The sequence below is a fragment of the Manihot esculenta genome, chromosome 9 (assembly GCF_001659605.2).
Source record: "Manihot esculenta cultivar AM560-2 chromosome 9, M.esculenta_v8, whole genome shotgun sequence".
Lineage (NCBI taxonomy): Eukaryota > Viridiplantae > Streptophyta > Magnoliopsida > Malpighiales > Euphorbiaceae > Manihot > Manihot esculenta.
In genome coordinates, this window is record NC_035169.2 from 32,739,092 (window position 1) to 32,980,925 (window position 241,834).

A 241,834-nucleotide genomic window follows, 5' to 3' on the forward strand; every position below is an offset into this window, starting at 1 on the left:
AAATTTAAATGTTCCAATTTTTTAATTTGTAAATGAAAGTATTAGTGACTATTTTTAAAAAATTTATGGATTTATGTAATTATTATATATATATATTAATTTAAGAGATTAAGTAGATCGTTTTATTTGACTGAGACTTAAATAACTTTTGATAAAATTTTCAAAGAATAAAAAGGCAATTTACTAATAATAATTTTTTATTTTTTAATATTTAAAGTTAAAAGTATTATTGATGTAGTTTATATATTAAAATTAAATATTTTATGTATAAATTATATTTATATTTTAATATTTTTTTAAATTAAATCATAAATATTTATATGTGTAACTTGTTAAAAAGATATTTCTCTAGGCATTACGGAATACTAAATAATCGACTCTTTTCAGGGGCGGAGGGAGGGTACGACAAAGGGGCACGTGCCATACCAACGACCGGAAAATGTTTTGAAAGGGATGAAAGTGTCGCAGCGGCGCATTCGGTGGTGCCGCAGCAGTGCAATTGCAGTGCCCTACCAAAGGGAAGGGCCTGGCTCTACTCTTTCCCTTAGAGCAATAGAGTTGGTTGTCTTTAAGATCTCCATGAAATAGGCTTTCTTACAGTTGAAATTAGTTTACCTACAGCCTTATTTGATTTAAATAAGGTTTAAATGAGTTACATTTTGATTTTCAATTTTAATTTAGTTCAAGTCAATGTGGGCCAACTAACTAATTGGATCTTCATGATAAGTCTAATTTTTGATAACTTAAAGTTATTGAATTAACTTATCTCAATCACAAGAAGACCTTAATAAATTATCTATTAAAATATTAATGGATAAAGTTAAAGGTTGTCGGACACGTATCATCTTATAATTGATTTTATAACACATTTTTTATTTTTAGACTAATTAGATTTTAAATAAAAGTTCAAACATAATCGCTTTTTGAAAATAATTTAGGGATTTAAGAGCTAAAGAAATTAATTTCAATACAATTTACATTTTATAATAAAGTTAGAAAGCAATTAATAAAACTAAAATAGTCTCAAAAACTATACATTAAAATATAATCGTAATGGTTATAATTGAAATTGCGATTAATTTAAATTTAAAAAATAATATTTGTGATAGATTCGAATCGAGTTTAAATTTTATTATTTATAGAGTATTGATATTTGAAATCGTTTATATAAATAATTAATTTAATATAAAGATATATATTTTATAATATTATTTATATATTTTTATTTAAAAATTAAAATTAATTTTTTAAAAAATATTAAATTTTTAAATAAAAATTATTAATAAAAAATATTTTTATATAAATTATTAATTAAAATATATGAGATTAAATGATTTTCAATTTTATTTGAATAATAATAATAATTGAATTTGAAATTGGTTCAAATAGTTTATATTAATTTTTAATTAATTTTGAGATGGATTTGAATATTCATATCAAATTATAATTTGATTTTTATGAATATTCTATCCGTTTATATTCTTATATATTTATAAAATGGTTGGAGCTGTTTCTAATCCAATTATTATGATATGTCATCATTTGATAGTTTTATTTTTTATTACAAGTTTTTTTTTTAATCTTAGAGATAATTTTTATTTCTATTAATTTTATTCGTAGATCCGTTAATGGTGTAACTCATGAGTTTACTCGAGCTAGCCACATATTTCGAGATTGATTGAGAATTTTTTCTTACTTTTTTATTGTATTTTTGAGTTCATTATTTTTAAAGTTTAAATTTTATTAAAAAAAATATTGATAAGAATTGATCTCGGCTGCCTCGATGCTTTTAAGCCCATAGAAAAAGAGTCGTGGCAAGTTTTATGACAACTCAACATACTAGTTATGCTATGCGGTTCAAACCTCAAACTAATAGGTGTGACGTAATATGATTAAGACTCAAAAAATCAAAATCTAACTTATTTGATGGAACAGTAAAAAAAAATTTATGTGCATTTAGGATCAAATTCATAAAGGAAACTAAATTGACAGATGGACTAAATCTATATGCTGGAAAAAATTAAATAGTTCGTGACAATGAAAAAACAAGTGAACGAAGTCATAAGGACACGTCACTGCAGAAATTGGAGGAAATACGGGGAAAAAAGAGAAAAGACTACAGGAGAGCTCACGAAGAGGACATATCATCGTATATAATTTAGTGAATTAAAAAACATTTAGTGGATTAAAAAAAATTTAGTGAGCACACTGTTACTTTATTCAAAATTAAGTTAAAATAATTGGGTAAATATCCTCCAAAATTTGGAGAAATTTTTGGCTATTTTGTCGAATACAAGCACCAATGAAAATTGGTCCACCTTCCACGTCAGAGTTTCTAGTTGACGTGGCAAACGTAACAGGTTACTCGTAATGTCAAAGTGACTACACATGATAAATCTCGGTCTAAATCATTCACACTATATTGCCTTTGTAAAACTATAAAAGCCAGACACCACTCCGGTTTCTTCTGCAGGATTTTCTCTCGGTTTCTCTTAGACTTCGACTTTCCTGGGAAATCATTTTCTTTTCCTGAGACTGTTAACACCGGTAAACTACTCTCTCCTTTTCTTATGGATTCTTGCACAGAAATTCTAAGAAAGCGAAGAGCGACTTTTTGCACTAATGCACAAATAAGACCGTATACTATGAGAGTTTCCTGCGTCTCCCTTATCTTTCTTTCTTCTTTTTATCTTGGATCTTACTTAATTAGTTTTATTGCTAACCAAACAGACTGTTTGTGTTAGTACATAAATGTGCATTGTTATATTGAAATATTGGGTTATGCTGTTTTTACTTATTAACTAATTTGAGTATCTATGGATTTTTTTTTTTCATTAATGGCACTTCTGATTTTTTAAGTTTCACGAAATTCCCAAGTTAAATATAAATTTTCTATAAATTCAAAAGGTTAATGTATGATGAACTTTTGAATTTACCGGAAGTAACCGGATTTAGGACGTATTTACCAGAAAAATTGTACTTAATGTGATTTAGAAAACCAATCTGTTTGTATAGTGACACCCATCAATTACCAGGAGTGCTTACTTTGTTAAATAACTCCCTAAAGCTTTCTGTTTACAAATACTGCTTCTCTTGGCTTATTTGCAATTGATGATGGAGTAGAAGTATGAGAATGGAATAATGTTCAAGTTCAATATCAGTAGCGGCTTTATGAATCTCATGCCTGCCAAACCGTTAAAAAGGAACAATTTTACTTTGTTATTAGGGTATATTTATTAGGCGGAACCAAGCAGGGGTAGTAGAGATTGATTCCGTAATTTCAGGCCGGGGTCTGTTTATTCCTTCATGATTCATTGCTAGTCTTGCTGAAATTTGAGTTAGATGAATTATATCTATTCTTTCTGTTTCAGTAAAGAAGGGAAAAGAATGTTACGTGAAATTGTTTGTAAGACACAGACGTGGCTTTCTCTCTTGTGCTTTGTTAACGCGTGCTGAAAATTTTTAACAGGAATCACGGACTCACAACTACCATGTATAACAAGGTAAAATTATTGCAGGAGCTCTAAGATTGGTAATATGACAAATATCTAACCTAATTAGAATTGTGCATAATTTTTCTTAAATATTATGTGTGTAACATTTTTATTTATTTGGCAATCAATATATTCCGCCAATTGTTATCTGCTCTCTGACGCGAATTTGGTAATTACAAGGCATATTTGATTAAAGCATTAGTGAGTTACTTAACCTGCTCCACTAACATAGAGGAACCAATCTTATTTTCCCTAATTTAGATGCCCCATATTTATATTTCAAGTGCTCTATAACTTTTTTAATTATTTTTAAAGAGAATACTAATGGTAGTTTTCAGCTGATTTGCTTCACAGGTGAACAGAAGAGAATATTATACTTTGGGACTGAATAGGCCTAAGAATTTGAAGGTTTTTTGATAACGATATCTTACGGTATTTCTGAAGTTGGAAGTGTTAACACTATGAAAACCACCAGTAAGGAAACTGCTTTGAAAGCTTTTTCATCATGTGGAAGGAGTACTAGGACCAAGAAAAGTTCATTCTCTCAATCCAATAGACCTTCAGTTGAAAAGGATATCTCCTCAAAGCGCACTGCAGGCAAATGTGGCTTGATTGATTTAGAATGGACAGATAAAATTTCGGAATGTCCTATCTACCACCCATCTTATGAGGAGTTTGAGGATCCTTTCAATTATATACAGAAAATTGCTGCAGAGGCATCTAACTATGGCATGTGAAATTGACATTCATGTTCCACTATTATGTTTTGAGATGTCAGGCTTATGGACATCCTATGAAAATATAATCTGTCAATATAAGTACACTTAAATTTATTATGACTCCCTGAATACATTTGTGCAGGCATGTCATTCCTTTTTATACTTGATCTTATTAATGCTGATTATGATGTTAGACTGAATTTTATCCTTCATTCTCCATTATTTGAGAATATGGGGGCACAGATTCCATACGCTAAAAATTACTTGTTTCGTGTCAAATTAATTATAGTTTTCACAAGGGATGTGCAAAATTTCCAGCGTTATAAAAAACAAGATAGATCTTTTAATTTGCTGACCTTTTATGATTCCATGTCATGGCAAATCTTTCAGCGGTGTTGTTTAACAAATTATAACTTCAAATTTAGGAATTTGCAAGATTGTGTCTCCTAGGGCTGTAAATGAGCCAAACTATTCGTGAGCTACTCGAGACTCGGCTCGATAAAAGCTCGACCGAATTCAGCTCGTTTTTTAAACGAGCCAAGCTTGAGCTCAATTTTGAGACTCGTCACTTAAACGAGCTGAGCTTGAGCTCCATAGTATTCGACTCGTTAAGGCTCGCGAGCTAGCTCGTTTTTAGGCTCGCGAGCTGGCTCGTTGAGAAGGCTCGCGAGCTGGCTCGTTGAGAAGGCTCGCGAGCAAGCTCGTTGAGAAGGCTCACGAGGCTCGTTAAATAGGCTCGTGAGTAATATTGTTTAAATAAATTGGTGAACCAATTCGTTAAATAAATTTATGAACAAGTTCATATATTATTAAAAAAATAAAAATAACTATAAAGTTATAAAATTTAAACTATTATAAATACTTGAAAATTATAGTATTGAAAATTACAAATAATTAAGATTAATTATTATAATTAATATTCTTTAAAATTAAATTATAAAAATCTTTTGTATATAATTATTATAATAAGATTCCATAAAATTAATGTATAATCACAAATAATCAATATTAATTATTATAATAAGTATTCTTTAAAATTATAGTACTACATGATAAATTGAGTTGTAAAAATTATATACATTTTAAAATTAAAATATAATTATAAAAATTTTTTGTATATAATTAAGCATACAGTATAAAAGATGATAATAATTATCAAAGTATATTAATAATAATTAATTAAGGTTATATGGATGTTGAAGTTGAAATTCAAGTTAACTAATTGAACAAACATGAAGATGATTATGAAGATAATTAAATTATATTAGCTTGTTTCAACTGTTGGAAGTTGGAATCAACTTTATTCGTTTGATATTAAACTTTGTGTGTAATCTAATTTTATTATGTCATTGAATTTATATTTATTTGTGTTATTTTAATTATAAATTGTGTTACGTAATTTTTTTTATGTACACTCTCTTTTTTTTATATTAGTTAAATTAATGGTGATTAAAAACTGATTAAAGTGTAATTATTAATTCGAGCTCGAGTCTGAACTTGAGCTCAAACCAAACTTTTTAATTTTGAGCTCGGTCTCGAGCTTTTTTAACGAGTTTTTTAATCGAGCTTTCCGAATTCGAGCTCGAGTTTTATTAACGAGCTTCTTAATCGAGCTTTTCGAGCTCGAGCTCGAATTAGGTTCGTTATTAAATCAAACGAGCCTTTCACGAGTCGAGCTCGAATCGAGCTCGATTATAATATTTAATTCTCGAGCCGAACTCGAATCAAATATTAGAGCTCGAGTCGAGCTCGAGCTCGAGCTCGAGCTTCCAAACTTTTTTAATAAACGAGCTTGAGCTTTACAAAGCTCGGCTCGGCTCGACTCGATTACACCCCTAGTGTCTCCTATAAAGCCTTCTGTCCCAGCTTCTGAGGTACTAAGGGACTTCAAATTTCCAACTTATGTGCAACCACTTCGGCTCACTGAATGCAATATGGATGACAAGTTTACTTTCTCAATAGGCAAGAGGTATGTTTCTTGGTATTGTAGATATTAAGTTATAATCTCTACAGCATTTTGGACTCTTATTTGCTGCTTTTATTTTCATTTGGATGTTAAATAAAATGCAAGTTTTATAATGTCTGAGCTTGTGTTCTCTGCAGAGAATACACCTTCAAAACTTTTGAGTATGGCAGATGAAAATTTTTTTTGTAGATTCTCTAGTTCCAAATATCTTTCTCCTGAACATTTGGAGAAGAATTTTTGGCTCGAAATGTCCTGTGGGAAGGAAGAAACTGCAGAGTATGCAATCAATGTTGATGGTAGTGCCTTTTCTAGTGATCCTGATGATCAACTAGGAGCAAGCAAATGGAACTTGAAGGTATCTTTCCCATTTATTTCTGATAGTATTTTTTCTTTTATCTTAAATTCTTTAACTTCTGTTTTTCATCTCCATAATTTTTCTTCATTGCATCCTCAAAGTAGATTTTTTTTTCTTCATCTCAGACTCTGCCAAAGCTGCCAAATTCCGTATTGCTTTTGGTTGAAAATGAAATACCAGTATGGCTATAATTTCATGCCTTGATAAATATTTTCATTGTGTTTTTGAGCTTTTCCTTGACATATTTTTATTTATATTCAGGGAGTGACAAATCCCATGCTTTATATTGGAATGGTATATAGCATGTTTGCATGGCATGTGGAAGATCACTATTTATTCAGGTAAATATGCTCTCTGGTGCTTCCGTGTCTCTGTCTACTTCTCAAGTCCTTAACTTTTGTCCATGTACCTTGAATTTCCCATTTTCAGCATTAATTATGATCATACTGGTGCTCCAAAGACTTGGTATGGCGTACCCAGTTATGCAGGTCTACAGTTTGAAAAAGTAGTCCTGGAGAATGTGTATGCTCATGACATTTTATCTATTGATAATGAGGATGGAGTTTTCAAAGAAATTGCAGAGAAAACAACAATGTTTCCACCAAGTATCTTGCTAAAACAAAGTGTGCCAGTTTACAAGGCTGTGCAGATGCCAGGGGAGTTTGTTGTCACCTTTCCTAGAGCATACCATGCTGGATTTAGTAATGGTAAGAATTATCTCAATGTATTACACTTACCTACTTTTCATTCCTTAGAAAATGTGAGGTCCTTTTCGTTGAAGTCTATGCCTATTTTCTGCTTTTGTGAACATTGCAGGCTTCAATTGTGGGGAGGCTGTGAACTTTGCTATTGGCGATTGGTTTCCATTTGGGGAACTGGCCTCTAAGCGATATGCTCGTATTGGCATGATGGCAATCCTTCCACGTGAGGAAATTCTATGTAAGGAATCAGCTCAGCTTTTGAAACATGAAGATTTGAATCGCTCATCAGCAGGATTGGCCTCTCATAATTCTCTAGAGATATCCTTTGTAAGACACATGCGGTTTTTCAATAATGCTCTTTGGAAGCTAAAGAATAATGTGGAAAACTTAAATCGTCAATATTATTATCGAATACTCATGGAACTATCATCTGTGGCACCTGTAAACGGGACAGTTACTTGGCTTTCCTAGAGTGCAATAAGTGCTTTCATCTTCTCTGCCATTTTCACAGTAAAAGAATGGCTGTTTAAAGATTCATTCCAACATCTCAACTACTCAAAGTCTCTATATTTCTTTTTCGCACCATATTGATTTTTTTTTTTTCATTTGGTGGATAATTTCAGATATTAAGTCTCTTGACTGTCCTTGTGGAGGCAAACGTAATCTCTTTATAAGGGAGAACATACGGGATATGGAAGAATTGGCCCAGAAATTGGAGGAAGAAGGGATAATGCGGAAGATTCAAAAAGAGACAAAATATGGCAATAATGTTGGCCTGCAGCCAAATGCAATAAACTTTTGCAAGAAAAGTGAACGCATTCCAGATAGCAAGGTAAGGCCTGAACTAAATCCTGAAACTATCATAACACTCTAGCTTGGGATTAATTGGGCGAAGCTAATTTGCCGGGGCTTTTAACAGAATGCCAGCCTTCTTACTTTTAAAATCTCTAGTGCTACCTTATCTAATACCTCTCCTTTTTCTTCTTGTTTTGTGTGCTTGTGTGGAGGCTCATTGAACCTTTAGTTACACAATAAAGAGATAATATTCCCCCTATGAACTCTGGTATACGCAGTTCAAGCCATGCTAAAAGACCCTCCATATCCAAAAGGGAGTAGCCATCCTGAAATATAATCTCACGATTTACTTACATTGCTCCTCTGTTTAATCGTGATTCATTTTAAAATTTAATTAACATCTTGCAAAATGATGCATGATTTTATTATTATTATTTTTTTAAAATTGAAAATTTTAAATTAGAAAAGAAATGAAATATTCCATTCCAAACAAGAAAATTATAGAAAAGAATCGAATTGAATTGAATTCTTAGTGAAATTTTTTTATTCCAAACAAGGGGTGAAAGACTTTGGCTCAAGTATCAATTCGCTAAGATGACCATTTTAAACTCAATTTTCTTACGACAGAATGATGACCTGCAAAGGCAAGAAAGTGGTGCTACAAGAACTGGTGAATCCATCAAGGAAATGACAGCCACTAATGCCAGAGGGAAAGATGATAATGGTGATTCTGATGTGGTGAAGTCTAATAAGAGAGGTTGCCTTGGCTTGACAGGATTATTGCCCTTCTTGAGTGATTGCAAGAGGGCCAGAACAAGCTGCAAATTACAGAAGACTCCAAGAAAATTCAGTAAGTCCGCCTCTGAAGTGCCTTCAAGTGCTTAGTAGTAAAGATTTTGTTTAGGTTATTCAAACATCAAAGAAAGCTATAATTAACACCATTTATTGCCATCAACTTACAGGACAGGAGTATATTGTAAGATTCATATTAAACGAAACTTTTGCAATATTGGTCAAATTTTCACAATTGTAAAATTATACTTGATATACACATTTCAATTGGCATTTTGTACTCTCTCTCTCTTGTGGAGCCTTATTTATTTTGCTGTGAATGATGATTGTTCTTTTCTGAATTGCAAAGGCCACAAGGGAAATAGAGATACTGGAGTGGATATAGCTAGTATTGTTGTAGAATTTAATCAACATACACGGCATAGCAGCCTATGCTTTTGAAGTTCAACTATTCTGGTTAATATTTAAGGGCTCTGAAGCACTTGACGAGAAGCATTTAATGGTTCTAAATGATCTCCCCTAATTTACAATTTTATGGGGTTTTGTTAAAAAGCACTTAGATGGAGCACTTAGCAATGTATCTTCATAGATCAAGAATTATGAAATCGCCCTTTTCATTCTGAGCGATGGAGGGTGCAAATACACACTAATTAAGGTTCATTTAATATACTAACTTTTCATCTTAATACTTATAAATACTAAGTTTATAAAAAGGTTTGACTAAATAATTTAGTATATTACTCTCATTTAATTTTAAAAATTTCATCATATATTTTTTTAATATCATTTTTAATAATTTTAATAATATACTTATAAACTACTTATTACCAACATAACAATTATTTTTCAATCACATATAAACATTTTAATCAAATACATAATTATTTAAAATTAAAATGTTTATAAATTTTAAATAACTTAAAAATATTTAATATTTATAAATAGGTATGCCAAACACTGCTATATTGACAATAGCTGTTTATTTTAGGAAAATTTGGCCATAAACTTGGAATCAATTGGTCAACCATTATTTTTTAATTGACTTATTTTATGTGTTTTAGTAAAAATTAATTCCATCAAATTCAACCGTCCCTCATGCCATTATTGCTAGATGATATTCATTTGATTTCGTTCATCCAGTCATCGTCTGCCATCCACTATCATCGCGCTGTCGTCCATCACTTGATAAGGAGGACAGTGACTAGCCGGTAACAACTATGAGAGGTGAGAGAAATCGGCTTGAAAGAAGGTGGGAAAAGGATAGGGAAAGAGAAAGGACAATATGAGGATAAGGGTAATTTTTAGAATTATATTTTATTTTCTTTCTTTTAATTACGTTTATATTATTAATTTAACGGAATTTTTGAATGGAAAAGTTTTGAATTTGAATGAAATTAAAGTTAAAAAAGTAAAGTGTTGGATTTTAAAAATAAAAAATAAACCCATTAATTATATTATATCTTAAAAATGAAAAAATAATTTTGCTTTAATTTTGTTGACTAGAAATATTGGAAAGCCATGCCACAAGGAAGTCTCAAAGTACCAAATAATTTCACTCGTTATTTTACGTAGTAATGGATAACAGCATTTGATTTTGGAAATGAGGGATTTAGGGAGGCCATCCATGCTATCGGAAAATTTTCAAATTTTATAGAGATATTTAGATAATTTTATATATAATAAAAAAAGTTACTATTAAGTCTGTTATTTAAAAACAATTATTAATTAATTTTTATTATTAAATCACTCAATTAAAATATTTTATAATTTATAAAATTAATTTTTTAAATCTTTTTATCAAATAAATCATCATCCCATTCAATACTATTTAATTCATCTAATTTTAATTATTTATTTTATTTTATCCCTCTCATTCTCTATTTTTTTCAATCTAAAAAATTTATTTTTTATCTTTAAAATTTCAACTTCAATATATAATTTTTTAAAAAAATTATTCATTCATTGTATAATTTAATTTTATACGCTATTTTTATTATTAAGAAGTAATTATTTCACATAATTAGTTTTTAATTTATTTATATAATTAAAAAGAGAAATCAATTTAAATTTTTATAAATAAAAGTGTTTTATAAATAATATTTTATTAATTAATAAATTTTATAGACTATTTAAATTTAAAAATTAATTTAACTTTAAAAATATAAATTTAATGGGTTATAATTTAAATAATTTAAATTTAAAAATATTTAAATATAAATTAAATATTATTTTTAAAGATAATAAATTAGATTATTTAAATTTAAGAAAATAAAATGAAAATATTATTTTCATAGGGTTAGATAATTTAAAAAAATAAATTTTATAATAAATATTATATTAAATAGTTATGTTACAGTATTAATTTTTGTATGAATTTGCATGAAATAATTTATTTTATAATAAATATTATTAAAAATTGATTTTATAATATAATAAATGATAAATTATTTATCGATTTATTTTTTACTTAGGAAGATATATTTATAAATATTAAAAATAAAAGTATTATTAATATATTTTAATTAATAAAAAATAGATAAATTGTAATTTAATTATAATATTTTATTAATTTTTTTATAAATTTTTTAACAAAATATATATGTATATTTTTGACATAATTATTTATTAAAATTGAATCTCTGAATAAAATTTCTGAATTCATTATTAATTTTGAGCCATTTTCTTTTTTTAACATATAGGATCCATCCAAAATTTAAGAAAACGGAAAAAACCTGGAGCTGTGTATTAATAACTTCCGGGCATGAAAAAGTTTCAGCACGTAATAATTACTTATTTATTTATTTATAGCAGCAGATCATTATAAAATCCAAATGAGTACGTAGACGCCATTGACGAGCTTATTTATTAGTAAGGACAAGCTTATTTCTTATTTTTGAGTGATGATCATCAGAATTAAGAAGAAGCACGAGGAACACTAATCAGAAAAATGAAGCGGTCCAAGACTTTCACTGCATTTGCAGCAACCATATCCGTTTCATTTTCTCCGCCACTAACTCCACGCACCACAAGAAATCGCAGATTATTTGTATAAGCTCCCTGCAATTAAATAATTAATTAACCAAACCCAATTAATTCGTAAATGGCGATTTTTAAAATTTGCACTAACCAATAACCCAGCAAAGCTACTTGTATCCGCCGTTGAGGCCCCAAAAGTTTTGTAAAGGAACTTTTTGTATGCTTCATTGTTCAACTGCATATCTGCGCTGGCGAGCTTCAATCCATGAACAACTTCAACTGACTCTACCTGCAACATATATATAATTAATATGGATTTTCATATATATTTGTTTGCTGGGAAATTTCAGTGAAAATTTCAAAACTACAAGATGCACCGAAGTCTTATATGCAGCACGGAGCCATTCTAGAGAAATTATTGCAGGAGTCCAAAAAGTTTCTTTTACTTTCCCATTAACGTAAATCTGTGATTTTTCATACTCTACACTTCCAAGCAAATTGGCTCCCCCCTCTGGATAATTGAATTCCGTGAACTTGAGCTGACCTTCATCTTCCTCTTCTGCATAGAATGGCTACACAAGCAACATACGTATATAAATGAAGAAACTCAGCGTGCTAAGTGAGAAAACTTGGTTATAACTTTATATATATATATATATATACCTGCCATATCCAAACTCCAGTGGCGGCAATCCATTTGGGTATAACAACACTGCCGACGCTCAATGAATCGTTAAGGGCTTGGCCATACCCAAGAAGGATAACTCCTCCAAGATTAAAGTTATCAGCCATGATTTGCAATGTTATGCCCACGTTTGCCTAATTCATTGCATATTAAAATTTCAGTACATGCTAGCATGTACGTAATTGATAAAATATAAATACAAAATTTTATTGAAATATATATGTATATACCGCTGGTCTGCTAGCACTTCTTACGTAGACTATATGAGCTCCTTGAATCGTTCCAAGCACGAATGTTCTTCCTGAGAATGGACAAAAAAATCACGTCCACGTCACAGAGTAGTAATTTTTTGGAGGAAATTATAACTAAGGAAGGTTTTGTAAGAAGAGTTTGAAGCAGAGGTTAATTAATTACCCAACAATTCAACAGATGAATTAACATGGAAGATGCCAGACTCATTAAGTGCCTTCTCACAGCAAATTTCAGTTACAATTAAACCTATAGATCGTGGTTCTTCACTGGACTTTTGAACAGTTCCTCGCAGAGGTTTTTTCACACTAAGTTGCATAGTGGGTGACGCCATAGCTAGCAGCCCAACCACCACCAACGCTGCCATTTCAACCGTCCACCTCTCTCGTCGTGTTACTGCCACTGCCATTGGTTTTCTCCCCGGAGAGGTAGGTGTAAGCAACAAGTGAAGAACAATGGGTTGCTTGGAGAGTCGTTATCTCATGCGGCTTTATATGCGGAAATATAAATATCACGGCCTCGATCTTACACGAGGTTGTTTTTAAAATAATATTTATATTAATTACTGAAAGACTAAGTGACTACATTGTTAATATTTATAAAATTGACAACAATTAAAATAGAAGCAACAAAATTCTTATTGTAAACAACACCAATTAGATTGCGAAACTTATTTAAAAATGAAAAGATGAAAATGGTTTTAATTGGCAAGCACCTGAGTTTGGTTTCAGTGAGGTTAGTTTGTTTTTTTTTTTTTTTTTTTTTTTTTTTTTTTTTTTTAATTTGAGATTTAATTAAATAGGAATTATAAAAAAAAAAATAAGAGTAATTCAATTATTTCGTACTTCAATAATTTTTAAATTAAATGAAGGGACTGTTTAATTAATTACTTATAATGTAATATAGAGGATGGCTTAATATATTTCTCTCCGTTTAGTTAATTACTTCTAATGTAATATAGATGGCGATTTAATATATTTTTTAAAAACGTTAAAATTAACTAATAAATTTTACTAAAATTGAAAAATTAAATAATTATTTTTTAATTTGTAATGTTATCGAGGTATAATTTGAGTGCTTTGCTCAAGAAATTTTGTTGGTTTTCTTGACATTACATATTTTTTTTAAAATAAAAATTATTTATTTATTTTTTATAAAAATAATCTTATGACATTACATATTTTTATGTAAAAATGTTATGTTTTTGTTATTTCATGTAAATTAATTATTTTAAAGGTGCTATTTGTTAAAAAAAAATGCTAATCTTAATTTAATGTTAATTTGTCATTTTCGTTATTTTATGTAAAACTATTTATTTTATGATTTTAGGAGTATTATTATTTTTTGCAGGTTTTTTTAAAATGATATCTGATAATAATTAGTAGGAGTGTCTTTTTTGTACTTAAATGTAACTAATTTTACTTAGGAATAATTATAAAAATAAAATAAAATTTTATATTTTAATTTATAATAAAAAGATTACTTTTACTTTGTTAGTAAAGGAAACTTTTTTCCTTACATCCATCAAATATTACAGATAAATTACTATATTTTAGTATTTATATTTTTTAAATTTATTCTTTTAAATTTTATTTAATTAATAAAATTAATCTCTTATTTTGAAGATTATATTTTTAATTAAAATTAATCTCTATATTTTTTAAATTAATTACTAAATATTATAATTATTAACAAATTTTTATATTTACATCTTAATCTTTCTGTTTATTAAATTTTAATATCTTATATATAAAATATAAGTAAAAATTAAATAAAAAATAAATCAAAAAGAAATGTAATTTATATTTTATATATTTTATTAAATCTTCAGAATTAAAATGTTATATATTTAAATTAACAATTATTTTTAATTAATTTTTAAATATCTTCATAATAGGTGTTAAAAAAGATTATACTTTGTTAATGGAGTACTAAAAGCATATGATTTTTTTTTTTATATAACAAATTGAATTATAAAATTTTATTTGAAAAAAAAGAGTCAAAAATCAAATTGTAGTTTTTTATAATTATTTTTTTATGTACCTTAATTCTTTTGTTATAAAATTACAATTTTTTTTTCAGAGAGTACGAAAAAGCAGCAAATATATTGTTGCAATTATAGTGTATATGCAAATATTTAAAAAATATATTTTGTTTTGATAATCAAGTTTATTATTTTGCATAAAGTTATAACTTATTTTTGTTATTTTATGTAAATTTGTTATTGTTGTTTTTTTATGCGGAATTGTCAATGTTATGATATTACATGATTTTAAAAAAAAATTTGTGTTTGTGTAAATTAGTGATTTTTGTTATTTTCTATAAATTGTTTTTTCAAATTATTTTATGTAAATTAATTGGAATATAAATTATTTTATAAACATTTGTTATTTATGTAAAATAATTTTATGATATTCCATAATTTTATAAAGTTTTTTGCTTTATGTAAATTAATCACTTTTAAGTATTTTATGTAAAGTTGGTATCTTTGTTATTGTTTTATACAATTTTTATTATCTTATTTTATGTTAAATAATCATTTTTGTTATTTTTTTTTTGTAAACTTGTAATTTGTTAGATATCACACACTTCATTATCATTTGCAAGGAAGCCAAACTTCAAATCCAAGCAGAGAAAAAGAGATAAAGCTGTTATGAACCATCCAGCTTATAAGCTTCACTACAAATCTCTATGCTTACAAAGCATAATACAAGCCTAGAAGGAGGGCTCAAACACCATTCATATATCGTACGATAAATTAATAAAAAAAATATATGTTTTATAAGTAAATGATTGTATTTTAAAAAAATTATAATTAACAAATATTTTCTTTTAAATAAATATTTTGACATAAATATCTTAGGGCTTGGATGTGAAAGGACAGTAGTTTACTCATCAGCGTCATAGATGGCTGCACCTCTAACACTTGGCTTGCTTATTTTTCTTAAGGGTTCATCTCCTGTGACCCAGATGGAGAGGAGGTGGGTGAGTAAAGATGAAATCCTCTCTCTTAAGGGACCTCTCTATATGTACTTAATCTGAACTGCATGCGTGTATTTGGCTTCTACCTTCCTTCTCTGTTTAATATAAAATTTGTTGGTGGGTTAAGTTGTTTTCTTTCCTCTATGCCTCAGTAAGCTTTGATCGTATGGCCTTCAAGGCCATTATTATGAGAGTTTCTCGTACTAGCATGTGAACTGGCTTTTCCTCCAGCAACAACAATCGGTAGTTTTTCCAAAAATAGGCGGTCTCTTGTTTTTATTTTTCAGCTGGATTGAGTTGAATTTTAAAGAATTTAGGGTGCTAATTAGTTTCTTGGACTTTTCTTATGGACGTTGGTAGTCCCTTTTACTTAGTTCTCCTTGCATGTTCTATGTTCTCTTAGAATCGACTTGTTTAATGTATTTAATTATATATTTTCTTTAAAGTTCAGAGGCTTAAGAGAAAAAAAAATTTATTTATAATTTATTTACAGATGCTCTCCATCCATTGGATGATTGAAGCCGGTGAACTGGAGTTGACCTTCTCTTATATTGATTTGAATCTCTACTAACATTAAAATAATAATTAAAAAAAAAATTATGTTAAGATTATCCAAACAAAAAATAAAACTACAATTGACAGCATTGTTTGCGATTAACATTTATTTTAAAAAAATATTAATATTGGCCTTGAGTCCATTTACTTCACCGATAAATTATTTTTTAAAAAAATTAATAATTGAAAATTTGAATAGAAAATATTAATATTATTATTTATTTATAATAGCAGACCATTACAAAATCCAAATGAGTACGTAGACGACATTAGCTAGCTTATTTAGTACTCAAAGGACAAGCTTATTTAATATTTTTGAGTGATCATCACAAGAATTAAGAAGAAGCAGGAGGAACACTAATCAGATAAATGAAGCGGTCCACCACTTTCATTGCATTTGCAGCAACCATATCTGTGTCATTGCCCGAAACTCCACGCACCACAAGAAGTCGCAGATTGTTTGAATAAGCTCCCTGCATTAATTAATTAATTAATTTTCATTGTTTCCACTACTTAATTTAATCTGAGATAGATTTTTATAGTGATCGTTTAAATTTTCACTAACCAATGCCCCAGTAATGCTAGTTGTATCCGAAATTGAGGCACCAAAAATCAAGTTAAGAAAGCGTCTGTAAAATTTTTCATTGTCCAAGTGCACATCTGCGCTGGCGAGCTTCAATCCATGAAAAACTTCAACTGAGTCTACCTGCAGCATATATATAAAATGGATTTTATATATATTTGTTTGCTGGGAAATTTCAATGAAAATTTCAAAACTACAAGATGCATGAACAAACCTGAATCCTAGATGCAACTTGGAGCCATTCTGCAGTAACAGGAATCCAAAAACTTTCTTTTACTTCCTCATGAATGTAAATCTGTGATTTTTTATACTTTACGCTTCCAAGCAAATTGTCCCCAGGATATGGAAAATTGAAGTCTCCGAACTTGAGCGGACCTTCCTTTGTTGCTTGGAATGGCTACACAATAAATACATATACAAATGAAGAAACTCAGCATGCTAAGTGAGAAGCCTTGATTTGACGTTTATATATATGTAAATACCTGCCATGTCCAAACTCCAGTGGAACCAATCAGGCTGGGTATAACAACACTGCCGACGCTCAATGAGTCAGTAAGGGCAAGACCAAGCCCAAGAAGGATAACTCCTCCAAGCTTAAAGTTATCAGCCATGATTTGCAATGTTATGCCCAAGTTTGCCTAATTCATTGCTTATTAAAATTTCAATACATGCTTGCATGTACGTAATTGATAAAATATAAATACAAAATTTTAATGAAATATATATGTATATACCGCTGGTCTACTGGCACTTCTTACGTAGACAATATCGGCTCCATGAATCTTTCCAAGCACGAATGTTCTTCCTGAGAAATGGACAAAAAAATCACGGCACAGAGTTGTAAATTTTTGGAGGAAACTAGGAAGGTTTTGTAAGAAGAGTTTGAAGCAGAGGTTAATTAATTACCCAACAATTCAACAGATGAAGTAACATGAAAGATGCCAGACTCATTAAGTGCCTTCTCACAGCAAATTTTAGTTACAATTAAGCCTATAGATCGTGGTTCTTCACTACTGGACTTCTGGACAGTCCCTCGCAGAGGTTCTTTCACATTAAGTTGCATGGTGGGCGACGCCATAGCTAGCAGCCCAACCACCACCACCACCACTGCCATTTCAACCGCCCACCTCTCTCGTTGTGGTACTGCCACACCCATTGGTTTTCTCCCCGCTGGAAAGATAGGTGCAAGTAACAAGTGAACAAGGACAGGCAATTAAATTAGTAAAGAACAATGGGTTGCTTGGAGTGTCGCTATCTCAGGCAGCTTTATATATGGAAATATAGACATCCATCGCTTGATCTTACGCGAGGTTGTTTTTGAAATATCACTTAGAATTGATAAATTGTATTATTTGTAGTTGGAGATTAATGATATTCCCTTAGTGTCCTTTGGTTATTTAACTAAGAGAAAGATATCCTAACAAGAAATAAAAATGAGGTATTTGGTGTCTAATATCATCGATTTCAACACTTAAATTAGTAATATGAATTGGATAAGTCTTTACAATGTAATGAGAGTTGTAATGATAATTTCTAATTGTTTTTATAAATTTAAAAAGATTACGGGATTATTAGTCAATGAATCTCATGTTTGTAGGAATTATATTAATTTTGTATTGACCGTTGGCAATAATTAATTAATGAAGTTTTTATCAATTTAGATTAGGCTCTACTTCTCATTACATTTGAGTCTAAGACAAACATTCTTAACCTAATCAAAGGTGGTGCGAAGTTACAGAAATGTCACCATCTTGACTGAACCGATGATGATCAAATAGTCCTTTTTTTGTGGGTGAGGTATGAGTTGTATCATGTAGAATTTAAATTAAATCGTGTGGGAAGAGAGGAGTATGTGCAGCGGCCGAATCTTTTGAAATAAAAGAAATAATAAAATATTTTATTTTAAGTGTTTCTTTAATATTTTTGACGAATTAGCGAAGGATCACTAATAAAAATTATCATTAATTTTTTAAAAATTTATCATTAATTTATCTTTATTATAATAATATGCTGATGTCACCGTAATATTTTTTTCAATATAGACAATGTTCGTCGCTAAATCCATAATAGATATTTTGTTTTTTCACAGCGCAACAGCAAAAAGCAACCTTTTTTCTTTAGAACTTATGTTATCTTTGGTTTTGCTATTGTTCTCCCATTTTTTAACACTCTCAACAAGCAACTTTCACAATGATTCTTTTTTTTTTTTTTATAATAGTTAATTTAAATTTTGTAAATAAAATTTATGCTAAGTATTTATTATTTACTTATTTTATATGTAAAGTTGTTATTTTTGTTGGTCCATGTAAAATAAACTTATGATTTTAGGAGTACTATTACTTTTTTTTTTAATTTATGTAAAATTGCAAGATATTTAATTTTAATTGTCGATTGAATATTAATGAAACTTTTTTTTTAGATTTTTTTAATATGATATCTTATATTTTTTATCTTATAATTTTTGTTTATCTTTTTTTTATTATATCAAAATTATTGTGATTTTTCTTTTTTAAATATAGTATCATATAAATTTACTATTATAACTCTATTTAATTTTATTTTATTTTTAAGAAATTTTTTAAAATATCTTTTATTATTTAATAAAATTTAATGTATTCAAGACGAGTATAATTAAAAATTTAATAAAAAAATATATTTTTTATTATATATATAAAAAAATAAATAAAAATTATGGATGAAAAAGAATAATAATTAGAGTATATTGCTAATTAATTTTATTTAAAGTATCTTAATTTTTCGTTATAAAATTATAAGTTTTTTAGATATATTATGAAAAAGTAGCAAATAACTTGTTGCAATTATAGCGTGTATGCAAACATTTAAAAAGTATAATATGTTTTGATGACAAAGTTTATTATTTTGCACAAAGTTATAACTTATTTATTTTATTTTATTTAAATTTGTTGTTTTTGTTATTTTCTATAAATTAATTTTTTTAATTATTAATTAGAATAACATTGGATGTTGATCGTTAAATTTATTATTTTATGATAATAAAATATTTTAGTTATTTTATTTACAAATGTTGCTTCTTATCTATGTAAAATAATTTTATGATATTCCATAATTTTATAAAATTTTTTGTTTTATGTAAAATTAATTACTTTAATTATTTTATGTAAAGTTGATATTTTTGTTATTGTTTTATACATTTTTTTATTATCTTATTTTATGTTCATTAATCATTTTTGTTATTTTATGTAAAATTATACGAAATTTGGTGGATATATGTATCACGCTTCATTATATTATCTATCTATTTATTTCTCTCACCATATATATATAATAACAAAGAGAAAATTTAAGCCTTTCTCTATGTTCAACATTTTATTTAAATTTTTTTTTTGTATTTTAATTAACTAATTTCAATTTAATATTTAGTATATAATATAATAATTGACAATATTTTATAATGTAATCTAATCTAAGTATGATAAAATTTAAATTTGAAATTTTTACATTTATTTATATTTTTGATTGGCGAACTATATATATTAAAATTAATTTTAAACAACAAAAATTATAATTATAATGAAATTAAAGTATTAAGAACTTTTATCTATTGATAATGACGATGGAGATTCAAAGAAATTGCAGAGAAAACAACAATGTTTCCACCAAGTATCTTGCTAAAACACGGTGTGCCAGTTTACAAGGCTCTGCAGATGCAAGGGGAGTTTGTTGTCACCTTTCCTAGAGCATATCATGCTGGATTTAGTAATGGTAAGAATTATCTCAATGTATTACATTTACCTACTTTTCATTCCTTAGAAAATGTCAGGTCCTTTTCGTTGCAGTCTATGCCTATTTTCTGCTTTTATGAACATTGCAGGCTTCAATTGTGGGGAGGCTGTGAACTTTGCTATTGGCGATTGGTTTCCATTTGGGGAACTGGCCACTAAGCGATATGCTCATGTTGGCATGATGTCAATCATTCCACGTGAGGAAATTCTATGCAAGGAATCAGCTCAACTTTTGAAACATGAAGATTTGAATCGCTCATATGCAAGATTGGCCTCTCGTAATTCTCTAGAGATATCCTTTGTAAGACATGCGGTTTTTCAATAATACTCTTTAAAGGCTAAAGAATAACCAATATCATTTGACTAAGACGATATAAGAGAAAAGATAGGTTAGAAGACGAAAAGTCTTATTAAAAATTTTTAAAAATTAAAAAGTGAGTTTCTAATAATAAAGGTAATAGTTCAGGGAGGTTATTTATAATAGAAACAAAATCCTAATATGTAAAAATATGAAAATACTCAAAATATTCAAAATAAATAATTAAAATGTAAAATTGATTCCCTAAACGATAGAATTTTCATATCGAACTTTGTGACAGGCCTGCGGCCCTCATTACATTTTTGAAAATCATGTGTCTCGAAATTTCCTTTCTGAAAATCTATCATGGGTCTCTATCGGACATCGGCAGCAAAAATTAAGTCCGGTCCAAATCTGCCGTAAAGTTGAAGACTAGTTGCTCTATGTCATTCCCTTTCACTTGTAAAAAACTCAATCTCGAGTTGTCATCAACAGGGTAATATTGAAATAGATTTGCCACGTTAAATGTCTTGGAAATTTTCATCTCATGTGGGAGGTCAAGAACATAGGTATTGTCATTAATCTTTTGAATGATCCAGAATGGACCAATCTTCTTGGTATCAAGCTTTTTCTGTCCTCCACCATGCTCCTTGCATAAGTACACTGTAACTTGGTCATCGACATTGAAGGGCTTGAAACGCCTATGTTTATTAGCTGTAGCTTTATATTTGTCATTGGCTTCTATAATGCATTGTTGTACCTGTTTGAAAACATCCATGTGCTGTTTTGCTAAGTTGCTTGCTGCAATACTGTTGTGAAAACTTGTGAATAGGGCAATAAAATCAACTGTATGCGTTGGGACTTTTATGTACACAATAGCAAACGATGACATCTTTGTGGAGCTGTGGACAATATTGTTGTAAGCAAATTCTGCTTAAGCAAAAGCAAGATCCCAAGCAATTTTCTTGTTATTGCAGATGCAGCGCAGAAGATTGCCAAGCATGCGGTTCACCACTTCAGTTTGTCCATCAGTTTGGGGATGGGCAGCACTACTGTATCGAAGTTCAGTTTCAAAATGTTTCCATAAAGTCACCCATAAATAAGCTACAAACTTCACATCTCTGTCAGAAGTAATGGTCTTAGGAACGCCATGTAAGCGAACAATCTCTTGGAAAAACAGTTTTGCCACATTAGAAGCATCATTAATTTTCTTGTAAGGAATAAAATGCACCATTTTAGAGAACCTATCAACAATAACAAAAATGAAATCAGATCCACGTTGAGTACATGGAAGACTAAGAATAAAATTCATAGACAAGTCCTCCTAAGGATGTGCAGGAATAGGTAGTGGAGTGTATAAGCTTGTATTCTGCCAATGTCCCTTCGGAGTTTGACAAACTAGGTACTTCTGGACCATCCAACCTGTATCCCTTTTTAATTATGACCAATAAAAATGCTCTTCCAACCCAGCAATAATCTTGTCACGCCCCAAATGACCACTCAAACCTCCTCCATGGATCTCCCGAATCATCTTTTCCTACAAAGAAGATCGAGGAATGCATAACCTGTTCTCCTTAAAAAGAAAGTCATCATGTATCAAGAACCCATCAGCAGGATGGTGAGTTTGGACTCTAGCCCATATATTAGCAAAGTCATCATCTGTAGCATATAAATCCTTTAGGAATTCAAAACCTACAACCTCCTGATTAACTGTAATCAACAGAGTAGCCCTCCTACTCAAAGCATCTGCCACCTTATTACTATGGCCAGCCTTATATTTGATGACATAATGAAAGGCTCCAAAGTAAGCTGCCCATCAAGCATGCACCTTATTCACATGTTTTTGAGTTTTAAAATGGATCAAAGATTGATGATCTGTATGAATAATATACTCTCACTGCATCAGATATTGCTCCCAAGCTTTAAAAGCCCGGAATACTGCATATAACTCCTGCTCATAAGTGGACCACTTCTTCCTAACTTCATTCAATTTTTCACTAAAGAAAGCATTTTAGACTGTGACAATACTCCACCAATCCTAACTCCACAAACATCACATTCAACCTCAAACAATTTATCAAAATCAGGTAGAGCAAGAATAGGGGCAGAAGTAAGCTTATCTTTAATATCTTCAAAGCTATTGTTGGTAGCGTCAGTCCAAGCAAATTTCTGCACTCTCTCTTTCTTCAAGTAATCTGTGATAGGGGCAACAATGTTGCTGAAATTTTTGATAAACCGTCGATAGAAAGTAGCAAGGCCATGAAAGCTGCGAACTTCAGAAATAGTTTTGGGGATGGGCCAATTCTGTATTGCTTCTACCTTCTTCTCATCAACGTGTATCCCTTTTGTACTAACAATGAATTTCAGGAACAGAACGCGCTTCGTCATATAAATGCACTTCTTAAGATTAATAACCAGCTCACTTTCTTGCAAGGCTGTCATAACTTGACGGAGATATTGTAAATGTTCTTCTTCGCTATGATTAAAAATCAAGATATCATAAAAATAAACAACCACAAATTTGCGTAAGAAAGGACGTAAAACCTAGGTCATGAGTCGCATAAAAGTGCTAGGTGCATTCGTCAAACCAAAGAGCATAACTAGCCACTCATACAAGCCTTCCTTAGTCTTGAAGGCGATCTTCCATTCATCTCCCTCCTTGAACCAAACTTGGTGATAGCAGCTTTTAAAGTAAATTTTGGAGAAAACTTTGGACCTGGATAGCTAATCCAGCATGTCATCCAGTCGTGGAATAGGAAATCGATACTGAACTGTAATTTTGTTGATGGAACTGCTATCCACGCATATTCTCCAAGTCCCATCTTTCTTTGGAACTAATAGGGCAGGTACTCCACAGGGGCTGATACTCTCCCGAATATGCCCCTTCTTCAGTAATTCTTCAATATGTTCTTGGAAGATTTCACTCTCCTTTGGAGTCATCTTGTAATGAGGCAGATTCGATAATTTTGATCTAGGAATGAGATCAATCTGATGTTGGATATCCCACAGAGGTGAAAGCTTGGATGATTCCTCCACTATCTTAGGAAACTCCTTCAACAGCTCTTTGACGGGTGGTGGTAAAGATGATGCGTCCTCCATTGCACCTTTTGCTCTCACCAATAAAGCCAATGTGCCTCCAGATTTCTCAACTGTGCCTGATAGCCTCTACACTCCCGTGAAAACAATAACAACATTCTTCCCTTCCACTTCAGAATGTTTACCGAAAGACAAGATAGTAATCTTCTTTTGATTCCACGTGAACATGTATAAATTATTCTTACTCTTATGCAAAGCATCAACATCGAACTGCTAATGCGACCTAGCAAAATTCCACAGCAATCCATATCCAAAATATCACAATTAACCAGTTCAGTATAAGATTTACTGATCGAGATAGGCACGTTGTAGATTCTGTTGACCTAATTGTCAGATCTTCCTTAATCCATCCGACTTTATATGGCGAAGGGTGCGTCTATGTAGACAACTGCAATTTCTCCACCAATTGCTTAGCTATAAGATTATCACAACTGCAACTATCTACAATTAGCCTGCAAATTGCCTCTTCTACTCGACACTTTGCTTAAAAAATCTTCCTCCTTTGCGTCTCATTCTCCTATTTTGTTGAGCATAAGATTTTCTTCACCACATAGGTAACCTCTCCAACTTCGGAACCAACAATAGATCTGTCACGTCATCCACTTTCTCATCAGTTTCAGCCACCTGCTCAACTACATTAACCTGTCGGCGATCAGTATTAATTCCTCTACGTTTTGGACAATTATTTGATCAGTGACTAGGTTGCCTGCTGTAGTAACATATGTCTCCTATTGGCTTCTAATAAGGATTGGTTCTGCCTCCTTTTTCTGCTGTAGTGGTGACTGCCTTTCCTTTACTGTCTCTCCTTTCTTCCATAGTACTCTGAGGATTGCTAGAATTTACAACCTTAGAAGGCTGCCCACTATAATTGCCTCTATACTGCTGCATCCCTATCGAACCAGAATTTCTGTAATTGAAATTCCAATTGTACTGCTGTAGTGGTTGCCAATCAACACACTCTTTTGCCCTTTTTGCCATTTCAATGGCATCTGCCAAGGTGAAAATCGCAGCTACTCCCTATAACACCCGGTTAAGCTCCGGCATCGGGATTCCAATTTTTCGGCGGAATCTTCGTTGGAATCCGGAATCCTAAGGCCGGAATCCCTTAGAAGGGTGAAAATAAAGGTTTTCTAAAATATTTTTTCATGTTCTTATGGTTTTAATGAAGAAAGAAAATGAGTTTTGAAAGAAAAGACCAAGGAGAAAAAAGCCAGGTTCGGCCGCTGAACATTGGCCTCTTGCAAAGGCACCTTTGGCCCCTGAAGGTGGTCTGGCCAGCCACCTATAAAAGGCCCCTTGCCCGAAAATAGACGATTTTTCTCTCTCTACTTTCGGGCATAGGTGGGATTCCGTCCTCTTTTGGTTGATTTTATGTTTTCCTACAATCATCCATGTTTTTAATGAGTTTTATTGTTGTTTTTGGAAGTTTTTAAGCTAAAGACCAAAGTTTGGAAGCTTGGAGACCTCCGGAGACTTTTCTCCCAATCTCCAAGTTTGGATCGCCTCTCCTCTCATTCTTCAAGAGGTAAGTGTAGATCCATACCCTCTTTTATGTTTTAAGTATGTTTTATAAGGGTTTTGGGTTATTTTTGCATGCATATTTTATGATGTTTTAGGGGGTTTTCGAGGCTATGTTTAGGGTCTCTATAGAGTATGTTTGGTCCCTCATTTGAGTCCGCCTGTGTAGGTTCGGACCCGAGAGACCGAAGAGACCAGCAGTGAGCTAGCTGCTACAGAGTTAGTTAAGCTTCAGCTAGAGGCGAGTAGAACATAACTCTTTTTATATTAAAGAAATCAAATGTTTTAAGCATGTTCATGCATCATGATATGTAATAGGTTGACTGCATTAGAATTCACGAATATGATGCATTGCATTATTTGATGTTGATGTGAATGGACAACAGGACGACCCATTAGCCCTCTAAATATCATGATATGTAACAGAAGTCCTGAGGAGCCCCACCGAGGGCCCGACACAGAGCTTATGTATGTAATAGAAGTCCTGTGGAGCTCCATCGAGGGCCGGGCACAGAGTAGAGGGATTTTTGGGTCAGTCCATCCTTGATGTGTATTGATTGTGTTGTGATACATTCCATGAAAGCATATTTTTATAGTGATATTTTATTGTTCTGCTCACTGGGCTTTTTAGCTCATCCCTTTCACCTAACCCCCAGGTTTGCACAAGCAGAGGTAGAAAGGGAAGTCAACAAGTGTAACAGTTATGTTTATGTAATAGAATAGTAGTGGACATGATATGGATTAAAATGAAATGTAAAGTAATGTAATGATGTTTTATGGATAGAATTGTGCTTTGCCCTAGTAATGAATGGTTAACCCTTTTGTACATGATCTATATGTAATGTTTTAATGATGAAATGTATATGGACCGAGCTTGACGTATGATATGTTGACCCTACTAGAGCATTTGTTGAGGGCTCTAGTATAGGGGTTTTATGCTTATGTCTATGGTGCATGCAGGTCAAGCTTGGTATATGAAAAGTTTTAAAATGTTATGGAAATGTATGATCATGTATGGGTTTCATCAGGTACACAAGATGCATAGTAGGCTTGCTACGAGTTCCGGCGACCTTAAGTCGACCTGAACCCTAGCACCGGTAGCGGTCCGGTTTTCAGGTCGTTACAGAGTGGTATTAGAGCCCTAGGTTCATATGGTTGGACCTAGAGTGTGTTGGGCTCATAGAGGTCATAGAAGGGCAAGCACAATAGGAGAAATCATGTCCACTAGAATAGAATGTAGAGTCTTGTCTTGATAATGATGTGAAATGCCATGATTATATGCATGTGTATTAATGATATGCTATGTATGTGATGAGGGTTCATGTGTTTCCACATGAACCATATGATGCTAATGCTATGTGATGAATGTTGTTTTTCAGAAAGCAGGATGAGAGGCTCACGTCGATTCTCTAGATTGACAGGAGCTCCACCTGAGAATAAAGGAATGGATGCCCGTCCCCCTGCTTTGCCAAGGGCAATGTCAAGTAGAACAAGCAGAGAAGGGACATCAAGGGACCCTAGAAGGTCTTTTGATGAGAGTAGGAGGAGAACAGTTCAGGGTAGAATGCCAGCACCCTAGAAGGTCTTTTGATGAGAGTAGGAGGAGAACAGTTCAGGGTAGAATGCCAGCAGATGTGAGGGAAACAGAAGAAGGTGGTCAGAGGAGGGATGGCAGTTTAGGTGTGGGCATGTCAGCAGAGGGTACAGGGGAGTCATAGAGAGGCGCTTAGGCCTCGGGGTTTGCCCATCCACCCCAGTTTTCACCCTACCCATAGGGCCTAGGGTATCCGATGGGGGGTACATTGGATTACTCCGGCTTTAGCCCATACCCTTCCTTCATGCCCTATCCTCCTTTTTATCCACCATATCCACCATACCCCATGTATCCACCCTCACCCTTCTATCCTTATGCAGCGAACCCTACTCCAGGGGGTGCTGTACCCACTCCTCCACCTGCAGAACCTATAATCCCTGATGTTCAAATACCCAAACCTAGCTCATCTGATGGGAGTAAGGTAAAGATGACAGATTACCTAAAGCTGGATGCTTCCAAGTACAAAACAAGAGATGATCCATTTGAGTATCTCAAAGTGGTGAAAATGATAACAGATGAGTTGGAAGCAAGTGATAGTAGAGCCATTTAGATGGCGGGTGTAATGACCCGAAAATCGGACCGCTACCGGCGCTAGGATCCGGGTCGACTTAAGGCTGCCGGGACCCGTAGCAAGCCTGACATAAAACCTGTAAACCTGTATAATCCCCTACATGATCCACATTATGCATAAAAATTTAAAACTTTTCTTTCCTTTGAACATCAACCAAACTCAACCTGTGCATAATATTAACATAACTTCGATCCCTCTGCGGGATCTCATCTGTGCCCTCAATGGGTAACATACATCTGTTGAGTTGGTTTACATAAACATCAGCAAAATCTCTAAGATCATGTATAAAAGGGATACAACAATCTATGGTCAAGCACATACTAACATCCATAAAACTCATTACATAACTATACTGTACTTTTACATTACAATTTGATCATGTCCATTGCTAGCTATTACATAAGCATGACTTCTTTACTCTATCCGGACTCCCGCACTATATCCTGTACCTGTAAGCCTGGGGGAAAAGGGAGAGGGGTGAGCTAAAAGCCCAGTGAGTAGAGCTATTAAAAACACATTAACACTATGCTCAAATGGAATGCATCATAACACAAACAATTCACATAAGGGTTGGGTGAACTTGTCACCAAATAGTCCAAGTTAACTCTGTGCCAGGCCGTAGCATGGGGTCCTGGTCTTCCTGTCATACATACATTACTTACCATTTTCCAGGGCCTCCTCTGGGCTCCTGGTCTTCGAGTCCCATAACCGTGCCTTACTCTGTGCCAGGCCTGTAGACTGGGGCCTGGTCTTTCTTACTCTGTGCCAGGCCGTAGCATGGGGTCCTGGTCTTCCTGTCTTGGACTAATTGGGTCATCCAACATTCACCCACATCAACAACAATTTATGCGATGCGGCATATTCGTGAAAACTAATGCAATCATCCTATTGCATAATCATGATGCATGATACATGATAAAACATTTAACTTAAAAGATTAAGTTTAGTTCCACTCACCTCTGGCTGACTCTGACAGCACCGAAGCAGCTGAACTCACTGCTGGGGTCCTCGGTTCCTCGGGTCCGAACCTACACAGGTGGACTCAAATGAGGGACCAAACATACGTAAATACAACTCTAATATACTCCCCAAAAACCCCCTAAAACATCCTGAAAATATCACATAGAGACATGCATGAAATGGCTGAACAGGGCACTTTCGGCGGCACCTTCGGCGGCCGAAAGTCCTGGACAGATCCGAAAGTCAGGCACTTTCGGCGGCACCTTCGGCGGCCGAAAGTCCCAGACAGAGACGAAAGTCTCTTTTCGGGGGCAACTTCGGCAGCCGAATGCTGCCTCCACAAAGGGGGTTCGGCGGCCGAAACTCCCTTCGGCGGCCGAACCTGGTTTCTGCCAGAAGGGCAGAAACTTGGTTCAAACGAACCTCTTGCCTCCCAAAACCTCCAATCATGCATAATCTCGTTCTACAACATGCATACCACACATACAATACACCTAGGGGTCTCAAACTATCATATACCCCAACTACAACACTTCAAACACATAAAAATTAACATACATTGCTCAAAAAGTCATAAAAAACCCATAGGTTCAACATATACCCTAACATGCATTTCACCCCTTAAAACTTCATAAAACTTGTTTAAAACATACATTGAGCTTAAGATCGGCTCTTACCTCTTGAAGATCGAGGGTTGAGGAGATCTAAACTTGGAGATGGGAGAAGTTCCAACTTTTGGTCTCCAAGCTCCAAAACTCGTTCTAAGCTCAAAGATCTTCAAAACCAAAGTTATAAACTTGTAAAGTTCATGGAAAAAGGAAGGAAAAACTCAAGTTTGGGGAAGGATGGCGGAATGCTCACCTTAGCCGAAATGGGGAGAAAAAGCTCGCCCATTTTCGGCTAAGGGACCCTTTTATAGGTGGCTGGCCAGGCCACGTTCGGGGGCCGAATGTGCCTCCGCATCCATGCAATGTTCGGCGGCCGAACTTGACTTTCGGCGGCCAAACCTGGACTTTCCTCACTCATGCTTTCGGGGGCCTAACGTGCCTCCAAAACGCATGCATGTTCGGCGGCCGAACTTGACTTTCGGCGGCCGAACCTGGGTTTTCCTCCAATGCTATTTTCATGCAAAAACTCATTTAATTTAATACTTAAAATCATTAAAACATGAAAACATTTAAAAAAAAAAAACATGATTTTTACCCTTCTAGAGGTCTCCGACATCCGAGATCCCACCGAACGGTAGGGATTCCGATACCGGAGTCTAGCCGGGTATTACATTCTCCCCCCCTTAAGAACATTCGTCCCCGAATGTTCCTCACTAGCACATGCAAGGCATACAACATATCATACACCTAAAACACAAGGAGACTAACCTTAAAAGAGATGAGGATATTGCCGGAGCATAGACTCCCGTGTCTCCCAAGTGCATTCTTCCATATTGTGGTGGTTCCACAGGACTTTCACCATCGGGATTTCCTTGTTTCTCAGCTTTCTGATCTGGGTGTCCAGGATCCGTACTGGCTGCTCAACATAGGTGAGATCCTCTTGGATCTCCACATCAGGCTCACTAAGAACCTTGCCCGGATCTGACACGAATTTCCTCAACATAGAAACATGGAAAACCGGATGGATTCTCTCCATTGAAGCAGGTAAATCCAGCTTGTACGATACATTCCCAATCTTTTGCAAGACTTCAAAGGGTCCGATGTACCGCGGAGCCAGCTTACCCTTTTTCCCGAACCGAACCACTCCTTTCATTGGAGACACCTTGAGCAATACCAGATCCCCCTCCTGAAACTCTACTAGTCTTCTGCGGATGTCTGCATAACTCTTCTGTCTGCTTGCAGCTGTCTTGATTCTTTCTCTGGTCATGGGCACCACCCTGCTGGTGATCTCTACTAGCTCGGGTCCTGCTAAGGACCTCTCTCCTACCTCTTCCCAGCAAACAGGTGATCTGCACTTCCTTCCATATAAAGCTTCATATGGAGCCATCCCGATGCTAGCATGATGGCTGTTATTGTAGGCAAACTCCACCAAAGGTAGATGCTGCCTCCAAGAACCGCCAAAGTCCAGCACACACATCCTGAGCATGTCTTCTATTGTCTGGATGGTCCTCTCTGACTGTCCATCAGTCTGGGGGTGGAAGGCAGTACTGAAGTCCAACCTGGTACCCATAGCACTCTGCAGACTCCGCCAAAACCTGGAGGTGAACTGGGGCCCTCTATCTGACACTATTGAAACAGGAACCCCATGCAGTCTGACTATCTCATCAACGTACACCTGCGCCAACTTGTCCACAGAATAGCCACTCCTGACAGGGATAAAGTGAGCAGATTTGGTGAGTCTGTCCACAATCACCCATATGGAGTCCAATCTGTTGGACGTCGCCGGTAACCCCACTACGAAGTCCATAGCTATATTCTCCCATTTCCATTCTGGAATAGGTAGCGGGTTAAGCATTCCAGCCGGCTTCTGATGTTCCAGCTTCACCCTCTGACATACTTCGCAGGCTGACACAAACTGTGCCACTTCCCTCTTCATCGCTGGCCACCAATAAACCTTCTTCAGATCTTGATACATCTTGGTGGCTCCGGGGTGAACGCTGTATCTTGCATTATGAGCCTCTCTCATAATGTCTCCTTTTAGCTCTATGTCATCTGGTACACACAATCGACTCCCGTAGCGGAGGATCCCCTTATTGTCGAATCTGAACTCACTGCCCTTGCCTGACTGAACAGTCCTGGCAATCTTCACTAACTCTGGGTCCTCGTGCTGTTTCTGAGCCACCTGCTCCAGAAACACGGGTGTCACTTTCATCTGAGCGACCAAGGCACCTGTACCAGATAACTCCATCTGTAGACCTTCCTCAATGAGCTTGTAAAACTCCTTCACCACCGGTCTCCTCTCTGCCGTGATGTGGGATAGACTGCCTAGTGACTTCCGGCTTAGGGCGTCTGCCACGACATTCGCCTTACCCGGATGGTACTGAATCTTGCAATCATAGTCACTCAGCAACTCTACCCATCTCCTCTGTCTCAAATTCAGATCCCTCTGACTCAAGATGTACTGCAGGCTCTTATGATCTGTAAAGATCTCACATTTTACCCCATAGAGGTAGTGCCTCCACATCTTGAGCGCAAAGATTACTGCTGCCATCTCAAGGTCATATGTGGGGTAATTCAACTCATGCTTCTTTAGCTGCCTAGAAGCATAAGCAATCACCCTCTCATTCTGCATAAGCACACAACCCAGTCCCACACGGGACGCATCACAAAAGACTGTAAAGTCCTCTCCACTAGATGGCAGAGCTAACACTGGTGCTGAAGTCAACCTCTTCTTAAGCTCTCCAAAACTCTCTTCGCATTGGTCGGTCCACAGAAACTTCTGATTCTTCCTGGTTAGTCTGGTCAGAGGAGCTGCTATCTTCGAGAAGTCCTGAACGAACCTCCTGTAGTAACCTGCCAAACCCAAGAAACTTCTAATCTCTGTCACTGAAGTGGGTCTAGGCCAGTTAGCCACAGCCTCTGTCTTCTTGGGGTCTACCTCAATCCCATTCTCTGACACTACATGCCCCAAGAACGAAATGCTCCTCAGCCAGAACTCACATTTAGAGAACTTGGCATACAAGCCATGTTCCCTCAAAGTCTGCAAGACCAACCTCAGATGATGGGCATGCTCCTCTGCATTCCTGGAATACACCAAGATATCATCTATGAAGACAATAACGAAGTGATCCAGGTACTGGCTAAACACTCTGTTCATGAGATCCATGAATGCTGCAGGGGCGTTAGTTAACCCGAACGGCATCACAAGGAACTCAAAATGCCCATATCTGGTCCTGAAAGCCGTCTTTGGCACGTCTTCTTCCCTGATCCTCAACTGATGGTACCCCGATCTCAGATCTATTTTGGAGAAACAACCCGCTCCTGCTAGCTGGTCAAATAGATCGTCGATCCTTGGCAATGGGTACTTGTTCTTGGTAGTGACTTTGTTCAACTGCCTGTAGTCGATACAAAGTCTAAGGGATCCATCCTTCTTTCTCACAAACAAAACTGGAGCGCCCCAAGGTGAGGTACTCGGTCGGATGAAGCCCTTGTCTACCAGCTCCTGCAACTGCTCCTTCAACTCTTTCAATTCTGCTGGCGCCATCCTGTAGGGAGGGATAGAGATCGGTCGGGTTCCAGGCATCAGTTCTATCTCGAACTCTATCTCCCTAGCAGGTGGTAAACCTGGCAGTTCGTCCGGGAACACATCTAAAAACTCTCTAACCACTGGCACCGAGGCGGGCTCTCTAACCTGACTATTAAGCTCTCTCACATGAGCCAAATACCCCTGACATCCCCTCCTAAGCAACCTACGAGCCTGAAGAGCTGAGATCATACCTCTAGGTGTACCCCTCCTGTCTCCTCTGAAGACAACCTCTGATCCATCCTGACCTCTGAACCTGACTACCTTGTCCCTGCAGTCCAAGGTAGCACCATGGGTAGATAACCAGTCCATCCCTAGAATGACGTCAAAGTCTGTCAAATCTAGAACCACAAGGTCGGCGGACATGCATCTCCCCTCAACAAAAACTGGACTACACTGACAGACTGACTCTGCCACTGATGGATCACACTTGGGTCCACTGACCCAGAGAGGACACTCTAACCCAGAGATCATCAATCCCAACCTCTCTACGGCCCTCGGAGCAATAAAAGAATGAGATGCACTAGGGTCCATCAATGCATAAACATCCGAACAACCTATGACGAGATTACCTGCCACCACGGTATTGGATGCGTCTGCCTCCTGCTGTGTCATTGTGAAGATCCGTGCTGGGGCTGATGGACCTTCACCTCTGAAACCCGCTGAAGAAGAGGCTGCTCCTCTCCCTCTGCCTCTGCCACTGGCCTGAGTCATGGCTGGAGCTGCTGGCTGCGCTACACTGCCTGAAGCTGTCTGCTGGGACTGAGCCATCGGGGCCGCTCTTGGACAATCACGAGCTATATGCCCCTCCTGACCACATCTGAAGCAGGTGTTCGTCCCAAACCGACATACTCCCTTGTGTGGTCTACCACACCTTGCACAAACTGCATTATCCGCACCAGAGCTTGAGCCACTCCCAAATCCCAGACTAGACTTGACCTTGTTCCAGAACTTATTCTTCTTACCCTTGGGTTTACTCCATCTCTTACTGCCTGAAGCTGTTGCACTCAAGGTAGAGGGGTCTAACCTTCCCCCACCCGGAGTTTTAGAACCAGAAGCTTGTGTCACTGTCTGCTTAACTGTCCCCTGAATGATGGCACTAGCCTCCATTCTCCTAGCCATGTCTACTATGGCGTGGAAACTCTCTTTATCTGCTGACTGTACCAAGGAGGAATACCTGGGATGGAGCTTCATGATATACCTCCTTGACTTCTTCTGGTCTGTGCTAAGGTCCTGCCCAGCAAATGGCAGCAACTCCATAAACCTGTCAGTATATTCGTCTACACTCATGTCATCAGTCTGCCTCAACTGCTCGAATTCTATCATCTTCAATTCCCTTGAACTATCAGGGAAAGCCCATCCTGCAAACTCGTTTGCAAACTCTTCCCAAGTCATGCTGTCCACTCTCGGGTTCACATAATTCTTGAACCACTCCCGTGCCTTCTTGCACTTAAGCGTGAACCCAGCCATCTGAATGGCTCTACTGTCATCCGCCCCTATCTCGTCTGTAATTGCCTTGACCCGCTCCAAGTACACGAACGGATCATCACCGGTTTCAAACTGGGGAGCACCCAGCTTCATATAGTCTGTCATCTTAACCTTGCTCCCACTGGCTGAGCTAGGTCTAGGTGGTTGAGCAACTGGGGCTGCTGGTTCTGCAGGTGGTGGAGGTGGTGCAACATTTTCTGAGGTAGGGTTTGCTGGATTTGGATAGTAGGGTGGAGGTGGATACATTGGGTACTGAGAGTATGGTGGGTAGTATGGTGGGTATGGCATCTGTGTGGGGTAAGGGCTAAAACTAGGGTAATCCGATGTACCTCCCATCGAATACCCAGGATGTTGTGAGAAATGTGGGTAGTGAGGTGGCTGTACAAATCCCGAGGCCTGAGTGCCTCCTTGGGACTCTCCCACTCCTTCTTCTGACATACTGACTCCCAAACTGCCATCCCTCCTCTGTTCTACGTCCATATCATCCCCCATATCCTCTGACGCTCCTCCCTGAACAGTTCCTCTGACTGATCTGCTTCTACCCAGATCCAAAGACCTTCTAGGGTCTCTTGCTGCTCTTTCTCTGTTGGACCTACTAGACATTGCCCTAGGCAATGCTGGAGGACGGGCGCTCATGCCCTCATCCTCAGGTGGTACTCCAGTCAATCTTGCTGATCGACGAGTTCCTCTCATCCTGTTTTCTGAAAAACAGTACACATCAAGCAAGCATTAGCATCATATGGTTCATGTGGGCACACATGAACCCTCATCACATACATCACATATCATAGCATATCACTAATGCACATGCATATTAACATGGCATTTCACATCATTATTCAAGACAGGACTCCACATCCTATCCTAGTGGACATGATCTTTTCCTATTGTGCTTGACCTTCTATAACATCTATGAGCCCGACACTCTAGGTCCGACCATATGAACCTAGGGCTCTGATACCATTCTGTAACGACCCGAAAATCGGACCGCTACCAGCGCTAGGATCCGGGTCGACTTAAGGCCGCCGGGACCCGTAGCAAGCCTGACATAAAACCTGTAAACCTGTATAATCCCCTACATGATCCACATTATGCATAAAAATTTAAAACTTTTCTTTCCTTTGAACATCAACCAAACTCAACCTGTGCATAACATTAACATAACTTCGATCCCTCTGCGGGATCTCATCTGTGCCCTCAATGGGTAACATACATCTGTTGAGTTGGTTTACATAAACATCAGCAAAATCTCTAAGATCATGTATAAAAGGGATACAACAATCTATGGTCAAGCACATACTAACATCCATAAAACTCATTACATAACTATACTGTACTTTTACATTACAATTTGATCATGTCCATTGCTAGCTATTACATAAGCATGACTTCTTTACTCTATCCGGACTCCCGCACTATATCCTGTACCTGTAAGCCTGGGGGAAAAGGGAGAGGGGTGAGCTAAAAGCCCAGTGAGTAGAGCTATTAAAAACACATTAACACTATGCTCAAATGGAATGCATCATAACACAAACAATTCACATAAGGGTTGGGTGAACTTGTCACCAAATAGTCCAAGTTAACTCTGTGCCAGGCCGTAGCATGGGGTCCTGGTCTTCCTGTCATACATACATTACTTACCATTTTCCAGGGCCTCCTCTGGGCTCCTGGTCTTCGAGTCCCATAACCGTGCCTTACTCTGTGCCAGGCCTGTAGACTGGGGCCTGGTCTTTCTTACTCTGTGCCAGGCCGTAGCATGGGGTCCTGGTCTTCCTGTCTTGGACTAATTGGGTCATCCAACATTCACCCACATCAACAACAATTTATGCGATGCGGCATATTCGTGAAAACTAATGCAATCATCCTATTGCATAATCATGATGCATGATACATGATAAAACATTTAACTTAAAAGATTAAGTTTAGTTCCACTCACCTCTGGCTGACTCTGACAGCACCGAAGCAGCTGAACTCACTGCTGGGGTCCTCGGTTCCTCGGGTCCGAACCTACACAGGTGGACTCAAATGAGGGACCAAACATACGTAAATACAACTCTAATATACTCCCCAAAAACCCCCTAAAACATCCTGAAAATATCACATAGAGACATGCATGAAATGGCTGAACAGGGCACTTTCGGCGGCACCTTCGGCGGCCGAAAGTCCTGGACAGATCCGAAAGTCAGGCACTTTCAGCGGCACCTTCGGCGGCCGAAAGTCCCAGACAGAGACGAAAGTCTCTTTTCGGGGGCAACTTCGGCAGCCGAATGCTGCCTCCACAAAGGGGGTTCGGCGGCCGAAACTCCCTTCGGCGGCCGAACCTGGTTTCTGCCAGAAGGGCAGAAACTTGGTTCAAACGAACCTCTTGCCTCCCAAAACCTCCAATCATGCATAATCTCGTTCTACAACATGCATACCACACATACAATACACCTAGGGGTCTCAAACTATCATATACCCCAACTACAACACTTCAAACACATAAAAATTAACATACATTGCTCAAAAAGTCATAAAAAACCCATAGGTTCAACATATACCCTAACATGCATTTCACCCCTTAAAACTTCATAAAACTTGTTTAAAACATACATTGAGCTTAAGATCGGCTCTTACCTCTTGAAGATCGAGGGTTGAGGAGATCTAAACTTGGAGATGGGAGAAGTTCCAACTTTTGGTCTCCAAGCTCCAAAACTCGTTCTAAGCTCAAAGATCTTCAAAACCAAAGTTATAAACTTGTAAAGTTCATGGAAAAAGGAAGGAAAAACTCAAGTTTGGGGAAGGATGGCGGAATGCTCACCTTAGCCGAAATGGGGAGAAAAAGCTCGCCCATTTTCGGCTAAGGGACCCTTTTATAGGTGGCTGGCCAGGCCACGTTCGGGGGCCGAATGTGCCTCCGCATCCATGCAATGTTCGGCGGCCGAACTTGACTTTCGGCGGCCAAACCTGGACTTCCCTCACTCATGCTTTCGGGGGCCTAACGTGCCTCCAAAACGCATGCATGTTCGGCGGCCGAACTTGACTTTCGGCGGCCGAACCTGGGTTTTCCTCCAATGCTATTTTCATGCAAAAACTCATTTAATTTAATACTTAAAATCATTAAAACATGAAAACATTTAAAAAAAAAAACATGATTTTTACCCTTCTAGAGGTCTCCGACATCCGAGATCCCACCGAACGGTAGGGATTCCGATACCGGAGTCTAGCCGGGTATTACAGCGGGGTTCACACTAAAATGTAAGAGAGCCAAGGAATGGTTTAAGAATTATGTGGACCCGAGGTTGGATAATTTATCCTGAGAGGAGTTTGCAAATGAGTTTGCAGGATGGGCTTTTCCAGATAGTTCAAGAGAGCTGAAAGTTATTGAGTTTAAATAGCTAAGGCAGATGAAAGAGATGAGTGTCGATGAATACACTGATAAGTTCTTAGAGCTGTTGCCATTCATGGGGCAAGCCTATGACACAGAGTTGAAGAAGGCTAGGAGGTATACCATGAGGCTTCATTCCAGGTATTCTTCCTTGATCCAGGCAGCAGAGAGGGACAGCTTCCATGCTATAGTGGATTTAGCGCGGAAGATGGAGGCTAGTGCCATCATTGAGAGGAAAGTTAAGCAGACAGTGGCACAGCCCCCGGGTTCTAAAACCCCTAGTACAGCAGTATCGGACAGTAAAAAATGGAGCAAGTCCAAACCCAAGAAGAATAAGTTCTGTAATAAGTTGAAATCTGGTCTGGGATTAGGTGGTGGCTTGAGCTCAGGATCAGATGGTTCAGAATGTATGAGATGTGGGAAGTCGCACAAGGGAGTTTGAAGGTTTGGGACTATGGCATGTTACAGATGTGGGCAGGAGGGGCACATAGCTCGAGAGTGTCCTAATGCTGCCAGGATAGCACAGTCTCAGCAGGCAGCTCCAGGCAGTGTGGCTCAGCCAGTAGCTCTAGCCATGGCTCAGGGCAGTTTTGAAGGTCATCTTGATCTTGTAACCTTCTTGATAATTCTGTTGGGGATTTGCAGGCACATGATTGGCGGTGACTGTGCGGTTGTCGAGGCTGGTAAAAAATAACCTTTTTGATTATCCACAATTTTACAACTGTAGATAGTGGCAAACGGATCGAATTCACAGCGAATTGATACTCACCTATTTTTCTCATCAAAGACCAAGTAAATAAAATGAAAATAAAATAAAAAGGGGGTTTTGAGATTGTGGAGCTAAACTAGAATTAAAAGATATAATGTAAAGCAAATCATAAAGTAAAGAGAATTCAATAATGAGAAAAGTCTAGTTGAAGAGTTGGATCTACTTCAGTTGTTGGGATTGATCATTGACACTTATATTCTTTTATTTGACTCAATAAATTAGTTATGGGAATGGAAGACGCTTCTCACCACCATATCCCTCCTTAAGCATAGATTAACTAGGAAACGTTCTCTAATTAATCACTAATCAACAAGTTGCCAAGGAACGTCTTTAGAGTTTTAGATTCATTCAACTGTCAATTGCATTAAGAAATAGAGAGACCTAATTTTAGCTATCCAAACGTATGGTGATCTTGCTAGATTATGCAATCTCCTTGGTTTTTACACCAAGAGTTACTTGTCTTTAGATAATTCAAACAATTGCGGACTTAAAACTATCCAAACTAACAAATTATTATTTTGCAATCAAGAATTAATGGGCCCTATTGATTTAAAGAACAAAGCAATAATAGAATTAAGTATGAAATTGCATAAATATTGAGAAATAAAAGAAGAATATAATAAGTTTAGATCTCACAATCCATAAACAAATTGAAGTTTCACCTAATCTTCAACTAGAAAAAGGGGTTTCATCCACTCATGACTAAAACTAACATAAAAAATAAAGAAAGAAAGTAAGAAGAGGAAGAAGAAGTGCCGGCTGGGCGGCGGAAGTAGGCGTGCGGCTGCTATCTTCAATTCCAAAGATGAGATGTTCTCCTGTTTGCTGGTTTGGCCCTCTTTTTATAGCTGAATAGGCTGCCCTACGTTCCCTTGATTTGTTGGAGTTCTTTTCCTATTTGGAGTTGGATTCTTTGAAGACAATTGAATTTTCTTGAGATTTGGCTTCCTTGATAGGCGGAATAGGGTGTTGAGTTGTCTTCACGTGTTTGGGGAAGGATGGACTTCTTGAAGGTTTGACTTTTGAGTTTTCCGCGTTTCTGCTGTCTGCTGTCACGAGGTCTGTTTGCCCAGTTTGCTTAGGCAAATAATATAGTCAAACAATCTGTTTTGGTGTTGTCTGTCACTCTACTTTTGTTCTGCGGGGTCTGTTTGCCTAGTTTGCTTGGGCAAACAATCTGGTCAAAAAATAAATCTGCGCTTTTCTCATCCTTCTCCCATTTTAGCTGCAGTTTGATTTGGCAAACCGACTTGAGCAAACCAGGATTTTTAAATTTTTAAAAAAATTATTAATTCATTCATATTTTAAAATTATTAAAACGTATTTGTATTTTGTAAAATCAAATCGTTAGTTAATTTATTTAACTCAAGTTAAATGGACTAAATAGTATAAATATTTAAATTATAAGGATTAAGTAATTTATATAGTTAAAATTATAGAGACTAAACATGATAAATAATTTAGAGTATTTGAAGGTTCTTCAAAATAAAAACTAAAGAGTTGAATTTTATAATATATATAGACATTTTAATTGAATGACTTTAAAATAGTTACAAACTAATTGTAACTGTAATACCCGGCTAGACTCCGGCATTGGAATCCGTGCCTTTTGGGCGGGTTCTCTGTGGAATTTGGAATTTCACAGGATGACGGATTATGCTAGAAGGGTAAATTGCATGTTTTCTCAAAAGATTGTCATGGTTTTAATGTTTTGAGTAAGGGAAACTGAGTTTTTGGAAAGAAAAAGGCCAAGGGGATTTTACCAGGTTCGACCGCCGAAGGTCATTTTCGGCTGCCGAACGTTGCATGGTTTCGCATGCACGTTCGGCTGCCGAAGGTGAGGCGGCTGGCCCCCCTATTTAAGCCACTTTGGCCGGAAACAGGGGTGTTGCACCCCCTGTTTCAAGCCAAAGGTAGGCTCTCACCTCCCCTGGCATGTTTTATGAGTTTTCTTCAAATCTTGCATGTTTTTACATGTTTTAAACTTGGTTTTAGAGATTTGGAGCAAAGTAAGCTAAGTTGAGCAACTTGGAGTTTGATTTGGTTCTTCCACCCCATCTCCAAGTTTGGACCATAAATCCTCTCGTTCTTCAAGAGGTAAGCATGGATCCTCCTCTCCCCTTTATGTTTAAGCATGTTTTTAAGAGATTTTTGGGAGTTTTGTGAGTAGTTAAGCATGGATCTAGGTTTTGAGTAAATGATGAGTTTATGCCATGTTTGATGATTTCATGTGTTTGATGGAGTTTAAGTTGAGTTTTTGAGCTCCTTTATGCATGTTCATGAGAGTTGCATGTTTTGGAAAGTTGGCTTGCATGCTGATAGGTTGTGTGAGGTTTTGAAGGCTGTGGAGTGTAAGTTGCCCGAGTTTCTGCCTTCTGGGGAAACTCAGGTTCGGCCGCCGAAAGAGGACTTTCGGCCGCCGAACCCCTTATGGAAGCAGTTTCGGCTGCCCAAGCTTGCCCCCGAAAATGGACTTTCGTCTCTGGAGGCAAGTTTCGGCCGCCGAACCTGCCGCCGAAGGAGGGTGACTTTCGTCTCTGGAGTGGATTTCGGCCCCCGAACCTTGCCCCCGAAAGTGGACTTTCGGATCTGGAGAGGACTTTCGGCCACCGAAGGTGCCGCCGAAAGTGCCTGACTTTTGGATCTGGAGGGGGGTTTCGGCCGCCGAACTTGCCGCCGAAAGGCCTCTGTCCAGCTTTTCTTTGCCAATTTTTCCATGCATGTTTATGATGTTTTAGGGGGTTATTGGGGGGGATATCTATAGTTATGTTAGAGTATGTTCGGTACCTCATTTGAGTCCGCCTGTGTAGGAACGGACCCGAGGAACCAAGGAGGCCCCCAGAGTTAGATTTTCAGAGACAGTTCAGCTGTTGATAGAGGTGAGTAGAACGAAACTATGTTTTAAGTAAATAAATGTTTTAGCATGTTACATGCATCACAAATGCCATGTCTTAGTAGGTTGTATTGCATTAGTGACCACGAAGCTGTTGCATTGCATAATGCGATGATATGATATGACGATGATGTGGATGGACCCAGGCGACCCAATAGCCCTATGAAAAGACCTGGCTGGGCCAGGCATTACGAAGTCCTGTGGTGCCCTTCATGGTGGCCGGGCAAATAGCTTAGGGAGTTTTGAGGTCAAGTCCATCCGTTATGTGTAGTACTTGTGATGTGATGCATTTCATTAGGCATATGTATTTAATGTTTTATGTGATTCTACTCACTGGGCTCTAGTAGCTCACCCTTCTCCTAACCCCATGTTTCAGGGCCTCAGAGGAAGTCAAGGTTTCAGCAGGTGTACAGTTGGGTATATGTATAGAAAGTGGACATGTATAGTACTTTGAAAAAGAATGTAATGATTATGTTTATGTTGTAAAATTATGTAATGAGAACAGAGTTAGAGGATTGTGCTTAGCCCTAAACTATGTTGTAATCCTTTGTACATGATCAAGGTTTTATGATTCATGATGTTTATCTTTATGATAACCCTTGAGCTTGACATTTTATGACCCTCTAGAGTATTTGTTGAGGACTCTAGCAGGGTGTTTATGTTTACAGATATAGTTTATGTGCAGGTCAAGCTAAGTTAATGAAAAGTTCAAAATTTTGATGGAATTGTATGATCATGTATGGGATTTATTAGGGACACAGAGTTCATGTTAGGCTGGCTACGGATTTCGGCGGCCTTAAGTCGACCTAAATCCTAGCGCAGGTAATGGTTCGGATTTCCGGGCTGTTACAGATTGGTATCGGAGTCCTAGGTTCACATGATCGGACTTATAGAGTTTTTGGGCTCATAGAGGTCATAGAAGGGCAAGCACAATAGGCAAAATCATGTCCACTAGGATAGGATTTGGAGTCCTGTCTTGATGATGTTGTGTAATGCCATGATTTTATCCATGTGCATTTATGCATGTTATGAGGATTCATGTGTTTTCACATGGATCAAGTGATGCTAATGTTTTATGTGAATGTTATGTTTTCAGAAGACCTTATGAGAGGAACTCGTCGATCAGCTAGATTGACTGGAGCTCCACCATAAAATGAGGGCATGGACGCCCGTCCCCCTGCTTTGCCAAGGGCAATGTCGCAGAGGTCAGGAAGGGAAAGATCATCAAGGGACCCTAGAAGGTCTTTTGATGAAAGCAGAAGAGAAGCTGAGCAAGGCAGAAGGTCTAGTGATGAGAGGGAGCCTATGAATGTGGATCAAAGAAGAGATGGAGGGTTAGGTGTTGGCATGTCAGAAGAGGATGTGGGATCATCTCATGGAGGCGTTCAGGCCTCGGGGTATGGTTATCCACCCCATTTCCAGCCTTTCCCACAAGGCCTTGGATATCCCGGTTTTAACCCATATCCCACTTATATGCCTTATCCACCTTTCTACCCACCATACCCCCAGTACCAAATGTATCCACCTTCACCCTTCGACCCCAGTCCAGCATACTCTACACCAGGAAGCTCTACACCTCCCCCACCCCCAGCAGAACTAGTAGCCCTTGTTATCCCAGTATCTCAACCTGCCCCACCTGAGAAGAGTAAGGTTAAGATGACTGATTACTTGAAATTGGATGCTCCTAAGTACCAGACGGGGGATGATCCATTTGAGTACATCAAAGAAGTGAAAATGATAGCAGATGAATTGGGAGCAGACAATACCAGAGCCATTCAGATGGCAGGGTTCACTTTAAAGAGTAAGAGAGCTAAGGAGTGGTTTAATACCTATGTGGACCCAAGAGTAGATAACATGACATGGGAGGAGTTTGCAAACGAGTTTGCTGGATGGGCTTTTCCAGATAGCTCCAGAGAATTAAAGATGATAGAATTTGAGCAGCTAAGGCAGACTGAAGACATGAGTGTGGATGAGTACACTGAGAGGTTCATGGATTTGCTGCAGTATGTGGGTCAGGCCTATGATTCAGATCGTAAGAAGGCCAGGAGGTATGCTATGAGGCTCCATTTCAGATACTCCTCCTTGATCCAGGCAGCAGAGAGAGAAAGTTTCCACACAGTTGTGGATATTGCTCGAAAAATGGAGGCCAGTGCCATCAGTCAGGGAGCAATCAAACAGCAGGTGGCACAACCTTCAGGTTCAAAAACTCCAGGAAGGGGTAAGGCAGACCCCTCTTCTCAGAATGTAGCAACTTCTGGGGGTAAGAAGTGGACAGGTTCCAGTAAGAATCCAAAGAAGAACAAGTTCTGGAATAAACTGAAGTCAGGTCTGGGACTAGGTAGTGGTTCGAGTTCAGGAGCAGAAGCTTCAGTATGTGAAAGATGCGGTAGGCCGCATAGGGGAGTGTGTCGGGCTGGGACAACAACATGTTTCAGGTGCGGCCAAGAGGGACATATGGCTCGGGATTATCCTAGAGCAGCTTTCTCAGCACCGTCCCATCAGGCAGCTCCAGGCAGTATGGCTCAGCCGTCAGCTCCATCCACTACTCAGGGCAGAGGTAGAGGGAGAGGAGCAGCCTCTTCTTCAGGTTCCCGAGGTGCAGGTCCGTCAGCTCCAGCACGGATTTTCACCATGACTCAGCAGGAGGCTGACACATCTAACACCGTGGTGTCAGGTAAATAAATAAATGTTTTAAATAAATAAATGTTTTAGCATGTTACATGCATCACAAATGCCATGTCTTAGTAGGTTGTATTGCATTAGTGACCACGAAGCTGTTGCATTGCATAATGCGATGATATGATATGACGATGATGTGGATGGATCCAGGCGACCCAATAGCCCTATGGAAAGACCTGGCTAGGCCAAGCATTACGAAGTCCTGTGGTGCCCTTCATGGTGGCCGGGCAAATAGCTTAGGGAGTTTTGAGGTCAAGTCCATCCGTTATGTGTAGTACTTGTGATGTGATGCATTTCATTAGGCATATGTATTTAATGTTTTATGTGATTCTACTCACTGGGCTCTAGTAGCTCACCCTTCTCCTAACCCCATGTTTCAGGGCCTCAGAGGAAGTCAAGGTTTCAGCAGGTGTACAGTTGGGTATATGTATAGAAAGTGGACATGTATAGTACTTTGAAAAAGAATGTAATGATTATGTTTATGTTGTAAAATTATGTAATGAGAACAGAGTTAGAGGATTGTGCTTAGCCCTAAACTATGTTGTAATCCTTTGTACATGATCAAGGTTTTATGATTCATGATGTTTATCTTTATGATAACCCTTGAGCTTGACATTTTATGACCCTCTAGAGTATTTGTTGAGGACTCTAGCAGGGTGTTTATGTTTACAGATATAGTTTATGTGCAGGTCAAGCTAAGTTAATGAAAAGTTCAAAATTTTGATGGAATTGTATGATCATGTATGGGATTTATTAGGGACACAGAGTTCATGTTAGGCTGGCTACGGATTTCGGCGGCCTTAAGTCGACCTAAATCCTAGCGCAGGTAATGGTTCGGATTTCCGGGCTGTTACAGATTGGTATCGGAGTCCTAGGTTCACATGATCGGACTTATAGAGTTTTTGGGCTCATAGAGGTCATAGAAGGGCAAGCACAATAGGCAAAATCATGTCCACTAGGATAGGATTTGGAGTCCTGTCTTGATGATGTTGTGTAATGCCATGATTTTATCCATGTGCATTTATGCATGTTATGAGGATTCATGTGTTTTCACATGGATCAAGTGATGCTAATGTTTTATGTGAATGTTATGTTTTCAGAAGACCTTATGAGAGGAACTCGTCGATCAGCTAGATTGACTGGAGCTCCACCATAAAATGAGGGCATGGACGCCCGTCCCCCTGCTTTGCCAAGGGCAATGTCGCAGAGGTCAGGAAGGGAAAGATCATCAAGGGACCCTAGAAGGTCTTTTGATGAAAGCAGAAGAGAAGCTGAGCAAGGCAGAAGGTCTAGTGATGAGAGGGAGCCTATGAATGTGGATCAAAGAAGAGATGGAGGGTTAGGTGTTGGCATGTCAGAAGAGGATGTGGGATCATCTCATGGAGGCGTTCAGGCCTCGGGGTATGGTTATCCACCCCATTTCCAGCCTTTCCCACAAGGCCTTGGATATCCCGGTTTTAACCCATATCCCACTTATATGCCTTATCCACCTTTCTACCCACCATACCCCCAGTACCAAATGTATCCACCTTCACCCTTCGACCCCAGTCCAGCATACTCTACACCAGGAAGCTCTACACCTCCCCCACCCCCAGCAGAACTAGTAGCCCTTGTTATCCCAGTATCTCAACCTGCCCCACCTGAGAAGAGTAAGGTTAAGATGACTGATTACTTGAAATTGGATGCTCCTAAGTACCAGACGGGGGATGATCCATTTGAGTACATCAAAGAAGTGAAAATGATAGCAGATGAATTGGGAGCAGACAATACCAGAGCCATTCAGATGGCAGGGTTCACTTTAAAGAGTAAGAGAGCTAAGGAGTGGTTTAATACCTATGTGGACCCAAGAGTAGATAACATGACATGGGAGGAGTTTGCAAACGAGTTTGCTGGATGGGCTTTTCCAGATAGCTCCAGAGAATTAAAGATGATAGAATTTGAGCAGCTAAGGCAGACTGAAGACATGAGTGTGGATGAGTACACTGAGAGGTTCATGGATTTGCTGCAGTATGTGGGTCAGGCCTATGATTCAGATCGTAAGAAGGCCAGGAGGTATGCTATGAGGCTCCATTTCAGATACTCCTCCTTGATCCAGGCAGCAGAGAGAGAAAGTTTCCACACAGTTGTGGATATTGCTCGAAAAATGGAGGCCAGTGCCATCAGTCAGGGAGCAATCAAACAGCAGGTGGCACAACCTTCAGGTTCAAAAACTCCAGGAAGGGGTAAGGCAGACCCCTCTTCTCAGAATGTAGCAACTTCTGGGGGTAAGAAGTGGACAGGTTCCAGTAAGAATCCAAAGAAGAACAAGTTCTGGAATAAACTGAAGTCAGGTCTGGGACTAGGTAGTGGTTCGAGTTCAGGAGCAGAAGCTTCAGTATGTGAAAGATGCGGTAGGCCGCATAGGGGAGTGTGTCGGGCTGGGACAACAACATGTTTCAGGTGCGGCCAAGAGGGACATATGGCTCGGGATTATCCTAGAGCAGCTTTCTCAGCACCGTCCCATCAGGCAGCTCCAGGCAGTATGGCTCAGCCGTCAGCTCCATCCACTACTCAGGGCAGAGGTAGAGGGAGAGGAGCAGCCTCTTCTTCAGGTTCCCGAGGTGCAGGTCCGTCAGCTCCAGCACGGATTTTCACCATGACTCAGCAGGAGGCTGACACATCTAACACCGTGGTGTCAGGTAAATAAATAAATGTTTTAAATAAATAAATGTTTTAGCATGTTACATGCATCACAAATGCCATGTCTTAGTAGGTTGTATTGCATTAGTGACCACGAAGCTGTTGCATTGCATAATGCGATGATATGATATGACGATGATGTGGATGGATCCAGGCGACCCAATAGCCCTATGGAAAGACCTGGCTAGGCCAAGCATTACGAAGTCCTGTGGTGCCCTTCATGGTGGCCGGGCAAATAGCTTAGGGAGTTTTGAGGTCAAGTCCATCCGTTATGTGTAGTACTTGTGATGTGATGCATTTCATTAGGCATATGTATTTAATGTTTTATGTGATTCTACTCACTGGGCTCTAGTAGCTCACCCTTCTCCTAACCCCATGTTTCAGGGCCTCAGAGGAAGTCAAGGTTTCAGCAGGTGTACAGTTGGGTATATGTATAGAAAGTGGACATGTATAGTACTTTGAAAAAGAATGTAATGATTATGTTTATGTTGTAAAATTATGTAATGAGAACAGAGTTAGAGGATTGTACTTAGCCCTAAACTATGTTGTAATCCTTTGTACATGATCAAGGTTTTATGATTCATGATGTTTATCTTTATGATAACCCTTGAGCTTGACATTTTATGACCCTCTAGAGTATTTGTTGAGGACTCTAGCAGGGTGTTTATATTTACAGATATAGTTTATGTGCAGGTCAAGCTAAGTTAATGAAAAGTTCAAAATTTTGATGGAATTGTATGATCATGTATGGGATTTATTAGGGACACAGAGTTCATGTTAGACTGGCTACGGGTTCCGGCGGCCTTAAGTCGACCTGAATCCTAGCGCCGGTAATGGTTCGGATTTCCGGGCTGTTACAGTAACGACCCTGAAATCGGACCGCTACCGGTGCTAGAATCCAGATCGACTTAAGATCGCTGGGACCTGTAGCAAGCCTAACATATATCCTGTACATCTGGTATAATCCCATACATGATCAAACATATAAATAAAACCATAAACTTTTTCTTTCGTTTACCAAGCTTAACCTGTGCATGCTCATATCCATAGACATAAACCCCATACTGGAGCCCTCATCAAATGCTCCAATGGGGTAATATAACATACATTAAGCTTGGTTTATACAAACATTAATAAAACATACATAAGGATCACGTACAAAAAGGGATTAACCAAACACTAGGGCCAAGTACAACTCTATCCAATACATTACATTATTTACATCATATCATTTTACTTTTCGTTACATATCTTTACATTACATCATGTCCATAACTATACTATTACATAAACATAAACATAACCTGCTGACCTCCTGAACTATCTCTGACCCTGCAAACCTGTGGGTTAAGGGAAAGGGGTGAGCTATAAAGCCCAGTGAGCATAACAGTAAAACAATATATTAAAACATATGCTTTCATGGAATGCATCATAACACAAACAATACACATCAAGAATGGACTTGTCACCTATAGCCCTCTACAAATCTCATCTCATAACCTGTCCAACTATGTCAGGGGCGATACGGCCACACCTGGTCTTCTCTTACATAGCTCATATCATAACATGTCCAACTATGCCAGGGGCGATACGGCCACGCCTGGTCTCCTCTTACATATAACATATTGCCAGGGGCGATACGGCCACACCTGGTCTTTTCCTTTCATATCATATCATAACATATCATATCGTACTGAGGGCTAGAGGATCATCCAATATCCATCCACATCATCATCATCAAATTATGCAATGCAGCATATTCGTGAATTCTAATGCAAACAACCTACTACATATCATGACATTCATGATGCATGGATCATGCTCTAAAGTTCATTTGCTTTAAAATAAAAGAGTTGTGTTCTACTCACCTCTGGCTGACGCTTATTAACTCTGGAGCAGCTAACTCACTGCTGAACACTTCGGTTCCTCAGGTTCGATCCTACACAGGTGGACTCAGATGAGGGACCAAACATACTATAATAGGATTCTAAACATCTCCCCAAAAACCCCCTAAAACACCTTAAAACAATCATGCAAAACAGGCAAAGGAAGGCTGGACAGGGCACCTTCGGTGGCAAGTTCGGCGGCCGAATGCTCCCACAGATCCGAAAGTCAGGCACTTTCAGGGGCAGGTTCGGCGGCCGAAAGTCCCTTCCAGAGCCGAAAGTCCATTTTCGGGGGCAAGGTTTGGCGGCCAAAGATTACTTCCACAGGCAGGTTCGGAAGCCGAAACTACCTTCAGCGGCCGAACATGGGTTTCCCAGCAAGGCAGAACCCATTTCTGCCTCATGCAATCCGCCTCCAAAACCTCCCACACTCACATCCAACACTTCCAAAACATGCACAACTCATGCAATAAGCATATAGGGGGCTCAAACTAGCCTATACCCCTAACAAACATCACATATACATGCATTAACATACTTTTATCATAAAGGGTATCAAAACCCCAACATGCAAACTCTACTCTCCACATGCATTCCTAGCCCTTACCCTTCTATAAAACTCACTTAAAACATTGTAAAAGATGAGGATATATACTTACCTCTTGAAGATCGAGGGTTGGTGCGACCCAAACTTGGAGATGTGGAGAATCCAAGCCCCGGAGATCTCCAAGCTTCAAAACTTCGTTCTAAGCTTAAAACTCTTCAAAATAGAGATAAAACTCATGAAAACTTGAGGGATTTGAAGAAAAAGCATAAAAACAACCAAAGGAGAGCATGAACTCACCTATGCCTGAAAAGAGAGAGAAAACTCACCCATTTTTCGGACAAGGGGCCTTTTATAGATGGCCGGCCAAACTCCCTTCGGCGGCCAAACATGCTCCCGTAACTCCCCCATGTTCGGCGACAGCAAAAGGAAGCCACTTTCGGAAGCCTAACATGCCCCCTAAACAGCCCTATGTTCGGCGGCCGAACTTGAGGTTCGGCGGCCGAACCTGGGTTCTTCCCTCCTTGGTCTTTTCTTTCAAAACTCAATTTCTTTCTTATTAAAACCATAAAAACATGTAAAAACATTCTGAAAAACCTTTCCTTTACCCTTCTAGAGAGTTCCGACATCCGGGTTTTTCGAATTCCAACGGAGATTCCGCTGGAAAGTTGGAATTCCGATGCCGGGATCTAGCCGGATATTACATTCTCCCCCCCTTAAGAACATTCGTCCACAAATGTTCCTTAACTAGCACATGCATACACATAACATAAACATAACATATACATATACATAAAAGCTCTAGCCTAAAAGAAACATGGTACCACTGGAGTATGAACTCCCGGTCTCCTAGGTGCACTTTTCATGCTGAAGTGATTTCAAAGGACTTTCACTATCGGAATATCCTTGTTCCTCTATTCTCTGACCTGCGTGTCTATGATCCGTACTAGCTGCTCAACATAGGTGAGATCCCCTGAGGTCTCCACCTTTGGTTCTTTAAGAACCTCACTCGGACCCGACACATTCTTACTTAACATGAGAACATGGAAAACCGGATGGAGTTCTTCCATTGAAGTAGGCAAATCTAACTTGTGGGATACATTCCCAATCCTTTGCAGGATTTCAAAGGGTCCGATCTATCTTAGAGTTAGTTTACCCTTTTTCCCATAACGAATCACCCTCTCTTAGGAGACACCTCCAGCAATACCTCAAACTTCTCTTGAACCTCATCATGCTTCCGCTGCGCACTCTGATAAAACTCTTCTCCCTTCTGGAACTTTACCTGCTTCCTGCGGACATCTACATAACTCTTCTGCTGAATCACAACAGTTCTACTTCTTTCTCTAACCACCAGCCTTCTCTCTACTGTAATATGGGATAAACTGCCAAGTGATCTCCGGCTGAGTACATCTAACATAACATTTGCCTCACTCGGATGATACTGAAGCTTGAAATCATAGTCACCAAGCAGTCCTACCCATTTCCCTGCCTCAGGTTCATCTCTTTTTGACTCAAGATGTATTGCAAGCTCTTTCGATATGTAGAGATCTCACATCTTACCCCAAACGGGTACTGCCTCCACATCTTGAGTGCCAAGGTCACGACTGCCTTTTCTAGATCATGTGTAGGATAATTTAACTCATGCTTCTTCAGCTGTCTAGAAACATAAGCAATTACCCTGCCATTTTACATCCACACACAATCTAATTCCACACGGGACGCATCACAGAACATTGTGAAATCTTTATTCCTGGTAGGCAGAGCTAACACCGGTGCTGACGTCAACCTTTTCTTCATCTCTTCAAAACTCTCTCTTCACACTGATTAGACCACACAAACCTGTGGTTCTTCTTGGTCTATCTGGTCATAGAAGCAGCAATTTTGAGAAGTCCTGGATGAACCTCCTGTAGTAACCTGCCAAACCCAGAAAACTTTTGATCTCTGACACTGTGGTGGGTCTAAGCTAGTTAACTATAGTTTCTACCTTCTTGGGGTTCGCTTCAATTTCTTTTTCTGATACCTCATTCCCCAATAATGAAATGCTCCTCAACCAGGATTCACATTTGGAGAGCTGGGCATCCAAGCCATGCTCTCTTAGGGTCTGCAACACTGTCCTCAGATAATGGGCATGCTCCTCTGTATTTCTGGAACTCACCAAGGTACCGTCAATGAAGACAATAACGAAGTGATCCAGAATATAACTAAAAACTCTGCTTATGAGGTCTATGAATGCTGTAGGGGCATTTATTAGCCCGAACGACATTACTAGGAACTCATAGTGCCCATATCTGGTTCTGAACACTGCCTTCGGTACATCTTCTATTCTCATTCTTAACTGATGGTACCCGGATCTCTGATCTATTCTGAAAAGCAACCCGCTCCTGCTAGCTGGTCTAAAATAGATCGCCGGTCCAAGGTAACAGATACTTGTTTTCGGTAGTGACTTTGTTCAACTGACTGCAGTCGATACAAAGTCCTAGGGATCCATCCTTCATCCTCATAAACAACACTGGAGCACTCCAAGGTGAAGTACTCAGTCGGATGAAACCCTCGACTACCAACTCTTGCAACTTGCTCTTCCTACTTCTTTAACTCTGCAGGTGCCATTCTGTAGGGAGGGGTAGAGATGGGTCTGGTCCCCATCATCGCTTAAATTTCAAACTCTATCTCCCTAGCAGATGGTAAACCTGGCAGCTCATCTGGGAAAACATCTAAGAACTCTCTGACTATTGGTACTGAGACGGGTTCCCTGACCTGACTACAAAACTCTCTCACATGAGCTAAAAACCCCTGACAACCTCTCCTGAGCTACCTACGAGCCTATGGGGCTGATATCAAACCTCCAGGTATCCCTACTCTGTCCCCTCTAAGGACTACCTTTGATCCATCCTGAACTCTGAACATGACTACCTTGTCTCTGCTATCCAAGGTAGCACTACGAGCAGATAGCCAATCCATCCCTAGAATGACACTAAACAGTCAATTCTAGAACCACTAGGTCGGCTGGAAGGCATCTACTCACAACACACTCTGAACTATACCGGCAGACTGACTCTGCCTCCGATGGATCACACTTGGGCCTATTGACCCGAAGGGAACACTCTAACCCAGAAGCTATCCAACCCATTCTATCTACGACTCTCGAAGCAACAAGGAAAGAGAAACACATCAGGGTTCATTAAAGCATACACATCAGAACATAAGAGAGTGAGATTACCTGTCACTGCCATGTCCGGTGTGTTAGCCTCCTGCTAGGTCATGGTGAAGATCCGAGCTGGAACTGATGGACCTTCACCAAGGGAACCTGCTGAAGAAGGGGCCGTCCCCCTTCCTCTGCCTCTACCACTGTCCTGAGCCATTGCTGGAGCTACTAGCTGAGCCACACTACCTGAAGCTGTCTGCTGGGACTGTGCCAACAAGGTCGCAGTGGGACACTCACGTGCCATGTGTCCCTCCTGTCCGCACTTGAAACATGTTGTTGTCCCAATCCGACAAACTCCTTTGTGCGGCCTACTGCACCTCGTACATCTGGAGCCATCCAAACCAGAGCTCGAACCATCACCTATTCCCAGACCAGACTTTAACCTGCTCCAGAACTTATTCTTCTTCGATCTTCTGAGGCCTCTGTCACCCTTCTTACTCTTCGTGACAGCCTCGCTCAGAGGAGAGAGATTAACATCACTTGTCCCCGGGATTTTGGAACCCGAAGACTGTGCCACATACTGCTTAACTGTCCCTTGAATGATGGCACTAGCCTCCATCTTCCGAGCCATATCCACTATAGCATGGAAACTCTCCCTCTCTGCTGATTGGATCAATGAGGAATACCTGGAATGGAGCTTCATGACATACCTCCTAGACTTCTTCAGGTCTGTGTCGAAAGCTTGCCCTGCAAACGGTAACAGCTCCAAAAACTTATCTGTAAACTCATCTACACTTATATCTTCTGTCTGCCTTAGCTGCTCAAACTCAATCATCTTAAGCTCCCTTGAACTGGCTGGAAAAGCCCATCCTGCAAACTCATTGGCAAACTGCTCCCAGGATAAGCTCTCCAACCTTGGGTCCACATAGTTTTTGAACCACTCCCTTGCCTTCTTGCATTTCAATGTGAACCCTGTCATCTGAATGGCTCTACTGTCACTTGCTCCCAACTCATGAATTATCATCTTTACCGTTTTGAGGTACTCAAAAGGGTCATCACCTATTTCAAACTTGGGGGCATCCAACTTTAGGTATTCCGTCATCTTTACTATACCCCCAACTGATGAGCTAGGTTTGGGTATTTGGACATCAGGAACTATTGGTTCTACTGGTGGTGGAGGAGGTGCTACATTCCCTGGGTTAGAGTTTGCTGGACCTGGATAGAAGGATGAGGGTGGAAACATGGGGTACTGTAAAGACCCGAAAATCGGACCGCTACCGGCGCTAGGATCCAGATCGGCTTAAGGCCGCCGGGACCCGTAGCAAGCCTGACATGAAACCTGTAAACCTGTACAATCCCATACATGATCAACAACATACATAAAAATTAAAACTTTTCTTTCCATATACATCAACCAAACTCAACCTGCATAAACATTAACATAACATTGATCCCTCTATGGGATCTCATCAGTGCCCCCAATGGGTGACATAACATAAGTTGAGTTGGTTTACATAAACATCATAAAAATATCTAAGATCATGTATTAAAAGGGATACAACAATCTATGGTCAAGCACACTTCTAACATCCATAACATCATCTCATAACTATACTGATTAATACTTTACATTACAATTCGATCATGTCCATTACTAGCTATTACATAAACATGACTTCTTTACTCTATCCGGACTCCGGCTATATCCTGTACCTGCAAGCCTGGGGGTAAAGGAAAAGGGGTGAGCTAAAAGCCCAGTGAGCAGAGCTATTAAAACACATTAACACTATGCTCTATGAAATGCATCATAACACAAACAATTCACATAAGGGTTGGGTGAACTTGTCACCGATTAGTCCAAGCTAACATTGTGCCAGGCCGTAGCATGGGGTCCTGGTCTTCCTGTCATACATACATTACTTACCATTATCCCAGGGCCTCCTCTGGGCTCCTGGTCTTCGAGTCCCACAATCGTGCCAGGCCGTAGAATGGGGTCCTGGTCTTCCTGTCATGGACTAATTGGGTCATCCAACATTCACCCACATCAACAACAATCGATGCAATGCGGCATATTCGTGAATACTAATGCAATCATCCTATTGCATAATCATGATGCATGAAACATGATAAAACATAAATTTAAAAGATTAAGTTTAGTTCCACTCACCTCTGGCAGACTCTGACAACACCGAAGCAGCTAGACTCACTGCTGGGGTCCTCGGTTCCTCGGGTCTGAACCTACACAGGTGGACTCAAATGAGGGACCAAACATACTTGAACATAACTCTAAAATACTCCCCAAAAACCCCCCTAAAACATCATGAAAACATCACATAAAAACATGCAAGAAATGGCTGAACAGGGCACTTTCGGCGGCAGGTTCGGCGGCCGAAAGTCTCTCCAGAGCCGAAAGTCAGGCACTTTCGGCGGCACCTTCGGCGGCCGAAAGTCCCAGACAGATCCGAAAGTCTTCTTTCGGGGGCAAGCTTCGGCAGCCGAATGCTGCCTCCACAAGGGGGTTCGGCGGCCGAAAGTTCCTTCGGCTGCCGAACCTGGTTTATCCCAAAAGGGCAGAAACTTGGCTCACATGAGCCTCTTGCCTCCCAAAACCTCAAATCATGCATATAGCTCAACTAAAACATGCATACAAGTTCCTAGGGGTCTCAAACAATCATATACCCCAACTACAACACTTCAAACACACACAATCAACACACATTGCTCAAAACATCAATATTAACCCATAACTCAACATATATCCTAACATGCATTTCTACCCAAAGAACTCATAAAATCTTACTTAAAACACATAAGGAGCTTAAGATCGGCTCTTACCTCTTGAAGATCGAGAGGGAGACGACCTGAACTTGGAGATCCACGAAAATGAGCTCCTGAGTTCCCAAAGCTCCAAAACTTGTTTCAAAAGTTCAAAACCTTCAATGCAAGCTTAAAACTCAAGAAAAATGGTGAGGATTTGAAGGAAGAACACTAGATTTAGAAGAGGGAGGTCGGAAGCTAGCTGTGGCCGAAAATGGGAGAAAGCTCGCCCATTTCGGCTAAGTGACCCTTTTATAGGTGGCTGGCCAGGCCACGTTCGGGGGCCGAAAGTGCCTCCGCATGCATGCCATGTTCGGTGGCAGAACTTTGGGTTCGGCGGCCGAACCTGGACTTCCCTCGCTCATGCTTTCGGGGGCCTAACGTGCCTCCAAAACGCATGCAAGTTCGGCGGCCGAAAGTCAAATTCGGCGGCCGAACCTGGGTTTTTCCTCCAAAGACTTTTCATGCAAAAACTCATTTTCTTTCATGCTTAAAACATAAAACACATTAAAACATTTAAAAAAAAACATGATTCTACCCTTCTAGAGGTCTCCAACATCCGAGATTCCACCGGACGGTAGGAATTCCGATACCTGAGTCTAGCCGGGTATTACATTCTCCCCCCTTAAGAACATTCGTCCCCGAATGTTCCTCAACTAGCACATGCATAGAACCATCACATCATACACATAAAACACATAGAGACTAACCTCAAAAGAGATGAGGATATTGCCGGAGTATAGACTCCCGTGTCTCCCAAGTGCATTCTTCCAGATTGTGGTGGTTCCAAAGGACCTTCACCATCGGGATTTCCTTGTTCCTTAGCTTTCTGATCTGGGTGTCTAGGATCCGTACCGGCTGCTCAACATAAGTGAGATCCTCTTGGATCTCCACATCAGGTTCACTAAGAACCTTGCCCGGATCTGACACGAACTTCCTCAACATAGAAACATGGAAAACCGGATGGATTCTCTCCATTGAAGTAGGTAAATCCAGCTTGTACGACACATTCCCAATCTTTTGCAAGACTTCAAAGGGTCCGATGTATTGTGGGGCTAGTTTACCTTTCTTCCCAAAGCGAACCACTCCTTTCATTGGAGACACCTTGAGCAATACCAGATCCCCCTCCTGAAACTCTACTTGCCTTCTGCGGATGTCTGCATAACTCTTCTGTCTGCTTGCAGCAGTCTTGATTCTTTCTCTGATTAAGGGTACCACCCTGCTGGTGATCTCTACTAGCTCAGGCCCTGCTAAGGCCTTTTCTCCAACTTCTTCCCAGCAAACAGGTGACCTGCACTTCCTCCCATATAAAGCTTCATATGGAGCCATCCCGATGCTAGCATGATGGCTGTTATTGTAGGCAAACTCCACCAAAGGTAGATGCTGCCTCCAAGAACCGCCAAAGTCCAGCACACACATTCTTAGCATATCTTCTATGGTCTGGATGGTCCTCTCTGACTGTCCGTCTGTCTGTGGATGGAAGGCAGTGCTAAAATCCAACCTGGTACCCATGGCATCCTGCAGACTCCGCCAAAACCTGGAGGTGAATTGGGGTCCTCTATCTGACACTATAGAAACAGGAACCCCATGCAGTCTGACTATCTCTTCAACATACACCTGCGCCAATTTGTCCACAGAATAGCCACTCCTGACAGGGATGAAGTGAGCAGATTTGGTGAGTCTGTCCACAATCACCCATATGGAGTCCAATCTGTTGGACGTCGTCGGTAACCCCACTACGAAGTCCATAGCTATATTCTCCCATTTCCACTCTGGGATAGGTAGCGGGTTAAGCATTCCAGCCGGCTTCTGATGTTCCAGCTTCACCCTCTGACATACTTCGCAGGCTGACACAAACTGTGCCACTTCTCTCTTCATAGCTGGCCACCAATAAACTTTCTTCAAATCCTGGTACATCTTGGTGGCTCCGGGGTGAATGCTGTATTTTGCATTATGAGCCTCTCTCATAATGTCTCCTTTTAGCCCTATGTCATCTGGTACACATAAACGACTCCCATAGCGGAGGATCCCCTTATTGTCGAATCTGAACTCACTATCCTTGCCTGACTGAACAGTCCTGGCAATCTTTACTAAATCTGGGTCCTCATGCTGTTTCTGAGCCACCTGCTCCAGAAACACGGGTGTCACTTTCATCTGAGCAACCAAGGCACCTGTACCAGACAACTCCAACTGTAGACCTTCATCGACGAGCTTGTAAAACTCCTTCACCACTGGTCTCCTCTCTGCCGTGATGTGGGATAGGCTGCCTAGTGACTTCCGGCTTAGGGCGTCTGCCACAACATTCGCCTTGCCCGGATGATACTGAATCTTGCAATCATAGTCACTCAGCAACTCTACCCATCTCCTCTGTCTCAAATTCAAATCTCTTTGACTCAGGATGTACTGCAGGCTTTTATGATCTGTGAAGATCTCACATTTTACCCCATAGAGGTAATGCCTCCACATCTTGAGTGCAAAGATTACTACTGCCATCTCTAGGTCATGTGTGGGGTAATTCAACTCATGCTTCTTTAGCTGTCTAGAAGCATAAGCAATCACCCTTCCATTCTGCATTAGTACACAACCCAGTCCCACACGGGACGCATCACAAAAGACTGTAAAGTCCTCACCACTAGATGGCAGAGCTAAAACTGGTGCTGAAGTCAACCTCTTCTTGAGCTCTTCAAAACTCTCCTCGCACTGGTCGGTCCACAGAAACTTCTGATTCTTCCTGGTCAACCTGGTCAGAGGAGCTGCAATTTTCGAAAAATCCTGAACAAACCTCCTGTAGTAACCTGCCAAACCCAAGAAACTTCTAATCTCTGTTACTGAAGTGGGTCTAGGCCAGTTAGCCACAGCTTCTATCTTCTTGGGGTCCACCTCTATTCCATTTTCTGACACTACATGCCCCAAGAATGAAATGCTCCTCAGCCAGAACTCACACTTGGAGAACTTGGCATACAAGCCATGCTCCCTCAAGGTCTGTAGAACCAACCTCAGATGATGGGCATGCTCCTCTGCATTCCTGGAATACACCAAGATATCATCTATAAAGACAATAATGAAGTGATCCAGGTACTGGCTAAACACTCTGTTCATGAGATCCATGAATGCTGCAGGGGCATTGGTTAACCCGAACGGCATTACAAGGAACTCAAAATGCCCATATCTGGTCCTGAAAGCTGTCTTTGGCACATCCTCTTCCCTTATCCTCAGCTGATGGTACCCCGATCTCAGATCTATTTTGGAGAAACAACCCGCTCCTGCTAGCTGGTCGAATAGATCGTCGATCCTTGGCAATGGGTACTTGTTCTTGGTAGTGACTTTGTTCAACTGCCTGTAGTCGATACAAAGTCTGAGGGATCCATCCTTCTTTTTCACGAACAAAACTGGAGCACCCCAGGGTGAGGTACTCGGTCGGATGAAGCCCTTGTCTACCAGCTCCTGCAACTGCTCCTTCAACTCTTTCAATTCTGCTGGCGCCATCCTGTAGGGAGGGATAGAGATCGGTCGGGTTCCAGGCATCAGTTTTATCTCGAACTCTATCTCCCTAGCAGGTGGTAAACCTGGCAGCTCGTCTGGGAACACATCTAAGAACTCTCTAACCACTGGCATCGAGGCGGGTTCTCTAACCTGACTGCTAAGCTCTCTCACATGAGCCAAATACCCCTGACATCCCCTCCTAAGCAACCTACGAGCCTGAAGAGCTGATATCAGACCTCTAGGTGTACCCCTCCTGTCTCCCCTGAAGACGACCTCTGACCCATCCTGACCTCTGAACCTGACTACCTTGTCCCTGCAGTCCAAGGTAGCACCATGGGTAGATAACTAGTCCATCCCTAGAATGACGTCAAAATCTGTCAAATCTAGAACCACTAGGTCGGCGGACAAGCATCTTCCCTCAACAAACACAGGACTACACTGGCAGACTGACTCTGCCACTGATGGATCACACTTGGGTCCACTGACCCTGAGAGGACACTCTAACCCAGAAGTCATCAGACCTAACCTCCCCACGGCTCTCGGAGCAATAAAAGAATGAGATGCACCAGGGTCCATCAAGGCATACACATCTGAAGCAGGCGTTCGTCCCAAACCGACATACTCCCCTGTGTGGCTTACCACACCTTGCACAAACTGGAATATCCGCACCAGAGCTTGAGCCACTCCCAAATCCCAGACTGGACTTGACTTTACTCCAGAACTTGTTCTTCTTACCCTTGGGTTTACCCCATCTCTTACTGCCTGAAACTGCTGCACTCAAGGTAGAGGGATCTAACCTTCCCCCACTCGGAGTTTTAGAACCAGAAGCTTGTGCCACTGTCTGCTTAACTGTCCCCTGAATGATGGCACTGGCCTCCATTTTCCTGGCCATATCTATTATGGCATGGAAGCTCTCCCTGTCCACTGACTGGATCAAGGAGGAATACCTGGAATGAAGCTTCATGACATACCTCCTTGACTTTTTCGAATCTGTATCCAGACTTTGCCCAGCAAAAGGCAACAGCTCCAAAAATCTGTCGGTGTACTCCTCTACACTCATTTCATCCGTCTGTGTAACGACCCGGAAATCCGACCCGTTACCGGCGCTAGGATCCAGATCGGCTTAAGGCCGCCGGGACCCGTAGCAAGCCTACATACCTCCTGTAAACTTGTGGAATCCCACACAAAACAACATATACATGATCTGAAAAAAAATTTTCTTTTCTCTTATCCAAGCGAAACCTGTGCATGCACAACATCATACATAAACCCTACACTGGAGTCCTCATCATATACTCCAATGGGGTATCATCATCATACATATCAGCTTGGATAATCATAGTCATTAACATCATTACTCATTAAACACTCTGTACATAATGGGGATTCACACACCTCTAGGTCAAGCACTACTATAATCCTCAGTACATCATCAAATCATTCATTACAGTACATGGTCATAAATACTCATTACATCATGTTCATGTCCACTACTATCTATTACAACATACAGGACTTGACTTCACTCTAGCCGACTTCTCGATCTACCCTGTACCTGCAACTCTGGGGATAAAGGGAGTGGGGTGAGCTACTAGAGCCCAGTGAGTAGAAACTAAAAACATTTGTTTTAATTCCTCCATTTTTAGGTACATTATTATTCATTTTATTATTATTATTATCATCATTTAACTTTTTCTTTCTTTTTCTTATTCATGCTTTCATGTATGCGCCATAACACAAACATTTCACAACAAGGATGAACTTGTCACCATTTAGCCCCAATCTTTCTTACTTATACATGCCGGGGGCGTAGAGCCGTAGCAGGCACACCCGGACTTCCATAATCAGTCATAGTGCCAGGGGCGTAGAGCCGTAGCAGGCACACCTGGTCTCACATAGGCTATCATGACATACAAGGGCTAATGGATCATTCAACATTCATCCACATCAACAACAAAGTATGCAATGCAACATATTCGTGAATTCTAATGCAAACAACCTAATATTGCATGGCATAATGATGCATGGGCAATGCTTTGTGATTCATTCATTTATTCGTTTACTTTAGAGCTTAAGGGGTTGTTCCACTCACCTGGTAACTGAAGCTTTAACAACGAACTCTGAACGACTATCTCACAACCGGGGGTCTCGGTTCCTCGGGTCCGAACCTACACAGGTGGACTCAAATGAGGCACCAAACATACATGAACATGACTCCAAAAATACTCCCCAAAGACCCCCTAAAACATCCTGAAAACATCACGTGAAATCGTGCAAGGAACGGCTAAACAGGGCACTTTCGGCGGCAGGTTCGGCGGCCGAAAGTCCCTCTGCAGCCGAAAGTCATGCAGGTTCGGCGGCACTTTCGGCGGCCGAACCTCCCAGACAGAGACGAAACTTGAGTTTCGGGGGCAGGCTTCGGCAGCCGAAACTGCCTCCACAAGGGGGTTCGGCGGCCGAAAGTCACTTCGGCGGCCGAACCTGAGTTTCTGCCGAAGGGCAGAAACTTGGCTCCCTTGTGTCCACAGCCTCCAAAACACCTCAAAACATGCATAAACCTGTTTCTACACATGCATACACATCATACATCACACCTAGGGGTCTCAAACTATAATATACCCCATCTACAACACTTCAAACACACAAACATCAACATACATTGTTCATCAAAGCATACATTATACCCATAAACATACACATAACCTAAACATGCATTCTACCCCATCAACTTGCATAAAACTTTCATAAAACATAAAAGAAGCATAGATCGAAGCTTACCTCTTGAAGATCTAGAGGAAGAACGACCCTAGCTCGGAAAATGGAGGGATTTAGCTCCAAGACTTCCAAGCTCCAAACTTGCTTAAAAACACTCAAAAACTTTTGTGGAACCTTAAAACTCAAAGAAAATGGTGGGGATTGAAGGAAAAACACAAGATTTGGGAGAGGGAGGTCGGAAGCTCGCTGAGGTCGAAAATGGGAGAAAACTCTCCCATTTCAGCTAAGTGCCCCTTTTATAGGTGGCTGGCCAGGCCACGTTCGGGGGCCGAAAGTGCCTCCGCATGCATGCAAGGTTCGGCGGCCGAACTTGGAGTTCGGCGGCCGAACCTGCATTTCCCTCACTCAAAACTTTCGGGCGCCTAAAGTCCCTCCGAAAGCATGCATGTTCGGCGGCCGAACTTCGGAGTTCGGCGGCCGAACCTGGGTTTTCCTCCAAAGAATTTTCATGTAATAACTCATTAAATTTTCATACTTGAAAACATGAAATACATGAAAACATTTCAGAAAAACATCATTTTACCCTTCTAGGGGCCTCCGACATCCGAGATCCCACCGGACGGTAGGGATTCCGATACCGGAGTCTAGCCGGGTATTACAGTCTGCCTCAACTGTTCGAACTCTATCATCTTCAGCTCCCTTGAACTGTCGGGAAAAGCCCATCCTGCAAACTCGTTTGCAAACTCTTCCCAAGACATGCTGTCCACCCTCGGATTCACATAATTCTTAAACCACTCACGGGCCTTCTTGCATTTTAATGTGAACCCAGCCATCTGAATGGCTCTACTGTCATCTGCCCCTAACTCCTCTGTAATAGCCTTGACCCTCTCAAGATACACAAACGGGTCATCACCTGACTCAAACTGGGGAGCACCCAACTTCATATATTCCGTCATCTTGACCTTGCTCCTACCAGATGAGCTAGGCCTAGGTGGTTGAGTTTCTGGAACTGGGGTTTCTGCTGATGGTGGAGGAGGTGCAACATTTTCTGAGGTAGGGTTTGCTGGATTTTGATAGTATGGTGGGGGTGGGTACATTGGGTACTGTGAATATGGTGGGTAGTATGGTGGGTATGGCATCTGTGTGGGATAAGGGGTGAAGCTAGGGTAATCCGATGTACCTCCCATCGAATACCCGGGATGTTGTGAGAAGTGTGGGTAGTATGGTGGCTGAACAAATCCCGAGGCCTGAGTGCCTCCTTGGGACTCTCCCATTCCTTGTTCTGACATACTGACTCCCAAACTGCCATCCCTCCTCTGCTCTACGTCCATATCATCCCCCATATCCTCTAACGCTCCTCCCTGAACTGTTCCTCTAACTGATATGCTCCTACCCAGATCCAGAGACCTTCTAGGGTCTCTCACTGCTCTTTCTCTGTTAGATCTACTAGACATTGCCCTAGGCAATGCTGGAGGACGGGCGCTCATGCCCTCATCCTCAGGTGGCACTCCAGTCAATCGTGCAGATCGACGAGTTCCTCTCATCCTGTTTTCTAAAAAACAGCACACATAGCACAAATATTAACATCATATGGTTCATGTGGGCACATATGAACCCTCATCACATACATCACATATCATAGCATATCATTAATGCACATGCATATTATCATGGCATTTCACATCATCATACAAGACAGGACTCCACATCCTATCCTAGTGGACATGATCCTTCCTATTGTGCTTGACCTTCTATAACTTCTATGAGCCCGACACTCTAGGTCCGACCATATGAACCTAGAGCTCTGATACCATTCTGTAACGACCCGAAAATCGGACCGCTACCGGCGCTAGGATCCAGATCGGCTTAAGGCCGCCGGGACCCGTAGCAAGCCTGACATGAAACCTGTAAACCTGTACAATCCCATACATGATCAACAACATACATAAAAATTAAAACTTTTCTTTCCATATACATTAACCAAACTCAACCTGCATAAACATTAACATAACATTGATCCCTTTATGGGATCTCATCAGTGCCCCCAATGGGTGACATAACATAAGTTGAGTTGGTTTACATAAACATCATAAAAATCTCTAAGATCATGTATTAAAAGGGATACAACAATCTATGGTCAAGCACACTTCTAACATCCATAACATCATCTCATAACTATATTGATTAATACTTTACATTACAATTCGATCATGTCCATTACTAGCTATTACATAAACATGACTTCTTTACTCTATCCGGACTCCGGCTATATCCTGTACCTGCAAGCCTGGGGGTAAAGGAAAAGGGGTGAGCTAAAAGCCCAGTGAGCAGAGCTATTAAAACACATTAACACTATGCTCTATGAAATGCATCATAACACAAACAATTCACATAAGGGTTGGGTGAACTTGTCACCAATTAGTCCAAGCTAACATTGTGCCAGGCCGTAGCATGGGGTCCTGGTTTTCCTGTCATACATACATTACTTACCATTATCCCAGGGCCTCCTCTGGGCTCCTGGTCTTCGAGTCCCACAATCGTGCCAGGCCGTAGAATGGGGTCCTGGTCTTTCCTTACTATCGTGCCAGGCCATAGAATGGGGTCCTGGTCTTCCTGTCATGGACTAATTGGGTCATCCAACATTCACCCACATCAACAACAATCGATGCAATGCAGCATATTCGTGAATACTAATGCAATCATCCTATTGCATAATCATGATGCATGAAACATGATAAAACATAAATTTAAAAGATTAAGTTTAGTTCCACTCACCTCTGGCAGACTCTGACAACACCGAAGCAGCTAGACTCACTGCTGGGGTCCTCGGTTTCTCGGGTCCGAACCTACACAGGTGGACTCAAATGAGGGACCAAACATACTTGAACATAACTCTAAAATACTCCCCAAAAACCCCCCTAAAACATCATGAAAACATCACATAAAAACATGCAAGAAATGGCTGAACAGGGCACTTTCGGCGGCAGGTTCGGCGGCCGAAAGTCCCTCCAGAGCCGAAAGTCAGGCACTTTCGGCGGCACCTTCGGCGGCCGAAAGTCCCAGACAGATCCGAAAGTCTTCTTTCGGGGGCAAGCTTCGGCAGCCGAATGCTGCCTCCACAAGGGGGTTCGGCGGCCGAAAGTTCCTTCGGCTGCCGAACCTGGTTTCTCCCAAAAGGGCAGAAACTTGGCTCGCATGAGCCTCTTGCCTCCCAAAACCTCAAATCATGCATATAGCTCAACTAAAACATGCATACAAGTTCCTAGTGGTCTCAAACAATCATATACCCCAACTACAACACTTCAAACACACACAATCAACACACATTGCTCAAAACATCAATATTAACCCATAACTCAACATATATCCTAACATGCATTTCTACCCAAAGAACTCATAAAATCTTACTTAAAACACATAAGGAGCTTAAGATCGGCTCTTACCTCTTGAAGATCGAGAGGGAGACGACCTAAACTTGGAGATCTACGAAAATGAGCTCCTGAGTTCCCAAAGCTCCAAAACTTGTTTCAAAAGTTCAAAACCTTCAATGCAAGCTTAAAACTCAAGAAAAATGGTGAGGATTTGAAGGAAGAACACTAGATTTGGAAGAGGGAGGTCGGAAGCTAGCTGTGGCTGAAAATGGGAGAAAGCTCGCCCATTTCGGCTAAGTGACCCTTTTATAGGTGGCTGGCCAGGCCACGTTCGGGGGTCGAAAGTGCCTCCGCATGCATGCCATGTTCGGCGGCAGAACTTTGGGTTCGGCGGCCGAACCTGGACTTCCCTCGCTCATGCTTTCGGAGGCCTAACGTGCCTCCAAAATGCATGCAAGTTCGGCGGCCGAAAGTGAAATTCGGCGGCCGAACCTGGGTTTTTCCTCCAAAGACTTTTCATGCAAAAACTCATTTTCTTTCATGCTTAAAACATAAAACACATTAAAACATTTAAAAAAAACATGATTCTACCCTTCTAGAGGTCTCCGACATCCGAGATTCCACCGGACGGTAGGAATTCCGATACCTGAGTCTAGCAGGGTATTACAGGTACTGTAGGTAAAAGGGAGGATAGGGCATGAAGGTGGGGTATGGGTTGTAACTGGAGTAACTCGATGTACCTCCCATCATATATCCTGGGCCCTACGGATAGGGTTGGTACTGGGGTGGGCGAACAAAGCCCGAGGCCTGAGTGCCTCCTTGGGACACTCCCATACTCTCTGCCGACATACTCATGTCCAGACTACTATCTCTTCTCTGATCCTCCTCCTCTGCTCCCATCACATCCGCTGACATACCACCCTGAACTGATCTCCTCCTGCTTGCATCAAAAGACCTCCTAGGGTCCCTTGATGTTCCTTCTCTGCCTGTCCTACAAGACCTTGCCCTTTGCAGAGCAGGGGAATGGGCATTCATTCCCTCATTCTCTGGCGAAGCTCCAGTCAATCTAGCAGATCGACGAGTTCCTCTCATCCTGCTTTCCGAAAAGCACAACATAAACACATAAACATTAACATCATATGATCCATGTGGAAACACATGAACCTTCAACACATACATAGCATATCATTAATGCACATGCATAACATCATGGCATTTCATATCATCATGCAAGACAGGACTCCACATCCTATCCTAGTGGACATGATTTCTCCTATTGTGCTTGCCCTTCTATAAACTCTATGAGCCCGACACCCTATAGGTCCGACCATTTGAACCTAGGGCTTTGATACCAATCTGTAACGACCGAAAAATCGGACCGCTACCGGCGCTAGGATCCAGATCGACTTAAGGTCGTCGGGACCCGTAGCAAGCCTAACATACATCCTGTACATCTGGTATAATCCCATACATGATCAAACATATACATAAAACCATAAACTTTTTCTTTCGCTTACTAAGCTTAACCTGTGCATGCTCATATCCATAGACATAAACTCCACACTGGAGCCCTCATCAAATGCTCCAATGGGGCAACATAACATACATTAAGCTTGGTTTACACAAACATCAATAAAACATACATAAGGATCATGTACAAAAAGGGATTAACCAAACACTAGGGCCAAGCACAACTCTATCCAATACGTTACATTATTTACATCATATCATTTTACTTTTCGTTACATATCTTTACATTACATCATATCCACAACTATACTATTACATAAACATAAACATAACCTGCTGACCTCCTGAACTATCTCTGACCCTGCAAACCTGGGGGTTAAGGGAAAGGGGTGAGCTATAAAGCCCAGTGAGCAGAACAGTAAAACAATATATTAAAACATATGCTTTCATGGAATGCATCATAACACAAACAATACACATCAAGGATGGACTTATCACTTATAGCCCTCTACAAATCTCATCTCATAACCTGTCCAACTATGCCAGGGGCGATACGGCCACACCTGGTCTTCTCTTACATAGCTCATATCATAACATGTCCAACTACGCCAGGGGCGATACGGCCACGCCTGGTCTCCTCTTACATATAACATATTGCCAGGGGCGATACGGCCACACCTGGTCTTTTCCTTTCATATCATATCATAACATATCATATCGTACTGAGGGCTAGAGGATCATCCAATACCCATCCACATCATCATCATCAAATTATGCAATGCAGCATATTCGTGAATTCTAATGCAAACAACCTACTACATATCATGGCATTCATGATGCATGGATCATGCTCTAAAGTTCATTTGCTTTAAAATAAAAGAGTTGTGTTCTACTCACCTCTGGTTGACGCTTACTAACTCTGGAGCAGCTAACTCACTGCTGAACACCTCGGTTCCTCAGGTTCGATCCTACACAGGTGGACTCAGATGAGGGACCAAACATACTCTAATAGGATTCTAAACATCTCTCCAAAAACCCCCTAAAACACCTTAAAACAATCATGCAAAATAGGCAAAGGAAGGCTGGACAGGTCACCTTCGGCGGCAGGTTCGGCGGCTGAATGCTCCCACAGATCCGAAAGTCAGGCACTTTCGGGGGCAGGTTCGGCGGCCGAAAGTCTCCTCCAGAGATGAAAGCCAGGCACTTTCGGCGACACCTTCGGCGGCCGAAAGTCCCTTACAGAGCCGAAAGTCCATTTTCGGGGGCAAGGTTTGGCGGCCAAAGATTGCTTCCACAGGTAGGTTCGGAAGCCGAAACTACCTTCGGCGGCCGAACCTGGGTTCCCCAGCAAGGCAGAACCCATTTCCGCCTCATGCAATCCACCTCCAAAACCTCCCACACTCATATCCAACACTTCCAAAACATGCACAACTCATGCAATAAGCATATAGGGGGCTCAAACTAGCCTATACACCCAACAAACATCACATATACATGCATTAACATACTTTTATCATAAAGGGTATCAAAACCCCAACATGCAAACTCTACTCTCCACATGCATTTCTAGCCCTTACCCCTCTATAAAACTCACTTAAAACATTGTAAAAGATGAGGATCTATACTTACCTCTTGAAGATCGAGGGTTGGTGCGACCCAAACTTGGAGATATGGAGAATCCAAGCCCCGGAGATCTCCAAGCTTTAAAACTTCGTTCTAAGCTTAAAACTCTTCAAAATAAAGATAAAACTCATGAAAACTTGAGGGATTTGAAGAAAAAGCATAAAATCAACCAAAGGAGAGCATGAACTCACCTATGCCCGAAAAGAGAGAGAAAACTCGCCCATTTTCTGGACAAGGGGCCTTTTATAGGTAGTCGGCCAAACTCCCTTCGGCAGCCAAACCTGCTCCTGCAACTCCCCCATTGTAATACCCGGCTAGACCCCGGTATCGGAATTCCTACGTTCCGGTGGATTTTCCGTTGGAATCCGGGATTAGAGGATGTCGGAGCTTGCCCTAAGGGTATAAGAAAGGTTTTTACGATGTTTGTAAAATGTTTTATCATGTTTGCATGTTTTTGAGTTAAGAAAATTGAGTTTTGAAATGAAAAGACCAAGGGGAGAAAAGCCAGGTTCGGCCCCCGAAGGTGAAGTTTGGCCGCCGAAAGTTGCATGGTTTCGTATGCACGTTAGGCCGCCGAAGGAGAGGCGGTTGGCCACTACAAAAGCCCCTTTGACCGAGAAGTGGGTGTAAAACACTCTGTTTTTGGGTCAAAGGTATGTTCAAGCTCTCCTTGGCAGGATTTCTCATGTTTTCCTCAAATCTTGCATGTTGTAACATATTTTGCGCTTTGTGTTACAGTTTTGAGCAAAAGGAAGCAAAGTGAGCACTTGGAGACTTTGATTGAGTTTTACACCCATCTCCAAGCTTGGACCATCAATCCTCTAGTTCTTCAAGAGGTAAGCATGGATCCTCACCTCCCCTTATGTTTAAAGTATGTTTTAAGAGTTTTTAGAGAGTTTTATAGCATGTTTTGGGGTGTAACCATGAGTTTGAGCATATGTTGATCATATGAGCTTTGATGAGTTTTGAAGTTGCTTATGGGGTTTGAGCTAGTTTATAGGCCCCTATATGCATGAGATATGTTATGTGCAAGTTGAGAAGTGTTGGTATGCATGTTATGGGTGTTTTATAGGTTTTTGGAGGCTGAGAGCATGAGTTGTGCTCGGATTCTGCCTTTCTGGAGAATCCAGGTTCGGCCGCCGAAGCAAGGTTCGGCCGCCGAACCCCTTGTGGAGGCAGTTTCGGCTGCCAAAGCCTGCCCCCGAAAGCTAGGCTTTCGGTTTAGAAAAGGACTTTCGACCGCCGAAAGTGTGTGAGTTTCGTCTCTGGACGAGACCTTCGGCCGCCGAAAGTGCCGCCGAACATGCATGAGTTTCGTCTCTGGAGGGGGGTTTCGGCCGCCGAAAGTGCCGCCGAAGGTGCCCTGTCCAGCCTTCTTTTGCCCACTTTTCCATGCATGCTTATGATGTTTTAGAGGGGTTTTGGGGAGATGTTCAGCGTTGTGTTTAAGTGAGTTTGGTCCTCATTTGAGTCCACCTGTGTAGGTGCGGACCCGAGGAACCCAGAAGGCCCACAGAGTTAGAGTTACAGAGACTGCTCAGCAGTTGACAGAGGTGAGTGGAACAAAACTTTGTTTTTAAGTTAAAGAATGTTTTAGCATGATTCACGCATCATTAATGCCATGATATGTAGGAGGCTTTGCATTGCACTAGTATACACGAAGATGATGCATTGCATTATTATTTGTCTATGTGGATTGGACCGAGGCAACTCCAATAGCCCATAAGTCTGTCATTATTGTAAGTCCTGTGAGAGCTCCTTTGGGGCCGGGCATTTTACTTGGATAAGTCCTGTGAGAGCCCTTCGAGGGTCGGGCACCATGAGTAGATTAGTGAAAGACCTGTGTGAGCTCCTTTGGGGGCCGGGCACCGACAGAGGGAGTTTTGGGGTCATGTCCAATCCGAGTTGTGAAATGTTTGTGCTCTGACGCATGTCATGATAGCATGTTTTAAATGTTTTTATGGTTTCCGCTCACTGGGCTTTAGTAGCTTATCCCTCTCCCTAACCCCATGTTTTCAGGGCCTCAGAGAAGAGAAAGAGAAAGCAAGGGTAAAAGCATATGTAATAGCATAGAATAGTGGACATGATTTACAGTACAGAGTTTATGTAATGTATAGAAATGATGTAATAGCAAGTTATGTACTGAGTTATAGAATTGTGCTTGGCCCTAGTGTATGTTTATCCCTTTGCACATGATCATTTTATGTCTATGTTTTACGTTTGAGTTTTATGGATGAGATGATGTTATTCTGATGAGAGTTAGGCTTGGAGCATGGTAGTATAACCCATCTAGAGCATTGATGAGGACTCTAGTGAGGGGTTGCTATCTCTGTAGTTACTGTATGGTACCACAGCAGGTATCACTCTCTGAGTGCATATAGACAGAGCATGCATAGTCCAAGCTTAGTGTATGAGAAAAGTTTCAAAGTTTTATAGAAAAGAAAAGAGACAAGATTAGAAAAGCAAAGAAAGAAAAAAAAAAAGAGAAAAGAGTAAGAGTTTTAAGCTTAGGTATGATCATGTATGGGATTTATCAGGTACACAGAGTTTACAATAGGCTTACTATGGGTCCCGGCGGCCTTAAGCCGATCTGGATCCTAGTGCCAGTGGCGGTCCGGTAAGCGGGCTGTTACAGATTGGTATCAGAGCATAGGGCCTCTAGAGTACGGTGTGCTGAGCTAAGATGCTCAGGGATTAGAGATATCTCACATCGGAAAGAGGTTGTCTTAGAGGGCAAGCACAATAGGAAAGATCATGTCCACTAGTATAGGATGTTGAGTCCTGTCTTGATGATGTGTAATGCTATGATCTTATGCATGTGCATTTTTATGATATGTTATGTTATGAGTTGCGGGTTCGTGTTTTTACATGGATCATGTGATGCTAAAGTTTAAGTTTATGTTATGTTTTCAGAAGCTAAGATGAGAGGAACCCGTCGATCAGCTAGATTGACTGGAGCTCCGCCCGAGAATGAGGGTATGGAAGGGCGTCCCTGGCACGATTGTGGGACTCGAAGACCAGGAGCCCAGAGGAGGCCCTGGGATAATGGTAAGTAATGTATGTATGACAGGAAGACCAGGACCCCATGCTACGGCCTGGCACAATGTTAGCTTGGACTAATTGGTGACAAGTTTACCCAACCCTTATGTGAATTGTTTGTGTTATGATGCATTTCATAGAGCATAGTGTTAATGTGTTTTAATAGCTCTGCTCACTGGGCTTTTAGCTCACCCCTCTCCCTTTACCCCCAGGCTTGCAGGTACAGGTTATAGCAGGAGTCCGGATAGAGTAAAGAAGTCATGTTTATGTAATAGCTAGTAATGGACATGATCGAATTGTAATGTAAAGTATTAATCAGTATAGTTATGAGATGATGTTATGGATGTTAGAAGTGTGCTTGACCATAGATTGTTGTATCCCTTTTAATACATGATCTTAGAGATTTTTATGATGTTTATGTAAACCAACTCAACATATGTTATGTCACCCATTGGGCGCACTGATGAGATCCCACAGAGGGATCAATGTTATGTTAATGTTTATGCAGGTTGAGTTTGGTTGATGTATATGGAAAGAAAAGTTTTACCTTTTATGTATGTTGTTGATCATGTATGGGATTATACAGGTTTACAGGTTTCATGTCAGGCTTGCTACGGGTCCCGGCGGCCTTAAGCCGATCTGGATCCTAGCGCCGGTAGCGGTCCGATTTTCGGGTCGTTACAGTCCCCCTGCTTTGCCAAGAGCTATGTCCCAAAGGGCAGGCAGAGAAAGATCATCAAGGGACCCTAGAAGGTCTTTTGATGAAGGCAGGAGGGAAACAGAACAGAGAAGAAGATCTAGTGATACAAGGGAAGAGATGGATGTGGATTCAAGAAGGGATGGAGGGTTAGGTGTTGGCACTACAGAGGAGGATGTGGGATCATCACAGGGAGGCGGTCAGGCCTCGGGGTATGGTTATCCACCCCACTATCAGCCCTACCCACAGGGCCCAGGATATTCGATGGGAGGCACATCGGAGTATCCTAGTTTTCACCCATATCCCACATATATGCCTTATCCACCTTATTACCCACCATATCCACCATATCCCATGTATCCACCCTCACCTTTTTACCCCAGTCCAGCACACCCTACACCAGGGAGTTCTGCACCTCCTCCACCACCACTAGTGGAAGAACCAGTGGCCCCAGTTATCCAAACACCTCAACCTGGCCCATCTGAGAGGAGCAGGGTAAAGATGACTGACTACCTAAAGCTAGATGCTCCTAAGTACCAAACTGGAGATGATCCGTTTGAGTACATTAAAGCAGTAAAGATGATAGCAGATGAGCTAGGGGCAGATGATACCAGAGCCATTCAGATGGCAGGGTTCACTTTAAAATGCAAGAAGGCAAAGGAATGGTTTAGTAATTATGTGGACCCTAGAGTGGATAACATGTCATGGGAGGAGTTTGCAAACGAGTTTGCCGGTTGGGCGTTTCCAGATAGCTCGAGAGAGCTAAAGATGATAGAGTTTGAGCAGCTTAAGCAGACAGAGGATATGAGTATAGATGAGTTTACTAACAGGTTTATGGAGTTGCTGCGGTATGCAGGACAGGCCTATGATACTGAACAGAAAAAGGCCAGGAGGTATGCTATGAAACTTCATTCCAGGTATTCCTCCTTGATCCATGCAGCCGAGAGGGAGAGTTTCCACACCGTGGTGGATTTAGCACGAAGGATGGAGGCTAGTGCCATTATACAGGGTACAGTGAAACAGCAGACGGCACAGTCATCAGGTTCTAAGACCCCAGGCAGGGGTAAGTCAGATCCCTCTTCACATGGTACAGTAGCTTCCAGTGGTAAGAAGTGGAGTGGTTCCACTCAGAAGTCGAGGAAAAATAAGTTCTGGAACAAGATTAAAGCAGGTCTGGGTTTAGGCAGTGGCATGAGTTCAGGTTCAGAGGTTCCAGTATGCAGTAGGTGCAGTAAAGTGCACAGAGGAGTTTGTCGCTTTGGGATTACAGGATGTTATAGGTGTGGCCAGGAGGGACACATGGCTCGTGAGTGCCCTCAGGCATCTTTCACGGCACCATCCCATCAGACAGCTCCAGCTAGCATGCCACAGCCACCAGTTTCAGTTATGACACAGGGCAGAGGCAGAGGGAGAGGGTCAGCCTCTTCATCTGCAGGTCCCAGAGGTGGAGGTCCGTCAGCTCCGGCACGGATTTTCACGATGACACAGCAGGAGGCAAACACTTCTAACACCGTGGTGTCAGGTAATCTTCTCATTGGGTGTTCTGAGGTGTATGCTTTGTTAGACCCTGGTGCTTCACATTCCTTTGTTGCTCCCAGAGCCATAGAGAGAGTGGGTTTGATGACGTCTGGGTTAGAGTGTCCCCTATGGGTTAGTGGCCCTAAGTGTGATCCATCGTTGGCAGAGACAGTCTGTCGACATAGTCCAGTGTTTATAGATGGCAGATGTCTTTCCGCTGACCTTGTGGTTCTAGAGTTGACAGATTTTGACGTCATTCTAGGGATGGATTGGCTATCTGCATATGGTGCTACCTTGGACTGCAGAGACAAGGTAGTCAGATTCAGAGATGGGGATGGATCTGAGTTTGTCTTCAGAGGAGACAGGAGGGGCACGCCTAGAGGTCTGATATCAGCCCTACAGGCTCGTAGGTTGCTCAGGAGGGGATGTCAGGGGTATCTAGCTCATGTGAGAGAGCTAGATAGTCAGGGTAGGGAACCCAGCTCAGTGCCCGTTGTCAGAGAGTTCCCAGATGTGTTTCCAGATGAGCTTCCAAGACTACCACCTGATAGGGAAATAGAGTTCGAGATAGAGTTAGTGCCTGGTACCAGACCGATCTCTATTCCTCCCTACAGGATGGCACCAGCAGAGCTTAAGGAGTTAAAAGAGCAGCTACAGGAGTTGGTAGATAAGGGTTTTATCCGTCCGAGTACTTCACCCTGGGGTGCTCCAGTGCTGTTTGTCAGAAAAAAGGATGGATCCCTTAGACTTTGTATCGACTACAGACAGTTGAACAAAGTTGTAATACCCGGCTAGACCCCGGTATCGGAATTCCTACGTTCCGGCGGATTTTTCGTTGGAAGTCGGGATTCGAGGATGTCGGAGCTTGCCCTAAGGGTATAAGAAAGGTTTTTAAGATGTTTTTTAAGTGTTTTTATCATGTTTGCATATTTTGAGTTAAGAAAATTGAGTTTTGAAATGAAAAGGCCAAGGGGACAAAAGCCAGGTTCGGCCGCCGAAGGTGAAGTTCGGCCGCCGAAAGTTGCATGGTTTCGCATGCACGTTAGGCCGCCGAAGGAAGAGTCGGTTGGCCACTACAAAAGCCCCTTTGCCCGAGACTTGAGTGTTAAACACTCTGTTTTTGGGTCAAAGGTAGGGTCAAGCTCTCCTTGGTGTGATTTCTCATGTTTTCCTCAAATCTTGCATGTTTTAACTTGATTTGAGCTTTGTTTTAGCGATTTGAGCAAAAGGAAGCAAAGTTGAGCACTTGGAGAGTTTGATTGAGTTTTCTCCTATCTCCAAGCTTGGATCATCAAGCCTCTAGTTCTTCAAGAGGTAAGCATGGATCCTCACTTCCCCTTATGTGTAAAGCAAGTTTTAGAAGTTTTGGAGAGGTTTATGGCATGTTTTGGGGGAATAAGCATGAGTTTGAGCATATGTTGCTCATATGCGTTTTGTTGTTGTTTTTGGGGCTTGAACTAGTTTTTAGGCCTCTATATGCATGAGTTATGTTATATGTTAGTTGAGAAGTGTTGGTATGCATGTTCTGGGTGTTTGATAGGAGTTTGGAGGCTGAGAGCATGAGTTGTGCTCGGATTCTGCCTTTCTGGAGAATCCAGGTTCGGCCGCCGAAGCAAGGTTCGGCCGCCGAAGCAAGGTTCGGCCGCCGAACCCCTTGTGGAGGCAGTTTCGGCTGCCAAACCTTGCCCCCGAAAGCTAGGCTTTTGGGTGAGAAAAGGGCTTTCGGCCGCCGAAAGAGGGAGTTCGGCCGCCGAAAGTGCATGAGTTTCGTCTCTGGACGAGACTTTCGGCCGCCGAAGGTGCCGCCGAACATGCATGAGTTTCGTCTCTGGAGGGAGGTTTCGGCCGCCGAACCAGCCGCCGAAAGTGCCCAGTCCAGCCTTCTTTTGCCCATTTTTCCATGCATGCCTATGATGTTTTAGAGGGGTTTTGGGGAGATAGTAGGAGTTATGTTTAAGTAAGTTTGGTCCTCATTTGAGTCCACCTGTGTAGGTACGGACCCGAGAGACCAAGGAGGCCCACAGAGTTAGAGTTACAGAGACTGCTCAGCAGTTGACAGAGGTGAGTGGAACAGAACTTTATTTTAAAAGGTAAGAACTGTTTTAGCATGATTCATGCATCATTAATGCCATGTTTATGTAGGATGCTTTGCATTAGTATTCACCAAGTTGATGCATTGCATTATTACTTGTATATGTGAATTGGACCGAGGCGATCTCAATAGCCCATAAGTCTGTCATTATTGTATGTCCTGTGTGAGCTCCTTTGGGGCCGGGCATTTACCTTGGATGAGTCCTGTGAGAGCCCTTATAGGGTCGGGCACCATGAGTAGTTAGTGAAAGACCTGTGTGAGCTCCTTTGGGGGCCGGGCACTGACAGAGGGAGTTTTGGGATCATGTCCAATCCGAGATGTGAAATGTTTGTGCAGTGATGCATCATATGAGAGCATGTTTTAAATGTGATTTTTATAGATTCCGCTCACTGGGCTTTAGCAGCTCATCCCTCTCCCTAACCCCATTTTTCAGGGCCTCAGAGAAGAGAAAGAGAAAGCAAGGGTAAAGGCATATGTAATAGTATAGAATGGTGGACATGATAATGATGTACAGTACAGAGTTTACTACGGGTCCCGGCGGCCTTAAGCCGATCTGGATCCTAGTGCCGGTGATGGTCCGGTAAGCGGGCTGTTACAAAAGTCACTACCAAGAATAAGTATCCTCTACCCAGGATCGACGATCTATTCGACCAGCTAGCAGGAGCAGGTTGTTTCTCTAAGATAGATCTGAGATCGGGTTATCACCAGCTGAGAATCAGGGAAGAGGATGTACCTAAGACAGCTTTCAGGACCAGATATGGGCATTATGAGTTCTTAGTGATGCCGTTCGGGTTGACTAACGCCCCTGCAGCATTCATGGATCTCATGAACAGAGTTTTCAGAGAGTACCTAGATCACTTTGTTATTGTCTTCATAGATGATATCTTGGTGTATTCCAGGAATACAGAGGAGCATGCCCATCATCTGAGGATAGTTCTGCAGACCTTGAGAGAGCATGGCTTGTATGCCAAGTTCTCCAAGTGTGAGTTCTGGCTAAGGAGCATTTCATTCTTGGGGCATGTAGTGACAGATCAAGGTATAGCAGTAGACCCCAAGAAGATAGAAGCTGTAGCCAACTGGCCTAGACCCACCACAATGACAGAGGTCAAGAGTTTCTTGGGTTTAGCAGGCTACTACAGGAGGTTCGTTCATGACTTCTCTAAGATAGCGACTCCTATGACCAGATTAACCAGAAAGAACCAGAGATTCACATGGTCTGACCAATGTGAAGAGAGCTTTGAAGAGTTAAAGAGAAGACTAACTTCAGCACCGGTGTTAGCTCTACCTACTTGTGATGAGGACTTCATAGTGTTCTGTGATGCATCCCGAGTGGGATTAGGTTGTGTGTTAATGCAGAATGACAGAGTAATAGCTTATGCTTCTAAACAGCTGAAGAAGCACGAGCTGAACTATCCTACACACGATCTTGAGATGGCAGCTGTTATCTTTGCACTCAAGCTGTGGAGGCACTACCTCTATGGGGTGAAATGTGAGATCTTTACAGATCATAAGAGCCTACAGCACATCTTGAGTCAGAGAGAGTTAAACTTGAGGCAGAGACGGTGGGTAGAACTGCTCAGTGATTATAATTGTAAGATCCAGTATCATCCGGGAAAGGCAAATGTTGTAGCCGATGCCTTAAGCCGGAAATCACTAGGCAATTTATCTCACATTACAGCAGAGAGGAGGCCGGTGGTGAAGGAGTTTTACAGGTTAGTTGAGGAAGGGCTACAGTTAGAGTTAGCTGGTACAGGTGCTTTGATTGCACAGATGAGAGTTACACCCGTGTTTCTGGAGCAGGTGGCTCAGAAACAGCATGAGGATCCAGAATTGGTCAAGATTGCTAGGACTGTTCAGTCAGGCAAGAGTGAAGAGTTTAGATTCGACGACCAAGGGATTCTCCGCTACGGGCATAGACTATGTGTACCAGATGACATCGGTCTGAAAGGAGACATTATGAGGGAAGCTCATAATGCAAGATATAGCATTCACCTTGGAGCCACCAAGATGTATCAAGATCTGAAGAAAGTGTACTGGTGGCCAGCAGTGAAGAGAGAAGTGGCACAGTTTGTGTCAGCCTGCGAGATATGTCAAAGGGTGAAGCTAGAACATCAGAAGCCGGCTGGAATGCTTAACCCACTGCCGATTCCAGAGTGGAAATGGGAGAACATCGCCATGGATTTTGTAGTAGGGTTACCGGCGACGTCCAACAGACTAGACTCCATATGGGTGATAGTGGACAGATTGACTAAATCCGCTCATTTCATTCCTGTCAGGAGTGGCTATTCTGTGGACAAGCTAGCGCAGGTGTATGTTGAGGAAGTGGTGAGGTTGCATGGGGCTCCTATTTCTATCGTGTCTGACAGAGGACCCCGGTTCACCTCTAGGTTTTGGCGAAGTCTGCAAGAGGCTATAGGCACAAGGTTGGACTTTAGCACTGCTTTCCATCCACAGACTGACGGACAGTCAGAGAGGACCATCCAGACCATAGAGGATATGCTCAGAATGTGTGTGCTAGATTTTGGCGGTTCTTGGAGGCAGCATCTACCCTTAGTGGAGTTTGCCTACAATAACAGTCATCATGCTAGCATAGGGATGGCTCCATATGAAGCTCTGTATGGGAGGAAGTGTAGGTCACCAGTTTGTTGGGAAGAGGTTGGAGAAAGGTCCCTAGCAGGGCCTGAGTTAGTAGAGATCACCAACAGAGTGGTGCCCATTATCAGAGAGAGACTCAAGACTGCTGTTAGTCGGCAGAAGAGCTATGCAGATGTTCGCAGGAAGCACATAGAGTTCGAGGAGGGGGATCTGGTCTTGCTGAAGGTGTCTCCAATGAAAGGGGTGGTTCATTTTGGGAGGAAAGGTAAGCTAGCTCCACGGTACATCGGGCCTTTCGAGATTTTGCAGAAGGTCGGGAATGTGTCGTATAAGCTAGATTTACCTACTTCTATGGAAAGAATCCATCCGGTCTTCCATGTTTCTATGCTACGGAAGTTTGTGTCAGATCCGAGTAAGGTTCTTAGTGAACCAGATGTGGAGATCCTAGGAGATCTCACCTATGTAGAGCAGCCAGTACGGATCATTGACACCCAGATCAGAAAGCTAAGGAACAAGGAGATCCCAATGGTGAAAGTCCTCTGGAACCACCATAAGTTAGAAGAGTGCACCTGGGAGACACGGGAGTCTATGCTCCAACAGTACCCCTATCTCTTTTGAGGTTAGCTCTAATTTTCTTGTTGTTCTTTATGTGCTTTATGTGTTGTTAGTTTGCATGAGTTAGAGAGGAACATTCGGGGACGAATGTTCTTAAGGGGGGGAGAATGTAATACCCGGCTAGACCCCGGTATTGGAATTCCTACGTTCCGGCGGATTTTCCGTTGGAATCCGGGATTCGAGGATGTCGGAGCTTGCCCTAAGGGTATAAGAAAGGTTTTTACGATGTTTGTAAAATGTTTTATCATGTTTGCATGTTTTTGAGTTAAGAAAATTGAGTTTTGAAATGAAAAGACCAAGGGGACAAAAGCCAGGTTCGGCCGCAGAAGGTGAAGTTCGGCCGCCGAAAGTTGCATGGTTTCGCATGCACGTTAGGCCGCCGAAGGAGAGGCGGTTGGCCACTACAAAAGCCCCTTTGACCGAGAAGTGGGTGTAAAACACTCTGTTTTTGGGTCAAAGGTATGTTCAAGCTCTCCTTGGCAGGATTTCTCATGTTTTCCTCAAATCTTGCATGTTGTAACATGTTTTGCGCTTTGTGTTAGAGTTTTGAGCAAAAGGAAGCAAAGTGAGCACTTGGAGACTTTGATTGAGTTTTACACCCATCTCCAAGCTTGGACCATCAATCCTCTAGTTCTTCAAGAGGTAAGCATGGATCCTCACCTCCCCTTATGTTTAAAGTATGTTTTAAGAGTTTTTAGAGAGTTTTATAGCATGTTTTGGGGTGTAACCATGAGTTTGAGCATATGTTGATCATATGAGCTTTGATGAGTTTTGAAGTTGCTTATGGGGTTTGAGCTAGTTTATAGGCCCCTATATGCATGAGATATGTTATGTGCTAGTTGAGAAGTGTTGGTATGCATGTTATGGGTGTTTTATAGGTTTTTGGAGGCTGAGAGCATGAGTTGTGCTCGGATTCTGCCTTTCTGGAGAATCCAGGTTCGGCCGCCGAAGCAAGGTTCGGCCGCCGAACCCCTTGTGGAGGCAGTTTCGGCTGCCAAAGCCTGCCCCCGAAAGCTAGGCTTTCGGTTTAGAAAAGGACTTTCGGCCGCCGAAAGAGGAAGTTCGGCCGCCGAAAGTGTGTGAGTTTCGTCTCTGGACGAGACCTTCGGCCGCCGAAAGTGCCGCCGAACATGCATGAGTTTCGTCTCTGGAGGGGGGTTTCGGCCGCCGAAAGTGCCGCCGAAGGTGCCCTGTCCAGCCTTCTTTTGCCCATTTTTCCATGCATGCTTATGATGTTTTAGAGGGGTTTTGGGGAGATGTTCAGCGTTGTGTTTAAGTGAGTTTGGTCCTCATTTGAGTCCACCTGTGTAGGTGCGGACCCGAGGAACCCAGAAGGCCCACAGAGTTAGAGTTATAGAGACTGCTCAGCAGTTGACAAAGGTGAGTGGAACAGAACTTTGTTTTTAAGTTAAAGAATGTTTTAGCATGATTCACGCATCATTAATGCCATAATATGTAGGAGGCTTTGCATTGCACTAGTATACACGAAGATGATGCATTGCATTATTATTTGTCTATGTGGATTGGACCGAGGCGACTCCAATAGCCCATAAGTCTGTCATTATTGTAAGTCCTGTGAGAGCTCCTTTGGGGCCGGGCATTTTACTTGGATAAGTCCTGTGAGAGCCCTTCGAGGGTCGGGCACCATGAGTAGATTAGTGAAAGACCTGTGTGAGCTCCTTTGGGGGCCGGGCACCGACAGAGGGAGTTTTGGGGTCATGTCCAATCCGAGTTGTGAAATGTTTGTGCTCTGACGCATGTCATGATAGCATGTTTTAAATGTTTTTATGGTTTCTGCTCACTGGGCTTTAGTAGCTTATCCCTCTCCCTAACCCCATGTTTTCAGGGCCTCAGAGAAGAGAAAGAGAAAGCAAGGGTAAAAGCATATGTAATAGCATAGAATAGTGGACATGATTTACAGTACAGAGTTTATGTAATGTATAGAAATGATGTAATAGCAAGTTATGTACTGAGTTATAGAATTGTGCTTAGCCCTAGTGTATGTTTATCCCTTTGCACATGATCATTTTATGTCTATGTTTTACGTTTGAGTTTTATGGATGAGATGATGTTATTCTGATGAGAGTTAGGCTTGGAGCATGGTAGTATAACCCATCTAGAGCATTGATGAGGACTCTAGTGAGGGGTTGCTATCTCTGTAGTTACTGTATGGTACCACAGCAGGTATCACTCTCTGAGTGCATACAGACAGAGCATGCATAGTCCAAGCTTAGTGTATGAGAAAAGTTTCAAAGTTTTATAGAAAAGAAAAGAGACAAGATTAGAAAAGCAAAGAAAGAAAAAAAAAAAAGAGAAAAGAGTAAGAGTTTTAAGCTTAGGTATGATCATGTATGGGATTTATCAGGTACACAGAGTTTACAATAGGCTTACTACGGGTCCCGGCGGCCTTAAGCAGATCTGGATCCTAGTGCCAGTGGCGGTCCGGTAAGCGGGCTGTTACACCCATGTTTGGCGGTGCGGCAGCAAAAGGAAGCCACTTTCGGAAGCCTAACATGCCCCCTAAACAGCCCCATGTTCGGCGGCCGAACCGAGGTTCTTCCCTCCTTGGTCTTTTCTTTCAAAACTTAATTTCTTTCTTATCAAAACCATAAAAACATGTAAAAACATTTTGAAAAATCTTTCCTTTACCCTTCTAGAGAGTTCCGACATCCGGGTTTTTCGGATTCCAACGGAGATTCCGCCGGAAAGTTAGAATTCTGATGTCGGGGTCTAGCCGGGTATTACACTAATTAATTTTATAAAAGTTCAGGGAGTTCTCTTTTATTCTCTTTTGGACAGTTTAAAGGCCATTTTCATTAAATTATCTTTTTACACTATTTTCTGTAAAATTAGGTAGAAAATGTGTAATTTAACATTAATAACAACATGAAAAATGAGACTAATTTTGGCTTGATCAGGCGGCCACAGGATTGGCGACTGGCTGGGGGTATGCGAATGCAGCGGGTTGGTGGATTCTCTGGTGCAGGGTCAACTGTCCGATCATCTCCCTCAATTCTGCCAAAGATGCCTCAATCGCAGCAAGTCGCGCCTCTTGATTATCTGCTATGGTCGAACTTTGCTCTGATACCAATCTGATAAAAGGCTATTTAGATTCCGTCAGAAGTTTTAACAGTATCATTTGGCTAAGACGATATAAGAGAAAAGATAGGTTAGAAGCAAATTGTTAATCTATAAATACCTTTGGCATTTTATTAATTGAGAGACTAAATGATATTTATATTAATTACTGAAAGACTATATAATTTTAAGTATTATAACAGAGTGATTATATAGTTAATATTTATAAAATTGACAACAATTAAAATAGAAGCAACAAAATTCTTATTGTAAACAACTCCAACTAGATTGCGAAACTTATTTAAAAATGAAAAGATGAAAATGGTTCTCCTTGGCAAGCACATGAGTTTGGTTTCAGTGAGGTTAGTGTTTTTTTTTTTTTTTTTTTTTTTTTTTTTTTTTTTTTTTTAATTTGAGATTTAGTTAAATAGGAATCATAAAAAAAAAAAAAGAATAATCCAATCATTTCACACTTCAATAGTTTTTAAATTGAATGGAGAGACGGTTTAATTAATTACTTGTAATGTAATATTGAAAACGACTTAATGTATTTCTCTCCGTTTAGTTAATTACTTCTAATGTAATATAAAAGGCGACTTAATATATTTTTAAAAACGTTAAATTAATTAATAAATTTTATTAAAATTAAGAGACTAAATAATTTTTTTTTTAATTTGTAATGTTTTCGGAGTATCTTTGAATGCTTTGCTTAAGAGATTTTGTTGATTTTTTTGACATTACATATATTATTGAAAAAAAATAATTAATTATTTTTTTAAAAAATAATCTTATGACATTACATATTTTTATGTAAAAATGTTATGTTTTTGTTATTTGATGTAAATTAATTATTTTAATTATTTTAAAGGTGCTATTTGTTAAAAAAATGCTTATCTTAATTTAATGCTAATTTGTCATTTTCGTTATTTTATGTAAAGCTATTTATTTTATGATTTTAGGAGTATTATTATTTTTTGCAGGTTTTTTAAAAATGATATCTGATAATAATTAGTAGGAGTGTCTTTTTTGTACTTAAATGTAACTAATTTTACTTAGGAATAATTACAAAAATAAAATAAAATTTATATTTTAATTTATAATAAAAAGACTACTCCAGTTATAAAAAAAAAAAAATAAAGACTACTTTTACTTTGTTAGTAAAGGAAACTTTTTCCTTACGCCCATCAAATATAAATTATTTGATATTTAATGAAATTTATATTTTAGTATTTATACTTTTAAATTTATTCTTTCATGTTTTATTTGATTAATAAAATAATCTCTTAATTTAAAGATTATATTTTAAATTAAAATTAATCTCAATATTTTTTAAATTAGTTACTAAATATTATAATTATTAATAAATCTTTATATTTACATCTTAATCTCTCTATTTATAAATTTTAATATTTTGTATGTAAAAAATAAGTAAAAATTATTTAAAAAAGAAATTATTAAAAAGAAATGTAATTTATATTTTATATATTTTAATATCTTATATTTCAATATTTAATATATTTTATAAAATTTTCAAAATTAAAATGTTATTTATTTTAATTAACAACTATTTTTAATTAATTTTTAAATATCTTCGTAACATTTATTAATAGTGTTAAAAAAATATACTTTGTTAATGGAGTGACGGGTATCGAAATTATCAAAAATAAATTTCTGTTTTAAAATAAAATTTATGATAATGGTAAGTAGAGTCGATCCCACGGAAACCGGTAAATAGATTAATTTTATTGAATGAGAAAATAAAATAAAATAAACAAAATAAAATAAAATGGGGTTTTAAATATAAAGGAATAAATAAATTTAATTTAAAATAAGAATCGATTTAAATTTAAAAGGGAGAGTCAATATGAGACCCATTCAGTTAAAAGAATAATTTTAGTTACAGTTTTTATGACTTGATCACAGATACAAAATAATCTCAATTTAATTAATAAACCAGTTATAAATATCGAAAACGTTTCAGGTATCCAATCCTTTCTTAATTTTAAACTAGTTAAGAGACGCTTGTTAATTAACTCTAACTCTTAGATAACCGTAAGAGACGCTCCTAGAATTTAATCCAATTATTGCATTAAGAATTAAAAAGACCTGATTCTAACTAACAAACGCGAGACGTTCGGTTCATTTAAGTTAGATTATACTATTTCTTAGGAATGCCTTACGCAACCTATTTTATTACCTATTTCAGTTTAGTTAAACAATTACGGATTTAACTAACCTGAATAACAGTCTACCATTCTATCAATTGAGTAATGGCGCCTTAGTGCAACAACCCACATAATGATATTAAGCAATAAGCACAGGAATAATATAAATACCAATAATTGAGAAAACTATAAAATCACATAAATCTCACAACCCGTTCATGACTAAAATTAGAAGATAAAAGATAAGATGATATATCAGATACATCAGAATGCTTCCTTTTTATAGTGCTAAGAGTTTTAACCCAAATACAAGTATTTAAAATCAAAATTGAGTACAGTTTAGCAGATATCTGTTTAGTTTTTGGATTTGAAACTTGCTTTGTTCGTTAAGTATCTTTGTGACCATAATGCAGTCCATAACACAGCTCGTATAGAGTATCTTTTATGAATTTGATTGTGGTCACCTTTTATCTCAGAATGTAAATTTCAAGTTGGATTTTTCTTATTATTCTCCAATCCTATCAAGATAATGAAATTTAAACAAATCAGTCTATTTTAAACAAAATCAAACTCAATATCTAAATATTTTATAATATTGAAGTCGCATAATTGTGCATATTATCATGGAGTACTAAAAGCATATGGTTTTTTTATAACGAATTGAATTATAAAATTTTATTTGAAAACAAAAGCGTTAAAATTTAAATTGTAATTTGATTCAAAAAAAAAATTAAATTGTAATTTTTTTAAGTATTTTAATTCTTTTGTTATAAAATTATAATTTTTTTCAGATATAGTACGAAAAAGTAGCAAATATTTAAAAAATATATTGTTGTTTTTTTATGCGGAATTGTCAATATTATGATATTACATGATTTTTTAAAAAATTTTGTGTTTGTGTAAATTAGTGATTTTTGTTATTTTCTATAAATTGTTTTTTCAAATTATTTTATGTAAATTAATTGGAACATAAATTATTTTATAAACATTTGTTATTTTTGTTATCTATGTAAAATAATTTTATGATATTCCATAGTTTTATAAAGTTTTTTGCTTTATGTAAATTAATTACTTTAAGTATTTTATGTAAAGTTGGTATTTTTGTTATTGTTTTATACAATTTTTATTATCTTATTTTATGTTAAATAATCATTTTTGTAATTTTTTTTTTTGTAAACTTGTAATTTGTTAGATATCACACACTTCATTATCATTTGCAAGGAAGCCAAACTTCAAATCCAAGTAGAGAAAAAGAGATAAAGCTGTTATGAACCATCCAGCTTACCTTCACTACAAATCTATGCTCACAAAGCATAATACAAGCTTAGAAGGAGGGCTCAAACACCATTCATCAAACGTAAAATTATATCGTACTACTGTTCATAAATTAATAAAAAAAATATATGTTTTATAAGTAAATGATTGTATTTTAAAAAAAATTATAATTAACTAATAAATTTTTTTAAATAAATATTTTGACATGGGGCTTCGGTATTTTTTAGCAGGCGATGTAGGACAGTAATTTACTCATCAGCGTCATAGATGGATGCATGCACCTCTAATACTTTGGCTTGCTTATTTTTCTTAAGGGTTCATCTCCTATGGCTTCCTATGCCTTGGTAAGCTTCGATCGTATGGCCTTTTAGGCCATTATTATGAGAGTTTTTCGTACTAGCATGTGAATTAACTTTTTCTCCGATAATTGGTAGTTCTTCTAAAGATAAGTCGCGTCGTATTTTTATTTTTTATTTGAGTCGACTTGAGTCTTGAAAAATCTAGAGTGCTAATTAGCTTCTTGAACTTTTCTTGTGGGGTTGGTAATCCTTTTAGTTAGCTTTCTTAGCATCGACTTGTTTAATTTATTTAGTTATGTATTTTATTGTAAGTTCAGGGTCTTAGGAGAAAAAAAAAATTAAGACTTATTTACAGATGCTCTCCGTCCATTGGATGATTGAAGCCGGTGAACTGGAGTTGACCTTCTCTTATATTGATTTGATTTGAGTTTCTACCAACATTAAAATAATAATTAAAAAAAATATGATGTTAAGATTATTCAAACAAACAATAAAACTATAATTAACAGCATTGATTGTGATTAACTTACAGGAAATTAGGAGCATATTTTAAGATTCATAATTAATTATTATACAAAAATTTTGCAGTAGGACCGAATTTTATAAAGTTTCAATTCGTTTATTATATCACAAACATATTATTTCAATCGGCAATCATAGTCTCTCTCTTATCTCCCGAAACCTATTTATTTTATTGGCATTATTTTATTGGCAATGATTAGAAATGCAATTCAACCGAATTTTATAAAGTTTCAATTCGTTTATTAAAAAATTTTAAAAGTTTAAGTTTCAACTCAATTTGAACTCTAATATTTAGCTCGATCTCGACTTAAAAATTAAATATTATAATTGAACTCGACTCGTAAAAAATTCGTTTAAACTAATAACGAAGTTAATTTAAGATCGAATTTAAAAGTTGGATTAAAAACTCGTTAATAAAATTTAATTAATTTAAATTTTTAAATATTAAATTTTTAAAATAAAAAGTTAAAAGAGACTTTAATAAAATCAAATATAATTTAATTAAAATTCATTGTAATCAAATTTTTAATTTAAAATACAATAATAAGTGAAATCTTTATTTATAATATCAAATATTATTTATTATTAAAATACTAATTATAAAACTTTTAATTAATTATACAAAATATATTTAATATAAAATCAACTGTACAATATCAAATTTAATAATTATTTATTTAAATATTTATGTTATATGAAAAATTGTTGAAGTATATATAATAAATATATAAATCAATATAGCTAAACAGATGAGGAAGAGAGAGGTAGTTTTTATTTAAATTACATAATTTTAATTAAATTTATATAATTTTATTGTTAGCGTCAATGGATATTTTTATATAAAATTTATTAATATATTATTATTAATTATTCATATATTATCATTATTTTTTTATTCAAATATATGATTTGTATTAAATTATTTTATATATTGTATAAAAATATTATACATAATATAAATATAAAATATTACATAAAATAAATATATTAATATAAGTATAATCAATTTAAATTATATAATTTTTTATATATAATATACTCAAATTTTATATGGAATCTTATTAGATTTATATTTAAATTATATTAAAATTTTAATTTATAAAATTAAGTGAATAATATTAAATAAGTAAATAATCATATAAATACATATATAAACCTGTGAAAATAATAATAATAATTTATCAAAAGATTTAATAGTTTAAAAAGAGTGTCTATTAAGAAAGATATGTAATGAAAAATAAATATATAAACTAATAATATAGTTAAATAATTAAGGGATAGAGATATATAAATTAATAATATATATGGTAAATAGATTAAGCGGCTAAAAAATATGTAATTAATTTATCTAAATCAAATCGAGCCGAATCTCTTAACGAACCTGCTCGACGAGCATCTTAACGAATCTGTCCACAAATCTCTTAACGAGTCTGTTCACGAGTTTTTTAACGAGTCTGCTCACGAATGTCTTAACGAATTAGCTTGCGAGCATCTTAATGAGCCAGCTCGCGAATCTTAACGAGCGAATACTACTGAGCTCAAGTTTGACTTGTTTAATAAACGAGTCTAAAAATTAAATTCGAGCTCAACCCATTTAGAAATCGAATTGAGTCCGATCGAGTTTTTATCAAGTCAAATATCAAATAATTCACTAATAATTTGGTTCGTTTACAATTTTAGCAAGTACTCCTTTTCTATATTAAAAGGCAATGGGATTGAATCTAGCTAGTATTATTGTAGAATTTAATCAACATATATAGTATAGCAACATATGTTTTGTAAGATTCAAATATTTTGGATATAGATTCAAATTTAAAATCTCTTTAACTCTTCTATTATTTCAATAATAATAAATTAAAATTTATTTACTATAATTAACTTTGACTAGGATTCAAACTCAAGATGCTTTAAAGAAAAAATACTGCACCAACGAGTAAAAGTATGTTAGTAGTTTTTTTTATTACTCCTGTTCGTACATTTATCCGTTTTTAATTTTTATGAGAATTAAAAAATAATTAAATTATCTAAAATATATCAATGCTCAATTTAATTAATTTAATCTTTCTCATTTAGCCTCCATTTATTTTAAAAAAATATTAATATTGGCCTTGAATCCATTTACTTCACTGATAAACTATTTTTTTAAAAAAAATTAATAATTGAAATTTGAATGGAAAATATTAATATTGTTATTTATTTATAGCAGTAGACTATTATAAAATCCAAATGAGTACGTAGACGATATTAGCTAGCTTATATAGTACTCAAAGGACAAGCTTATTTAATATTTTTGAGTGATCATCACAAGAATTAAGAAGAAGCCCGAGAAACACTAATCATATAAATGAAGCGGTCCACCACTTTCATTGCATTTGCAGCAGCCATATCTCTGAAATATGGTCCGTCCGAAACTCCAAGCACCACAAGAAGTCGCAGATTGTTTGCATAAGCTCCCTGCATTAATTAATTAATTAATTTTCATTTTTCCACTACTTAATTCAATCTGAGATAGCTTTTTATAGTGATCGTTTAAATTTTCACTAACCAATGCCCCAGTAATGCTAGTTGTATCCGAAATTGAGGCACCAAAAATCAAGTTAAGAAAGCGTCTGTAAAATTTTTCATTGTCCAAGTGCACATCTGCGCTGGCGAGCTTCAATCCATGAAAAACTTCAACTGAGTCTACCTGCAGCATATATATAAAATGGATTTTATATATATTTGTTTGCTGGGAAATTTCAATGAAAATTTCAAAACTACAAGATGCATGAACAAACCTGAATCCTAGATGCAACTTGGAGCCATTCTGCAGTAACAGGAATCCAAAAACTTTCATTTACTTTCCCATCAATGTAAATCTGTGATTTTTCATACTTTACGCTTCCAAGCAAATTGTCCCCAGTCTCTGGAAAATTGAAGTCTCCGAACTTGAGCGGACCTTCCTCTGTTGCTTGGAATGGCTACACAATAAATACATATACAAATGAAGAAACTCAGCATGCTAAGTGAGAAGACTTGATTTGACGTTTATATATATGTAAATACCTGCCATGTCCAAACTCCAGTGGAACCAATCAGGCTGGGTATAACAACACTGCCGACTCTCAATGAGTCACTAAGGGCAAGACCAAGCCCAAGAAGGATAACTCCTCCAAGCTTAAAGTTATCAGCCATGATTTGCAATGTTATGCCCAAGTTTGCCTAATTCATTGCATATTAAAATTTCAATACATGCATGCATGTACGTAATTGATAAAATATAAATACAAAATTTTAATGAAATATATATGTATATACCGCTGGTCTACCGGCACTTCTTACGTAGACAATATCGGCTCCATGAATCTTTCCAAGCACGAATGTTCTTCCTGAGAAATGGACAAAAAAATCACGTCACAGAGTTGTAAATTTTTGGAGGAAACTAGGAAGGTTTTGTAAGAATAGTTTGAAGCAGAGGTTAATTAATTACCCAACAATTCAACAGATGAATTAACATGGAAGATGCCAGACTCATTAAGTGCCTTCTCACAGCAAATGGCAGTCACAATTAAACCTATAGCTCGTGGGTCTTCACTACTGGACTTCTGGACAGTCCCTCGCAGAGGTTCTTTCACATTAAGTTGCATGGTGGGCGACGCCATAGCTAGCAGCCCAACCACCACCACCACCACCACTGCCATTTTAACCGCCCACCTCTCTCGTTGTAGTACTGCCACACCCATTGGTTTTCTCCCTGCTGGAAAGATAGGTGCAAGTAACAAGTGAACAAGGAGAGGCAATTAAATTAGTAAAGAACAATGGGTTGCCTGGAGTGTCGTTATCTCAGGCAGCTTTTATATGGAAATACAGATATTCACTGCTTGATCTTACAGGAGGTTGTTTTTGAAACTTCACTGAAAGTTGATAAATTGTATTATTTATAAAGGAAGGTTAATAATATCATTTGTGAAAGAAATAAAAATGAGGTAGTTGGTGGAGTTTACCATATAATGAGAATTGTAATGTTGATTTCTAATTATTTTTATAAATTAAAAAAATAAGGTTGGTTTTCCATATATAGACTCTGAGAATATTAGTTGATGACTTTTACGTTTGTAGAAATTATATTGATTTTGTATTGACTGTTAGCAACAACTAATTATTGGAGTTTCTGTCAATTTAGACTAGGCGAGCTTTCTCATTACATTTCAGTCTAAGACATAAGTATTTTTGACCTAATCAAAGATGGTGCAAAATTATAGAAATGTCACCATCTTGATCGAGCCAATGAGTGATGATCAAATAATTCTTTTTTCATGGGTGAGGTATGAGTTATATCATATAGATTCTAAATCAAATCGTGTGGGAAGAGGGAGGAATATGTGCCGCAGCTGAATATTTTGAAATAAAAGAGAGTATAATTTTTTATTTTAAATATTTTTTTAATATTTTAGATAGATTAGCGATAATTTTTTAAAAGCTCATTGCTAACATATTTTTATTATAATATACGTTGCTTACTAATGTTACTGTAATATTTTTTTTAAACATAAATACATCGTTAAATCCGTCACATATATTTATTTTAGCGCAACAGCAAAAAAACAACAATTTTTTTTAGAACTTATATTATCTTTGGTTTTGCTATTTTTCTCCCATTTTTTAACACTCTCAACAAGCAACTTTCACGACAATTCTTTTTCTTTATAATAATTAATTTAAATTTTGTAAATAAAATTTATGCTAAGTATTTATTGTTTACTTATTTTTATGTAAAGTTGTTATTTTTGTTGGTCCATGTAAAAAGAACTTATGATATTACATATGTTTTAAATTTTTTTATGTAAAAATGCTATTTTTTGTTATTTCATGTAAACTAATTATTTTCTTTATTTTATGTAAAGCTGTTTATTTTATGATTTTAGGAGTACTATTACTTCTTCTTTTTCCAATTTATGTAAAATTGCAAGATATTTAATTTTAAATGTCCATTGAATATTAATAAAACTTTTTTTTTAAATTTTTTAAATATGATATCTTATACTTCTTTTATCTTATAATTTTTATTTATTTTTTTATTATATCAAAATTATTGTCTATTTTTCTTTTTTAAATATAATAACATATAAATTTACTATTATAATTTTATTTAATTTTTTTTATTTTTAAGAAATTTTTAAAATATCTTTTAATATTTAATAAAATTTAATGTATTTAAAATGAGTATAATTAAAACTTTAATAAAAAATTGTATTTTTTAATATATATAAAAAATAAAAAGAATAAAAATTATAGAATTGAAGGAGTAATAATTAGAGTGGGAATACTATTTAAATATATTTTTAATTAATTTTATTTAAAGTATCTTAATTTTTTTGTTATAACATTATAAGTTTTTTAGATATATCAAATAACTTGGTTGCAATTATAGCGTGTATGCAAATATTTAAAAAGTATAATATGTTTTGATAATAAAGATTATTATTTTGCACAAAATTATAATTTATTTATTTTATTTTATTTAAATTTATTGTTTTTTTATGCAGAATTATTAATTTTATGCTATTACATAATTTTGTCAAATTTATTATTTTATGATAATAAAATATTTTAATTATTTTATACACATTTGTTGCTTCTTATCTATCTAAAACAATTTTATGATATTCCATAATTTTATAAAATTTTTTGTTTTATGTAAAATTAAATACTTTAATTATTTTATGTAAAGTTGGTATTTTTGTTATTGTTTTATACATTTTTTGATTATCTTATTTTATGTTCATTAATCATTTTTGTTATTTTATGTAAAATTGTACTTTGGTGGATATATGTATAACACTTCATTGTTATCTATCTATTTATCTCTCTCATTATATATATATATAACAAAGAGAAAATTTAAGCCTTTCTCTCTATGTTCAACATTTTTTTTTAAATATTTTTTTATTTTAATTAATTAATTTCAATTTAATATTTAGTATATAATATAATAATTGACAATATTTTATAATGTAATCTAATCTAAAATTATGATAAAATTTAAATTTAAAATTTTTACATTTATTTATATTTTTGATTGGCCAACTATATATTGCTAACTAATGCAATGAATTATACCTTCATTGAATCTCTTGGTAAAACAATATATTGTTAATTAATACAATTAAATTTGTAATTATTTAATTGAATTAATAACAAGTAACAATTAATATATTAGTTTGTGTTAAAAAATTAGTAAATTTGATTTAAATAAAATACGTGTTTTTATGGATTAAATTCAGGTTCTTTTCTCTTAATGCGGATGACTAATTAAATCTACATGCGTGTTGTGTTTGTTAATTAACTAGAAATTAATTTAAGCACGAAGCATATTAATTTATTCAAAAGAAAGAATTGGTGGGATTCGCGTGTTTAACCACTATAATTAAATAATAGATAATAACATGAATTATTTTTCTAACCAATGATCAACTGCAAAATAACTCATTTGATTACCTTCAGCTAAAATTTTAATTAATTTACTTGTTTCTCAATTTTCAATTGCATTATTTATTATTTTTCTTGACTTGCCCAAAGCAAAACGACTCTTTTAAAAAAACTCTCTTTCTTCTCACTTTTTATATTAAACTACTTTTTTATTTCAAATTGGTCATCTAAATTAAATAGGATTAAGGAATCTGACCCCACTTACCCTATCTATAAGTTTTTATCATTCAAGAAAAGGGAAGGAAATTTTAAATTGACGAATTCGACACTTGTCAAATTTTAGCGCCATTACTGGGGATCTTTAACAATTTATTTTTGTTTTTATGACCAGATCTGAGAGTAACATAATTCAATTTGATGCAGAAATCGAGAAGACTACAAAAAGGTTGAGAAAAGCAACCAAATTGCAAAAATAGGTCAAATTGGGAGCCTCTCAACCATATGCCCGATCCTCTTTGCGCACCGAAAAGACATCATCTTTAACACCAACTGAGCCTCTAATTGACACAAATGCACCCTTGAAATTGCAAACATGTATGATTCATATATTACCAAAATTCCAAGGCATGGAGAATGAAGACCCCATCGTCATCTAAAGGAGTTTTATATGGTTTGTTCAAGTATGAGGCTACAAGGTATAACTGACGAACAAATAAGATTGATAGCTTTTCCTTTCGCTTTAATTGAATCCGCTAAGAATTGGCTATACTATTTGCCCCCAGGTTCAATCATCACTTAGGTGCAAATTAGAGACTTATTCTTAGAAAGATTTTTTCCAGTGACCAAAGCATCATCTATAAGAAAGGAAATAAGTGGAATCAAACAAAGAAAATTGAAATTTTACATGAATATTGAGAAAGATATAAGAAATTAATTGCTAGTTGTCCAAAATATAGAATCACTCCAAAACAGCTTAACATTCACTTCTATAAATAACTTTTGCCATTAGAACAAAGAATAATAGATGGTGCTAGTGGAGGAGCCATTGCGAAAATAGAACCTGAAGAAAGTAAAACTTTAATCTCCAAATTAGAAGCCAATTCTAGACAGTATAGCCAAGAACAGGACATTTCAAGAAATACCAATGAGGTAAGTATTGCATCTTTAGATTTTAAAATTTCACAACTAACAGCTGCAATTCAATAATTGGTTGCAGGGAATAATGTACAAAAACTTGTGGTATTTGCACACAAGCCGACTGATAATTTGAGATCCAGAAAGTAGGGTTTTACAGGGGTTTTGTGAACTTAGAAAAAGCTTAGCCTTAGAGGATAGTATTTCCTCCCTTTTATACTCTTTCTTCCCCTTCACGCGAAATGGCCTCTCCGCTATAGGACCACCTACTCCTTGGCACAGGTCCATACGTAGGGATAACCCCATGCCCCTCCCTGTGTCAGACAAGCATTTAATTCCCTTCGGCGTGTGGGTGGACAGGGCTGCGAAATGACTGGACCCGCAGTCGTTTCTTCTTGTGATCGGGTTTGAGGGAGAAGGACCGAAACCTAGGAAAGGGCTGGCTTTAAGGCTGGAATGGGCCGGACCGGTCTAATTGAGTGACTTAAATAGGAGTCCGATCAGGAGGATAAACGGGTTGGGCTTGGCTTATTCGGGGGCTTAGGAGCCTCATGATTTTGGGCCGCTACTATCGGCCCGGCCCCGTAATGGGATGGAGAAATCCAGCGGTCATCACCGACCATCCCACAGATATGTGTCCTATCCTTCAGGAAGGAGAGCAACAGGTAAATGCCATTGGAGGGTTTAATGAATAGCAAAGGAAGTATAACCCATTTTCAAGCACTTACAATTCGGGATGGAGAGATCATCCAAACCTTAGCTATGAGAATAGACAACAGAACTTCCAGCCAAGAGCAAACTATCAAGCTGCAAAATCAGGTATGTCTTTAGAAGACATTATTCAATCCCTTGCTAATAGTACTCTTCTTTTCAAGAGGAAATAAAATGGAGGATAGAGAATTTGGAGAATCAAATGGGCCAACTTGCCATATCAATGAGCAAGCTAGAATCTCAAGGGAAAATGCCATCCCAAGCCGTGCCAAATCCAAAACAGAATATAAGTGCAATTATACTGCGAAGTGGGAAGAAGTTGGAATCTGTCAGTCCGAAGAGACTTGCCCAAGGCAATATAGCAGACCTGAAGGCAAAAGTAGAAATAGAAATTTCAGCAGAGAATCAGCCTAAAAAATTAGAGGTAAAGCAGCCCCCCAATGCAGGTAATATGTCCATATATTTTCCCAAAAGACTTGCACAAATAAAGAGAGAAAAGGAAGAGAAAGAAATCTTAGAGATCTTTCGCAAAGTCTAAGTAAATATACCCCTTATTGAAACCAAAAAGCAAATATCAGGTACATGAAATTTCTAAAAGACCTTTGCACTAATAAAAGAAAATTGTATGGATATGAAAAGATTAAAGTAGGGGAAAATGTATCAATTGTACTTCAAAGAAAGTTTCCATAAAAATGTAAAGATAAAGGCATGTTTGCTATAACATGTAAAGTTAGAAACCATGAAGTTAAAAAAACAATGTGTGACTTAGGAGCTTCCATAAATGTTATGCCTCTATTGGTTTATTTGTCTTTGGATGCAGGTCCTTCAAAACCAACAGGAATCACACTCCAGCTCGCTGATAGGTCAATAGTCTATTCTAAAGGCGTGTTGGAAGATGTTTTGATCAAAGTGAGAAAATTAATCTTCCCTGCAGACTTTTTTATCATAGACATGGAAGATGACAATGCATCCAACTCTATAGATTTATTGCTAGGAAGACCATTCCTTTGCACAACTAGAACGAAGATTGACATGCATGAAGGCACGTTCACAATGTAGTTTGATGGAGAAGAGGTAAAATTTAATGTCTATAATACAATAAAGTATTCTGATGATAATTTTTCTCTTTGTAGCATAGTTGTAGTTGATCCTCTCGCTCAAGAAACATTTGAATTAAGTAAGGAAGATAAGTTGGAGGTAGTTTTAATTGAAAACTTGATAATGGACTATCCTGACAATAGCACATTGAAACTCGATGTGGAAATCATAGAAACAATCTATTCATTGGAAACTTTGAGCAACAAGGCACCAGAACTTGAGTAAAAATACTTCCAGCTCATTTGAAATATACATTTTTTAGAAGTAATAACACACTTGCAATCATAATCACCCGAGACCGCCGCTACCGCTGCTCCAACTGGAAGCCGCCGCTCGTCACATCGCCGTTGGACCGCGCCGAAGACTCCAGCAGTCGCGGTGATCGGATGTCGCGGGCATCACAGACCCACGATCGCGCTCCATCCTCGTCGGTCGCACATCCTTCCTCTCCATCCTCGCCGGTCGTGAGGCCCGCGCAAACTTCCTTGCTGGATGCAGCGCCTCCTCCGCCGATTGCCTCACCAGCCGTGCCTTCTTCGCCAATCGTGAGTCCAGCCTCACCGTTTGCCACCTCCTCGGCGCGGACACCGCCGCCTCTGCCGCTTCAACTTCCTTGCCAATCGCAGCCACACACAAGACTTGTTCACAGTCGAAATCTAAGACCCCTGTCTATAACTTAATGAGTGATGATGATAAGGAAAAATAGTAGGTGAAACCAGAGATCTTGAAGCAACTTCAAAATCGAGATGCTAAATTGGATGCCATTATCTCACACTTAATTATCCATACTTCAACCACCATCAGTTTGAGTGATAAGCGACTTAGTACTCGTTGAAGTTTTCTTTGACTTTTTTTTATTTTATTTTATGAACTCTCCGTTTAAATGAATTTTTTTTACGCATACAGAACAATATGAGTAGCGAGTGTTTATTGTGTTTTGAGATTTTAATTTTTTTTTCTTTTTCTGCATTTTTTCTTTGAGTTTTATTCTTTGAGCTAGAAGTTTGTCCAAGTCTATAAATACTCAATCATATATTTTTATGATTCTCAGTAATTTCTCAACACTTTTACTCGCTAAATTGTTTTTCAGATTTAATTTTTTTTATGATTTTTTTTGTATTAGCATAATTTTATTCAAAAAAATATAAAAATATAATAATAATAAAAAATAATAATAATAAATAATTTTTTTATAACTCCTTCCTTACTATGAGAAATTGATATGTCATTTATCATAAAATTTAAATTTTTATTTATATGCTAGTTTAAATAGAATAAATTTATCGTTGTTTATTTTGTTAGTTTTATTTTTAAGACTTATTTTGAGAGTTTATGAAGTATGGTATGAATGCATGTTGTGTAAATAAACTATTGCCCTTTGTTAAGAATAGTTTTAAAGACATTGTTTAGACCACATATTTATATGAAAATTAAGTAGAGTAAAAAAATTAAAGAAAAAAAAATAGCAAAGGCAAAAAAATTAGAAATTAATGCACTCTTATGATATATTCATCTAGTTACTTATTAATTGGTTACCAACTCGATGACTCAAGTAATGTGGTATTTGGTGACCCCTTAAAGGTGATTTCATATGGAAAAATCAGGGTTTCGGACCGTTTTAAAACTCGCCCTACACCTTTTAATTGGGTAACCATGAGTGGAGTTAGTAGTCACATGAGCTGAATAAAATGGGGCAAGTGACTCGGTAACTATTTGTTTCACGTTCACTTTATCGGTTTTAGATAAGATATAGTAGGAAGTGTAAATAATAAATAATAAATCCCCAAGTCTTTAAATTTTATTGGTCTAGTCAAGAGTTTCTAAGGTTCTATTATTTCAAAATGACAGTTTAATAGTATATGGCATTGTAATATTTTATGTGCCTAAAATTGAATTAAGGACCAACTTTATACCTTAAAAATACATTTTAAACATGACACTTGTTAAAGTGAATTTTGTTGAAATTAAGCTATTTCTACTATCATTCTATTGCATGACAAATTTGGTTCTTTGTTTTGGATAAATTAAATTTCAGAATGGTTGAGGATAAGGGTTGTGTTTCATTGTTTTATTTGAGTTTTTATGCTTGGGGACAAGTAAAGGTGCAAGTATGAGAAGGATCCATTTCTAAAATTTTGAACTATGTTGCGGCCACTGCCTGTTATACCCTAAGATGCCTAACACAATTGGCTAACATGGGTTCAGTTGGCATACCCAAAACATATTTTTCAAAATTTTTAAATGTATTTTTTCTTTGTATAAACCTAATATATATATATATATATATATATATATATATATATATATATATATATATATATATATATTTAATTTTACTTGAATTTTAATTTTGGACAGGTTTTTAAGCAAAAGTTGAGAAAAGGAACGAAAAGGAGCTGAATTAAAGGATTTTTAAACTAGGAGGTTAGAATCTTGACCATACCTGTAGCTCAAGGCCATGGGGAGTTTCAGAAAGTGCCACCTTAGCAGATTTTTCCACCTAAGCAAGAATAAAATCAGCTTCAAGTTGGATCAAGTTGAATCAAACTCAATCAGATTAATATAGAGATAAAATAAGAGTAGTATAATTTATTTTAAACTATCAAATTTTATCTTTTTGTATTTATATAAAGACTCGTAGAAATAAATCTAGATCATCATATTTCATTATATTTTTTCCTGCCCTCCATCTTCTTCTCCATTTCTTTTTCTTCTCCTTTTCTTCTTCTTTCCCTTAGTTGTTGCAATTTTATTATGTTTTTTAGAGGCTAAACAATTATTTTTGGTTGAAATTTAATTTAAATTGATGTTTTATTTAAGTTGTGAGGTTACGAGTTTCAATTCTTTTTATTTTATTTCTAATTTTTGAATTGGAGTAACACCACCTCCATTGTTATTTTTTTTAGAATTCAAGGGTCAATTGGATCTCTTGAGAAGATAACATATTACTAATTAATATAATTAAATATGTAATTATTTAATTGGATTAATAACAAGTAGCAATTAATATATTAGTTTATGTTAAGGAATTAGTAGATTTGATTTAAATAAAATGTGTATTTTTATTAATCAAGTTTGGGTTCTTCTATCTTCTTAACAAAGTTGACTAATTAAATCTACATGCATGTTGAGGTTGTTAATTAACTATGAATTAATTTAAAAGCAAAGCAGGTTAATTTATTTATAAGGAAGAATTGGTGGAATTTGCGTATTTGACCATTATAACCAAATAATAAATAATAATATAATATAATTTTTCTAACCAATGACCGCAAAACACCTCAAATTACATTCAAGTGAAATTTTTAATTAATTTATTTATTTCTTAATTTTTAATTACATTATTTATTATTATTTTTAAGTTTATTTTTCTTGTTTTGCTCAAGACAAAAGCTAGAAAAAACTCTCTATCTTCCCACTTTTTGAATTAAATTACCCTTTTATTTCAAATTGATATCTAAATTAATAAATATTAAGGTTTTTGTGGGATTCATAAAGTTCTAAGTAAATTTTAAATTGTTGGATTTGACATTCGTCATTTCTTTTCATTTCTTAGAAAATGTCAGGTCCTTTTCGTTGCAGTTTATGCCTATTTTCTGCTTTTGTGAACATTGCAGGCTTCAATTGTGGGGAGGCTGTGAACTTTGCTATTGGCGATTGGTTTCCATTTGGGGAACTGGCCACTAAGCGATATGCTCATATTGGCATGATGGCAATCCTTCCACGTGAGGAAATTCTATGTAAGGAATCAGCTCAGCTTTTGAAACATGAAGATTTGTATCGCTCATCAGCAGGATTGGCCTCTCATAATTCTCTAGAGATATCCTTTGTAAGACACATGCGGTTTTTCAATAATGCTCTTTGGAAGCTAAAGAATAATGTGGAAAACTCAAAAGAATCGTCAATATTATCATCGAATACTCATGGAACTATCATCTGTGGCACCTGTAAACGGGACAGTTGCTTGGCTTTCCTAGAGTGCAATAAATGCTTTCATCTTCTCTGCCATTTTCACGGTACAAGAATGGCTGTTTAAAGATTCATTCCAACATCTCAACTACTCAAGTCTCTATATTTCTATTTCGCACCATATTGATTTTTTTTTTCATTTGGTGGATAATTTCAGATGTTAAGTCTCTTGACTGTCCTTGTGGAGGCAAAAGTAATCTCTTTATAAGGGAGAACATACGAGACATGGAAGAATTGGCCCAGAAATTGGAGGAAGAAGGGATAATGCGGAAGATTCAAAAAGAGACAAAATGTGGCAATAATGTTGGCCTGCAGCCAAATGCAATAAACTTTTGCAAGAAAAGTGAACGCATTCCAGATAGCAAGGTAAGGCCTGAACTAAATCCTGAAATTGTCATAACACTCTAGCTTGGGATTAATTGGGTGAAGCTAATTTGCCGGGGCTTTTAACAGAATCCAGCCTTCTTACTTTTAAAATCTAGAGTGCTACCTTATCTAATACCTCTCCTTTTTCTTCTTGTTTTGTGTGCTTGTGTGGAGGCTCATTGAACCTTTAGTTACACAATAAAGAGATATATTCCCCTCTGAACTCTGGTATACTCAGTTCAAACTATGCTACAACACCCTCTATATCCAAAAGGGAGTGGCCATCCTGAAATATAATCTCACGATTTACTTACATTGCTCCTCTGTTCAATCATAATTCATTTTGCAAGAAAAGAATTTAATTAACTTCTTACAAAATGATGCATGATTTTATTATTTTTTTTAAATTGAAAAATTTAAATTAAAAAAAAATAAAATATTTCATTCCAAACAAAAAAATTGATAAAAAAGAGTCGAATTGAATTAAATTCTTATGAAATTTTTTATTCTAAACAAGGGGTGAAAGACTTGGCTCAAGTATCCATTCACTAAGATGACCATTTTAAACTCAATTTTCTTATGACAGAATGATGACCTGCAAAGGCAAGAAAGTGGTGCTACAAGAACTGGTGAATCCATCAAGGAAATGACAGCCACTAATGCCAGAAGGAAAGATGATAATGGTGATTCTGATGTGGTGAAGTCTCATAAGAGCCTCTGAAGTGCCTTCAAGTACTTAGTAGTAAAGATTTTGTTTAGGTTATTCAAACATCAAAGAAAGCTATAATTAACACCATTTATTGCCATTAACTTACAGGACAGGAGTATATTGTAAGATTCATATTAAACGAAACTTTTGCAATATTGGTCAAATTTTCACAATTGTAAAATTATACTTTGATATACACATTTCAATTGGCATTTTGTACTCTCTATCTCTTGTGGAGCCTTATTTATTTTGCTAGGAATGATGATTGTTCTTTTCTGAATTGCAAAGGCCACAGGGGAAATAGAGACACTGGAGTGGATATAGCTAGTATTGTTGTAGAATTTAATCAACATATACAGCATAGCAGCCTATGCTTTTAAAGTTCAACTATTCTGGTTAATATTTAAGGGCTCTGAAGCACTTGACACAGTTTTATTGGGTTTTGTTAGAAAGCACTTACTCTTTTTTTTTTTTTTTTTTATCGGACTCAGACGGGTTGGGATATTCAGAATCCATACATCCTTATCAATATATGAACAACTATTTCTCGAATACAGATTTAAGTTCGACTTTAGTGGAAAAATACATCCTTATCAATATATAAATAATTATTTCTCGTTAGTGAAAAAATAAAATAGAGCACCCAACGATATATTTTCATAAACAAAAAATTACGAGATCGCTCCTTTCATTCTAGGGGACGGAGGGTGCAAATATACACAAGTTAATATTCATTTAATATACTTATTACCAAATATAATAATTATTTTTCGATCCCATATAAACATTTTAATTAAATATATAATTATTTAAAATTAAAATATTTATAAATTTTAAATAACTTAAAAATATTTAATCTTTATAAACAGTAAGCCAAACACTGCTATATTGACAATAGCTGTTTGTTTTAGGAAAATTTGGCCATAAACTTGGAATCAATGGGTCAGCAATTATTTTTTAATTGACTTATTTTATGTGTTTTAAACAATAACATAACATAACATTAATTTTAAAAAAATTACTTTTTAATTTCTGAAAAGTATTTATCACTCTAGTTTTTAAAACTTAATACTTCAATTCCTCAAATTTGATTCCGTTAAAATTAGAGATAAAAATAACTGAACTAATAACTTTAGAACTCAACACTTTAATCTTGAAAAATAAATTCCGTCAAGTTAAAAAGTTCCTCACGTCATTGTTGCTCCATAATATCCCTCTAAGTGCTCGTTCATCCAATTAATTTCATTCATCCCTCTGTTGTCTCCTATCCACTATTATCGCGCTGTCACTCGTTGTTCCCGTTGCCTGCCACTAGCTGTAACTATCGCTTATGTTGCTGCTCCCACTCGCGGTGATGAAGAGAGCTTCTTCAAGGCAGCACGGCGACGATGAGGTTTTGAAGAAGGCAACAAGATGATAAGGCTTTGTGGCTTCGATGAAGGCAGCAAGACAATGAGGCTTTATGGCTTCGACTAAAACAAGAAGGGCTTTTTCAAGCGACAATGATGATGAGGGCTTTTTTGTGGCTACGATAAAAGTAGTGGAGATGACGAGAGGTGCTTCTTCTCGACAATGAGGAGGGTTTCTCCTTTAGTGGTGGCAATGACGAGGAGGACAGTGACGACTAGAGAGAAGGGAGGAGAGAAATCAGCTTGAGAGAAGGAGATAGGGAAAAGAGAAAGAGCAAAAGAGAAAATGAGGATAAGAGTAATTTTTGGAATTATATTTTATTTTTTCTTTAATTACGCTTATATCATTGATTTAACAAAATTTTTTAATAGAAAAATTTTGAATTTGAATGAAATTAAAGTTAAGTAACTAAAGTATTAAATTTTAAAAATAAAAAAATAAATTCATTAATTGTATTATATGTTAAAGATGAAAAAATAATTTTGGGTTAATTTTGTTGACTAGAAATATTTGGCAGCCATGCCACAAGGAAGTCTCAAAGTACCAAATAATTTCATTCGTTATTTTACGTAGTAATGGATAATAGCATCTAATTTTGAGCAATGACGGATTTAGGGAAGGCCATCCATGCCACCGGAAAACTTTCAAATTTCATAGGGATATTTAGATAATTTTACAAAAAATTACTATCATGTTCCTGTATACTTAAAAAAAATTATTAATTAATCATTATTTTAAAATCACTCAATTAAAATATTTTGAACTTTATAAAATTAATTTTTTAATTTTTTTATCAAATAAATCATCATCCCATTCAATACTATTTAATTCATTTAATTTTAATTATTTATTTTATTTTGCCCCTCCCATTCTCCATTTTTTTCAATCTAAAAAATTTATTTTTTATCCTTAATTAAAATTTAAACTCCAATATATATATATATATATATATTAAATTTAATTTTATACGCTATTTTCTTATTAAAAAGTAATTGTCTCACATAATTAGTTTCTATTCTATTTATATAATTGAAATTATTTATTAAATTATCTAAATTTAGAGAAATTAATTTAAATTTTTATAAATAAAAGTGTTTTATGAATAATATTTTATTAATTAATGAGTTTTACAAACTATTTAAATTTAAAAAATAATTTAACTTTAAAAATATAAATTTAATGAATAATAGGTTAAATAATTTAAATTTAAAAATATTTAAATATAAATTAAATATTATTTTTATAGATAATAAATTAGATTATTTCAATTTAAGAAAATAAAATGAAAATATTATTTTCATAAGGTTAAATAATTTAATTAAAAAAATAAATTTTATAATAAATATTATATCAAATAGTTATGTTATTTTAACAATATTATTTTTCAATTGATTTGTATATCACAATCATAGTAGAAATAATTTTTTTATATTTATTGAAAATTGATTTTATAATATAATAAAAGATAAACTATTCATCGATTCATTTTTATTTATATTGAAAAATATATTTATAAATATTAAAAATAAAAGTGTTATTAATATATTTTAATTAATAAAATAAATAAATTATAATTTAATTATAAAATTTTATTAATTTTTTATAAATTTTTTAACATATATTTTATTTTACGTAATTATTTATTAAAATTGAAACTCTAAATAAAATTTCTGAATTCTTCATTGATTTTGAGCCATTTTCTTTTTCTAACATATAGGATCCATCCAAAATTTAAGAAAATGGATAAAACCTGAACCCGTGTATTAATAATTTGCGGACATGAAAAAGTTTCAGCACGTAAAAAATAATAATTTGGGTGTCAATGAGAAAAATATAAATTTTATCAATGAAAAGAGTTACAAAGCAAAATAAATATGTTTGATATCATGGTTAGCTCTTTCACGTCAATATCTGAAAATTCGGACAGAAAATGGTAATATTTAAATAAATAATTTATTTATTTATAGCAGCAGATCATTATAAAATTCAAATGAGTACGCAGACGCCAAGCTTATTTATTACTCAAAAGGACAAGCTTATTTCTTATTTTTGAGTGATCATCATCACAATTAAGAAGAAGCACGAGGAACACTAATCAGAAAAATGAAGCGGTCCAAGACTTTCACTGCATTTGCAGCAACCATATCTATTTCTTCTTCTCCGCCACTAACTCCACGCACCACAAGAACTCGCAGATTATTTGTATAAGCTCCCTGCAATTAAATAATTAATTAACCAAACCCAATTAATTCGTAAATGGCGATTGTTTAAATTTTCACTAACCAATATAACCCAGCAAAGATACTTTTATCCGCAATTGAGGCCCCAAAAGTTTTGTAAAGGAACTTTTTGTATGCTTCATTGTTCAACTGCATATCTGCGCTGGCGAGCTTCAATCCATGAACAACTTCAACTGACTCTACCTGCAACCTATATATAATTAATATGGATTTTCATGTATATTTGTTTGCTGGGAAATTTCAATGAAAATTTCAAAACTACAAGATGCACCTGAATCTTAGATGCAGCAAGGAGCCATTCTCGAGAAATTTCAGGAGTCCAAAAAGTTTCTTTTACTTTCCCATCAACTTAAATCTGTGATTTTTCATACTCTACACTTCCAAGCAAATTGTCTCCCTCCTCTGGATAATTGAATTCTCTGAACTTGAGCTGACCTTCATCTTCCTCTGCTGCATAGAATGGCTACGCAAGCAACATACGTATATAAATGAAGAAACTCAGCATGCTAAGTGAGAAAACTTGGTTATAACTTTGTATATATATATACCTGCCATGTCCAAACTCCAGTGGCAGCAATCCATTTGGGTATAACCACACTGCCGACGCTCAATGAATCGTTAAGGGCTTGGCCATACCCAAGAAGGATAACTCCTCCAAGATTAAAGTTATCAGCCATGATTTGCAATGTTATGCCCACGTTTGCCTAATTCATTGCATATTAAAATTTCAGTACATGCTAGCATGTAAGTAATTGATAAAATATAAATACAAAATTTTAATGAAATATATATGTATATACCGCTGGTCTGCTAGCACTTCTTACGTAGACTATATGAGCTCCTTGAATCGTTCCAAGCACGAATGTTCTTCCTGAGAATGGACAAAAAAATCACGTCCACGTCACAGAGTAGTAATTTTTTGGAGGAAATTATAACTAAGGAAGGTTTTGTAAGAAGAGTTTGAAGCAGAGGTTAATTAATTACCCAACAATTCAACAGATGAATTAACATGGAAGATGCCAGACTCATTAAGTGCATTCTCGCAGCAAATTTCAGTCACAATTAAACCTATATATCCTGGTCCTTCACTGGACTTCTGAACAGTTCCTCTCAGAGGTTTTTTCACACTAAGTTGCATAGTGGGTGACGCCATAGCTAGCAGCCCAACCACCACCAAACGCTGCCATTTCAACCGTCCACCTATCTCATCGTGTTACTGCCACTGCCATTGGTTTTCTCCCCGGAGAGGTAGGTGTAAGCAACAAGTAAAGAACAATGGGTTGCTTGGAGCGTCGTTATCTCATGCGGCTTTATATGCGGAAATATAAATATGACGGCCTCAATCTTATGCGAGATTGCTTTTAAAATTTCACTTAAAATCGTTCCTTATTTTACAAATAAAATAATTAACCAAGCAGTTCATCCGTTCAATTTAAACTTGTTTGCCATTAGTAAGTTTTTAATCTTTAATACCTTTAGCCTTTTATTTTCTCTTATATTAATATGTAACTCTTATCTCATTTCTCCAATATCCACCCTCCTCTCTCATCCCTTTTTTCTTTATTATAATAAAGCAAGAGTTTCTACTCTCATCCTTCCATTTTCTTCAAAGATCGAAAATATTTTACTCTTTTTAATAGTACAACGAGTGGGTGGGTATAAGTAATATTGTAAATTATTGATTGAAAATATTTATTTATTTATTTTTTAAAAATAATCTTATGACATTAAATTAAGATAAGCATTTTTTTTTTAACAAATAGCACCTTTAAAATAATTAAAATAATTAATTTACATGAAATAACAAAAAAAAATATTTTTACATAATTTTTTAATTTAATGTTAATTTGTCATTTTCGTTATTTTATGTAAAGCTATTTATTTTATGATTTTAGGAGTATTATTATTTTTTGTTAATTTATGTAAAATTGCAAGATATTTAATTAATATGTTATTGAATATTAATGAAACTTTTTTTTGCAGGTTTTTTTAAAATGATATCTGATAATAATTAGTAGGAGTGTCTTTTTTGTACTTAAATGTAACTAATCTTACTTAGGAATAATTATAAAAATAAAATAAAATTTTATATTTTAATTTATAATAAAAAGATTACTTTTACTCTGTTAGTAAAGGAAACGTTTTCCTTACACCCCATCAAATATTACTGATAAATTACTTGATATTTAATGAAATTAATATTTTAGTTTTTAAATTTATTTTTTAAAATTTTATTTGATTAATTTGAAGATTATATTTTTAACTAAAATTAATCTCCATATTTTTATAAATTAGTTATTAAATATTATAATTACTAATACATTCTTATATTTACATAATAATCTTTTTTGTTTATTAAATTTTAATATTTTATATATAAAAATAAGTAAAAGTTAAATAAAAAATAAATCATTAAAAGGGGAAGTTAGATTGAAATGAATTCTTTAACTTTGAATTTAGTTACATATTTTGTCAAGATTCTCAATTTAACTTTTTATTAATTTATTATCAAATTTGGAATATTAAATTTAATAAATATGAAAAATTAGTTTATAAAAAATATAAATACTTATTTGTAATTGATTATAATATTTTTAATGGAATACTGAAAGCATATGATTGTTGCAATTATAGTTTTTTTATAATTATTGTAGTTTTTTTTATAAAAATTGTAGTTTTTTATAATTATTTTTTTAAGTATCTTAATTCTTTTGTTATAAAATTACAATTTTTTTCAGATAAAAGCAGCAAATAAATTGTTGCAATTATAGTGTATGTACAAATATTTAAAAAGCATATTTTGTTTTGATAATCAAGTTTAATATTTTTCATAAAGTTATAACTTATTTTTGTTATTTTATGTAAATTAGTTATTTTTGTTATTTTCTATAAATTATTTTTTCAAATTATTTTATGTAAATTAATTAGAATATAAATTATTTTATAAACATTTGTTATTTTGGTTATCTATGTAAAATAATTTTATGATATTCCATAATTTTATAAAGTATTTTGCTTTATGTAAATTAATCACTTTAAGTATTTTGTGTAAAGTTGGTATTTTTGTTATTGTTTTTATACAATTTTTATTATCTTATTTTATGTTAAATAATCATTTTTGTTATTTTTTTCCGTAAACTTGTAATTTGTTAGATATCGCACACTTCATTATCATTTGCAAGGAAGCCAAACTTCAAATCCAAGTAGAGAAAAAGAGATAAAACTGTTATGAACCATCCAGCTTATAAGCTTCACTATAAATCTCTATGCTTACAAAGCATAATACAAGCTTAGAAATCGTACTGCTGTTGTTTCATGTATGCAATTTATGATAAATTAATAAAAAAATATATGCTTTATAAGTGATTGTATTTTTAAAAAAATTATACTTAACTAATAATTTTTTTTAAAATAAATATCTTAGGGCCTTGATGTGAAAGAACAGTATTTTACTCATCAGCGTCATAGAGGGATGCACCTTTAACACTTAGCTTGCTTATTTTTCTTAAGGGTTCATCTCCTGTGACCCACATGGAGAGGAGGTGGGTGAGTAAAGATGAAATTCTCTCTTAAGAGACCTCTCTATATGTACTTAATCTGAACTGCACGCGTGTATTTGGCTTATGCCTTCGTTCTCTGTTTAATATAAAAGTTGTTGGTGGATTAAGTTTTTTTTTTTTTTTCATTCTTGGCCTCAGTAAGCTTCGATCGTATGGCCTTCAAGGCCATTATTATGAGAGTTTCTCGTACTAGCATGTGAACTGGCTTTTCCTCCAGCAACGACAATTGATAATTCCTCCAAAGATATGCGGCATCTTGATTTTATTTTTCATTTGGGTCGAGTTAGATTCTGTCAGAATTTTTAACCAATATAATTTAACTAAGATGAAATAAGAGAAAAGACAGATTAGAAGACAAAAAGTCTTATTGAAATTTCTCAAAAATTAAAAAGTTAGTTTCTAATAGTTAAGAGAGACTATTTATAATAGAAATAAAATCCTAATAAGTAAAATTATAAAAATATCCAAAATATCCAAAAAAATAATTAAAATGTAAAATTAACCCCCTGAACGATGAAATTTTCATATTAAACGTCGGCACACTTTTGAAAGTTGTGCGTCTCGAAATTTTCTTTTTGAAAAGTTATCGTGGGTCTCTATCGGACGTCGGCAGGAAAAGGTAGACCCAATTTAATTCTGCCGTAAAGTCCAAGGCTAGTTGCTTCATGTCATTCCCTTCCACTTGTAAAGAACTCGACTTCGAGTTGTCATCAGTAGGATAGTACTAAAATATATCTGTCACATTAAACGTCTTGAAAATTTTCATCTCATGTGGGAGGTTAAGAACATAGACATTGTCATTGATCTTCTGAATGATTCGGAATGAACCAATCTTTTTGGCGTTAAGCTTTTTCTGTCCTCCACCACGCTCATTGCATAAATACACCATAACTTGGTCATTCACATTGAGGGACTTGAAACGCCTATGTTTATCAGCTATAGCTTTATATTTGTCATTGGCTTCTGTAAGGCATTGTTGTACCTGTTTGAAAACATCTACGTGTTGTTTTGCCAAGTTACGTGCTGCAATACTATTGTGAGAACCTATGGGAAGGGCAATAAGATCAACTGTATGCGTTGGGACTTTCATGTACATAACAGCAAATGGTGACATCTTTGTGGAGCTATGAACAACACTGCTGTAAGCAAATTCTATTTGGACAAGAGCAAGATCCCAAGCAGTTTTCTTGTTACTGCAGATGCAGCGCATAAGATTGAAAAGCTTGCGGTTCACCACTTCAGTTTGTCTATCAGTTTGGGGATGGGAAGCATAACTGTATCAAAGTTCAGTTCCAAAACGTTTTCATAAAGTCACCTAGAAATGAGCTACAAACTTCACATCTTTGTCAGAAGTAATGGTTTTAGGAACGCCATGTAAACGAACAATCTCCTGAAAAAATAGTTTTGCCACATGAGAAGCATCATTAGTTTTCTTGCAAGGAATAAAATGCGCCATTTTGGAGAACCTGTAAAAAACAACGAAAATGGAATCAGATCCACGTTGAGTACGTGGAAGACCAAGAACAAAATCCATAGACAAGTCCTCCCAAGGATATGCTGGAATAGGAAGTGGAGTGTATAAGCCTGTATTTTGCGAATGTCCCTTCTGAGTTTGACAAACTAGGCACTTCTGGACCATCCGACCTGTGTCCCTTTTTAATTATAGCTAGTAAAAACGCTCCTCCAACCCAGTAATAATCTTGTCACGCCCCAAATGACCACTCAAACCTCCTCCATGTACTTCTCAAATCAACTTTTCCCGTAAAGAAGATCGAGGGATGCATAACCTGTTATCTTTAAAAAGAAAGCCATCATGTACTAAGAACCCATCAGCGGACTGGTGAGTCTGGACTCTAGCCCATATATTAGCAAAGTCATCATCTGTAGCATACAAATCCTTCAGAAATTCAAAACCTACAACCTCCTGATTAACTGTAATCAACAGAGTAGCTCTCCTACTCAAAGCATTTGCCACCTTATTACTATGGCCAACCTTATGTTTGATGATATAATAAAAGACTCCAAAGTAAGCTGCCCATCGAGCATGCACCTTATTCACATGTTCTTGAGTTTTAAAATGGATAAAAGATTGATGATTTGTATGAATAATAAACTCTCACCCCATCAGATACTGCCCCCAAATTTTTAAAGTCCGGAATACTGCATATAGCTCTTGCTCATAAGTAGACCACTTCTTTCTAGTTTCATTCAGTTTCTCACTTAAGAATGCAATAGGCCTTTTAGACTATGACAACACTCCACCAATCCCAACTCCACAAGCATCACATTCAACCTCAAACAGTTTATCAAAATCGAGTAGAGCAAAAATAGGGGCAGAAGTAAACTTATCTTTAATCTCTTCAAAGCTCTTGTTGGCAGCTTCAGTCCATGCAAATTTTTGCACTCTCTCTTTCTTCAAGCAATCTGTGATAGGGGCAATGATGCTGCTAAAATTTCTGATAAACCGTCAATAGAAAGTAGCAAGTCCATGAAAGCTGCGAACTTCAGAAATAGTTTTGGGGATGGACCAATTCCGTATTGCTTCTACCTTCTTATCATTAACATGTATTCCTTCTACACTAACAACGAACTCCAGGAACAGAACGCCCTCCGTCATATAAATGCACTTCTTAAGATTAATAACTAGCTCACTTTCTTGCAAGGTTGTCATGCCTTGACGGAGATGCTGTAAATGTTCTTCTTTACTGCGACTAAAAATTAAGATGTCATCAAAATAAAAAACTACAAATTTGTGTAAGAAAGGACACAAAACCTGGTTCATGAGTCGCATAAAAGTGCTAGTGTATTCGTCAAACCAAAGGGCATAACCAACCACTCATATCCTTAGTCTTGAAGGCAGTCTTCCATTCATCTCCCTCTTTGATCCAAACTTGGTGATAGCCACTTTTAAGGTCGATTTTAGAAAAGACTTTAAATCCAGATAGCTGATCCAGCATGTCATCCAATTGTGGAATAAGAAATCGATACTGAACTGTAATTTTGTTGATGACCCTATGATAAGCGGTTGTCGAAGCCGTCAAAAATAAACCTATTATCAATCAACAAATAAATTTGTAGATAGTGGCAATAGGGTCGAACCACATGGAATTGACACCAAAGACTTTCCTAATAATGACTAGGTAAATAGCAAGTAAATAAAAGAGGGGGGTTTTGATTTGATGATTAAAATTAAATAGCAAAAGAAAGCAATAATTTAAAGTTTGAGTAAATCAATAAGAGAAAAGCTTCTAGTTGAAGTATGGATCTATTTCAGATTGTTTAGAATTGATCATTGATTCTTTAATACTCCTATTTATCTCAATAAATTAGTTTAGGATGTGGAAGACGCTTCTCACAATCCAAATTCCTCCTTAGTTCTAGTTTGATTAGGAAACGTTCGCTAATCAAACACTAGTTAACAAGTTGCCAAGGAACGTCCTTGGGGCCTTTGGCATCGAACAACTGTTAACTGCATTAAGACTTAGAGAAACCTAATTCTAACATTGCCAACCGCGTGACCAAGTTTAAATCATGCAACTTGATTAAATTTGTGTTCAAATAATATAAGCAATTACGGACTTAAATCATTCAAGCAATTTGTTACTTAAGCAATTTAAAAGCAATGGGCCCTTATTGACTCTAAAAGCAAAGCAACAATTATAGAAGGATCAAATTGCATAAATATTGAAAATAAATAGAAGTTTAACAATGGAGATTTAAATCTCCCAATTCATCACAAAATCTGAAATTCACCAACTCCAACTAGAAAAGAAGGAAATTAGCCACTCATGGTGGACTAAATACACAAAAGATGAAAAGAAAGGAAAGAAAGAAGCTGCAGAGTTTCTGGCGAGGGGAGAAGATGCTGAGTAGCTGATCAGAAGATGCCCCTTGCTGGTTTGGAGGTTGCTCTTTTATAGCTGAAGAATTCCATCCTTCTAGGGTTTTGAAATCCCTTTTTAATTTGGCTTGTGATTCCTCTTTTGATGTTGAATTTAATTGCAACTGGAATTCCTTAAGTGAGAAACTCTTTCGTGGCTCTTGGAATTGTTTTGGTAGTGATTGAGTTGGATTTGGACTTCTGAAAACTCAAAATTCGGTTTCCTGAACAATTTCCCGCTCTGCTGTATTTTCTGCTGTCATTGTGATCGGGGCAGTGATTTGGGCAAATCACTTTCTGCAAGTCTGTGCTATCTCTGCTAGTAATCTGGGTAGTTTCTGCGAGTGATTTGGGTAAATCACTGGTCCAATCACTTTTGCTGTCATTTTCTGCACTTTTTCTCCAACTTTTCAATTTCTTCCTTTTCTACAAAACCATAACAAAAACACAATTTAAGCTAGAAAAATGTGTAAATAAACAGTAAATAATATATTAAAAACATGGTTAAATTATGCTTGATCAAATACCCCCACACCTAGCTTTTTGCTTGTCCTCAAGCAAACAATAACTTAGCTAATCAAGCCCCCCTTTTCTTTTGATCCTAAATACCACTTAATCAGCCCCCCCTAGACTCCTAAACTGAAGTATCACAGTATATAGTACATGCACCAAGGTCATCCTCTTCTTTCCTTGTTTCCCTTCACCTACCATGGTCAAGAGAAAGGTTTATGGCTCAATCATGCTTATTCCTTTATGTTAGTTTTAATGCAACCCCTAGGAGTGACTTGCCCCTTTTTTTCTCTCTTTCTTTTTATTTTTATTTTTATTTTCAGCAGCACTTATTCTTATCCTTGCCTGAAAAAGTCACTAACCTTTTTACGCGATTGTGTACATGGGTGATACACCCCCGGTTACTCAGTTAGTCACTTGTTCAAGTGGCTACTAGCTCTGTTCATAGTCTAGACCATCGAAACTTATTTGCTTGAAAAAATCACTGCCCTTTTTACGCGATTGTGTACATGGGTGATACACCCCCGGTTACTCAGTCAGTCACTTCTCCAAGTGGCTATTAGGCTCAATTCATAGTCTTAGACCATTGGAACAGGTTTATGATTTGTGCTTTGTGCTGGTTTTTCATGATAGTTTGGGCAAATCAGCTCATAGGGAGTTACACTAACTTTTTGTTTGCATGTATTTGTATTTTTATTTCCCTTGACCATAGCAAATTTAAGGATTCAGTTCAAGAGAAAAAACTCCCTAAGTGAAGGTAACATACTGTGAATGATTCAATTTAGGCTTAAAGGGGTGGCAAATCAATGGGGTCATGAGATAAGAAAGCTCTTTTAACCTTGTTATCTATGTTGAGTAGAGCAATTAGCTAAGAAAAAATTATGTGTGTGTGTGCAAGAAGTGTGAAAAAAAAAATTCTGGTGTGTGCAAAAAGGGGTAAAAACAATGCAAAAAGAAACAAAAAGGAACAAAAAGAAACAAATAGATGATGGAATCAATACAAAAATAACCTAACAATACCCCCACACCTATGGCAAACATTGTCCTCAATGTATAAGCATATATATATAAAGAATGAATGAGGAAAGGGAAAGGGATTTCCTGGCCTGTGGGTGATTTGGCCAGTGATTTGGGCAAATCACTGGTCAAATCACTGTCTGTCACGGTGCTGGGGCAAAAAATGGTCTACCAGCAGGTCCAATAGGTGCTCCATCCGTTGCATTCGGTCCTCAATTCTAGTGAGATGAGCCTCTATTGTCTGGTTGGGGGCTTCATCTTCAGGTGGCTGATGGGCATCCTGCTGGGGGGCTGCTGGGGGTGCTTCCTGTGCTGGTGCTGGTTCCTGCCCTATTTCCTGTGTTGTCCCATCTGCTAGGGCAGCGATGGAGACTGGCTGTTGGGTGGTGGTATTGTTGGCTTTCTTTCTTCTGAAAATATGCTCGTGGCGTGGTGTTATTGGACCTGTAGGTGCAATGGAAAAAATATCCCCCACTTTGCAAAGCAACCCCATGTCATCTAATGTGCGTAGGTCTAAGGGGGTTGTTTTGGGGGTGGGGGAAAGGTCAGTATGTGCTGGGTGCAATAATTTGAGATTCACTGCAATGGCAGTGATCAAAGGGCCAAAAATCAGAGGCCTGTGGTGTTGTATGATGTTGGATATTTGGGTGGCAACCCAATATCCAAGATGGATTTTTCTGTGAGTGTGCATGCACCAAAGAATATATAACTCAGTTTTGGTCAGGATGTTGGAAGCATCCTTCCTCCCAGAAAATGTGTAAGCCAGAAATCTGTGGATGTATTTCAGGCTGGGGTTGCTGAGATATAAGTCCTTGGACCTGGTGGGTGAGTATGTGTCTGGGGGATTATCACTTAACTCCAAGTATGCAGAACTTGGGTTGAACTCAGCAGGGAAGTCCCAAGTAGACTGAGGGCATTCACAGCCCATGGCATTGCTAAATTCCTGTAGGGACAAGCGAAATCGCTGTCCCAATAATCTGAACCCCACTGTGCTTTGTGTGTGCAGGTTGTGCATGGCAGGTCTGTTAAAATAAAATGTGGTGAAGAACTCCTGTGTGAGTTCAAGGAATGAGGGCATGCAAAGGAAGAAGAATTTCTCCCAACCAACAGCAGAAATGAGGGAGCATACCTGATTCTGGAGTCTCAGTGCGCGAAAGGTGCCATGATGGATGTACTTACCTGGATGATATGGAAGAGATGATATTTTGGCCAGCCCGATCTGCTCAGAAATTTTGTTGAATTTCAGGGCCTGAGTGATGTGATCAGGGCATGTTGGTCTGGGCAGATCGCTGGGCAAATCACTCGGCATATCGTTGGGCGCATCAGTTGGCAAGTCAGCGGGCAAGTCAGTGGGCGTATCAGTGGGCAAATCGCTGGGCGCATCAGTGGGCACATTTCTGGGCATAGCGCTTGGCATATTGCTGGGCATAGTGCTGGGCGTATCAGTGGGCAAATCGCTGGGCGCACCACTTTCTTTGTGTCCTGCGGGATGTATGGCAATGGCAGTCTCTGTTTCTTGTTCTGGGTGTGATGGTGTTCTTGGCCGTTTCTTTCCGTTGCCGGGGAAGTGATCTAACTAACGTATTTTCCCTTTATGACCAGGTCTAGCCGTAAAGACACTCTTCTTTACGATCCGGAGATTGAGAAAATCGCCAAGAGCTTAAGGAAGCAACGGCGCCAATTTTTGATAAGCGGTTGTCGAAGCCGTAAAAAATAAACCTATTATCAATCAACAAATAAATTTGTAGATAGTGGCAATAGGGTCGAACCACAGAGAATTGACACCAAAGACTTTCCTAATAATGACTAGGTAAATAGCAAGTAAATAAAAGAGGGGGGTTTTGATTTGATGATTAAAATTAAATAGCAAAAGAAAGCAATCATTTAAAGTTTGAGTAAATCAATAAGAGAAAAACTTCTAGTTGAAGTATGGATCTATTTCAGATTGTTTAGAATTGATAATTGATTCTTTAATACTCCTATTTATCTCAATAAATTAGTTTAGGATGTGGAAGACACTTCTCACAATCCAAATTCCTCCTTAGTTCTAGTTTGATTAGGAAACGTTCGCTAATCAAACACTAGTTAACAAGTTGCCAAGGAACGTCCTTAGGGCCTTTGGCATCGAACAACTGTTAACTGCATTAAGACTTAGAGAAATCTAATTCTAACCTTGCCAACCGCGTGGCCAAGTTTAAATCATGCAACTTGATTAAATTTGTGTTCAAATAATATAAGCAATTACGGACTTAAATCATTCAAACAATTTGTTACTTAAGCAATTTAAAAGCAATGGGCCCTTATTGACTCTAAAAGCAAAGCAAAAATTATGGAAGGATCAAATTGCATAAATATTGAAAATAAATAGAAGTTTAACAATGGAGATTTAAATCTCCCAATTCATCACAAAATCTGAAATTCACCAACTCCAACTAGAAAAGAAGGAAATTAGCCACTCATGGTGGACTAAATACACAAAAGATGAAAAGAAAGGAAAGAAAGAAGCTGCAGAGTTTCTGGCGAGGGGAGAAGATGCTGAGTAGCTGATCAGAAGATGCCCCTTGCTGGTTTGGAGGTTGCTCTTTTATAGCTGAAGAATTCCATCCTTCTAGGGTTTTGAAATCCCTTTTTAATTTGGCTTGTGATTCCTCTTTTGATGTTGAATTTAATTGCAACTGGAATTTCTTAAGTGAGAAACTCTTTCGTGGCTCTTGGAATTGTTTTGGTAGTGATTGAGTTGGATTTGGACTTCTGAAAACTCAAAATTCGGTTTCTTGAACAATTTTCCGCTCTGCTGTATTTTCTGCTGTCATTGTGATCGGGCAGTGATTTGGGCAAATCACTGGTCCAATCACTTTCTGCAAGTCTGTGCTATCTCTGCTAGTGATCTGGGCAGTTTCTGCGAGTGATTTGGGCAAATCACTGGTCCAATCACTTTTGCTGTCATTTTCTGCACTTTTTCTCCAACTTTTCAATTTCTTCCTTTTCTACAAAACCATAACAAAAACACAATTTAAGCTAGAAAAATGTGTAAATAAACAGTAAATAATATATTAAAAACATTGTTAAATTATGCTTGATCACCCTACTATCCATGCACATTCTCCAAGTCCCATCTTTTTTTGGAACTAACAGGGCAGGTACTTCGCAGGGGCTAATGCTCTCTCGAATATGCCCATTCTTTAGTAATTCTTCAACCTGTTCTTGGAGGATTTCACTCTCCTTTGGACTCATCTTGTAATAAGGCAAATTCGGTAATTTTGATCCAGGAATAAGATCAATCTGATGTTGGATATCCCGCAGAGGTGGAAGCTTGAAAGATTCCTCCACTATCTTAGGAAACTCCTTCAATAGCTCTTTGACGGGTGGTGGTAAAGATGGGGCATCCTCCAGTGTACTTTTTGCTCTCACCAATAAAGCTAGTGTGCTTACAGATTTCTCAACTGCGCCTGATAGCCTCTGCACTCCTGTGGAAATAGCAACTACATTTTTCTCTTTCACTTTAGAATGTTTCGCAGAACCGAAAGGTAAGATAGTAATCTTCTTTTGATTCTACGTATACATGATGAATTTTCCTTTCCCTTATGCAAAACATCAATATCAAATTGCCAAGGGTGACCTAGCAAAATTCCACAGCAATCCATATCCACAATTTCACAATTAACAGATTTAATATAAGATTTACCGATCGAGATAGGTATGCTGCAGATTTTGTTGACCCAATTGTCGGACCTTCCTTAATCCATCCAACTTTGTATGGCGAAGGGTGCGACTGTGTAGGTGTAATGACCCGAAAACCGGATCGCTACCAGTGCTAGGATTCAGATCGACTTAAGGTCACCGGAACCCGTAGCAAGCCTACTATACATCCTGTGTACCTGATAAAATCCCATACATGAACATACATTTTCATAAAAATTTAAACTTTTCATACACCAAGCTCGACTTGTACATTCCTCATAATCTGTAAACATAAAACCCACACTAGAGCCCTCATCAAATGCTCTAGTATGGTCAACATCACATATATCAAGCTTGGTTTAACATAACTCATTATAATAACTTTTACATAAAAACATGTTCATTGGGATTTACAAACATAAACTAGGGCAAAGCACAATTCTAATCCATTACATATTACATGTCCACTGCTATCTATTACATAACTATACTAGCCTCTAGCCGACTTCCCGAGCTATTCTTGACCCTGCAAACCTGGGATTAAGGGAAAGGGATAAGCTAAAAGAGCCTAGTGAGCAGAACATAAGAAAAATAGTTTAGTAAACATATGCTCTCATGAAATGCATCACAACACAAACAATACACATCAAGGATGGACTTGTCACTAGTAACCCTCTATATATCCAATGTGCCCGGCCCTCGATGGAGCTCCTCAGGACTTTCGCTTAAACATAACATAACATATCCAACTGTGCCAGGGGCGTAGAATGGGCCTCGACCTGGACTTTCTCTTACATCGTGCCAGGGCGTTAGAATGGGCCTCGACCTGGACTTCTATATCATATCATAGCATATCATATCGAGGGCTAGTGAGTCATCCAATATCCATCCACATCAACAGTAAATTATGCAATGCATCATATTCGTGAATTCTAATGCAAACAACCTATTATATAATATTGCATTCGTGATGCATGAACATGCTTAAAAGTTTGATTACTTTAAAAATAATAGATTAGTTTAGTTTTACTCACCTTTGGTTGACGCTTTACTACCACTGGAGCAGTTACCTCACTACTGGCCTCTACGGTCTCCCAGGTCTGATCCTACACAGATGGACTCAAATGAGGGACCAAACATACACTAACAAGACTCTAAACATCTCCCCAAAAATCCCCTAAAACATCATAAAACATGCATATAAAACAAGCAAAGGAAGGCTGGCCAGAGGACTTTCGGCGACAGGTTCGGCGGCTGAAGGTCCTCTACAGATTCGAAAGTCAGGCACTTTCGGGGGCAGTTTCGGCGGCCGAAGGTCTCCACAGATCCGAAAGTCCATTCTTTCGTAGGCAGGTTAGGCGGCCAAAGACTACCTCCACAGGCAAGTTCGGCGGCCGAACCTGGGTTCTCCAGAATGGCAGAACCTGATTCTGCCCTAAGCACTTCAGCCCCAAAACTCACAAATCCTCACACCCAACTTCCTAGAACATGCATACTCACTCCAACATGCAATAGGGGTATAAAACTAGGCTAAACCCCAACAAACAATAAAAAAATATAAAAAGGAGCATACATTCATCAAGACCCAAACTCAAAGCCTATAATCTTAAATCTAGCCATATCATGCATATAAACCCTTAAACCTCTTAAAACTTACTTAAAACATAATCAAAAGCAAGGATCTACACTTACTTCTTGAAGATCGAAGGTAGATGTGACCCAAACTTGGAGATGAGGAGGAAAATGGTCTCCGGAGGTCTCCAAGCTTTAAAACTTTGGATTCAAGCTTAAAACTTCAAAAATAAGCGAAAACTCATAAAAATCTTGAGAGATTTGAAGGAAAAACCCAAGATCATCAAGGGGTGGCAGAGACTCATCTTGCTCGAAAACGGAGAGAGAAAACTCCCTCATTTTCGGGCTGAGGGCCTCTTATAGGTGGCTGACCAGGCCACCTTCGGGGGCCGAAAGGAGAGCTCCCACGGTCAAGTTCGGCGGTCGAACCTGGTGTTTTCCCTCAAACTCTTTTCTTTCATTTTTCAAAACAAAACTTCAAAAACATTTTAAGAAAACCTTATTTTCACCCTTCTAAGGGATTCCGACCTCGAGATTCCGGATTCCAACAGAGATTCAATCGGAAAGTTGGAATTCCGACGCCGGAACTTAGCCGGATATTACACTAGGCAACTGCAATTTTTCCACCAATTGCTTAGCTATCAGATTCTCACAACTGCAACTATCTATAATTAACCTGCAAATTGTCTCTCTTACTCGACACTTTGCTTGGAAAATCTTTCTCTTTTGCGTCTCGTCCTCCTGTTTTGTTGAGCATAAGATTTTCTTCGGCACATAAGTGACCTCTCCATCTTCAAAACCAGCAATAGATCCGTCATTATCATTACGAGGATGATCCACTTGCGGTGTTGGAGATACCTTGAAGACGATAATAGGCACATCGTTTGATAAAGCCACCTGCAAAACTCAACAACGTTATGCAAATAAACTGAAAATATCAATACCGGCTACTTTCGTGTAGTTATCTAACCAATGTAACAGCTGCGCTCTGTGTATCCACTGTTGAGGCCTTGAATTGTGTGTAGATGAATTCTCGATAAGCTTTATTTTGAAGGTATATATCAGAAGTTGAGGCCCTCAAACCGTTCACGATAGCTCGTGCTTTGGGTAGGCACTTGTCCTTGCTGATATATTGCTCCAGCTCAAGGTTCTGCATATATAATAAGTGAAGGTTAAAATCAATCTTTCTTTCGATGTGAAACGATTCATAATCTGAAATCAGATGGAAGAAATTAAAAGAAAAAAAAAATAACCTCAAGTTGAGAGGCTGCGTCAAGCCAATCTGAGGTGAGGGAAGCCAGAAGATGGTGGTCTTATTTTTTCCTGTTGCGTACAGTGTGGTTGGTTGGAAGCTTATGCTCCCCAACAAGTTGCCTCCTCTAGCTGGTGTATTGTATTCTCCGAATACCAGCTGCCCACCCTTTGCCTTGGGTTTCGTGTATAAAAATATCAGAACCCATTTTAAGAGAAAAAAAAAACAAAGGAAAATACGTTATTAGAAGTTTGGATCTTTATAATAGCTTGTACCAGCCACTTCCAAGACCCAGTGAAGGCAACTTCTTTAGGCACAACAACATCCCCGATGGACAGGGAATCATTAACGGTTCCGGCTCCGCCGATGTGAATAATTCCGTTGGGGGCAAATATACTAACTAGGAGTTGCACTGTTATTGCTGCATTTATCTTAGTAAGTACACCAAACAAAAGAACCAACGTCAAAAAAATTAACAGGTTATGAAGAAAGAAAGAGAAAGAAAGAGAAGGAAATATTCTTACTGATGGTCCCTTCCCTGTCTTCACATATATCACAGTACTTCCGTTGATTGTGCCAACGTTGAATTTTCTTCCTAATTATAATCCAAGTAATTAGTCATCTTTAATTCAATTGATTTTTTTTTTTATAATTTTTTTATTTAAAATAAATGGATTCTTAAAAAAGAATTAATTTGAAAAGGAATCATTTGAATTTTTTTTTTTTAAATCATATCAGATAAGGAATGTAAGTTTAGATGAGAGAGAAACAGAGAGGGGAAGAGAGGTTTAATTTCTCCCATTTTATTGAAGGCATTACACGCTAGGAGAGCCTTCTCGTCCGCGTCGGAAACCAAAACAAGACCAAAGAAAGAGCCCTGATCGTGGATTCTTTGGATAAGCTCATGCATGGGTTGCTTGGAACTCTGTTGCATGAACTGTTGTGTCGGTGCGAGCAGTCCAAGAATCAGTACTGATAGTTCATAGCCCCATATCCTACGTGATGGCCCTGCCATTGTTATCGATTATCCTTAAGAGATCAGCAGAAGAAATTTGAAGTATGTGTGGAGATAGGCTTAGAGAGCAATGCTATTAGGGATGTAAATGGGTAGGGTACCCGTGTGAAATTGAGGGTACCAAATTTGAACCCGATTATATATAAAATTTCTGAACCCGTCCCAAATCTGTTTAGTATTTTAATTTTATTACCCGTACCCGTTCCAAATCCGTTTAACAATACCCGTATAATACCCGAACCCGACCGAATCCGATTTTTTTTAATTTAATTCAATGATAAAAAATTTAAAGATCTGGATACTCATCACTGTTATCAGCAATATCCAAAACCCACAACTGACATTCAAGAGAAATTTGAAAATCCAAAATAATGAAGAATATAGCAATTCATACTAAAAATTAAGAAAAAAAAAGAAAAACAACCAGAATATAAAAAAAAAATGAATGTTTATTATTATTATTATTATTTTCAATGTTCATGTGGTTACCGGAGGAAAGGAAGCAAAGAAGAGACGACGGATCAGAGGACGGACACAGGGGAGCAGGGTAGAAAATAATAAGACCCACTCTTTTTTTTCTTTTCTTTTTCTTTTTGAGAATACTGGGGGAGATGTCAGATGTGTGGGAGATGTGGCTACCCGTGGAAAGTGGGACTGTGGGAGATGTCACCGACCGGAAAGAGGAGATATCGCTGACTGGAGAGAAAGGAGACGTCGCTGGTGCCGATGCCGATTGGGGTGCCGGCAGTCAGTGAAGTGGGGAGAGAGGGACCCGTGGAAAGTGAGACTATGGGAGATGTCACCGACCGGAGAGAGGAGATATCGCTGACTGGAGAGAAAGGAGACGTCGCCGAGGAGAGAAAGGAGACGTCGTCGGTGCCAATGCCGATTGGGGTGCCGGCAGTCAGTGAAGTGGGGAGAGAGGAAAGGGAAGCAGGAGAGAGAGGCGCCGATGGAGAGAGAGAGGTAAAATGAAAAATGGAATCAGTAAAATGGAAACAGTAAAATGAAAAATGAAATGAGGGATTAGGGTTAGTTTGTTAATATAGGTAATCGGGATGAAAAATAGAATCAGTAAAATGGAAAATGGAATGAGGGATTAGGGTTAGTTTGTTAATATAGGTAATCGAGTTCGGGTAATGGGTATCCGATCACTTAATTCCGAATCCTACCCGAATTCGAGACGGATAAAATTTTTTAAAGCTGAACCCGCCCAAATTCATTTTATAAAAACTCAAATCCGTTCTAATAGGATTTGGACGGATCGGGTCCGTGAAAACCCGCCCGCCTGACATCCCTAAATGCTATTGCTTCGTTGAAATGTAATGTTAGTCGCATGCCTTTATATGGACGAAAGGGAAAATTTTGTCGAAAAATAAATTTGTCTGACACGACAGCGTAAAATAATTTTTTAGAAATCCACCATTTGATTAATATTTTAAAATCTCTCAATTAAAATATTATTATATTTAATAAAATAAAATTATTTTATTATTTTATAAAAATAAACAGCTGGCAGTCAACTAGATATAGTTTTAATTGAAATGATTAAATATTATAAATACTTAAAATTATATAAATTAAATAATATGTATAATTAAAATTATAAAAATTAAATATTATAAATATTTATAGTAGCTAACGGGTTTTTTTTAATAAGAAGGTTAAAAAGATTGATTTTAGAAAATATAATGATTTTGAAATATGAGCTAATAAACTAGAAATTTAATAAAAATTCAGAGATCTAAATTTAAATTTTTTCCTATTATCTAAAAATGGTTATTAATAATTTATTTGGTATTGCTGCAAGAAGAAAACTTTTTCAAAATTAATAGTTAGAGAATATTAAAAAAAATTAAAATTATTTTTGATATAGTATTAAATTTTTTAAAATTAGAATTTTATAATTTAAAAATTAATTTAATTGTCAATTAAATAAGAATATGTATCTGAAATATTAGTGAATTAGGAAAGTAGGATGAAAAGGGTGATCACATCCACATAGTGAAAGGGAATAATGAATTACCAAAAAGTTCTTAATACTTTAATTTATTTATAATTATAATTTTTGTTGTTTAAAATTAATTTTAATATATATATAGTTGGACAATCAAGAATATAAATAAATGCAAAAATTTCAAATTTAAATTTTATCATAATTAGATTAGATTACATTATAAAATATTGTCAATTATTATATTATATACTAAATATTAAATTGAAATTAGTTAATTAAAATACAATTTTTTTTCAAATGATGAACATGGATCAGAAAGGCTTAAATTTTCTATTATATATATATTTACGGTTAAATTTGAATCAGAGCTAACTCATTTCAAAAGTTAGTTCAAGGGGAGGAGTGTCTATAACCCATATAAGGGACACGTTATCCATTTTCACAACCGATGTAGAATTTAATACACCCCACACGTCCAAAATTTTTATTTGTGCGTGACATATTTATAAGAGGCCCAATATTGAATAAGAAGACTCTGATACCATGTTAAATTTGGGCCGATTTTTCTAGTCAGAGTCCAGCCGATCAATCCCAGACAGTAACTGATCTAAAGCCGATCAATCCCAGACAGTAACTGATCTAATAACAGACCTGTCACCAAACTCTTTCTATTAATTCAGAATAACGAAAATGCAAATCAGAAACTAGCAAATCAAATTACTCTTGATTCAGCACATTCCACTTTCCCATCACAGGCGACAGTTAGCCATGTTAATAATGTGCATAGTACTAGTGGTTGAATATTTGATTCAAGAGCCAGAGACACTATGACCAATAATATATTGTTTTCCAAACCCCACCTACCAAATCCAATATACTAAACGCTACCGGTGGCTCATTCCCTGTCATTCATTGGTGGTGGTATCGCTTCTATAAACCCACTTTAAATGTCTCCAACTGCCTCTATGTACCCTCCTTATTTTGCAAATTACTCTCTATCAGTCAAATTACCAAGCAGTTAAATTGCAAATTACTCATATATTCTCATTTTTGTGTTTTGCAGGATATTTATACGGACATGGTACTGGATCGTGGTTTTGAGAAAGATAGACTATACTATGTGGAGTAGGTCTCGAGCACTAAGTCGGCTCACTTAGCTCAAGGGTCTTCAACCCATTGTGGCTCTGGCACCGCCATCCCTCAAATAAATATTTTCGTACTTTGTTTCTTGAATTTAAATTCATTGATATCCCTGATATCAGGGATATTTTTGTTTCCGCAAATAAATCTGATATTCTCTTATGTACAGGGGCCTATCCCGAAAACTGGTTTTCATGATTATATATATTCTGTTATTTTTATTGATGATTGTACTGTTAGTTGAAACATAAATATGAAGTGACTGAAAAGAAGTTATAATTTTATAACTATAGTTAAAATAACATTGCCTTTAATCTTACAATATAGGATAAACTGCAATTTAGTCCCTCTGGTTTAGTGAAATACAACCTTTCGTCCCTCTATTTTAAAAAATCTTCAATTTAATCACTGTAATTTTTAAAAATCATGCCATTGGTCCCTCCCGTTAGATTTTCAGTTAAATCACCGTTAATTTTAATTAAAAAACTAAAATATCCATAACAGCTTCTTCTACTCCTGACCTCACCTGCTTCCTCCCAAATGGCCACTTCGGCATTCAGATCCACCACCAAGCGAACCCCCATTGCGAAATCCTCTGCTTCGTCCACTGATGACTCCTCTTCTTCCAATCGGAGCTCCTCGGCTCACCGCCGCTCTTGGAGCCTTAGCCATTTCTCCCGGCTTTGCCTCCGTTAGGGGATGACTTATCTGGCGACGCGCCCCTTCCAAGAGGGAGGTTCGTCAACAATGTTAGAGGGTTCGCTTGGGAGATACAGTTCGCGCCACATGGATAAAGGGAAGACAATAGGAACTCTGTGCGAGGTACGTTGTTCTGGGAGTACAAGATCTTCAATCACAACTTCGTCGCCTTCTACTGGTGGGAGTTTTAGTTGATATCTATAAAGAATGCGAAATTCGATATTACAATTTGGGAGAGAGGACGGTGCTGGGTCTGTAGCTACTGGCTTGGCCTCGTACCCGTTGAAAAAGCAGCTTACCTTGCTCGTCATTGATGCTTTTAACTTCCAATTGGTTTTGGTGGAGGAGACTTTCCGCTTAAATATTCCCAAGTTTCCTGCAGTTCAGCCCCCTTTTATTTTCTTTTTTAGGTCGACCAGGAGTTCAGCCTTCAAACAATACACGGTGCTTGTTTTATAATACCATTTTATATATATAGCTTTAATCATTAACACTTCACCTTCTATTGCTCATCGGGCTAACCTGAAAAGATGAAACGGGGCACTTCTAAATTCTAATTCTAACATGTTTTTTTTTTCTAGCAACCAGGACACACTGTTCTAATTAAAAAAGGACTTCATTGGGCATAACACGATTCAGATGCAACTGAATTTACAAAGAGAAGCCTACAACTTGCAATGCCCATGTGCACGATTACTCGCAAATATTTCCAATTAAAGTGCAACAGGTTCGTCAACGCTGAGGCTCCGAGAGCGGCGGTGAGCTGAGGAGCTCCGATTGGAAGAAGAGGAGTCATCAGTGGACGAAGCAGAGGATTTCGCAATGGGGTTCACTTGGTGGTGGACCTGAATGCCGAAGTGGCCATTTGGGAGGAAGCAGGTGAGGCCAGGAGTAGAAGAAGCTGTTATGAGTATTTTAGTTTTTTAATTAAAATTAACGGTGATTTAACTGAAAATCTAACGGGAGGGACCAATGGCATGATTTTTAAAAATTACAGTGATTAAATTGAAGATTTTTTAAAACAGAGGGACGAAAGGTTGTATTTCACTAAATTAGAGGGACTAAATTGCAGTTTACCCTATATTGTAAGATTAAAGGCAATGTTATTTTAACTATAGTTATAAAATTATAACTTCTTTTCAGTCACTTCATATTTATGTTTCAACTAACAGTACAATCATCAATAAAAATTAGTGCCCATTTTAACTGATTCACATTCTTGTATAATAAGTTCAAGCATTATCTCTTCGATGATAACTAGGAAAATTAGTGCAAGATAAAGAAAAGAAGAAATACGATAACTGGTTTTTATTAAAGATGGCGCTGCATAGCAGTGATCATCAGCGTACACTTATTAATTTATTATAACTATTACTCCAGTACCACTGATCAAGCACTAACAGGCCGTTGCTTAGTTATCTGCTACTTCTAGGGATGAGTTAGAGTTACCAACTGCAGCAATGAACGCCACAGCAGCTTTCACAGCATTGACAGACGCCAAATCGCTGAAGCTTGTATGCGAGGATGATCCACCTGCGGTGTTGGAGATACCCGTGAAGACGATAATAGGCACATCGGATGACAAAGCCACCTGCAAAAACTCAACAACGTTATGCAAATAAACCGAAAATATCAATACTGGCTACTTTCGTGTAGTTATCTAACCAATATTTCAGCTGCGCTCTGTGTATCCACTGTTGAGGCCTTGAATTGTTTATAGATGAATTCTCTATAAGCTTTATTTTGAATGTATATATCAGAACTTGAGGCCCTCAAACCGTTCAAGATAACTGGTGCTTTGGGTAGGCACTTGTCCTTGCTGATACATTGCTCCAGCTCAAGGTTCTGCATATATTATAAGTGAAGGTTAAAATCAATCTTTCTTTCGATGTGAAACGATTCATAATCTGAAATCAGATGGAAGAAATTAAAAGAAAAAAAAATAACCTCAAGTTGAGAGGCTGCTTCGAGCCAATCTGAGGTGAGGGGAAGCCAGAAGATGGTGGTCTTATTTTTTCCTGTTGCGTACAGTGTGGTTGGTTGGAAGCTTATGCTCCCCAACAAGTTGCCTCCTGGAGCTGGTGTATTGTATTCTCCGAATACCAGCTGCCCACGCTTTCCCCTCTGTGTATAAAAACATCAGAATCCATTATAAGAGGAAAAAAAAAACAAAGGAAAATACGTTATTAGAAGTTTGGATCTTTATAATAGCTTGTACCAGCCACTTCCAATTCCCAAGGAAGCCAACTTCTTTAGGCACAACAACATCCCCGATGGACAGGGAATCATTAACGGTTCCGGCGCGGCCGATGTGAATAATTCCTTTGGGGGCAAAAAAAATAACTAGGAGTTGCGCTGTTATTGCTGCATTTATCTTAGTAAGTACACCAAACAAAAGAACCAACGTCAACAAATTAACAAACAGGTTATGAAGAAAGAAAGAAGAGAAAGAAAGAGAAGGAAATATTCTTACTGATGGTCCATCCCCTGCCTTCACATATATCACACTACTTCCGTTGATTGTGCCAGCGTTGAATTTTCTTCCTAATTATAATCCAAGTAATTAGTCATCTTTAATTCAATTGATTTTTTTTTATATAATTTTTTTATTTAAAATAAATGTATTCTTAAAAAAAATAAATGAGAGAGAAACAGAGAGGGAGAGAGAGGTTTAATTACCAGCCAATTCAATAATTTCTCCGATATTTTTAAAGGCATTATTGGCTAGGAGAGCCCTCTCGTCGGCGTCGGAACCCAAAACAAGACCAAAGAAAGGGCCTTGATTGTGGATTCTCTGGATAAGCTCATGCATGGGGTGCTTGGAACTCTGTTGCATGGACTGCTGTGTCAGTGCAAGTAGTCCAAGAATCACTACTGATAGTTCAAAGCCCCATGTCTTACGTGATGGCCCTGCCATTATTATCGATTATCCTTAAAGAGATCAGCAGAAGAAATTTGAAGTAAGTGTGGAGATAAGCTTAGAGAGCAATGCGATTGCTTCGTGGAAATGTAAGTTAGTCGCATGCCTTTATATGGACGAAGGGAAAAATTTATCGAAAAATAAATTTATCTGATACGGACAAGTGAATTTCTTTATATAAAAAAACTTTGAATTCTTTAATTTTATTTTATCCAAATAAAATTCATTAACATTTGATTTAAAAAATAATCTGTGTGCTTTTTTTTTATTTATAATGAACCATATATAATTTTTTTTTGTCAATTTCTAGTTCCCTTTTACCAAATATAAAGGAAGATAAATTTTTTTATTTATAATTTAATTAATGTGTGACTATAAATGATCTCTCAATTTTTTTTTTATTATAATATTTTTTTTTACCAAAATCACAATACTAATTAACTGATATTCTCTGCAATATAAATTATTTCTAAAATTTTATCCATATTTTTAAAATGAAATTAAAAAAATAGTGAAAAGTTGAGAGATTTATAGTAGCTAACAGTTTTTTTTTTAATAAGAAGGTTAAAAAGATTGATTTTAGAAAATATAATGATCTTGAAATATGAGTTAATAAACTAGAAATTTAATAAAAATTAGAGATCTAAATTTTAATTTTTTTTTCTATTATCTAAAAATAGTTATTAAGAATTTATTTGGTATTGCTACGTTCGGAAGAAGAAAACTTATTCAAAATTAATAGTTAGAGAATATTTAAAAAAATTTTAAAATTATTTTTGATATAGTATAAAATCTTTTAAAATTAGAATTTTATAATTTAAAAATTAGTTTAACTGTCAATTAAATAAGAATATGTACCTAAAATATTAGTGAATTGTGAAGGTAGGATGAAAAGGGTGATCACATCCACATAATGAAAGGGAATAATGAATTACCAAAAAATTCTTAATACTTTAATTTATTTATAATTATAATTTTTGTTATTTAAAATTAATTTTAATATATATATATATAGTTCGTCAATAAAAAATATAAATAAATGTAAAATTTTCAAATTTAAATTTTATCATAATTAGATTATATTACATTATAAAATATTGTCAATTATTATATTATGTACTAAATATTAAATTGAAATTAGTTAATTAAAATACAAAAACAATAATTTTTTTAAAAAAATAAAATTTTGAACATAGAGAGAAAGGCTTAAAATTTAGATATATATCCACCAAATTTGGTACAATTTTACATAAAATAACAAAAATGATTAATGAACATAAAATAAGATAATCAAAAAATGTATAAAACAATAACAAAAACATATTATACTTTTTAAAATAAGATAATTCAACAAGTTATTTGCTTATTTTTCATAATATATCTAAAAAACTTATAATTTTATAACAAAAAATTAAGAAACTTTAAACAAAATTAATTAGCAATAGTATTCCCACTCTAATTATAACTCCTTCTATTCCATAATTTTTTTTTTCATTTTATTTTTTATACATATTAAAAAATATAATTTTTTATTAAATTTTATTAAATATTAAAAGATATTTTAAAAAATTTATTAAAAATAAGATAAAATAAATAGAATTATAATAGTTCCATAATATTTGTTCATTTTATTTTTTATACATATTAAAAAATATAATATTTTTTAATTAAAATTTTAATTATACCTTGAATATATTAAATTTTATTAAATATTAAAAAATTTATTAGAAATAAAATAAAATTAAATAGAGTTATAATAATTTCATCATTTTTTTCATTTTATTTTTTTATATATATTAAAAAATATATTTTTTTATTAAATTTTAATTATACACGTCTTGAATATATTAAATTTTATTAAATATTAAAAAATATTTTAAAAAATTTATTAAAAAAATAAAATTAAATAGAGTTATAATAATTTCATAATTTTTGTTCATTTTATTTTTTTATATATATTAAAAAATAATCTTTTATTAAATTTTAATTATAGCTATCTTGAATATATTAAATTTTATTAAATATTAAAAGATATTTTAAAAAAATTCTTAGAAATAAAATAAAATAAATAGAGTTATAATAGTAAATTTATATGTTATTATATTTAAAAAAATAAACAAAAATTATAAAATAAAAGAAGTATAAGATATCATAGTAAAAAAATTTTAAATAAAAGTTTCATTAATATTCAAATGGACAATTAAAATTAAATATTTCACAAGTTTACATAAATTAAAAAAAGAATAAGTAATAGTACACAAAATAAATAGCTTTACATAAAATAAAGAAAATGACAAATTAACATTAGAATAAAGTATGCAATTTTTTAAACAAATAGCACTTTTATATCAAATAATTAATTTACATGAAATAAAAAAAAAATAGCATTTTTACATAAAAAAATTTAAAACATATGTAATATCATAAGTTATTTTACATGGACCAACAAAAATAACAACTTTACATCAAATAAGTAAATAATAAATACTTAGCATAAATTTTATTTGCAAAATTTCATATGAATATTATTTTGTCCATGTGCTATGGATCTTTATTATGGGGAATCAAGTAATGAGAGTTTTTTTTTTTTCGAAATATAAAATTCACATAGTTATTTAAATTATAATTATTAAATTAAAATTAAAATTATTATAATTTTTATATTGTATGAAATTTCGATTAACCCATTTGCAATTATTAATTTTATAACTCTATTCAATAATCCTGAATTTTTTTTCCCCCAAAAGATAAACCCATTTGCAATTATTAATTTTAATGTTTATTGAATTCCGATTCTTTTGACTCAAGCTAAAACTTTAAATTATAAATAATAAAATGAAATGTTTTCAATTAGTTGCAAGATGAAATTGAATTTAAAAAAATTAATTGTAATTTAAATTTTTAAAAAGTTAATACTAATCTATCCTTAATGTTTAATTTATTTAACAAAATATAATTTGAAATATATTTTTTTATTCTAATTATATTTTTTTTCTATTATTCGTCCCTTTTTTTAGTAATTAAAGAATTTTAAAAATTAATTTAAATTAAACTTAAAATTTTTTTTTTAATTTTCATTCAATAATATTTTGAATTAATTTTTATTGGTATTTAGAAACTCATTTACTTATTACGGTTCTATGAAAAAGGAAAGAAAAAAAATTCAAAAAGGAAAAAAAAGGTGAATTTTAGAATGGTATATATTTTACCCATTTTCTAATATTCTATTTTTCTTGTAAATTTTTAGGGAGAAAATTTTTACGTCAGTTGATAAAATAATAATTATATTAAAATTAAAAATTAAAAATTTCAATTAATGAAAATAATTTTTAATATTTATCATAAACATTAAATGAAATACTTTCATATAGAATAAATATAAAATATACAATATATTATTTTAATATAATACTTTCATATAGAATGAATATAAAATATAAAATATAAAATATATAATATTTAATTAATTAAAAAATACTTTCATATAGAATATAAAATATAAAATATACAATATACAATATTTCATTAGTTAAAAAATAAAATATTATTTTAATATATAAATAATCATAAAATAGATTTTTCTCTAATTTTAAATTATATGTCATTTTTATATTGAATTTGATGTATACACCGGAATGAAGCGGCAGTAGCAATAGGATTCGCGAATTCGATGGTAGCTTGATCCGAGATTTCAAGGGCATATGAGGAAATTAAAATTTTTTTATTTTGCTTGGGAGTAGGTCGAATTTTGAAAGTATTAATCTTGCCAAACAGATTTCAATAATAATCTAATTATATTGAGACAGATCGACTCGAATCTATAGATATTATTAACAATAAATTAATACCTCCGGACAGTTGTAAGAATAGTAATCTGATTGAAACTACTCCAGACGGAATAAAATATCTACCGAATCAGGACCTAGTTTTGTCACTAGTAATTCAAATGCACATTGAGCTCTAAGTTCATCCTCTCTTAAAAAAAAAATGGCTTGCTTTCATTTTTTGTGCTAGATGTATTAATTGCCCGGGTGGACATTGGTGAGCTATGTGGTTATTTCTATTGTGATTTTAACAAATAATATGATATGTACTGTCGAGTTTAATAATTAGAGTAATCGGTGCGATCATATCTTCACGATCAGAATTTATTGGTGGTTTCATGTACAAAAATAATAAAATCAAATAGAGAATTTTTTAGCTCAAAGAAAAAAGCATGAAAATTATTGAAGTTTATAATATTTTTTATATTAAAATTTTTTTTTTTATAAAACACGTTATTTTATAAGGAGCATGACTTTCTATTTTTAGCTAAAGTTGATAGATTTTTTCTTTTGTTAGCTGTATTTTTTTTTTTGAAAGTAAAACTATTTATTGTATTAATAAAATTCCATAAAACAAAAAGAAATATAATTCCAAACAGAGAGACTATTATACTTGATAAATTTTCTAGCCAAAATATGAGTAGCTAGAATAGGATTACAACAAACCCATCTAACAGAAATATCAGTTCTAGAGTCTAACAAATATTTACAATCATTCAAAATCAAATACATGTATAAGATAATTTGACAAAAATGCTCTTTCAAGTGCTTATCTAAACCCCTGCATAAGATAATTTGACAAAGATACTCCTCTTTTTTTCTCATCTCTCGAGTATAAATCATTAAAGTCTCCCGAACAAAGTCACGGAAGAGAGCTTCTACGAGATAAAACTCGAATAAGGTTCCAAAACTGACGTCGTCGTTGCGATTCCGGAAACCCATAATAACTAGTAAACCTCCATTGAATATTACATTCCGAAACAACCAAATCAATAAAATTTGAAAAAAAGCCAACCACAGAAACAGACCCATACTATTTCACATTAACGAAAGGCCTCCTCCCAATTGTGCGAAAGAGAGAGAAAAAATTTTGAATTCTTATTTCAGAAATGAAAAAGACGTTACAGTAAAGATCTGGAAGTGTAACGACCCGGAGACCGGACCGCTACCGGCGCTAGGATTCAGATCGGCTTAAGGCCGCCGGGACCCGTAGCAAGCCTACTATGCATTCTGTAAACCTGGTAAATCCCATACATGATCAACAATTTTCATAGAAATTTGAAACTTTACATCTACCAAGCTTAACCTGTGCATGCACACTATCTCTGTAAACATAAAATCCCATACTAGAGTCCACATGAAATACTCTAGTTGGGTCATCATTTCATACATTACGCTTAGTTCCATCATATATCATTATCAAACATAATAATATACAGATCATGTACAAAAGGGATTAACCAACTCTAGGGCCAAGCACAATTCTATCATCAATATTCATTACATGACTTTATATCATTTTACATTACATGTCCACTACTGAACTCTTACATAAACTTTTCTCCTGATGCTATCCCATGCTAACCCTGGCCCTGCAAACCTAGGGGTTAAGGAGAGGGGTGAACTACTAGAGCCCAGTGAGTAGAGCACCAATAAAATCGTTTACTAAAACATGCTTCCATGAAATGCATCACATCACAAATAACTCATATCACGGATGGACTTGGCACCAATAACCCTCTACAAATCATAAACTCTGTACCAGGGGCGATTAGGCCACACCTGGTCTTTTCATACTCTGTGCCAGGGGCGATTAGGCCACACTTGGTCTTCTCATACTCTGTGCCAGGGGCAATTAGGCCACACCTGGTCTTTCCATATCATCTCATATCGAGGGCTAAAGGATCCTCCAATATCCATCCACATCAACAGCATATTATTGCAATGCATCAGATTCGTGAATACTAATGCACACATCCTATATATTCATGGCATTTATGATGCATGAGTTATACATACTAATGCAACCATCCTAACATATATACATGGCATTTATGATGCATGAGTCATGCTAAAACCTTTCATTTAATTGAAAACATAGTTCAGTTCTACTCACCTCTAGTAAACGCTGGAATACCTCTGACCCATCTAACTCTGAGGGCCTCCTTGGTTCCTCGGGTCCGTTCCTACAATGGAGGACTCAAATGAGGTACCAACAAACTCTAACATAACTCTAAACATTCCCCCAAAAACCCCCTAAAACATCATAAATATGTATGGAAAAACAAGCCAAGGAAGGCTGGACAGGGGACTTTCGGCGGCAGGTTCGGCGGCCGAAGGTCCCTCAAGAACCGAAAGTCATGCACTTTCGGAGGCGGGTTCGGCAGCCGAAAGTCCTTTTCAGAGACGAAAGTCACAACCATCAGCGGCATGTTCGACGGCCGAAACTCCACTCCAGAGCCGAAAGTCCAAACTTTCGGGGGCGGGTTTAGGCCGCCAAAACAACCTCCTCAAGGGGTTCGACGGCCGAACCTTGCTTCGGCGACTGAATCTGAGTTCGCCAAGAAGGCAGAACTCGATCCAACCTCACGTCTCCAGCCTCCAAAACCTCTCCAAAACATGCATAACTCATCAACAAGCTCTCAAACACATGCATATACCCTTCTTCATGCATATAGGGGCTTAGAACTAGCTCAAAACCTCAAAAACAACACATATACACACATATGGCTTATGATCAACATAAACCCTATCCATGCAAATCATGCAAAAACCATGCAAAACTCACTTAAAACCCTTCAAAACATACTAAGAACATCAAGAAAGGTGAGGATCCATGCTTACCTCTTGAAGATCGAGAGGATTGATGGTCTAAATGTAACGCCCCGGAAATCCGGACCGTTACCGGCGCTAGGATTCAGATCGGCATAAGGCCGCCGGGACCCGTAGCAAGCCTACTATGCATCCTGTACAGCTGGTATAATCCCAAACACGATCAAACATATCCATAAACCATTTAAAACTTTACCTTTAACCAGTATGACCTGTGTATGCACTATGACTGAACTCATAGAACCCCTAGGGTCAGCATACTCTATGTCAAACTCGGTTCATCACATGTAACAACATAAAATAAAACTCATGTACAAAGGGATTAACCAACTCGGGCCAAGCACAATACTATAACTCTGAACATATAACATAATATCATATTACAACATAACTCGTTTACATCCTTACATAACTTTACATTACATCATGTCCACTACTATTCTATTACATAAACATGACCATGGACGTAATCTGCTGATCTCCTGACTATCTCTGACCCTGCAAACCTGGGGTTAGGGGAGAGGGGTGAGCTAAAAAGCCCAGTGAGCGGAAACCATAAAGAAAACAGTTCATTTTAACGTATGCTATCATGAAATGCGTCACATCACAAATATATCACCTCAAGGATGAATCTGTCACCAATAGCCCTCTACATATCAATCTCATACCATAGCAAGTCAACAATACTCTATGCCAGGGGCGATACGGCCACGCCTGGACTTCACATACTCTATGCCAGGGGCGATACGGCCACACCTGGACTTCTCATCTCATATCATATCGTACATGCCATATCATATCAATTCATATCATGTCATAACATACTGAGGGCTAGAGGATCATCCAGTGTCCATCCACATCATTATCATCGTATTATGCAATGCATCATATTCGTGAATTCTAATGCAAACAACCTATTGCATAACATGGTATTCATGATGCATGAACATACTTGAACATGCTGAAAACTTTTGATTTAAAACATAAGAGTTAGTTCCACTCACCTCTGGCTAGCTCTGGACTAACTCTGAAGCAGCTAACACTGCTAAACACCTCGGTTCCTCGGGTCCGATCCTACACAGGTGGACTCCAATAAGGGACCAAACATACATAAACATAACTCTACTATACTCCCCCAAAACCCCCTAAATCATCCTGAAAACATCACATAAAAACATACAAGAAAAGTCTGGACAGGGCACTTTCGGCGGCACCTTCGGCGGCCGAAAGTCCAGACAGATCCGAAAGTCAGGCACTTTCGGCGGCACCTTCGGCGGCCGAAAGTCCCAGACAGATCCGAAAGTCCTCTTTCGGAGGCAAGCTTCGGCAGCCGAATGCTGCCTCCACAAGGGGGTTCGGCGGCCGAAAGTCCCTTCGGCGGCCGAACCTGAGTTTCTCCCGAATGGCAGAAACTCAGCTCTCCTATGCACATTTCGCCTCCCAAGCTCAAATCATGCATACCACTCAACCAAAACATGCATACAAGCTCCTAGGGGCCTCAAACAAACATATACCCCAACTACAACACTTCAAACAACACATTTCCAACATACATAGCTCAAAACATAACATTTATCCAAAAACTCATACAACCCTATACATGCCATTCTACCCCATAAAACTTCATAAAACTTGTTTAAATCATACATTGAGCTTAAGATCGGCTCTTACCTCTTGAAGATCGAGGGTTGAGGAGATCTAAACTTGGAGATGGGAGAAGTTCCAACTTTTGGTCTCCAAGCTCCAAAACTCGTTCTAAGCTCAAAGATCTTCAAAACCAAAGTTATAAACTTGTAAAGATCATGGAAAAAGGAAGGAAGAACTCAAGATTGGGGAAGGATGGCGGAATGCTCACCTTGGCCGAAATGGGGAGAAAAAGCTCGCCCATTTTCGGCTAAGGGACCCTTTTATAGGTGGCTGGCCAGGCCACGTTCGGGGGCCGAATGTGCCTCCGCATCCATGCAATGTTCGGCGGCCGAACTTGACTTTCGGCGGCCGAAACTAGACTTCCCTAACTCATGCTTTCGGGGGCCTAACGTGCCTCCAAAACGCATGCATGTTCGGCGGCCGAACTTGACTATCGGCGGCCGAACCTGAGTTTTCCTCCAAGGACTTTTTCATGCAAAAACTCATTTTATTTCATACTTAAAACATTAGAATACATGAAAACATTTTATAAAAACATGATTTTACCCTTCTAGAGGTTTCCGACATCCGCTATTCCACCGGACGGTAGGAATTCCGATGCCGGAGTCTAGCCGGGTATTACATTCTCCCCCCCTTAAGAACATTCGTCCCCGAATGTTCCTCAACTAAGACATGCATAACATATAACATAACATACAATCATAACAATACATAAGTTCTGATCTAAAAAGAAACACGGTGTCACTGGAGTATGAAATCTCGGTCTCCCTGGTGTACTTTATCATCTAAGGTGATCCTAAGGGACTTTCACCATCGGTATTTCCTTGTTTCCACACTTTCTAACTTGCGTGTCTGCGGTCTGTACTAGCTGCTCAACATAGGTGAGATCCTCTGCGATCTCCACCTCTGGTTCCTTCAAGAACCTCACTCGGACCCGACACAAACTCATATACCGTGGAAACATGGAAAAACAAATGGATCTCTTCCATTGAAGTAGGTAAATCTAACTCGTGGGATACATTCCCAATCCTCTGCAGGATTTCAAGGGTCCAATGTATTAGAGAGTTAATTTACCTTTTTGCCCGTAACGAATCACCCTCTCTTTAGGAGACACCTCCAGTAACCTCATCTTCCTCGAGAACCTCAACATGTTTCCGCTGCACACTCTAACAAAACTCTTCTCTCTTCTGGTACTCTACATGCCTCTTGCGGACAACTTCATGATTCTCCTGCTGACTCACAGCAGTTCTGATTCTTCTCATCTTCTGACTACTGGCCTTCTTCTTACTATACTAAGGGATGGGATAAGCTGTCAAGTGGTTTTCCGGTTGAGGGCATCTATCGAAATATCTGCCTCAGCCGAATATACCGAACCTTGAAGTCGCGAATACCACGCAGTTTTTACCCATCTCCTATACCTCATGTTCTTCTCCCTTGACTCAAGATGTATTGCAAGCTCTTTTGATCTGTAAAGATCTGACATCATACCCTATACAGGTATTGCCTCCACATCTTGAGTGCAAGTATTACCATTGCTACCTCTGAATCGTGTGTAAGATGATTCAACTCATGCTTCTTCAGCTACCTAGAAGCATAAGCAATCATTCTACCACTTTACATTAACACACAACCTAGTCCAACACGGGACGCATCACAGGACACTGTGAAATCTCCATCACTGGCGGACAGAGCCACCACTGGTGCTGACATCAACATTTCCTTTGGCTTTTCAAAGCCCTCTTCAATCTGAGTAGACCACACAACCCTCTGGTTCTTCTTGATTCATCTGGCCATAGGAGCGGCAACTATAGAGAAGTTCTAGATGAACCTCCATTAGATAACCTGCCCAACCCAAAAAGCTCTTGATCTTAGTCATTACCATGGGCCTGGGCTAGTCGGCTACAACTTCAACTTTCTCAGGTCCACTTCACTTTCTTTTCTCCGACACACATGACCCAAGAAGGATGTGCTCCTCGACCAGAACTCACATTGGAGAACTAGGCATCCAAGCCATGTTCTCTCAGGATTTGTAATCCTGATTTCAGATAATGGGCATACTCTTCTGCATTTCTGGGACTCACCGAGGTACCGTCAATGAAGACAATAACGGAGTGATCCAGAAACCGATTAAAACTCTGCTTATGAGGTTCATGAATGATGTAGGGGCGTTCATTAACCCGAACGACATTCCAAGGAACTCATAGTGCCCATATCTGGTTCTAAACACTGCTCTCTGTACATCTTCTTCCTTGATCTTAACTGATGGTACCTGGATTCAGATCTATCTTGGAAAAGCAACTAGCTCCTGCTAGCTGATTTCAACTAGATCGTCGATCCACGGTAACAACTACCTGATCTGGGTAGTGACTTTATTCAACGACTTGTAGTCGATACAAAGTCCTAGGGATCCATCCTTCATCCTCATAACAACACTGGAACACCCCAAGGTGAAGTGCTCAGTCAGATGGGAACCCTTAACTACCAACTCTTACAACTGATCCTTATAACTCTTTAAACTCTGTTGATACCATCCTGTGGGGAGGGATAGAGATTGGTCCAATTCCATGCATTACTTCTATTTTTAAACTCTATCTCCCTGACAGGTGGCAGTCCTGGGAACTTATCTGGGGAAACATCTAAACTCTCTAACAATGGGCACCGAGGCGGGCTCCCTGACCTGACTGCTATACTCTCTCTCAAGAGCTAGAACCCCTGACAACTTTTCCTGAGCAACCTACGAGCCTGTAGGGTTGATACTGAACCTCTAGGTATCCCTATTATGTCCCCTCTAAGGACTACCTCTGATCCATCCTTACCTCTGAACCTGACTACCTTGTCTCTGCAGACTAGGTAGTACCACTAGTAGAAGAACCAATCCAACCCTAGAATGACGTCAAACAGTCAAATCTAGAACCGCTAGGTCAGCTGGAAGGCATCTACTCACAACACATACTCTGACTAAACCGGCAGACCGACTCTGCCACAGATGGATCACACTTGGGTGCACTGACCCCAAGGGACTACTCTAACCCATAAGCTATCAACCCAACCTCACAAGGGCTCACAAGCAAACAAAGAAAAGAGAAACATCAGGGTTCATAAAACAGACACATCAGAACATACCGGAGTGAGATTACCTGATCCCATCGGGTTCGATGTGTTAGCCTTCTGCTGGGTCATGGCGAAGATCCGTGCTGGAGCTGATGGACCTTCCCCACGGGAACCTGCTGAAGAAGGGGTTGTCCCCCTGTCTCCGCCTCTACCACTGCCCTGAAACATGACTGGAGCTGATGGCTGTGCCATACTGCCTGGAGTTGTCTGATGGGACGGTGTCATAAAAGCTGCCTTAGGGCACTCTCGAGCTATGTGCCCCTCCTGGCCGCATCTGTAACATGCTGTAGTCCCAAACCGACAGACTCCCTTGTGCGGCCTACCGCACCTTGCACACTCTGCAACCTCTGTGCCTGAGCTCGAGCCACCTCCTAATCCCATACCAGACTTTATCCGATTCCAGAACTTGTTCTTCTTTGACCTTTTGAGACCTCTGTCTCCCTTCTTACTTTTTGTGACAGCCTCGCTCAGAGGGGAGAGATCAACATCACTTGTCCCCGGGACTTGGAGACCCGAAGACTGTACCATCGACTGCTTAACTGTCCCTTGAATGATGGCACTAGCCTCCATTCTCCGTGCCATATCCACTATAGCATGGAAGCTCTCCCTTTCTGCTGATTGAACCAACGAGGAATACCTGGAGTGAAGCTTCATAACATATCTCCTAGACTTCTTCAGGTCTGTGTCAAGACCTTGTCCTGCAAACGGCAACAGCTCCAGGAACCTGTCTGTAAACTCCTCTACGCTCATCTCTTCCGTCTGCCTTAGCTGCTCAAACTCAATCATCTTCAGTTCTCTGGAACTATCTGGAAAAGCCCATCTTGCAAACTCATTGGCAAACTGCTCCCAGGATAAGCTCTCCAACCTTGGGTCCACATAGTTTTTGAACCACTCCCTTGCCTTCTTGCATTTCAATGTGAACCCTGCCATCTGAATGGCTCTACTGTCACTTGCTCCCAACTCATCTGTTATCATCTTTACCGTTCTGAGGTACTCAAAAGGGTCATCACCTGTTTCAAACTTGGGGGCATCCAACTTGAGGTAATCTGTCATCTTTACTTTACCCCCAACTGATGAACCAGGTTTGGGTATCCGGACATCAGGGACAATTGGTTCTGCTGGTGGAGGAGGAGGTGCAGCATCCCCTGAGTTAGGGTTTGCTGGACCTGGGAAAAAGGGTGAGGATGGAAACATGGGGTACTGTGGGTAAAAGGGAGGATAGGGCATAAAGGTGGGATATGGGTTATAGCTGAAGAAATCCGACGTACCTCCCATCGGATACCCTGGCCCTTGCGGGTAGGGTGGATACTGTGGTGGGACAAAGCCCGAGGCCTGAGTGCCTCCTTGGGACTCTCCCATATCCTCTACTGACATACTCATGCCCAAACTACTATCTCTTCTCTGGTTATCCTCCTCTGTTTCCATCACATCCGCTGACATACCTTCATGAACTGGTCTCCTTCGACCTGCATCAAAAGACCTTCTAGGGTCCCTTGATGTACTTTCCCTGATCGTCCTACAAGATCTTGCCCTCTGCAGAGCAGGGGGATGGGCATCCATGCCCTCATTCTCTGGTGGAGCTCCAGTCAATCTCGCAGATCGACGAGTTCCTCTCATCTTGACTTCTGAAAGCGTAACATAGCACATAAACATTAGCATATTATGGTTCATGTGGAAACACATGAACCTGCATCACATACATATCATAGCATTAATGCACATGCTCATCATCATGGCATTTCACATCATCATACAAGACAGGACTCCATATCCTATCCTAGTGGACATGATCCTCCTATTGTGCTTGCCCTACTATAACCTCTATGAGCCCGACACATTATAGGTCCGACCATGTGAACCTAGGGCTCTGATACCATTCTGTAACGCCCCGGAAATCCGGACCGTTACCGGCGCTAGGATTCAGATCGGCATAAGGCCGCCGGGACCCGTAGCAAGCCTACTATGCATCCTGTACAGCTGGTATAATCCCAAACATGATCAAACATATCCATAAACCATTTAAAACTTTACCTTTAACCAGTATGACCTGTGTATGCACTATGACTGAACTCATAGAACCCCTAGGGTCAGCATACTCTATGTCAAACTCGGTTCATCACATGTAACAACATAAAATAAAACTCATGTACAAAGGGATTAACCAACTCGGGCCAAGCACAATACTATAACTCTGAACATATAACATAATATCATATTACAACATAACTCGTTTACATCCTTACATAACTTTACATTACATCATGTCCACTACTATTCTATTACATAAACATGACCATGGACGTAATCTGCTGATCTCCTGACTATCTCTGACCCTGCAAACCTGGGGTTAGGGGAGAGGGGTGAGCTAAAAAGCCCAGTGAGCGGAAATCATAAAGAAAACAGTTCATTTTAACGTATGCTATCATGAAATGCGTCACATCACAAATATATCACCTCAAGGATGAATCTGTCACCAATAGCCCTCTACATATCAATCTCATACCATAGCAAGTCAACAATACTCTATGCCAGGGGCGATACGGCCACGCCTGGACTTCACATACTCTATGCCAGGGGCGATACGGCCACACCTGGACTTCTCATGCTCTATGCCAGGGGCGATACGGCCACACCTGGACTTCTCATCTCATATCATATCGTACATGCCATATCATATCAATTCATATCATGTCATAACATACTGAGGGCTAGAGGATCATCCAGTGTCCATCCACATCATTATCATCGTATTATGCAATGCATCATATTCGTGAATTCTAATGCAAACAACCTATTGCATAACATGGTATTCATGATGCATGAACATACTTGAACATGCTGAAAACTTTTGATTTAAAACATAAGAGTTAGTTCCACTCACCTCTGGCTAGCTCTGGACTAACTCTGAAGCAGCTAACACTGCTAAACACCTCGGTTCCTCGGGTCCGATCCTACACAGGTGGACTCCAATAAGGGACCAAACATACATAAACATAACTCTACTATACTCCCCCAAAACCCCCTAAATCATCCTGAAAACATCACATAAAAACATACAAGAAAAGTCTGGACAGGGCACTTTCGGCGGCACCTTCGGCGGCCGAAAGTCCAGACAGATCCGAAAGTCAGGCACTTTCGGCGGCACCTTCGGCGGCCGAAAGTCCCAGACAGATCCGAAAGTCCTCTTTCGGAGGCAAGCTTCGGCAGCCGAATGCTGCCTCCACAAGGGGGTTCGGCGGCCGAAAGTCCCTTCGGCGGCCGAACCTGAGTTTCTCCCGAATGGCAGAAACTCAGCTCTCCTATGCACATTTCGCCTCCCAAGCTCAAATCATGCATACCACTCAACCAAAACATGCATACAAGCTCCTAGGGGCCTCAAACAAACATATACCCCAACTACAACACTTCAAACAACACATTTCCAACATACATAGCTCAAAACATAACATTTATCTAAAAACTCATACAACCCTATACATGCCATTCTACCCCATAAAACTTCATAAAACTTGTTTAAATCATACATTGAGCTTAAGATCGGCTCTTACCTCTTGAAGATCGAGGGTTGAGGAGATCTAAACTTGGAGATGGGAGAAGTTCCAACTTTTGGTCTCCAAGCTCCAAAACTCGTTATAAGCTCAAAGATCTTCAAAACCAAAGTTATAAACTTGTAAAGATCATGGAAAAAGGAAGGAAGAACTCAAGATTGGGGAAGGATGGCGGAATGCTCACCTTGGCCGAAATGGGGAGAAAAAGCTAGCCCATTTTCGGCTAAGGGACCCTTTTATAGGTGGCTGGCCAGGCCACGTTCGGGGGCCGAATGTGCCTCCGCATCCATGCAATGTTCGGCGGCCGAACTTGACTTTCGGCGGCCGAAACTGGACTTCCCTAACTCATGCTTTCGGGGGCCTAACGTGCCTCCAAAACGCATGCATGTTCGGCGGCCGAACTTGACTTTCGGCGGCCGAACCTGAGTTTTCCTCCAAGGACTTTTTCATGCAAAAACTCATTTTATTTCATACTTAAAACATTAGAATACATGAAAACATTTTATAAAAACATGATTTTACCCTTCTAGAGGTTTCCGACATCCGCTATTCCACCGGACGGTAGGAATTCCGATGCCGGAGTCTAGCCGGGTATTACACTAAACTTGGAGATGCAAGGGAAAATAGATCTAGAACCTCCAAGCCTCACAACTTTGCTTCTTTGCTCAAAAACTTCAAAACCAACATGAAAATTATGTAAAACTTGCTCAACTTGCAAGAAAACCAAGAAATCAACCAAGGAAGATCAAGAACTCACCTATACCAGAAAAGAGAGAGAAAACTCACCTCAAATCCGGATAAGGGGCCCTTTTATAGGTGGCCGGTCAACCACCTTCAGCAGCCAGAGCTGCCTTCACAGCTACACCACTTTCAGAAGCCGAACTTGGGCTTCGGTGGCAATAAAAGCTGGCCACCTTCGACGGCCGAAAGTGAGGTTCGGCGGCCGAACCTTACATTTCCCTCCTTGGTCTTTTCTTTTCAACACTTCATGTTTTCTTCATCAAAACACTAAAAACATTCAAAAACATTTTAGAAAACCTTTCTTTTACCCTTCTAGGACACCCGACATCCTCGAAATTCCAGATTCCAACGGAGATTCCGCCGGAAAGTGAGAATTCCGATGCCGAGGTCTAGCCAGGTATTACAAGAAGCATCTTGCTTCTTTATGCAGCAGACAAGTGCACGTGCACATCTTGTGCAAATAACCCAATTACAAAATTCCAACTCAGCTCTATTACAATGGAAAGAGAATAAAAGAAGAAACGACACAGTTTCAACACCCCCTCCTCAAGTTGAAGTTGGTAAAGGTAATAAATTCAACTTGCGAGTGAGACTGTCATGGCGAGATGTAGGCAGTGCTTTTGTGAAGATGTCTGCCAATTGTTCTTGAGTAGGGAGATGACTAGGTAGGATAAAGCCTTGTTGAAGCTGGTCCTGGAAGAGATGGCAATCTATTTCAATATGCTTCGTTCGCTCATGAAATACTGGATTAGCTGCAATATGCATTGCTGCCTTGGTGTCACAATGAAGTGGAATAGGCAGCTGGATGGCAACTTGCAAGTTGTGCAAAACATAGCTAATCCAAAGTAGCTCACAAACAGTGTTAGCCATTGCACGATATTCAGCCTCAGCTGAAGATTTAGAAACAGTGGTTTGTTTCTTCGTCTTCCAAGATATGAGGCAAGGACCCAAGTATATGCAGTATCCAGATAGAGATTTTCTTGAATAAGTGCAGGCAGCCCAATCAGAATCACAATAGGCATTCAAGCATAAATCATTGCTCACAGGATAATGAAGCCCCTGATAGAGGGTGCCTTTGAGATAGCGAAGCACATGTAAAGCAGCCTCCCAATGAGGCTTTCGGGGCATGCTCATAAACTGACTTAAATGTTGAACAGCATAGCATATATTAGGCCTTGTAAGATTAATATAAAGAAGCCTGCCAAGGAGCCTTTGGTACATGTCAGGCTCATCAAGAATTTCTCCTGAATAAGGAGATAAATGTAACCCTTGAGGTAGGGGACAAGAGGCTGGTTTACAGTAAAACATCCCAGCATCCTTTAACACATCCGAAATGTATTTAGTTTGGCTGAGAATAGTTGTTTGAGTAGATCTAGCAACCTCCAGCCCCAAAAAGTATTTCATAGGTTCCAAATCTTTGATAGTGAACTTTGAGTCTAATGCAAGTTTGCACTTATTTATAGCATCAATAGAGTTCCCAGTCAAAATCACATCATCAACATACACAAGTAGAATCAAAATCAAATTGCCAGTGTGTTGTGTAAAGAGGCAATGGTCATGAAGGGACTGAACAAAGCCTAATTTTTTGAGAAAATTAGTGAACTCAATATTCCATTGCCTAGAAGCTTGTTTAAGCCCGTATAAGGACCTTTTAAGCAAGCAAACTTGCCCTGGCCGGGCTTTGTGATAGCCCTGAGGTGGTGTCATGTACACCTCTTTATTTAGATATCCATGAAGGAAGGCATTGTTAATATCTAATTGAAATATTGGCTATTGTTTAGAGGTGGCCATAACAATGAGAATTCTTACTGTTGTAAGCTTTGCTACAGGTGAAAACCAGTCTTTATAGTCCAGCCCTTCTATTTGGTTGTAGCCTTTGGCTACCAATCGAGCTTTATACCTTTTTACGTCTCCATTGGGTTTAAATTTAACTTTGTAAACCCATTTGCATCCTATTGCCTTTTTATTCTTTGGCAAAGTGGTGAGTACCCATGTATTATTGGTTTCCAAAGCCTGAAGCTCTTGCTTCACAGCCTCAATCCAATGGGCATCTTTAGATGCTTGGGAATATGTGCAAGGTTCATATGCTTTATTAACATTGCAAATATAAGACTTATGTGATGGATGAAAGAACACAGAAGATGTATGCAAAGAGTTAACATAGTCCTGCATCCAGACAGGAGTCTATCTGTGTCTTTGAGTCCTTCTAATAGAGGGACTGTTCTGAAGGCCATTACTGGTATGACCAGATTTATAAGGAATAGGATTTGAGGAATCACATTCAATCACAGGTATAGGAACCACAGAATCTTCTATTTCACTTGACCCTTGGAATGGAAAGACATTTTCATGGAAAATTACATCCCTACTAATAAAAAAAGATTTATCAGCAATGTTGTACAACTTATAAGCTTTATGAGTACTGGCATATCCCATCATTATGGCTTTAATGGCTCTCTCTTGAAATTTATCTTTATGTGTACCCACAGTAGTTGCATAACACAAGCATCCAAACTTTCTCAAGTGAGAATAGTTAGGTAAAGTGCCATATAGTCTTTCATATGGGGTTGTCCAATTAAAACCCTCCATAGGCATTCTGTTAATCAAATAGGTGGCAGTTAAGATGCAGTCTGCCCAGAATTGGATAGGTACTTGGGATTGCATTTTCAAAGCTCTAGCAGTGTCAAGTATGTGTCTGTGTTTCCTTTCCACAACTCCATTCTGCTGTGGAGTGTATGGGCAGGATTTCTGGTGTATAATTCCCTTACTAGCAAGAAGAGAGTTATAAGCATGACTTAAAAATTCCTTTCCATTATCAGTTCTAATGGTCTTAATGGTAGTGTTGAATTGATTCTCTACCATATGAATAAAGTGTTCAATAAGACCAAAGGTTTGGCCCTTTAAATGCATCATAAAGGTCCATACGACCCTACTGTAATCATCAACAATGGTGAGGAACAATCTAGCTCCGGTGATTGAAGTGGTCTTATAAGGTCCTCATATGTCAATATGGATCAATTCAAAAGGTCTTGAGGCTAGAGTGTGACTTCTAGGAAAGGATAATCTAGCTTGCTTTGCTAGAGGGCAGATGGGGCAGCAAGTCATAGCATTATTATTGATGTTTATGCCCTTGATATGTTTGAGTTTGCTAACAGATGCATGTCCTAGTCTATCATGCATGTCATTCATGCTCACTGTACAAATGTATATCCTTTCACATTGCATAGAGTTTCCTTTATTTGAATCAAACATAGGGAGCATGGCATTTCCAGGTTGTGAAGATTAGCATCTAAGTTCATGATCTGCATTAGGCAATGTCTAATCTCAGTTTGACAGAAACTCATCTTATTCAGTTTGAAAAGATCTCTTTGTTTCTTTCCTATGGCCACCACCTTCTTATTCAGAGGGTCCTGTATGATACAGTAATGATGGCATATCACTATACAATATCCATGACTATTCATCAATTGACTAATGGATATCAGATTGTATTGAAAGTGAGGAATATATAGAACATCATTCAGAAGTAATTTTCCAAAGAGCTTTAGCCTTCCAGATTGGGTCACTTGTGTTGTGTTCCAATCTGGAAAGCAAACAGATATGTGCTTGTGTAGTATCTGTAAAGTGATAAACAAACTGCTGTTTGAGCACATGTGATTAGTGGCTCCAATGTCTAGGATCCAACTATCATTAGTGTCCAATTATGCATAACAGGCTTTATGAAGGTTAAGATTACCTGCAAAGTCCATGAAGTGTGACTCAGGTTCAAGGCATGTCCCAGGAGCTAGGCTCCCTTTCCCTTTGACAAGTTGAGAAACTTCTTGCTTTAGGGAGGTCAGCATGGATGTCAGTTCATTTATCTTGCTTGATGTATCAGTATAATCAAGAGAATTGTCCTCTTCAGGTTTATTTTGTTCTATAGCAGCCATAATTCTGGTGTTTCCATATCCCTTTCCCCCTTGTGTGTTACTTTTGTTCTTTGACTTGAACCAATCAGGGTATCCAATCAGTCTAAAACACCCATCCCGAGTGTGTCCATTCATATTACAGAAGGTGCAATGTCCCTTCTTGTTGTCAGGCTTTCTTGGTCTGGCCTGACTTTGAGTGTAGGTTTTGTTCAACAACACAAGGGATTCAGAGTTGTCACTCATGACTCCCAAAATCTCCAATTGAGATTCAAATTTCACCACCATTGAGTACGCCTTATTCACTGTTGGTAAGGGATCCATTCCCAATACTTGGTCCCTCACAGACCCAAAGGACTCGTTCAGTCCCATCAGAAACTGCATGAGTCTGTTTCTGTTGGTTATTTCTGCTATAGCCCTAGAGGCTCCACATGTATAGGTAGGAAGGGTCTCCATAGAGCCCAACTCATCCCAAAGTCTCTTTAGCTTAGTAAAGTAGACAGCAACAGAGGCATTTTCTTGAGACATAAGAGAAATTTTTCTGTGTAGTTCATATATCATAGGGCCATTGCATTCTCCAAACCTTTCACATATTTCTAACCAGAGATCTCTAGCTGAAGCAGTGTATATAAAACCATCCACCAGTTCCTTGGAGATGGAGTTAAGGATCCAAGATGTGACCATGAAGTCACATCTCTTCCATTGTTCGTAACCCTCAGAGTCTTTGCTAGGTGCCGAAACTGTTCCTTCGACAAACCCTAACTTCATCTTGGCACCTAGGGTGATTTTAATTGCCCTGGTCCATGATCTGAAGTTTGATCCTATAAGAGGCGCTGAGACTAGGTTCATACCTGGATGATCAGAAGCTTGGAGACTCAAAGGATCTCCCATTCCTTGGGCCACGCCTTGTGATTTTTTTGGTGCACCAGTCGCCGCCTTCTGCTCCTTGCTACTGTTCCCTCACTCCGTCGCCATCAGATCTCTCGTAGAAACTCTAGATCTCACTCATGCAACTATTGACGCGCCGTCGTGAGCCAAAACCATGCTCTGATACCATGTGCGAAAGAGAGAGAAAAAACTTTGAATTCTTATTTCAGAAATGAAAAAGACATTACAGTAAAGATCTGGAAGCATCTTGCTTCTTTATGCAGCAGACAAGTGCACGTGCACATCTTGTGCAAATAACCCAATTACAAAATTCCAACTCAGCTCTATTACAATGGAAAGAGAATAAAAGAAGAAACGACACAGTTTCAACACCAATCTTTATATGTTGACTGAGAAGCAACCATCAAAATGTAAAAAACTACGAAAAAATTTTATACGAGAACTAAGAGCTTTTGTTTCCATAAAAAATAAAATGTTCGGCTTGTAACTAGGAACCAAATCCTCCAATGCAATTACTGTCCGAGGATTGTCGCTATAAATCTGCCAAAGAGGTCTGCATATTCTGAAAATTGATTAGATTATATGTGAGAAACATCCCCACCATACAGAAATCTGCTAAAGGATTGCTTTATTTTTCTCTCCTGATTTTATGTTATAAATGTATCTATATATAACCTCATTTCCGGAGAAGAATACACAACAATTGAATTATTCACAGATTCCATCGCTCAACATGGTATCAGAGCAATTCTGATCCTGAAAGAATTGCTTCCCGAATTTCATATCTTGAAACCACCACCATAGCTTACCATCTGCAACATCGTATTTTGTATTCCCCAATACCATTATTGTTCAGCCACAATAGAAATCCAACAAAATATGGAGGACAAATCACAACCTACAGCTAACGTTACCCACCCAGGTATTGTTGGTAAGGCAAATGTACTCTCTGCAACTTCTAAAAATAGTATTTGGATTATTGATACAAGTGCATCTGATCATATGACTAGAGATTCAGGGCAATTACAATTTATTCGTGCTTATTCACAATATGTTATATCTACAGCTAATGGTGGTATTTCTCTAATTACTGGAGAAGAATCAGTCATCTTGTCTAGTACCTTTACTCTAGATACTGTCTTGATTGTTCCATCTCTTGAATATAATCTTTTGTCGATTAGCCAAATAACCTCTTCTCTTGTGTGTACTATAACTTTTTGGCCCTCATTTTGTGTCTTTCAGGATATTCTGACCCGAAAGATTCTTGGTTATGGTGTTAAAAGGGGCAAACTCTATTACTTGGATCTGACAGAGAATGAGAAACAAAAAAATAACATTGCATGTCAAATGAGTAATAGAGACAAAACTCAAGCAACTGTTTGGTTATGGCATCGGCGATTAGGACATATTTCATTTGGATCTCCCTATTTGTTCTTCATATGTGCTTGCTAAAAGTCATAAGAGTACTTATCATATTTCCGCAAATAAATTTGATACTCCATTCTCAATAATACACTCTGATGTATGGGGGGCCTGTCGTGAAAACTGTTTCTCATTATTATAGATACTTTGTTACTTTTATTGATGATTGCACTCGTGTTACTTGGATCTACTTATTGAAACATAAACATAAAGTGGCTGAGGAATTTTGTGACTTTTTGCGCATGATTAATGTAACAGCCCGGCCCTTTCACCGGCACTGTTACCGTTCACGGCCCAGGGCTATCCCTCGCCTGGCCTCTTGCCACCTCGGGCTTTCCACTGGCGTCGTGAACAGCTTTTAACATCCATTCACCCTCACGGGTTCCTGGCAGGATTTGTCCCCTTGGGTTCTCGCATCGCATCCTTCCCCAAGTGGATTTGGCCTAAATTTCCCTTTGGAAATTAGGTCGCCTCCCTCACTACTCGAACCCTTGACCTCCCACTTTAAGGGAATAGTCTGGTGAGAGTGAGTACCAATTGTTCCATGACTTCGGCTGCCGAACCTGGTTTGGGGAGGCAATCCTTTCGGCTGCAGAAGCCTGCCCCCGAAAAGAGACTTTCGTCTCTGTCTGGGACTTTCGGCCGCCGAACTTGCCTGGGTTTCGGCTCTGGAGGGACTTTCGGCCGCCGAAGGTGCCGCCGAACCTGCCCTGTTCAGCCTTCCTTTGCATGTTTTTGCATGTTTGTTTTGAGGTGTTTTAGGGGGTTTTTGGGGGATATTTTTAGAGTTATGTTCTAGTTGTTTGGTCCCTCATTTGAGTCCACCTGTGTAGGTTCGGACCAGAGGACCGAGGACCCCAGCAGTGAGTTCAGCTGCTTCTGAGTCAGTAGAGCTTCAGCCAGAGGTGAGTAGAATAAACCTTTACGATTTAAAGCAAATAAATTATAAAGTTTTTAGCATGTTCATGCATCATGAATGCCATGTGATGAATTAGGTTACTTGCATTAGAATTCACGAATATGTTGCATTGCATTTATGATGTTGATGTGGATTGGTTATTGGATGATCCTTTAGTCCTCATATGGTATGATGATGCTACGGCATGATATGGTATGTAAGTCCAGGTTGTACCCATTCTACGTCCCTGGCACGATGTAAGAGAAAGTCCAGGTTGTACCCATTCTACGTCCCTGGCACATTGGAATGCTATGTTATGTTATGTTATGTTAAGAGAAAGACCGGTTGACCCATTCTACATCCCGGCACTTTGGAATGTAGAGGACTATTGGTGACAATACCATCCGAGATGTGATTTGTTGTGATGTGTTGCATTACATGATGGCATGAGAATTTAAAATGTTGTTTTTCATTATTCTGCTCACTGGGCTCTTGTAGCTCACCCCTCTCCCTTAACCCCCCAGGCTTGCAGGTACGGGCTAGATAGAGAAGTCAAAGAGAGTAAAGTCATGTATTTGTAATAGATAGAACGTGGACATGACAAATTTATAGAATGATGTAATGTAAAAGTACAGTATAGATATGTAATGAAATGATGTTTAAGGATGTTAGGAGTGTGCTTGACCATAGTATGTTGTAATCCCTTTTTTTGCTACATGATCTTAATGTTTATTGATGATTATGTTTAACCAACTCAACACATGTTATGCCACCCATTGGGGGCATTGTTTAGGTCCCCCAGGGGGATCAATATTTATAGTTATGTTTATGTTCAGTGCAAGTACAGGTTGAGTTGGTGTATGAGAAATGATGAAAGAAAAGTTTTAATTTTTATGTATATTGTTGATCATGTATGGGATTAAACAGGTTCACAGGATGTATGTTAGGCTTGCTACGGGTCCCGGCGGCCTTAAGCCGACTTGGATCCTAGCGCCGGTAGCGGTCCAATTTTTGGGTTGTTACAATTAAAACCCAATTTCACAGCACCATTCAAGTCCTCCAATTTGACAATGGGGGGAGTTTGTCAACAATCATCTTCAAACCTTTTTTCGGGACAATAGGGTCATTCACCAAACTACTTGTCCTTATACCCCACAATAAAATGGGGTCGCCAAAAGAAAAAATCAGTACATCCTTGAAACCACCCGAGCTTTATTATTTGAAGCTTGGTTTCCTTCTAAGTTTTGGTCTGAAGTAGTTATTATTTCTATTTACCTCATTAATAGACTCCCGTCTTAGATCCTTAATTTTCGATCTTCACTGCATGCCTTGTCTTCTCATCACACCATCCCTTTCCATCTAAACATTTCACTCAAAATTTTTGGTTGCACAGTCTATGTTCACATTCCTAAATCACATCGCACTAAACTTGATCCATGTGCTCTTAAGTGTGTGTTCCTCGATTATGGTGTCTATAAAAAGGACTATCAGTGTCTATAAAATGGTCATCTTAGTATTAGTGGATATACGTATGCTAATTGGACAGGAGACCATGCCGACACATAATCCACTTCAGGATATTTTACATTCATTGGAGGTAAATTGGTGACATGGAAAAGTAAGAAGCAAAAGGTAGTGGCACTGTCGAGTGCTGAAGCAGAATTCAGGGGAATAGCAAAAGGACTTGCAGAGCTACTATGGATCAGAAAATTGATGTTTGAGCCTGGATTTTCATCAAGGGATGTAGCTGAACTTTGTTGTGGCAACAAGGCAGCAATCAGCATTTCCGAAAATCCTGTTTAACATAATCGAATAAAACATGTTGAAATAGACCGATATTTAATCAAGGAAAAGTTGGACAATGGTTTGATATCATTACCGTTTGTTCGATCGGAAGATCAGTGGGTAGACATCCTAACTAAAGCAGTTGTTGGACGAATATTCCATGATATTTTGAGCAAGTTGAGCATGTTGGATCCACATGAATCAACTTGAGAGGGAGTGTTGGAAAGAATATTATGTTATAATTGTAATTAATCAATAATTAACATTACCATAGTTAGCATAATCCTAACATGATTCTAGACAATAATTGATAACATAATTATAGATATAATTGATCATATCTTATACAATATAATCCTTATATCTTATTACATAAAAAGCGAGAAAAATAAAAAATACTTTTCTTTCTATAATTCTAAAAGTTAGAAGGGTATAAAACTGAATATTTAAAAATAAAAAATAAAAATCTAAAATTAAATATCAAATAAAAATCAAAGTTTTTATAAAATATAAAATGACAACTCGGCATTTAAATTGAATCATCGATTAACAAATACACTTAAAAAATACGAGAATATCATAATAAAATAAAGAAAAGATAAAAAAATCAAATTTTATTTAAAATAAAGAGTATTAAAAATACTTTTTTCCTCTTTTTAGTAATGCTAAACATTTTTTTTTTTTGCATAAAATTCTCATTTTTTTTCATTTTATAGCAGAAAAATACACTTTTTATCCTCAAATAGAGTCTTTACAAAGTTAAAGAATACACCTAACAAAAGAAAAAGTCTATCAACTTTAGCTAAAAATAGGAAGTCATGCTATTTATAAAACTAAAGCGTTTTATCAAAAATATTTTTTAATATAAAAAATATTATACACTTTAATAATTTTTAATATTTTTTAATATAAAAAATATTATACACTTTAATAATTTTCATGTTTTTCTCTTTAAGGAAAAACTCTCTATTTGATTTTACTGTTTTTATACACAAAACCACCAATAAAGTCTCATCGTAAGTGCAGGATATGATTACACCAATTACATCTAGCACCAATAATGAAAGCAAGCCATTGTTTTTTAAGAAGGGATGAACTTAGAATTGAATGTGCATTTGAATTACTAGTGACAAAACTAGGTTCTGGTTCAATAGATGTTTCATTTCATCTGGAGTAATTTCAATCAGCTTACTATTCGTACAACTGTCTGGAGGTATTAATTTGTTGTTAATAATATCTATAGATTCGAGTCGATCTGTCTCAATATAATCAGGTTACTTATTGAAATCTGTTTGGCAAGATTAATATTTTCAAAATTCGACCTACTCCCAAGCAAAATAAAAAATTCTTAATTTTCTTAGATGCCCTTAAAATCTTGGATCAAGCTACCATCCAATTGGCAAATCCTGGTATACATCAAATTGAATATAAAAATGACATATAATTTAAAATTAGAAAAAAAAATTATTTTATGATTATTTATATATTAAAATAATATTTTATTTTTAATTAATTAAATATTGTATATGGTATATTTTATATTTTATATTTATTCTATATGAAAGTATTTTTTTAATTAATTAAATATTGTATATTGTATATTTTATATTCATTCTATATGAAAGTATTATTTTGTATTAAAATAATATATTGTATATTTTATATTTATTCTATATGAAAGTATTTCATTTAATGTTTATGATAAATATTAAAAATTATTTTCATTAATTGAAAATTTTAATTTTTAATTTTAATATAATTATTATTTTATCAACTGACGTAAAAATTTTCTCCCTAAAAATTTACAAGAAAAATAGAATATTAGAAAATGGGTAAAATATATACCATTCTAAAATTCACCTTTTTTTCCTTTTTGAATTTTTTTTCTTCCTTTTTCATAGAAACGTAATAAGTAAATGAGTTTCTAAATACCAATAAAAATTAATTCAAAATATTATTGAATGAAAATTAAAAAAAAAAATTTAAGTTTAATTTAAATTAATTTTTAAAATTCTTTAATTACTAAAAAAAAGGGACGAATAATAGAAAAAAAATATAATTGGAATAAAAAAATTTATTTCAAATGATATTTTGTTAAATAAATTAAACATTAAAGATAGATTAGTATTAACTTTTTAAAAATTTAAATTACAATTAATTTTTTTAAATTCAATTTCATCTTGCAACTAATTGAAAACATTTCATTTTATTATTTATAATTTAAAGTTTTAGCTTGAGTCAAAAGAATCGGAATTCAATAAACATTAAAATTAATAATTACAAATGGGTTTATCTTTTGGGGGAAAGTTAAGACAGGATTATTGAATAGAGTTATAAAATTAATAATTGCAAACGGGTTAATCGAAATTTCATACAATATAAAAATTATAATAATTTTAATTTTAATTTAATAATTATAATTTAAATAACTATGTAAATTTTATATTTCGACAAAAAATTAACTCTCATTACTTGATTCCCCGTAATAAAGATCCATAGCACATGGACAAAATAATATTCATATGAAATTTTGCAAATAAAATTTATGCTAAGTATTTATTATTTACTTATTTGATGTAAAGTTGTTATTTTTGTTGGTCCATGTAAAATAACTTATGATATTACATATGTTTTAAATTTTTTTATGTAAAAATGCTATTTTTTTTTATTTCATGTAAATTAATTATTTGATATAAAAGTGCTATTTGTTTAAAAAATTGCATACTTTATTCTAATGTTAATTTGTCATTTTCTTTATTTTATGTAAAGCTATTTATTTTGTGTACTATTACTTATTCTTTTTTTAATTTATGTAAACTTGTGAAATATTTAATTTTAATTGTCCATTTGAATATTAATGAAACTTTTATTTAAAATTTTTTTACTATGATATCTTATACTTCTTTTATTTTATAATTTTTGTTTATTTTTTTAAATATAATAACATATAAATTTACTATTATAACTCTATTTATTTTATTTTATTTCTAAGAATTTTTTTAAAATATCTTTTAATATTTAATAAAATTTAATATATTCAAGATAGCTATAATTAAAATTTAATAAAAGATTATTTTTTTAATATATATAAAAAAATAAAATGAACAAAAATTATGAAATTATTATAACTCTATTTAATTTTATTTTTTTAATAAATTTTTTAAAATATTTTTTAATATTTAATAAAATTTAATATATTCAAGACGTGTATAATTAAAATTTAATAAAAAAATATATTTTTTAATATATATAAAAAAATAAAATGAAAAAAATGATGAAATTATTATAACTCTATTTAATTTTATTTTATTTCTAATAAATTTTTTAATATTTAATAAAATTTAATATATTCAAGGTATAATTAAAATTTTAATTAAAAAATATTATATTTTTTAATATGTATAAAAAAATAAAATGAACAAATATTATGGAACTATTATAATTCTATTTATTTTATCTTATTTTTAATAAATTTTTTAAAATATCTTTTAATATTTAATAAAATTTAATAAAAAATTATATTTTTTAATATGTATAAAAAATAAAATGAAAAAAAAAATTATGGAATAGAAGGAGTTATAATTAGAGTGGGAATACTATTGCTAATTAATTTTGTTTAAAGTTTCTTAATTTTTTGTTATAAAATTATAAGTTTTTTAGATATATTATGAAAAATAAGCAAATAACTTGTTGAATTATCTTATTTTAAAAAGTATAATATGTTTTTGTTATTGTTTTATACATTTTTTGATTATCTTATTTTATGTTCATTAATCATTTTTGTTATTTTATGTAAAATTGTACCAAATTTGGTGGATATATATCTAAATTTTAAGCCTTTCTCTCTATGTTCAAAATTTTATTTTTTTAAAAAAATTATTGTTTTTGTATTTTAATTAACTAATTTCAATTTAATATTTAGTACATAATATAATAATTGACAATATTTTATAATGTAATATAATCTAATTATGATAAAATTTAAATTTGAAAATTTTACATTTATTTATATTTTTTATTGACGAACTATATATATATATATTAAAATTAATTTTAAATAACAAAAATTATAATTATAAATAAATTAAAGTATTAAGAATTTTTTGGTAATTCATTATTCCCTTTCATTATGTGGATGTGATCACCCTTTTCATCCTACCTTCACAATTCACTAATATTTTAGGTACATATTCTTATTTAATTGACAGTTAAACTAATTTTTAAATTATAAAATTCTAATTTTAAAAGATTTTATACTATATCAAAAATAATTTTAAAATTTTTTTAAATATTCTCTAACTATTAATTTTGAATAAGTTTTCTTCTTCCGAACGTAGCAATACCAAATAAATTCTTAATAACTATTTTTAGATAATAGAAAAAAAAATTAAAATTTAGATCTCTAATTTTTATTAAATTTCTAGTTTATTAACTCATATTTCAAGATCATTATATTTTCTAAAATCAATCTTTTTAACCTTCTTATTAAAAAAAAAACTGTTAGCTACTATAAATCTCTCAACTTTTCACTATTTTTTTAATTTCATTTTAAAAATATGGATAAAATTTTAGAAATAATTTATATTGCAGAGAATATCAGTTAATTAGTATTGTGATTTTGGTAAAAAAAAATATTATAATAAAAAAAAAATTGAGAGATCATTTATAGTCACACATTAATTAAATTATAAATAAAAAAATTTATCTTCCTTTATATTTGGTAAAAGGGAACTAGAAATTGACAAAAAAAAATTATATATGGTTCATTATAAATAAAAAAAAAGCACACAGATTATTTTTTAAATCAAATGTTAATGAATTTTATTTGGATAAAATAAAATTAAAGAATTCAAAGTTTTTTTATATAAAGAAATTCACTTGTCCGTATCAGATAAATTTATTTTTCGATAAATTTTTCCCTTCGTCCATATAAAGGCATGCGACTAACTTACATTTCCACGAAGCAATCGCATTGCTCTCTAAGCTTATCTCCACACTTACTTCAAATTTCTTCTGCTGATCTCTTTAAGGATAATCGATAATAATGGCAGGGCCATCACGTAAGACATGGGGCTTTGAACTATCAGTAGTGATTCTTGGACTACTTGCACTGACACAGCAGTCCATGCAACAGAGTTCCAAGCACCCCATGCATGAGCTTATCCAGAGAATCCACAATCAAGGCCCTTTCTTTGGTCTTGTTTTGGGTTCCGACGCCGACGAGAGGGCTCTCCTAGCCAATAATGCCTTTAAAAATATCGGAGAAATTATTGAATTGGCTGGTAATTAAACCTCTCTCTCCCTCTCTGTTTCTCTCTCATTTATTTTTTTTAAGAATACATTTATTTTAAATAAAAAAATTATATAAAAAAAAATCAATTGAATTAAAGATGACTAATTACTTGGATTATAATTAGGAAGAAAATTCAACGCTGGCACAATCAACGGAAGTAGTGTGATATATGTGAAGGCAGGGGATGGACCATCAGTAAGAATATTTCCTTCTCTTTCTTTCTCTTCTTTCTTTCTTCATAACCTGTTTGTTAATTTGTTGACGTTGGTTCTTTTGTTTGGTGTACTTACTAAGATAAATGCAGCAATAACAGCGCAACTCCTAGTTATTTTTTTTGCCCCCAAAGGAATTATTCACATCGGCCGCGCCGGAACCGTTAATGATTCCCTGTCCATCGGGGATGTTGTTGTGCCTAAAGAAGTTGGCTTCCTTGGGAATTGGAAGTGGCTGGTACAAGCTATTATAAAGATCCAAACTTCTAATAACGTATTTTCCTTTGTTTTTTTTTTCCTCTTATAATGGATTCTGATGTTTTTATACACAGAGGGGAAAGCGTGGGCAGCTGGTATTCGGAGAATACAATACACCAGCTCCAGGAGGCAACTTGTTGGGGAGCATAAGCTTCCAACCAACCACACTGTACGCAACAGGAAAAAATAAGACCACCATCTTCTGGCTTCCCCTCACCTCAGATTGGCTCGAAGCAGCCTCTCAACTTGAGGTTATTTTTTTTTCTTTTAATTTCTTCCATCTGATTTCAGATTATGAATCGTTTCACATCGAAAGAAAGATTGATTTTAACCTTCACTTATAATATATGCAGAACCTTGAGCTGGAGCAATGTATCAGCAAGGACAAGTGCCTACCCAAAGCACCAGTTATCTTGAACGGTTTGAGGGCCTCAAGTTCTGATATATACATTCAAAATAAAGCTTATAGAGAATTCATCTATAAACAATTCAAGGCCTCAACAGTGGATACACAGAGCGCAGCTGAAATATTGGTTAGATAACTACACGAAAGTAGCCAGTATTGATATTTTCGGTTTATTTGCATAACGTTGTTGAGTTTTTGCAGGTGGCTTTGTCATCCGATGTGCCTATTATCGTCTTCACGGGTATCTCCAACACCGCAGGTGGATCATCCTCGCATACAAGCTTCAGCGATTTGGCGTCTGTCAATGCTGTGAAAGCTGCTGTGGCGTTCATTGCTGCAGTTGGTAACTCTAACTCATCCCTAGAAGTAGCAGATAACTAAGCAACGGCCTGTTAGTGCTTGATCAGTGGTACTGGAGTAATAGTTATAATAAATTAATAAGTGTACGCTGATGATCACTGCTATGCAGCGCCATCTTTAATAAAAACCAGTTATCGTATTTCTTCTTTTCTTTATCTTGCACTAATTTTCCTAGTTATCATCGAAGAGATAATGCTTGAACTTATTATACAAGAATGTGAATCAGTTAAAATGGGCATAAAACTGATCCCAACAAATATTATAAAGATCAAACTCTATTATATTTTAAGATTAAAGGCAATGTTATTTTAACTATAGTTATAAAATTATAACTTCTTTTCGGTCACTTCATATTTATGTTTTAATGAGTAGTAATATGAGTGCAATCATCAATAAAAATAATAAAATATTTATAATTATGAGAACTAATTTTCGGGATAGACCCCTATACATCAGAGTATATTATTGAAAATAAAATATCAAATTTATTTGCGGAAATGGAAATATCCCTGATAAGGGATATCAATGAATTTAAATTTAAAAAACAACGCACGAAAATATTTACTTGAGTGATGATCAAAGCGTCGGTGCCAGAATTATATGCAATGTTATTTTAAATGATAGTTATAAAATTATTATTTTAATACCGTTAAAAAAATAGCTATGTAATATTTTAAATTGTTATAATTTTTTTATATAATAATATATTTTAATAAAAAAATTATTTATATTTAATAAAATTATAATTTTAATTATACTTTTTTATTTATTAAAAAAAATAAATTATTATCTTATATTCAATAACAAATATAAATGTGGTGGTTTTATTTTTTTATTGGAGTTAGTTTTTATTTTCATATTTTCTAGTTTTTGAAAAATGTAATGTTTGTTTTTTAATAAAAAAATAAGGAAAATGAGTTCATGCGTCAATAATAATAAAAAAAATCATAACTTTAATAATTAAAAGTACATTATTAAAAACTTAATTATTACACTTTTGGAATTTCTATACTCTGTACTAATAATTTATTTTTATTAAAAAATAATTTGTTTTATAATAATATAATTAATTTTATATATTTTAAAATAATTATTTAATTTTAGTTATACAGCTTTTTATTAATACTAGTTTTTTTTTTGGACGTGCAACTGTATTTATATATTTATTTTTATTTTAATTGTAATATTTTAAGTGTTAAATAATATTTATAATTGCTTTCAAAAAAATAATATTTATAATTTAAATTAATTAATTAATATCAATAATAATATTATTTAACTTTCTTATCATTGGAATTTTATTGCATACTAAAATAATATATTGTTAGTATTATTTAAATCTCCCATATTTATCAATATTTAATTTTTAATTTTTAATTATATTCAATTAATTTTTAAAATTTAATTTCATAATAAAAAGATACAATAAATGAAATAATTAATTTCACGTATGAATTTTATTTTTAAATAAAAAATATGAATTTATCATTGTCATTTTTTTAATGAGTTTTAAGTTATATTATATAAATTTAAAAAATTATTTAAAAATTATATAAATAATTATTCAATCAAATTATAAAAATATATTTATAAGGAAAATTATATAATTTATAGATTATGATATTCATCCTATAACAAAATGGGAGCAGATTAAGCAAACAACCTGTCATTTTGTGAGAATTTCACGTTTTTTTCTTAATCTATAACACTTTTTTTTTAGAGAGTAAATTGAACTCATGATTTTTGAGAACCTTTCTTTTCTATTAATGTCTTATAGGTCAACCATTAACTCTCAATTTTGCGAGTCTCTCTTCTCTCCAAGCCCGATGCCTTCCTTATTTCATCCCCAAACTAGCTCCTTCGTCGCCACTCTTCCTCTTCACTAAGTCACCCACTAAACAGAATATCTCTTTCCCACGAAGCTGAGCTTCAAATCCCCCCCTTTTTCTTTTCTTCATAAGATATTACAACCATTTTGTATAGAACCCACAATAATTCACACCTTATTCACATTACCCATCTCTAGATTCCCCCATTTCACTAACAACTCAGCTCTCTCAATGACGCCACTACTATTCGAATCGCTCATTCTTTTCATACTTCTCAGCCATCATTTTCCCCTGCCCCAGATAAGAGTCGCAGTAATTCGCCCTCATAAATCAATCTTCATTTTGAAACTCTCATTCATGAGGGTACTGTCCAGATTCTCTATATTTCATTTATCATGGTTACAATTTCTTAAAAAATGGTAACTATATTATTATGAAAAAATAAAACTGTAATAGCCTTCCTCGTTCCTTGATCGTCTAGCAGTATATGCAAATATCACTTTGTTCGATTGGATGGGTGATGTTCGTTCGACCATCCTTTATTCATGTAGTCTTACTGGATGTGAGGCAGACTTTTCCTATTCGTTAATCAATGATGTTAATTTACTTCTCTAGAAATAAAAAGATAAAATAAGTGAAAAATAATTTGATGTATAAATTAATTAAGACACAATATATATTTTAAATTTTGTCTTTAAATACTGCACGAGGAACAAAGGACAGCTTTGTATAGTTTTCTCCAGATAATATTATACTTGATCAAGTGCTATTTAGTCTACCATTTTAAGTTTTCTTCATGCTATATCATAAAAAAGTTGTGATTTACCAATGGATTTTATTAACGGATGAAAATCCGTTAGTAATTTTAACGGATTTACTAACGGATTTAAAAATTCGTTGGTAAATCTTAATATAAAAACTTTTATGTAAAAATTTACCAACGGATTTTAAATCCGTTGGTAAACCGTTAGTAATACTAACAGATTATTAACCGATGAATATCTGTTAGTAATTTCAACAGATTTACTAACGGATTTGAAAATCCGTTAGTAAATTTTAATATAAAAAATTTTATATAAAAATTTATCAATGAATTTGAAATTTGTTGGTAAACCGTTAATAATACTAACGGATAAATATTCGTTAGTAATACTAACGAATTTACTAACAGATTTGAAAATTCATTAGTAATTTTTGGAGGGAAAAAGCCCGCTCTTTTTTTTTTTCAGAATTTACTAACGGATTTGAATCCGTTAGTAAATCCGTTAATAATACTAACGAATTTGAAAATCCGTTAGTAATTTTTGGAGGGAAAAAGCCCGCTTTTTTTTTCCAGAATTTACTAACGAATTTGAATCCGTTAATAAATCCGTTAGTGATCTAGTTTTATAAATATAATACCAAATTTTCACCTTTTATCATTCATTCATTTTATCATTTTTACTTCTTCCATTTTCTTTCCCTTTCCCACATTTTCTTTCTTTTTCTATTACTTTTTTTCATTTCACTTTCTTATCTCTTTTTTTTTTCTATTATTTTCCTTTCATCTCTTATCCTTTTTTATCTCATTCTCTTCCCTCTTCAATTATTTTCTTTATTTTCCTCCATAATTTTCCTTTTACTTTCTCTATTTTCTTTCCATTATTTTCTTCCTTTTCTTCTCTTATTCTTAATTTTCTCTATAATTATCATTCATATTATTTCCTCTCATATTATTTTCTTCTATCATTTTCTTTTTATCTATACTTTTTCTACTATTTTCTTCTCTAATCATTTCCTATTTTTTTCTTATTTTTCTATCATCTTTTTACTCTACTCGCATTCTTCCTTCTTTTTCATAATTTTTATTTTTCTATCATTTTTTCTTTTCTCTTTTTCTTTCTTTTTTTTTTTTTTATCATTTTCTCTCATCTACTTTTCTCTTATTTCTACTTTCTATATATTTCTAATAAATATTGGACATAAATTACAAACTTAGTAACAATAATAATATAATTTTAAATCTTATTAAATTAATAAAAAATAATATTAATAATGAAATTTATTATTTAATTGAAATAATAATTATTTTAAAAGTATTTAAATTTTCAATAGATTTACTAACGGATTTACCAATGGATTTAAAATCGGTTAATAAATTATTTTTCTCTCAATTTACTAACGGATTTAAAATCTGTTAGTATTACTAACGGAAATTCCGTTAGTAAATCCGTTAGTAATACTAACGGACTTCAAAGCCGTTGGTAAAAACTTACCAACGAGTTTTTTAACAACGGATCGTAATCTGTTAGTAATCCGTTGGTAATTCGTTTACCAACGGATTTTTATAGGATTATCAACGGAAAAATCCGTTGGTAATCCTGAAAATTTTTGTAGTGCTAAAATCTTATTTGTGTATTTGATGTGATAGTGAATATATATTTGATGTTGCTTTATTCTTCATTCACTAATAAACCACTTTACTGCAAAAAAAGAAAGGTAATTGTTAACGGTATAATTTGAAACTTAATTTTTTAAATATTTTAATTTTATTATACCTTTGTAGTAATAAGACTTCTTTATATATTATATTCTTTGTATATGTTCCCTTTTTTCTGTCTTATTTGACTTCACTAAAACTTTTGCAGTGGATATTGAGATTCCTTTGAATAGCGCAATATACAATTGTCCATGTGAGAATACGTGCTAAGGTAAATATATTCCCACATTTGGTATTGTTTGTCCTTGGGCTTTATTGATTGTTATTGCAAAGCAAAGTCTAAGTGCAAATTGTTTCCTTTTGAAGTGAAATAGATAACCTTCATTTTCTACCGGTGAAAGTGGGATCCTTGGTAAGAAAACCTGTTTCTTTGAATGTTGTCCAACAATTATTTCTGCATATATTACATTATCAGTAAAACTCTTGCAAACCATCCTTGATCCATTACACAAACCATCCTTATTAAGTAAAATTTTAAGAATTTCACTATCATTATCAGCTAAATCTCCTCATAAAATTAATGGTATCTTATTGAATCTGCATTAAAAAAAAAATTTTAAGATAATTACATAATAACATCAATAAATATATTAATATCATATTTGTTGAAATAATCTAGATATTATATTTACTTTGCATCCGTAATTATAATATCTCTTTTCCTTTTTTGTGTTTTTATTGTAAACACTGACTTCATATGAATACAATACAATAAAAAAATCTAAAATAATATAATACAATACAATAAAAAATTCTAAAATATAGATATATACCTATTATTGTGTTGCTCTTAATAAGCTTATTTAATTTTCAAATCGTATAAAATTATAAGATATAATTTTTCGTAATATGATAATACCATTTTCTTTGACAATAGTATATTGTGTGAGTATTAACTCAAAATTTTCATGAATATTAATATATTTATTATCAAATAATTTTACCATACCATTAGTAATGGTATAAATCTTTTCTTCTTCGAAAAAATATTTAAATTTTTCTACTACTGCAGTAAACATTACTGCTAATATTTTTATTCTCTAAAAAAATAAAATAAAAATCAATATTTTTATTATTTAAAAATTAAAATATAATTTTGTTCTTGAAAAGTATAAACAATGTATACATATATTGATTTATATAAATAAAAAGAAAATATCAATCTAAATTATAAAGTTCATACACAAAATAATTTTATAGAAAAAAAAAGTGTGTAAATTTTAGCTGACCGAGAAGCTGTCCATATTTTCAAGTAGTTAGGACAATCATAAGAGGACAAACAAAAAAGAAAAAGAAAAGTATTTATGCAAAATTGTTATCATGATCTTTCTCATCTAAATATGGATAAAACGAGCACATCAACCATATTCAATTATAAATTAATTAATTTTAAATTAAATTAATATTATATATAATTTTATTTATTTCTTACCTCCTTATCAATTAAAATTATTTTTCTCCTTTGTCTATTACCATTGCTATATGATTCTATGCAACCTTCTCGAATTACCAGATACTCCATTCTTTTTTATTTTCTTCTAATGAATTTATTGAAATAATCTGAACTGATTTTTTTAGGTTGATTGACATATTAATCTATAATAAAAAAAAATTGTAATTAATTTCATATAAAATAAAATATAATTCATATATAAATAACTTAATTTAATTTATGTGAGAAAATAAAGAAAATTATATGTTGTTAGTTGTCTCCACAGTAGATAAGAAATAAAAAAAATCATGAAGTTTGAGTGCTCTCCACAACAAATTGATACCTCCTCAAATTTTATTTATTATTTTTTTATAGACATATTAATTTAATTTAAAATAATATTACAATATAGATTATGAGTTCAAATTCTATATGAAGTAGGATTTTTTAATTCAATATAAAATAAATTATTTATACGTACTATCCTGACGTAAATAGATTTCTATCAAATTATGAGTCTAAATTTTATATAGAGTAGGATTTTCTTGATTCAACATAATAAATTATTTATAATATTATATAGATATTAATTAATTAATTATAAATAATTTAAGGATATTTTTAATGATTTTGCTTTGATTTTTATTATTTTTTTAATGATTTTGCTTCGATTTTTATTTAATTTTTAAGCGATTATAATTATAATTTTTATTATTAAGTGGTTATAATAAATATAGAACGGTTGTCACAATAAATAAAATAAATAAAGATTGTTAAAAAAATAAATAAAGAATAAATTAATTCCTACAATATAAAAGTGAGTGAGTGAGTATTCTGTTCCCCAATCGTCAGTTTAAAAAAAAAAAAACTTTATGTTTCTAAAAATAAAATTTATTAAAATTTTTTATTAAGATTTTCTATTATTAATTAATTGTACATTTAATCAAATTAGCGTATAATATCAATTTATATTCATATATGAGTAAGTTTTTACAATTTTTTATATTAAATTTCATTTATTTATTTATTGTAATTTTTATTTTCAATACATATAGATTTTATAAGTATTCTGTAAAAATTATAAATCAAATAATACTGAAATTACAGAAAAAAAAAAAAGAAAAGAAAATTTAGTTTTTAATTAATTGATGATCACCCCTTTCATCCTACCTTCCCAATTCACTAATATTTTAAGTATACATTCTTATTTGATTAACGATTAAACTAATTTTTAAATTATAAAATTCTAATTTCAAAGTACAATAAGTTTTATTAAAAGACATGAATGAATCAACTTGGTCGCAGAGTCTCTTTATTTTTTTATTTTACAGAAAAAAATTATAAAAATGGAAAAATTAATCTCAAAATCTTAAGATTAATACGTATATATTTTATTTAATTTTACATCGATTTGAGATATAAATTCATAAGAGTTTTAAATTATTTTTCTTTTTGAATTATTTTTTGAGTGATGTAAACTTGATTCAAATTTAATATAGTATTAAAGTTTTTGAACTCTTTTAGCAATAGCTATATTAAAAAAAAAAAAAAAAAAAAAACATGTTAATAGTGTGCTGAAGTGATAGATATTTGAACCACATTTATATTTTGTGGTGCATTATTATTATTTTTTTCCTAAATTAGTAAGAGCCAGTTTATTATTGAGATGGATAGTGTGAAATTCATTTTTCTAGAAAAAAATATTATTTTAAATATTATTGAAATAAGCATTTTAAATCTTTTTTATCATTTTAGTATTTTTATAATTATACTATATATCAAAAATAATTTTGAAACATTTTCTCTAACTAGTAATTTTGAAAAAGTGTTTTTTTTTCTTCCAAATGTAGCAATGTCAAATAAATTCTTATAATTTTAATTATACATATTATTTAATTTATATATAATTTTAAATATTTATAATATTTAGTATTTTTTATCAAAACTACGTCAAATATTTATACTTAAAGAATTTCCGGTAGTCTATATAAAGGCATGTGAATAACTTTACATTCCCACGATTGCAGCCTATCTCCACACATCAAATTTCTTCTGCTGATATCTTCAGGGTAATCGATAATAATGGCAGGGCCATCACGTAGGATATGGGGCTTTGAACTAGCAGTAGTGGTTCTTGGACTGCTTGCAATGGCACAGCAGTCCATGCAACAGAGTTCCAAGCGCCCCATGCATGGGCTTATCCAGAGAATCAACGATAATGGCCCTTACTTTGGTCTTGTTTTGGCTTCCGACTCCGACGAGAAGGCTCTCCTAGCCTCTAATGTCTTTAAGACCGAAGGTGAAATTTCTTCGGTTGATGTGGCTGGTAATTAAACCTCTCTCCCTCTCTCTCTCTCTCTCACACACACGTAAACTTATTAATGGTAAGAGAGTTTTAAATGAATTGCTTCGATTATAATTAGGAAGAAAATTCAACGTTGGCACGATCAACGGAACTAATGTGATATATGTGAAGACAGGGAAGGGACCATCAGTAAGAATACTTCCTTCTCTTTCTTTCTCTTCTTTCTTTCCTCATAACTTGTTTGTTAATTTCTTGACGTTGGTTCTTTTGTTTGGTATACTTAATAAGATAAATGCAGCAGCAACAGTGCAGATCCTCGTTGATTTATTTGAGCCCGAAGGAATCATTCACATCGGCCCCGCCGGAGCCGTTAATTATTCCCTGTTCATCGGTGATGTTGCTGTGCCTAAACAAGTTGCCTTCACTGGATCTTGGAAATGGCTGGTACAACCTTTATAAAGATTAAAAAAGAACTTCCAATAACGTATTTCCTTTTTTTTTTTTTTCTGTTAAAATGGATTCTGCTATTTTTATATACAGGAACGTCGGGCAAAGGGTGGGCAGCTGGTATTCGGAGAATACAATAAACCAGTTAGAGGAGGCAACTTGTTGGGAAGCATAAGCTTCCAACCAACCACACTGTACGCAACAGGAAAAAATAAGACCACCGTCTTCTGGCTTCCCCTCACCTCAAATTGGCTCGACGTAGCCTCTCAACTTAAGGTGCTTCTCTAGATTTTTTCTTTTAATTTTTTCAGATTATGAATCATTTCACATCGAAAGAAAGATTGAGTTAACCTTCTATTATTATATATGCATGCAGAACGTTGAGCTGGAGCAATGTATCAGCAAGAACAAGTGCCTACCCAAAGCACCAGTTATGGTGAACGATTTGAGGGTCTCATCTTCTGATATATACGTGCAAAATGCAGCTTATAGAGAATTCATCTGCACACAATTCAAGGCCTCAACAGTCGATAGAGAAACCGCAGCTGTTACATTGGTGAGATAACTACACGAAACTAGCTAGTATTGATATTTTCAGTTTATTAATTTCCATCTTTATATTCATAATGCTTGTTGAGTTTTTCAGGTGGCTTTGTCAAATGATGTCCCTGTTATCGCCTTCAGGGGTGTCTCCGACACCGCAGGTGGATCAACTGCATACAAAAGCTACAGCTATTTGGCGTCTGTCAATGTTGTGAAAGCTGCTGTGGCGTTCATTGGCGCAGTTGGTAACTCTAACTCATCCCTCGCAGTCGCAGCTTATTAAGCAACGGCCTGTTAGTGTTTGATCCGCGGTACTGGAATAATTAATTATAATAAATTAATAAGTGTATGATGATGATCATTGCTATGCAGTCGCCATCTTTAATGAAAATTAGCTAGTATTTTCTTCTTCTCTTTATCTTGCATTAATTTTCCGAGTTATAATCGAAGAGATGATGCTTGAAATTATTATACAAGAATGCGAATAAGTTAGAATGGGCATAAAACTGAATATTTAAAAATAAAAAATAAATATCTAAAATTAAATATCAAACAAAAATCAAAATTTTTATAAAATATAAAATGAAAACTCAGGCATTTAAATTGATTAATAGATTAATAGATATACTTAAAAAATACGAAAATATCATGATAAAATAAAAAAAATTAAATTTTATTTAAAATAAAAAGTATTAAAAATATATATATATATATATTTTAGTAATGCTAAATATTTTTTTTTTTGCATAAAATTTTCATTTTTTTCTCAAAGCAGCGGAAACACACTTTTTATCCCAAAATAGAATATTTACAAAGTTAAAGAATACACCTAACAAAAGAAAAAGTCTATCAACTTTAACTAAAAATAGAAAGACATGCTCCTTATAAAACAACTCGTTTCATCAGAAAAATTTTTTAATATAAAAAATATTATAAACTTCAATAATTTACATGCTCTTCTCTTTGAGTGAAGAAACTCAACTTAGAGTTTAATGCGCATTTATATGACTAGTGACAAAAACCAGGTCCTGCTCCGGTAGATGTTTCATGCCGTATGGAGTAGCTTCAATCAGCTGACTATACGCACAAGTGTCATTTGCATACTTAGCTAATCGATCTGCGCATGTGTTAGCTTCTCTGAAATGCGTCTGACTTGGAACTACCCAATTGGTGACCCAACTCCCATTGAATGACGAACTACCCAATTGGTGACCAACTCCCATTGAGTAACATTAACCATCGTTTCCAAATCTTTCGGCGGCATGAGTCTGTTGTTAATAATATCCATAGCTTTGAGTAGGGGTGAGCATTATTCGATTTAAACCGAAATAATCGATCGAATCGAATCGAATTAAAATTTTAGTTTGGTTTTATTTTTAATTCGGTTCGGTTCGGATTTAATTTTCTGAAAAATTGGTGATTTCAGTTCGGTTCGGTTTTAGATTCAAAAATTTCGATTAGACCGAACCGAACCGAAATCACCTATACTACGTCGTTTTGAAGTGTACCCTTATATTTTCCCTAAAGCTAAAAGCCGAGAGTTCACGCTATGACGCTACTAATCTCCATTCCATGTTGCCTCACATCACACATGCCTATGCTTCTTCTCTGAGCATTGAGCTCCACCACTTCCAGCAGGTTCACTGTCCACCGTCTGACCTCCACTCTCCTCCCGACATCGACCGATTAACCATCGCGGCTAACTCGGGTCATTGATCTTCACTACGTTGCGGATGCGCGACTTAGCAACGCCGACTCCTCCTCACCTCATTGTCGCTCTCTAGTCTCTCTCGCCACACAATTGTCGGCGTCGGTCGTCGCTCTCCACACAATCGTCGGCCATCGCTCTCCAGTCTATCGGCTCTCCGCACCGTCAGCAACTTGGTTGCCCTTAGTCCTCAGTCTTCCTCAGTCTTCCTCAGTTCTCAGTCCTCAGTCCTCGTCCTCGGTCCTCGTCAGCAACTGTAAGAGGTAAGTAAATTTTTTTTATAAAGAGTATTGAGTCACTATTGAGAAAAGTATTGGTTGTGTAACTTTCTTGTTTGAGGTATCTTGTTAAATGTCATAACACTAAAAAAAAATAGACGGCATGCTAAGACAAAATCTAACACAGTTAAGAAAATAGACTTTATACTTATTACTAAAAATCTCCTTAATTCCTTTAAAATTCTTCTGATGCGGTCATACTTTCTGGAGAAACTGCCCATGGAAAGTAAGTGAACTGTGAACTTTTCTCATTTACTAATCAATGATCAATAGCTTTCTTATTTATTTTTTACGGTACTTGGGTGTACTTATAGCATAAACTGTAACTAAGAGCTAATTTGGAACTTACTTTCTGGATCAATAGCTTTATGAATCTTAGGAAGAAATTTATAGTAGTTTATTTGATTCTTTTGGGTATTTAAAGTACTTAGTTTATTTTTGGTATTTAACTTTGTTGTTACAGTATGTGCTGTTTGTCATTAGATATTTTGGATTATTGAGAGTCAAATCAGATTAAGAGCATTGTTCTATTATTTGTTGTGGTTCTTCATAAATCTGGTATCAAAGCAAACAGTCATATACCATGAAGGTTCTCTTATTGGCCTCCTCTTAACAAAAATCATAAATCAAGAGTAAATTGTTGTGCTCAAAATAGAACCAAATGAAGGTTCTCTTATTAGTTTGACTCTAATGCTGGCCTTGCAGAAAAATTCGCATGCAAAGCATATGCACTATATTGAGATTATAGGAAGAAATTGAGATTATAGGAAGAAAACTGCTTCTATTTTCTTACCTCTTGTGTAGTAAGTTACAGAGTTTATATAGTACATAATATGAACAATTAGACCTTTGATTGTGCCCTCAATTATGTCCTAGAATCGTGCTATACTAAACATGGTAAGATTTGATCACTGATTGATTTACAATCATGGCAGAGGATTCTTTCCAACACTGATTGATTTACAATCATGGCAGAGGATTCTTTCCAACACTCCCCCTCAAGTTGGTTCATGTGGATCTAGCATACCCAACTTGCCCAAAACCTCATGGAATATTCGTCCAGCTACTGCTTTGGTTAGGATGTCCGCCCATTGATCCTTTGATTGAACAAACGGTAAAGATATTAGACCACTATCCAACTTTTCTTTGATGAAATGTTGGTCTATTTCAACATGTTTTGTTCGATCATGTTGAACTGGATTTTCAGAAATGCTTATTGCCGCCTTGTTGTCACAACGGAGTTCAGCTGCATCCTTTTGTATCCATTCTGAGCAAATGTTTTTATGTAGGTTGACCAACTGAGGTGATAGTCTTTCTCCTCTGGTAACGTTTGCCACAGGGTATCTGGACCTGGCTGCCTCGAATTCTGGATCATATCTCCTGGGTGGAATTCCTCTATTATTTCGAGGGGGTAGGACATATTGGCCTGTTTCAGGAACCTCAAAGGAAATGGGTTCAGTGGTAAGGTTATTAGAACTAGGGGAAAGTTTAGATTCACATACCTCAGTTGTGTGTTCCTCAGGATATTCTACGGTGTCAGGTTCTGGTTGTGACGTTGAGACCGAGGACTGTACTAGATGGTCAGTGTCTCCCAGTTCTGGTGTAGACTCAGGAAGAGAAGAATGATCAAGTTCTGGCTCCCCCTGACTAAGCCAATTTGGCAGTGGTGGTGATTGTGCCGTTGTCTCCCCCTCACAGCTAGTTGGCGAAGGAAAAAAAATATTCCTCTTCCAGAAAAGTGCAGTCCATGGTAGTGAAGAGCCGTTTAGAGATTGGGTCAAAACACCGATAGCCCTTTTTATGGACACCATAACCAAAGAAAACACACTTAAGAGTACATGGATCAAGTTTAGTGCGGTGTGTTTTAGGAATGTGAATATAAACTGTGCAGCCAAAGATTTTAGATGGAAGGTTGAGATGGGAAGGGATGGTGTGATGAGAGGACAAGGTATGCAAGGGAGATTGGAAATTAATGACGCGAGACGGAAGTCGATTGATGAGGTAAACGGATGTGGCAACTGCTTCAAACCAAAACTTAGGAGGAACTTGGGCTTCATACAATAAGGCTCGGGCAGTCTCAAGGATATGTCAATTTTTCTTTTCAGCAACCCCATTTTGCTGTGGTGTATAAGGACAAGTAGTTTGGTGAAGGATCCCATTATCCCGGAAAAAGGTTTGGAGATGGTTATTTAAAAATTCCCCCCTATTGTCAGATCGGAGGACTTGAATGGTCCTGTGAAATTGGGTTTTAATCATGCGGAAAAAATCACAGAATTTCTCAGCCACTTCACCTTTTTGTTTTAACAGGTAAACTCAAGTAACACGAGTACAATCATCAATAAAAGTCACAAAGTATCTATAATCAGGGGAGACAGATTCTGGGGCAGGCCCCCATACATCAGAGTGTATTATTGAGAAGGGAGTATCAGATTTATTTGTGGATATATGATAAGTACTCTTATGACTCTTAGCAAGCACGCATGAAGTACAAACTGGAATGTCAATGGATTTAAACTCAGGAAACAAAGTACGAAGATAATCACTTGAGGGATGGCCGTAGCGCCGGTGCCAGAGCCATAACTGTCGGGTTGAGGACCCTTGAGCTAAATGAGCTGACCCAGTACTTGAGACCTCCTCCACATAGTACAGTCCATCTTTCTTAGTACCACGGCCCAGTACCGTGCCCGTATGAATATCCTGCAAAACACAAAAATGAGGATACATAAGTACTCTGCAATTTAACTGTTTGGTGATCTGACTAACAGAGAGTAATTTGCAAGATAAGGAAGGTACATAGAGGCTATTGGAGACATTTAAAGTGGGGTTTATAGAAACGGTACCACCACCGATGACCGGGAAGGAGCCACCGGTAGCGTTTAGAATATTGGATTTTAAGGGTGGGGCTGACACAACAAAATCTGAAGAATCATTAGTCATAGTGTCTGTGGCTCCTGAATCAAATACCCACCCACTAGCATTTTGTACCTTGTGAGCATGACCGATAGAGTTAAGGGCTAACGATTCAGACTTATCTAAAACATCCGGGACCAGTGATTTAATTTTACAAGAATTAAAACAAGCAGGGGCACATTTAGATTTATTTAAAGAGACAGGGGTAGAAAGGTCATTGTCCCTCCTTTCTAACCCTAAAATACCTCCTTCTCGATCATAAGGGACACCCGTGCCTCCTCCTTTCTTGGCTCCTTGTAGCGCCGCTGCAACCCCTGAGCCCTGTCCGTTGCCCGAGTTTTCCTCCGTTTGTCCGATCAGGTTATTGTCTCAGGCAGCCTTTTTGGTGCCGCTGGTAGTGACCGTGACCGTATTCCCTGCGCCTTGTCCCTTTCCTTTCTTCTTACGGATATTGTTTTCCTCCCACCACTCCGGATACCCTATGATCTTAAAGCATCCGTCCCGGGTATGTCGAGATCCGCCGCAATGGGTGCATTTTAAGCCTGATTTATCATCCCGGAGTGATGACTTGTCTGTGTCTGACCGGTTTTTAGCCAATAGACCGGCCCCCACGAGGTCGGAACCTGCTGTCGCTGGTGATGGAAGAGGAAGGTGGATGGCACGGCGCAACTTCTCACCTCGGAGCCGAGAGTAGGCGTTGTCCAAGGTCGGCAATGGCTCCTCGTTGAGAATTTCTCGACGGACTGGATCGAGGTCCTACTGTACTCCGGCCAAAAATAGGTACAGACGTTCCTCTTGGATTTCCCGGTTCCGGATAATGATATTGTTGTCTCCTTCGATTCTGGTCGGTTGTCTTTCATCGATCTCGGCCCAGATGGCCTGAAGATCGTTGTATAAATCTTCCAGATTGCTTCCTTGTTGTGTTAATTTGTATGCTTTAGACTGTAACTCGTAAATGATAAGTTTGTTGCTACCTGTATTGAATATGATCTTGAGGGCATCCCATAGTCCTTTGCTTGTCTTGTGCTGCAATAAATTTGGACGGAGCTTCTGCTCTACCGTCTGGATTAACCATCCTCGGACAATGCTGTCATTAGTTTGTCACAGGTAAATTGCGGGGTCTGTTTCTGTCGGAGGGGAGGGAGTCCCAGTCAGATGGTTTGATTTCCCTCGCCCTGTGATAAACATCTCCATCATCTTTGCCCAGACAACATAATTGGAATCATTCAATTTTATGTCGGACGGTGGCTGTGCTGAATCAAGATTGAATTGGTTTGCTGATTTCTGATTTCCATTTTGGCTATTCTGAATTAACTGGAATAGTTTTTGTGACAAGTCTGCTATTGGATCAATTATTGCCTGGGATTGGTCAGCCGGACTGGGGTGGTCGGCCATTGTTGTTTCGGTGAGAGAAAGAAGTTGGGAAAGGTATCTGGTAGGTTGGTTAGTGAGAGAAGGTCGGGAAAAATATCTGGTAACGGATGGTTGCAGGACGGCTATAATTCCAGGATCGGAACCTGCTCTGATACCATATTGAGATTATAGGAAGAAATTGAGATTATAGGAAGAAAACTGCTTCTATTTTCTTACCTCTTGTGTAGTAAGTTACAGAGTTTATATAGTACATAATATGAACAATTAGACCTTTGATTGTGCCCTCAATTATGTCCTAGAATCGTGCTATACTAAACATGGTAAGATTTGATCACTGATTGATTTACAATCATGGCAGAGGATTCTTTCCAACACTGATTGATTTACAATCATGGCAGAGGATTCTTTCCAACACACTAGACTAGTCAAAACATATGTATATATAAGTCATCAAGATCCAGTACTCACTGATAAGTAATATAATCCTCAACTCATCTTAATCCTCAAATTTACTAGCATTGATATTCTTTTCTTCAATACACATCTTGTGTGTACATTAGATTTCAAATCATGTTGTGAGATGTAGGGGATTCAAAGCAAATGTCATTTATCTTTGGATGTTTCCACTATGTGGAATTCCACCTATTTGATGTTGAGAACTGCGAAAAATTTGAAAATGCATTTGATAGATTTGCAACTATTGATCCATGCTTTAAGTTTGATCTTGCATCTGGTAAAGAATGTGATGGTGTGCCTGATAGTTTGGATTGGGACTATATTAGAAAAATTATAGATTTCTTGGTTCATTTTTATAATCTTACATTAAAGATTTCAGGTTCTAGATATGTCACTTCCAATATTTTTTTTGATGAGATTAGTTCAGTTGATTGTTTATTACAAGAGTGAAAAATTAGTGATGACCTAATTTTGGCAAATATGGGTGAGAAGATGAAAGTGAAGTTTGATAAATATTGGGGGGATCCTGATAAAATGAACAAACTTATTTATATTGCGGTTGTGATGGATCCAAGATATAAGATGGAATTTATGGGTTTTGCACCCTCTGCTGTGTATGGGAATGGAAAGAGTTTGGATTTAACAGATAAAATTAAATCAGTTGTGTATGAGTTGTTTGAAGAATACAAGAGAATGTTTGCTAATGAAAATGCAAACATAAATGATGGTCATGCACATTCGATTGCAATTGAAAACTTGGATGAGGAAGGATCAAAAAAGAGATCAAGGATGAATTTGGGTAGTCAATTTTTGAAACATAAAATTGAGATTGGAGAAGCTAAAAATAAGTCAGATCTAAATTGTTATCTTAACGAGAGTATTCAAGTGGTGGATGAGAAAGATGAATTTGATATATTACTTTGGTGGAAACTTAACTCTAATAGGTTCCCTATCCTTTCTCATTTGGCTAGAGATATTTTAGCAGTTCCTATCTCTATTGTTGCATCAGAATCGGCTTTTAGCACAGATGGTAGAGTACTTGACTCTTTTAGGAGTTCTTTAACTCCTAAAGTTGTTGAGGTTTTAATATGTGCACAATATTGGCTTCGAAAATCTCATTGCCGTAAGTCCATTGAAGAACAAATAGCAGATATGGAAAGACTTGAAGAAGGTATGTAGATTCTTATTTAATTTTTTAAATTATTATTGGCTTAAATGTTTTATGCTTGATAAATATTAAATTATTCTTTTCTTATTTTTTCAGCATTTGCAAATTGTGAGGTGGGTAGCAGTATTAATGAAAACAGTCAAAATACCGTCAATTTGGATGGTTGATATAAAATGGAATGATTTCAAGGTAGATAATCTTTTCTTGTCATTATTGATTATTGAATTGATTCTGACAACTTTTTATAGCTATTTTAATATTTTTTATACAGTGAAATATCAGTTCAAGTTTGAAGAATATGGTAAAGAATATGGTGGTCGGAGACTTGATAACAAAAATGAAGATGTTTTTGTTGTTTAATTTTATGCTCGTTCAATCGTTTGGAATTTGGATCATGTAATTTGGAACTTTTGGATTATGCAACTTTCTTTATATTTATATTGGACTATTGGATTATAAACTATATTTTATATGATGTATGAATATTATGTGTAAAATAGTAGAGCAGGTTATTTTAATAGTAGAAGTAGAATAGAAATGTTAAATTTTAATTTTAATAGCAGACCAGGTTATTTTATTGATCTTTTATTTGTAAAAGTTAAAATTAAAATATTTCAACTGGATTTTAGAATGAATGTGAAAAAAAAAATAAAAAGTTTAAAAATCTGTTCGAATCGATCGAATCGATCAAACCGAACCGAATCAAATCGATTCGGTTTAATTCGATTATTCTTCTTATTCAGTTCGGTTCGGTTTGTGTAAAATTCTGCAATTCGATTTTTAATTATTTCGATTCAATTTGATTTTAAATCGAACCGACCGAATACTCACCCCTAGCTTCGACTCGATCTATCTCTATATAACTGGTTACTGATGACATCTATTTGATAAAATTAATACCTTTAAAATTTGTCCATATTTCAGCTCCCAAAGCCGTAGTCCTGTCCGCAAAATTAAGAATCCTTAATTAATTTCCTCATATATCCGTGGAATTTCGAATCAAACTATTACCGAATCGGCGAATCCTACTGCCGTTACATTCTAGTGTATAGATCAAATTCAATATAAAAGCGATATATTATTTAAAATTAGAGAAAATTTTATTTTATAATTATTTATATTTTAAATAATATTTTATTTTTTAATTAATTAAATATTGTATATTTTATATTTATTCTATGAAAGTATTTGATTTAATGTTTATGATAAATATTAAAAATTATTTTATTAATTGACAAAAAGTTAATTTTTAATTTTAATATAATTTTTACTTTATCAACTTACTTAAAAAATTTCTCCCTAAAAATTTAGAAGAAAAATAGAATATTAAAAAATGGGTAAAATATATACCATTCCAAAATTCACCTTTTTTTTCCTTTTTTTATTTTTTTTATCTTCCTTTTTGATAGAACCGTAATAAGTAAATGAGTTTCTAAATACAACTAAAAATTAATTCAAATATTATTTAATATATTTAATGAAAAATAAAAAAAATATTAAGTTTAATTTAAATTAATTTTTAAAATTTTTTAATTACTAACAAAAAGGACGAATAATAGAAAAAAAAACATAATTGGAATAAAATATTTATTTGAAAGGATATTTTGTTAAATAAATTAAATATTAAAGATAAATTAGTATTAATTTTTTAAAATTTTAAATTACAATTAAATTTTTTAAATTGAATTTCATCTTGCGACTAATTGAAAACATTTCAATAAACATTAAAATTAATAATTGCAAATAGGTTTATCATTTGGGGAAAAAGAAAATCCAGGAAAAGCATTAGAGTCATTCTTGATTGGTTAAGACCGGATTAATGATTATAGCCTAGTTAATCGAAATTTCATATTGATCTTAGATAAATGTGTACAGATTTATATAATATAAAAATATATTAAAATTATAATAATTTTAATTTTAATTTAATAATTATAATTTAAACTATGTAAATTTTATATTTCGACAAAAGATTAACTCTCGTTGCTGTGGACAAAATAATATTCAAATGAAATTATGAGGATATTGTTAGTTACCAAGAAGATATGAGGATCTCGTTTGGTTATTGGTATACACCTACATCGCTTCGAAAGAAGAGCTTAATTTTTATTAATTTTGATCTGATTTAGATAGTATAAACGTGGATAATGTTGCTATAATTAATAAAAAAATAATTATTTTTATATGATATTTTAATGATGCTACGTACGTGGGTATGTCAAGCTCGGAAAAAATTCAGATCTCGAGGCAAAATTTCAAATAAAATAAATAAAAACAAATCTGTGGAAAAATATTATATAAGCCTTTAGAAGTGAATTATTATTTTACGCTGCTTAAATTAAATAATTGATATAATATTTTTTCAATATTTCACATTACAGTTTGGGATGAAAATAAATATCACTAATATCTAAAATAAAAATATTAACAAAGACAAGTAAATTGTAAACATAAATTTTTAGCAATAATCGCCTATTTTTTAAATGTGATTAAACTGAATATATTCAGATCACTTATATCATGATCTAAAGAGAAATTAAACCGATAAATATTAAATTATAAAATAAATATATATTTATTAATTTATTGATTTTATTTTACATTAAATTCAATCAATGTTCTAATATATTAATATGTTGTTGTATGTTATATATGAAAAATTTATAAAATAAAATAAAAGTGTAATATTCGACTATATGGTTGATATGAAAATAAAATTTCACATCATCAGATTACCAATTAAATTGATAATATATAAATTTTATCTTAATACTATTAAATAATTTAAATTAATCATTTTAAACTAAGCGAAAAATAAATTTAAAAGTTATTTGAGTCATTTTAAATTAAGTCTATTTCAAAAAGATTATAAAATCATCCGCAAGTTGGTTGTTATTATCATTATTATTAAATTAAAGGTTTATATAAGTAAATTTCTTAGCAATATTTTAGGGTGAAATTGAACATTTTCATAAAGTTTTGGATTAAATAGGGAAAAAAGATAAATTATGGGAAAGTCATTGGCTTGACGTCTATATAAAGGTACAAGAGCAACACCCCAAAACCACAAGCAATTGCATTGCTGAAAAATCTTCTTCTCCCTTCACAAATCACTTTGGCTTTAAGATTTGGAGCTCTCATTTAGAGGGGAATCATAAGATGTGGAGTTTTAAGGTGGCTGTGGTAGTTCTGGGACTGCTGGCTATGGCGGAGCAGTCCATGCAGCTGAGTTTGAGGCACCGTCTTCATGGTGTCATCAGAAAAATCAATGAGGAAGGACCTTACCTGGGCCTTGTTTTGGTTTCAGACACCAACGAACAAGCTCTTCAAGAATCTAATGTCTTTGTTCCCAGCAACTTCTTCCCAACTGTTGCATTGGCTGGTAAGCCATTCTCTCTCCATCGGTGCTTGGTACATGATATTACTCCATTTTAGAGTTTATATCCGAATAAAAGAAAATTCCAATAGTGTAATGAATGAGATTCACTACTGTTTTCTTTACTGGGTACTTAGGAAGAACGTTCCACGTTGGCAAGATCAAGGGTGCTGATGTTATATATGTAAAGACTGGGGATGGATCGGTAAGACTAATAGTTAAATTTTAATCTCTAATTACAAAATATTAATTGGTTAATTATCGTGGAATGCTTGCTGTTAGGTAAATGCAGCTGCCACAGTGCAACTCCTCGTAGACACATTTCATATTGAAGGAATCGTCCATTATGGGAGCGCTGGAGCCGTTAACGATTCACTCTTGATCGGCGATGTTGTTGTGCCTAGCCAAGTCGCCTTCACTGGATCTTGGGAATGGAAGGTAAAAGTTTATAAAGATTAATCCAATGTAATTATATATTAATTATTATCACAAATTAAATCAGTTTTTTTTTTTTTTTTTTTTTTTGTTATGCAGAAGTTCGAGTCAAAGAAAGGGCAGCTGAAATTCGGAGACTACAATTTCCCAGAAGAAGGGAAAAATTTGCTGGGAAGCATAGAATTCCAGCCATCCACGTTGTACACCCCAGATCAAAAGCAGACCATCTTCTGGCTTCCCATCAACTCAACCTGGATCGAAACGGCGACTCAACTTCAGGTTCCTTTCTGGACTCATTTTCAAGAATATATATATACTCGGATGCCGTTGATTTGACCTAATCCATTAATGTTATTACAGAACATAGAGATGCAACAATGTCTGACAACAGACAGATGCTTGCCCAGAGCACCAGAAATTGTCTACGGATTGAGAACCTCAACTTCTGATATATACATCCAAAATGCAGCTTATAGAGAATACATTTGCACAAAATTCAAAGCCTCAACCGTGGATGAAGAATCTGCTGCAGTTGCATCGGTCAGTAAATATATATATATTTTTTCTTTCGGTTTATTTTCATTGATGCTGAAACGTTCATGTATATATAATTACACTGTTGATTTTGCAGGTAGCTCTGTCGAATGAGGTGCCTTTCATCGTATTCAGGGGAGTCTCCAACACCGCCGGTGGTCCTACCGAATACAAAAGCTATGGATATCTGGGCTCTGTCAATGCTCTGAATGCTGCTGTTGGATTCATTGGCGCTGTTGGTAGCAGTAGTGGAGGAGCAGCATCCATGGCCAACTATTGAGTGCTGTAATCATCCCAACGGTGTGTCGTTTGACGGCTTTGATTAATAAGGTTGGCCTTTGGCGTTGAGTGTAATCGGAAGATAATGCGTTTTTGCTTTTGTCTTAATAAAAGTCTCTCTTATTTTGATAGCAAGTTTCCATGTGAAAAAAAAAAAAAATAAAAAGAAATCTCCTTTTTCTCTTCTTTTATTTTTTATATCTCTCTTATTTTATACTATTTATTTAATTAATATTTCAATTAAGGTTTTTAATATTCTTTTATTATATTAAAAACCTTCATTAAAATATTACGTCAATAAATAAATATCATGAATTTTAACAATTTTGCAAAATGATAATAAATTAATAAAAAATATAACATTTTAATTTAATAATAAAAGTAAATTAACATCACTTAATATATTGGTAAAATATAAGATAATATTTTATTAATTTAATTGTAAAAAATAAAAGAAAAATAAAAAGGAAGAGGAAAAAAAATTTTCCATTATTTTTAATCCAAAAACCTATTATTGCAGACAAAATTAAAGTTAAAAAATATTTTGGTGAAAAAATAAAATTATTCATATAATTGGTTCAACATGAACAACTCCCAGAATCAATTTAAGCTGCATAAATCAAGAAAGGGCAATTTCAACACCTACAGCACAAACTAAACAAATTTCTTGAATGATCTTTCTATCGATTAAGAAAAAAGAAGTCAGACATGGCTCTGAATCTTAAAGAAAACATTCATGGTCTTTGTTCATCATATAGAAATAAAAATGTGCCTCGAGTGTTCTAATAGAAGGAAAACCACTCATGGGCTACATCATGAAGGGGCCCTTACAGAATTTTCGCCATCATCAGAAACAATAGTTGCAAATTCAATAGAATGATTGAAAAAATTGATGGCTAAGGCTTTGCATAGACTGGAAAACTCAACATATTCTTGGGTTAAAGGTTATTCACGTTTAATGGAGAAGCCCCTACAACAGCTTCAGTCCACCTGTCACGTCATCAACCACCTCAACCGGTCCTGCATGTATCAAGGAAACACAACGTCACGAGATATATATATACATATCTGAAAGAACTTCATTTTATTTTATTTTTTCCCTATTATCTCCACTTGACCAGATAATAAAAGATAACTGGCATGCATATACTTCTCAGTTTATGAATCATTTGAGCAGTTAATCTATATTTTTTTTTATTTTAGTAACAGCTGCAGTTTAAAGTTTTTCTGGAACTTTGAGATTTTTTACAATCAGATCAGATAGATACAAGGTATACACACGCTGGAATAAAGAATCTTACCAAGAATAGCCATCACTGTTCTTGAATCTGAAACAAAAGCAAAAACAAATTAAATTAAATTCTAGTATCACACTTTTTGAAGAAAAGAACGTCACCAAAAGCCAAATTGGAGAGTAAGCTTGTCAAGAATTATTTTGTAGAAAATGTAGAGTTTTTTTTTCTTTTTAAGATAAATAAATAAAATATTATTTTTCCATGACCCAAAAAAAGAGATTGAAGTGGTAGAGAGCCTGTATATTAAGATGCACGCTTATCCTACTCATTCTTGAATTTCCATATACTAGAGCTTGACCTTAGCTTGGATAGTAATTTGAGAGTTTACAATCAAGTTCCTTCTTTTTGGCCATCTGCTTACAATATATTACGGAAAAGAAAAGAGGCATCACCTATATTATCAGAGGCTCAAGCATATTAATTAGAAATGATAATTATTGTCTGGGCTAGATAAATTTGCTATCTGCAAATATACCCAGAGGAAAAATTTTAACATGAACTCAGCAATTAAAATAGGCCATCTATCTGAGGTTTGAAACGCTTCACTGGTTTCTACCTTCTACTTTCTACTTCCTAATTCCTTGGGTCCATCTCGAGTTGTTGTAACGCTCCTATAGTGCTTCTTAGCATTAATGGCAGCCCTCCATTGATTTACTTTTGAAGAGCTAACTTTTTCACTTTGCTTCCCATACTCCAAACAATCTCATTAACAAGCTAGGTTTACTAGGAAACTCCTGAGTCAAATGGATGCCTCCGTTGTAAAACGAAATATAACTTATGTGTCCAAATAAAAATTAATCATCAAGCAAAAACAAGCCAATCTCAATGAAGGAAATCAACTCTATGACTCACTTGGTGCAATCTGCGTCCTTCCTGCATCAATGGTTATATGAGTTGGCAATTTAAGTGATTTTGCTCTCTCCTGCCAAAACAGGACAAACATGTTAGGTAAACGAAAACATACAAACAAAACTAATAAAGAATCTAGAACTAAAGTTATGGGGAGGATGCAAAAGTATTATTCAAAGGACAAAGTAAAAACATCAGCCTACAAACTAAGTTTAAGCTCATTATCCTGCCAAATGAAGTTTCAAAACTAAAAAGAGGCATTACAAATTTGGCCACTGATGCAAACTGTCAACAGACATATGAGGCCCCAACAACCCTCTCTCCTTATGAGTTTGTAAATTTGATAAAAAATGATAAGATAATAAGTGTTCTAAATCGAGGAAATAATTTATAAGCACAACAAAACTGAAAAAGAAAATAATAATAATCCCAGCAACAGCAATAAACAAGGTGAAGAACAAAATCATGTCCATTAAAATGTGATTCAAATTCCATTAACTTAGCTTAGCAGAAAGTCATAGCAATATATCAATACAGTTACCATCCTTTATGCATTGGCCGCAAGAGGAAAACATTAAACACAGTTGATAATGCCTAAATTTAGGTTTCAATGGTTACAGTTATCTAAATAACGATTTGGAGACCAGAACAGTATATTTCATTAATTAAGGTGTCCATACTTATGCTCTTACTCAGAAAAATAGCATGGGGGGGGGGGGGGGGGGGGGAAGGAAAGATACATTAAAAAATGGAAAATGTTAACAAAATGTAGCAATAATAACTGAGAGAGGGTGCAAGAGCCATATTGACTATACATATTACAACTGCATAAGAATTTTAGGATGGCATTAATTATGAAATCATATGAATAATAAGAATACTGACTTGCAAAACAAGCATATCCTCCTCGCTTTCAATTTTCACGACTACCTTTGGCTGTGCACACATCTCCCACCTGCATTTTTTTTCTCAAAAGTTTAAGACCTGTTAGAGGAAGAAGCGGCAGGAAAAACACACCCAACTTCCTCTCTCAGTTCAAACTAAACTAATTTGAATGGACAAGTCGATATACCTATTTAATGCTTTTGGTGCCCGATGGAGGAGCTTCTTATATAGGCCCAAAGTTGCATGACTGGAAAATAAAGGCAGAATTTTCATGAATTAGAAAAAGGTGCAGTTGAATAGCAAGAAGAAAGAAACAACAGATATTAATCAGCCAAGGACCATTAACGTCAATGTCTCCATGAAGAAGAGAACTAACTTGTCAAAGGAACAAAGGATCAGAAGACCATCACTTTATAAGGTACAAACTGACCCTTTCTTAAAGTGTTGGATAAGTAACAAAGATAAGATCCAGCAGTTGTTCAAACAACTATAAATCCCAAAAAGCCTGCTCAACACTAACAAGAGAAACAATGGAAAGGAAAAACATTTGTGGTAAAATAATTTTTTAAAAAAATCCCACAGTGAACCCTCCGAACCCAAGCAAAAAATGAGTCAAGCTTTCAGATGATCAATAAAACTAAGAGATTTAATGTCCATAGTTGACATCTTCAGGATCTATTAACCTTAGATCTAGTACATGTTCAAATTAACATCATATAGGCAGTTAAAGGAGGGGACACCCTAGGAGAGTGAGATAGAACAGATTTGTGACCCTACTCTGATGCAACTAGACAGGCCAAACTATCATTACATCCATTATATGGTCAAAATAACATCCAATAGGCTGTTAAAAGAGGGATCCCACAGAGAATGGGGTACAACAGGTTTGCAACCGCTCTCTGGTGCAACTAGAAGGCCAAAATCATCACATATAAACTGCATGGTACATGGCTGAATGCTATTGTTCATCAGAATATATGTCAATAACACAAGCATATTCCATTAATTTCTCTGCTCTAGAAAGAAACACAGCATCAGTAAGCCAGAATATCGGTCATCAAATGATTTATAATAAGCAGACTCTACCTATCATCCAACAATACAGATGCTGTTGATCAAATCATATATAAACAAGCTCTGTTTGTGGCATGTTTGCTCAAAATTTTAAATTGTTCTCCTTGTAGAGCCCATAAATTAAGAAAAATAAAGGGAAGCTCTAAGTGATTTAAAAAGTTGCTTAGCTGAAAGACAGACAAAACAAATGCTCAAGAAAAAAAAAAGGCTGTTGCTGAGAATCTTTGTTCAAAATTTAGGGAAAAGTGTTTATATAAATTGGAAAATGAACCACGCTACCTGCATTGGGCTGCTATTTTTCCTTTTCCCATCTTAAGATCATTTCTGACAACCAAAATCTGTAAAAATTGACAAACAATTTTTTACAAAAAAAAAAAAAAGCAACCAGTAAAGCAAATATTTTGGAAATTTACATTACCATTTTGAAATCGTCGAGAATATCAGCAAGCTTCTCAATTTCAAGGGGTTCTTTGGACTTATTTTTCTTGTTACCATTACCAAAGAGAGTGTCATCTTTAGCTACTTTGGTTCTGAGAAAGATGAAAGCAGGACGGTGCGAACCAATGCAATAACCCAAAGCAAGGCAGCCTGCCCCAACTAATATGGCGCTAAGCCACCTCAAATCCATTAATCAATTCAAATCCCAAATAAAGTTCAGAGATTTCCTACAATATAAACTCTGCCCAAAACACTCAGATCGGTACTGCCTTATTAACAACTTTAGGAACCCAGAACAAATTTAAAACTCTAGCAGAAAATTTATTACATATGTGAAGCAGACTAGAAAAAGAATTAATACCAGATGATTGAGATTGGTTCTTCAACTTGAAAAGACGAAACCTAGCGGAAAATAGTGGCGGAAGAAGCAGCGCCCCCTCTCTCTCTCCCCAGTGGGGCGGAGCTGCAAATCAATTCGATTATTAAAAAAACATCATGGTTTGCAAATTGATTAATAAAAAAATTGTCAATTTTTTTAATTAAAATATTTTCATTAAAAAATTAAAATTATATATAATTTTATGAAAATTCAATTAAAATTTTTTCTTAAAATATATCACATTAGATAACCCATTAGATAATATTGACATTTATAATTTAGTCATAAATATTATCATTATTAATAAATTAGTCTTACATTTATAAAAATTTATTAAAACGTTCTTAATTTTTCTTTTTACCAACAAAATAATTCTTCTATCTATTTTTTTCATTAAAAATATAATAAAAAACCAAATTACTCTCCACCTCCTCCTTCATCAGTTTTTCCTTTTCTTATTCTTCTTCTTTGGCTCTACTTTAATTTTTCTTTTTATTTTTTTTCTTTAGAGAGGTGAAGGAGTTTTCTTCTTCTTCATCGCCATCAATCTCTTCTTCTCCTTCTTCTTCTTTTGTTGGAATAAACTATCTAATTAGGAGTAAATTACGTAATCATAGAAATTTATACAATTAACAGATTTGATACAGTCTTATCTTATTTTCTTAGAATAGGATTGCTTCATTTTTCTCTCCTGATTTTATATTGTAAATATATTTTATATCAACCTCCTTTTCGAAGAAAAATATACAACAACTAAATCATTCACAGATTCTATCGTTCAACATGATATCAGAGCAATTCTGATCCTGGAAGAATTGCTTCCCGAATTTCATATCTTGAAACCACCACCATAGCTTACCATCTGCAACATCATATTTTGTATTCCCCAACATCATTATTGCTCAGCCACCATCTGCGTTTCAATTTTTTCTTTCTACCAAGTCATTGCCCAAACACTATTCTGGACCTAAATGGCTGAGACCAACCCAATTGTCCCAGCTCTACAAAATAACCAAACACCACCGATTATCATCAATCAAGACAGTTCTGCATTCCCCATTAATGTTATACTTAATGAAACTAACTATCCATTATGGTCGCAAATCATGGAGATGCGCATTGGCTCTCGTAATAAGGCTGGATATCTCACTAGAGAAGCGAAGAAGCCACCACCTAAAGATCCTAGTTATGCAATATGGGTCACCAAAAATTACAAAGTGAAAAGTTGGCTTATTGATTCAATGGATCCATTGCTGATGCAGCGGTTCATTTGTCTTTTCACGGCCAAGGAAATTTGGGAAACTGTAGCAAAGACATTCTATGACGGATCGAATGAGACTTGTCTCTTTGAATTGAATCAGAAATTCTTCTCCACCACACAAAATGGTAGACCATTATCTACATATTATAATGAACTTGTTGCTATTATCTAGGAAATAGATTACAAGATGACCTCTCAGGAAGAAACCGTCGAAGGAGTGGTCCAATTGCATTCCACAATGGCTAGGCTTCGAGTTCATGTTTTTTTAAGTGGACTTGATATTGAGTTTGATCACGTTCGTGGAGAAATCCTTCGGAAGGACCCCAAACTTAATCTAGAAAGCACTTATGCATATGTACGAAGATAATACCAGCAAAGACAGACGATGGGAGGTTCTCAACCTATCCTTAAAAGCTCTGTTATGGTAGCCAAACGAACTCAGCAAGGACCATCACCTGGCTCAATAAAAACTCAAAGTGTCAAGTCTAATAATTTTGTCTGTAGTTATTGTGGCGAGACAGGGCATTCAAAACAAAGATGCTATGAAATCATAGGCTATCCTGAATGGTGGGACTTCACAAAAAAGCCAAGGAAGAAGGTTGCAGGAACGCTTATGACGGCAGCCACAACAGAGGTCCAACAAAGTATGGAGGACAAATCACAAACTAAAGCTAACGTTACCCACCCAAATATTGTTGGTAAGGATATTCTGACCCGGAAGATTCTTGGTTATGGTGTTAAAAGGGGAAAATTCTATTACTTGGATCTGACAGAGAATAGAAAACAGAAAAATAACCTTGCATGTCAAACGAGTAGTAGAGACAAAGCTCAAACAACTATTTGGTTATGACATCGGCGATTAGGACATATTTCATTTGGATATCTTAAGAGACTGCAACCACATCTTTTCTCAAATTTGAATAGTTTAGACTTTCATTGTGATATTTGCGAACTGGCTAAAAGTCACTATATTTCTTATTTACCATGTTTAAATAAATATTCTGAACCATTTATGATTATACATTCTGATGTTTGGGGCCCTGCAAAGATTCCTTCTATTTCTAAAGCACGATATTTTGTTACATTCATTTATGAGTGCACACGAATGACTTGGGTGTCTCTGCTTCACAAAAAAAGTGATGTTCTTACAGCATTTCAAGAATTCTACAATATGGTGGGCACTTAATATCAAAGGCAGATTCGTGTTTGGCAAACTGACAATGCACTGGAGTTCCTGAATACAAACTGTGGGAAGTTCCTAAGCGAAAGAGGGATTCAATATCATACTTCTAACACCTATACATTCAATATCATACTTCTAACACCTATACTCCACAACAAAATGGCTTGGCAGAAAAGACAAATAGGTAAATCATTGAAGTTGTTCGTGCTTCTCTCTTTGGCATGAATATGCCTCGGTTCTACTGGGGAGAAGCAGTGAAGTCTACTGTTTATCTAATTAATCGGTTCCCTCTCGCGTACTTGATTTCCGAACTCCTCAACAAAAGATGCAAGCTCTCTTCTCACTGTCACATGTCCTAAATCTTGAACCAAGGGTATTTGGTTGCACAGTATATGTCCATATTTCAAAAAATTTCCGGAATAAACTTGATCCTTGTACTAAATGATGTGTATTTGTTGGCTACTCCGATTTCTAGAAGGGATACCGATGCTATGATCCACACACAAAAAGATTACATATGACCTTGGATGTGTCCTTTCGTGAATCAGAACCATACTATTCAGGGGGAGTCACACCTCCTTCTCTTCAGGGGGAGAGCTTTAGTGAAGAGAATGTGCCACAAGAAAACATGACAGATTTTTTAGAACTAGAGGAAGCAAGTGAAAGTTTTCAGCATAAGTCAGCAAGGTCTCCCTGAAAGATGTGATGAAGATTTATTAGTTCATTTTGGAAAATTACAAATACCAACGTTTACTGAAGAATCACCAACATCTAAAGAATCACCAACATCTGAAGAATTACCCATAATAACACCATTGCTCAAAGAATCGACTCAGAATATCCTAGATACCAACATTTCTACTCAGGTAAATTCGAGTCCTATACTTGATGAGTGTAATGAAACAAGTAACTATTGTGACAATTTGGCTCCTAGATATCTACAAAGATCAAATAAGGGTGTCCCAAGGAAACAGTATGAACATGACCTTAGAGTCAATGTCAAGTATCCAATTATATCTATTCTTAGTAATGTGCAGGATGCCTTAGTATATCCAAAATGGACAAAGACTGCAATTGAGATTGCACAGAATCTCGTACAATACGATCGCACCAAACATGTTGAAGTTGATCGGCATTTCATCAAAGAAAAGCTAGACCAGAAGATTATACAGCTTCAGTTTGTCAAGTCAGAAGACCAGTTAGCTGATGAACTCACAAAAACAGTGTCTGGGAAGATATTCCATGATATGGTTGACAAGTTGGGCATGATAGATATCAATGCTCCAACTTGAGGGGGGAGTGTTGGAATGAACGGCCTAATTAGGAGTAAATTACGTAATTATAGGGATTTGCACAATTAACAGATCTGATATATATTATTTTTTGTATAGGTTTATCTTGTTTTCTTAGAATATGATTGCTTCCTTTTTGTCTCCTGATTTTATGTTGTAAATGTATCTATATATAACCTCCTTTCCGGAGAAGAATATACAACAATTAAATCATTCACAAATTCTATCGTTCAATATCTTTTTTCTTCTTCTTCTTCTCCTTCATCATCGTCATCTTTTTCTTCTTCTTTGTCTTCTTTTTTGAGGAGGAGAGATTATTTCGTTGACGAAAAGAAATGATAAGGATGTTTTAATAGATGTGAGAAAAGATATGGACTATTTCGTTGACGGAAAGAAACAATAAGGACGTTTTAATAGATATGAGAAAAGATAGAGACTATTTCATTGATGGAAAGAAACGATAAAGACGTTTTAATAGATATGAGAAAAGATAAGAACATTTTAATAGATTTGAGAAAAGATAAGAACGTTTTAATAGATTTCTGAAAATGTAGAGACTGACTTGTTAATAATAGCAATATCTAAGAACTAAATAAGGGATTTTAGTTGAGGGCAAATTTGAATTTTAAAAATTCTCTCTCATCTTTTATCTATTTTTAATGGAAAATATGATGGAATGACTATTTTATTAATGGAGAGAAAAGATAATTACGTTTTAATAGGTTTTTGAAATGCAAGGACTGACTTGTTAATAATAACAATATTTAGGAATTAAATTGTAAATTTCTCTAAATAAAAAGATAAAAAATGAGTAAAGTAGATGGAACTATTTATAAGTATAGTATAATTATATTTTTATTAAAAAATTTAAAACCTATACTTAATAAATCGAATTCAATATAACTCATGCTATCAAGACACAAATGCGTTCAAGTTGCCCTTCAAAATTTTAAAAAAAAAATTAAAATTAAAAAATGGATTGACCCATGAGATAACAATTCTTACCATATGTTACCACACTTTTGCAGGTAGGATATCTCTTAACAGAAAAATTTTTTAAACTTTAGTGATATGTATGATGTTCAAACTTTTTCTAATGGCCGGGAGCAACATAACTAGATATTTGTTGCAGTTTACAGGTTCCAACTAGCTTATAAACCTACTGTTTATTTATAACATTTTATAAATTTGCAAATTTAACTTATAAACTAATTTTTAATTTTATCATTTATAAATATTAAATTATAAATGTTTAATCAAATTAATTGTTGTATTCCCCTCGTTTAATTTATATTTTTAAACGTGTCAACCGCTTATCAACTGTTTCTAAACATTTTAATACACAATAACTTTTCAAATAACTAATATTTATAAATTAAATCAAACAATCTCTTAATATTATATTTTTCAAAGTTATATATATGCTTATCCTTTGGGTGGACACAGGAATGCAAATATTGTAAAGAAATATATCAATATATTGATAATATTAAATTATATATGAAAAAAGGGAAATTGTATCTAAAAAAATCCTAATTGCTCCAAGATTGATTCATTTGATTGGAAATAAAAATTTCAAATTAATTAGAACATCAATTTAATTTACAAAAACTAGGCATATAAATATTTTCTAAAAAATATCACACAATCTATAAGCATAGTTCTATTATTTTCAATAACAATCACCATAAACTCGTATGGCGATATAAAAAGAATCATCTCAATCCATCATTTCATTTTCACCTATACAATTTTTACAATGTATGCCTCTAAATACGTGGTTGTTTTCATTGTCCTTCTGCTTCTTCTATTCTCTTTTCCATTTACCAGTAATGAAGACGTCAGTGCTGTAAAATCCTCATGGCTTCAGGTGATTAACCTGGAAGTCACAACAAGTAGTAAAAAAGCATAAATACAGTGAACAATTAGCGCAAAATTAATCAAAATTTTGAGAATCAAATGATGAACTAACAGATTGCTAGGAATTTTCTAAGCCGGCGAAATCTCCTTGAAAGGAACTTGGACAGAGAGGGGTTCTCTGGTACGGGTATCAGTTTGCCAGCAAATGCGAGCGGCCAGCTGCTAGTTGAAGAACAAAATGTGGACTTCACATTACTTGTTAAACAGACAATATGTATGTGTATATGGGTAATTTACACAAACGATACATCAATTTAGACGTTGTAACAGTAGATTATATCAATTTCATTTTGTAATATAAAACTCTTCAATTTATATTTAGGCAACATAAAACCCGATTTCACCTATAATATGTTTTTAAGCTATTTTTAAATAATATATATATTCTCTTACATATATAATATTTAATTAATGTTTTTAATTTTTTTTTAAATCAATCAAATGATTATCGGATTATAAATTCATAACCCAAACTCATTCCCATTTTGGACGGAATGAATCTACTAATTCTTTAATTCCAGTTAGCAAAAGAGATTTTGAACTAAGCAATAGATTTCAGAAACAAAAGAAAAGTATCGAGTAAAAAAATTATAAAAATTAATTTAATATTATACATAAGAAAGAAAATATATATATATTTTTAATTTAATAGATGCTACATCAGCAAGAAACTTGCTATTATAGGTGCAGCAAAGAAACTTAGAAACTTGCTATTATAGGAGCAATAGGGTTTTATGTTACTTAAATAGAAGTTGGAGGGATTTTATGTTACAAAATAAAGCTTATGTACTTTACTGTTAGTGAAAAGTCCCTGTAAATTAGCCATGTGTATATACAGTTTGCCTGGTTTTACAATTACATGGTAATGTTTGAAATGATTCATTTACAATTAAAGGACTGCAGTTGCTGACCTCATAAAACCAATAGCAACTGAGACCAACCATTGCTTCCAGTTAAGCCGCACTGTTGAAGTAAACTTCCCATTGAACTCAACTATAATAACCTGTAAAACACCAGAGATATGGATAACCATGGAATATAAGAAAAGCCAAAATAAATTGTGGAAACTAAGAAAACTCTTACCTGAAGAATTACTTCTACTGCAACTATCCCCATGAACAAATGGTTCTTTGTGATTCCTTTAAAAATGTTCTTTTCATCTGGTTTCCGTGCATTAAATTCATTGAAGATCTGCAATTCAAACAATTAGCTACTTTGCATTCTATCACTTGTACACATGAACCCTCTTCGTGGTCAATAATGCAAACAAGAAATAAGAATGTAATCAGCTGGTAAATTAGCTGTTCCAACACTAAACTTATGGAAACAGAATGAAATATGAGACTCATACAGCAGACGTTGCTACCATGGTGCAGAACTGCTAGAAGTGAGATGTTCATGAACGGTAAACTAAAAAGTTCCAAGGTTCAAGATGAGAGGCCAACAATGACAGTCAATCAATTGGAGCTACTATCATAATATAGATGCAAACCATTCAAATGGATAAGCCTCATGGAACAAGAATGGATGCACAGCGACACAAGAAAAGACAAGCTAACAGATGCATGGTTATGCAAATTCTCAGACTTTACTGTAAGAAATCCTAAACGAAGTTGAGCAGAGGAAAGAACCCATATAACTAGTCTCAAGATTTGAAGAATGATAGGAATGTGAAGTATTCTAGAATATTATAACAGAAAAGATAAGGTTTGTTGGAGAGAATTGAATGTGGAAACATGTGACAGGACAACTAGCAAAGAGAGCAGAAATTTGTATAAATAGAGGAAGAGGAGCATGGAAAGGGGATCGGAAAAGGTATCGTTATTTCTGTGTTTAGGGGGGCAGGATTCGTCTCTGCACGGAAAGCTTTTCCTGTGCTCTTAGGAGTCGTTTTATTTGCTTGGTTCCTTTAACATTCTGGTCTCTAGTAGTGTGAGAGTGTTGCAGTAATAAACTTGTAGTTTCTTCCATTGCCAGTCAATACAAGCTTTCTGATAGAGATCAGATTATGAACCCAAGCCCAAAGGCCATTCCGCTAAGGGTCTATTACAGGAAACGATTCAGAAATAACAAGGCAAGGGCCGGGGAATTGGATGGAGGACACTTGGCAAAATAGTAGAAATCAGTTACCCGGAATCTCGGATATAAGGACAAGACAGCTGGTGAGGGTGTGTATAAATAAGTATAGTGAGAGAAGAGGCGTGCTATGTATTTTCTTCTTTCTGCTTAGGCTGGGGGTAACCTTGTTAGTCGAGAGACACTCCTGAAATCGAGTTTTTGATTACTAGAAAGCTCAATACAAATATTTTTCCATTTCTGTCTCTTGCAGCCCTTGATTAAGTTCCTAACTCTATCAATTGGTCCGACCTGCTGGCGCTTTTCCCCTCATGCCCAAAACCAGAATGGAGGACGAATAGATCAAATAGAGAGGAGCTTACATGATACGAAAGCGCTGTTTGCCACTCTCAAGATCAATCAAGGTCAACATCTGTCCACTTGTAAACCAGAACAAGAGCAAAGATTTGATAGACTGGAATCACTCATCACTTCCGTGTCTCATGGGAAGGCTATAACAGAGGATGCTGCTACTTCTCACCCTTCCCCAACCTCCGGCAACACCTCTATTCCTCAACAGCATAGTCAGGTATTCATTACCTATGATTCCTTATTGTTAAAAAGATTGAACTCCCAAATTTTGACAGCAATGACTCCGTGGGATGGATTGCTCGGGCTGAACAATATTTCACTCTCCATCAAACTTCTGAAAATCTAAAAGTCCAACTCGCCTTTGTTTGTATGGAAGGAGCTGCCTTACATTGGATGCGTTGGTTACGCCAACGTCATGCCACTCTTTCATGGAATCAATTTATTCAAGAACTCCTAATTCATTATGGCGAAGATCGCTGTATCAATCCATATGAACGATTGGCGATCGTCCGGCAGCGTCCTGCATCGACACTATGTTAATGAATTTGTTGCCCTTACAACCTAGATTGGTGGTTTGACTAATCAACCATATATGGGATTTTTCTTAAGCGGACTCAAGGATGAAATTCGAGTTAGAATCCGTTCTCATGAAACCCTCGATATTACCCGAACGATGACTCTTGCTCGAGATATTGAGACAGAACTGCAATTTTCCGAGCCTTCTCTTATCCACGCCAAGCCGACAGGAGATGGTATCCATCGGCGGCCTTCTCCTTTTACCAATGGGTCAAGATAGGTCAGTAACTCAGTTTATAAGTCCAGCCCAATCACCTTTATTTCACCAACCCAATCCCTACCTTCCCCACCTTTTGTCTCCTCTAACACAACACCTTCTGCTAAATCAACTCCTCTACCAAAATCCCTGCCACTGCCTTCATCACAACCGCCTTCCTCACCACACTCTTCTCGACTTTCTCCTCCTTTCAGAGGTACAAGGCACTATTCTCACCAAGAGTTCCTTGATTTAAGAGCCAAAAGCCACTGTTACAAATGTAGACAACCTTTCCACCCCATGCATGAATACCCCAACTGTTGACTTATTTGCTGATTCTAGGGATATGATTTGATTTAATTAGGATCCTTAATTATCTCTGTAATCATTATTTGATTATTTGCTTCCTGTTTAGATATAATTTTTTGTATATAAATAGTCATTTAAACCAATTGCAAAGATCAAGAGTGAAATACAAGAATATTCTAAACTTTTCCAAAATTTTTCATTGTATCAAAGCTTTTTCCTGATTTTAGGGCTTAAATTCAATTTTTTTCCTCTTTAGGGTTTCAAAATACTATATCTACCTTTTTGGTACTAACTCATTTAGGAGACTTTGCACCTCTCACCGCCAGCACCAGGGGAATTGCCGGCCCGAATGCCAGCTCTGACACCGGAAAAGCCCATGCGTGAGGCTCACACGCCTTCCCTTCCCAGCGCGTGATACATCACCTGACGCTGCTTCACCGCTCTGATCACTCCGGCAACGATTTCGATCGTCTTTCCAACCTTCCCGTGCCGCTACTTCGGTTGGGCTATCTTGTGTGTACAACCTTGGGTAACCACTATTTTTTCATGGTTCACTTTGTTTTTACCATGGCAGAAGGTAAACGAGTCTCGATAGTAGAAGGTAAAAGGGTCTTGATTCCTAACTCTGCTAATCCTTCCTTGCAAATTAGTCCCATAAAACTTGATTGAACCAATTATCTTGTTTGGTCAAGGTCTTGCTTGTTGTTTATCAAGACTAGAGGACTGCAAGGCTATGTCACTGGTAATAAGAAGCAACTGGATGAAAGTGATTCAAATTTTCCTCAATGGGACTCGGCTAATTGTCTTGTTATGACATGATTACTTAACTCTATGCAACTTCATATCTCTAAGTCCTATTTTTTAATTGATACTGCAGCAAAAATATGGAAGGCCTTGTCCTTAACTTATTCCAAGATTGAGAATGATACCCAAATTTATGATATTCGGAATAAGATCCATGATACTAAGCAAGGAGAAATGACTATCTCCCAATTTTATTCTGAGTTATGTGGCTTACGCCAGGAACTTGATTACCATCAAGACTTCCAGGCAGACTGTACTGGAGATGTAGTCAAATTTCGGAGAATGATTGAAAATGAGCAGGTCTATGATTTTCTTGCAGGATTGAATAACGAATATGATCCAATTCGGGTCCAAGCATTGGGAAGAAATCATTTTCCTTCTCTAAATGAGGCCCACGTCCATATTCAACAAGAGAAAAGTCGTTGACATGTTATACTCTATCTACACCAGTTAAAAAAGCTGGATTGACTATTAGTTTGAGCACACCGCAACCTCTTAATTTTGAGAAAGATCACCTACACTGTAACCGAAGAATTTTGGAAAAATTTAGAGAATTCTTGTATTTCACTCTTAATCTTTACAATTGGTCTATATAACTATTTATACACAAAGTATTATATCTAAACAGGAAACAAATAATCAAATAATAATTACAGAGATAATTAAGGATTTTAATCAAATCAAATCAAATCAAATCATATCCCTAAAATCAGTTAGGATCAGCAAATAAGTCAACACTCCCCCTCAAGTTAGTGCAAAGATGTCGCACATACCCAACTTGCAAATCAGATTATGATAGATCTTGTTGTTGAGCCCTTTAGTAAACACATCCGCAAGTTGCCCAGTAGAAGCCACATGAACTAAGCTCAAGACACCGTCTGTTAATTTTTCTTTAATGAAGTGCCAATCAATTTCAATGTGCTTCGTCCAGTCATGTTGAACTGGATTTTGTGCTGTACTTATAGCAGTTTTATTGTCACAATACAAAGTTATCTTATCTCTCTCGAGCAACCTCAACTCCTCCAATAACTTCTGTAACCATAAGAGTTCATACACACCTTGGGCTATTGCTCCTCCAAGTGACAAGGTTCCCTCCCACAACTGTGCAGTAGCCAGAGGTGGATCTCCTGTCATCGAGAGATCCTGCCCAATCTGCATTTGTAAAAGTTTCAACTCGGAGGTGACCATGTCTGGAGTAAAGAAGCCATTTCCCTGGTGCAGACTTTAGGTATCTTAAGATGCGAAGTACAACTTGCATATGAGTCTCACGAGGGTCATGCATGAATCGACTGATTAAGCTAACAGCATAGGCAATATCTGGTCGAGTGCGTGAGAGATAAATTAATCTTTCTACCAATCACTGGTATCTTTCAATATCCACGGACTCACCAATTTCTGCTTCCAGCTTATGATTACTTTCAATGGGAGATTATGCTGGTTTACAGCTGTTGAATCCCACATCGGTTGTGGAAAGGGGTAATGTGCCCCTTATATGGGCCATAGGCAATCCTTCTCCTTGAGCTAGCTTTTGGGGTGAGTTAGGCCTGGCCCAAATTTAACATGGTATCAGAGCCTCCCCATCCGATATTGGGCACCCCATAAATATGCCACGCACCAGTAGGAATTCTGGGCGTGAGGGGGTGTGTTGAATCCCACATCGGTTGTAGAAAGGGGTAATGTGCCCCTTATATGGGCCATAGGCAATCCTTCTCCTTGAGCTAGCTTTTGGGGTGAGTTAGGCCTGGCCAAATTTAACAACAGCTCATCATACCAGTTTCTTCCAAAAGATCTAGAATGTACTTTCTTTGGGAGATGAAAATTCCTTTTTATGATCTAGCCACCTCGATATCTGGGAAATATTGCAGTTTTTCTAGATCTTTGATTTCAAATTCCTGAGCCAACAACCTCTTTAGTTGAGCCATTTTCTCTTTGTCATTACCTGTCACCACTATATCATTAACATAAACAATAAGAAGGGTGATCTTACCCTTGTGATGTTTGATAAATAGAGTTTGATCAGGATTGCTTTGTGGGTAACTAAAGGACATCATGGCTCTGCTAAATCTGTCAAACTAAGCTCTGGGAGATCGTTTTAGCCCATACAAAGCCTTTTTTAACCTGCACACCTTTTCTTATGTCTTCTCATCAGCGAACCCAAAAGGAATTTCCATGAACACTTTTTCCTCTAAATCTCCATGGAGGAAAGCATTCTTCACATCAAACTATTGCAAGTCCCAGTCCAAGTTGGCTGTGCATGATAACAGAACTCACTGGGGCAAATGTCTCTTGGTAATCCACTCCATAGGTTTGGGTGAATCCTTTAGCAACCAATCTGGCCTTAAACCGTTCAATTGTGCCATCAGCTTTGTGTTTCACTGTGAACACCCATTTATAGTCGGCAAGTTTCTCCCTAGGTGGGAGAGTGACAAGCTCCCAGGTCTCATTTTTAGCCAATACTTTCATCTCTTCAATCATTGTTTCCTTCCATTTAAGATCTGCAAGAGCTTTCTTCCAATTCTGCGGAATAGGCACAAAGAAAATAGACAAGAGAAAAGCTCTATAGGAAGGAGACAACGATTTATAAGAAACAAAGTTAGAAATAGGGTATTTAGTACAAGATCTAACCTCTTTTCTTTGTGCAATAGGTTTATCTAAGTCATTGGAGCATTCAAGGGCTGTGGGTAACTCACCAGAAGAAGATTCTTGACTCTGAGTAGACTGCATAATGGCTTCTTCTGCCTTGTCTCTTCTTGAATACCTTCTCAAATTTGGTTTGTCCAAACGACCAATTCTCTCTCCCTGACTGGACATCTCCCCCTATCTACAAGAACTCAAACTTTCTAGTTGAACCATATCATTCAGAATCACAGAATTCGGAATCACCTCTTCTTGCTCATTATTCTCCCCCTGAAGAGGTGAGTGGGTGGTACTGAAGTAGGGTTCAGTTTCTCGAAAGGTAACATCCATACTGACTAAGTATTTCCTAGAGGGAAGGATGATAACACTTGTATCCCTTCTGTGTTGGAGAACGCCCAACAAACACACATTTAAGGGTCTTGGGATCTAATTTCTCTGTCGTCCTAGTATGGACAAAGCAAATGCACCCAAATACTTTTAGTGGAACAATATATGAATTCTTCCCTTGTAGAACCGCCAAAGGACTCATAAAGTCAAGGGTTTTGAGAAGCATTCTATTGATAAGATGAGCAGATGCAAGGATGGCATCTCTCCAATATGCTTTGGGTAGATTCATGGTGAACATAAGAGATCGAGCTACCTCCAATAGATACCTATTTTTCCTTTCAACAACGCCATTTTGAGCACTAGTATAAGGACAACTAGTCTGGTGTACTATCCCATTACTCTCCAAATAAGCAGAAAAGCTACTATCCATGTATTCTTTTTCATTGTCAGTTCTCAAAAAATTCACCTTAGTATCAAATTGAGTACAAACCATCTTATGAAAGGATTGAAAACAAGAAAAGACATCACTTTTAGCTTTAATCAAATAGACCCAAGTCATTCAAGTGCAACAATCAATAAAGGTGACAAACCATTGATTACCAGACAAGGAGACAGTTTGAGTAGGCCCCCAAACATCAGAATGAATAGTGGTGAAAGGAATTTGACTTTTATTATGACTCAAAGGATAGAATGTTCTAGTATGTTTAGCATACTCACAAGCATCACAAAATAGAGAATCAAACTGAGTTCTAGCAAACAAATTAGGATAAAGTTTTTCTAAGATAAAAAATGATGGATGCCCTAACCGTCTGTGCCACTGTATTATTTCCTGATTGACATCCTTATTTTCTCCAAAACAGGCTTGAGATATCGAAGAACCTGGATCACCCTCCAACATATATAATCCATCATGCAGTCTACCATTGTCAATCCTCTTTCCTGTGCGAAGATCCTGAATAACATAATGATCAGGAAAGAATTCAATTTTATAATTAAGGGCATTGGTGATAGCACTGACAGATAAAAGGTTGACAGGAAAGTGGAGAACATGAAGGATAGATGATAATTTAATGTTGGATGTGTAAATAACAGAACCTGTTCCAGATATGGGAGTAAAAGAGTCATCAGCAATTCTGACACTATCTTTGGTAAGAGAAGGAAAATAATTGAGAAAGCCTTTAGAAGAGCCTGTCATGTGTCTATTCGCACCAGAATCAATAATCCATGGAATATTATTAAGAGAGGAAGCATTACCCGACTTTACACCGGAGGACGAGTAATCAGAGTTAGGAATCGAGACCCTTTTACCTTCTGCCATGGTAAAGATTTATGAACCGTGAAAGAATAGGAGGTACCAAGGTTGTACACACAAGAGAGCCCAATCAATTCACCAAAAGACTGGGTAGCGGCACGGGAAGGCCGGAAAGATGGTCGGAATCGTTGCCGGAGTGATCGGAGCGGCAAAGCAGCCTCAAGCAATTGGTCACGCACCAGGACGCGATGGGTCACGCTCACGCACAGACTTTTCTGGCATCGGAACTGGACGATCGGCCGGCGACAGTCCTGGTACCGGCGGTGAGAGGAGAAAAGACTCCTAGATAAGTTAGTACCAAAAAAGGTAGATCTAGGATTTTGAAACCCTAAAGAGGAAAAAATTAAATTTGAACCCTAAAATCAAGAAAAAACTCTGAAGAATTTTAGAAAAATTTATAGAATTCTTGTATCACTCTTAATCTTTACAATTGGTCTATATGACTATTTATACACAATGAATTATATCTAAACAGGAAGCAAATAATCAAATAATAATTACAGAGATAATTAAGAATCCTAATCAAATCAAATCACATCCCTAAAATCAATTAGGATCAGCAAATAAGTCAACAGTAACTATTGTGGGAAACCGAGGCATACTAAGGAGACTTGTTGGAAGTTACATGGTCGTCCCAATAGAGGCCGTGAGGGGAAATGAGGTACCTCCAGAACTCACGCTAATTTAGCAGAAACTATGGAAGAGCCCTTTAAGGAGACAACAGCGACTGAGTTCCTTTCCCCTTATGAAATTCAGAGTCTCAAGCGCCTCCTATCTCATATAGACACATGGCAAGCTCTTCTAAAGACTTTCTCAATTATTTTTCTTCTCTAACCAAAGACAGTATCAAAATTATTGATGGCTCTTTTACTCCCATATCCGAAACAAGTTCTGTTCTTTACACACTCAATATTAAATTATCATTTGTCCTTCATGTTCCCTACTTTTCTGTCAATCTTTTATCAGTCAGTGCTATCACCAATGCTTTTAACTGTAAAATTAAATTCTTTCTTGATCATTGTGTTATTCAGGATCTTCGCACAGGGAAGAGGATTGGCAATGGTAGGCTGCATGATGGATTATATATGTTGGAATGTAATCCAGGTTCTCCGATATCTCAAGCCTATTTTGGACAAAATAAGGATGTCAATCAGGAAATAATACAGTGACACAGGCGGTTAAAACATCCATCATTTTGTCTTAGTAAAACTTTATCCTAATTTGTTTGCAAGAACTCAGTTTGGTTCTCTATTTTGTGATGCATGTGAGTATGCTAAGCACACGAGATCCTCCTATCCTTTGAGTCATAATAAAAGCCAAATTCCTTTTGTGACTATTCATTCTGATGTTTGGGGGCCTACTCAAACTGTCTCCTTATCTAGTAATTGATAGTTTGTTACCTTTATTAATTGTTGTACTCCAATGATTTGGGTCTATTTGATTAAAGCTAAAAGTGATTTTTTTTCTTATTTTCAATCTTTTCAGAAGATGATTTATACTCAATTTGATACTAAGGTGAAAATTTTGAAAACTGACAATGGAAGAGAATACATGGATGGTAGTTTGTCTGCTTATTTGGAAAATAATGAGATAGTATACTAGACTAGTTGTCCTTATACTAGTGCTCAAAATGACATTGTTGAAAGGAAAAATAGACATCTATTGGAGGTAGTTCGATCTCTTATATTCACTATGAATCTACCCAAAACATATTGGGGAGATACAGTCCTTGTATTTGCTTATCTTATCAATAGAATGGCCCTCAAGACCATTAACTTTATGAGTTCTTTGGAGGTTCTATTAGGGAAGAATTCATACATTGTTTCACCAAAAGTATTTGGGTGTGTTTGCTTTGTTCATACTAAGACGGCTTGGAAGTTGGACCCCAAAGCCCTTAAATGTGTGTTTATTGGGTATTCTCCAATACAGAAGGGATACAGGTGTTATTACCCTCCATCTAGAAAATACTTTGTCAGTATGGATGTTACATTCCGATAAACTGAACCCTACTTCAGTACCACCCACTCATCATCTCTTCTGGGGGAGAATAATGAGCAAGAAGAGGTGATCCCGAATTCTGTGATTCTAAATGATATAGTTCAGCTAGAGAGATTGAATTCTAGTAGATCGAGGGAGATGTCCAATCAAAGAGAGAGAATTAGACGTTCAGACAAGCCAGATTTGAGGAGAAATTCGAGGAGAGACAAGGCAGAAAAAGCTATTATGCAATCTACTCAGAGTCGATAATCTTTTTCCGGTGAGTTAACCACAACTCTCGAATGCTTCAATGACTTAAAAAAACCTATTGCACAAAGAAAAGGGGTTTAATCTTATACTAAACATCCTATTTCTAACTTTGTTTCTTATGAATCCTTGTCTCCCTCCTATAGAGCCTTTACCTTGTCTATTTCCTCTGTGTCTATTCCACAGGATTGGAAGGAAGCTCTAACAGATCCTAAATAGAAGGGAGCAATGATTAAAAAGATGAAACCATTGGCTAAAAATGAGACTTTGGAGCTTGTCACTCTCCCACCTGGAAAGAAACTCATTGGCTGTAAATAGGTGTTCACGGTGAAACACAAAGCTGATGGCACAATTGAACGGTTTAAAGCCAGATTAGTTGCTAAATGATTTGCCCAAACCTATGGAGTGAATTATCAAGAGACATTTACCTTAGTTGCAAAAATGAACTCAATCAGAGTCCTATTATCTTGCACAGCTAACTTAGACTGGGACTTGCAACAGTTTGATGTGAAGAATGCTTTCCTCCATGAAGATTTACAGGAAGAAGTGTTCATGGAAATCCATTCTGGGTTCGCTGATGAGAATACACGAGGAAAGGTATGCAGGTTAAAAAAGACTTTATATGGGCTAAAACAATCTCCCAGAGCTTGGTTTGACAGGTTTAACAGAGCCATGATGTCTTCTGGTTACCAACAGAAGTGCTGATCACACTCTGGTAATCGTTGGTTTGTTACTTTTATTGATTTTTGCATTCGCTTGACTTGAATTTATTTGATAAAAGCAAAGAGTGATGTGGTTTCTTGCTTTCAATCTTTTCAAAAGATAATTTGTACTCAATTTGATGCTAAGATAATTTGTACTCAATGGTACAAAGTACATGGATGGTCGTTTTTCTGCTTATCTGGTGTGTAATGGGATACTGCATCAAACTAGTTGTCCTTACACTAGTGCCCAAAATGGTGTTGCTGAAAAAAAAAAAACACCTATTGAAGGTAGCCCGATCTCTCCTTTTCACCATGAACCTTTCAAAAACCTATTAGAAAGATGCAGTCTTAGCCACAACTTATCTCATTAATAGAATACTTCTCAAAACTCTTGCTCTTAAAAGCCCTTTAGAGGTACTATAAGGGAAAAATGCTTATATTGTTCCACCAAAGGCCTTTGGATGCACGAGTTTGTTCATACTAGGACAAGTGGGAAGCTCGATCCGAGAACCATTAAATGTGTATTTGTTGGGTACTCTCCCACACAGAAGGGTTACAAGTGTTACCACCCTCCATCTATAAAATACTTTATCAATATGGATATTATATTTAGAGAGACTGAACTTTACTTCAATGCTACTCATCACCTCTTCAAGGGGAGGACAATGAGAGAAAAGATAATTTTTAGTCCTATAACTCTAGAATGTTTTACTCTAGAGGAGACTACTATACAGGAGAGACTTTTAGTGATATGGAGACTATTATACAGGGAGAGATTATTGGTGATCAAATTGGGCGTTTGGATAAACCAGATTTAAAGAGATACTCAAGAAGAGACAAAACAGAAGCAGAAAAAAGCCATTGTGCAGCCTACTCAGTGTCATGAATCTTCCTCTTCTCCATCTGGTGAATCATCCCTAAATCTTGAACCCCTTGATGATCTAAATAAACCAATTGCTCAAAGAAAATGAGTTAGATCTTGTATAAAGCATTTTATTTCTAATTTTCTCTCTTATTATTTTGTCTCCATCCTATAGAGCCTTTGCCTTATCTATTTTCTCTATGTCTATTCCACAAGATTGGAATAAAGCTCTTGCAGATCCTAAATGAAAGGAAGCAATGATTGAAGAGATGAAAGCAGTGGGCAAAAATGAAACCTGGGAGCTTGTCATTCTCCCACTTGGAAAGAAACTTGTTGGCTGCAAATTGGTATTTACTGTGAAACACAAAGCAGATGGATCAATTGAAAAATTCAAGGCTAGACTAGTGGCCAAGGGATATACTCAAACCTATGGAGTGGATTAGTAGAAGACATTTGCCCCTATTACCAAAATAAACTCAATCAGAGTATTGCTACCTTGCGTTGTCAACCTTGACCGGAATCTCCAACAATTTGATGTGAAAAATGCATTCCTCCACGGAGACTTGAAGAAGGAAGTGTATATAGAAAGCCCTCCTAGATTTGCTGATGAAAAAGCATAAGAAAAAGTGTGCAGGGTAAAGAAGGCTTTGCATAGATTGAAGCAATCACCCAGAGCTCGGTTTGATCAATTCAGTAGAGTTATGACATCATAAAAGTAAAATTACTCTTCTTATAGTCTAGTCTATGTTGATGATATAGTAATGACAGGGGATAACACTGAAGAGATGATTCGACTGATAAACCTTTTGGTTCAGGAGTTTGAAATTAAAGATTTAGAAAAATTAAAATATTTCCTGAGAATCGAAGTTGCCAGGTCAAAAAAGGAATCTTTATTTCTCAGAGAAAATACATTGTGGATCTTTTATAAGAAACTGGTATGTTGGGTTGCAAACCAGCAGAAACTCCCATCGAGAGCAATCACAAACTACAAGTAGGATTGGTGAATTAGTGGAAATGGGCAGATATCAGAGGTTGGTTGGCAGACTGATTTACCTTTCGCACACTCGGCCAGACATAATATATGCAGTCAGCTTAGTAAGTCAATTTATGTATGATCCTCGTGAGTCTCACATACAAGTTGTTTCTCGCATTTTGTGATACTTGAAATCTGCTACCGGAAAAGGTCTCCTATTCTCTAAATAGGGTCATCTTCGCATAAATGTATTCACAGATGTAGATTGAGCCGGATCTCTTGACGATAGAAGGTCAATTAGTGGTTATTGTACACTTGTGAGAGGAAACCTTGTCACTTAGAAAAGCAAAAAGCAAATTGTTGTTACTCGATCAAGTGCTAAAATGGAATATAGAGCGTTGGCACAAGGTATTTGTGAACTCCTATGGTTGCAGAGTTTGTTGGAGGAATTGAAACTATTGAAGAGAGACAAACTACTATTGTACTGTGACAACAAAGCTGCCATCAGTATAGCTCATAATCCGGTTCAACATGACTGAATGAAGTATATAGAGATTGATCGAAGCTTCATTAAAGAGAAGTTAATAAATGGTGTCTTGAGGTTAGATCATGTGACTTTCGATAAACAGCTAGCTGATGTGTTTACAGTTTACCAAAGGGTTCAGCAACAAGACCTATCACATCTTGGTTTGCAAGTTGGGCACGTGTGATATCTATGCACCAACTTGAAAGGGAGTGTTGACCAACATAGAAAGTTTCTAATTAGGACGATTCAAATCTTTGGAATTCTAATTAGGCTTGATTTAAGAGATTTTATTCTTATCGTAAACATTCCTAATTTAGGTTGATTCTTTGTGTATAAATAATCAAACCTTGCAAAAATCAATTCAATTGGAATAGAATCAAAAATTTCTCCCAAAATTCTTAAGTTCTTGACCCTATCAAAGAATCTTGAGCTACCCCAAACAAGCACCCAAGCCAATTATTAATGGACCTGCTGCTCTAGAATTACTGTGTCGTGATAATGACACCTTCGGATTAAAATTTTTATGCATACAAAGAAGCTAAGTCCCAAAATCCATTCTGCAATCATTTGAAACTACTGAAAATTCCAACAAATAATTAATTCATTAGACTTACTTGACAAAACACAAATGCATTGAACATCATGGTGTGGTTCACTTTGCTTGCATGGGCAGCAGAATCACACTGCAGGCCTAATAAACTCCTCCCTCGAAAAGCAAGGATAAGCACTACACTAGCTTGATAAATTGTCTGAACTTTCCAAATATAATTAGTGGTAAGCATACAAGTAAAAGTGATGGAAAATACATCAACTATAGAGGATAAGCACCTAAAATAGAAACGTGAATTTTATATACCTGTATCAGAAGGTTCCTCCACATGGTATTTGTTATTAGAGGTGCTCTGAAAAGCATAAGATATGATATAAACACGCATTCACATAGGCTTCAACAATTAAAGCAAGAAGCATAAGCAAATGGTTCGTGTGATTCAACCCTCACTAGAAGCATGAACAAGCAAAGAAAACCCAGGGGAACATTTGAATTTTCAGATGGCTACTTTTCAAACCATATAAATCAAGTATGCAAGCACACTAGCCCAACCAAATGGAATGGTTATGCCCAAACTCAGAGGACAATTTTAACAGACTCTGAATCTGAAAATCAATGCTGTATCAAAATGGAGAGAGAATGGCTCTTGTTGCTAAACACTAATAGACAGAGCTCCTTTCTTTCTATCAAATTTGTGCATCCACTTTTACTTATTCCTAAACACAGTTGAATGGATCTGTTTCCTTGAACAGAATGACACTAGCTTAGCGTAAAACAACCAAATTCATTAGCCAACACTACCACGGTAACCATCAACAGAGCTTTCATTTCACTGTCCACCAAGGTGCAAACCATCATAAAATTTCTCACCTGTGGCCAACAGGGGGCTTATGCATCAGGTGATCTGTAGGTGGCTCAGTAGCCAATGCCAATGCCCCAAGAGTGTCCATAATTAGATTAACCCAGAGAAGCTGTATCAAGAGAGAGAACAATCAGATCAAATGACACGTGGAATAGAGGATAGAACTTTCTTCATTTGCCCTTTGCTTTCATGTGTGTGGGAATTGGCGGACGTACCTGTACAGTATTCAATGGGACCTCACCAGAAAAAACTGCAGCAACAATATTTATAATGATGGTTGCAACATTAACTGAAAGTTGAAACTGGATGAACTTCTGAATATTTGCATATACAGATCTACCCCATCGGACAATCTACATTGCAGAAATTAAAAGTTATTGTTATAGTATGAACATAATCTATACATAATTAGAATAGATTGTAAAATTATAGGGCTGATAACTACTAATTGATAAATGGAGGATTTTCAAGAGAATAATTTGTTACCTTAATAAGGTCTTGTCATCTGTATATAAACACTCTTGTTCAATAGAGAAAACAACAACAATTTCCTACAAATCTAGTTTGTTACATGGTATCAGAACCTTCAATTTTTTGAGATTTATTTTTAGGGTACTGTTTAAGACGTCTCGAAGTTGCACCTGGTGTTTTTTGCTGCCTCTGTCTTGCAGTTCCAGCCCTGTGACTGTTTTGTTTTGGCACCTCTTTCCTAGTGGTGCCTTGCAGTATTGTATTCTGTGGAGTTTATGACTTTGCTGGATTGGGTCTCATTCCAATCTGATTTTCGGTGTTTTAGAAATTTAAAAATGGTTATCGATAGTAAGACTATGGCTACCATAAGAGGATGGGAAAATAATAATCAAGGTGGAAATTCTGCTACTCAGTATCAGGGCCTATTAAAAAAGTCCACTTTGGTTACTACTATCATTGAGTCAAGAAAAACGTGCCTTATTTCCAATCATTGATTCTGGTGCCACGGATCATATGACAGATAATCCTCATACATTCTCTAATTTCCAATCACATAAGATACATTCTCCTGTAACCATAGCTAATGGGTTGCAATGTAATGTTGAGGGTTTTGGGATCCGTGTTAAGTTTATCCAATCTTCCCTTCAATTTAATCTCTGTGAATGAATTTAACAAAGACCTAAATTGTTGTCTCTTTCTTTCCTAATCATTGTCTTTTCCAGGATCTTATGATGAAAAAAATATTGGTAAAGGACATGTATCTGATGGTCTCTACATTTTGGATGCATAGGTGCCTCAGTGAGTTGCTTATTCTAGTGTAATCTCCTCATTTGAAGCACATTGCCGGTTAGGACATCCTTCTCTACCACTTTTGCAAAAGTTATGCCCCAGTTTCATGATGCACTTTCACTGGATTGTGAGTCATGTCATTTTGCAAAACACCATCATATCTTACTTAGTACGAAAATCAATAAACGAGCTGAATCTGCTTTTGAACTAGTTCATTAGGCATTTGAAGACCATGCCCTATTAGGTCTACAACTGGAATAAGATATTTTGTTACTTTTATTGATGATTTTTCTTGAATGATCTGGATTTATTTTATGAAGAATCGCTTTGAGTTGCTTTCTCACTTTTCTACCTTTTGTGCTGAAATTAAGAATTAGTTTAATATTTATATGCATATATTGAGGAGTAAAAATGCCAAAGAATACATGTCAGGATCATTTCAGACTTTTATGGCCCAACATAGTATTTTTCACCAATCGTCATGTATTGATACTCCTGCTCAAAGAGTGGCTGAAAGAAAGAATAGGCATCTCCTTGAAACTGCTCGAGCTCTGTTATTCCAAATGCAAGTTCCTAAGCAATTCTGAGCTGACGTTGTCTCTACCCCATGTTTTCTCATTATTCGCATACCGTCTATGGTACTTAATAGTCATACTCCATACAGCATTTTATTTCCTAATAAGTTAATCAAGCATAATTTAGCCACATTTTTATTATCTTTATTACTGTTTAAATACACATTTTTCTAGTTTAATCTATATTTTTATGATGTTTTTGCAGAAAAAAAGAAAACTGAAAACTTGGAGAAAAATTGCAGAAAAAGCTGGAAAATCGATTGGGTCGAAGCGATTTGGCCAAATCACTCGCAGGAAGCTGAAGCAGAAAACTGGGACTGACTTGCCGAAACGATCTGGACAAGCGATTACGATCTGGACAAGCGATTTGGGCAAATCAACTGCCCAAATCAAACTGACGCAGAAGAGTCCAGCAGCGCGGGAAAAAGGAAATTCAGAATTTAAAAAGTATTGGAATCCCATCCTACTTCAAACACCACAAGACCAATCCTATGATATCTCCAAAAGCCACTCCAAAGGAAGACTTTCTCCAAAAGAAGATTTATTCATGATTAAATACAAAGGCAAAGAAAGAATAAAATACTACAAAAGACCAAGACAAATTAGGATTCCAAATCCTAATTGGATCAGGACTCTTCACCTATAAAGAGGGACAGCAACCAACCAGCAAAAATAATTCACATTCACTGCAGAATTTCGGCAGTCCTCTTCCTCTACTGTTCTTCTTTCTTTTTATGTATTTTTGTCCACCATGAGTGGCTAAACATCTTCTTTTCTAGTTGAAGTTGGGAAATTTCAGTTTTGTGATGAATTGGGAAATTTAAAACTCCATTGTTAAACTTCTATTTTTCAATATTTATGCAACTAGTTCTTCATGCTATTATTGCTTTGCTATTAGAATCAATTAAGGCCTGTTGTTTTTAATTGCATAAGTAATATATTGTTAGTTTAAATAATTTAGGTCCGTAATTGCTTAGATTGTTTGAACACAAGCACACTTGGTTGCATAATCTAAACTTGACCACGCGGTTGGCAAGGTTAGAATTAGGTTTCTCTAAGTCTTAATACAGTTAATAGTTGAAAAATAAAAAACCCCAAGGACGTTCCTTGGCAACTTGTTAACTAGTGTTTGATTAGTGAACGTTTCCTAATCAAACTAAAACTAAGGAGGAATTTGGTTATGAGAAGCGGCTTCCACAACCTAAACTAATTTATTGAAATAAATAGCAGTATCAAAAAATCAATGATCAATTCTAAACAACTGAAATATATCCATACTTCAACTAGAGCCCTTCTCCTATTGATTTATTCATCTTTTTAATTATTGCTTTTTTTTACTAAGCTTTAATTCTAGTATACTATCATCTCGAACAAACCCTCCTTTTATTTTATTTTACTTTTTGCCCAAGTCATAGTTAGGAGAGTCTTTAGTGTCAAATCTCTATGGTTCGACCCTATTGCCACTATCTACAAGTTATTTTGTTGATTGATAATAGGTTTATTTTTTACGGTTTTGACAACCGCTATCATAAGTCATTGTTTCTTTTGGAACCACGAATTTTTTACAGTACTTGCTATGCTCGAGATATCAGACCTTACGTAATTAAACTTGATTCTAAAGCTTTAAAATATATCTTCTTGGGATATTTTCGCCTTCAAAAGGGATATCGGTGTTATTCTTTAGAACCCCACAGGTAATTGGTCTTAAGTGATATAGTATTTTCCGAGAAAATTCTTTGTTTTTTCCTGCAGCACAGACCTCTACCGGTGAGGGAGAGGAAGATGAGTGGCTCATCTATAGGATCACATCAGATAGTGAGGTCTTCACAAGTGTGTTTTCTCCGACACAACCTGTTGAAGGTGTTCTTAATATTCAACCATCTACTAAACCACTAGTAGTTCAAGTTTATTTTAAAAGAAGAGTAACTGATGATACATGTCCTGCACCAAAATCTTCTTCGCCATCGAATCCACCACCGATTGATCTTGATCCCCCATTAATCTTCGTAGAGGTAAACGACAATATAAGTCTATCTATTTTGTTGCTAACTTTCTCTCTTATGATCATCTGTCTCCCTCTTTTATCTCCTTAATTGTCTCTCTAGATTCCATTTCCTTACCTAAGACAGTTAAAGAGGCCCTATCTCATTTTTGGTGGCATGATGCAATGCTTGAGAAGATAAGGCTCTAGATGATAATCATACTTGGGAACTAGTTGATTTACTCCAAAGCAAGAAAGTTGTGGGCTGTAAATAAGTTTTTTCCATCAAAGTCAATCCAGATGGTTCTGTGGCGAGGCTTAAGGTCCGTCTTGTTGCTAAAGAATATGCACAAACCAGTGGAGTAGATTATTTTGATACTTTTTCTATTGTAGCCAAAATGACCTCGGTTCGCTTGTTCATTTCCTTAGCTACTTCTTAGCATTGGCCTTTACACCAGTTAGATATCAAAAATGTCTTTCTGCATAGTGATCTCTAAGAAGAAGTGTATATAAAGCAACCACCTGAGTTTGTTGCTCAAGGAGGTATGGAAAACTCTGTCATTTGAAGAAATTTTTGTATGGTTTGAAGCTGAATTCTCGTGTTTGTTTGGGCAAGTTCAGTGATGTTCAAGAATTTGGGTTAAAAAAGACCAAGTGTGCCCATTCAATTTTCTATAGGCATTCAAATGTTGGTATTATTCCCCTTGTTGTGTATGTTGATGACATTATCGTTACAGAAAATGATTATGCAGAGATCTTTTCTCTCAAATTCTTCTTACATGCGAGTTTTCATACCAAAGACTTGGGACAATTTAAGTATTTCTTAAGAGTAGAAATTTCAAGGAGTAAAAAGAGAATTCTTTTTATCTCAAAGGAAGTATGTCCTTAACTTACTTGCAGAAAATGGGAAGTTGAAAGCTAAACCTTATAGCTCACCAGTGATTCCTAATGCATGCCTCGCGAAGGATGATGGAGACTCATCTGATGATCAGAGGTACAAGAGGTTAATTGGAAAGCTAAGTTACCTTACAGCAATGACCCGGCCAGATATTGCTTTTGCAGTAACTGTTGTAAGTCAATTCATATCTACATCTATAGTGAAACATTAAGCCGCTTTAGAATAAATTCTGTGTTATCTAAAAGCGACCGCCGAACTCGGTATACTCTATAGTGATCATAGACATACTATAATTGAGTGCTTTTCAGATGCTGATTGGACAGGATCCAAAAGTGATAGAAGATCCACTATAGGCTACTGTGTATTTGTTGGAAGAAACCTGGTGTTTTGAAAAAGTAAGAAGCAAAATATAGTATCCAAATACAGTGTCGAATCAATATACAGGGCCATGCCTCAATTCACTCATGAGATTCTGTGGATAAATCATCTGTTGAAAGAAGTTAGTGTGTATGTTGCAGTATCTGCGAAACTTGGGTATGATAATGAAACTGCTCTTCACATTGCCTCCAATCCAGTATGCCATGAACGGACTAAACATATTGAAGGTGAGCCATTTTATCCATGAGAAAGTTCAAGAAAATTTAATTTTCACTGATTATGCGAAGACAGGAAAGCAACTGGATAATTTATTCACCAAGGCATTAAATGAATCTAAAATAGAGTATCTTTGCAACAAGCTAAGCATAATAAATATCTATGCTCCAACTCGAGGGGAGTGAACATAATCTTTACATAGTTAGAATAGAATGCAAAACCATAGGGCTAATTGAAACCAATCGATAGATAGAGGATTTTTAGGGAGAATGATTTGTTATCTAAACAAGTCCTTGTAATATGTATATAATCACCTGATTCAATAGAGAAAACATCAACTATTTTCTACAAATTTACTTTGTTACAGTTATTATCAAATTCACTCATTCGAAAGAATGAAATTGAACTTAGAAAAGAAAATTTTTATATTTGTTCGGGCAAATTTAGGCACAAAAATAAAAAAGGTGAAAAAAATGGAATATCAATGCATGTCTTATCAAGGCAACAATTGCAGTTTACATGTAACCAACCTTCACAATTGAAGCGAAGTTGTCATCGATGATTACAATATCAGAACTCTCTTTAGCAACTTCTGTACCTTGAACACCCATAGAAAGACCAATATCTGCCTGAATACCACAACCCCACCAAAACCCCAAAGCAAAAATTTAAAAATAAATCAAACACAAACAGCAATTTAGGATAATAGCATGTGCAATCATGAATATAAGGATATCAAACCACTATTGTGTGACTAAAGGCGTGATGGAATTTAGTGTTTCAACTTTCAAACTAAAATGTTCAAGAATATAAAAATCACAATACCATATAGGTGGAATGCATCAGAAAGTAGGTCTAAACATCTAGATGCACCTTTAGAAATTCATTCACAGATTCACACTTATCCAACCAACTTCCTCCAAACAATCATTAATTCAATTCAACAAAAGCTTTCAAACAATTATTCTGAGACTAAAATTTGTATTTCATAAAGCAATTTTCACGGTGATCATAAGACACTAAAACAGTCAAACCTGATGTAATGCAGGAGCATCATTTGTGCCATCTCCAGTTACAGCAACAACATGTCCCCTCTTTTTCAATGCTTGCACAAGTAAAAGTTTGTCGTTTGGAGAAGATCGTCCCATAACCTTTCACAACATTTCAAGTTACTTTGTTGTTTGATAGATATAATTAACGAGTGCAGAGACAATAGAAAAAGAAATGCAAATAGATTTCCCATACTAAAATGTTCTCAGCAATTGCGATTCTTTCTTCCTCTGAGTAGCCACGAAATACTCTTCCTTCATTAAGATAAGGTTCCTTAGCATGTCCTTCTGAACTTAGTATTCCACATTCCAAAGCGATTGATTTAGCTGTTTGAAGATTGTCACCAGTGACCATGCGCACCTTAGAAAAGGAGGTAAAAAATCTCACTTTTTAAATGACATCCCATTATGGATAAGTATAAGAATTCCTAACAAATTAAAGTCCTACAATACTTGATAATAACTGGAAAAATTGTAGTCTAAACAATAATAAAGATAGACAATAATCAGAAAGTTTATCCTAATCTAAATAATAATAAGGATCGATAATAATCCGAAAGTCCATCAGTTATCCATAACACATCCCCAAATGAAAAGCAAATAGTGTAGACCCACCTGTTTCATTCCAGAATTTGGGACACGGACAAAAATTAGTCAATGGATATGTTTTCTTAGTTGTTTTCCAGCCTTCAACGAGGAAAGGAAATTTTAAGGGAACAACATGGATAAATACCTATTAATCTACCAACTACTACTAATCATCCCTGGCTATCACTAATCACTAGTAGCTGCCACCTGTCACTTGTAGGAATTGTATCAGTTTTGTTCATGTAATTATTTCTCTCACTCTAAATGGAAAAATATTAAATTCTTGCAGGTTTAAACATTCATAATTTTTCAACTGGAATGTTTTCATTTACTGGCACAGAGCAAAGGCCTAAAAGGTTAGAGTAGTGCCCAAACCAGCATTCAGCATACGAAGCATCTAGGCAATCTAACTTTTTCTTTTTTAATGAAGAGCTAGGGAAAAGGATAGAAAAAGAAGTGCTAATCAGCTGAAGGATGTTCAGCTATCAAAGAATCAGGTTTTTAACATTTAAAATTTGATAAAAGTACCTTAACACCAGCATTTTGGCACAATTGTACTACTTTGTTGACACCTGGTCGACATGGGTCCTGCATCAATTTTTTGGAATAGTTTATCATGCCAACGCAAACAGATAGTTATACAATTGCAAACAGCCAAGAGAAACAAAACTGGGTTCCATCAATCAATAGAATATGAAAGATAAAATAAAATATAACTGAACATTCACAATAACATGATAAAGGACATTGCAATAAGATATATTTATATGCATAAGCAGCGAAAAAAAAAATCTAGACATTCTCTCGCTAAGGGAAAAAGTGAAGGCAAAAGGGCATGAAAGTTGACAGTGAGACGTATTCAAGTGTTTCACCCAAAATATTATAAGGTATAAACAAATTGACTTACAATATAATATTGAAAATATAAGATCACAAACAAGTCACGCATGAGATGACTTCATGACAATGAAAATCTAACACAGTGAAGTATGCATTGAAACAAAACTTGCAACAAAAGATCCTTAAATTGAAGTATTTTTGTAGTGTTTCAACTTCATTAGACCAGTTGATACCCTTATGCCAATAATAGCTAGCAAAATGAGATCATCTTCTGGTAATGCCCATTGAGTTAGCTCGTCTACATCAACTGGGACCTTATAAGTTTCATATGCTCTATATGCTAAGGCAATACAACGCAGGCTACTGGCAGCCATATTATCAACAGCTTGTTTGAAAAATAACTTCTGCAAACAAAGACCAGTATCATTAGAAGGAACATTCTGTCAAATACAGTCTTAATATTGCTAAATCTAACTAAAATATTAACAGTTTCCTCATTTCAAAAAAAAGCATGGAAAACTTTCCTGAAATAGAGAGAGATAGAGAGTAGAAATAAATTTAGAACCATATTGATTAACTTCATTGTATAAATATCCCCTGCTCTTCTGACAAGGCATCAATTTTGACAAACCTTATCTTCATCCATTGACACTATATGATCATTTGCATCAATGTACCCCGTGCATGAGGCTAAGATTATTTCAGCGGCTCCCTTCCAGTGTATATGCACTTGAGACTCTGGCTGCAAAATAAGATGCATTAGTATTACAATTAATCAGCATTCTGATAGATGTAGAAGTAGAGATATTGTATTCTGTTTATAGTTCTAGATGTCTTATTTGGGCCAAAAGGCCATACTATTTTTTACCAGAAAAAGTTAACATAGGCCTCCAGAAGGATAAATAGTTCCTCATTTGTGGAGGCTAATACTCTTACCCAGAAAATTTATGTTATTATGTCAAGGTCAAAAAAAACTATCTGTTTATCTCATTTTAGCTGAATGAGTTCCCAAAGCTATTAAATTTATTGCAAACATTTAACAATTAAAAAAAAATAGTTTAAGGGGAAAAGAAGAAAAATAAGCCATGCTTCCAGTAGAAAAGTAATTATGAACATGGTCATCAGTTGTTCCAAGTCTGCATCACAAAGGATGAAATATAACCTAGTTCTGTTCTTACATTGAAAAATTTTCATGAGAAAACATCAAGAATATACCAAGATTGTATAAATGGTCAAATATTTCATTGCCACAGATAGCAATCTAGGTTCCTTGGAGTTTATGTGCTAGACAATATATATATGTACACACACACACACACACACACACACACACACACACACGGTCACACACATGCATCAATTAATGCAACATAAGATAATATCAAGCTTATAATAACTACTTAAACTATGACAGTGCCAGATTAGAAATAAAAAATGCCATCATTTAAGTTGCTTAAAGTTCAAGAATATAAATTGTGCAAATTCTGATTATTATGTGTTGCTTCAAGGACTTTCGACTTTCCTAAAACTCTAAGAATATACTTCATGCTCATGTAGTGTAAATCAGAGTCTTATTACCAGACAAAGTGCAACACCACCCCTTTTTTTCTGTGAGTTGAATGGGAAGACGTGAATGACAGTAGATTCTGATCGAACAGCATCAAAATTCATTCCCAGCTGTCAACGGGGAATGATCAACAAATTGTACAACTAAAATTTTACCCAAGTGGCAAATAAAATGAAGCTACAAAAGAAACCTTGACTCCCCAAATCAGAATAGCCTTTTCTGTTGGTGAACCAGAAACCTCTACATCTCCACCCTGTCCATCACGTCATGATGTAACAGAATCTTTAATGATTGGATTTCTGCTTAATTATATCTTCCCATGGAAGAAAAAGTGAAGAGAAGGATGAACAGCTGAATGTACCTCAGGAACAAAAACACTGCCAGTTGTGTTCTGTGCAATGCCTTCAACAAGTAAAGTGAACAACATAGGAGGCAACTCTGATTTGCTGTCTGGAGGATCAATTTTTTGTCCACCAATATAAGTACTAACGACAGTCATCTGAAAATAAAAGAAATCTCCCAATTTGTGAAAACAAAATAAGGGAATCTTATTTCATACACATCCCTCAACCATAAATAAAGCAGAACTGACAAACTCATTTCCCATTCAAAAAGCACGCAGACTAATTTTGGTATCAGAAATATCAATGTCGACTTAAACTGATATTGTCTGGACAGCTTCAAACTGAAATGTTACAATCATATGACATTTACTACGCCTGTAAAGATAGTGAAGTAACTCAATTATAAAACAAATTTTAAAACATATATATTCTTGTGTGCTATTATGTGTTGGTACAGAAAAATCCATTATTCTCCATTTTCTGTCTTCCTATCTCATTACATTCTTATATTGCAATATCACACATGATTGCATGCATCTATAAGAATACACTGAGCATGCTGATCCATGCTCCTCCTCTTCGCCTACCTTTGCAAGAGAATGAAGATCCTAGAACCATTCAAATAATGCAAGATACTTTACCTGATTTAAGGTTAAGGTACCAGTCTTATCACTGCAAATAGTTGTTGCAGAGCCCATTGTTTCACAGGCTGAAAGCCTGCGCACCTGCATTTCAGCTTTTATGGAGCTATGCAGAAAGGTTTACAAAAGCAAGTAAGGAAAATTTTATTATACATACCAATGCCTTATCCATCATCATTTTTCTCATTGAATAGGCCAGACTGTTGCAGAGAAAACATGACATGAGTACAAGAAAAACTTAACATAAGATTATACAACCATGATGTTAACAAATGAGATTCAGAAATAATTCATCAGACAGAGAAAGGAAAATTAGAAAGTTAATCTGCTGAAGAAGAAGAAGAACATATTTTGTGGAACATTTGGCTTAGTTATTTCCTCAAGCATTTGGGGTTTAAATAAATTTTATAAAAGCCTAAATAGGAAAACATATTTAGAGGGCTAAATCCTCCTAATTAGGATGAGTAATTAATACCCAATTACAGGGATTTCTACAGATTCTTAACAGAAATCGATAATAACCAGTAGCCTTGTGTCGAGCAGGAAACCAAGCAGAAAAATGAAATGAAAGAAATTAGTGGAACAAAATGCCTATTTAAGATTTTGTGAAAAGACTTTATGTAGAGAAACTTACATTAAGGTAACAGCCAAAGGAAGTCCTTCGGGCACGGCAACTACAACAATAGTAACCTACAGTGCTACCAACATTAGTTAACTGCTGCTTTCTTATTTTCAGCTTCTTTTCAAATCAATATCAAAAAATAAATTGTTTCCAGTATCATTGATTAACTTCCATCTTATCTACAATTTGGCATTATCGCAGGAATTGCAAACAATTTGGTGAAGCACCTCACTGGAAATTCAATGAAATTTACCAGAATTATTTCTTAATGCCTGAGTTCAGATCAGAGGCAATCGAGTATAACACTCAAATCATTAATAATACAAAAATATATAAGCAGCAATTCATGATGGAAACTCACAAACAGATTAACAAAATGTTTACAATTCTGGCAATGATGATCATACTGTAGACAAAATAGAAGTTCAATGACGAAATTGGAACAAATTCTTTATAACTAAAGTGCTGACCCGAAATTTGATCAAACATTCAGTGAACAACATTGCAATTTGCACCCCCACAAATACACGAAGAGAATATTTTATTGAAAGGGACATACCACTATAGAAAGAATTTTAATGACTGCATCTACAGCATCAGCAACAATGCCAACCTACAGCATTTCCAACTTTAGTTAACCACAGAAATAGATAGAGGAAAAAGTCTGATTAAAATGCACATACAGAGTTACTTAGAATTTTAATGGCCCCATTTGCAGCATCATTAGCACTGGTCTTGCCTGGTTTAAACTGAATGCTTCCATCAGGATTTTTAGTGTGGCCAGTAAAGAATCTGTCACAAATCAAATTGACAAAGTCAAGACAAACATACATGCATATATATATAGATGGAGAAAGAGAGAGAGAGAGATTAGTTACCTGGTCAAAAGGACAACCAAGACACCAAAAGCTCCTGCAACTCCGACAATACCGATAAAAGTTGCAACCCCATTTAAGCGAACCTATCAGCATGTCATTCAGAGAAAATCATAATGCATAGTGTGCAACTAAAGACCATAACTGATGTAGCTAACCTGGATAGATGTTTCTTCACCAGTGTCTTCTGAGACAGAAGCCATGAGTAATCCCCATTCAGTATTAATCCCAACACTTGTCACCTGGGAAAATATGTTAGGGATCTAGCAAGCAAGTTGCAACCAACAACAGATTACAAGTTGTCAGGAAAGGGAGGAGGAGTTGCTTTACAATGTGTTTTCCTTAACTACAGCACATCTTGCAATGTACTGTTATACACTGGCTAGCTAGTTTCACTTCTGAAAAAGGTGGTAATGATAAACAGACTACAGAGTACCATGTAAAAGGAAGAGAAAGTGTTTCTCAGTACCACTATCAAAATGTCCATCCAAATTGGAACACTTATTAAGACAGATTTATCACAAGCTCAGGGTCCCTTCCATTCTTTCATTTTTGCCTTTTCCTCTATTAAAATACAGACCTAATATTGCTCCCATCAACAATGAGAAAACGAGAGATGCCTTTGTTTCCATTTTTGGAGGGATTAATAATTTGAATTTCAAATTCAGAAAATGACTTCATTACTTAATTTTAACATTTCAAACCTTCATCTAAGCTAGGTTATAATGTTTTACACCATCAAGAAAGCAAGGTAATAGAAATCAGGAGGTAGTCTGCACTAAATTTCCATTTTCATTCCTTTGTCTGAAACCAAATGGATTTACCGTCTCCCTTAAAAAACCAATTACATGCGCACCACTTAGATGCACTTTTTAACACAATATACAAATGCTATGCCTTGGAAAGATGAAGGGGAAAGAAAGAATGAGAAAAAAATGAACTTTACCAGCATTTTGCCCCAACCATCAGCCACTTTGCAGCCAGACAATAGAAATGGATCCCTTGAGTTCTTGTGAACCTGAAAAAATAGTTATCATAAGATAAGAGTAAAATGAGCCTATATTCTCATGCTGAAAGATAAGTCCAAAGGCCTACAATCTTGCTCTCTCCAGTCATGCTTGATTCATCAATTGCAAGAGAGTGACCACTGATCAAAATTCCATCAGCAGGTACCTAGAGATATTTGGAATTTCAATCAACTAAGCACCAAAAATGGTAGCAAATCATACCACAAAAGAGAAAACATTGGGAACTACCTGGTCACCAATGTGGAGGGGCACAACATCACCAACAACAACATCAAATATTGAAACCTCAACTCTTCTACCACCCCTTATAACCTAAACATATACCTTGAAAGATAAAAATATAAAATAAATGGATAAACATAAGCAAAGTTAACTGTAGGGTTATAAATGAACTAAGCTGAGTAGAGCTTTAAAGTCTGTCTTATTTTAAACTTGAGCTGAATATCAATAACCTCAAGCTTGGTTAGTTTCGAAAACGAGTCAAGACAAGCTATGCTTTTATTGAGTTAAGTATCAAATAGTATCCAAGCATTTTGACTCGCTACAATCCTAATGAGGTTTAGGTTAAAAATTATAAGTTTAAAACTAAATCATTTTAATTAAACAAGCATATTCTCAAGCCGATAGTGAGCTCTCGAGCCTTAATGAGCCAACCATTTGCAAGCTCAAGTTTAGTTTGTTGTTAAAGGAACCAAAAAAATTAGGCTCGAGCTTGGCTTATTTAGAAAAAAAAAATAAAGTCAAGCCGGGCTTTTATAAAGTCGAGTTTCAAATAGCTCATGAACAGCTTAGTTCATTTGCAATCCTATTAATGTCATCAAGGAAACACACCTGCAAACGTATGTTTCTCTTCTCTGCAATTATTTTTTGGAATCGAAGAGATTGTTTATAATCACTTATAGCTGAAGATGAAAATGATAAAATATGTTAAATTTTATACCATAAGCAAATCTTGTGGATGCTTAAAGTTGGAATTGCTAGAAAAGAAAGCAGCCAAAAAGCAATCACAATGAAGCAAGAGAAATTAAAACCACCAAACTAGCTTTAAAACTTGTGAGAAAAGTTGCAACGGATTAATGGAAGATTAGAGTTTGGTGCCTATGTTGACTTATTAGATAGAAAATTACTGCATGCTCTGATGACCAATTCACAAGATTCTGGCCATAGTAAATCAACTGCAATTATTCTGCAACTTTACTGTTGTAGGGCAAAAGGCAAAATGAGTTGTAGTTCAGTCACGTGATAAATTCAATAACCAATTGTAACACTAGCCCTCCAAGAAATGTATTTTTCAGCCAAAAGTATACTTTTGCAATATCACCTCAAAATAATACATAACATTTATTTAGAAATCTTACTTCCAAATATAAAATTCTTAGAAACATGACCTTTCAAGAGTCAAAAGAAGTATTTATGACCCAAATGCATTCTTAGAATCACTGTTGCATGCATGTGCAAACAAGAAAATGGTAAAAGAAATCATAATCCAAAAATACATGAGGAAGCGCAGACAAAAAATGTTACATGGCAGCAGGCATCACCCAACAAAAACTATCGCATTGAATAAACAGTACTATCTTTTGTTGTCTTTTTTAACCAGTAAGTGAATATTCATTATTAATAACAAAATAATGAGGATGACCAATACCATAAGAAAGACCATCGGGAAATTTGATCTGGCCCACCGGGACTCATTCATTCCCACCCAAATTGGGGTGATTTTTCTTATATTATTTACTTCCTTTTAATTTGTAGCCGATTTTATGAAATTGCCATACCAAGTAGAAGGATAATGCACATCCACAACAAGAACACACCAAATTATAAAACATAGTATTTATCGAACTATCATATACATATAAATGTGAAAGTAGTGAGTAATGAGGGATATCAAGACCAAGTACCCTCATCCAATTTTCACTATTAAACTGATAGTTATAAAATAGAAATGGCTAGTGTGCTACACGTCATTGCGTAAACAAAAAAAATACTAACATCACGTATACTTTAAACATAATGATATATTCTTAGACTTTTTATTTTTTTTAAAAAAAGGAAAAAAAAGGGGGGGTCAAGTTGGAAACAGCCCATGGATTGATCTATCAAGAGAAACTAAGGATAGGGTAACATCCTAAATATATCACCTAACTCAAACCAGTTAGTTTGCCGACTCTCTAGCACTAGTCCCTCCAAGTAGAGTTCTTTAAGGACATAAACATCTACAACAACGGGGACAAACTTATATGATGTGGAGGGAGACAGTTTGGCTGGTGAACCCACAACAACAGAGTAGTGGTTCTCCTTTCCATAAACCCAATATCAGGATTTCTGTGGGATTTCAAACCTCAAATTTGGGTGGAATATCAAACTTTAGCCTATGTCTTCCACCCCAAGAAGAAATATTCTTAAATTTGGGATGCATTCAATATAAGCATTAAATATTTTAAATTTTGCAAATGTATCCACATACCTGTCACAACAATGACAATAATTACTGCAAAAGCAATGCCAGCCCCATCATACCATCCTCTCTTAATACCCTACAAAATAAAATAAAAGAGCAACTAAAGTAAATAAGAATCATTATTTATTTACTCATTGACAGATTTTAGATATAGTCTTATTATGGAATTCTTTGGAGTCCTAGTAGTTAGAATAGATATAAAATTGAGAGAAATGAATTACAAACATGCTTTGGCAAGCTTAGTTTTAGACTTAGCTTGCTCATCTTCTAAACATGATGAGCAGAGCTCAGCATGATAAATGCAATTTAGCTATGCCTTGTAAAGCTCACCTCTCTACGTATGCCCAAAGCCAAAGAAATCACTGTAGCCACCATTAATATGATCAAAGTATAATCTTGGCAAGCTTCCCAAAGCAACCTCTATGAATAATAACATGAAACTAGATTTAGTTAATAACTTAGAATGAACATGACAAAGCAAAATGAACATTAAACAGTAAATTAAGGATGCACGCATTATTAATTCAATGGAACCTAAGCTCCATTTGTTTCATTAAGAATATTTTCCGACAAAATGTTTTTATATTTTCTTACATTTAGAAACTTAGGAAAATTAGTTTACGAAGCATTGTTTTTTTCAAATTTCACCACCTATAAAGAAACCAAAATATGTACTCATTAGGCCACTAACCGCCACCTGCCCTCTTTGGCCATTGCCAAACATCAGCAACCGTTACAATTACCAATCATTAATGCAATTTTTTTCTCATATTCAACAATAAATAGAAAACATGATTTTTTTTTTCCACTGAATCCCAATATGAATCGATTTTCAATATTATAACCAAAAAACAAAAAAATAAGTCATTTTCTTAGAAATGTACTCCTCAAAAAAGTTTTTCTACAAAACAAATGTAGCTCTAATGACAAACCAAATCTATATTATTCAGAGTAGTTTAATTTATTTTATTGTAAGGTTATTCAATGAGCATTGCATATTGGCCCAAACTTAAATTATATCTTCCAATTTAGCTAAAAAAAGTAGTTCACGAAAATAAAATCATAAAACACATAAACTTAATGTTGAATTTTCTATCTGATTTTGTTGATCTAACAATTAAAATTAATTAAAGAAAAATAATTTCAAAAAATATCAAAATAATCATAATTCACATAGGTATAGGGAAGGCCATTATTAGAACTAGAACTTAACTTTTAATTATCATCCATCCAAGTGTTATTTTTTTCCTTCAAGTGTTATTTTTTTCCTTCTAACACAGAAATTTGAAAATAATAATAATAAATAAATAAAAGCTATCTCAACAAGGCCTAATTAATTTGCCTAATTCTTTTATTTTTGAAATTGACACTGTAACATTTTGAAAAATAAAAATGAGAAGAATGATCCAAAAATATGTCATATGTAATTGTAGCTTTCAAATAACAATGGACAAAGATGTAATTACTAATTAATATACAAATTTTGTCCAATTTTTTCAAGTCAACCAAAAACAAATAAATCAACAAAAGGACTTAGCAGCACCAACTAGAAAATACTAGGATTTAATAGAAAAAGATCTCACCAAGAGGGCTTAACAGCAAAAGTGTTCAAAATTAATGGGTATAAGCATTGGCAATTCCAACTTTACACACTAATTATGAACAGAAGTTTAGTTAGTTTGTTATTTAGATTTTATTTGATAAAAAAAAAATTAAAGAAAAAAATAATACCAGGTATTAAAAATCCAAATTGAATTGATTGAATGCATCAAACAACAAATAAGCCTTTTGTCACAAACTAGTGGGGATCAGCTAATGATTTTTTTTTTTTACCATTCAGCTCTATTTAGTATAAATCAGTAACTCAGTTTTAAAAATGCATAATGCTCAACCCCCCCCCCCCCCCCTAAAAATTGAAATGCAATTAATTGAATGCATCAAACAACAAATAAGCCTATTGTCACAACTCACAACCTAGTTGGTATCAGCTACTGATTTGTTTTTTTTTACCATTCATCTCTATTTGGTATAAATCAGTAACTCAGTTTTAAATATGCATACTGTTGAACCAACCCCACCCCACCCAAAAATAAATAAATAATAAAACAATGAAAGAAGTTACCCAAAAACTTTTTCCTTTTTTCTCAGGATAAGTGTTGGATCCAAATTCATTCCTTCGTTTTAGTAAGTCAGCATCATCTCCAAGAATTCCCTTCTCCAGATTTGTATTTAGAAGATCTGAAACCCCATGTACCTGACGCAAAGGTGCAGAAAGAAAGAAGAAAGGACAAAACATATAATAAATCCGAAAATGATGCCAAAAAAGAAAAATAAAACATAAGCAACAGGCTCAATAACTTACTCCCCCAATTTGCTCCAAGGTAACAACGCTGTTATCCCTCGTCATTGTGGAAAGTTCATCTTGTCCAATTCCGAAACCACCACTAGGTTTTGGTATGAATGCTACGCCTTTGCTCATTGAAAAACACAAATCAGTCCTTAAGCATATAATCATTATGCTTTTAAACAATAACTACTACAATAATGCAGCTGAAAAATAAATGGATTTGGCATGAAGATTTTCACTGCAAATATACTTGGCAAATAGGAGAAGAAAAATATACTTACCATCAGTTCTTTCACCAGCTGCTCGGAAAACATGTGCAGCCTATTGTGCAGCAGAAACTAAATTAAAATCCACACTAGGAATGTAACTGAAGAGACAAAATGAGCACTTCAACTTAGTGTTTGGTTAACTTAGTTGAACTAGAATTCTGTAGGAGAAATGAATTTCATTGTTTGTTTTATATAAATAAAATTCATATTTATAACTGGTTTAATTAGAATTTGAAATTTATTTGCTCTTAAATTCTTAATTTCTAAACAATCTAAATAAATATTTCTAATGTTTTCTAATTTTTGTCCATTTAAAAAAAATTCAATAATAATTTTCAAACCACCAAATAAATTGTTTTGTCGAAAAGTAACCGATAACTAGCTGTTGTTTTGATTAATTCTAGCCTTAAATTATTTTCGGTTAATGAGTTTTTTTTATTTAGATTATATTTACTTTTAGTATTTATTAATTATAAAATTATTATAATTCCTTTTAAATTGTATCGAAGAAATTAGTTTTAATTATATGAAATTAAATTTTAATTTTTTTAAATTAAATAAATAAAATATAAAATTCATTTAAAAGAGTGTTGTGAACAAAGAAGGGATGTATATTTTACTCGTATGGCTTGCGCGTGTGCTCTTATATTCCGTAGAGTCATCAGCCTCTCTTCTTCCTTTTTCAAGTCCAAAGTGTATCGAAATCGACGAGAGGCATTAAGTACAAGTGCAGCTTGCTAGCAGCAGACATATTAAATTATGTCAGTTTATAGTATAACGATTGTATCACATAAATAATTCTATATAATATAATAAATTTATAAAAATTTAATAAATAAATATATGTATATATATCTTAAAATAGATGAATAAATTTTTTAAATATATAATTAATTATTATTTTTTATATAAATAAATAATTATTTTTATATATATACTTTTATTCTATTAGTTTGTTACATTGTGTAAATATTTTATATGATACAATTATTATATTTTATAATTTTATTTAAAAATTAAGTTAAAACTTTGCCTAAATTAATTACCAATTATATTATATTTATTGATTTAATATCCAATTGAAATCTGGCAAAAAAATCCAATTGAAATCATTAATATTTTTTTTTTAAATTGTCTCCTATTTTATCGAGGAAATTTAAAGGTACGATGCTATTAGCAATAGAAAATCCATTAGGTAATAAATCCATTGTTATTAACAACGAATTAAAATTTTGTTATATTAATTGATATACCAATGAGATTTGCTTAAACTAGTTTATTTACCTTCCATTTATTCTGCTTTAATATTTTATAATATTTAAAACACATAAAAAATTAGTAGGTAGTGAAATATTTCTTAATTAAATGAAAATTATAATTTCTAAATTTTGAATATATTATTAATACTATTATTATATATAAATTTATTAATATTATTTATTTTTTAAAATACAACTAAATAATGAAAAGTATTTTTTTTTTTAAATATTTTTTATAAGCAAGGTTGAGTTTAGTAGTAATGCCCACAGCACTTTTAAAAAGAGAATTTAGATTTAATTGTGATCTCATTATTGGAGCACTCATGAATATTTCATAAAAAAATATATAATTTAATTAATTTTTAAATAATTATCTTATTTAAAATAAAATAATTTAATTATTTTTCTAATAAAAAAAACAAAATTGTGAATAATTTTCCTACAAAATAAATTATGCAAATAAAGGGTAAGACATCAGTACTACGCAAAACGTAAAATGGAGACAGTTAGATAAAACGAAAATAAAAATTCAGAATCAAGAATATTTTGAAATTCTAAAAATAAAAAATAACAATCGCACAGTGAGGAAAAAGAGTAAAAATTACATACTCTCCAGCGTCGCAGACGATCAATAGGAACATTTTTTACAGTCCGTATATCAAAAGGATTGCCCTCCTCGTCGGAAGACACAGATTCTTCAGCCGTCTCAACATCATATCGCCGTCTGTACGGCGAGCCTCCGAAACTACTCATCGTCGTTCACTAATTGACTAAAAAATTTGCCTGTTGCTGTGAAATGTAGATCAAATTAATTACACTTCGTTGTTGCGTACTCTACGTTTCTGGCTCCATTAAGTGGTAAAATTGTAAAAGTTTCACTTGAATTTAACACAATGTTTGGATAATTTTAGGAGAGGAAAAAGGAAAATAAATGAAGGAAAACACTTTTATTTTTTCTATTTTATTTTCCTTTTTTACTTGGAAAAAAATGAAAATAAATTTATTTTCTATAGATAAATTAGAAATTAGAGAAAACGACTGATAAAAGCATCACTATAAGCTTACCTCTCTGTTTTTTTATTTTGTTGTTTCCTCTTCTGACAGATCTACGGAAAAATCAAAGAAGCAACATATGGATGATCTCCTCTTATAAGTATTGGGCAGCAAGTTGGGGCTGCTGGAAGATTGATGATGATTTAAGAGTCTAAATAACAACCAAAAAATAAAATTAAAAAAATTAAAAAAGTGCATACTCTTCCAGATAAGTAAAGAATAAAAAACTTATAGATTTGTGAAGAAAAGAATCAGGATTTTTATTTAATTCTTCTTTCTTTGCAGTTCAAGTTCCAGGTAGTAGTTAATTCTTATACTCCTTCAAGGATAAAAGAAGTATTATAGGATTCTTTTTGGAAGCAGCAACAATAATCAATCAAAGGGCTACCGTTGAATCTCATGTTAATTTGTATATTTACTATGTTGGATTTTGGCACTCCTTTCGTTAAGTTAAGTTTTGAATAAATTAAATTTAACATATATCATATATAATGTTGAGTTTAAATATTTTTGCTCTATTTTAATTTTGAGAATATATTGAATTTGATGTTATTTTAAAATAAGAGTAATGTGAGAGCCGCTATTCATAAAAAATTAAGAAGACATATTTAAGAATTTTTTGTAAGACTTCAACAATCATTGAAAAAAAAAACAGAATCAAGCTTAGTCTATGATGCTTGCTTGTAAGCTTAAATTATTCCTTCAATTTAATAGTCTTGTTTCTCAGCCATTTTCAATTCCTGCACAGCCTGCAAGTGCTGGGCCTGTTCTTTTTCACTTTACTTCATGTTTGGAATAACTTTGCCATATGCCTCGTCTCCATACTTATTTTCTATTTTTTACTTTTAAAATCATAACTTTTTTTATTTCACCTTCAGTTTTTGTAAGCAAGAATTTCATAATAATTAAATTATTTTTTTTAATCATTTCTCTTATTTATAATGAAAATTTACTCTTTAACTTAAAAAAAACTATTTTTAAATAAATAAAAATCATACATAATTTTATAATTTTTTTTGTAAATGTAAATAAGCATCAAGAAATTTCATTATTTTCTCAATTTATTTTAATTATTGTCTAAATAGAAAAAATTCTTTTCTTTTTAACCCACTTGTGCGAAACAAACCTGTTTCCTAGACAAAGCACACTAGAAAACTACACAATTCCATAGAAAACCTCCATTTACAAATAAATAAATTACCCATCATTTTTAAATAAAATCTTTCTCCTACCTCCTTCCTATTTCAGCAAATTTTTTTTTTAAGTCGTAATGAATTCATACTTGCTTTAGTCACACATGTTCATAAAGAGAGGATTGCTATGATATAAAATTAGGAATAAGTTCAAATTTGTGTATGTACTTTTTGTCGGAATCAAATAATTTCAATTTTAATATTTTTTTCCATATAAAACTATACTTTTAGGGCTAAATAAATCAAAACATATTAAAATATTAATTATTTTGATAATAAAATGTTATTTTTATAATTTTTAGATAATAAAATATTATTACAATTTTTAACAATAAAATACATTATTTCTAAAAAAAATTATATAAATAATATTTTATTATTGAAAAATGAATATTTAGTATGTTAGGGTTTATTTGGCCTTAAATACAAAATTATAAATTTATTTGACTAAAAATTAAAATTAGACTTATTTGATTTCCGATGGATTTAGACTTATTTCCATATAATAGTAGTGCCTTGCATGATATAAACTTCTCTTAGCATCGACTCAAACTGGTACCAATTTTACTGCTAAAAGCTAGAGAGGCAATTGCTATAATACCCCTCTCTAATTTAATCTAGAAAGAATCTTATTATCTTATTATTTTATATATCGAGTTGATTTATTTTAAGATTTTCTTTTATGGGGATCAGATGTTTGTATTCTGGTTATATCTAGGCGTCTTTTAGATGCTTATTGTAATACTAGTTTCCTCTCTTTGAACTACAACCTATGGTTAGATGGTATAGGCCGGCCATTTTCTCCTAGTAATGAATTTCATGGGAAAAAAACAATAGAGATTGCTGCAATTACAAAGCCAATGGCTAGAGATAAAAGGAGCATGGAATTTGTAAGCAACAGGAAGAGTAAGACAAGCAGTCAGCCATGTTCAATGCCAAACTGAAGTAGCTGATCGAAGGCGCCGGAGCTGCGCGTGGTGGTGGGAGGCGGCATGAGTAGTAGAGATAGAGTAGAGGGAGAGAATGCAAAGGACACAACAGTAATTCTCGTTTTACGATATATTCGCCTCATTGTAATTTTATGAATTGGGTTATAAAGGTTAGGCGTGGAAAAGTTTATTAAGAAAAAACTTAAAGGGGCCCAGTTGCCGAGGTTGCGTGTACAAGTGTAAAGAGCTGAGTTTCATGAATAGTGATGCGGTGTTGCTACACAATAACCGAAAAAAAAAAAGTCCACGAAACTAAACGCGGAATTAGAAATATATACTCCAAAACAAATTATATTTTATTTTATAAATAATTCTTTAGCGAAAATATTTGAGAGAGAGGAGACTGAAACTCCAAGGAGGATCAAGACTTTGCCCACTCAACTCGGCAACAACAAGCTTCTATCTCTCTTTCATTGAAAGGTAACTTACTTTCTTCTTAATTCTTCTCAATTTTCTGTTTTTATTAGAAGAAAAAAATTGAACAGATTTTTTTTTTTTTATTAGTTATAGCGCTGTTCTGTTTGCTCGATCTGATGATTTGCTGTTCTGGACAAAAGACGAATTTTTTTTGGTAAAAAAAAAAGGTAATAAATTGTAGTGCTTAATAGTTTTTTCTTCCCCTCTTTTTTTTTTTTTTTTTGATATATATAATATCGAAGACTTAGAAGTACTGACGAAAGAGTTAGTCAGATATTGGTCGCCAAGAAGAACGTTATTTTTTTTTATTTATATAATTTTGGGGATTGGAAATCAGTTCCTTTTTCTCTGTAAATTCTTATTTTTTGGGGAATTGTTTGATTTCTGGTTTCTCAGTTATGGTTTTTGGTTCCGAGGAAAGATGGGATTTGCTAAAATTAAATTGTTTTTCTTTTTTAAGTAAAAATTTGGTAGTTTGGTTTTTTAAATTATGGGATTTCATTGGTTAGGTAAGTTGACTCGGAGCTAATTCCTTTTGGAGAAGCAACCAAACAGATTGTCATTTTGGTGTAGTTTGTTGGATTTCTTATTTTCTTTTTTCAATGTTTAACATCTATATGTAGAAATCTTGGTTATTCTGTTCTGATATATTTTTGGCCTTGCGTTTTTAGGACAAAATAAGCAGATTTTCCATTAGGGTTTTGAAGAGACTGTGAGAATGAGTGACAATTTGATGGATAAAGTAAGTGCATTTGGTGAGCGCCTCAAGATTGGAGGTGCTGAGGTGGGTCGAAAAATGACTGCGGGGATGAGCTCAATGAGCTTCAAAATGAAGGAGCTGTTCCAAGGTCCAAATCAGGCTGATAAACTTGTTGAGGAAGCCACAGCAGAGACTCTTGAGGACCCTGATTGGGCCTTGAATCTTGAACTCTGTGACATGATTAATCATGAAAAGGTCAGCAGTGTTGAATTAATCCGTGGAATAAAGAAGCGGATCATGCTGAAGAATGCTAGGATTCAGTACTTGGCCTTGGTGTTACTGGAAACATGCGTTAAGAATTGTGAGAAAGCTTTCTCAGAGGTTGCAGCTGAGAGGGTCCTTGATGAAATGGTGAAACTGATTGATGATCCTCAAACAGTTGTTAATAATCGGAATAAGGCTTTGATGATGATTGAAGCATGGGGAGAATCAACTAGTGAGCTGCGCTATTTACCTGTTTATGAAGAGACATACAAGGTACGTATTCTGCTTGCTATTTAATATTTCCACTCTCTAGTTTGGCTGCCCGAAAATCAGAATAAAAGTAAGGAAAATTTTGTTTCAGTTTCTTATTTATTTTTAGGCTTGTTTAAAATGAAAAGTAACCTTGATTATAGTTCAAATGGTTGTCTAAATATCAACTTAGGATAGGCTTGGTATGGGGTTAACAAAATAAGGTTAATTGTTGTGTGCATCTTTTCATGGAGTAATAGTTAACCCCTAAAAGAATAATTTCTTTTATGATGTTTGGTTTAGTATTGAAAATGAGGTTAACCATTAACCCATTTAACTTATATAATACCATTCCGGATGTTGCACAATATTTGTTATTTTGGCCCTTCTTCTAGGTGAGAGCCTAACCTGTGCATTTTGTTGAACACCCTATGAATATTAATACTAGAATATTGAACAAAAGGGAGACATGAAGTGTGTGTGTGTGTGTGTGTGTGTGTGTGTGTCTGTGGAGTGCAGTCTTGTTTTAGAATTTGATGTTAAATTTGGATACTCTTGGTTAACACAGAGTTGTGACTTCTTGAACTCTCCTATTTTCTCCCTTACTCTGGCTTTGTTCCTTTTCTGTTAAAGAGCCTAAGATCGAGGGGTATCCGGTTTCCTGGTCGTGACAATGAGAGTTTGGCACCCATCTTTACCCCTCCTCGTTCAGTTTCAGCACCAGAAGTGGATGCTACTCTTGCACACCAGATTCAGCCTGATATTCCTGTGGTAACCTTTACAGCTGAACAAACAAAAGAAGCATTTGATGTGGCAAGAAATAGTATTGAACTTCTCTCAACCGTGTTGTCCTCCTCCCCTCAACAGGATGTTTTGAAGGTACTTTTATCTTGCAAGTTGTCTTTTCCTACTTGTTTTGCTTTTGATATCCTAGCCTGGATTAGTTTTAAAATATTTAGTCTACTTGGATATACTCGTCTCTTGTGATGTGAGATGCTTAAAACATTTTATGAAGCTGTGTTTTTCTATCTTCTATTCTTTCACAGTTTCACTTGGTGAAATTGGCCAGGAAAATTTGAAGATCTTAATTGACTAAATCACTTCCAGTGTTTGCTTGTACTGTATTTAGACCTCAGTTCTTATTCAGGAATTGGAAGATCATTGGTGCAATCGGTTTTCTCAATTGGTTCATGGCCAATTCATACATTGTTGCAACTCAGTTTTGTTCATGATAGATTCTTTGCTTATATGATTGTTTAGGGCTTATTAGAGAAATTTAAAATGATTAAATAAGGTGATTTAACTTTCTTTTAGTCTTTGGATTGATTTTTTAAAGATTTATTACCTTAAAGTGATCAGGATTTCATAAGCAGTGCATTTAGTTTTAGGCATTGTTGATACATAATGGTGATTGGAGCATCAGGGGAAGAGATAAAGCGATCAGGATTTCTTAAGGAATAACTATTGCTGTGAGATCAATTGGTATGGTTTTGGGGATTTCAAACAATAGTTTCTTTCCAGTGTAGTTTTCTTTTTGTCTGACTGCTACAATAGATGAAATTCTTACTCTTGTTTTGAATAAAAAGGAAGACCTTTAGAATTAGTGGTTCGTGTCACAGGAAAGTATTCTGTCAACTATCTTTTGCTTTATTGCCACATGGCTTGGAGCTCTGGTGTTGGTCTATGCTATATATATTGAATATTGTGCTTAAATGTTTATGAAGCTTCAACCAGCTGGGGTGGAAGTTTGGTTGGATGGTTATAGGAAAGCGATTTTCTAAGCTACATCTTGTGCTATGTTGATGGCATACCCATCTCTTTTTTTACTTGCCTCACTAATTTTGTTGGATTTCTGCACCTTTAGCATTCAGCATAACATTTGTTTTTCTCCTTTCCCTTTGATGCCTTTTACAACTTCCTAATTTTTGTCTATATTGGTTTGGAATAAACAGAAAGATTTATTGTTTCTCCAAATTTGTCAATGAGGATAAAAATATATTGGCTGCACTTCTATGCATTGGAGGCTTGCCTATAGATACAATTCAAAAAGCCTTGCTACAATTTTGCAAATGTGCAGCTGTCATGTTTGAACCAGAACCATGCCTTATCAAATGCTTACTGTGAATAAAGCAAGTGACCTGCTTCTTGAAAGTTCATGTAGAAGAGCAAAAATGCATTATGATATTTAAATTAGGAAGCCCTGAGAAGTCTTCAACCCCTGAGATTAGGACAAATGAGATGAGAGATAAAGAACATTTAGAGGAGAAGGTGAAGGGGGGAGGGGGTTGGGGTGAGGGAAGTATGCTGCTTATGAGCTCATCATTTTTCTGCCTCATGCTTTTAACTCCTATTATCTCCCTGCATCCTGAATTATCCTCTTGTTGATGCCATCAGTCCGATTCACTCAATTTATTCTACCACCAACATTTTACAGTTACTTTTCAGACATAGCCTTGCTTTGAACAATATTTATGAAAAGGATTAGATCGACTGTTTGTAGCATCTGCGAACGTTATCAAAAATTGATAATATTTTTATAAATAATCTATGTCATTGAGAATTCAAAATCTGAACATGCACATACTTCTACTGTGCTCTATGTATGCACATATCTTTCTGTCTCCATTCTTCATTGTTTTGAGAAGGGAATCCTCTATATTTTGGTTTAGAAGACATTTGCTTATTTGATTTTGACTATAGTGCTATATTAAGTTGCAATTGCATCAATCTGTGGTGGTGAAATAAAGTGACACTGCTATTGCTTGGTAAGCATGTCTTACTTTAGAGCTGATTGATTATGCAAGTATCAGGAATGGCAAAAATAAGCATCAACTAAGCCCTGTTTGCCATTGAATTTAGGGTCAAATTTTTTTTCTTTTCCTTTTTTTTAAAATAAAAACACCATTTTAGATGTGTTGAAAATTTGAAAACTAGTTTGGAATAAAATCTTTTTATGGCTAAAGTATATCAAATTTAATTCTTGATCAATTTTTAATACTTTCTAATTAATATATTTAAGATTTTTTTTTTTGACAGCAGCCTTATTAGCAATGTTAAACAAACCTTTACTTCATGTTTACAAAAAAATTTTAAAAACCTGAGCAACAAGTATCTAATGTTGTGAAGTCTTAAGTGATGGATTCTCTCCATTTGCAGGATGATTTGACAACTACACTCATCCAGCAGTGTCGTCGATCTCAATCTACCGTTCAGAGAATCATCGAGACAGCAGGAGATAATGAAGCCCTGCTTTTTGAAGCCTTAAATGTGAATGACGAGATTCAGAAAGTTCTCTCCAAGTATGAAGACTTGAGGAAGCCATCAGCTGTTTCTTCTGAGCCAGAGCCTGCTATGATTCCCGTTGCTGTGGAGCCCGATGATTCACCTGTCTATGCAAGAGAAGATGCTTTAATAAGGAAGCCAGCAGGTTCAAGGGGTGGAATCCATGGGGGAAGCAACGATGACATGATGGATGATCTTGATGAAATGATCTTTGGTAAGAAAAGTGGAGGCACATCTGAAGGTGCACAGGACCCAAAGAAACAGCAACCTTCAAAGGATGATCTCATTAGCTTCTGAGCTGCTGGGTTCAGAAGATTCCATATGTTTAGGAAAGAGGCCATTGACATACGGCCATTTATGTGTTCCATATGAAGTAAGTTTGACTTTAAAATGGTTGAAACCTTCATAGCAGCTGGCGGATTTTTCTTTTGCATAGCACTTGACCTTTTTTTGTCAATTCCTGTAAGTAGTTTATGTCCTGGATTGATGCAATTGCTTGACATTCTACACGCATAAATTTATCGAACATTCAGTTATTTGGTTCTTATAAACATTGCGATATTGGAATGACGTGATATCAGTAGTACTAGTGATGGCTGTTATTTGCAGGCATCTGTCATCAAATGAAAGGGCTATCTGATTCTTGTAATTTCTTCTTCAAGGCCCATGTTAAATCCGTTCTCCAAAGTCTTTAACTTGACAGGAATTATATAAAAGTCTCTTATTTGATTTGCATTAGCAGATCATTTTGCTTTTGTGCAAGATAAATTGTGCAATGTTGTGATTATCATAATGTCCTCTAATTTATTATGATTTCAATTATATTTTGAGCATTATTATAATTTTTAACGTAGAGGCATATTTTTTTTTTGAAGGAAAGAGACATACTTCTTGACAAGCTTATTTGTATACTAAATAATAAATATATTCGTATCATACGTTCGAATAAGTTCTTGACATGCAAAAGAATAGGTTTTTAAAAACAGGAGGCGGCTTAAAGCGTAAATGATTTAATAACTCATTACCCTTTAATTAGATAAAGAAAATAAAAGGAAAAATAAATTTTTAATTTTTATTTAAATATCAAGTAAAGAGGAAAAAATATGAGGAAATCTTATATTTTCAATTCTCTTAATTGATCTAGGAATTTTTTTAAATGAAAATTTAAAATAAATGTTATCTATGTGAAAGTTAATTGGGCGTCTTAAAATGAAAGTGGGTAATAGTAATATTTATTTTCTTTATAAAAAACTATATTCCTCTCTTATGTTTAACTACTCTAATTTCTTTTATATATTAAAAAAATAATTATTTTTTATTAAATGATAATTTTTTATTAATTATATATATATTTTAATATAAAATAAAAATATTAAATTGTAGTAAAATAATAAAATCATTACTAATAATATATACATTATGTTAAAAATAATATAAAATTAAATAGAATTATAAAAATAAATTTATATATTATTATAGTATAAAAAAATAAGAATAAATAATTTTTTAGAATATTTAAAAATTAAAACCGAAAAAAGTAATAATAAATTTCTTTTATTTTCTTTAAGAAAATTCATCATTGTCGCCTTTGAATTTTTACTATCAGAAAATAAATATACTCATTCATAATTAATGGCGGGTGCTTTTCTTAACCTCACTGTTGGAATTATGTGTATATTTGATGATAAAATTAAAATTAAAGGATTAAATTGTTTAATTTTTAAAAATTAGGAAACTAATTCATTATTAAACGTAAAATGCAGGGATGGGATTATAAATTTTCCTTTCCGTTCTGCTTCTTTTCTTCTTTCCTTCGATAATTTCACTTCATTTCTTCACTGTTCCCACTTCCCACTGGCACTATTTTTTAGATCTCCACAGCCATAAGCTTCTTCTCCAAAAACACCGAAACATCTCTTCAGCACTCTTACTTCGATCTCCATAGCCATAAACAATTACAAAAATGCGAAGCAAGCTGCACATAACGCCATCGTCAAGATCCAGATCCCCAATTCTCCTCCTCACACTCTCCTTCCTCGCCATCTCTCTCCTCTTCTTCCTCTTCTCCCTTTCTTCCTCCCAAACCCGGATCCAGTCCCCCTACTTGAACCCTAGTCTCGCCTTCAAGCCCGAAACCTCCTTTCTCGCTTCTCTCGAGCACTTTCTCGCTGAAAAAGCTCCCAGATCATCTTCAACTCGCGATGATACGGTTATCCAAGTCACCGACGAGGAGGTGACTGAATTGGATAAGGAAATGTACAGGAAGGAGAGTGAGAGAGTGTCTGGGAATCCGTACTACCCTCTTGAGTTTCCGATTAGGGTTTATGTGTATGAGATGCCGAGGAAATTCACCTATGATTTGCTTTGGCTGTTTAGGAATACTTATAGAGAGACTGATAATCTCACCTCTAATGGCAGCCCCGTGCATCGATTAATTGAACAGGTTTAAATAGTGTTGTTATTCTTTTATTTGTCTTTGTAATTAACTTTGTGGTTTATGATCCGATAATTTATCTTTAATTTTGTTTTGGCTGCAGCATTCCATTGATTATTGGCTTTGGGCAGATTTGATAGCTCCAGAATCAGAGAGGCTTTTGAAAAGTGTCGTGAGAGTTCATAGGCAGGAGGAAGCCGACTTGTTCTACATCCCTTTCTTCACTACAATCAGCTTTTTCTTGCTTGAGAAGCAACAATGCAAGGCTCTTTATAGGGTGTGAGTGCAATTCCAAGGTTTACTTGTTAGTTATTCTTCCTCGGTTTTATTTATTTATTTTATTTTTGTTATGGACTTATCCTGCTTCATTTTTCCTATTTCGAACATAAATATGAATCAGTTTCATGCTGTAATTAGACTTCAATAGCGCCCAACAATTGTTAATTTGGAGATTTAAGTTTAATTTAGGAGCTAAGGTTGTATGGGTACGCTATATTGAACATTTGAAATGATTTTCACAGCTTGCAGTACTGAGAACCAGCAATTTGTGCTTGTAAAGTTGAGATTTCTTTTTATCTTTAAACTGACATGAAGTTTTAGACTTTCTTCAGCATTCTGAAAATATAAAGCACTGGTTTATGTGGCTATAGGAAGCATTGAAGTGGGTGACAGATCAGCCTGCATGGAAACGATCTGGAGGGAGGGATCACATTCTTCCCGTTCATCATCCCTGGTCTTTCAAGTCTGTTCGTAGATATATGAAAAATGCAATTTGGTTGCTACCTGATATGGACTCCACAGGGAACTGGTGACTATATGACTAAAGTTGGAAATTGAGTCTACATTTGACTGCTTGGTTAGATTATGTCTTCTAATCATCATTTAAAATGTCAGGTACAAACCAGGGCAAGTGTTTCTGGAGAAAGATCTAATTCTTCCATATGTCCCCAATGTTGATTTGTGTGATGCCAGGTGTTTATCAAAAAGTGAATCAAAGAGAACCACCCTACTTTTTTTCCGTGGGCGGCTTAAAAGAAATGCAGTAAGATTTATTTATTTTTTATTTTGTTTATTTATTTATATTTTTGTGTCTGTGAAATCAAATGCAGTAAGATTTTAGGTAACCGATCAGTTTGCATTTTGGATAATCAATAGGGTGACATGAGTAGGTTAACTGCAGTTAGTGGAATAAGATATATGTCAGTTTTTGTTGGTTGTGGAATTGAGAAAGAGTTTATCGTTATGTTTGTGCTATGATTCTTTTAGTGACTAATGAACAAGACAGGTAAATGGCAATGGTATTCTGGATTTTATGTTGGATGTTCATGTTCACAGTTCAGAAAATAGTGCAAAACTTTCTCATGCCATGCTGTCAATGAAGAATCAGGGAAAAATGAGATAAAAGATAAAAAAGAACAATTGGAATTTGGAATTATAGATTTTGCTTGAGGATTTATTTTGACATTGTATGAGCTTTTCTAACCCTAGTAGGCTGATATCATGTTAATTATAATCGGTTAGCTACTTCCGTGATTAATGAAGACTTTGAACTGTGGCTTGCTAACTTGTTTGAGAATCTGATGTAACAACTCAGTGACTTGATTTAGGCCTCCCTTACTAATAAAGTTGGAGTTTGATCACATGATCTTTGTATTTGGTAATCTGATTGCTGTGACATTTCTTCTTTGCTGCACGTGCTTCATGTTTTTATTTCATGATGTAGTTGCTTAATTAGCTGTATTCTTCTTTAGGGTGGGAAGATACGTGCTAAACTTGTATCAGAACTAAGTGGTGCTGACGGAGTCATTATAGAGGAGGGGACAGCTGGGGATGGAGGGAAATCAGCAGCTCAGATTGGCATGCGCAAGTAACTAAATTGGATTTTTACCCTTTTTTTTTCTCGATTTAGTTTTATTGCTTCTTTTAATTAAAATAGTGTTGCTTCCCATGTCACCAGGTCCATCTTTTGCTTAAATCCAGCTGGTGACACTCCATCATCCGCCAGATTATTTGATGCTATTGTCAGTGGGTGCATCCCTGTAATAATTAGTGATGAATTGGAGCTCCCTTTTGAAGGGATACTTGATTATAGAAAGGTGCACATGCATTTTGTAGCTTGTATTGTTGTTTCCTTTTTATCAAATTCAATGTATCTTGGACGCTTTCCTTTTTTGGTCTAATAGATGTTGGCATAGACTGATAGTAGTGGGATGGCCTATCTGAGGTTGGAATTAAGTCTGCATTTTACTGAGCCATAGAATCAACATGTGACTACCTGTTCTTCAGACAAATATGGTTCTCCTTAAAAACCCTTTACTTGGTGATAACTGATGCTTCAATCTCACTTGATCCTTGAATGCAGATAGCTTTATTTGTTTCATCTTCTGATGCCATGCAACCAGGGTGGTTGTTGAAATTTTTGAAAGGTATTGGCGCTGCTCAAGTAAGGGAAATGCGACAGAAACTTGGTCAGGTATGTGACTCTATTTTGTTCATATAAATGCCAGATTTTTTAAACTTATTTTTTTAATTAAATCAATTGACTGATTGTTTTATTTTGTTAATTAAAGCAAATGATTTTGTTGGTCTCATTTCTTTCAGTACTCGAGGCATTTTCTGTATTCTAGTCCAGCTCAGCCCTTGGGTCCAGAAGACTTAGTCTGGAGAATGGTCGGTAACTCTCTCTTTGTAGCCAAAAATTTTACTTGTATCATAGTTGTATTTGTGGGTGTCTATTTGTGTGAATAAGCATTTTTTAGAAATTAGCTGGCATGTGATTATCTCTTGGCATGTTAACCAAATATTTCTTTGTTTTGTTATGGTTCGTGAATTTCATTGCTTCAATGCAAAAGCTTTTCTTATTAGTATATCCTCTGTGTTTGAACAAATAGATGTGGTGGAGACTATATCCCTTTTCCATGGGAACTATTTTTTCTCGTCAAAACATAGGACTATTAATTGTTTTCCCGAAACTCCTAGTTTTCTGTGGAACTGTGAATGAGTCATCACCCGTTCTATTTGTTTTGAAAATACTGAGAGAAGCACCCATAATGTGGCATCTTGAAGCCCTTGCAGCCATAGTTTTAAAGTTGGAACTTTCTTATTTAATTCAGTGGAAAGCTATTTGATATTGAGTCATGTCTGTCTTTAATTCCTGTTCAAAGTGGCGTCTCATTTTATGTTTATTGTGCTATAAACAGATGGCTGGTAAATTGGTGAACATCAAACTTCACACTCGAAGATCACAGCGTGTGGTGAAAGAGTCTAGGAGCATATGTACTTGTGACTGTAAACGGGCGAACTTTACAGGTCCGAATATAGTCTAGGCTAAGATCTCTCATATTTGAAATCATTCTTTCACGTGTGGATATAAACCTGATATATTTTTCATGTTTCAGCTATTTGATCCTTGAACTATACTGAGCTGTGGAAGTTAAACAAGTATTGATGTTCTTTGTTTCTGTTTCCTGCCTTCACTGGTGTGCCACAATTTTTGCGTGTATTTAAATGGGAATTATAGTTTCTCATCGCGTAGCAGAGTAGCTTACTTTGGCAACTTGTATTATACGTGCATTGCTTTCCCATATACCACCAGCTATTAGACTAGTAGAGAAAAGCACGTGAGACCTATCGGATCCACATTCAAAATAGGCATCTTCTCGCATGGTCTATGTTCAACCTTAAGACAAGGGAGAAGTTTCCTGCAGGATACATACTTGGATTCATTGACAATCTATGATGATCGCACTAGTTTACCTTCATATGTTTCTATAAGGCTTTGCAGTTATCTCAGAACGGCATATTTCTCTACGAAAGCCAATGCCTAGAGGGAAGCCGTAGTTCCTCCCATTACAATCTTATGATCCATCTTCAGAGATGAATTTATAATGCGTCCATGTGCAGGAAATAAGTAAACACTATAGTAAAGCACACGGAATTCCACACATTCCAATAAACTAGAGTTTATTACATCTTAGGTCTAGTAATAGGTCCATTGAGCTTTAGCTGCCCATTAACATTTTAAACGAGAAATTTCCTCTTTTCCATACTATTGAAATATTCCTAGCAGTTAAAATTTCTGCAATGTGTAAAGCCCAGGTGCTATCTTAGAACACTTCCAGCTTTTCCTTTTGCCACACCATCCATTTAGTTGTTGTAGTGTTGAAGTTAAATACTTGACAGAATTTCCATAAAAGAAAATGGGTGATTATGCATGTTGGAATCCTTTTTCCCCGGTAGCATTTACGTTCAATTTATATAACTTCACATTACTCATGATTCAATTTTTTAATTGAATAGTCGTTCTAAATAATCGGCATTAGAGAATTTAGGATTATTAACTCTGCAATTGAGAAATTTTTAACAGTTTCTATGTTCATATTAACCGAGCAAGAAAATTATTCCATTTTAAAAAATTAATCCTAGATTAGTTCTAGACTTCGTTGCTCTCTTATTTTTCCAAGCACTTGAAAAAATAAAAAATAAAAAAAAGCTACAATTTGCTGCTATTGTATTCAACTATTGAACAAATAACTGAATATGGGTAATTGGGTATGGTGCAAAAATTAAATGAAGATTAATTACTCTGATCAAATTAAAGTTATTTTTTCTCAATTACTGTCTTGATTAAATAAAACAACATCTAATTGGATATGATATTAAGTTACAGCATAAATAAGAAAAAGAAAGAACAATGCAATAACTATTAAAAAAAAAAAGAAGAAACATTTGTTTTATTCCATATAATACTTATTATGTATGACATAATGTTAATAAGCAGTTGTGCAACATTTATTTCTCTTTTGAATAATCTGATATGACAATACTATTTATTTTCGCATGTAATGAAATACTTGGAGAAAAATTATACAAATATGAGCATCATAAAGAAAATATAAAAAAATCTCAAACATTAATAAGTAGTTTACCTTTGTAAAAAAATTTAATTTATCACTTTTATCGTTTATGGTTCAAAAGATCCGTATGAAAGTTGTCTTTCATTCCTTTACACTTGCTGTAATGTTTGGTTTGAAATAAAATTTAATATATCTTTGAAATGTTTTTTTAAGAAGGCATAATTATTGTTATCTTAATTAGGGCTCAGCATTCGGTCGGTTTGGTTTTAAATCGAACCGAACCGAATAAATCGAAAACTAAAATTTTAGTATTTATGAAAATCGAATCGAATCAATTTTGGTCAGAAACCAAATAGAATCAAATCGATCTGATTCAGTTCGATTCGGTTTGGTTTGATCAGTTTCGATTTTTAATAATTTTTTTATTTTTTACACTTTATTTTTAATTTTTTAAAATTTAATTAAAATATTTTAATTTTAATATAATTTAATTTCTCTATATTATTAAAAATAACATATTATTATCACTAATCGGTTTGGTTTGATTTTCTTTTATTTTTTCTGATCAAAATCGAACTAAAATAACTGAAATTTTTAAAATTAAAAATCGAATCGAACTGAATTGAATAAAAAATCAAACTAAAATTTAAAATTAATTCGATTCGGTCAATTTTTTCGATTTAAATCGAATAGTGCTCACCCTAATCTTAATAATACTTGCAGCATATTAGAACTGTATAAATATAATATTTTTTATAATTAACTATAAAATCTGTTTTTGATAATTCATCATATGATCCAATTTTAATAAAAAAGTCAGACGAATTCTTACTAAATCATATATGATTTTATATTTTTTTAAAATAAAAATTATATAAATTAAAAGAATGAATTCTTCCATTCTAAATAAAAAAATTGAAAAAAAAAGTTGATTTTATTTAAATTTTTATAATTTTTTTATTTTAAATAATAATATATGAGTTTAATGTTTAAAAATTATGATGCCCCTTGTGTTTTACTTATATTTTTTTTATTCATATAAGCTTTTTTTTTTTTTTATCAAATTGTTGTTTTGTTTTTTAGAATAAATACTCTCTTTATTAGCTTGCTAATATGTTTTTCTTTTAGAATAAGTAGAATGATTTTCATATATTCGGATTGGATCTCCTTGAACTATTTTAAAGGCGCATATTCGTATTGGTCTAACGCATTAAAAATAAATAAATACAAAAAAAAAAGTTAAATATATAATTGCCCACTGACTTTTATCTCAAATGTCATTTGACACTATTTTTTATTATTAATTTTTAAATTTAATTTTTACGAAAATATAGCTATTTAATTATTATGCGAACACATATTTTATTAAATATTATGTTTTATAAAATTTAAGAATTAAGAATTATAAATTAATAAAAAATTACTCTCTCTCTTATAATTTATTATTTTTTATCTTAAAATTATTAGCTATTTTTTATTATAATAATATATAAATTAACTATTATAATTCTATTTATTTTTATTTATTTTTTAAAAAATTTTAAAATATCTTTTAATATTTGATAAATTTTAATATATTTAATATGGATATAATTAAAAAATTATATTTTTTAATATATATAAAAATATAAAATAAATAAAAATTATGAAATGGAAGAATAAAAATTGAATTTTTTTTTTTTTTACTTATAAAAGTTAAAGAGCGAAATTGTATA

The 241,834-nt window shown here is 35.7% G+C and overlaps 12 protein-coding genes and 1 pseudogene across 19 annotated transcripts; 6 read left to right on the forward strand and 7 right to left on the reverse strand.

The window, feature by feature from the left end:
• The first annotated feature begins 3,867 nt into the window (after window positions 1–3,867).
• Window positions 3,868–8,915, forward strand: LOC110622499 (annotated as a pseudogene).
• A 2,677-nt stretch (window positions 8,916–11,592) lies between these two features.
• On the reverse strand, window positions 11,593–13,235 carry LOC110622500 (bark storage protein A). Its single transcript, XM_043959622.1, has 6 exons — window positions 12,898–13,235; window positions 12,714–12,784; window positions 12,462–12,617; window positions 12,176–12,370; window positions 11,950–12,087; window positions 11,593–11,879 (listed from the first exon to the last, which is right to left on the reverse strand). Exons 1-6 carry the CDS (start codon window positions 13,139–13,141, stop codon window positions 11,736–11,738), a joined length of 948 nt encoding a protein of 315 aa, XP_043815557.1. The 5' UTR covers window positions 13,142–13,235; the 3' UTR covers window positions 11,593–11,735.
• A 3,233-nt stretch (window positions 13,236–16,468) lies between these two features.
• Window positions 16,469–104,989, reverse strand: LOC110622581 (bark storage protein A). Of its 4 annotated transcripts, none has more exons than XM_043959621.1 (6): window positions 89,135–89,670; window positions 17,587–17,657; window positions 17,335–17,490; window positions 17,067–17,249; window positions 16,835–16,975; window positions 16,469–16,742 (listed from the first exon to the last, which is right to left on the reverse strand). In XM_043959621.1, the coding sequence occupies exons 1-6, from the start codon at window positions 89,385–89,387 to the stop codon at window positions 16,605–16,607; spliced, it is 942 nt and encodes a 313-aa protein (XP_043815556.1). In that variant the 5' UTR covers window positions 89,388–89,670; the 3' UTR covers window positions 16,469–16,604. The 4 variants fall into 4 exon arrangements, with proteins under 4 accessions (XP_043815556.1, XP_021622704.1, XP_021622832.1 ...); XM_021767012.2 differs by lacking the exon at window positions 89,135–89,670 and adding an exon at window positions 17,759–18,174; XM_021767140.2 differs by lacking the exons at window positions 16,469–16,742; window positions 16,835–16,975; window positions 17,067–17,249; ... (1 more) ...; window positions 17,587–17,657; window positions 89,135–89,670 and adding exons at window positions 87,837–88,119; window positions 88,211–88,351; window positions 88,443–88,625; ... (1 more) ...; window positions 104,511–104,581; window positions 104,695–104,989.
• Window positions 104,990–125,276: 20,287 nt separating this feature from the next.
• On the reverse strand, window positions 125,277–127,007 carry LOC110623126 (bark storage protein B). The gene is made up of 6 exons (XM_021768026.2): window positions 126,673–127,007; window positions 126,467–126,537; window positions 126,212–126,367; window positions 125,941–126,117; window positions 125,659–125,838; window positions 125,277–125,584 (listed from the first exon to the last, which is right to left on the reverse strand). The coding sequence occupies exons 1-6, from the start codon at window positions 126,908–126,910 to the stop codon at window positions 125,405–125,407; spliced, it is 1,002 nt and encodes a 333-aa protein (XP_021623718.1). The 5' UTR covers window positions 126,911–127,007; the 3' UTR covers window positions 125,277–125,404.
• A 16,155-nt stretch (window positions 127,008–143,162) lies between these two features.
• On the reverse strand, window positions 143,163–144,323 carry LOC110623312 (uncharacterized mitochondrial protein AtMg00810-like). The gene has a single exon (XM_021768229.1). The coding sequence runs from the start codon at window positions 144,321–144,323 to the stop codon at window positions 143,163–143,165; it is 1,161 nt and encodes a 386-aa protein (XP_021623921.1).
• Window positions 144,324–146,132: 1,809 nt separating this feature from the next.
• On the reverse strand, window positions 146,133–147,412 carry LOC110623311. The gene is made up of 2 exons (XM_021768228.1): window positions 146,353–147,412; window positions 146,133–146,233 (listed from the first exon to the last, which is right to left on the reverse strand). The coding sequence occupies exons 1-2, from the start codon at window positions 147,410–147,412 to the stop codon at window positions 146,133–146,135; spliced, it is 1,161 nt and encodes a 386-aa protein (XP_021623920.1).
• A 9,046-nt stretch (window positions 147,413–156,458) lies between these two features.
• LOC122724584 (bark storage protein B-like) lies at window positions 156,459–158,192 on the forward strand. The gene is made up of 6 exons (XM_043959989.1): window positions 156,459–156,796; window positions 156,932–157,002; window positions 157,102–157,257; window positions 157,352–157,528; window positions 157,631–157,810; window positions 157,885–158,192. The coding sequence occupies exons 1-6, from the start codon at window positions 156,559–156,561 to the stop codon at window positions 158,062–158,064; spliced, it is 1,002 nt and encodes a 333-aa protein (XP_043815924.1). The 5' UTR covers window positions 156,459–156,558; the 3' UTR covers window positions 158,065–158,192.
• A 7,566-nt stretch (window positions 158,193–165,758) lies between these two features.
• LOC110623125 (bark storage protein A) lies at window positions 165,759–167,490 on the forward strand. Its single transcript, XM_021768025.2, has 6 exons — window positions 165,759–166,109; window positions 166,207–166,277; window positions 166,377–166,532; window positions 166,629–166,811; window positions 166,912–167,091; window positions 167,182–167,490. Exons 1-6 carry the CDS (start codon window positions 165,866–165,868, stop codon window positions 167,359–167,361), a joined length of 1,014 nt encoding a protein of 337 aa, XP_021623717.1. The 5' UTR covers window positions 165,759–165,865; the 3' UTR covers window positions 167,362–167,490.
• A 10,564-nt stretch (window positions 167,491–178,054) lies between these two features.
• LOC110623313 (bark storage protein A) lies at window positions 178,055–179,792 on the forward strand. The gene is made up of 6 exons (XM_021768230.2): window positions 178,055–178,354; window positions 178,486–178,553; window positions 178,631–178,786; window positions 178,883–179,062; window positions 179,144–179,323; window positions 179,415–179,792. Exons 1-6 carry the CDS (start codon window positions 178,132–178,134, stop codon window positions 179,595–179,597), a joined length of 990 nt encoding a protein of 329 aa, XP_021623922.2. The 5' UTR covers window positions 178,055–178,131; the 3' UTR covers window positions 179,598–179,792.
• A 525-nt stretch (window positions 179,793–180,317) lies between these two features.
• On the reverse strand, window positions 180,318–184,630 carry LOC110623127 (peptidyl-tRNA hydrolase 2, mitochondrial). Its single transcript, XM_043959991.1, has 8 exons — window positions 184,499–184,630; window positions 184,118–184,378; window positions 183,979–184,037; window positions 182,813–182,872; window positions 182,626–182,695; window positions 181,744–181,813; window positions 180,898–180,924; window positions 180,318–180,616 (listed from the first exon to the last, which is right to left on the reverse strand). The coding sequence occupies exons 2-8, from the start codon at window positions 184,325–184,327 to the stop codon at window positions 180,567–180,569; spliced, it is 546 nt and encodes a 181-aa protein (XP_043815926.1). The 5' UTR covers window positions 184,328–184,378; window positions 184,499–184,630; the 3' UTR covers window positions 180,318–180,566.
• Window positions 184,631–189,890: 5,260 nt separating this feature from the next.
• On the reverse strand, window positions 189,891–225,883 carry LOC110622209 (calcium-transporting ATPase 10, plasma membrane-type). Of its 2 annotated transcripts, XM_043959570.1 has the most exons (36): window positions 225,748–225,883; window positions 225,292–225,471; window positions 224,044–224,160; window positions 223,436–223,475; window positions 223,170–223,276; window positions 222,930–223,061; window positions 221,138–221,227; window positions 220,814–220,883; window positions 219,175–219,245; window positions 218,572–218,655; window positions 218,411–218,488; window positions 218,262–218,333; window positions 217,474–217,557; window positions 217,319–217,401; window positions 217,124–217,232; window positions 217,000–217,053; window positions 216,453–216,508; window positions 215,976–216,018; window positions 215,819–215,902; window positions 215,195–215,332; window positions 215,024–215,086; window positions 214,845–214,943; window positions 213,898–214,008; window positions 213,500–213,670; window positions 212,955–213,014; window positions 212,035–212,199; window positions 211,824–211,940; window positions 211,320–211,418; window positions 205,697–205,834; window positions 205,490–205,590; window positions 204,926–204,971; window positions 204,684–204,818; window positions 191,256–191,363; window positions 191,084–191,175; window positions 190,225–190,331; window positions 189,891–190,131 (listed from the first exon to the last, which is right to left on the reverse strand). In XM_043959570.1, the coding sequence occupies exons 2-36, from the start codon at window positions 225,433–225,435 to the stop codon at window positions 190,127–190,129; spliced, it is 3,273 nt and encodes a 1,090-aa protein (XP_043815505.1). In that variant the 5' UTR covers window positions 225,436–225,471; window positions 225,748–225,883; the 3' UTR covers window positions 189,891–190,126. The 2 variants fall into 2 exon arrangements, with proteins under 2 accessions (XP_043815505.1, XP_021622333.1); XM_021766641.2 differs by lacking the exon at window positions 225,748–225,883 and having other exon boundaries at window positions 190,225–190,334; window positions 225,292–225,469.
• Window positions 225,884–228,179: 2,296 nt separating this feature from the next.
• On the forward strand, window positions 228,180–233,380 carry LOC110622211 (TOM1-like protein 1). Of its 2 annotated transcripts, XM_043959571.1 has the most exons (5): window positions 228,180–228,337; window positions 228,422–228,500; window positions 229,004–229,571; window positions 230,181–230,426; window positions 232,704–233,380. In XM_043959571.1, exons 3-5 carry the CDS (start codon window positions 229,053–229,055, stop codon window positions 233,124–233,126), a joined length of 1,188 nt encoding a protein of 395 aa, XP_043815506.1. In that variant the 5' UTR covers window positions 228,180–228,337; window positions 228,422–228,500; window positions 229,004–229,052; the 3' UTR covers window positions 233,127–233,380. The 2 variants fall into 2 exon arrangements, with proteins under 2 accessions (XP_043815506.1, XP_021622334.1); XM_021766642.2 differs by lacking the exon at window positions 228,422–228,500 and having other exon boundaries at window positions 228,183–228,337; window positions 229,006–229,571.
• Window positions 233,381–234,620: 1,240 nt separating this feature from the next.
• Window positions 234,621–238,724, forward strand: LOC110623089 (probable arabinosyltransferase ARAD1). 3 transcript variants are annotated; one of them, XM_021767960.2, is made up of 10 exons: window positions 234,622–235,272; window positions 235,367–235,540; window positions 235,914–236,071; window positions 236,158–236,305; window positions 237,015–237,130; window positions 237,221–237,359; window positions 237,626–237,736; window positions 237,865–237,933; window positions 238,464–238,572; window positions 238,662–238,724. In XM_021767960.2, exons 1-10 carry the CDS (start codon window positions 234,793–234,795, stop codon window positions 238,667–238,669), a joined length of 1,512 nt encoding a protein of 503 aa, XP_021623652.1. In that variant the 5' UTR covers window positions 234,622–234,792; the 3' UTR covers window positions 238,670–238,724. The 3 variants fall into 3 exon arrangements, 2 of the variants coding, with proteins under 2 accessions (XP_021623652.1, XP_021623650.1); XR_006352079.1 differs by lacking the exon at window positions 238,662–238,724 and having other exon boundaries at window positions 234,621–235,272; window positions 237,221–237,530; window positions 238,464–238,555; XM_021767958.2 differs by having other exon boundaries at window positions 238,464–238,724.
• Window positions 238,725–241,834: the final 3,110 nt, after the last annotated feature.

What these genes read in the sequence shown, in the direction of transcription:
- LOC122724584 (XM_043959989.1), top strand. Translation starts at nt 156,559, where the DNA reads ATGGCAGGGCCATCACGTAAGACATGGGGCTTTGAACTATCAGTAGTG. An exon ending in AGGCAGGGGATGGACCATCA is followed by an intron (nt 157,003 to 157,101) that starts GTAAGAATATTT and finishes GTACTTACTAAG; the next exon opens with ATAAATGCAGCAATAACAGC. An exon ending in AAGCAGCCTCTCAACTTGAG is followed by an intron (nt 157,529 to 157,630) that starts GTTATTTTTTTT and finishes TAATATATGCAG; the next exon opens with AACCTTGAGCTGGAGCAATG.
- LOC110623125 (XM_021768025.2), top strand. Translation starts at nt 165,866, where the DNA reads ATGGCAGGGCCATCACGTAGGATATGGGGCTTTGAACTAGCAGTAGTG. An exon ending in AGACAGGGAAGGGACCATCA is followed by an intron (nt 166,278 to 166,376) that starts GTAAGAATACTT and finishes ATACTTAATAAG; the next exon opens with ATAAATGCAGCAGCAACAGT. An exon ending in ACGTAGCCTCTCAACTTAAG is followed by an intron (nt 166,812 to 166,911) that starts GTGCTTCTCTAG and finishes ATATGCATGCAG; the next exon opens with AACGTTGAGCTGGAGCAATG.
- LOC110623127 (XM_043959991.1), bottom strand. Translation starts at nt 184,327, where the DNA reads ATGGATTTGAGGTGGCTTAGCGCCATATTAGTTGGGGCAGGCTGCCTT. An exon ending in TTCTCGACGATTTCAAAATG is followed by an intron (nt 184,038 to 184,117) that starts GTAATGTAAATT and finishes CAATTTTTACAG; the next exon opens with ATTTTGGTTGTCAGAAATGA. An exon ending in GCACCAAAAGCATTAAATAG is followed by an intron (nt 182,696 to 182,812) that starts GTATATCGACTT and finishes AAAAAAATGCAG; the next exon opens with GTGGGAGATGTGTGCACAGC.
- LOC110623126 (XM_021768026.2), bottom strand. Translation starts at nt 126,910, where the DNA reads ATGGCAGGGCCATCACGTAAGACATGGGGCTTTGAACTATCAGTAGTG. An exon ending in AGAAATTATTGAATTGGCTG is followed by an intron (nt 126,538 to 126,672) that starts GTAATTAAACCT and finishes GATTATAATTAG; the next exon opens with GAAGAAAATTCAACGCTGGC. An exon ending in AGAGCGCAGCTGAAATATTG is followed by an intron (nt 125,585 to 125,658) that starts GTTAGATAACTA and finishes GAGTTTTTGCAG; the next exon opens with GTGGCTTTGTCATCCGATGT.
- LOC110622209 (XM_021766641.2), bottom strand. Translation starts at nt 225,435, where the DNA reads ATGAGTAGTTTCGGAGGCTCGCCGTACAGACGGCGATATGATGTTGAG. An exon ending in TTAAAATTCTTTCTATAGTG is followed by an intron (nt 216,509 to 216,999) that starts GTATGTCCCTTT and finishes GTAGCACTGTAG; the next exon opens with GTTACTATTGTTGTAGTTGC. An exon ending in TGATGATGGATAAGGCATTG is followed by an intron (nt 215,903 to 215,975) that starts GTATGTATAATA and finishes GCTGAAATGCAG; the next exon opens with GTGCGCAGGCTTTCAGCCTG.
- LOC110622581 (XM_021767139.2), bottom strand. Translation starts at nt 89,387, where the DNA reads ATGGGTGTGGCAGTACTACAACGAGAGAGGTGGGCGGTTAAAATGGCA. An exon ending in GAAGTGCCGGTAGACCAGCG is followed by an intron (nt 88,867 to 88,962) that starts GTATATACATAT and finishes GCAATGAATTAG; the next exon opens with GCAAACTTGGGCATAACATT. An exon ending in CTAGCATTACTGGGGCATTG is followed by an intron (nt 88,120 to 88,210) that starts GTTAGTGAAAAT and finishes TAATTAATGCAG; the next exon opens with GGAGCTTATGCAAACAATCT.
- LOC110623313 (XM_021768230.2), top strand. Translation starts at nt 178,132, where the DNA reads ATGTGGAGTTTTAAGGTGGCTGTGGTAGTTCTGGGACTGCTGGCTATG. An exon ending in TAAAGACTGGGGATGGATCG is followed by an intron (nt 178,554 to 178,630) that starts GTAAGACTAATA and finishes GCTTGCTGTTAG; the next exon opens with GTAAATGCAGCTGCCACAGT. An exon ending in CTGGATCTTGGGAATGGAAG is followed by an intron (nt 178,787 to 178,882) that starts GTAAAAGTTTAT and finishes TTTGTTATGCAG; the next exon opens with AAGTTCGAGTCAAAGAAAGG.
- LOC110623312 (XM_021768229.1), bottom strand. Translation starts at nt 144,323, where the DNA reads ATGACACCACCTCAGGGCTATCACAAAGCCCGGCCAGGGCAAGTTTGC.
- LOC110622500 (XM_043959622.1), bottom strand. Translation starts at nt 13,141, where the DNA reads ATGGCAGTGGCAGTAACACGACGAGAGAGGTGGACGGTTGAAATGGCA. An exon ending in GAAGTGCTAGCAGACCAGCG is followed by an intron (nt 12,618 to 12,713) that starts GTATATACATAT and finishes GCAATGAATTAG; the next exon opens with GCAAACGTGGGCATAACATT. An exon ending in GTAGCTTTGCTGGGTTATTG is followed by an intron (nt 11,880 to 11,949) that starts GTTAGTGCAAAT and finishes ATTTAATTGCAG; the next exon opens with GGAGCTTATACAAATAATCT.
- LOC110623311 (XM_021768228.1), bottom strand. Translation starts at nt 147,412, where the DNA reads ATGGGAGATCCTTTGAGTCTCCAAGCTTCTGATCATCCAGGTATGAAC. An exon ending in ACACTTCATGGACTTTGCAG is followed by an intron (nt 146,234 to 146,352) that starts GTAATCTTAACC and finishes ATCACTTTACAG; the next exon opens with ATACTACACAAGCACATATC.
- LOC110623089 (XM_021767958.2), top strand. Translation starts at nt 234,793, where the DNA reads ATGCGAAGCAAGCTGCACATAACGCCATCGTCAAGATCCAGATCCCCA. An exon ending in ATGGACTCCACAGGGAACTG is followed by an intron (nt 236,072 to 236,157) that starts GTGACTATATGA and finishes TTAAAATGTCAG; the next exon opens with GTACAAACCAGGGCAAGTGT. An exon ending in GCTCAGATTGGCATGCGCAA is followed by an intron (nt 237,131 to 237,220) that starts GTAACTAAATTG and finishes CCATGTCACCAG; the next exon opens with GTCCATCTTTTGCTTAAATC.
- LOC110622211 (XM_043959571.1), top strand. Translation starts at nt 229,053, where the DNA reads ATGAGTGACAATTTGATGGATAAAGTAAGTGCATTTGGTGAGCGCCTC. An exon ending in TTTATGAAGAGACATACAAG is followed by an intron (nt 229,572 to 230,180) that starts GTACGTATTCTG and finishes TTTCTGTTAAAG; the next exon opens with AGCCTAAGATCGAGGGGTAT. An exon ending in CTCAACAGGATGTTTTGAAG is followed by an intron (nt 230,427 to 232,703) that starts GTACTTTTATCT and finishes CTCCATTTGCAG; the next exon opens with GATGATTTGACAACTACACT.